The 276836-nt window shown below is 58.2% G+C and overlaps 4 protein-coding genes, 1 non-coding gene and 1 pseudogene across 17 annotated transcripts; 3 read left to right on the top strand and 3 right to left on the bottom strand.

Moving 5' to 3' along the window:
* Window positions 1–53436: 53436 nt before the first annotated feature.
* On the top strand, window positions 53437–53562 carry LOC147826029 (U6atac minor spliceosomal RNA). The gene has a single exon (XR_015439905.1). It is a non-coding gene; the product is annotated as a U6atac minor spliceosomal RNA (small nuclear RNA).
* A 2659-nt stretch (window positions 53563–56221) lies between these two features.
* Window positions 56222–71313, bottom strand: Wdr5 (WD repeat domain 5). 2 transcript variants are annotated; one of them, XM_004848998.3, is made up of 15 exons: window positions 71185–71263; window positions 70103–70218; window positions 68473–68637; window positions 67468–67576; window positions 67169–67242; window positions 66810–66899; window positions 66631–66720; window positions 66415–66498; window positions 62795–62850; window positions 61236–61282; window positions 58946–59021; window positions 58220–58253; window positions 57930–58004; window positions 57339–57426; window positions 56222–56883 (listed from the first exon to the last, which is right to left on the bottom strand). In XM_004848998.3, the coding sequence occupies exons 3-15, from the start codon at window positions 68551–68553 to the stop codon at window positions 56783–56785; spliced, it is 1005 nt and encodes a 334-aa protein (XP_004849055.1). In that variant the 5' UTR covers window positions 68554–68637; window positions 70103–70218; window positions 71185–71263; the 3' UTR covers window positions 56222–56782. The 2 variants fall into 2 exon arrangements, with proteins under 2 accessions (XP_004849055.1, XP_004849054.1); XM_004848997.3 differs by lacking the exon at window positions 70103–70218 and having other exon boundaries at window positions 71185–71313.
* A 13631-nt stretch (window positions 71314–84944) lies between these two features.
* On the bottom strand, window positions 84945–100569 carry LOC147826028 (small nuclear ribonucleoprotein-associated protein B' pseudogene; annotated as a pseudogene). Its single transcript, XR_015439800.1, has 2 exons — window positions 100432–100569; window positions 84945–99763 (listed from the first exon to the last, which is right to left on the bottom strand). The product of XR_015439800.1 is annotated as a small nuclear ribonucleoprotein-associated protein B' pseudogene (transcript).
* An 81-nt stretch (window positions 100570–100650) lies between these two features.
* On the top strand, window positions 100651–127196 carry Brd3 (bromodomain containing 3). 5 transcript variants are annotated; one of them, XM_087182967.1, is made up of 12 exons: window positions 100651–100805; window positions 110678–111002; window positions 111583–111720; window positions 112588–112681; window positions 113307–113521; window positions 115153–115524; window positions 117360–117488; window positions 119517–119708; window positions 120584–120816; window positions 123644–123936; window positions 125056–125181; window positions 125852–127196. In XM_087182967.1, exons 1-12 carry the CDS (start codon window positions 100699–100701, stop codon window positions 125965–125967), a joined length of 2340 nt encoding a protein of 779 aa, XP_087039093.1. In that variant the 5' UTR covers window positions 100651–100698; the 3' UTR covers window positions 125968–127196. The 5 variants fall into 5 exon arrangements, with proteins under 5 accessions (XP_087039093.1, XP_087039092.1, XP_087039091.1 ...); XM_087182966.1 differs by having other exon boundaries at window positions 112534–112681; XM_087182965.1 differs by lacking the exon at window positions 100651–100805 and adding an exon at window positions 101292–101411.
* A 2756-nt stretch (window positions 127197–129952) lies between these two features.
* Brd3os (BRD3 opposite strand) lies at window positions 129953–131967 on the bottom strand. Its single transcript, XM_087182968.1, has one exon. The coding sequence runs from the start codon at window positions 130966–130968 to the stop codon at window positions 130714–130716; it is 255 nt and encodes an 84-aa protein (XP_087039094.1). The 5' UTR covers window positions 130969–131967; the 3' UTR covers window positions 129953–130713.
* A 14727-nt stretch (window positions 131968–146694) lies between these two features.
* On the top strand, window positions 146695–266750 carry Vav2 (vav guanine nucleotide exchange factor 2). 7 transcript variants are annotated; one of them, XM_087182963.1, is made up of 29 exons: window positions 146695–147342; window positions 173423–173539; window positions 209444–209502; window positions 223953–224021; window positions 237613–237715; window positions 239143–239157; window positions 239838–239936; window positions 240654–240722; window positions 241641–241741; window positions 244363–244462; window positions 245105–245200; window positions 245764–245832; window positions 246928–247014; window positions 248158–248243; window positions 248649–248781; window positions 250591–250700; window positions 251995–252096; window positions 252414–252502; window positions 254713–254729; window positions 255333–255354; window positions 256115–256242; window positions 256868–256942; window positions 257372–257424; window positions 258291–258407; window positions 258821–258908; window positions 259752–259875; window positions 260309–260395; window positions 261011–261165; window positions 264874–266750. In XM_087182963.1, the coding sequence occupies exons 1-29, from the start codon at window positions 147139–147141 to the stop codon at window positions 264919–264921; spliced, it is 2622 nt and encodes an 873-aa protein (XP_087039089.1). In that variant the 5' UTR covers window positions 146695–147138; the 3' UTR covers window positions 264922–266750. The 7 variants fall into 7 exon arrangements, 6 of the variants coding, with proteins under 6 accessions (XP_087039089.1, XP_004849051.1, XP_004849052.1 ...); XR_015439799.1 differs by lacking the exon at window positions 146695–147342 and adding an exon at window positions 162152–162436 and having other exon boundaries at window positions 260343–260395; XM_087182961.1 differs by lacking the exon at window positions 146695–147342 and adding an exon at window positions 162152–162436.
* The last annotated feature ends 10086 nt before the right edge of the window (window positions 266751–276836 follow it).

Raw genomic sequence — 276836 nt, 5'->3', positions numbered from 1 at the left:
CACACTGGCCAGGCCTTATCTCCTCTCTGCTTGTCCTGGGTCTGTTTGCGCACACCTGGTCCCCGGGCAGGGGGGCAGCCCCGAGGCGACTGGCTGAGGGACACGGGGACAAGGACCCGGCCCTCAGGAGCACCAAGCCAGCCACAGCCAGGGCCAAGCCAGGCCAGGAGGGCCAGGCCACCATGCTGGAGGTGGGACAGGGCTCAGCAGCGCCACACCCACCCGGGGACCCGGGCCCCGACCACACCCTCTCCTTCACCCCCAGTGCCCTCCCATGCAGCAGTGGACGAGGCAGGCCCCTGTGCTTCGGAGCAACCGCCCTGCAACACCAAGCCTGAGCTCCTGTGAGGACCCACGGCAGGAAAAGGCCCCCGAAGGCCTTCTTCTCTCCCCTCCATAAGGAAACATCTAACTAATCAACCTGTTTCGCCTCAGGAAAACCAGTCCTCAGGCGGATCCCACACTCTTCCTTTTACTGGCAAAGGCTGCAAGGCCCAGTGTACTTTCCTCTCTTGCTCTGGCTGCCAGGAAGCTTGGACTCACATTAAAGGATCTCCGACAGCACCGGCTCCTCTCTGGCGCCTGAGTAGTTCTCTCTCCCTTCCCTCTAGAACGGTCCTGGACCTTGCCTTCCCCTCCATGGTTCAGCCTGGGCTGTTTGCCAGATTGCCAACACAGAACAGAAAGCATCTAATTCTGTTTGATAAACAGCATCCAGCTGTGCCCTTAAAACCTCCCCTCGAGGGCCGGGGCTGTAGCTCAGTAGTTCCGCCACCAGCCTCACAAGCGCAAGGCCTCGAGTTCAATCCCTGGTACCAAAGAAAACCTCCCTGCAAGCACAGATGCTGCCCCCTGCGCCCTGTCAGTCCCAGCAGTGGACGTCTGGGCTCTGCGTCCCTCACTACGGCGCTGGTGGGCAGGCAGGCACCTGGGGTCTTATCTGCCCATAACCCCCCGGGAGGCCCTGCCCTGCCCCAGGTGCGTCCTGGGAGGTGGGAGCTAGTGGGTGCTCCTCTCCTCAGGGAGAGTTCCTTGGCAACTAGGCTGGAGGGGGCCCATGGCGGGGGCCCTGGCTCCCCAGCAGCCCCCGCCCAGGCCTCCGTCACCCTCCCAGCAACCCCCCAACTGCAAAGGGCAATAAACAGGGGCGATTAGTATTACCAGGAGCTGCCGCTATCGATTTCAGCTTTAGGGTATTGATTTTCAGTCCGGGCCTTCTGCGGGGCTCCTTGCAGAAGACTCATGGGGGACGGCCACAGCCATGCGGAGGTCACCGGCACCAGGGGGCAGGTCGCCCCACCCCGGGGAAGGTGCTCCCTTCCCTCGCCCCCGGCCTCCCTGGAGCCAAGTCGGCAGGGGCAGGTTCTCGTTCCTCCAGGGAATGCCTTCCTGGAACCTCCCGCTGCTCCTCCATCCCCACCAGGAAGGACAGGACAGCCCGCTGGCTTCCGCCGCCGCCTCCTCCTCCTCCTCCTCCAGGGCGTGTGTGTGTAACCCAGGGCCTTTCATCTGAGCTACAACCCCAGCCCTTTCTAAATTTTTTGTTCAGAGTCAGGCTCCCCTAAGTCATTAAGCTGCTGAGGCTGGGGCTGAACTTGTGACCCTCCTGCCTCAGCCTCCCAGAGTGCTGGGATCACAGGCGCGCGCCACTACGTCCAGCTCCCCCCTTCCTGTCCCTCTCTCCCTCTCTGTGTCCTGCCTCTGTTCCCACACCGATCCACCAAGGCAGATGCCACAAAAGCCAGGAGCAGATTCCCAGTTGTCCCCAAGCAGCAGCCTCTGGCCAGCGACGCAATCCCAGGGCTCACTCATCCGTGCCTCACCCACTCCTTTGCACCAAGATGCGGAGCAGCAGTGGCCGAACCGTGCAGGGGGGAATGGAAGGGGGCTGAGCCCCACCCCCCGTGATGACGTCCACACGGCAGGTCGGAGCCACTTCGGCTTCAAGGCTGCTCACAGGGAATCCACCCGCATGGGGTGTCCCGAACCCGAGGAGCTCGTGTGTCGGCCCTGTGCCCACCCGAAGCCCCTCCAGGGTTCCAGGCAGCGTGGATGGCACACAGGCTCCCCAAGGTGCCCAAAGCCACACTTCTGAAAGGAGGTAAAGCTGGAACCAGACCCCGCCTCACCTGATCCCAGCAACAAGGTCATCCCAGGAACAGCGGCAGCTGACGTCTGCCTCCCTCCCTCAGCGGGAACCCAGAAAAGAAAGCTGGGCCGGGGCCCCAGGGCTTGGCCACCTGGGGACTGAGCACCCCAGGACCCAGTGTCGAGGTCCACAGTGCGCGTAGGAAACAGCCAGCTTGTTGCTGGGGTCCAGCTCCCTGGCGATGTCCCCTGACACCTCCCCATCCAGAGCCACCATCCATTGCCCCGATTTCCGCTCCCTGAACTTCCCATGCCAGAGCCTCAGCCTCCAGGAGGGGAGAAAGAGAAGCTGGTGACAGCTGCCACACCCGGACAGGAGGGTCACGCGCAGCGGTGGCTGGCTTTCCCTCTCGGGCTAGCCACTGCTGAGCTGACAGAACTCACCAGCTGCGCACACCCCTGGGCCCGTTCAATGCGGCCCAGACTGGGGACAGCAGCCGACAGCCTCTGTGACTCCAGCCTTGGGGCCCCGACCTCCCCAAGAGCCAGTAAAAACTGCTCCAACTGTCAATGAGGAGAGGAGGGAGCCCAGGCTTCCAGCTCCTCAGGTGGGGCCCATGTGGCATCCGGGGCTCCCTGCCACACTGGAGCAGCAGGTGCCCGGCACTCCTGACAGTGAGTGACAGGGCCAGTGGCCGGCAGGAGCGGAGCTGGGCCGGGGTGAGGGGCAACACCAGAGCCCACAAATGGGCTTGCCGTGATTAGAACCTCAGCCTCTCTAAAAGCACGTCGGCCAGATGTCTTTAAATACTGTTTTAGCCAATTACCACCCTATAAATTAATTGTTCACAGCACACAGAGGCATAAGGGGGAGGCTGGGAAAGTGCCGGGAATAATTATCCACGAGGCGCCAACTCCCTCAGAAGAGGCATATTTTACACTTAAATTATAATTAAACTTAGTGGAATCTCTTCCCTCGGGTGCACAGCCATTGTCCATGCCGGCCTCCCTGGGTCCATTTTGGGATCGGCTGCTGAGCTCAGGCCCAGCCCTCACCCCGCCACATGTGCAGCGGACACGGACACGGGAGGGCCTGGAAGGTGGCCCCGCACAAGCCCCAGGCCCGGGACCCACCCCCCAACCCAGAGCAAAGCCAAGCACATTGAGTCCCCACGGACTGGGGGTCAGGGGCCCACCACCCAGAACTTGGGGACACCCAGAGTCTGGAGAAGTAGGAGGGAGAGGTTTCGGGAAGCCACGGGGCAGAGGTAGGGCAGTGCCCAGCCATGGTAGAAGCCTCAGTATTCTGCTAGGATGGGGAACACGCTCTTGCCCCAGGGAGATGGCGCCTTCCCCAAGCTTTAACTGCTTAGGCTAACTGGAAAGTAATGATGCCATAAACGCTCTCAGAAACGGGGAGGTAGGGACAGCCCGCCCTGCCCCTCCAGGAAGCTCTTCGGAACAATTTTCACTCTTCCCAAATGAGCCAATCCCAGGACTCCCCGGGGGGCTACTGGAAGAGCAAGCGAGCAAACGCTGGGACCACTGAGCCTGACCAGGTAGCACTGGCCAGCGCTCGCTGTGCAGAACAGCAAGTGAACAGCTGGACAGTCCTCGAAAACCCAGGCCATAGATTCGACAGTTCCCGCGGCCACCTCCACCACAGTGTGCTCCCCAAAAGCAAGGTACATCCTGCAATCCAGCCACGGCCTGGGACCCACAGTCACACCTAAGTGTGTTCTTTGCCTAGTTTCTTAATGTCGGGTTATTGGCTTGTTTCTTCGTTTCAAAGACAGACATTTATAGCTATAAATTTCCCTCGTGGCTCTGCATTAACTGCATCCCTTATGGTGTGGGTAGTTTGTGTTTTTGTTTTCATTTTCCTCAAAGTGTTTTCTTATTTCTCTTGTGATTTTTTACTCACTGAAGACGATGTTTACATTGGGCATGGTGGTGCACACCTGTAATCTCTGCTACTTGGGAGGCTGCAGCAGGAGGATCTCAAGTTTGAGGCCACCATAGTGAAACCATCTCCAAACAATTAAAAGCACTAGGGATGCAGCTCAATGGTAGAGCACTTGCCTAGCATGTGAGAGGCCCTGGATTCAATCCCCAGTATTACATACACTCAAAAAGACATTTAATTTCCACACCTTTGACTTTTCCAAATTTCCTCCTGTTGTGAACTTCTAATTCATTTCATTGTGGTCAGAGAACATACTTTGTGTGGTTCTAATCTCTTTAAAAGTACTGAGACTTGTTTTATAACCCAAAATATGCCTGTCTGGGGAATGTTCTGTGTGTACTTGAAAAGAAACTGTGTTCTGCAGTTGTTGGGTGGAGGGTTTGGTAGATTCAACCTATGTCTGATTGGTAGCGCACTGTGGAAGCTTTCTATTTCCTGGCTAACTTTCTAATTTCCCTATCCACTGGAGGAGCTTTTCCTATTCTTTTACTTTCAACTTCTTGGGCTCTGTGGTTCTAAAGTGAGTCTCTAGACACCATTTCATTGGATCATGTTACTTCGTCCAATCTGCTAATTGTTGCTGCCTTCCAGTTGAAGAGTTTAGCGTATTTACATTTAATATAGTAACTCATAAGAAAGGAGTATACTTCTGTCATCTTGCTATTTATTTTTTATGTCTTTTACAAAATTTGAGTTCCTCTATTACTGCCCACTTTCTAGTTTCTATTTCTAATATCTAGTTTCTAGTTTCTAATTCCACTATAATTTCTTTTACTACATTTTTTGAGTTTTATTTTTCTGGTTTCCCTAGAGATTACACTTAACTTTATAATAATCTACTTCTGATTAATACCAACTTAATCTAAATAGTACACAAAACCTTTGTAGGTCCATCCTCCCAAACTTTTTGCTACCATTATCATCCAAATTACATCTTTTGAGGGCCGGGGATTTAGCTCAGTGGTTTCGTAGCCTGCTGCGCAAGTACAAGAACCCGAGTTCGATCCCCGGTACCAAAAAACCAAAAAAAAAAAAACCAAAAAACAAATTGTATCTTTTGACACTTAGCTATTTTTTTTTTTTTTTTGAGACAGGATCTCACTTTGTAGTTCAGGCTGTACTTGAACTCACTATGAAGCCCAGGCTTGCCTCAAACTCTAGATGATCCTCCTGCCTCAGCCTCCCAAGGGTTGGGATTACAGGTGTGCACCACCATGCCTGGCCCAAATTACATCTTTATACATTGTGTGCCCATCAACCTGGATTCATAATTATAACTTTCTTCACGTGTTTTGCAAATCAAATATAAAAAAGGAGTTACCAACTAAAAATGTTTTTATGATTTCTTTTATACCAACATAGTATCTCTTCCTACTGTACATCTCTTTGTCAGAGTCTAGTTGGTGCCTAGTGTCTTTTCTTATCATCTTGCAGGGCTCCCTTTGGTATTTGTCTTATGGCAATTAACTTTTTTTTAATCATAGTAATGAACTTTCATGGTCTTTGGTTATCTGGGAATATCTTAAATGCTTCCTCACTTTCAAAAGACAGTTTTGCTGGCCATACAATTCTTGGTTGTCAGGTTTTCTTTCAGCACTTTGAATACATCTGTCTCCTCACATCCATGGTTTCTAGCAAGAAATCACTTATTAATCAGATTGAGCGTCCCTTGTATATGACATGTTACTTCTCACTTACAGCATTAAAACTGTATTTGTTTTTAAAATTCTCTTTGTCTTTAGCAGTCAACAGTTTGGTCACAATGTGTTTGGGTGTGGATCTCTTTGAAGTTGTCCTACTTGGGGTTTGCTGAGCTTCTGAAATGTGTAAATTAATATTTTTATCAAATTTGGAAAGAATCACCCAGAATTTGGGCTATGAAAAAAAGTATATGCTGCTAGTTTTTGCTCATTTTAAAATTGTTTTATAGAGGAGCAGAATTTGGAATGCCTTTTTCTTTTTCTTTTTTTTTTTTTTGAGACAGGGTCTCACTATATAGTTCAGGCTGGCCTCAACTCACAATCCTCCTGCCTCAGCTTCCCAAGTGCTGGGATTACAGGCATGAGCCACCGTGCCTGGCTGGAATTCCTCATTCCTATCATTTTGCTGACCTCATCCCATGCTTACACTGGTGTGTAATCACCCTCAGCCTTTCATTGTTTCCTCCCATGACTGATAACACTTGGCAGTATGATCCACTTCCTACTCCTTAGAATTGCTGCTCCCCCAATCTCTCACACACTTGATCCATTGCTCCCACTAGTGAAGACCCTTCCACCAGTCTCCCTCCCAGTTCCCCACAGGAGGAAGTTTTAACACTTTCACCAGCATCACATTTTGCTTCCCAAGGCCACTCCCTAAACCACTGCTCTGATTCAAGTTTCCTGGGAAATTGGCTTTGGGGTGAGATTGCACCCAGGTGGTTCCCAGGGACTGAATCCCAGACGCGGGACCTGTCTAAAGATGTTATCCAAGAGCCTCATTCTTTCAGAAGTGGGCCTTTTGGAAGGTGATTGAATTATGGGGTGGATATAGCTGGCTTGCTGTTAGGGGCGGAGTCTAGCTGAAGAGGTGGTTACCGGAGGCATGGCCCGGAAGGACCGTTCTCCCTCTGGGCTCCGTCCTTCTCTCTCTGCTTCCCGGCCGCCATGCCTGAGCAGCTTTTCCTCTGCCAGGCCTTCTACCATATCTTCCTGCCTTGGAGCCAGCCAATGAGGGACTAAACAAACCTCACCTAGCAACAAGGAGAGTGACTAAGACAGGGGAGAAGTAGAAAAACCAAGCAACTCCAACAAAGACTCAACTAATTTCATGGGGAGCTCTAGAGCTAGGGTGGCCTTTAGAGTGATCCCCAATTAAGACAGGGACTCTGTGCTCCTGCAGTGCCCTGTCACTGGGTGACAAAGGCCTTCTCAGCAGGGGCAGTGCCTGGAGAAATCCCAGCTCTGCAGGACCGGCAGGCAACAGTCCTCAGCCCTGGTAGCATTCAACACGTGCACTCAGAAACTCAATTTTCAGCCTCTTTTTTTGTATATGTATTTAGGGCTATAAATTTGCCTAAAGCACAGCTCTGACCACATCCCATAGGTCTTGCTATGTCAATGACTTCTAATTTAATTTTTATTCTTTGATCTATGAGGCATCTAAGGTATATTACTTAATTTTCAAGTGTTTGAATAATTTCTAGGTTTGTGAAAATTTTTTGTTGTAGTGCTTCTGAGTTTCCAGTATAAAAATCTGCAGTGAGAAAACCAATTCTGAATTATTTCAGTCACTTGAAACCTAATGTTTGTGGTCCATCTTTGGTCAGGTTTGGTAAATGTTTTGTGTACACTTGATAATAATGTATGTTCTTTCGTTGGGTGCTGGATTCTGTATCTGTCAATTAATTCAAGATTGGATTATGTTCAGACCGTCTTTGTAGTGATATTTTGTCTGCTTGCTCTATCAATGACAGGGAAAAGTGTCACTATGTGTTTGTCCATTTTTTCTTTTATTCTAGCCATTTTTCCCACACATATTTGGGGCTAGACATTAGGCAAGTGAAAGGGTGCTGGCTTTCTGGGGCTGCTGCTCTCTTTCTGTTATGAACGGTGCCTCTTTATTCCGAGTGAGGCCTCTGGCTTCTGAGCTGTCCTGGCCAACAGCATCAAAAGACCCCTCTACTTTGCCCAGTGTTTTCCCAAACATCCTTCCATCCTGTCCACTTCGCCTCTCCGTGGCTCTGTGTCTCTCAGGTGTGTCCCCAGCACATGACGTGGAACTGTGTACTGTAAGCCCATTTTGACAGCTGCTGCTCAGGGGACACCTGGTCATGTCCTTTTCTAATGTGTTGGGTTTGTATTTATCACAAATTGTCCTCGGTCTGTCCAGGCTCTGTGTAGTGTTTTCCCTACCTCCTTGCACATCCTATTTGCCAATAATCTTGTGACTGGAGTTTTCCTCTGTTAGCCCAGGAGTTCAGCATCCTCTCAGTGTTTCTGCACTTACTCTGGGGTCGTAACGTGCACCCTTGACTGTGAACCATCTAGCAAAAGTTAAATTAGTTCTCTCACCACTTCCCAAAGAATGCTGAGAGCTCCCGTCATTCCATCCGCACTCGTGCCGTCCCGCCTTTTGAATTACTGTTGTCACGCGTGGTAATTTCACATAGATTGTAGTTGTCCCCTAAGGAATCATTATTAAGCCAGGTGTGAAGGCACCTATAATCCCAGCACTCAGGAGGCTGAGCCAGGAGGATCACTGTGAGTTCCAAGCCAGCCTGGGCTACACAGTGAGTTCAAAGCCAGTCTGAACTGCATAGCAAGACCCTATTTCAAAAACAAAAAAAATATTATTTTGAAAGTCAATATTAATTTACCTTTGCCTGAATGCCTACCAGTTTACCACTTTCTACTTCCTTCTGTACAATTTATATCTCTATTCAGGTCTTCTCTTTCCTGCCAGAAGAATCCCTTCAGTATTTCTTTTAGTTTAGGTCTACTGGAAATGAATGCTCATGGCTTTTATTTACCTGACAATGTATTTCACCTTCACGTAATTTCGGTGGTTGCATAGGGCTGAAGGCACCAACATGGACAATAGCTAGTATTTGTTGGGCAACTAAAAATCTTACAGTTCTTCTCCACCAACTCCTGCAACTCAGACAAGGCAGGCACCATTCCTGTCCCATTTATAGAAAGGGAGTCTGAAGCTCAGAGTCAGCAGGTAACTGGCCTCGGGCCACACAGTGGATTAGGTGGGGCTCCTGGAGAAACAGAGCCAAAGAGAGAGACAGGTCTCTTACCTCCCTCTCTGCTTACAGTCAGGAATTGGCTCACATGACTACGGAGGCTGAGGAGGCCCAAAATCCGCAGCTGGCAAAGCAGAGACCCAGGAGAGACTGAGCGGGAGCCCACAGCAGACAGAGGCATGGAGCAACAACACCCCACCCAGCAGTTCAACAGCTGCAGCTCCTCTCTGTCAGAAGACTGGACAGGGCCCTCCGCTGGGATGGCATCCGCTTGGTCCCATCTTATTCAAATGCTGGTCTCAGCCAGAACATCTGTGCTCACACAGGACAGGAAGAACATTTGACCAAATGTCAGGGCACCTGGTGCCCATGCAGTTTGGTTAGAGCCATGTGATGCTCAGTTTATCCCGACCCAGAGTCAAAATGGCCACAAAAGACAGACATTTCCAGTCGATTCGGGACACCGAGGCAGCCCTGACAGCACAAGTAAAGACCCGCAGGAAAGAGGACTCCAGAGCTGCTGCAGGAAGGGGTGAGGACGGTGGGACGAGAGTGTGGTGTACGGGGTTGCTGAGAGGGATTCGTGGCAATGTGCCTTTTTCTGTAATAAACTGGTTTTTATTTGGACACATGCTGTTTTTCCTCACACCACGTAGCTAATGGTAGAGTGCTTATCTAGCATGCAGAAGTACCTGGATTTGAGGGCCGGGGATGTAGCTCAGTGGTTCCACCGCCTGCCTCACAAGCACAAGGACCCAAGTTTGATCCCCGGCACCAATAAAAACACAAAAAAACCCAAGTACCAGGATTTGATCCCCAGCACTGCTAAAATAATAAATAAATTTTCCCTTTTTTTCAACAGACTCCAGATGTCTGGTGAAATCCTGTTTTACCTCCATCTGCTTGGGTGGTATTTTAATGTCCACCTGTGACCACCCTAACACAGTGCTCTGGGCTTGTGGCTGTGGTCTCTTTTTCCCTTGGTCCCATGTGTGCGTGTGTGCATGCATGTGTGTGTGTGTCTTTCGTGGCTTTTCAGGACTGGCAGTACCTCTGCTTCCCTTTCCTAGTGAGAACCCTTCCAGGCACCCCAACCAAGAGCTGGGCAGACCCTAAACTCCTGCCTTCTCTCCTTGGCATGTGGCTCTTCCAGGGGAGGAGTGCTTCTCCTCCAGGCTTCTCTGGACCCTGCTCGGCCCAACTCTGGGCTCCACTTCTTCTAGAAGGGGCCACATCTGCACTTCGGGCTCATTTGTTTCCTTTCTCACTGAGATCTTTGCTGATCCATTTTTATCTACCCGACAGGCCCACTCCAGCTCGGCTCCTGAGTTTCCACATGCCTACCTGTCTGGGCCTCTGTTTTCAGCCTCTGGAACTGCATCTGGAGGTGGTGAATTCCCCACATGAAAAGCAAGAAACTGAGTGCCGGGTCATCCTCTGCATCTCTGCTTCTCCTGCCATCTCATAGCGTTGGGTCCTGGTGGCCTCGCCCCTCGCCAACATCTCCAGAGGACGCTGGGAATTTCACCTCCAGCTTTTTACTGGTTGCTATACTTCAAGCTGTGCCATAATAGCTACAGCAATAGTCACAGAGTGTGTGAGGCTGCAAACAGCTACCACGCCGTGTTGTGTCCGTATACACATTCGGTGCGCATAATCCAAACAGGCCCTTTTCCCGTTATGTACCTGCAAAGGAACCAGAAGGGATTCAATGCCAACCAGACGGATATGTGGAGCCGAAGCAGTCCAGGCAGCCACCCTCGTGTCTCTGATCGCAGCTGCAGCCCACACGTCAGCCTGCACACAGCAGCTCCTCTGGCTGTGTCCTGTGTCCCCCACAGCCCGTCTCAGAGGCGGGGATGGTCACAGGCGTGGGACCTGAGGCACAGCCAGGAGGTGACACTGAGGTGCTGCCTGGGTGCCTGAGCACTGTGTCCCGCTGGCTGCGTGGTGTGGGAAAACCTCCCGTCAGGTTCATGTCCAGGACGCGGAGGGGTGTGGCAGCCACCACGGGGCTGGAATCAGCAGGGAGAAGGCTCCGAGAGCCATGAACCATGCAGACGCCATGCTTCACAGCGGGCTCAGATCTCACAGAGTGCCAACGCTGAGCCGCGCCCACTCGTGCAAATGGACCTCGTCCTGGCCACAGGAACCAGCTGCTTCGGCCAGGACCATGCTCCCCCAGATGTGGGCCCCGTGGGGCTCCCCCAGCCTCTCAGACCTCAGCCCGAGCACTGCTGTCTGCCACCCAGGCTGGCCCAATACTGGAGTCCTGCGGAGACCCCAGCCCGTCCACATGGGCCGCAGGAACCTTTTGGTCCCTTGAAATTGCATACAAAGCCATACGTGGGTGGCCGGGGAGACTGGTTCCAGGCAGCCCCTCCTTGCAGAGCCCCAAATTTGCAGGTGCTCAAGGCTCATACAACGGTGCAGCATTCGCACCTCCACACAGCCTCTGTGGATTTGAAGGACTCTCTGCGGCCCGGCCCGTAGGGACCGAGCAGTGCACTATGTAAACAGTCGCTAAACGCCGATGTTTAGGGAATAATGAGCACTTTTGTCCTGCGGCTGGCTCGCTCCGTGGGCAGCCGCAGAGGACGGATGCACTGGCATGGGAGCATCTCTACAAGAAGGGCCCGGCTTTCTTCAGACCCTCAGAGGCTCGAGACCCCCAGAGTGCGGGAGGCAGGAGCCCCAGGCCGCAATCCCCGGCCCCCCTCTACCCGGCGGTGCGACCTTGATCTGTCTCTGTCCTCACCCCATCCCCCTGGTCTCCGTGCTCAACACGCCCGGCCCGTTCCCCACTTTCCCAGCTCTGCTCAGTGTCGTGGAAGGGCTGTGAGCAGGTCCTAGCGACATCGGTCAGTGGCAGCCGGGCCAGGGGTGAGCGGTGAGCGAGGGAGGAAGGGAGAACTTTCCCGGCTCTCTGCTGCTTCTGGATCCAATCCCAAGTCGTGCCTGCGCCATCGCTGTCCCCACCCTCCTGATGGCCATCCGTGCTCCGTGCGCCTGCAGAACCGCCTCCCCATGAACACCACCTGGCCACCGCCTGACCCCACCCAGAGCCAGAGGGCTGCTAAGGTCCCACCTGGCTCCCACTGGTAACTCAAGGGCTGCTAAGTCCCCTGCACACTACTGTGGCCTCCTGCCACCCAGCCTGGTCTCTGGGTGGCCTCATGGCTGCACCCTGGGGTGGGGGACAATGACGCTGCCTTTCTGGCACCACTGAGAGATGTGAAATTGGAGAGATTTCAGAGCAGTGCCAGGCAGCCTGCAGAAGGGGCGAGCTGACTCCTGGGGGCCATGTTGCTGTCCCCCCCCATGGGGTTCCCTTCCCATCCTGTCCCCGGGCAGCCTGGGGTCCCATGCACTTCAGTTCCTGCCTGGCATACAGTAGACACCTAATGGGCCCTCTGGGAACGGAGTGGAGCATGGGAAGCAGAACCTCACTGGTGGCCCGGTTAGGACAGCACCACTAGGACCCAAACCCCCTTGACTTGGGTCTAACTCGCTGGTCCCTGTCTCCTGGGCTCCTCACGACTTCCGGAGTCCTCCCCAGGCCACCAACTAGGGCTGCTGCCCACCCACTGGGAGCCCATTGAGAAGCTGAGCCCCCAGGTCCCTGGAGCCCTGGACCCCTTCCCTCAGCAGGAAGCCCCAGCTGACTCTGCACCTCTTCCCAAGCACAGTGAACCTCAGGGATGGACAGACCCACCTGGAGCCTGGAGCCAGCTCCGTGCGTCAGGGGCTCACATCTTTCCCGGGAGTCTGGGCTGCTCTGCAGAGAGTGAGAGGGTAAATAGGGCCAGACGAGGAAGAAGGGCATCAGACAGGCTCCCTGGGCACCATGGGCCCTCAGGTGCTGGCAGGCCCATGGGAGGTGTGCGGCCAGTTTTGCCCAGGACATGGATCAGTGACTCAGCCCAGGCCAAGCCAGGAGCCCGTGCAGGGCCGAGTCGGGGAGACTACAGCCCGGGCCCCACCTGATCAGCCTGGGAGCCCCTCCTGCTCTGCCCTGCCCGTCCTGGCCCTGGTTTACCTGCTTGGCTAATGGGCACTGGGTTGTACCCAGCAGGGTGAGAAACAGGCCAGCCCCAGGGAGCGGGCGTGCCCAGCTGTGAGGACAGTCAGGGTCAGGCACTCCCCATGCCCCTCCAGCATCCCCTTGCCACCCACAAACTTCTGCCACCCCAGAAGTCAAAACCAAACAAGAGCGGAGCTGCCTCTGGTGGCACTGCAAAGAGCACTGCCCGCAACGTCCCTCGCACCCCAGCCCCCGGGTGGCCCGAGGCCTGGTTGCCCTGTCCTCAGGATGGGGTCATTGGCCCAGGGGCCAGGAGCAGAGTGAGGGCACAGTGTGCAGGTGACGGGTGGGGGTCTAAGACAGAGAAGGGGGTCCCTGAGGGGTGACTCAGCTGTAAGGATTTAGGGGAAGAACGGGGCTGCATTCCAGGGCCTGTGCCCCAGGAGAGGGAGGCAGGAAGCTGCATGTGGCCGCTGGACTCAGAAACCCGCAGCATCGGGGTCTTGGGCACAGTGGGGGCCAGTGGGCAAGGGAGGAAAGGCTGGGAGAGAAAGTCGGGGTGCAGCCTCGGGCAGCAGGGCCACCTGGAACATCGCACCTGGGCACTGCCACGGGAACCGAGAGAGCAGTTGGCAGCAGGGTCTGAAAAGCCCACTGAGGGGCCATGCACCACCCCAGACTCACGAAGGACAGCACCAGGCACGGGGGACCTGCAAGGGCCTGCCCACGCCAGGCTGAGGGGACCCAGGGGTTCACAGGTGACAGGAGGAAGCGAAGCCCTCTCCACCCACGGGACGGGCCAGTGTGGGCATCAGGGACGGCGAATCTGCACCCAGGGGCAGAGGTGTGGATGGGAGACCGAGCATCCTCCTGGAGGGAAGCCAGGGTCCCCATGGGCAGCAGGGGAGGAAGTTCACAGGGCCTGAAGGCCACAGCTGGGCCTGGGTTCTGAGTAGGCGAGGGCTGCAGAGGGGAGGCCGAGCCGAGTGACCACGGGAGCAGGGAAGGCAGAGAGAACGGGCCTGCCCGGTCAGTACCCCGCCGCTGCTCCCCCCCGCTGCCCTTCAGGACCTTTCCCCATGAGCAGCACCCCAGAGCAGCCTGCAAAGGTGCCCCGTTCCCTCTGAGAGAGGCACATGGGGATGCGAGGGCCCAGATTCTCCTATGTGCTCCGGGCCCCAGAGCTCAGGGCCCCGCCGGGGGAGGCCTCGGCACTGGGACGCTGGTGTGGACACCGGTGGGGAAGGCCTGTGGGCAGAGGAGGCCCGGGTGGCTCAGCCTCACCCTGGGGGACTGTCCTTCTGGCCTCTGCCCCTCCTGGGCCACCCGGAGACCTAGGCTGAGGAGACCCTGTCCTCCGGCGGACACAGGCCCATGTCCCTCTGCCTCCCAGTAGCGCCTGGTTATAAGTGGGGGCAGCCACCTGGGGCACCAAGCCAGTCCCTGCTTTCATTTCCAAGAAGGAAACTGAGGCACACGCAGGTGGCCACGTGCCCAGCGCACACGGCCCTGACTCAGCACCCAGGCTGAGCTGTGCCGACACTGTACCGCCTCCCATGGTGCCCCTGGCCCCAGTGCCAGGAGTGCCAGGCCCGGGCCCCAGAGCTCCATTCAGCCACCAAGTGTCAGCACTGCGGGGAGGACACTGGGCCCTGCTCTGGGGACAGGCGGGGGCGTGGGGCGGGAGTGGGGCCTCCCAGCCCCCAGGCTCGGGCCAGCCCGCTGGGTGCCTGGGCCATGCAGGACCAAGTCTCCCTTGGCTGGGCAGAGCAGCTGCAGGGAGGAGAGGCTGTGTGGTCCCCAGGGCCGAGCTGGCCAGGTGGGAAGCAGCTGCCCTTCCGGTCTTGCAGAACGGGCAGGGGCAGGGCCTTACCCGGGGCTCCAGGATGCCCATCCCTGGCCAGCGCCCAGGGTGAAGGGGTCCCAGGGCCCCCTACAGTGGTCGCCTATGGGCCACAGTCACAGTGAGCAGGGATGGGGTGGGGGGTGATGCTGCTTACATCCAGGCCCCAGGAGGCCCAGCACCCCCGGCTCTGCAGGCTCAGGGCCCCAGTGTGTCTGTCCTCCAGCCCCACTGCCCATCTCCATGTTGTGCCCCCAGCTCCCCCTCTGTGAAGATGCTCATACCAGGCCCTCAAGAGGAGGCCTCTCTGTCCTCCCCAGGCCCCGGGCCCCTCCACGCCTGGGTTTAAGGCCCTCTGGATCCTCTGACCAGGGAGAATATACTTCCTTCACATTGCTCTTATTGCTGTGGCTGTCAGGAAGCTCAGCAATGGCACTCACAGCCAACTGCGTAACCACTCTGCCTGCCTCCCCATCCACCTGGCCCTCTGGGGTTGGCTTTGCTCTCCCCTGTCCCCAGGGCACGCGCATGCCCGGCATACCGCCTCGGGCTTTGGAGGACTGAGCGCAGCAGCCAGCAACAAGGCCAATGTCCGGGCTGGGAGCCCTGGAGCAAGCAGGGCCGGGGCAGGAGGTTTGGTAGAGGGGGTGAAGCAGAAGGTGGGGACATGCAGTGGCCTTGCTGGTGGTGGCATTGGGTGCTAAAGGACAGTTGCCGTCGAGGCCAGAACCTGCAGGGGCTGGGGGCCATGAGGCCAAGGTCACTTCTCCAGGTCGCCAGCACCCAGGCGAATGGCGGGATCCCATACCTCCTGAGGGTCCTGCTGTGCTGGGCCTGGGGACAGTGAGGCCACCTGGCCCTTGGCCCCGAGGGGAGGGTGGACAGCAAGTGTCTGCCTCATGGGGACCCTGTCCAGGCCCTTACACAGCTGGGAACAGAAAAGGGACCATTGTTCCCATGGGCTTGGGGGTAGCAGCGGGTGAGGGGCAGGCGGACACCCCAAACCTGGTCACAAAACAGTGGTAAAGGTGGGCGTGTCCCTAGCCACACCCCTGAGGGTCTGTGGGCAGGAGGGCCCCAGGAGGAAGCACCAGCTGGCCTTTAAGGAGCCAGGCATGGCTGGCACCACACGGCTGGCCCGGCACAGGCCTGGGCACGTTTCTGATCCCACAGGAAGCGGGGGCTGGACGGGAGGCACGACGTTCTTGCAGGGCTCAGTAAACAAGCCCAGGGTGTTTGGAAAGATTCCGCCAATAGAAAGGAGGGCCACACGAAGGCCAGCTCTGCAAAAGGAGCGTCCCGGCTCGGGGTGGCGGGCATGGGGGCCGAGCCACACTGCGGCGCTGTCTCTGAGCTCCCGTGTAGCTGGGGCCTCTGCCCACACCCAAATGCATGTGTGCATGTGCGTGTCTACGTGTGAGCCAGCTGGGCGTGCACAAGGCAACCCTTAACTTGCACATGCGCTGTGTCGAATCTGGGGGTGTGAGTGATGGCAGGGCACTCATGTGTGGGTGCAGGGGTCCCCTTGGTGCCCCAGCTCTGCCAGAACCTGGCCACACCCCAGGACGGGAGAGGGGCAGGGAGCCCAGCCCCCCGAGAGCCCGGCAAGGCTCGAGCATGTGGGGACCTGGTGACCACGGGCGGCGGGACTTCTGCAGAGCAGAAGACCCACAGGCAGCCCATGTGGGCTGGCACAGTGCCACAAGGCTAGTCTGGGACTGACCCACGCACAGTGGGTGCTGGGGGCATAAGGGGCTCAACTGGCACCGGGCAGGTGTGGCTCCAAGCAACAGAGAGCACCAGGTCTTGGTGGCAAAGCCAGTCCTGCTGCACCCACTAAGCACAGTGCCCTCGGCCAGCCTGTTCTGCCATCTGTCCAGCAGGCGGGAGGGCAAAGACCGAGGCTGATGGGGACCACGAGGCCAGGAAGCCCCATCCACTGCCCACCTGCAGTGAGCACCCCAGTCAGAGGGAAGAGGCGGGTCAGGGGGCTCAGCCCACCCGGCTGGGACTGATCACAGCGGCCCTCGCCCTCACCCACTGGCGCCTGTGGACAAAAGGACACAGTGAGGTGGAGCCTGCCACGTCCCAGCTAGACTGCACCAGGGCCGATGCCCCCACACTAGGGTAACCCCACCACAGCCCACAGGCCCTGGCTCGTGGGCCCCAGAGTCCGGTAGGGGCGAGGGCGGCGCCCCAGAGCCTGCGCCCCACCACGTGGGTCAACACTTCCCAAGATGGACTCTGCCCCCAGGGTGCTGGGCAGCCGGCAAGCAGGGAACGGCCGGTCCCTGGCCTCCTGCCCACCACCCCCTCCCTGCCTGGCCACCGCGGGAGGCAGCCTGCCAGGAGCCGTCTGGGAAACTGGGGGCGTGCGGCTGGTGGCAGAGCCAGCCTATGCCGGGGCAGCCAGCCGGGGCTGAGCCTCGGCGACCTGGAGCCAGACCACTCGGAAACCGCAGGGGATGAGTCCACTGCCCAAGCGCCCAGAGAGGGAGACACCGGGCCACGTGCCAGCAGCCCCACCCGGGAATTGCTGAGCAGCACGGGGGTGGGGGCTGTCCCGAGCTGCCCCAGCCGCCCCACCCCACGCAGGCGGGATGACAGGGCCCTCCGTGCAGGCCTGGCCGGGTGCCGGGTGCCTCTCTGGGTCCCAGCCAGCGAGGACAGGGGTGAAGGCCCACCCACCCTTCCTCCACGCCTGGCCCAGAGGCTGCAGACCCCAGTAGCGCACAAAGCCCATGTCCCCGTCCTCAACCACAGAGCAGGGCCACAACCGCACCAGCTAGAAGAGCCCAGGCCACCAGGTCAGCGGGGTGCGGGCCTGGATCCTGTGTGCGGGGGTGACCCTGGGAGTCCCAGGCTCCAGGGACCCCCCTGGAAGGAGGGAGGAGCCTCCTAACACAACAGCAAAGCTGCGCTTGCCCATGTGCTGAAGGCCAGAGAACTCGGCCGGTGACCCAGAGGGGATGCAACTCCACAGCCCCTTCCCCACTGCAGGGCATTTCTCATGGGGTTCAGTGGACATAAAGAGCTCAGGGCCCTGCCCCCAGCTCTCCTCCTGTCTCCACACTGCTGTAGGATGGCGCTGTCCCACCTTCCCAAAAGACGACTGCAGCTCACCCTTCCCTTGCCTGACAAACTTCTGGGGCTCCCAGTACCCCACACCTGAGGTTCTAGGTGGTTCTGTCACTTAACACTCATGGCTCCGTCACCCAACCAGCCTGCAGTCCAGACTCAGCTCTTCCGGGTCCTCTTCCGGGGAGCCCCACGGTGTGCTGCTCCCCACCCCATGGCTCCATGCCCGCGCAGGTGCAGGGTACGGGGTGACCTTCGGGCTCGCAGCCCTGCTTACAGGGGCTCCTGGCCATCACTCCCCGAGGGACCCCGGGCCCCCCATCGCCCTCTCAGAACCAGGCTCGGCCCAGCCAGCCCTCCCTTCCGCCCCGGCCGTGGGACTCCAGCTGCCCCGGAGTAACTGGCTCCGGGCAGCACAGCGCACTGCACCGCACGGCAGGCCTGCGGCTCCCGGCCCCGGGCTGACCGAGGCCCATCCAGTCCGACCACGAGCACTGAGCTGCTGGGCAGCCAGCCAGGGACGCCCCGCTGGGCCAGGGTGAGGACAGTGGCCACATCCACGCGATAAGGACGCTGCTGCTCTGTCGACGCCGCTCGGCAGACAGCGTCCCCGCAGGGATTGCTCAGCGCGCTGTTGCAACAGGGCTGAGTCCTGCCGGCTGGCTGCATGCACGCAGCTGGGCCAGGCCACGGGCAGGACTGGCCCTGGGAGGGTCCTTCCTTGTACCGGGTGTCCCCGAAAGCAGGACCGCCCCAAGCTATGCCACCTCAAAGGCTGCTTTCTTTCTTTGGGGTTGTGTGTGTGTGTGTGTTTGCTTGTTTGTTTGTGACAGGGTCTTGCTGTGTAGTTCCGGCTGGCCTTGAACTCACTACGTAGCTCAGACTGGCCTCAAACTCGTGGCAATCCTCCTGCCTCAGCCTACTGCATACTGGGACTACAGCCATGCACCACCACGGCCAGCATGAAGGCTGCTTTCTCTCCTGCTCTCTCAGGGAAGCAAGGCGGGTCCCAGCTGCCCAGAAGTGTGGTCCAAGTCCTGGAAGTCATCTGGGTCCCCTGGCTTCACCTCCCTGTGCCCCACTGTACACCCTCTGTCTGCAGAATCTGCAGCTTTCTCTGCGCCACCCCGTACTGACCACCCCACAGCACCCGCTGGCCATGAGCACGTCACTGCCGGGACCCACCAGGAAGTGGGCACATCACTGCCCAGGGAGGGCGGCTGAGGCAGGGAGGTGCAGCACGCAGCCAGACCTCAGCTCTACTCTGGGTGCCTGTCTCCGAGGTCAGAGCAGAAGCCAGCTGTGCCCCGTGTCCTCTGGCTGCAGGCCGGCACCCCTGACTCAGACCTGCTCTGACCCGCGGCACGGCTGACCAGGTGGACCAGGTCAGGGGCGCAGCCCTGGGGACAAACCACTGGTTGCACAGAGCAGACCCCCCTCTCCCTGGGGCCCCGTCTGATGTCTCCCCTGGGAGCCAGCCCGTCCAGGGCACCCTGGGCCTCGCACCTCAGCCCCCAGGGCCCCTTCACCGGCTGGCCCCAAGCCTGGCCTGCTGTCTGTAAACAGGGCTGGTGACATCACCCCTGCAGCCGCAGCCTCCACAACAGGTGCTGGATCCAGTACTCGCATTGAAGGGATCCCCACACTGGATGTGGTGACACATTCCTGTAATCCCAGAACTCTGGAGGCTGAGGCAGGAAGCTCTCTGGAAATTCAAGGCCAGTCTGGACTACATAGTGAGTGCAAGGCCAGCGCTGACTACTTCGTGGGACCCTGTCTGAAAAGAGCAGAAGGAGAAGAAGGAGAAAAGGGTGTGGGAGGGAAGGATCCCAGCTTCTCCCCAGCAGGGCCCCGAACCCCAGCTCCAGCCGCCCCAGTGGGTTCCAGCCAGGCCTCCCCTCCCACCTCAAAGCACCTCATTATCACGCAGCCCCAGGCAGGAGGCAGAAGCTTCCAGAAGGCTTGGAGGGTGACAGCCCTGCGTCCAGGACAGGCAGCACCTGCCTGCCTCAGCCGGCCTTGTCCTGTGCAGAGCCACGTGGCTGGGAAGATTTTACGGACGGAGCATTCGGAGAGCGAGCGACGACCCCACTGGAGCCGCGTCTCCTGACGGGTGAGCACAAACACTCGCGTCTGTGCGCTAAAGGGGCTTAGGACAATTTAACAGCTCATAAAGTTTTACGGTCCCAGCTGAAACCAGTGATAACTTGGCTGCACAGCTATCTCTCGCTAAATGCCCCGCGTCTATTTTTTCTCCCAGTTATTGGGAAATTAGCATCTGCCTCACTGTGGGAGGTACGGGTCTATTTTTCCAGGAGAGAGGTGAGCGATCAGCTCATGTGCCTCCGCCTCGGCCCACGACACCGGAACCTGGGATGAGAAAACGCCAAAGCTGGCACTGGAGAGCCAGGTCTGTCAGGGCCAAGGCCAGAAGCCAGCGGGGACCTTCACAAGTCACAACCTGGAAGGCGTAAAGCTCCTACTGTGTGCACGGCGGGGACCCCAGAGGGTGAGGATGCAAGTTCCGTGTCTGAGGTGCTGCCTGCAGGAAGCTGGACTGAAGCCAAGCTCTGCACCCAGGAGAGGAGCAGTGGGCACTGTAGGAGCAGCCCTCCCAAAGGTTTCTGGGAGGAGGCGGGGGTCCCAGAGGCCTCTGGGAGGAAGTGGAGCTCCAACAGGGCTGCAAGGAAGAGCAAGACTCAGAGTTGAGTGGAAGGGATGACAGAAGAGCCGTGTCCTGGGTGCACTTCCCTCTGGGATATCTGCTGACTTCAGGGGGCCTCAGTTTCCCCAGGTTTTAATGGGAACTATGTTTGTTGGCAGTAGCAGGGATGGAATCCAGGGCTTCTGCAATGAGCTACATCCCAGTCCTTTTCCACTCTGAGAGTCTTGCTAAATTACCTGGGCTGACCTTGAACCTGTCCTCCTCCTGCCTCAGACTCCCAAAATTCTGGAACTATAGGCGGGCCCAGCTCAGGGGAACCACTCAGCCCCTACATCTCAGCATCAGTGTCAGGACAAAATAAAGTGACAAGGCACGTTACCAAGCAAAGCCGTTGAGGGAAGTGATTTAGCAGCTTCTAAAACATGAACCAAAGAATTGCCCCATGGCCCAGCAATCCCACTCCTAGTAACAGGCCCAGAGGACTGAAAACAGGGTCTCAAATAAACCCAGGTACATGCCAACTCATGGTCATGTTTTTCACAATGACCCAAATGTGGGACAACCCAGGCACCCATCAATAAAGGAGCAAAGTATGGTCCATCCACACTGGTGGAATATTACACAGCCATGAAAAGGAGCAAGGCAGTGACACAGACTCCAGCAAGGGGACCTGGGAACGTGGTGCTAGGTGAAAGAACCAGACGCAGCACTATGTGGTTCTGTTGCTGTGGAGCAACCGGATCCACAGGAACAGGACAGTGGCTCCTAGCCTGGGGCAGGGCGAGCTGAGAAGTAACTGCTTCATGGATTACTTCTGGGGCGAGGACCAAGTCCGAGCTTCGGACAGAGGGGTGTTCACACTGCACTTCGAGCGAAGTGAGCCCTGCTGCGGCATGCACTTGGCCATGATGAGCTCATGTGGTGCAAATTCCTTTTCATGCAGGAATTGTGCTGATCAAAGAGCTCGGGGGAGGCTCCCCGGGGCCTCCCAACCCCATGCAGGGCAGGGTGAGCACCACGACACGGATGTCTCTGTGCAGGGGACGAGGTGCCACCTCCTGGGGCTGCGGGGGGCTCGATCTTCCCCTGGGGATGGCAGGAGGGGAGGGGCTCCCGGCACCGTCCCCGACACGCAGAGCACCATCCCTCGGGGCCACTGAGAGTTTGGGTCCAGCTCTTCTGCGCCTCTCCGCCCAGGCGTCCCTGCCGGCCAGCACTGCCTGACCTGGACTCCTGGGCTCCTGCCCACCGCAGCGAAAGATCAAAAGGACCTGCAGGACCTTCGTCTCCGCCATCGGGTGAGGCAACACCGTCCCGGATGGATGGGCCCACGCAACGGCTCCTGGTGCCGGAGCCAAAGACAAACCCCACTCCACGACACAGAACCGCAAGCACCAAGAGGGGCCCGGAGCCTCAGGCCAGTCCTTTGTCCCCGCCAGCACTGTCTACAAGAATGTCAGCCGGGGATGTAGCTCAGTGGTTCCGCCGCCTGCCTAGCAAGCACAAGGTCCTGAGTTCAATCCCCAGTACCAAAAAAAAGAGAGAACCTGGCCAAGGACATCTCTTGCACCAAGGCCACCCGGGGGTTGCTGCTCCCCTGGAGCAATCAAATTGCAGGGACAGGAGGGGAGGGAAGCATAATTGAATATCCAAGGGAGCAGTCCCACTGGCCATTTCATGGCTCTCCCTCATTAATGTCTTCTACGAGAAGCCCAAAATAACAGTTCTATTGTTTTATGCCTCGTAGACACCAATTACTGTTTAACACATCACCGCTATCACGGCCACCCGCAGAAGGGCCCCGGCGTGCCGGGAATGGCAGGCAAGTCCCCTGCACTCCACCCTGGGAGGCTGAGGGTCCAGCCACACCATCGGGAGCAGGCTTCACACCCCACCCCTTCACAGTGATTAGACCTGCACCGCATGGCTTTCCTCCCCTCCCTGAGCCTGGCAAGCCTGATTACTACAGATGCAAAGTGAAAAATGAGCCAATAACCCAGTAAATCCCAGAGACTCGGCACAGAACGCAATAACCCGACATGGGGCCCTGGCGCGTCCAGCCAGATGGATTAGTGGGCGTCGTCAGCTCCGGGTGACACGGAAAAGGCACAGGGAGGCCTAGGGAGAGAGAGGCACACGCCAGAGGGGGGCCGAGGGCAGCTGGGAGGGACCCAGCCCCCTGCAGGACGGGCAATGTGAGCTCCGGCCACCCGGGACTGCCAGGGCTGCTCTGGGGACACACAGGAGCCCGACTAGGGAAGGAGGACGGCGACCTCGGCCCCCTTATCTGTGGGACAGGTGCGACCCTGCTGCTCTGCAGTGGGGTGGAGAGCGGCAGCTAGAGGGGACGGGACGAGAGGCCCTCTGGGAAAGGACACGTGCACGGCCGCACTCCCACCGGGTGTGGCGCTTGTCATGGACACGGAGCCGGGTGAGGTCCTGGGGGCCTGGGCAGGAGTCACCGGGAGATGCTGGGGCCACCCCAGAGCCCAGGGACAGCTGCCGGTGTGAGGCCTCAGCAGGGGACAGTGGAAGTGGCCCAGAGCCCAGCTGGGCTGAGAACCAGCCCTCGCCACCCCAGGGGGTCCCCAGCCTGTCCCCACCCCAGCCCATGACGGCCTGGGGGGCCATAAGGGGTCAACCAAGCCACGGGGTCAGCGATGCCCGGGAGGGTCCAGGCCCCTGAGCCGGGCAGGGCCCCTCCAAGACAAGGACCAGCAGGGCCTGCGGCGGAAGCAACGTCGGGGACACTGGGTGTCCTTTGAGCCCCGCACCCTCCCTGTGGGAATCGCAGTCTTGATTCAGTTTTGGTTTTTAAAAAGACCGAATTCTGTGCTCGCTTCAGCAGCACATTTGCAGAAGAGGTTGCACTCAAGCATAGCTTTTCTTGGGCACAGGGATTTTGGGGCCTGGGACTAGGGCTCATGGCCCTGGCCCTGCTGGGCACCCTGCCCCTCCAGCCTGCAAGGACACTGCCAACCCAAGCAGGCAGCTGCCCCGCTGGCTCTCGTGTTCCCGGGAGACACCAGTCGGCTCCACCCCGAGGGGGCATTTTGCAAACTCCGGAAGGGTCGGCTTCAGTCTTCTTTTCTCAGTGACGTTCAGTAAGGTCCAGGCCCACAGACATCTCCCGGCCTGCCAGGCATTCAGGTCAGGGGTGGCACTGTTCCTGGAGCCCCACAAAATCCTCCCTCACTTTGAACACAGTTCCCCACAGTTCCATCCTTCTTGACACTTTTTTTTTAGTTTTTATTAATATATGTTTCCTTTACGTAATGATCATTGCTTGTGGGGAGTCGGGACATCCTGCCACTTTCTGCAGCAGCTCTGGAGTCCTCTTTCCTGACTGTCGGTATGAGGTGTGATCAAAAATATGGTGAATGGGGCCAGGGGTTTAGCTCAGTGCTTTTGCCGCCCACTGCGCAAGTGCAAGAACCCAAGTTCAATCCCCAGTTCCAAAAAAAATGGTGAATGCTGCTGCCCTGTGCCATCTGACAGAAAGGCAGCTCGTAAAAACATGACGCTGAGGCCCGGGGACTTAGCTCAGTGGTTTTGCTGCCTGCCTCATAAGTGCAAGGTCCCGAGTTTGATCCTCAGTACCAATAAAAATATTAAATGTTGAAATAAATAAGTCTTAGGGGCCGGGGATTTAGCTCAGTGGTTTCCCCACCTGCTGCACAAGCGCAAGGACCCGAGTTCGATCCCCAGTACCAATAAATAAATAAATAAATAAATAAGTCTTTAAAAGTTCATTTAAAAAAAAACATGATGCTGGGTCCTCACCCACCTCCTTCACTGGATCTGGCACCGTGTGACATCTGGCTCCTCCCCAAAGTCCAAATGACTGTGAGAGGTCAACATCTTTTAATCCGTTCAGGACACCGAGGCGGCCAGGACAGCACAACTAAAGACCCTCAGGAAAAAGGATGCCAGAGCTGCTGCAGGAGGGGCTGAGGACGGTGGGAGCAGTGAGCTCAGAGCCAGGGCAGGATTTTGAAGGGATTCATGCAATGCGTCTTTCACTGTAATAAACTCTTTATTTAAACATCACAGTATTTTTCTATCACGCCTCATATTTTTTTTCAAAATTACTTGTGAGGTGAGCAATCAGTCCTGTGGTTTCCATTTCACACAGCAGGGAGAGCCACAGGTCCCCTGCCTGCAGTGGTGCCTGATCTTTCCCTATTCGTCCCCAAGACAGTGAAGCTCCTCGGGGACATGTGTCCCTGAAGTCCCTGGCAGGCCCCTGTCCGCCTTCCCCTCCAGGAAGGACCGGAAGCTGCCTGGCTGGCGGCAGAGCCCCCCGTCACCCACCAGCAGCAGGGTCTGTGGGAGGAGCCCCCGCCCCTGGAGCCCTGATGCAGCTTGGTAACCAGCAGCTGAAGGCTCCAGCCCCCTGGGGTCTGCGTGGGCGGCTGACAGTCACGGTGATGTGGCCACCACTTTCTGCCCGCCAGGACGGCCCAGGCTGGGTCTCCTCCCCTTGAGGGGCCCATCAGCCCAGGGCCGCCGCATGCTGTCAGGATGAGCTCCCAGGACAAGGCTCAGGGACCCATCCTGGCAGGTCTGGGCCTCCATAAGGGGGGTGACAGAGGCCTGGGGTCCTTGGGGGGCTGAGTGTGGGCCGCTGTGCACAAAGGCAGCTGTCACCCCACCCGCCTGGCCCAGCCCTCCCAGCCGGAGGGGACAGAGGGGCGGGGTCCTCGGCCAGCGATGAACTGGGCCTGAACTCACAGGAGGCAAGGTGAGGCCGAGGGCCACGGCCAGTGTGCCTCTGCTCCCCGGGGAGGGGTGGCTGTCGTAGGGCAGGGAGGCCACCCTGCTGCCCTGCACCTCTGCCGCCGCAGGAGATCACTCAGGCCCCGATACGATCGCTGCAGGACAGGCGGAAATTGGAGTGTCCCGGGTGCTTGATGGAGGCGGCTGGTGAGCGGCAGCCGCAGGGACATTAGAGCCCGGCATAATGGCCTCATTCGATCCCTCGCAGCCCCGTGACCTTGCACAGCCCCAGAGCTGCACGCTGCTTCAATGACAAATCAGGAGTTAGGGAAATGAAGGCCGCTCAGGAGAGGGCAGGGCTGGCAGGGAGGGCACTCTGCCTCCTGCCGTCCACTTGTCTGTCCACATCGGCTATGGCCTCCTGTCCCCACCACGGTCCCCACGTGGCAGGGCCTAGGGACCCTGAAGAGACAAAAGAGTCCCCACCTTGGGCAGCTTGGCTCCGCCCTGCACTGGGTAGGGGGCTGTGTCCTGGAAGTGCACAGGGAACACAGTGAGCAGCTAGGGGAAGGAGAGTCCTGTGGGAAAGACACAGGGGTCCTTGGGGACCTCCACTGGCCACCAGGCTGGGTCGCTGGACCCTGAATCCCAGCCCAGTTCAAGTCCCTCTCAAGGCCTAAGTTTCCATCTGCGGCAGCTCACCATCCTCAGGCCCCCAGGTCCAGCAGGAGCTGAGGACATAGATGAGCACCATGGCACTGGGCTCCCACTCACCCTGCAAGGCCCCAGCCCCTGGCATCTGCTGCCCCTGCCCTCCCCCCTCCTGCCTCCCCCCTCCCCCTCCCTCCTTCTTCCTGGGGACCTGGCAAGAAGGCTGGGCTGAGGTCTGCAGCCCCCAGCAGCCACTCTTACCCCTGACTGAGCCCAGCCTTGAACAGGGCCACTGCCGGCTGGGCCCCATGCTCACCTCCTCCAGGCTCACGGGGGCCTCCTGCACCCCCGGAGATTCCGACCCTGACCCTAACCAGACAACACCACCCACAGAGCCAGACTGAGACCTGGACCTGAGGCGGGGGGCAGTGGAGGGAAAGACCTGGCCCGGGGGCCCTTCCGGCTCTGCCCACAGAGCCAGGCTGGTGGCCACAGGACGCTCCCTGTAATCTTGACCACAGGCTCAGGAAGGGCTCTGAGCTTCCCCGCTCCAAGCCCAGGCCAGCAGGGCCCTCTCTCTGGGCACCTTCCTCGGTGCACAGCCTCACCCTGGTGGGCAGATGAGTCCCCAGGTGGGCTGACACTTGTCTCCCAGCAGCCCCGGGTGGGGCTCCAGACCAGGCCCCAGAGGCGCAGGGAGGTCAAGTGACTCACAGGTCACAGGGCAGCCAGGTGCTGCAGGTTTGCTCCCGATGCCTCCACCGTACCTAACAGGACGGGGAGCCTGCACATCCTGCCAGCCCGGCAGATGCCAGCCTCGCCCCTGGGCACGGCCGACCAGAGCCCTTTGGGTTTTTAATCCCCACAGCAGACAGGGCTGAGGAGGGGGCCCTGATCACCGAGGTTAACCCCTCCCTCCGAGGACCCCATGGTCCCCCCCATCCCCGTGCACAGGGGCCCAAGAGAGGCCTGGGGAGGACTCAGTTGGACCCTGAGGCCAGACTGGACGAAGCGGCTCCCAGGTGATGCCTCTCCAGCCTCGCTGTCCTCCTCTGTGAAATATGGGTGCCTAAGCCAGGTCCTACGCTGTCTTGTGTGAGATGACAAAGACTCATGAATGACAGGAACGGGGCCTGGCCCGGAGATGCCCACATCCCATGCCACCGCTGTGCCCACTCGGGGCTGCTTTCCCTGCCAGCCAGGAGTTCCCTCCCTGAAGCGGGGGCCTCATCGCTCCACCAGGAACCCCGCCCTCCTCTGCTCCCAGCTGTCTCATGGCCCCCGGCCCCCGCCCGCCCCCAAAGGCACAAGAACCCACCCAGACTGGTGGCAGCTGCTCCGCCACAGGGACCCTGCGCCTGGCCCTGTCACATGCGGGCAGTGCCCTGCACAGTGCCTGGCAAGAGAGGCCTCGCGCCCAGCTGGCCACACTGCCCTGGGCTGGCCTGCTCTGTGGCAGAAAGGACAGTGGGCCAGAACCCAGACGGGGCTGGAAGTCTCCAATGGGCCAGCGGCCAGGCTCAGGAGCAGCAAGGAGGGCTCCCAGGGCCCCTCGTGGTAGGCAAAGACGCTGTCTCCTGGGGGCCATGAGGAGGTTTCCGAGGCCGGGCTGAGTGGGGACAGGAATGGGGACAGCCGGTCGGGGCACCACGGCTAGCTGCGAGAGGAATGGTGGCAGGGCCTGGACAACCAGGGGACCCCGCAGGTACAGACAGCTGAGGGCCCAGTCCTGGCCCCTCCCTGAGGTCTTTGGTACCGGGGCCTCACGAGCCACAAGCTGGGGTCAGCTGGTGACAAAGTCTGCCCTGTGCAGCCCAGCAAGTGCTCCCTGTGGAGTCCCCAGTGGTAGACGTCCAGTCTGACGAAACCCTGTGGCCGCAGGTGGCAGTGCCCATCCCTTGGGTCTGCCTGCACGTCTGAAGAAGTGGGCGACGCTGTCAGTCCCCCAGGCCCCTGCGCCTGTCTGGCCTGGGAGTTGAGAGTTCGGCTCAGAAACCGACGCTTTCTGAGGCTGAGGCAGAAGGATTTCTAGAGCTCAGAAGGTGGAGGCCAACCTGGGCAGCACCGTGAGACCCTGTCTCAGGAATGGGAAGGCTGGGCTCACAGGCACGAGCCCCTGGAGTCCATCCTTAGTACAGAAGAGGAAGAAGAGGAGAAGGAGGAAAACAGAGGGAGGACGAAGAGGGAAAGAGGAAGAGGAGGAAGAGAAAGAAAGAGGAGGAGGAGGAAGAGGGGTCCCTTCCCTGTGGCCCAGATCTCATCTATGCGGCCAGCCCAGCTTTAGTGGCACCTAGACAGCACCCCAGGACCCCAGGACCCCAGGATATCACCACCAGAGGAGGTCAGCCCGGCCAACTGCATGCCCTGCGTCCTCCCGCCCCCCTTTTCCTCTGGGCCCTGCAGTTCCCTCGGGTGCCTCCCAGGCCCGGGCACTCAGCACCACTCAAGGCTGCTACTGCCGGTGCTGGTTCCGGGCGGAGCAGGGGCCGGGCGGCATGGTGCAGGACTGGACTGTCCGCAGCTCTGCTCAGGGCAAAGCCGTCCCCCTCTCCTGAGGCCTGGGCGTACATCCAGCCACTAAGCAAGCACTCAGACGCTGGGCTCCCTGTGCCAAACCCCGCTCCGTCTGGAGCTGAGGGCCGGCGTGGCCCGGTGGGAACAGAGCGCCCGCCACACCCCAGCGAGTGTCACACAGGTATCCCCAACTCTTCCTCCAAGGCCAGAAGGCCCATCTACCTGAGGGAAACAAGGCAGCTTTCCAATGCACACCCTCTCCACCGAGGTGCTACAAATGTGCAGAGGTGACATCGCAGGCAGTGCTGCCCCTGTGAGTGATGTCATCTCAGGGCGTTGCCTAGCAACCCCAACAACGTCTGGGAGGCTCCGGTGGTTGGGTGGGGCCCATCACATTTCTGCAGCTCAGTTAATCAGCTTCCTGGCAACTCCGCTGGCCGCGATGCTCTCATTTTATTCATGATTATTTCATGTGAAATGCACTTTTAACTCTAAGAGAACACAAAGATTTAATTCAAAACCCGCTATGGCTTTATGTTTCCAGGGTGCCGTTAGCACTGCGTCCACCCAGGTAACCATGGTGACGGCCGGGTAATTAGTATATATGGCGCTGTATTAATATGGAGCCGGCCGGCTCCCAATCAGCGCCGATTACCGTGTGTTATTACTGGAGTAATTACCTGCACTAACAGGCAAATTGAACTAAATGGTCAATTGAAGTAAAGTGAATGGCTTTTTATTCTAGTCCCTAAATAATGTGTCTGCTTGGCTGAGCTGCTCAAGGTAAATAAAACTCTTAATTGATGGCCTGGCCACCCGCCCCTCCCTGGGTGGGACATGGGTCCCCACTGGGCCCTGGGGTCTGGAACACGGGCTCTGTCGGGGGTACCCGGCTGTCGCCGGCCTCCCAGCCCTGTGCCAGGGTCTCCAGAGAGGGGCACCCCCACCCCGAGTCCCAGCCAACTCCATCCCTGGGCCTTCGGGTTGTGTCACGCGCCCAGCAAGTGTCCCTCGAGTGACACTCATCCCCTCCCCCGGGAGGGCACAGAACTTTCCAGAAGGAGGTTGGAGGGCAAAAGGCAACGGCCTTCCGCCCAGGGATGTTTTCTTGCCCCTCGGGTAGGTGGGGCAGAAGCGAATCTCTGGCTTCCCGTGACAGGATGTGAGGGGGGAGGGGAGGTCAGATGTCACCTCTGCCTTATTAACAGCGTGTTTCTGAAATTCCATAAACCAGAAGATCTTCAAACAGGAAGTCGCCCTGGACCTCTCAGAGAGACCGCGCATTCCAAGTTGGAGCTGCTGAGCCTCTCCCGGGAGGCACAGCGAGGAGGGGCCTGGCCCTGTGGCCAATGCCCAGGGCAGGAGGAAGGGAATGAAGCTTCAGCCCTGTCCCGCCCTCCGGACGGAAGTGGCACTGGCTAATGGCTCAGAATCTGGCTGTGAGACATGGGGTCCTCGCTGGGCTCCTCGGGAGGCTGGCACCACGGCTGGCCTTTGCAGGCTGCCACCAGGTCTGGGCTGATCAAGGTGCCAAGACGGGCACCAGGGAGCACGAGTGCCGACCTGCTCCAGGCCTCACTGAAGGAGCGTGTTTCAGCTCAAGCAGGGCAGTGACCCAGGGAGGAAAGGGATGGCCAGGGGACAGAAGGCCCAGGGTCAGAGGGTGGACAGAGGCCACTCCCAGATACCCATCAGCACGCGCTTCCGCTGTCAGGTGACAAGGGAGCTCTGCGGTCCAGGAGACACGCCAGGCCCTGGATTCCCAGAGTGCTCAGGACGAGGTGGGCGAACACAGGAACAACCTCCCTGTGTCCAGAAGCAGGAGGGCGGGCACTGCGGTTGCTGGCCCGGTCCAGGTGGCAGAGGCTGGACACTCAGCAGCACTGGGCACAGCAGGTTGAGGGCAAGGGAAAGGCCAGCAGCCCCAGCACGAGGGGGAAGTTCAGGTCCCTGCATACTGTAAGGTGACAGTGGGTGGCAGGAGAAGGCGATGCCACCTTAGATGAGATGCCTGCCTCCAGGACCAAGGTCTCAGCACTGCAGAAATGGCACCTGGACCCCTGATGCAGTCCTGTGGGCCAGGGACTCAGCAAACACTAAACTAGTCATGGCTGGGCGGGGAGAAACAAAGGAAACAGACAAAGCCAGCTCCAAATCCTCCCAACCAAAAAACTGATACTTAAAATACAAGAAAAAATGGTAGAGCCAGGCATGGTGGCGGACATCTTGATACCAGTACTCAAGAGCCTGAGGCAGGAGGATCACCACGAGTTCAAGGCAAGCCTGGGCTACAAAGTGAGACTCTGTCTCAAAATGAAACAAAACAAAACAAAAACCAAAAAAGAAAGAAAGAAATGGCAGAGACAAGAGGCTAATTTTCGGGCCAGGGATTTAGCTCAGTGGTTTTGCCACCTGCTGCGCAAGCGCAAGGGCCCAAGTTCGATCCCCAGGACCAGAAAAAAAAAAAAAAGGCTAATTTTACTTAGCAACCTGACGAAGACTTCAAAATAACTGTGTTTAACGTGCCACAAAAACATAAGAAAAACCTATCATCCTCAAAAGTGACTAAGAGTCCCGGGGTGAGGCTCAGTGATAGGCCCCTGGGATTCAACCCAGTACAATCAATAGATCAATCGGTCGATTGTTTTAAAAGGAATACAATACTGTATTATCCTTCCGGTTGCTGAGACACAAAACCCAACACCCACAGTTTAAAGAAGGAGAGGCCTGATTGGCTCGTGGCTCCACGCAGAAACTTCCTGGCAGAAGGGCATGGTGGAGCGCAGCGGCTCAGTCCTGGTGCCCAGGAAGCAGAGCAGGGGCAGCCAGAGAGGAGCCAGACACAGATCCCTCATTGGTGCCTCTACGCCCACTCAGACACCCAGGTGCCAGCTCACAGATCCGCCAGGCTTTTCTTAACCCAGAGAGGTTGACATATCAAGACTGATGGTCACAAATACCAATACATCTGAAAAGCTGTGTGAAATTAATTGAAATGGCAACATTCTTAACAAGTAAATAAAATGGCATATTGAAACAAAGAAATAGAAAAACTAAGTAGTCCTGTATTCATGTACTCTACAGGAGCTTAATCAATAGGTGTTTTTCAAAAGCCTTCCTAGAAAACCCAATCTAGATGAATTCACCTGTAAGTTCTACCAAATATGTATATTTAGGGTTGTCAATTTAGTGATTGTAATTTTGCATAGACTTTATCAGCAAATAAAAAGGATATGAAATTCATTTCATAAGGGTATCATGAATTTAAACTCAAACTTCAACAAAAGCATGAGAAAGTTAAGACCAGGAGCTAAGGCTTTTTTGCAGGTTGAAGGCACACGGCTCTAGCCGTTTTTAAATTTTTTCCTAGAGTGCCTCTAAGCATGTGCCACCAGGGGCCGGGGATCTAGCTCAGTGGTTTCACCGCCTGCTGTGCAAGCTCAAAGACACAAGTTCGATCCCCAGTACCAAAAAGAAGAAGGCAAGTTGGGCCTGATGCCTAAAGGAGGCCTTAGGGCCATGCTGTATAATGATGTACACAGGGTCAGAGACTGGAAAAGCCCCAGCAGAGCATGTGCCACCATGCCCATGGCATGGGCCTCTGTTAAGGATCAAGGTTAGGAAGGGATGGCCCAACCCACTCTTTGCACCCCAGGGCCTCATGGCCCTGGAGAAAGGAGATTAGGCTTATATACAGAGACAGATGCAAAAATATAAAGATTAACGAGCACAATTCAGCAATGCAAAGGATAGCTCATCACTAGTGAGCTGTCTTTGTATCAGAAATACAGATTTGTCACCATCAAAAAAAAACAATCATCAGGGCCAGGGATTTAGCTCAGTGGCACTGTGCCTGCCTCACAAGCATAAGGTCCTGAGTTCAATCCCCAGTACCAAAAAAAAAAAATCATCAGAATTCACCACAGTGAGGAGAAATTTCAGAGGAGAATCTTACTACATGTAGAAAGACATTTGAGAAGAGTTAACATCCATTCATGATTATAAATAAAAACAACTCTTAAAAAATTTAAAAATAAAAACTCTTGGGCCAGGGATTTATCTCAGCGGTTCCACCGCCTGCCTTGCAAGCACAAGGTCCTGAGTTTGATCCCCAGTATCAAAATAAATAAATAAATAAATAAATAAAATAAAACTCTTAGCAAACCAGATATAAATGGGAACTTCCTTAATCTGCCCAAGAGCATCCACAGGAAGTCTACAGTAAACCTCTTCCTTAGTGGTGAATGTGTTCTTTCTGAAGTTAGACACGAAGCCAGGATTTCTCTTACCACTTCTATTTGGCATTGCAGTGGAAGCTGTAGCCAATGCAATAAGGTAAGAAAAAAAAAATAACAGGAGAAGACCAGAAAGGAGGAGCAAAACTGTCATTTTTGACAATAGTATGATTGTGTATGTAGATCTAACGTGTCCCGTGGGTCAATGATTACAATTACTGAGTTTAACAAGGTAGTTGGATATAAAAACAACATATAAAATCATGTGTATTTCTATATAATGGGACCAAATAAATAGGAAAATCTTTAGGGCTGGGGAGGTAGCTCAGTGGAAGAGTATTTGGATAGCATGCTTGAGGCCCTGGGTTCAATCCCCAGCATCACAGAAACATTAAATTGTACCATTTACAATATGAAAAGATACCAGGCCAGGCACGGTGGCATGCACCTGTAATCACCACACTTGAGAGGCTGAAGCAAGAGGATCACTGTGAGTTTGAGGCCATCCTGGACTAGGTAGTGAGTTCAAGGTCAGCCTGAACTACATAGCAAGACCTGTGTCTCAAAAAAAAAATTAAAAGATACCAGATCCCTATAAATAGATCTAGTAGAATATGCACAAAACCTCCAGGAAAAATACATGTAATTTTACTAATAGATGTTAGTACAGACCTAAGTAAATGTGGAACATGGGTCCGGCTTGTGGTCTAGAAAACTCAACAATGAAGATGTTAATTCTCCCAAATTACTTGTTTTAGAGTCTAGCTTTTGCCTTTTTTTTTGGAGACAGGGTCTCACTATGTAGGCATGTGCCACCACACTCAGTACAGAGTCAGACTTATTGAGGTATAATTACCTATGGTAAAATCCACCCTTTTGGACAGCTAGTCTATATGGTTTACACTAGTCACATCACGGTCAGGAGTAGAGTAATGCCCACCCCACAGCCCCAGCCCCTAGCAAGCACTGATGTGTTGCTTAGCTTTATATTTTTTGCCTTTTCTGGAATGTAATTTAAATGGAATTATACAGTGTGCCTGGCACGTGTGAGTCTGGCTTCTTTTACAGACACAATTCATTTGAAATTCATTCATATTCTTTCTCACACCGACAGCTCAATGCTTTACTGCTAGAAAGTATTTTATAATATGGTGGCACCACTGTCTAGGAGATATTTGATCATTTCCAGTTTGGGACAAGTATAAATGAGCTGCTGGCACCCTGCCACATGGATTTTCGTGTGATTTATGGAATCTCCCCGGAGTGGGGCAGCTGGGTCCCATCCTAGGCACACATTTCTCCCTGCAGGAGCTGCCTCACTGTCCCCTGTGGTGGTGGTGCCATTTACTGCTCCCTTGGTGATGTCTCAGGTTTCCAGCTGCCCCGAATCCTCACCAGCCCTTGGCAATGTCACGTGTTTGCTGTTCTGTTCTATGTCATTTCTTGTGGTGCTGGGGACAGAAGGGAGGACCATGTGCAGGCTCAGCATGTGCCCCACTGCCCACCACACCCCAGCACCTGCTACTGTCAGTCTTTAAAAACCCACTGGCACAGAGATGTGGTGCTGGCTCATAGCAGCGCTACAAGGTGACTAATTACATCCAGCATCTTTCCATCTCCTTGCTTGGCATCATATATATTATTTTGATGAAGTGTTTCCAATATTTTGTCTCCTTTTTATTTGGCTTGTTTGTTTACTTAGCATTGAGAGTTTTCGCTTTTGTTTTTGTTTTGAGATAGAAACTCACTATGTGGTTTACGTTGGCCTGGAACTCGCTATGGAGCCCAGCCTGGCCTCATACTCAAGGCAATCCTCCTGCCTCAGCCGCCCCCCCGCCCCCCGAGTGCTGGGATTACAGGCGTGTGCCACCACACTCAGCTTCTTAGCACTGTTTTGAGAATGCTTATTATATTCTGGTATAAAGTCTTTAATCAGATTTGAGTTTTAAAAATATTTTCTTCAAACCTGTAGATTGTCCTTCCATTTACATTTTTATAAAGTCTAATTTATCAAATTTTAAATGAATCATGACTTTTATTGTCAGATAGAATAAATCTTTCTAAGACCAAGGGCACAGAGATTTTTTTCCTAGAAGTTTTATGATGTTAAATGAGAAGCTGATACCTCCTCCTCTTTTTCCCTTGTTTTTCTTCCTCCTCCTCTTCTCCCTCTTTGTCGTCGTCATCATTGTCATCCTCCTCCTCCTTTTCCTCCTCGTCTCTTCCCTCCCTCTCCTCTCCCATTGTCCACGACAGCCCCCTCACCTACCCACACTGGCCACTCTGGCCACTCTGCACCTGCCGCCCAGTGGTCCTAGCTCCCAGTAGTCGTCCTGCTGATCCCAACCTCAGCACAAAACCACTCTGCACATGCACTGCAGCCTCCAATTCCTGGGATCCAGAGGTTCTCTTGCCTCTGTCTCCTGAGTAGCTGAGACCACAGGATTCCGTCCTCTGTTTGGAATTTATTTCTGCATTGGGTACAAGGTTTGGGCCAAGGTTCTTTCATCTTTTCTTTTTGGGGGGGTGTTTACTTTTGTTTCCTCTTTTTTTGCATATGGATGTCCAAATGTTCCAAAAGCACTTGTTTGAAAGACCATACTGGGCCAGGTGTGGTGCCACTGTGGGAGGCCGAGGCAGAAAGGTCTCAAATTCAAGCCCCAGGCAACTCAGCAAGATCCTGTCTCAAAAGTTAAAATAAGAAAAGGGCTCGAGATGTAGCTCAGTGCAAAGTCCTTGCTTCCATTTCCACTATCAAGAAGGAAAATATAAAATTAAAAAGACTACCCTTTCAAATTGAACTATTCCACACCTTCGGTAAACATCACGTGGAGGGAGGTAAGCCTCCACACCAGTCTCTTTTGGGTTTCTTATTCCGTCCCATCATCCATGTGGAGAGCTTTCCCCAGTCCAGTCCCATGCTGCCTTGGTTACTTTTGCTCTAGAATAAGTCTCAAAATCAGATAGTGCATCCTTCAAACTTCTTTGCTTTTTAAAAATGTATTTTGGCTCTTCTAGGTCATTCTCTTTCCACATGAATTCTGTATCAGCTTGTTGATTCCTGTAAGCATTCCTGCTAGGTTTTGACTGGGATTGTATTAAATCCCAAATTCGGAGACACCTTAACAGACTTCTCCGAGCCATGAGCATCAGTGATTTCTAGTTTCAATGCAGAGGTCTCATTTGCGTCTGGCTGCATTCATACCTGTGCATTTTAGAAGTTTTGGGGCTCTAGTAGATGTGCTTTGTGTCTCTAATTTCAATTCCCAGAGATTCATTTTGTCCATAAGATTATAATCACTTCTTAGTATGCACTGGCCCTCTATATTGTGACCTTGCCAAACTCAGTAATTGGTTCTAGTAACTTTTTTACAGAGTCTTTGAGATTTTCTTATAGACAATCCTGTTGACTGAGAATAGAAGCAGTTTAATTTCTTCTCTCCAGCCCGTAGATCTTGTATTTCTTTTTCTTGTCTCCTTCCTTTGGCCAGGTTCTACAGGACAATACTACACAGGAGAGATGACACTGTCCCCATCTTCGAGAAAAATGTCACCCATATTTATGATAATAGCGGTAGATTTTTTGATAGATGCCTTCATCAGGTTGAAGAAGTTCCCTTCCTGATATACTCATTTGCTGAGAATTTTTCATCAATAGATGCTGACTTTGGTCAAATGCTTCTTTAAAAAAAAATTTATGACATGATCATAAGGTCTTTCTTCTTAAATCTGTTGATATGATGAATTAGTTGATTGATATTTGAATGTTGAACTCAAGTTGCATTCCTGGGATAAACCCCATTGGTCTAGAGTGTTATCCTTTTTATATTTAGCTGGATTTGGTTTTGGTTTTGGTTTTGCTTTTGCTTTTTTATTTGCCCACATTTGCAGTACAGAATGCATACGCATCTCATGTGGAGTTATTATATAACACATCTTAATTACTTTTTTTTTTTTTTTAGTGCCAGGGATCGAACTTGGGTCCTTGCACTTGCAAGGCAGGCAGCGGAACCACTGAGCCAAATTCCCGGCCCCCTTAATTTTTTTCTTCATCCCCTTTCCCTCTTCAGCCTTCCTCCAACTCTTGATCCTTGTCCCCTTTGAGAAAGAGCCATCCCTGTACTTCCTATCATCTGTCCTCTGTTTTGGATTTATCTGGATTTGACCTGCTGATATTTTATGAAGGATTATTATGTCTCTGCCCACAAAGGATAGCAGTCTGTAGTTTTTTTATAACATCTTGGTCATGCTTTGGTATCCTGTTAATACAGTGGTTCTGTTGGGGGAAAGTGAGGTAGCTCAGAGTTATATCCAAGTGTTACAGTTCTATGTTAGTTACAGCAATTTGAAGACTGGCGAATCTGAAAGCCAGTGGAAGAGATGGAGAAAAACCGAGCTTATCATGCCGGCTGGCTCAGGGTTTAAGCACACCGAATCCTGAGCCCCAAGGTATAGTGAGAGTGGGTTTACCTACAGTTGACAAAGGAAGTTGAGAGGAACCTTTCAGGGTGGAGACACAGCTGGCAGCAGGAATCTCTGCTTTAGGTAGAAACATCTTGGAAATGGTTACATTGTTTGAACAGAACATTTTGATACATTGGGCAGGAACACTGTGTAGCACACATGGTTACATTTCTTGAACAGAAATGGCAAAAACATGGGGAGGGGGCCAAGGGCAAAGGCCTGCCCTGCCCTGTTGTGCTTCATTGCTTTTCAGTACCGGTTCACCAACTTAATTCATTCCACACTTATGGAAAAGATGGTTGTGGTTGTGTTTGTCAGCCAGTGCAGAGTTCACAAACAAAAACAAAATTCTGCCAATTGTTTCTGTTTGCAAACCAAATTTTTCACAAACAAAAACATTTGTGAACTGAGGTACCACTGTATTGTCTTCATTTAAAATAAGTTGGGAAATTGTCCCCTCCTCTTCTGCTCTCTGAAAGAGACTGCAAATAACTGGCATTTTTTTTCTATGTATTTGGTAGAATTGCCAGAAATGTCATCTAAACCCAGAGTTTTGGGTGCTGTTTTGGTTTTTTTTTTTGGTACCAGGGATCAAACCCCGGTCCTTGCGCTTGAGCAGCAGGCGGCAAAACCACTAAGCTAAATCCCCAGCCCCAGAGTTTGTTTTTGTTGGAAGATTTTTAACAACAAATTCACTTTCTTTAATATGTATGGGGTGATCTATTTTTTTTCCTGAGAAAGCTCTGGCAATTGTCTTTCAAAGAGTTTTTCATTTCTTCTAAGCTTTAAAATATATGGACATTGAATTGCTTATGATATTCTTTATTATCCACGTTTTATCTGGTGTCAGCAATGACATTTCTCGCTTCATTACTGATATTGGTAATTTGTGCCTTTTCTATTTTTTCTTGCTCAATGTGATCAGAGATTGATTTTATTAATCTTTTCATAAAAGCAGCTTGGTTTTAATTATTTTTTCCTATGGTTTTCTTGTCTTATTGCATGAATTTTCACTCTTATTTGTTGTTGGGTTGTCAGGGTTTGGGGGGTTGTTCGTGTTTTTAAAAATTTATTCTAGAAAGTGAAAGTGAAGAGTGGGAGAGAAACTCGCTCAGCAGAGCGAGCTTGGGCCGAGTAAAGAGAAAAAGAGGGTGAGAGCAAAGCTAAAAGCACACGCTGCATCTGGGAAACACAGCATGGGCCATTGTGATAAGGAAATAATGCCCAATATGCAGACTTTTATCCATTCCAAAGCCTCACCCTTCGATGTTTGGTTAAAGCTACCTGCACTGCAAATGTAACAGCTCAAGCAACATAACTGTTCAAGATGCAAGATGTTCCTACAGGTGCTTCAAGATGTTCTGTGGGCCGGGGATTTAGCTCAGTGGTTTTGCCACCTGCTGCACAAGCGCAAGGACCCGAGTTCAATCCCCGGTACCAAAACAAAACAAAAAAAAGATGTTCTGCTATCTCTGCCCTTCCACTTCTGTAAGCACGTGACTGTTGTCAACCCTCTACCCCATAGAGATATAAGGTTGCTTCCGTCTCTCTTTGGGCTCAGACTTCAGAGTGTGAACCACTCTGGGCTCTTCAGTGTAATACAGGTTCCCTCCATGTCTCAGAGTGCCTCTCAGCTTTTTACCTCTGGAGACCTTCAGATAGCTGTAACACTTGGCTGTTACACTGAGCTGTCGTACTTCACTGTAACACTGGAAAGCTACAATAGCCTGTTGTTGTTTTATTGTTGTTGTTGTTATTGTTGCTGTTTTGAGACAAGGTCTTGCTCTGTCGTCCAGGGTGGCCTCAAACTTTTGGCAATCCTCCTGCCTCAGCCTGGGGCCTGAACGCTAGGATTACAGGTGTGTACCACCACATCTGGCTCATGAATTTCTACTCTTGCCTTTACTGTTGGCTTCCATTTGCTTTAATTTGCTCCTCTTTGTAGTTTTTATTGTTGTTGGAGACAGGGTCTTGTTTTGTTGTGCAGGCTGGCCCTGAACTCACTGTGACCCTCCTGCCTCAGTAGCACAAGAACTGGGAATACAGGCCTGTGCCACCAGGCTCTTTATAGTTTTTCCAGCTGAATATTTCAATCAATGAATTCCTTTTTTTAATATACTCACTTAGTGCTATCAATTTTCCTTTATTAAGTTATATCACCAAAAATATCAATATATTGTGTTCCACTGTGAATACTGTGTTCCATTCAGAATACTTTGTAGTTTACCTTGGTCTTAGCTGTTTCCCTTTAGTAACTCTGTGGCCCTGAGCCAATGAGATAAGAGAGGACAGAAGGATGTGATGGCTTCAATCTAACACAGCCTCATGGGGGTGTTACAGCAAGGTGTGACAGCTCAGCTTTCCAGGCAAGTGTTACAGCTATCCAAAGGTCTCTGGAGGTGAAGAACCCAACCAGCACTCAGAGAGATGGAGAGAACCAAGCTTTATTATGCCAGTAAGCCAGAGAAGTTTGAACTCCCAAGTCTGAGCCCTGAACAGAAATGGAACCAACTTAGGCTGAGGATTTAGCTCAGTGGTTCCACTGCCTGCCTCGAAAGCACAAGGTCCTGAGTTCAATCCCCGGCAACTCCCCGCCAAAGAAAAAGAAATGGAAGCAACTTTATCTAGAGATTGTTGTAGCAGAGTGGAGCAGCTCAGTGCTATGGCCAAGTGTTACAGCTCAGTGTCACAGTCAAGTGCCACAGCTCCAAGGCACAGCTGAGCGTTACAGCGCAGTGTGGCAGCCCCAGGCCACAGCTCTCCAAATGTGAAGACTTGAGAATCTGATGGTCACTTGAAGAGATGAGAAAACCTTTATTACACCAGTGCGCTCAAAGGAGTTCGTACTTGCAGTCTGAACACTTTACCAGAAACGAGATCCTTCTTATATAGAGAGCTACAGGATAGGCGAGCATGCTCACTGAAGCAGGGGGCCAGAGTTAAAGGACACTCCTGAAGCAGAGGAGTGGAGTTAGAGAACATTCTTATGAGGAGCAGAATTTAACACAACATTCCTGAAAGGTCATACAGTTCAAACAGTCACAGAACATTTTGATACACTGGGCATGAGTGCTGCTACATTGCGCTGCCACACAAACTTACATTTCTGGACCAAAACATTTTGTGGAAGAAAAAAACACCGGAGGCAAGGCTAGCCCAGATCTTACTGTGTAGTATTTCTCTACCAAGATCTACAGACTAGGGGCTTGGGGTCACATACTGAGCAAACACGTTTACAGAAGCAGAAAGGTGGAGATAACAGAACATCTTGAAACATCTGGTAGGAACATCTTGTAGCTTGAACAGTTACATTTGCAGTCAGGACTCTTCAACAGTTACATTGCTTGAACTGTTACATTTGCAGCGCAGGTGGCTTTAACAAAACATCTTATGATTCCTGGAGAAACATGGGCGGGCGGGCTCAGCAACAGACAAAGGCCAGCATGTTGTGCACTATTTCCTTATGTGGCTGACTTGGTTAGGAGGCAGCTCTGGGGGCGTGGCCTGGAGGGTTGCATCTCCCTCCCGGCTCCTCCCTTCTGTGTGCTTCCTGGTGCCCATGATGTGAGCATCTCTTGTCCACCAGACCCTTCCACCCTACCTTCCTTCCTTTTGCCAGCCAGCCAGCTGTGGACTAAACACATGAGCCAAAATAAACCTCTCCACATTTACATTCTGGCTGTTGGGTATCCCTGCTTTTCTGTCCCAGAAAGCGACAGAGAGACCATCTGGGACTGTGTCCAGAGTTCCAGCTGAGATGCCACCTTGTCCCCAGCCAGCTCAGAGGACAGACGGGCTCTGTCCCAGCTCAGCCCCTCTCCCTCTCGGGGGAAACTGCGGCCCAGCTTTCCTGATGCCTGAGAACCCCCTGGCCACCAAGGACCACTCAGCTCATGGGGCAAGCTGAGGCCTCCCCACCGCCCTGGTCTGTACCTCGGAACCAAGCAGCTACCCGGGCTCCAAGCTGGTCCCCTCATTGTCCTCACGGGCCCCTCAGTGTTGCCCCCAAAGCGGGGACTACTGTCATTCCTGCTCCAAGGCCACCTGCTGGCAGGACTGTGTTGGGTGGAGCCCAGGGTGGGCCTACAAGGCAGGAGGACTCGGGACTCGGACCGTGGAGGAAGGAGCCAGGAGCCAGGATCAGGGATGGGCTGTCTTCCCATTCCGTTGCTCCTTTCTGCTTAGACCCTGCTGGGTGTCTGTGGTCTTCAGGCAAGAGACAAGGGAGCTTCTGAGGAGAGATGCCAAGTCCTGAGCTTCCCCATGGGCAGCCACTGCCCAGTGCACACAAGGGCTGGCCCTGCCCCCCAGGGGCCAAGGCAAAGGCCCAACCTGTAGGGCTGGCTCCTGGGCAACACTTCACCCACACCATCCTGCGACTCCTGACACCAAGGAGAAGTGGGGGCAGTCAGCAGGCACACAGCACGGCCCGGGAGGGACAGCTCCAGGCCTATCAAGGACGGTCACCAGGCTCAGCCAGTGCCCTGACCTGCTGCCATCACTGTTCTGGGGCTGAGGTGTCTGAGATGGCCTCACCCCAGCCCCCTTGTGCTGCCCTGGGTGGAGGAAGTGGCTGCAGGGTCTCAGCCCGGCCCCAACTCCACACACAAGACCTCTCTACCCAGCAGCCATTCCAGGCTCCCACTTTCTGCAAACCAGAGAGGCCTGGACTCTCCAGTCATCACCAAATGCAGAAATCTCCAGTGACATCGTGTTCTTGGACAAAATTAGCCACACTTAACTTAAGAGCCCACCTGCTGCCTGCCACCTGCTGCCTGCCACCTGCTGCCTGCTGCAGCGCTGAGTCAAGCACCCACGGCCACATGAGACCCACAGGCACAGGGGCCTCGCCCACCCCACAGTCCCCCAGCGCTACAGGCCGGGCTCGGTGGGGCCTCCCTTTAACTGCACCCGGGAGCTGGCCTCCACCTCTGGCTCCTGAAGGCCAATTGATAAGGGACCAGAATGGAGATCAAGAGCCACAAGCCACACGGGTCCTCACCAGGCAGAGGGGAGCACTCAGCCTCTTCTGTCAAGGAAAGGGGGATGCCAGCCCTGGGACGGGCACCCTTCAGGGCTCATGGGCCACTTCCTGGAAGCTTCTGTACCTGCTGAAGGGAAGGCCGGAGCAGGAGCCTCCCCGGTGTGGGGGCAGGAGCAGCGCCCTGTTCAGCTTGTCTCTAGACCTCCCTCCAAGTCCTGCCCACCTCATGGCCGCAGGGTCTTCCAAAGCCCAACTCTGAGCACGCCTGCTCCTCCCCACAACCCTCCGGCATTCACCCCATCTTAGTTACTTTTCTCTCCTTGCTGAGACAAAACACCCGACACCCAGAGTTAAAGGGGAAAGGTTTATTTAGCTCACAGTTTATAGAGGTTTCAGTCCACAATGGGCTGGCTCCAAGGGGTGGGTGGCAGAGGGGCATCGCAGAGGAGAAGAGTTCGTGGCACACACAACATAGCAAAAGCAACAAGGGAATTTAACAGCGTCTTCCTGCTCCTTTTATCTTATCTGGACTACCTAGGGCAGGCAGCACTCACGCCCTTAATCCTAGCGTTGCACCACGAATCAGTCACACAGTCGATCCAGCCACCCCTGAAAAAGCCCCACCTATGACCCCATGAGGCTTTGGGGCACAGCCAGACACAGCCCTGACATGCTCTCCGCTGTATCTGGAAGGTCTGGCCCACACAGCCCGATGCAGCTGCCTCCTCCTGGATGCCTGCCCAGGTGCCTAGCTGGGCCGCGGGAGCCTCCGTGCGCTGCAGACCCTTGCCGGATGCTTTCTGGAGCACACCTCTCCCCTGGAGGCCAGGACACACCAGTAAATGAGAGCTGACACCACCAGGGCTGCAGGCTCCTGCCCTTTACACAGCCAGTACCGAGGACTGCGGTGTCCCCAGTCCCAGTCACTGCCAGGACAGCAAGACCAGGCCCCACGCAGAACCAGCCCCAGGCCCAGGTGGCCCAACACCAGCCCCCAGAGCTGCTGACAGAGATGGCAGTGCCACCCCAAACACCGGCCGCAGGGCTCGGGACTCTCAGCAGGTGCAGAGCAAGGGCAGCTGGAGCGCTGGCCTGGACTATGGGGCTCGTCATGCTCCCCGAGGCCCTGCACGTGGCTCCAGCCCTCATCTGTACAGGGACGGCCCGCAGTGACAGCTGTGTCACAGGCCAAGGGGCACCTGTGCCTGGAGAGACCGGGCGGGGACCACGGGGGCCACAGGCACTGCCTGGCACCAGCCCCTGGAGACACTGCAGGTGAGGATGGCCCAGGTGGCAGAGGCCTGGCGGGGAAACCCCATGCAAGCCTGCTTTCTGTGGCAGCATCCACCATGGCCAGGCCAGGTGGCAGGACATTGTCAACAACTCTAACATCTCTCTTTTTTATGATTTACGTGGCTCCTGCCTTCTGGCTCTCACCCTGGGTGCTGGCCTGGAGCCCCTGCACTGACGGAGGGGCACTGGGGCATGGGGCAGAAGGCGCAAACTGGGTAAAGAGGGACCTGGGCTTTGGGCACTCAGCCAGGCACGATCAGGCCCATGACACAGCTGCAGAGTCCTGCCTGCCCGGCCTCCACCTTGGCCTCTGGATCCCGCCCTGGGCCCTGGCCAGGCCTCCAGGTGCTGCACTGCAGGTGCCTGTCTGCACTGGCCCCAAAGGAGGGAGCAAGGGCAGCGTCGTGGGGCTCAAGACGTAGGACCAGCAGCCCCAGCCCCACCGTCCTTCCCAGAAGCCAGGAAAAGCAAATCACCAGCAGATCACCACTGGCAAGTGCATCCCTCCCCTCGTGCTGGGCCAGGCCACCCCCATCGGCTGGCTGTCCCCTCTCCCTGCCTCTGTGTCCTTCTCCTCTCTGTCCCTCTGCTTGTCCTCTGCTCCCTGGCTCCCTGTCCCTCTCCTCAGCCCCCTCTAATGTGCTATAGCGAAGGGATTCAGGCAGCGGCTGCCCATGGTAACAAATCTCCCGCATTATTCCCTCTCCTTTATTTACACTGGGCTGCGAGCAGCAGCAATTCAATCTGAAAAGTGCGGTGTTTTCAGAGGCGCAGGGCCCGAGAAATTGATGTTTGTGTTCATCAATCTTGTAAGGGCCCCAGGGGCTCCGAGAGGCACCACGTGAGATTTCCCCCATTGATTAATTGAATCCAAGCAGGGAGCCAGGGGAGGAAACTCAGGGGCTCCAAGGGCCTGGAAGCACTGGAGACAGGGCAGGGTCCCCATGACCTCCGCCTGCCCGAGGCCGGTGTCTGTAACTCGGAGGTGGAGCCAGGCTGCAGGTCAGGACGGCTGCTCCAGGGTGGGACATCAGGGTCAGCTCTCTCCTGTCTGGGGGGTCTGGGGCAGCCCTTCCTTGATGGAAGCCACCACCACTGTCCCCCTGCCCACCGGCAGTTCTGTGGTCCACAGGGCTCCTCCGCGTGTGTCCCAGGGGCCCCAGAATCAGCACCCAGGTGCAGACCCCACTGGGTCCCGAGCTCTGCGTCCACTTTCTGGGTGTCTGCTGACCCTCTGCCCTGGGAGGTGGCAGGTGAGGGACAGCTGTGACCCATGAGGGGAAGGACATCATGTGGCCTCTACCTCTTGGCATGCACGGGGGACTCTGCAGGGACATGGGAATGGTGCTGCCCATGGTTCCCATGACGGTGTGAGGGACAGGTGGACAGGGCTCACCAGACGCAGTGACAGAGAGGGACACTGAGGCCAGGCATGGATGGCCCGGTGGAGCAGACGGAGTGGGGACCCGAGGGCCTGGTGCCTGCTCTCCAGACACCCCCTTATGCTCCTGACGCTCTAGGCCTCTCCCTCCCTCGGCCTGGACCTTGGGCCCTGGGCCCCAGGCCTCCTCAGTGTCCCCACGGGCTGCCCCAGGGCCCCAACTGGAGCAAGCCTGAGCCACCGATGGCTGCACCTTGGGGAGAGGTTCCAGGAACTCAGTCCTGGTGCCTCTGAGGGGCCTTGGGCCATCCAGGGTGTCGCTCGCCTCGGTCCCAGCTACTCAGGAAGCTGAGGCAAGAAGACTGCTTGAGAGCACAAGTTTGAGACCAGTCTGAGCAGCACAGTGAGACCCCAGGCCCTTTGGCTCCCCACGCTTTCGGGGACCCTGGAGGTCCGTGCCAAGAGCTGCCAGATGCAGGAGGAAGTGGATTTTTAAGGAGAGCAAAGGCTTTTTGAAAACTGCTAATCGGGTGACTCTTGCCCCACTTCCTCCCTTGCCCGGACACGCACACACTCACACAGCTTGTTGATTTTCCACAAGGAAAACGCAATCTGTTTGTGCAGCAGGGTGTCCCAGGGAAGTTGGCAGGGGCTAGCAGGGGTGACCCTGGACCGGCCACTACCAGCCACATTTCCAGGAAGGGTCAAGGGGCCCAGCCATCGCCCGAGCCTGCAGCTGCCACGCCTGGCCCAGAGCCGCCAGCCACACCCCTGCCCAGCAGAGAGCAAGGGGTCCCCAAATGCAGCGGGGAGCCAAGGGCCACAGGCAAGGCCAGGAGAGTCAGGACAGCGCAGCGGGGAAGGACTTCACACTATTAACATGCACGAATCACAGCACCCTCCTGAGAGCGGCACCTGCACCACCAGCTGCACAGCACGTCCCGCAGCGTCCTGTGGCCAGGCAGCAAGGCCGACATGAAGGCGTGGAAGGGGAAAGCCCTCTGCCGCCAAACCGCGCAGCCTGATGCAGGAACCTAGCGCAGCCTGCGGAGGTAAAGGGTCCGGTGCCCGCTGCACACCTACACCTGAGGAGGAGACACGGCCGTGTCCTCAGCAGGGCCTCCCTGGGCTCCAGGAGCAAGAAAGCCGTCTGTATGTCTGTGTGTCCGTCTGTGCGTCCCTGTGTGCCGCCGGCAAGACGTCCCTACCTGGTCACCAGCAGGAAGGGACCTTCCCAAAGCTCCTCGTGGCGTCGTTGGATTGCTCCGTGGGAAGAGAAACGGAGGAACACAAGGGGCGACGGGCGGGCGCTGGTGCCCGAGACCACCACACGGCCTGGACACGCGCACACACACCACGAGCAACCAGACACAGTGCCACACTGCACACCCTGTGGCCGCAGGCACACGCCAGAGGCCCCGGGAGAGCCCGCTCTCCTCCACTTCCCTCTCTGGCCCGGCTGCCCGGATCCCTCTCCTCGCGGGTGACAGCAGTGCTGAGGGCCCAGCTGCTGGACGTCTGCTGTCCACCCTGGGCCTCCGCTCCTGCCTGCAGCTGCCGCTGACACCTGAGCCCACGGCCGCCGGCTCTGGGGAAAACCAGCGCCTCGTGCGCTGGAGCCACCCACCACGGGCTCCTGAGGGGCTGTGCCCTGAGCGGTCAGGTGACCCGGTCACCTGACACACCTGGCCTGCCTCAGGCCTCCAGCCACGCAGGCGCTGTGGCCCAGGAAGGGTGCCCCAGGCCTGAGGACCCTAGGACACCTTGTCCTGGAGACAGCAAGGGACGCCTCACTGCCTGTCCCTTACTGTGGCCCAAGTCCTCTTCCTGATTCACCCACCAAGCTCATTTCCACCACAGGACCTTTGCACATGCTGACCCAGGTCCTGATCTCTCCCTCTCTCTCTGCAGATATCTGTGTGCTTGGCTTCTTCTCGTCTGTTTTCTGGGTCAAAGCTTGACCCCCTTCTTCTCCTCCAAGCCCACAGACCTCCCAACCCAAATTAGCCCCAGCCACGCAGTGCACCCTGGGGGCTGCAGCCTGGTCTCCAGCCCAGCTCTCTGTCCCCACGCTGCAGGGAAAGCCTGGGCCGGGTCCAGCCTCGCCCCCCCAGCCGCTGCCTCTTGTGGAACAAGCCCTGTGGGCGCCCACAGGAGCCGCCGGAGGGAGAGCCCTGCACATGCGTCCCACTTGAGCCAGCAGAGCCCCCCGCCCGGGATGCGGGACCCACCTTTCACCTCTGCTCAACTACTCAGCGTGAGCTCGAGGCCCTGCGACGCCCGCCCCTGCCATGAGGCCCCAGCAGCTCCAGGGCCTGCGGGCAGCCGTGCAAGGCAGCATCCACGATGGCAGCTTGGAGGGCCCGGGGCGGAGCCTGCGGCAGGAGGAAGGCCGAGTCCAGTGGGTGGAAAGGCAGCTGTGGCCTCCACAGTTCGCCTGGGCTGCTGGCCTGGCGTCCACATGCTTGAGGCAGGGGACAGGCAGCTTTGGGCCCCTGGGTGGCCCTGGAGGGCACAGAGTGGAGAGGCCTAGGGTCCCCTCGCGGGGTGCAGACCCCCTCACGGCACCAGGAGCCTCTCACGCAGCCCAAGGACCCCGCAAGAAGCCCAGAACCACCCCTCGGAGACTGGGGACCCCTCACGGAACCCGGGACCCCCACACAGCACCCAGGATCCCCCTGCCCGCAGTCTGGAGCTGTGCAGGCCCAGGGTCGGCTCTTTCTTCAGTGGGGCCCAAGCACGGTGCCTGCAGGGAGCTGTGAACGTGACCGGGCCCTGGCTCAGCAGGGCCGGAAATAGCAGAGGCTGCGGGGGGCCACGGGTCAAGGCCAAGGTCACAGGGTCAGGGCAGGGCGCTCGGGAGAGCCGGGAAAAGCCAGGCACGCGGAGGAGAGGCCTCCCCTGGGCCACGAGCCCTCCCGCCACTGCGGGACCTCACTGTCCACAGGAAGTCCAGCTCGCCCTGGACACGTGACTTGAGGGACAACCCCACCCCGCCATGGCGCCCCCCCCCACTTCCGGGTCCCCGAGACTCCGGGCTGATAGTGTGAGCTGGCACAGACCCCGTGGCCGGCAGAAGCAGGGCACCTGCCTTTGCTCAGCCACACCCCACGGGAGCGTCCCCCCACGCAGGACCCCACACCCAGGAGGCTGCCAGGCCACGTGCACCGGCAAGATCCACGAAGCAGGGCTCTGCTGCCACGGGGGTGAGTGATCCCATGTGGCCTGGCCAGGAGATGGCCCGTCCACGCATCAACCGTGGCCACCTCGTGGCCGCCCACTGTCCTCCCATGACTCAGCTCATCCCGTCCCACTCGGAGCCCCGCGGGCCTTGGCGGAGAAAGCCGTGAGTGGGTCTCCGTCCCCTGAACACAGGACACGGATCCCTGCCTGGCCGGGCCTCTCTCTGGAGATAAGTGGAAGGTGCCCCCTCATCTGTCCCCAGGCCACACCCACAAACATCCGTGGAAACGGAAATGTGGAGAAGGACGTGGTTTCTCTTACATGAGCAACCCAAAGGATAAACAAATTCAGGAGCAAAATAAAAGATAGATAGTAGGAGCCAGGGGGATGGGTCTCTTTCAGAAGGAAAGGGACCAGGAGACAGAGGGAGCACAGGACACAGGGGTCCCGTGGCACAGTCATGCCATTCGAAGCCACCCGGGCCTAATACACAGAGGGGAGCCCAGAAGGCAGGAGAGGGAAGAGGACCCAAAAAGAACTAAAATGTACACGGACCATGGACCAACTCCTCAAGAGAAATGTCGTCACCATGCACTGCAAACCTGGACTAGCGAAAAAGAAGAGGGAGAGAGCTCTCCCTGGACACCGTGGGTTCGGCACCCTGCTGGACAGCAGCTGGCCTGAGAGGCTTCCAGCAGAGCCCGGTCCAGCTCTGGAGGCCGGGCTGGTCTCACAGGCCAGGCCTCTGTCCCCACCCTTGGGCCTCGGACGCTCCAGGGAGCCGTGGCGGGATATTTATATCTCAGAGGAAGGGCAGGCCCCACAGCCACCCGGGCTTCCGGGCCATTGGCCGTGGGGACGGGCAGGCCCAGAGCGCCCCAGGGGCGGCCCGGGTGGGTAGGAGAGGCCCCTGGCCAACGCCAACCCTGGGAACGCTCTGTCCCCTCCCACCTCCCGCACATCCGGGGTCAGCGGTCACCCTATTCATAGAGGCCCTGAGGAGAGGCCTTGCTCGGCCCTGGGCGGCCACTGTCCTCCCCAGAAGCAGACAGGCAGCCCCCCGCTGGCTCAGCCAGAGGCCCAAGCGCCCTCGGGGAGGACACAGCCTCGGTCACCATGGTGCCCAGCGGTACCACAGCCCAGAGCAGGCTCCCAGGCCCTGGCACGTCTGTCTCACGACAGCTCGAGGTGGAAAGCGGCCCAGCCCTGACACCGGTGGCCCGTGGCACACCGTGGTCCCATTCGAAGCCACCCGGGACTGATACACAGCAGAAAGTCCATAGCCGCTCACCACCAGCATGCTGACGGAGTGAGCAGGCCCAGAGCCAGCAGCTCAGCCCCCACTGCCCCTGAGCGTCTCACTCCCTGCACAGAGACAAAGACGTGGCAGCAAGCAGGTGGCCCGGGTGCACAGAGATGGCTGAGGACCAGATGAGGGCTAGCCACTTTGTCCCTCAGTCCTGCCCCAGTCTGGTTGTGACGCCCGCTGTGAGCAGGCCTGGGCCTCTGGGGCGAGTGTCACCTTCACGCCTCAGTTTCTCCACCTGGAAACTAGGACAACCGCATCCAGGCTCCTGGAGCCCCCCAAGTCCGAAGTGGGCATTTTGGGGTTCTGTGGTCAGGCCCTGTGGGGAAACTGAGGCACGGAGCAGGTAGGGAGCTTACCCAAGGCCACAGAGAGGCTACAGCTAGGAGGGTCAGCCCCGCCCAGAGGCAGAGGGATGGAGGTGGGGTCCATGCAGCCCCCAACCCCACCCACCATCCCCACCCTGACTGCCAACATGGCCCAGGCCCAGGGACCAGCCTGGCTTCTGAGTGCTTAGACCCTGAGTGGTGCACGCCTGCCCCCCAGTGGAAGCTACTGGAATCGCCCAGCATGGCACTCCAGGAGGGGGACCCAGGTTCCTCACTTACCAAGTGTCCCACCCCGCAGCCCCTGGCTGGCACTGGGACCTCGTCCTCTAGCGTCCCCAGAGAGATGAGTGAGGGTAGAGTAGGGCCCATCACAGGGAGCCACTGTCACCGGGAAGCCACCACAGGGAGCCACTGCCACCCCGAGGCCACCACAGGGAGCCACTGCCACCCCGAGGCCGCCACAGGGAGCCACTGCCACCCCGAGGCCGCCACAGGGAGCCACTGCCACCCCGAGGCCGCCACAGGGAGCCACTGCCACCGCGAGGCCGCCACAGGGAGCCACTGCCACCCCGAGGCCGCCACAGGGAGCCACTGCCACCCCGAGGCCGCCACAGGGAGCCACTGCCACCCCGAGGCCGCCACAGGGAGCCACTGCCACCCCGAGGCCGCCACAGGGAGCCACTGCCACCATGAGGCCAGGGTTGTGGCTTGGGAGGCCATCCTAGCCATGACAACCTTTTGGGCACCCGCAGTCACTCGGAAAGGCCTGTGAGGGCCCCAGGAAGGTCCACGTCACCGAGGTCTTTGGTTCCAAAAGGCAGTGAGTTCTTAGGGTTTGTCACTATTCCTGAGCTGTCACCCAGCCTCTGTCATCCTCCCAGGAGCCCAGGAAGGCCTCGGGCCAGCTGGCCATCTGGGGTGGAGTCCACGCAGCACACAGAGAGCCAGGAAGCAGCACCACCTGCGACAGCCCCCCAGTCCCTCTGCAGGGCCCCCTCCTACCTGCATCCAGTGGCAAAGGGCCAGGAGACAGAGGGAGAGACCACAGCCGCTGGGGGGCTGCACTGGCCTCAGCCTGGGCGCCTGCTGCCTAAGTCCCAACTCACAGGTCACGTTCTCAGATCCACAGCCTAGGAAATTCAGCCTCCCCAACAGCATGGAACCAGGCCATGGCAGCTTTCTGCTCTGGGAAAGGCAGTCAGGGCCCAGCTGTTGAAGAAGCGGGGACAGAGATGAGGACAAACTGCGCTGGGTTTGGGGCCTCCAAGTTGCAAAGTCTGCACCTGCAAATCCAGCCGCAGCCACCAGGGGGCGAAAGTGTGTGCCCCAGGCTGGACGAGGCCAAAGGATCCCACCAGCCAGGAGGTGACCGAAGGCACTCACCTCTGTCCCGCTGTCCACACAGCCGTGCTCCTTCAGCACAGAAAAGGGAATTCTGCAGTTTCATTTAACAAAGACCTCCTCCCACCTTCGTCCCTTTTCCATGCCATCTCGGGGGCAGCAGACATCGGTAGCTGGGAAATGCAGCTTCGTGGGTAAAGGGCCAGGGTAGAGTGCCTCTCCCCATCACTAGCACTGTCAGGTTTAGCAAATAAACACAGGACACACCACTGCATGGGGATCTCAGGTAAACAGCACTGAAGCGTGAAATACCGGGCACATATGGACACTAAAACCCTGTTTGTTGCTCAACCGAGATTCTGGTTTGACTGTGTTGGAAGTCCGGTGTTCTGTCCTGAAGCCCTACCCCTGCGGCCGGGGGCCTGGCCAGGGGGAAGAGGACCCACGTGACCCTGAGCCGGCATCCCCGAGCCCTTGGTGAGGTCCCCGCCTTGTTTCTGCAGGTGTGAAGCGGGTCAGTCCGGGAGGTGACATCACCTCTCCTCCTAAGCGCTTCTCTGTGCACAGCCCGATTTCACGCAGGAGCCTTGAAGGACGGTTCTTAGGGACCAAGACTGAGTCCTGTGACTGGTCAGTCCCCATGTGCCACCATTCTGACCCCCACCCAGCTCCCATGAAGCCGGCTCTTCCTCCAGCCCAGCACAGCCTCCGCTCCGATGGCCTCCGGTGGCTTCCTGGGACAGAGCGGAGGCTGCACCAGGTCCCGGGCTGAAGGCGTGTGCCTGGGGCAATGAGGCCATTCTGGCCCAGCATGGATTCAATGTGCACTCGGCCCACCTAGGTGTGGGCACCCGGCCCAGCCCCACGGGGTCCTGGTCAACTGCACAGAGGCATCCGGCTGAGCTCAAAGCACCTGCGACACCAGAAAAGCAGCCTCAGGAAGTGCAGCCAGCAAAGCTGCTCCTTTCGGGCTCTGTGCAGATCAGCCTGGTGCTGACCCTGGGAAGGGCCTCTGCCATCTCCCCAATCCCGAGCCACTGCTGCATCCCAGGATGAGAAGGTGACTTCGCACCTCCACCCTAAACAAACATGGGCGCTGTGATGTGGGGGCCCTGGCCCTTTGAGGTCCAGTGGTGGGGTCCGACTTGACCCCCCACCCAGCCCGCAGAGCCAGGCCAGGCTGAGGCTGTGTCCAGTGCCTTCCAAGTGCCCAGACCCACACCCAGGAGCTCGGCCTTCTCTGGGCCCCACCCTGGCCCACAGCAGCAGGACCCTGGTGGCATCTTCCTGGTGGGCAGGGGCAGTGAGAGACGCTCAAGGGACCACCCTGGCCTCAGCACCCATGGGCACTCAGTGCTGAGCAGGACACAGCCCCACCCTGCAACATACTCCACGGGCAGGGGACGGGGCAGAAGCCAGAGGCCACAGGCAAGGTGGGCTGGTACCCAGAGGGCCCCAGTACAGAGCCCCAGAGGACCCTGGTGCGGCCAAGCTTTGGCGATTTGGCCCCTGGCCCTTGTGGTAAAAGATGGCAGCACTGAATCCGGATCTGACAATTCTCAAGGCCAGGAGAGTATGGCCAGAAGGAGGCCACACACCAGCGGGACAGGGCTGACAGCCACCAAAGCCAAGGCTCAGGGTCTCTGTTGTCACTCGCACCCAGAGCTGCCAGTCCTTCCTGTCCCAGCCCCAGGTGGCCCAGGCCTTGTGTTGCTCCTGCATGTGGGAAGGGCTCACAAACCCACAATGCAATGGTGTGTGTGCTTACCTGAGTCACCTACACACGTGTGCGCGTGGGGCGACACGCATATGCGGCCACGGGTACTCTGCAGACACGCGTACACACGTTCATGGGCCTGCATGTGCGCGCATGGACGGGTGTGCACGGGAGAGGCGCACACATGCATGTGCCTCATGCACACATACAAAAGCATGTTTACCAGCTGCTCTGGTTTACGCTTTTTATCAGGAGAGGTCTGAACCTGCGCCCCTGGGGCGGGCACTAGGGCAGAGAGCTGGGCCGAAGCGCAGCACCGATCTTCCACCCTCGGGCGGGGGAAGCGCACGGACCAAGCCGAGGTCGGCTGCCTGGTTTCCAACCAACGAAGGCGCAACAGGGCGAGGCGCATGCGCGGACCAGGGCAGAAGCGCAGACCCTGCGCACACGGCGCCAGCGGGTCCCCGCCCCTCGCCACCCACAGTTCCCCGCGTGCTGCTGCGTCCGGAAGTCCGTGGAGCCCTCTGCCGGCGCTCACGCTGATTCGTCACCAGCACTTCCACTTCCGCAGCCAGTTCCGTGCCTCTTCCCGCCAAGCGCCGGACGTGTGTCTGTGGGAAGTGCGCGCCCGCCCTGTTTTGTTTCCGGGGGAATCTGCTTCTCGGAGGAATCCTCGGGATTTCCGATGTTCCCCTCGGCTTCTGATTGGCTGGCTTTGTGAATTCATTATCGCAACAAAAAATTGGGATTAGTTTCTTACACGTTCAAATTAGTAAAAATAAACAGATGTAAATAGTTCGGGTGTCCTATTTTCAGGGTCTCCTGCACTAGTGCGTCCCTGAGGATGGGGAACAGAAACTCGCCGTCACCGACAGTGAAGGCGAATCTAGATGCTTAAATACCGCGCGTGCGGATTAATGGTCGTGTTGTATGAAAGGAGAGAAGGTTAGCACTCCCCTTGACAAGGATGGAAGAGGCCCTTGGGCCTGACAACACGCATACGGTTAAGGCATTGCCACCTACTTCGTGGCATCTAACCACTGTTTTGGGGTTTGCGGGGAGAGGCGCGAGCGCCTGCCGTGGGAGGAGCAGGAATCCAGCCCCCCACCTGGGGCTCCTGAGCGCTCCTGCTGGTTTGGTTTGGGGTACCGGTGATCGAACTTGGGACCTTGCGCTCGCGAGGCAGGCGCTGGAGCTAAATCCCGGCTCTAAGGAGAAAAGATTTAGCAGTTTTGTTTTGGGTTTTTTTGGCACCGGGGATCGAACTCGGGACCTTGTGCCTGCGAGACAGGCGAACTCAGGACCTTGCGCAATCGCGGCACCACTGAGCTAAATCCCCGGCCCTGCCTCCTGCGAGTTTTGAATCCGAAACCCCCTCAGCACCTGGGTGACTAAGTTGCTTTCGACTCCGGGTAGAGGGTCCTGCGGGGGAAGCGAATGGCAGCGAACACCCTGGTGCCGTCTTCAGTCCCCAGAGCAGGGCGTGTCGGGACCCAGGGCGCCCCGTGAGACACTCCCGGGAAACCCCGCCAGACGCCACCCCTTCATGTCTCAGGCTTGCAGTGCACATGGGTGCTGGTGTTGGTGTCACGCACGGGTATGAACTTGTCACTGTGCATGCCCGAGTATCAAGGGCGTGTGTGAATGCATTTTAATATTAAGAACTGGGAAATGAATCAGATCTTTGATCAGTTTTCTCCTTCCAGACTGGGGATTGAACCCAGCGCCTGCACTGAGCTGCATCTCAGCCCTTATTTTTTGAGACCAGTCTTGCTAAGTTGCCCAGGTTGGGCTCCTGCCTCAGCCTCCCAAACGTGGGGACCACAGACCTGTACCACCACACTGGCTCCATGCATTCCCTGCTCCCGTGGCCAAATGTCAGGGAACTGGACTCAAAGCATCTGGGTCGGAGTGAAAGGAACAAGGGTGCTGGATGCTCCCACTACCTACAGGGCATTGGTGCCTATGGTCTTAGCCGTTCTAACACTGCCAATAAGCACAACGTGTAGCGCTTAGTGAGAGGGGTATTCTATGCCAAGCACAGCGTGGCACTCGGGACACTGCCCAGCCCAATAACGCCCAGCACAAGCTGTCCTCAGGGCGGCGGTCAAGGGCACCAGCAAGGCCAGTCTTTGGGGAGAGCCGCTGGAGCCCACAGGGACAGCGGCACACTCATGCCCACTTCCAAACCCACCTCCCCACAGAGGCGCTGGACACGGCACCCGTGTGCTGCACTCTTCGAGACTGTAAACTAAAGCCTTCATCAAAAGCAATAAAAGGGCCGGGGATTTAGCCCGGTGGTTCCAGCGGCTGCCTCACAAGCAGAAGGTCCCAAGTTCGATCCCAGGTACCAAAAGAAAAAAAAAAAAAGCAATAAAAAGCCAGGTGTAGCAGCACATACCTGGAATCCTAGCACCAGGTTTAAGGCCAGCCTGAGCTACAGAGCTTATCTATAAAAGCAGAGCAAAAGGAGACGGAAGTGAAAGCGAGCTTGAGCTATTAGGAAAAATAACTTTTTTTTGGTACCGGGGATCAAACTCAGGACCTTACACTTTCGAGGCAGACGCCGGAACCACTGAAGCTACATCCCTGGCCTGAAAAGTGAATTCTTATGGGACAAAATTACAAGACACACAATCTTTATTTTGAAAAAGAGATGTATTTTTACATAAATCTACAACAGAGAGTTCAACTGTAGAAAAAATAAACTATATTCAGGACACAGCGTTCACCACAGCAAGCCCTGCCCTCCCAGGAAAGGCTCCACCTAGGACAGGAAGCCCCACAGCAGCTCGGTGGGTCTGTTATACAGGTGGCAGGCGCAGGCCTCGGACCCTGGCCACTGGGTGTTAGGGCCAGAGTCCCCTCCTGCTGCCACAAGGGACGTCACTGACAGCCCATGCATGCGCCTCCTTCCGAGGGGAGGGGGATGAGGAAACTGCCCCAAGCCTCTGCCCCGGGCCTTCCGGGATTCTTACCTCGCACCACTGGACTGCAGGCATGGAGGGTGCCCAGGGCCTCCCTGGCTGGAAACAGGGACTCGCTGGGGGTCCCCACAGGCCCCCACACCCTGCTCTGGGCCTGTCTGTCCACCTACGGTCCTGCAGGCTCTGCCCTGGGCCTTGGACCCTGAGGTGACACCAGCTCCTCAGTGCTGCAGATGGGGGGGACCCCGCAGGGCGACGTGCCTGACACCCCTGCAGCCCGCGCTCAGCAGTCTCCATGAGCAGACATGGGCTGGAGCCCCATGTCCACCTCCTTCCTTCCGGTCAGGCTCCCATAGACTCGGCCAGACGGCGCCTAGGAGCCTGGCCGCCACCTCTCCCCAGACCCGACCCCTGAGGAGCCAGATGCCAGAGGCCCCAGCTGGGGTAGGACTGCTCGGGATGCTCAGTGAGGCCAGGGGCCCCAGGAGTAGCTCCGAGGGTGGCAGGAGGGAGGACGCCCAGCCTTGAGGGCACCACAGCCCGTTCCCTCCCATGCTGGTCATGGAGTGTGGCCTAGGATGCAGGTCACTGCCACCCACAGGCCCAACAGGCCCACAGGAAGCACTGGGCCCCGGGCGCCACAGGAAGCCCAGCCTCCAATGGACAGGGAGGGGCCAGATGGCAGCACCTCCGGATGCCCCTGCCCACCTGCCCCTGCCAAGCGAGTCATACGCCAGGTGGAGACGAGCTCCCGTCGGAACGCAGGTGCCAGGAGCCAGTGCAGAAGCCCACCGTTTATTACAGTCCGTGCAGCTGCATGGAGGCCAAAGACGGGGGGGACACGGCCTGCGGTCGCCATGTGTCAGCGCCCGGCCCAGAACTCCGGGTACAAAGGACTCGACACGCAAGGAGCCTCACAACACTTTGTGCTCCCGGAGACGAGCAAACGTGCCGGGCACTGCTTCGGGCGGGGATCGGTGAGCTGGCAGTGCCCGCAGCCTGAGCCAGGGCACAGCGCTTGCTCGCACTGGGTGGGAAAATATCAAAAATGTACAGAACAAGTACTGGAAAAAACAACCCATGATAAATCGAACTTCGCTCTCTTGTGATAAAAAATTTAAAACTTTTGTGGCCTCTGAGCAAATGAACTGGGAACTCCTCCCTGGGCGAGGACAGGGCTGGCAAGAAACGTCCCAGCAACGCCAGAGCCTCCTGGGGTGCGCGTCCCTCGGCCCACTGTCCTCAGAGCCGCAGATGCGGGCGGCCACCCAGGCCCCACACCTGTGCCATGCCACGCTTCTTGCCAACCGGTTGACTTCCGACAGTCTCGGTCCAGGAGGGCTTAGCAGTCGCTCTTCCACAGTTTAATGGTTTTGTCATTCTCTAAGGCGGCAGAGGCGATGATGTTCTCCGTGGGGTGACAAGCCGTCGAGATCACCACATCTGCAAACAGAGGTCAGGGTGCCCTCTCACCAGGTCCACAGCGAGCCAGGCCACCACCTGGCCCCAACCACAAACCACCACAGGGGCTCATGGGGGTCAGGCAGCCTGCTGGGCACAGGAGCGCGGGAACAGTGGCAGGGCCTCCCAGCCGTGCTGACCCCCCACCGCCGCTCACCCACACCAGCGCGATGCCAGGCCACCCCAGCTGCTCAGAACATGCACGCGGCACCACGCACCCCCGGCACCCAGGAGGCAGGGAGCCTGCGGCCCACCATTGCCAGGCACAGGCCCCATCCACACGGAAGTCAGCCACGCAGGTGATGGATGGGCCCAGGACATGTGGCGGGCAGGAGCACTGGGACCTGCCAGGAGCACCCGGCAGCAGCCCACAGCAGGGGTGCAGGCAGAGAGGGGAGGGGGAGCAGCCACATCCCAGGCCACGCTGCGGAGCCCACCTGTGTGGCCCTGCAGCTTCTGCACAATCTCCTTGGTCTGCAGGTTCCAGATGTACACCAGGTTGTCCTCAGAGCCAGACACGATCCACTGTCACAGCGAGCGGCAGGCACAGGCGGGAGGAGATGCAGGGTGAGCGGGCTTGTGGCTGCTCTACCCCTGCCCCAGAGCCCCCTAGCTGTGTGCTCAGCTCAAACGAGCCACCCACCCGCGTCACCTGAGGAGCCATGAGGGAGCCTCCAGGCTGGAAGCCACCCCTGGAGTTCCACCCTGAGCTCCCAGGTCAGTCACATTTCGACCGGTGTCATCACCTACTCTTTGTCCCTTGAGGACCCTAGGGCCTAGACGTAGGCACGGGGTGGGGAAAGGGCCCATGGGGCAGTGGACTCTGCACACAGGACAGGAGGCCAAGGCCACCCCGTCACACCCACGCCCACACCCAACAGGGCCGCCGGCCCACGGGAAGAAAGGGGATCCAGAAGCAGGCAAACGCCGCCTCCGAGTCCTGCCTTGCTCTACTCCAACCCCTGGCAGGCTGTGATGTCGCTCTGGTCAGGGCCAGGAAGCCGCACTACAGACAGAGCAGTCCTCACCTTCCCGCCAGTCACAGAGAAATTGGCAAATATGCAGTACTTCTCGTTCTTGTGGCCCGTATACGTCTTCAGGCACTGGAAGAGGTGACGGAGAGGACATCAGGGTTCTGCATCTTGAGCGCTGTCCTCTGGCCAGGACGAAGCTACACCCAAGTGTGGACCCACATTCTGCAAGGACTCGAGTGGAGCCAGCTCAGCGAGCCTGAGTGCTCCCGATCCCACGCCCAGGGCTGCCCCTCACCCCCCAACACAGTACACATCAGGCCGGGCCAGGGTGCGCCAGACCTCACCTTCCCCTTGCTGTAGTCCCAGAGCTTCAGTGTGCTGGAAGACAAGAGAGGGTGAGGGGCTGGCCACCAAGGACGACACAGCCACCAGCAGCACCTGGTACGACATCTGCCAGGCTGGCACCCTGGGGCCCTCAGAGCCCCGAGCCCCATGAATCAACGACACACAGGAGCAAGCGGGAGACCCTCCCGACTGCAGTTCAACCCTGCATAGCAACCAGCCTCCGGGAGGCAGGGAATCATCAGAGCACCAGGAACCTGGGCGCAGATCCCACAGGAAACTCAAGTCCTGACCACAGTGGGGGATGGAGGGGAAAACGGCAACCACGTGCCCTCAGGGGACCTGCAGCCACATAGAAGAGGCACACAGGAGCCAGCCAGAGCTGCAAGGGCCATGCAGGGAGCAAAAGGGTGACGGGTGACAGTACACTTCTGTCACAGTCAAGACCAAGGTGCTCAGGGCCGGGTGCCGCTCAGTGGAGAGCGCCGCCCAGCGCAGGCCAGCCCGGGTTCTGCTCCCGGCACTGCAAGGAAGAGAAGCTCAAGGTGCCCAGAGGTCTGAGCTGGAGAGGCCCACACACCCCACGCAAGCTGCACCCCAATCCTCAGAGAGGAATGGGCAAGGGCCCCTTCGCCTCCCACACACACGCGGAGCCTGCGGCCCAACAGGTCAGAGCCCTGCCACAGCTGGGACCCAGGGGCCCACACAGGGCGGGCCAGAGCTCTTACTTGTCCAGAGTGGCCGCCAGGATGTATTTGCCATTCGGAGAGAACTTCACGAAGGACACCGGGGGATTGTCGTCATCTTTGTGGGAAACACGAGACTGAGTCACAGTGGGCAGGACCAGCTCCCCACCACCATGGCACCGTGCAGGATGACTTCGTGAGGTTGCTGCCACCGGTCACACCGCCACCACCCTGAGGAGCCCACAGAGCCACCGACACCCTCTCCCACCCCCGTGCCAGTGTGGGTGTCCTCGGGGCCTCTCAAGCCTCCTTAGATGCCAGGGCTTTAGGAGTGAAGGGCCAGAGGCAAGAAACACTCGGTCCCCAGGGCTCCCACCACACAGGGCCTCTCGTGTGACAGTCACTGCCACCCATGCAGGACGTCTGCAAATGCCCAAGGCTGAGAAACCGTGATGCTGGGGAAAGCGGCCCACGCTGTCCTATGGGAAGCAGCCTCAGGAACTCGGCCCCTCTGCTCCCAGCGCCCTGGCTCTAAGCTCAGCCTGTGGCCCTCAGCCAGGGGAGCTGCCTGGCCACAGCTGAGGGGGCCGTGCACACTGCCGAGACCCCCGGCATGCCCCGAGCACACGCATTACCACGGACTCGCCGCGGCCCCGGCTCCCTCAGTCTGGTCACCCACACTGGAAAGGCACACAAGATGGTCACAGGAGCGCCCTCCTGTCCAGCGCTCTAACTCCCACACTGCGCAGCACATCCCGGGACACGGCTCACCTCTCCTGCGCAAGCCCAGGCCACCCTGCACCCTGTAGCTCAGGGACTCAGACCCCACCTGGCACCCGCACCAGCCAGCTGCAGCCCCAGGACCCAAGCGACTGCAGGTCAAAAACACTGCAGAATGCTGGGGATTTAGTTCAGTGGTACCTCGCCTGCCTCAAAAGCGCAAGGTCCTAAGTTCAATGCTAGGTATGGGGGGGGGGGGCCAAAAATATGCAGAAATAAAAGCCAGGTGTTTCAGCAAACACCTGTAATCCCAGCACTCAGGAGGCGGAGGCAGGAGGAACACCCTGAGTTCAAGGGCACCCTGAACTACATAGTGAGACCGTCTCCAACCCGCCCCCGAAATACTGCAGAAATGACATATTCCAGAAGACTTCAAAGAAAGGAAAATGTAATCTGCCACCAACCAGGACTGCCTTGAGCTCGGCAAATGTATTGCTGGGGAGTCGCCTGGCCACCAACCACCCGCCCTGCGCCGGGCTGCGGGGGGCTCAAACCTGTGCACCCCGTTGTTAATGCCCCTGCCGTCACTGCACATCTCAGCGTCATTGCCCAAATATGGAGGTGACTACAGCACAGCCCCCACTTCGTGAAGTGCTACACCGGACAGATGATCTAGCGACAGGAGACTGCCCAGGTCCCGCGCGAAAGTCACGCCAACCATGCGTGAGACGAGCATCGACTACAGGCCCTGCAGCCGTGCAGCTCAGTGGCCGCTCCGCCTCAGAGATCTGTAACCGCAGGCCACCGCACCTGCAGGCAGCTGTTGCGCTGTCTCTAACACAGGCATCAGCACCTCACTCATGAACCCCCGGGAGGACAGGATCTGAGTGGACAGCACTGGCTCCAGGTGTCTGGGAGGGACATGTGGACATGTGAGTCACCCTGGGCACCCGGGGTGGGAAGTCGGGGTGGGCCAGGTGAGAGGATGCTTCTGGCAGCAAGAAAGCACGTGGCCCTGCTCCAGGACCAATCCTGCGGCCCCTCCCGAGGCCCCACCCACACAGTGTGTCCTGGTGAGAAGGGACTTGGACACACAGAGCCACGGCCGGGCCCGTGCAGAGGGGTGGCTGAGTCAGGGGGCGGGGAGACGACCTCTGCAGGAAGGGACAAGGCCCTCGGCCTTCACCCCGGGCAGGCCCCTGGCGGCTCCCTCTCTGCCACCAGCAGGCCCCCGATCGTGAGGCTCCACTGGTACCTGCGGACTGGCCCCCACCCCCGCACCCCTGAGCAGCGCCCCTCCAGGCTGCTGCCCCCAGCCCAGGGTCGCGCAGGCCTCCCAAACCTGTGGGCCGTGTTCCTGCTCGCAGGACAGTCTGTCCAGCTCAGCAGCACCTGCAGGCAGCCTGCTTCCTGCACAGGGGAGGCCTGGCCCATAGTGTCTGGACAGCACAGGCTGAGGGCCCCAAGGGAAGAACTGTGCACCCTGGGTGGGCAGGAACGTGGGCAGACAGGACCCCAGGGAAGTGGGCCCAGGGCAGGCAGCTCAGGAAGAGCGAGGGCCAAAGCCACAGAGGCCGACGGGAGCCAACGGCAACCTGCAGGGCACACTCACCAATGAGCGTCTTCAGGCACTGGCCGGATGCGGTGTCCCAGATGCGGCTAAAAAGGAAGAACAGAACACGTAAGGAAGCAGCGACCTCGAGGGACCAGGACCAGGACCTACAAACACCCTGTGCGTCATCTTGAACTCCAGCCGCCTCAGACGGCCACCTGCACTCCTGCCTGCAGGCCAAGGGACTCCCACCCACCTGCCGCCCTGGCTGGGGCTCACTGGCAGGTCGAGCTGCTTCCGCAGACTCACAGCGGGGCTGGTCTTCTGTAAAAATGACCCTGCACACCCCACTGGATGAGCAGCAGTGAACACGGTACGGTCAAAGGCCACGACTCCCAGAGGGCGCGGGCCAGGCTTTGAGCTCCTTCAGGGCCAGCACAGGATCCTGGATTGAGTCCCACCCTGAACAGCATCAACACCCACAGTTCCAGGCCAGTCCCCATGGTGGGACGCTGGCTGAGCAGATGTGGACATTGTCTGCCAAGGGGAGCCCCACATTCCCGCCTCGGCCTCCGTGCAGCCTCAGCCGCCGTCCCCCAGGGAGGCCACTCAGAGCTACTCCATGGTGCCTGCCCCATCCCTGCACCTCCTCCTCTCTGCTGGACTCCCCAGCAGAGCAGGCCGTGCTGGGCTCCACTGTGCACCACAAGCCCAGTGCCACCCAGATGGGGACACCAACCTGAACCTGTGGCTGCTTCCCTACCTAAATGCTGCTGGTGTTTGCTTTCCCTTCGTGGGACTCACAACACTTCCAGCTACTGGCCTTATCAAACTAGCCTTATGTAAGTTTTCTCGTTTTTCCCATCGTTCACCCTCTGACTTGGTAAGTTCCCTGGCTCCCGTTTCTCTGGCATCTCTCATATTTGGATATTTGGAGGCGAGGGGACTGGGGATTGAGCCCAGGTATGCACCCACGCCCTAGGTAAAGCACTCCCACAATGCGGAGCTACACTCCCCGCCCTCTGTTGTGACAGAATCTTGCTGAATTGCCTGCCTAGGCTGGGGTCAAGCTTGTGACTCTCCTACCTCAGCCTCCTGAGCAGTTGGGTTTACAGATGTGTGCCACAGAAGCCAACTACTTTTAAAATCTGGGGGGAAGACAACCCATTTGGGACCACTTCTGCCTCTCAGGAGCTATTCCTATTCCCCATTCCGATCCCCAATAAATTTTCCTGCTCAATCTCTGTCGTTGCTTAGAATTCATTCTTCGACTTCGGGGTAAGCCTGACACGTACAGGCAGGGTTACAATTCCCCCCATATCATCCTGGTGACCCTACCGAGGTCTTCGGAAGAGGCTCCCAAACTCCATGAGATCACAAAGACGGCACCAGCAACAAACGTGCCAGGGCCCTTTCACCGGGGCCCACCAGCTTGACCTCATGAAGCGTTCCTAACAGCTGGGCCCACACGACTTCTAGAAAGGCCACTTAGACTTGCTCTCGGGAGAAGGGCCTGACTGCGGCTCCCTACACCGGCCCTTCTCGGCTCCAAGCAGCTAGCTGGAACCTCTGCCCCTCCCCTAACCGCAGTCAGGCACGGCTCCTCACTCTGCACTCACCAGAGACCGTCGTAGCTGCTGGAAACTATCAAGGATCCATCACGATTAAAATGAACCTAGGAATCAGAGCAGAGGAAAACAGAAACTCACTCCCCAGTGCTGAGTGCACCTCCCGCTGAGGGGACGCCCTCCTGCTCATGGACACAGGCACCCTTCCTTCCAAGCCTGGTCCCTTCCAGGTGGCCGTCAGGACCCAGAAGCGAGACAGGTGAAACAATGGGGCTTCCTTGAGGTGCCTGAGAAAAGTCAGCTCATTTCCCGAGACAACTGGACCACAACCCAGAGCCACCCTGGAACCGCATATGCAGCTCCAACGTGGGTGTCATGGTTTGTGTCTACATCTCCCCAGAGCCTCATGCGGTCACAGGGCTTGTTCAGAGGCGGCTGAATCTATAGAGTGTGTGATGCTGGGATTAAGGGCGTGTGCTTGCTAAACCAGTCCACCGATTGGTTTGGCGCCACCCTGATCCTGGTAGCTTGAATAAGAGGAGCAGAAAGACACTGTTAAGGGTCTCTGTAGCTTTTGCTACCTTGTGGCCACCAGGAACTGTTTCTCCTCTGAGATGTCCCTCTGCCATGTGCCACCCTGCCTGGGAGCCAGCCGATGATGGACCGAAACCGCTTCAAACTGAGCTAAATAAACCTTCCCTCCTCTAACTTTGGGCGTCAGGTATTTTGTCTCAGCAAGGAGAGAAAAGTAACTGACACAGTGGGCAACCAGGACACGCACTGCTGAGCCAGAACCAATCCCACCACCAAGTCCAGGCACTTCCAGCTCTGTCACTTGCACGCTGGGAGGACAGCCTGGTGGTCCAGGGTCAAGAAGGCCTTGATAACAGCCAGAGCGCTGATCAAACCCCGAGCCACACCCAGGCTCCGGAACCACGAGGGGCAGGACGCCAGCGCTGTCCCAGTGCATAAGCATCACCAGGATGCCTGGGACTCAGGCCAGGGAGCCTCCAGGGTGTCCCCAACCACCCACTCTGCCTGGACCCAGGCCTGCTCACCCCAGGGGGACAGCTGGACCACGACCCATCTTGTAACCGAGCTGTTCCCACTTTTTGCCGTTTTATTCCTCTTCCCAGAAGTGAATCTTAGCAGGAAGAAACTGAATGAGTCAGGAACCAAAGTCTAGCGTGAATCTCTGTTTTTCAGTCCTGGGCAAGTGTGATGCAGGATAAGCCTTTTCATACACAAAGACAGCTGGCTTCTCACTATAGGGAAACCTTTCCTCTGGGAAACTAAGCCTCGAGGGCCACCTATACCAAGAGCCCAGGCTGCCTGCACTCCCTGCCCAGTGGGCTGCTCTGCCCTGGCTCAGGACATTCCCGGCCCAGCAGGCCCAGGCTGCCGCAGGAGGCAGTGACCTGGTCCTCCACCCCGAGCTGCCAGCGGACGGGAGCCCACAGTGCCTCACATGGCCCGATCCGAACACAGCTGAGGCCCCTGAGGTGCAACAGCACCGAGCAGCACAGAAATCTGTTTCTGAATCCCCTCTTGGGTCCAAGGAGGTGCTTTCCAAACACAAAAGGTGGCCACTGTGGCCTACGGGCTCCACAGAGCAACACACCCACTGCCTGCAGGGTCCTGCTGTGGCCAGTGAGCTCCAAGGTTGGAAGTGACTGGGGGCCAGGGCTTTAGCTCAGTGGTTTCGCGCCTGCTGCGCAAGCCAAGCGAAAGGACCCGAATTCGATCCCCAGTACCAAAAACAAACAAACAAACAAACAAACAAAAAGTGACTGGGGACACCCATCCACCTATCTAACCCTATGCAACACACCGGAGATGACTGAGGCTTTACTTGCAGGGGAGATGGACCCCAAGAACACTGAGCGACATTCCCAGTCTTTTTCTTTTTCCTTTTTTTTGCCGTACCAGGCATGGAACTCAGGACCTGCAGGTGCGGCACCACTAAGCTAAATATCCAGCCCTTTTTTTATTTCTTATTTTGAGACAAGATCTCACTAAGTAGCCAAGGTGCCCAGGCTGGGCTCAAACCTGCAATCCTCCTGCTTCACTCTGCCCGGGAGCTGGGATTCCAGGCTCACTCTTGCTTCAGGCTGTACCAAGTCTGAAACCTGAAAGGGCAAGGATGCCCGAGGCTAGTGGTCTGCGTGGCTGGCGGCTCCGCAGCTGCTCAGTGTCCCTACCTGTCCGCTGTCCCCACCAGCTGTCCTGGCAGTCGCTCTTGCAGCACCAGCTACTGAACGGTAATCAGCTGACTGCCAACCTCTCAAACTTCTCAACTCCCAGCCACGCCTCTACGCACACACCCCTTTCTTTAAATGTGGCCTAGCAGGGGAGAAACACCCCTCCAGCCCACAGAATAAGCGCTGCACAGCCTGGCCTGGCCTGGCTGGAGGGAGCAGAGGGCCCCTGGGGCAGAGTGTGCAGCTCAGGGCAAACCTGCTGCGCTGTCCCCAGCTGTGCAAGCTGCACAAGCGGGACGCTCACTGCTCTCCTTTGATGAGTGAAGACACGGAGGACTCCCTCCACTGAGACTGGCCTCACTCGGCATGCCCAGTGTGCAGGCACCGACGCCTGGCAGGCCTTTCTGGGGCAGGAGGCAGCACCCGGTCGCTCAGAAACACAGACCCGGAGGGGCAGGCTGAAGGCTGGCAGAGAAACCTGGGAGGAGGACTCAGCCCCTGGCAGCTGGCCAGGCGGGTGCTCAGGTTTCCTCCTCCTCCCAGTCTGTGCCTCTCAGGGGAGCACCCACAGCTTTGCAGGAAGCCTGCTGGACCCCACCTGTCTCAGGAGACCCGCCGCTGTCCCTGGCCACAGTGCTGCCTGATGCTTGCGTCCCACTGTTCGTTCAATGTACTCCACCCTTGAAAGTCAGCGTCACCCTGTGACTACGTGTGGCCCTGGAGGGCAGGGGTGGCATAGGGTCAGGCTGGGCCTATGCCCCCCCGTAAATGATAACTTCACGCCAGCAGACCCTTAGCATTAGTGGTGGCTCCACATACAGGCCAGAATACCCGTCTGTCCACGATGTGTGGTAGCAGGCCTGGCAAAAGCTTTCCACAGCTGGAAAAGCTCAAACTCCTGCACCACTTGGACTGAGAAAGGAGAAAGTCCCCCACTACACTCCTCTCCAGGAAATGCGGCCGCAGCCCGGACTGGCTGCAGACTCTGTAATGACAGGGGCCTCAGCCACTGTCTGTGGGGTACTGGAATTGAAGCCAGGGCCTCCTGACACTAAGGAAGCTCTCCCCCCAGGTACAGCCCAGTGCCAGGCCGTGCAGAATGTGTGACACCATCCTGGATGCTGCGCTGGCATCTGTGCTGGCAGGATGCAGGCCAGGCAGCACCTGCTCTCCAAGGGCTCCAGCGTGGACAGCCCAGGTCCCGTCTGGGTCGTCCCCATCACCCCACTCATCAAAGCCCCTCCACTCAAACTCCCCACTCTGGGATCATAATGCCTGGCGCACTGCTCCCACTCCGCCGACACCTTCCAACCAGCCACCCTACCCTGAGGCAGCTCAAGAACCCCTGGAAGCCCACGGCCACTCGGTCTCCCCACAGGCACCCGGCCCCTAAGAGCACGAGGCTGAGCAGACCCCGAGCTCTGGACACACAGAGGCTGCGGGCCACGTCCACACAGCAGGGGGACTTACAGCCGAGACGGGGTCGGAGTGAGCAGGCAGCGTCTTGAGGCACTTCCCCGTCTTCACGTCCCAGATCCTCACGCTCTCATCAAACTGAAGAGGGAGGGGGATTACAGCGGCTGCCGAGGCCAGGCAAGCACGGCACCCCTAGAATCCAGGACCTGCCACCGCCTGGGAGCACAGCCCACCGCCCCGGCGCCCGGAGGAAGAGGGCAGCGCACTTACAGACCCTGAGACGATGAGGTTGGACTGCGGGTTGAAGTTGCAGCAGAAGACATAGTTGCTGTGGCCCTTCAGGGTCTTCAGACACTTTCCCTAGAACGGCAGGGCCAGGCTGGTGAGACTGGGCTCCCAGCTCACCCACCGCTGCCCCGGAGACTGCCCTGGGAGAGGACACCACTTACAGAGCTCACGTCCCATATCTTCAAGGTTTTGTCATCTGAAGCAGACACGAGGAGGTTGGAGTCCGATGACCAGGCCACATCGGAGATTCCCTTGGGGAGGAATGAACAAACGCGGCTGCCATCTCTGGACCAAGCTCTGGGCCCCAGACATGCACCGAACCCCTTGGGAAGCCCTCTGGCTCCTGACTGCCACATAGGAGCCACGCACAGGGGCCAGAGCAAAAGGCCACTCTTGGTGGCTCTGCCAGGCAGATGCTCACCCACAGGGGCTCACAGTGTTTGCCCCAAAACCCAAAAGGCAAAACAGCGCCAAGGAAGACAGGGTGGAGAGCCCCACCCGGCCTCTCACGGGCACCTACCAACTTGTGGCCTGAGACAGTTTTCTCAAACTTCCCATCATAGGCGCCCCAGATCTTAATGAGTTTGTCAGCAGCTGAAAGACATGAAGAGAAGCTGGGGCTCAGCACAGAGCGCGGGCCGGGGCTGGCCCCACACCGAGCCGAGGCACCGGCACAGCCGGCTCAGGAAGCCTCTGGACATGGCCACCAAGGGAGGGCCAGGGGGCAATGCCAACAATAGTGGCTTCCTCCGTTCCGGGGCAGTGTCAGGGAGCAAACCAGCCCACCCAGGCTCTCCCGGCCACTGAGCCCCTACGCACATGAGCTTGCCAACCACTCTCCATTCGGGCTGAACTTCACGGAGGATACCGCTTTCGTGTGGCCAGCCAGGGTGAACTTTAGAGCATAGTTTGGTTTAACAGGTGTCGGCTGTTGGAGAGAGGGCAGGACTGAAGCTAGCCCAAAGCAAGCACCACTCTGCCTTCAACTCCCCCAGCCTGGAAGTCACACTCCACCCCACACAGCAACTGCCAAGCTTAAGCCGCTGTCTGCCGAGACCTCCGGCCCACCATCTCGCCGACCCGGGAAGGTGGCTCCAACTCCGACCCAGACGCCCAAGACCCTGGTCATCACGCCCCATAGCACCTGACCCTGCCAGTGCGGGGGCGGGGTACAGAGCTGCTGAAGGCCCTGCTTCCTGTCAGCAGGGCAGGGACGGGCAGACCTGCCTAGGTACCCCAACTGTGGGGCCTGGTTGGGGTGCTAATTCAGGGATATTTTCTGGGTCTTCCAGACTCCTACATCCAGGACCAAGAATCTAGGGGTTTTTTTTGTGGCACTGGGGATCAAAGACAGGGGGACTCTATCACTGAGCTCTACTCCCAGGCCCTTTTTCTTCTTTATTGAGACAAAATACAGTTATATTGCCCAGGATGGCCTCTAACTTGTAATTCTCCTGTCTCAGCCTCCCAAATAGCTAGGCTTACAGGCCGGAACCTGTATTTCCTTCTTTCTTTTTTTTTGGTACTGGAGATCGAACTCAGGACCTTGTGTTTCCAAGGCAGCCACGGCACCGCTGAGCTAAATCCCCGGCCCCTAGGAACCTGTATTTCTGATAAGGCTCCTTTCCTTCAGGATGACAGGTTTGCGAATCCCTACATGTCCTGTAACAGGCACACGTTACATTATGTGGTCAATGAATAAGACTGGCAGCATATCTAACCAAGTCCCAGAGACTGGACTAACGGGCTTAGTCACAGCCCCGAGAACCTTCCAAGCCTACTTGCCCCAGAGGCTCCCCAGGGGCTCAGGACAAGGGTACAAACCTTGCTCTGCGTGGCCGAGGAGGAAGGGGTGGGCTGTGCCCTTGCGGCCTCTGTCTCCGGCTTCTTCTCCTCTGTGGCCATGGCGCTGAAGCCCACAGGATAGGAAGCCACGGATCGGTTCACAATGGAGGAGGCTGTCTGTGGATCAAACCCTGCGGTGGGGTCCTGGAAACAAATCATGTTTTAAGAAACTAACTTTCAGGCCGAGAGCACAGCTCAGTGGTTGGGTGCTTCTATAGCACCATAAACCCCTGGGTTCTATCCCGAGCACCAAAAACAAAGCTAATTTCCAGGAAAAGGGACAAAGAAAGAAAACATCTGACCAGCACACTGGGCCCTGCAGCAAAAAAATTATTCCAAAGCAGGGAAGCTAAGCATTCCCAGCTCCAGGCTGACACCCCTTCTCTGCCCCCTTCAGTGTGATCCTAACCAAGACCCCATCCTCAAGAGGGCTTCCTATTGGCTCGGGAATGAGCAACAGGACAAGGTGCAAGCTGACACTAAAAAGACCCCAAAGGCTTCTGGACAGAAAGCAAAGGACAGGGAGATGGAGCTTCACGGGTGCAGATGCCCAGGAGCTTGTCCAAACTCTAACATGCACCCAAGGGACGTGACCTCACTGTAACGCCTCACGGGCAGCCTTCATCAGCACCACACAGGCTGAGTCCCAAAGGCATCTTCCAGGGTGCCTACAGCCTGCAGAGCTCTCCCCGCCAGCACAGCCCCACAAGCAGCCCTACTAAGGCTGCCACAGGAGCCAACCAAGCAGGCTCGGCTCTGGAATTTCTACACCCTCCCTCTGCAGCCACAGCCTGAAGCACAGAGAAAAAGCTGCAAAGGAAACTCCCTGCAGGAGGGGAGGAATGTTGGGCATGGTGGCAAACACCTATAATCCCAGCTCTTCAGAGGCTGAGGCAGGAAGAAGGGCTGAGTTTGAAGCCAGCCTAGGCTACCTAGTGAATTCAAGGACACCCTGAACTACACAGGGAGACACTGTCTCAAAAAACAAAAAAAGAGGGAGGACTGCAGCTCAGTCAAGTTTTGCTTGGCAAAGTACAGCCCAAAATATGCACAGCCAGCAAGTGCTTCCTCCATACCAGCCACAGATGCCACTACCTGAAGGCCTCTCAGGAAAGCAGCAACCTGGCTCTCTCTGAAACGAGGGGAAGCATGGAGAGCCACCAAGAAAGACATGCTCGAAAACGCCACTAGCCACTGGAATCCCTAAAGCCAGCTCTGTTCTAATCTAATAAGTTTGTGTGCTGTGAATTCCTGCTTAGAGTTTAAAACTTAAATCTTGCACAGGTACCCAGGGCAAATGCAGGCCACTGAAAAAGAGCGTGTCTCAAAGCCTTCATCCCAGAGCGGAGAGGACAACACCCTGCATGTCACCTGCAGCAGATTCCAGCCCAATGGTGGATGCGCTGCACCAGGCGCCCAGGGACGAGAGTGGGGGAGGGCAGATCCCATAGAGCTCTCCAGACCCAAAGATCTGGTGCCCAGGAAGAGCCAACTGCTTGCCGTTTATCTTTGACACAACCTGGCTGTGCCAATGCAACCCCACAGGCATCTTCTCATTCAGGGGCTGGACAGGCGGCAGGCGAGAGGAGACCCTGGCACCCTGCCCTACCCTAGCAAACACCGGGGACAATAGATGCTCGGACTTGGTCTTTAGAGGTGGCTCCGCAGGCTGAAGTAGCTCCTTTTGGCCTAGAGCACGACTCACGTGGAGGTGGGTGGTGGCTCCTAAAAGATAAGGGCTGCCTTCAGTTGAGGAACACTACCTGGGTGGTCTTAAGCCTGCCCCTCTCACAACATTAGCATGTTAAAAAAAAAAATCTAGTTCCCACAGCGGTGGGTGGGGTCTAAGGCTGGGCATCTTTCCAGGAAGGCTCAGGTGTTTGTGCTGCAACGGTTGGCAGGTAAGAGGAAGGTGGCTGGCCGTTCGCTGGCCTCACAGCCCGCTTGGCAAGCGCTTCTGACCCTGGTGAGCCTGACCACTGCTGGCCCAGCAGCCGTCCCTCAGCGCGCACCCCTGGGCCTCCTGTGAAATACTGACAGCTGGGCTCCACCAGAGCCCGAATTCTGTGTGAGAAGACAGAAAGGAGAAAGGATGCTGCGTTTCCAGCAAGCACCCAAAGATCACGGGCGGGCGGCCTGAGAGCGAGCTGGGGAGCGCCCGGTCCCTCTCCGACTCCCAGATAACGCTGCCCCACGGGCCCTTTCCTCGGGTCGCTGTCTGCTCGCCGAGCTGCCTTTCTAGGGGCTGGCACTGCACTGCCCGGCCAAGGCTTGGGAGTTCCTGGGCCCAGGCTGGCACGGGGCCGGGGACGCCGGCGAGGCCTCGCAGACCGGAGAGCGGAAGCCCGGCCCCCCCACGAACAGGACGCGGGGCCGCGCCGGGCACCCGGACCGCACCCGGGGACCCTGGGGGAGGCGGGCCGAGCGGGGGCTCCGAGGTGCGGCGCTGAGAGGGCCTGGGTCCCCGGGGCAGCAGCGCAGCGCTCCCCGGGCAACGGCTGCCCGCGCCGGGCGGCTCTGGTCACTGGGGCGGCGGGCGAAGGTGCGGGCGGGCGCGGGCGGCCACGAGGGGCGTCGGAGGCGGCGGCGGCCGGCAGCGCGGGGCCGAGGCCGCAGACACGTGCGGCAGCCGCAGTCCCGGGTCCGCTCCCGCCTCCGCCGCCCCCTGCTCGGGCCTGGCTGCCCGCTTACCTGCCAGCAGCTCAGGGGTCGCGTCGGCCGCCACCTGGGCGCGAGAGCAGGTGAGAGAGACGCGGCGGCGGCGCGGGCGGCGGGCGGCGGCGAGCGTGCGCAAGGGGCGGGGATGCGGCGGGGGCGGGGCGACGGGCAGCGGAGAGGGCCAGAAAACCCCAGCAGGCGAAATGCCTTAAAGGAGCAGCCCATTGCGCGCGCTTTCTGCAGGAAGGTATCCCCCCCAGGTTTGGCGGGGGCAACCCGTTGTCTTGCGCATTCAGGAACGAACCACTGTATCTCTCCTGCTCACAGCTAGAGTATGCAGGGCTCTCTGTTGTCCCCGGCCCCCAGGGGCCCAGCGCAAACTCAGAACCTGCAGAAGCAAAGCCCTCTGCCAGGGGTCCAGGAACTGCAGCCCGGGGCCAGGGTCCGCGGAAGGCGGGAAAGGTGGGCGCTGCAGGGTGGAGAAAGATCTGGAGCTACCTGGAGGGCGGAAGCTAAAGACAGGCATGTGTAAACAGAAAGCAGTGCAACAGGACACCAGCCAGACACCGCCAGCCTCTGTCTGGCACAGTGCAGTTGTCCCTCGCTTAGGTTGCTCCAGATGCGCGAGGTCAGAGGGTGAAGGTGACCAGAGCTCGCGTTCCAGCCGCAATCTTGCAGGATTTCTGCTTCCAAATGGCCTCTGGCTCCATCTTGGAAAGTCTTTCAGTATTGCCTTCAGCTGGGCTTGTAACAGTTCTATAATCGCAGCACTCCTGGAAGCTCAGACGGAGGGGCAAATTAACCACTTAGTGAGACTCTGCCTCAAAAAAAAAGAAAATGGGCCCAGGGATTTAGCTCAGTGGGTCCAACGCCTGCCTCGAAAGCACAAAGTCCTGAGTTCGATCCCGGGTACCAAAAAAAAAACTTTAAAAGGGCTGGGGATGGAGCTCAGTGAAAAAGCTCTGGGCTCAATCCCCAGTACAGAAAAAAAAGTTTGCCTTCATTGCAATTTTCCTCTTTACTTTCACAATACTAACAACAGTCACTTGCAGTTGGCAAATGATTTCGAAGACGACGTCTCTCTTCTGGAGCCCACCCTGCCCTCCTCTTCTGGGAAAGGGACACGCGAGAGGGGAACACAGGGGCTTGAGGAAGACTGTGAGCCAGGCCTCCTGCACCCTCTCACTCCGCTGCCCCAGTTAAGCTCACATGTAGGTCTTAGGATCTTGGCAGTATCTCTAGCCCCAGCCCGTGAGAATAACCCCCAGTCTTATTTCCAGGGAAAAGTGGCAATGCCAGGAACCTGTGCAAACAAAGGAACGAGCATTTGAAAGGGAGACATCCGGTGTGCAGTTGCCGTAGCTACAGAAGTAGCAAGACTGGCAATGGTCTGGAGTCCCCCACCCCACCCCCAAGGACAGAGAGACAGCTCTGTGTGGGTCTGTATACCTGGGAGGCCTGATCCCCTGGGCAAGGTGCCCCAGAGTTTGAAGTAGGGACCTCAGAAGGGTGAGGAAGCCAGCACTGATGAAGGACATAGCATCTCCACCTCCACACCTGGCTGCCTGGACCAGAAACAACCCGCTAGAGACCTGCACCCCTCCACCACCACTCAGGTGCTATTCCAACCCATGGTTTCTCCCTTCCTTCCCCAAGCCTCTCCTCCATCCTGGCCTTTTCAAACCTGACCAGGCAAGAGAATATCTAAGGATCCAGCTCTGACCTGCTGGAGACTCAGAATTCACTTCCAGTCACAGCTGGAGTCCAAATCCAAATTCAGACCAGGCCTTCCCCTCCAATCCAGTGTGCCTCAGGTTCTAACCCCTAAAACAATCCTCCAGGCCCAGCAGGATCCCGTCCTGACCCCAGAACCCTCAGGTTCCCAAGTGCTCTCCAGGTGCTCTCGGCCCTCCCTGAGCTTTCTAGTAAAAGTGCTCCCCCCAAAGAGGAACATCTTTGCAGTCCATCCCTGAGCCACGCCACAGCCCTGACACCAAGGATTCCCGCAGGCTGGGGCTACCCAAGTGGTGTCGGGCTCAGAAAACTCACAGGTAGAAATGAAAGACAGAGCGAGAAGTGTGAAGAAACATGGGGTGGAGCACACTAACTGTGCTTTGGCCACCAGGATCCAACTGATAGATGAAACTGTTCCTGTGAAAAAATGTTACAAACGTCACCTTTCCGGAAAGGTTCTTGCCACCCTCCCAAGGCTGTCGTATTGAATGTGGGACACGGCTTCAGTTATAGTGGAAATCAAAACTGAGACATTTGTGAATTTACAGGGAAAAGCTTTAATTAGAAAGTAAGAAAAAATGAAGAGACACGCACAGCTGAGACAAAGATGAAACTGGACCCCTAAAAAAGGAAAGTCAGAGAAGATAGAAAAAGGGCTTTGCTTTAAGAAATGCTAGGGGCACAGGGCTGAAGAAGGGTCAGGCTAGCCCCCGTTCCTGAAGAGAAGGGCCTAGGTTCATGGGGAGACCCCAGTTTCATGGGGTGCTGTGGTGGCCTGGGGTCTGGTTGGTCACTCCCTCAGTCTTGATTTCCTAGCTCTGGAAGAAACCTAACCTGAGCATTTCAGTTCCCAAAAGATGATGGTCCCTGCTGGGGGGGGGGGGGGGGGTGTCTCAGTCACTTGAGGCGCCGCTGGAATCCAAGGCAACCCTAGCTTTAGGCCAGTGGAGACTTCCTGGTGGGGCTGAATGACCACTGTCAGTCGCTATCCTGGTATCCTCAGTCTTCCGCCCACACCCAGTATGGGGATTGAACCTAGGGCCTTTGCACTGAGCTACATCCTTGTTCTTTTTTCATTTTAAAACAGGATCTAGGCAGGGTGTGGTGATGCAGGGCTGTAATCCCAGCACTTACACTTGGGAGGATGAGCAGGAAGATGGCCATGTGTTCAAGGCCAGTTTGGGCTACTTAATGAATTCAAGGCCACCCTGGACTACGTAGTGAGACTTTGTATCAAAAAACAAAAAAGAGACAGGACCTCACGAAACCACCAAATTGCCCAGACTAAGCTTAAACTTGCAATCCTCCTGCCTTAGCCTCAGCCTCCCAGAGTGCTGGGATTACAGGCCCGAGCCACCACAACTAATTTATTAACCCTTCCACAGTGAGGAACCAAGGGTTTAGAGAGGTTGAGACACAGCCTGGGGCCTGCAGCCAGTGACACAACCCTCAGGGTCAGGACTGGCTCCAAGCAGAACCTCAGGGGCACTTCTCCAGTGAGCAGCTGCCAGCCGGGGATAGAAAGTGTCCAGGTCTTCAGAAAAGAGCCCCTTGGAGTGCACCGGGCCAGGAGAGGGTGTGTACAGTGGGTCCCCGGGCCTCCCAGTGCAATCAGGATGGGCTGTTGGTCACCACGCACCCATACCGTGGCCCAAGGCCTTCAGGTGACAGTTTCATCCTAATCAGGTTGCAGTTTCACAGGATGACTGGACAGGACCCCAGAAGGTCCCCCAAGAAGAAATGGGGCTGGGTGTGGTGGTGCACACCTGCAATCCCAGCGCTGAGAGGCTGAGGGTGCAGAATCACAAGTTAGGAGGATGCCTAGCCGGGCAACTTCACAACTCAGTGAGACACTGTTTCAAAGATAAAAAATACAAAGGGGCTGGGAATGTAGCTCTGGGCGAAGGCCCTGGGTTTAATACGGGGTACTGGGGGAAGAAAAGTGAGATAGGAACCCTCAGCCCCCTCAAAGGAGGTTTGTGGACTCTTCACAGATGGCTTTCCAGGACGTGTGGTGAGAGGCCCTGGCTGATTGACCAGGCAGAAGTGGAAAGTGAGAGAACATGGAAGGGACCACAGCTCTGATGAGGAGGCTCTGACTGGTCCCCTAGCAAAAGAACAAGACCAGAGTGGGCCTGGTGGCGCACGCCTGTGATCCCAGTGCTCAGGAGGCTCAGGCAGGAGAATCGCTGTGAGTTCAAAGTCAGCCTGGGCTACACAGTAAGACCCTGTCTCGAGAAACACAAAAAAAGGAGACCAGACACTTTTGGATTGAGTGAGGTAGGCTAGAGTCTGGCTGATCATTATCCCAGTCTGATTTTGCAGGAGGCTCCGGAGAGGCCGTTCTGTGGAGAGGTCCTTGCCCTCCATCAGGACCCATCGCTGGAAGGACAGTCGCCTCCTACCCCCGCCTGCTTCCTCCTGTGGCGCAGCCTCAGCTCTGCTGGAACCCAGGCCGGCTGCAGGCTTGCGGGTGCTCCAGGTAGCTGAATGTCTGCACACTTCTTGTGGGTCCTCCGTCCGGAAAGCCTGAGGTCCAGTCAGCTCAGCTCATCAACACTGTATGCCAACTTTGGGCAGCTGCCCCCACAGGACCCGCTGGCCTCTGCGCGGCCCTGAGAGTTACAGCACAACCAGGGGACAGCTGCGAAGCTGAGGCCAAGGCCAGGCTTTGTCCTGCCCTTCCCGACCACCCGGTGGGCATCTGTAGGTCTGAGGGAAGAACTGCTGGGGTTTTTTTTAAAGCAAAAAACAGCTACAAAGTCCCTGCTGCCTCAGGAGAAAACACAAATCGTGCTTTTAATGAGCAACAGGTTAAGGGCCCAGGAGCTGTGGGTCCTCGGTCCCCAAGGTGTTATCTGGCCGTGTCAAACCCAGGTGTGGAGCAAGCGCTTCCTCGGGTTATTTCCGGGGAAGAGGAGCAGGTTGGGCCAGAGCACCATCTCACCCCTCCCCCGAACCTCAGCCGCTTCAGGCCTCCTGTGCTCTCACCATCTGTCCCTCTGGAGCCACCTATGTATCTGCTGCACGCCCTCCGCTCCTTCCTGGCCCTGCCTCAGTTTCCCTTCTTTATGCCTCCCTCTGAGCCCCCCAGTTGTCCCCGCCTAGGGTGTCCAGGCACCCCACCCCCACTCTCAGAGCACAGAGTCCCTGTCCCTGGCAGCCCGGGTCCCACGGAAACAAAGAAGACTGGTTCCCTGGCCGGGACCCGGGGTCTGCTCCTCGCCCACCTCCTTTGCCCCCAGAGCAGGAACTCGAGCCAACCCTGGCACCTACTGAGGGCGCACAGTGGGTGCCACTGAGACCCACGGGAGGAAGGAGCCAGGGGCTGCCTGGCCACATCTCACTGGATTTAGACCCGCGCCAGACTTGGTTCCGAGTCCTGTCCCACCCCTGGCCAGCTGTAGGCCTGTGTCCCAGGACCGGCTGCTCTGCCTCCAGGGGGGGCTGGGAGCTCAGCCTTGGCCCCGGGAAGCTGGCAGGGCAGGGGAACTGGGGACCTCGGGCCCCAGCCAGGGGGTGGGTCCCCGGCAGGAATCCCAGGAATTCGGCCTAGCTCCCAGGGCCGGCCGCACCTGGCGCTGCAGGGGCTCCCAGCGAGGCTCTGGCCTGGATCCCCAGTTACACGGCCTGCAGAGACCTAGGAGGAGCTCCCAAGGCCAAGGGCATTTTTCAAAAGCTTTAGATTCTGGGGAAGACTGGTTTACAGGGTCATTTTTAAGAAATATAAATGTGGGGCTGGGGATTTCACTCAGTGGTTCCTCCTCCTGCCTCGAAAGCACAAGGTCCCAAGTTCAATCCCTGGAACCAAAAAAAAAAAAAAATATATATATATATATATATATATATATATATATAAACATGGCTGCTAATATGCCACCTGCACCCCAGGTCACAGGAACTGCATTTGTCTGCGTTGCTAAAGACCACCAGAGCCTCCTGCCTGAGCACCTGCTCTAGGCTTCACTCACCTGAGGATGTCTTTTATTTTCCTTTTTGAGACAGGCTGTCACTAGGTGGGCTGGTCTTGAACTTGACATCCTTCCACCTCAGCCTCTTAAGCACTGCCACACACCCAGTCTTGCCTGAGGATTTTGAATGTCTTCTTCAGTCCCAAATGGAAGGCCCTTCTGATTCTTTCTTTTGTTTTTGTTTTGTCTTATTTGAGACAGGCTTCTGCTAAGCCCTGGCTGGCCTCAAACTCTCAGGGATCCTCCTGCCTCAGCCTCCTGAATGCTGGGAATACAGGCATGCACCACCAAGGCCAGCATCTTCTTAGAGAGCCTCCATGACTTGCCCCAGGTCATGGGGTGAGGAACAGCAGGCTGGGGTTCAGGCTGCTCTTTGGGCTTCATAGTTCCCATGTGTATGGTAAGCCGCACTGGCCCTTTGGGGAGAGGGTGGCTTCCTCCTGCAGTGTCTACCCTTCCAGCTGGCACTTCCTTGTGCGGTCACACCCTGGCCTCTTCCCTCTGCTGCTACTTGGCCCTGGCAAGATCAAGCAGCAGGAGTCAGAGGGGTGACTTGGAGGGTGAGCGTGCCAGCTTGCTGGGCGCCCTGGCCTGGGCGCAGGAGAGGGGCTGGAGGCCGGAGCCGTGTGGATGAGCCCCTCGGAGTTTCCCACAGCCTCACAGAGGATTCCCCATGGGAGAAGCAGCTGCCCAAAATAGCCAAGCAACAGAGGAAACTCACAGGGCCAAAGTCGAGGCCTTGGCCGGACTCAGTCCACTGCGAGCCAGCTCCCTCCAGCCCTGGCTCCCCGGGGTCCCACATCTGCCTTCCCGTCCTTTGTCCTCACAGAGCCTGAGCCAAGCCTCTCCGGCCTGGGGCAGGGTCCCCGTGAGGAGCCATGGGAAGGAGCCAGCCACAGTCGGGCCAGGGGGTGCCACACTGGGCATGGAGGGGCCTGCGTAGTTCCAACTCCAACATCGATTTCTTCATGGTCTCGGGTCTTGAATGAAAGCTGCTGGGGACCAGCAGGGCAGGACTCCAGTATGTGGGGGAGGTTTCAGGAGTGGAAACTATCCTCCCTAAAAGGGAAATGAAAAACTAAAACGGGCCCCAACCATGGGATCAGATGGCCCTCCATATTTCCCCTTCCTTTGGGGATCCTGTCGAGGCTCAGGCTGCCCCAGGATGCTCCCAGGAGGCACAGGGGGCTGGACAGGAGGCGGGTTACGGGGGACAGGAGCGCATGTGCATAGGGGACTGTCTGTGGCCACAAAGGAATGAGAGTGCAGCTCCAGCGAGAGGGCTGTGGCAGGTAAACCAAAGCTGCCCGACAGGGGCAGTGGGGCCAGGCCAGCCACAAGGCCCCAGAGGACGCAGTGACTCGGTTGGAGCCAGGGGTTGGAGCTGAGGAGGGCTGGACGACACTCCCGACCCGGTCTCTGAGCCGTGGCTCCTGCCTGGTGTCTCTGACTCCCCACGACAGGGTGGTACCCACTGTCCTGAGCCCAGCCTGCAGCCCTCACACGCTGGTCCCGGGTGGGCATCCTGTGGGAGGCTCAGGGTGCAGAGGCTGACAGGTTGGGGTCCGCTCTCAGCAGGGTCAGCCGTGCTGTGTGTGCCCCGAGTGCAAATGCCCCCCTGCACCCCACTCACTTTCGCCTGGTAGGTGGAGGCCTAGCAGGAAGTGGTCACCAGCTGCATCCACAGACAGCCGAGGGCACAAGGGCACCTGGGGCTCAGGGCTGACCGGTATGCTGCAGAACCCCATGGGAGCGGTGGAATGCAGGTGTCCAGGCCACCATTCTAGGTCTGCCATGGTAACCAGCCACCTGCAGGGGCCTGGCCACTCGAGAGAAACCCTGCCTGTGTGCTGCGGGTGCGGCTCGGTCATAGGCCCTCATGGCTCCCAGCCGCCCCTTGGGTACCTTCAGCTGGGGTCGATCCCAGGCCCAGGCCCTTCTCACCATTCCCGTGGCTGGAGGGGAAGCCACATGGCCGCCCCGGCTCACACCTGTGCTCAGCGCCAGTTGTCCCAGCTCCGGGTCTCCTGCCAACGCAATGTCCTGCCCTGTGGGACCCTGCCCAGGCCACCACCACAAGCCAGCCATGTCCTGGCCCAGGCTGCCCCTCCAGTGGGGCCTGTGGTGGTCAGGGGATGCTCAGAAGCAGCTGGGAGGTGACCAGCTGGCTCGGCGTCTGGACAGCTCAGCGACACATGTAGAAGCTGCCTGCCCGTCCATCTGTCCAGGCCGTTCCAGTTCAGCCCTCCTGTCCCCTTTCAGCCCCTCAGCCTGCGTCTCTGCGCTCAGATGACCATGGCACTAGGGTCCAGATCTGCCCCCAGTGTGACTATGGCAGGTCCAGCCTGCACTCAGCACTCAGGGGCAGGACGCAACAGGAACAGAGCCCAACTCCCACAGGCTTAGGACTGAGGTGCTGCCTGGAGTTTCCTGGCTGTTGTTTTCTGGGCTTGGTAATACATCGATGCAGGCCGTGGAGCAGGGGATTTAACCACTTTGTTGCCAAAAATCATTTGGGTCATATCCAGTTCTTAGTGACCAAGAAGAAATAACATGTAGAGGGTTTTTGTTTTGTTTTTTTCCTATTTTTTCAGGCACTGGGGATCGAACTCAGGACCTTGCGCTTGTGAGGCAGGTGCAGCACCACTGAGCTACATCCCCCGCCCAGGATTTCCCTAAATTCCCCCCAGTCTGGGATCAAACTTGCAATCCTCCTGCCTCAGCCTCCTAGAGCGCTGGGATCACAGGCATGTGTCACTGCACATGGCTTCTTTATGATTTTCACTGGCCTTTCTCTACTGGCTGACCAATGGGCTTATTTCTGTCTCTAGAGCATCTCTGGTAAAGCATCTGTTTAAATTTTTTGCCTATTTTTAAATTTTATGTTAATTTTAACAGATATATTAAAAACATAAAATTGTTCATATTAATTGGGTATGTACACTGTTTCGATACATGCCTACATTGTGTAATCTTTAAGCCGGGTGAAATATACCTGTCTCCTCTAATATTTATTCTCTCCCCCACTTCACACTGAGCTGCATTCCCATCCTTTATCTTTTATTTTGAGACAGGGTCCCACAAAGTCACTAAGTTGCCAGACTGGGTCAAATTTGTGATCCCCCTGGCTCAGCTTCCCAGATTGCTAGGATTCCAAGCATTTGCCAACACACCTCATTGAGGCTTTGTTGGGTTTTCTTGTTTTGTTTTTTGTTTTTGGTACCAGGGATTGAACTCAAGACCCTGTGCTTGGGAGGCAGGCGTTGGTACTACTGAGCATTTTTTTTTTTTTTTTGAGATAAGGTCTTGCTGTGTACCCCAGTCCAGCCTTGAATTCCTTGTATAGCCCAAGCTGAACTTGAACTCTCAACCCTCCTGTCTCAGCCTACTGAGGACTGGGATTACAGGTGAGCACTGCCACACTGGCCAGTGTGTTCATTTTCCAAGTACTTGAGGGTTGCCAGGGTTGGGTAAGTGTCCCCGAGAGGCCCAGAGATGGGGCCTGGTGTGAGGACTCAGCCTACTGGGGTCATGCCCTTCAAGGGAACTGTGGGGCCCACCCTGTCATCTCCCTGGGCTCTTGACCTGGGAGGTAACTCGCTCACTCCATCCTACACTGCTGCGGGTGATCACCAGGCTACCAACACCAGAGGGCCTGCCCGTATCACATATATGGGAAGTAAGTTCCTTAGCTGGGTGTGGTGGTGCACACCTGTTGTCCTAGCAACTGGGAGGCTGAGGCAGGAGGGTCAGCCTGGGCTACATAGTGAGACCTTGTCTCAAAAAGCCCCCCAAGGGCCAGGGATTTAGCTCAGTGGTTTCTCTGCTGCGCAAGTGCAAGGACCAGAGTTCGATCCCCAGTACCAAAAAAAAAAAAAAAAAAAAATCTTTGGGCTGGGGATTTAGCTCAGTGGTCAAAGAGAGCATAAGATAAAAACAAAGAAAACAGAGGGAGGATGATAAAAATAAGAACAGAAATCAACCAAATTAAAAACAAAGCAATAGAGAAAACATGAAACTAAAAGCTAGTTCTTTGAAAAGATCCCTAAATTAAGAAGACTCAGCCAGTGGTGGTGGTGCACATCTGTGATCACAGCACTTTTGGGGGCTGAGGCAGGAGGACTGCAAGTTTGAGCCCAGCCTGGGCACCTTGGCACCTTAGTGAAAGCCTGTCTCAAAGTAAAAATAAAAGCAAAAGTGCTGGGGTTGGATCTCAGTGTGAAGACCCTGGGTTCAGTGTCCAACATCCTGACCACCGCAATGGCGCATTAGGAAGACTCCAGCGAGACTGACAGAGACTTGGCAGCACAAATTCCAACATCAGAATGCACAAGGGAGGAGCCGTCGCTGCGGCCGGCGGTGCACAAGCATTCCCCGTGGATGATACAATCAAGACCCCTAGAAAGCACCCACTTCACAAACTCACCACAAAACAATAAATAAGCTGAGGGGTCCCGTATCTCTGAAGCAGTTGAATTTGCTTTTTTTGTTTGAGACAGGGTCTCCCTGTGTGCCTCAGGTTGGCCTTGAACTCGTGGCAATCTCCTTCCTCAGCCTCCCAAATGCTGGAATTGTAGGTGTGTGCTACCATGCCTGGCGGAATTTGCATTTTGATTTTTTTTTTTTTTTTTTTTTGGTATTGGGGATCGAACTCGGGTCCTTGTGCTTGCGCAGCAGGCGGCGAAACCACTGAGCTAAATCCCTGGCCCCTGAATTTGCATTTTGAGCTGGAAATTTTCAGAAAAAGAAAGCTTGAGGCCAGAAAGACTCACTGGAATGGCTAGGAAGAGGAAAACAGTAGGATCAATGAACGCTCTTCACAGAAATGTTGGGCCAGGGATTTAGCTCAGTGGTTTCGCTGCCTGCTGTGCAAGTGCAAGGACCGGAGTTCAATCCCCGGTACCAAAGGAAAAAAAAAAAAGGAAATGCCCTTTATCTCATTTCTGGCCCGCTGCAGGGAATGTCCAGCGCTCCGTGGAAGGCCGTGCTGGGCCAGCGGCCTTGCTTCCGACCTTGCAGGGACGGCACCTGGTCTCTGACCACTCCGGGGCTATCAACAGAGTTGGGTCCAGAAGGGGAGCTCTTGAAGCCATGAGAGTCCCCGGCCCAAGCCATCCTGCCAGGAGAGTCTCTTCGCCTCTCCCTTCACCCCGTAATTAACCCACTGCACTGCCTATGACAACCTGGCTCCAATGGCAGGTGCTAGGCTGGTGGGAAAGGACCAGGCATCTGCAGGAAGAGTGCGGGGCTGCTCGGGCCCTGAGCCGGTCGCTCCTCCAGCCAGCAGCCCAGTTGGGAGGTCTGGCAGAAGCTGAGGCATGGGAACTCTCCCTGGCCCTAAAGCCTGGGGCCTTGAAATAGGAACTATAAATAAACTTCCTTAAGACCTAATTAAAGGGATCTACTAAAATCCTATAGCCAGCTTTGTACCATATAAAATTAAATGATTCATGTTTGTTTTGAGGCAGAATCTCACTGTGTAGCTCAGGCTGGCCTGGAACTCGTGGCCACCCTCCTGGCTCAGTTTCCTGAGTGCTGGGATTACAGGTGTGCACCACCATGCTCTGCATAAATTATTTTTTAAGTAGGGGGGTGGATGGATGAAAAAGTGAATGGATGGGTCATGGGTGGGTGAATGGATGGGTTGTAGGTGGATGGATGGATGGGTGATGGGTGGATGGGTGAATGGAGAGATGGTGGGTGGATGAGTTGGGTGAATGGATGGGTGGTGGGTAGATGGGTGGGTGAATGGATGGACGGTTGATAGGCAGGTGAGTGGAGGAGTGGATGGAAGGGTGAGTGGGTGGATGGATGGTGGGTGGATAGAAGAGTAGATGGATGGGTGGTGGGTGGGTGGTGGGTGGTAGGAAGAGTGAATGAATGGGTGGTGGGTGAATGAGTGGACATTGGTATACAGGACAGTAGAAGACAGGAAAAGCCATTAGGAGGCTGCTACCCAGTCTAGGCTAGATGGATCCCACTGAGTTCCACTCTTCCTGCAAGACCTCATGCGATCCCACAAGGATCAACTCCACCTGGAGGAGGAGGAAGGTGAACAGAGAGTTATGGTGTGGAGCTGGATCCTGGCCCAGGGCCCCAAGGTGTCTCACTGCTCTCTCTCATCTTGTAGAGCTGGTGGAAACTGGGAGAAGGTGAAGAAAGTCAGAATGCCCTGCCAGCACTCAGGGGTTTTCCTGTCCTGCAGGCTTGTCAGTTCCAGCACATTCCAGAATCTCTTCCTCTAGATCTAGGCTGCAGTGTATCTATGTGTCTAAGTCACCTTCTGCTCACTGAACACAACACTCAACTTCCACATCTTAAAGGAGGAGAGGTTTACTTTGGCTCAGGGTTCAGTCCATGGTCACTGGCTCCAAGGCCAGCACAGCACGGTGGACGGGCTGCGGAGGAGAGCTGCTCAACCCATGGTGGCCAGGAAGCAGGGAGGAGGGAGGAGCTCGGGGCAGGAACGCAGCCTTCCCGGTCACCCTGGTGACCACCTCCAACCAGCCCACCTCCTCACAGCACCCTGGGCCTTCAACTTGTCCATGGATGAATCCACCGGTGAGCACAGGGTCCCCGGGGATCCAATCACCCTGCACACTGGGGGCTAAGGGTCATTTTACCACACGTGCAACAGTGATAAATGGAGTGCCTGCTTTGTGCCAATCCTCACAGGTAAATCATATGCAGCAGGACAACAAGACAGACACAGTCTCTGTCCCCATGTGCTGGACAGAGCCCCACAGACACCAGAGGTCTGAATCACCTCTCTGCACACATGGGGTGCAAGTGAGAGGGACAGAAGCAGCAACGGCTGCTCACTCGATGCTCTGTCCCACACTCAGCCTTCTGGTCCTCGAGACTCCGTGAAGTGTGACAAACACCGATGGCAGGCACTGGGCCACAGGTGGGGAGGAGAGCAGGCCAGAGGTGACCCTAGGGCGGCCGGATGTCAGTGCTGCTGCAGTTCTGAGTCAGGAGAGAGTGCGTGCACCTGCGGGGTGCGCGCATACTGTCTGCACGACTCAGCTGCCCCTAAGCAAGGCAGTCAGGTTTCCTTGGGGTCTTCAGGCCCCCCTGCAGCCCCCCACCTCCATTTCCTCTGCTGTCCATACATAGCCAACCATTCTGGGAGGCTGAAGCAGGAGGATCACTAGCTCAAATTTAGCATGGGCAACTTAGCAATTTAGAGAGACCCTGTCGTAAAATGAAAAACTAAGAAAGAAGAGTGGGGATATAGTTCAGTGCTAAGGCTCTGGGCACCCAATGGCCAGCACCATGCGGGGAAAAAAAAAAGAGAGAGAAAAGGAAAAGAAATGACACCTCCTGCCTTTTTCCACTTCTTACAGTGAAAATGAAAGCTGTCTTTACATTCATCTCAGGGTGGAGGTGAACAAAATCAGAACACTCCACTGACACATCTTACCTACACTGATCTCTGGCTCCCCACAGGGGCTAATGCCTAGCTTCCTGCTTTACACAGAACCCAGGAATTGTGTATACATGGCCTTGCTGTCTGCCTTAGCCACTTTCTTGTCACTGAGACACAATCCCCAACACCCACAAGTTAAAGGAGGAGAGGTTTATCTTGGCTCACAGCTTGTAGAGGTGTTAGTCCATAGCCAGCTGACTTCAAGGCAGGGCAGCATGCCAGAGGAACATCACAGAGAAGAAACAGTCCATGGCAGGGTAGGCAGGAAGCAAGGTGTGATCAAGGAAGGAGGAGGGAGATATATATCATTGCCAAAATCAATGTTGTGAAGATTTTGTCCTATTTTCTTCTAGGATTTTTATAGCTTCAGGTTTTCTTTTTTTTTTTTGGTACTGGGGATTGAACTTGGGACCTTGCGCTTGCAAGGCAGGTGGTGGAACCACTGAGCTACATCCCTGGCCCTATAGTTTCAGGTTTTATGCTTAGGTCTTTAATACATTTTTGCCTATGGCATAAGATGAGGTTCTGATTTCATTTATTTGCATGTGGAAATCTAATTTTCTCAGCATCATTTTTTGGGGCCCATGTTGAAAGTTCATTGGATTATATGCTTGGGCTTATTTTTGGCTTGGCATTCTGTTTCTTTGTTCTGTGTATCTCTCTCTCTCTTTTTTTTTTTTCTTTTTTGGTCCCAGGGATCAAACTCGGGTCCTTGTGCTTTCGAGCCAGGCGGTGGAACCACTGAGCTAAATCCCTGGCCCTCTGTGTATCTCTTTTAATGCTAGTACCATGCTGTTTTGATTACTATATAGTTTTTCTTTTCTTTATGGAGGCCTAACCTGGCATCTTTTCTTTTCTTTTCTTTTTGTTTTGTACTGGGGATCAAACCCAGGGTCTTATGCATGCTGGATAAATGCTCTACCACTGAGCTGCATCCCAGCCCTGTTATTTTGAGACAGGGTCTCACTAAGTTGCCCAGGCTGATCTCAAACTTATGATCATCCTGCCTCAGCCATCAAAGATGCTGGAATTACAGGCATGTACCACCATGCTTCGTGTATGGCTTATATCTAGATCTAGATGTCCCCCCATAGCCTTATGTGTTGGTATGTGGGGCTTTTCAGAGCTAGATGGGTCTAAGGTGTGTGATACTGGGTTTAAGGGTGTGTGGTACTAAAGTAGTCCACTGATTGGGATTAGCATAGTTCTGAGTGTAGATAATGGAAGCCCCACCCAGCTTTGCACCAATCAATAGTTTTATAGCCTGGATGGAATATAAAGGGAGAGAGGGAAGGCAGCTTATGGGTGCTATTGCTGCTGCTTCACTGTCTCCTGCCTGCTTGCCATGAACTGGTTCTTCTTTGTGATGCTTCTCTGGTATGCTACCTTGCCTTGGAGGTAGCTGACTATGGACTGAAACCTCTACAATCTGTGAGCTGAAGTAAACCTTTCCCCCTTTAACTGTGAGTGTTTGGTATTTTGTCTCAGCAATGAGAAAACTAACCAAGACACTTGGCACTTGCTATCACTTTATAATATAATTTGGTATCAGCTCACTTATCATGACCAAGTGAGACTTGCCCGAGATCCAAGTTTGGTTCAACATATTCAAATCTATCAATGGGATGTACCACATTAACAAAATGAAACATACAACCATACAATCATCTCAAACAATGCAGAAAAAGCTTTTCACAAAGTTCATCATTCTTTCTGGATAAAATCAGAAGCCAAGGATACTCACTGTCATTACTCATGTCCTGTGGAGTACCAAAGGCACTGGCAAGGCCACTCAGACAAGAAATAAACAGGCAGCCAAACTGGAAAGGAAGTAAGATTACCTCTGTTCCAGAAGACATGATTCTGTATGTAAGAAACCTTAGCCACGCGTAGTGGTGCACTACTGTAATCCCAGCACTCAGGAGGCTGAGGCAGGAGGATCGCCACGAGTTCAAAGGAAGCCTGAACTACATAGTGAGACCCTATGTCATACAAAACAAAACAAAACCTTGGTGATTTTAAAAAAAAACAACTGGGGCCAGGGATTTAGCTCAGTGGTTCCGGCGCCTGCCTTGCAAGCTCAAGGTTCTGAGTTCAAGCCCTGGTACCAAAAATAAATAAATAAATAAATAAAAATAAAGATAAAAAAACAACTATTAGAACTAATAAATGAATTTAGACAAAGTGCAGGATACAAAGATCAATACAAAACTCAATTGCTTTTCTCTACATCAATAATGGAGATGTCCATTACAACTCCATTACAAGAAGCATCAAAAGCAATAAAATACCTCAGAATAAATTTTACCAAGGAGATGAAAGACCTATACTCTGAAACTACAAAGCGTTGAGAGACACTTAAGAAACATAAATACAAAAAGACATCCTATGTTCATGGACTGGAAGAACGAATATTGTTAAAATGTTCACTCTACCCAAAGTGATGTACATTCAACACAGTCCTTTTATTGTTTGTTTGTTTGTTTTTAGAGATAGGGTCTTGCTATGTAGCCCAGGCTGGCCTTGGACTGTTGGTGATCCTCCTGCCTCAGCCTCCCGAGTACTGGGATTACCACCATGTCTGGTTCAGCACAATCCTTATCAAAATCCCCATGGCATTCTTCCCAGAAATACGAAAACTATCAGAAATTCATATAGAATCACAAAAGACTCAGCCCAGGCAATTTTGGGAAGGTGGAACAAACTTGGAAGCATCTCCGTCCTAATCCCAGCATGGGCTCTTCCTTGATGAGTCACCGTGAGGAAACTGGGGAATGAGGGTCTCCAGGAACTCTTCCTAGCTTTTCAGTGAAGATACAATTATTCCCCAATTAAAATCTCTTGTTTTTAAATGGGGCCACGAGCTCATCTGGCCCCGAGAGCTTCCTGTGGGACTTTCGACACTTGCAGTTGGTGGCGCTGGAAGCAGAGGCGGCTCCCATCCTCTGTTCTTTGCTGTGGCCCGCACACTGTGGACAACCCTGCTGGGCCACGGGAGGCTGCCACTTCTGCCACATTGCCCCCATCTCTCAGGGCGCCAGGGTCACCCCAACCACACTCTCCGCTCTCCGACGAAGCCCTTGCCTGGTGCCCTGCTCTCCCCTGGCCTGTGACCTCCCCCTGCTGTGTCCACCACTCTGTACGGTGGGCCAAGGTGGGGAGCCTGGGTGAGGCCCTGCCAGCTGGACACGTGCAGGGCCCACCTGCGGCCAGTGCTGGCTCTGACGGAAGCTCTGGCACCTCCTCTCCTCTCCTCTCCTCTGGCCGAGGTGGGAGGGAAGGGACAGCTCCCCTCCGCAGTACACCACCATCCACATGGCCCGCCCACATGGGCTCAGGCCTGGTCCTGCAGCCCCGGCACCTTGACTTCAAGGGACAGCACGCGGTGGCGGCAGGGAAGAGCCTGTGGTGGCCACCGTGCCCCTCACCTTTCCTCTTCCCCGCTCTGTGCCTGCACGCCGTTCTCTCTCTCTCTCTCTCTCTCTCTCTTACACACACACACACACACACACACACACACAAACACAAACACACAGTCTCCTCCCTGTACTTTAGAGAATCTTCAGCTCAGCTTCTAACCCCTCATGACCCCAAGTGCAGGGACATCGCATGGGGCTCTGATGTCTTTTCCCACGGAGTGATCTGTCAACTGTCTGAGCTGACTTAAAAGTAGCAATGTGAAGAGCTTTAGAGTTAGCCAGTGGCCGGGTGTGGTGGCATGCGCCTGTAACCCCAGTACTCAGGAGGCTGAAGCAGCAGGATTGCTGTGAATTTGAGGCCAGCTTGGGCTACATAGTGAGCTCAAGGCCTAAACCACCTAGCAAGACCCTGCCTCAGAAAGAAAGAAAAAGAAAGAAAGAAAGAAAAAGAAAAGCTAGCTGGGCACAGTGCCACACACCTGTAATCCCAGGGCTCTGTAAGGCTATGGCACGAAAATTGCAAGTTTGAGCCCAGCTTGGACAATTTAATGACCTAATGAGGTCTATCTCAAACTTTTAAAATTATTTACTGATTTTTTTTTTTGAGACAGGGTCCTGCTATGTAGTTCATGCTCTCCTTAACTCACTATGTAGTCCAGGCTGGCCTTGAACTTGTGGCCATCCTCCTGCCTCAGCCTCCCGAGTCCAGGGACGACCAGCATGTGGCACCATGCCTGGCTGTAGCTTTTTTTTTTTTTTTTTTTTTTTGGTACCAGGCATCAAACTCGGGACCTTGTGCTTGTGAGGCAGGCGGAGGAGCCACTGAGCTAAATCCACCGGATGTAGTTTTAATTTCTACTGACATGCTTATCTGGCTTGTACCAGGGTAACAGTGGCCTCTTGAAATGAACAGGAAGTGTTCTCTCTATTTTGGGGAAAGGTTGGAAAGGACTGTGATAAATTCTTGTTTAAACATCTAGTAGAATTCTCCAGTGAAGCCATCTGGTCCTGGGCTTTACTTTGTTGAAAGTTTCTATTTGTTTGTTTTTGGTTACTGCTTCAATCTCTTTATCATATCTTTTTTTCAGACTTCCTGTTTTCTCTGGAGTCATTTTGGTAGTTTGTGTGTTCCTCGACATGTGTTTACTTTCTGTCCTTTATCTAATTTGTTGGTGTCTAATTGTTCAGAGTGATCTCTTGTAATCCTTTCTGTTTCTGGGTCTCAATGGTAATCCTCTTTTTTTTTTGGTACCGGAGATTGAACTCGGGTCCTTGGTAATCCTCATTTTTATTCCTGCGTTTAGTATTGTCAGTCCTCTCTTTTTAAAGTTATTTTTTCTTGGTGAGCCTAAATAAATGCTTGACAATTTTAATTTCATTGATTCTATTTCCATCCACTCTTTACTGTATTTATCTGCTAGTTTCCTTCCTTCTGCTTGCTTGGAGTTTAGTTGATCCTTTGAGGTGGAAGGTTAAGGTATTGATTTGAGCTTTCTTTTTTCCTTTCTTTTTGTGGATATTAAGACAGGGTCTCAGGCCGGGGATTTAGCTCAGTGGTTCTGCTGCCTGCCTCGCAAGCACAAGGTCCTGAGTTCGATCCCTGGTACCAAAAAAGAAAGAAAGAAAAGAAGGAAAGGAAAGGAAAGAAAGAAAGAAAGAAAGAAAGAAAGAAAGAAAGAAAGAAAGAAAGAAAGAAAGAGGGTCTCCTGTAGCCCAAGCTAGCTTCAAACTCACTACGTAGCCCAGGCTGGTCTTGAACTTATGGTCCTCCTGCCTCAGCCTCCCAAGTGCTGGGCTTAGAAGCCTGGTGTATCTATTCTTTGTCAACGCAGGCGTTTACAGCATTTCTCCAAGCACGACTTTCAGCATACCCAGTATCTCTTGGTATATGGTCCATTTCTGCTTTTATTTCTCAAGTTTTTCCTATTTCCTGTGTGGTTTCTTCTGTGATCCACTCGTTGCTGAACAGTGCATTGTCACCATGCTTTGGGGTGCTGGAGTCTCCTTCCAGAAGTGTTTTCTAGGTTGATTCTGTCCTGAACAAAGACTTAGTCAAGACAAGCGCAAAAGCTAGCGAGGTTTTACGTTTACTAAAGGCAGGAAAAGAAACGTGCTCTGCAGGCAGGTGTGGGCCAATTAAAGTAGGGATCAAGTGTGCTGCGCAGGAAGGGGGAGGACTGCTATGAAAGATCACGGTGACCCTGAGCACAGGGGCAGCCATCATTCAAATCTCCCAGCTACAGGGGAAGGGAAGGGGGCTTACCAGAGAGCCCTGCAGGGGTCCTGGCCTCCTTCAAGCCAGTACAACATCCAAGAGACAGGAAAGAGGAAATTAAAAGCTCACCGACAGAGCCGTGAGAGAAACTGAGTCTCAGGCTGATCTGAGCTGCTCTGGGCAGCAAGGACAAAGGACTCCCAGGACGTGCAGCGTTTATTCATGACCAGTGTGGGAAGGGGGAGCTGGGCAGGCCTCGGACACCTGCTGATAACAAGGTTCGGGCAGGCAGGAGTGGAGAGTGAGGGCACAGCATGTCTGTGCTGAGGAGAACACACGGTTAATGCAGAGGGGAGAATTTAGCTGGAGTCAGTGGACCCTGACTGGGAGTGGACGTCACACAGCCAGATTATGGACCGCCAGGAAGCTTGTGCCACTGCAGACCACTGATCCTGGGCAGAGGTGTCTGCCACACCCAGCCCCCAGGCCGGCATCAGTCTAGGCTGTCCTATAAGAAACCTGCTTGAGTTTTCACAAGAGGAACTGAAGGTAGCACTCTGTGATTGACTTGAAGCTCAGGGCTTTGGGAACTGCTCTGCTCCTGTGTCCTGGGACTTTACCAGCGACAGGGCGAGCTCACTTTCCGGCCAGTTTGCCACACCCTAATCTCTAAACGCTTGGGAAGCTTCCAACTTTCTGTGCATGGCTTTAAGTTCCATTCTGGTCTAGTCAGAAGAGAGACATTGTATGATCTCCATCTTTTAAAATTAGGGAGACCTGGGCTGGGGATTTAGCTCAGTGGTTCCACCACCTGCCTCACAAGCGCAAGGACCAGAGTTCGATCCTTGGTACCAAAAAACAAAAATAGGGAGACCTAGCTGGACATCCCAGCACTCAGGAGGTTGAGGCAGGAGGATTCCTATGGGTTTGAGGCCACCCTGGAATACATAGTGAGTTAACTTCTTAGCGAGACCCTGACTCAAAATAATAATAATAATAATAATAATAATAATAATAATAATGGCCAAAAGCTTCTTCAAGTTCATGAAATGGAACTCCTCTAGTGAACATTTTATTTCAGATTTTGCTTTGCTTTGTTTTTTGCAGGGCTGGGGATTGAACTCAGGGCCTCATGCATGCATGGTGTCTTAATTGCTTTTCAAATTGCTGGGACACAATACTGAGCACTCACCAGTAACAGGGGAGAGACTTATCCTAGCTCACAGTCTGTAGAGATTTCAGTCCAGAGTCAGTTGGCTCCAAGGCAGCACAGCATGGCAAGGAGGTATGTTGGAGAAACAGCAGCTCATGGTGCTTCTCTCTGTTCTCTTATCCCCCCCAGACTGTAAGCCTATTAGATGGTGCCACCCACACCCAGGGTGGGCCTTCCCATTATCCACACCCAGAGCTATGCCAACCCTATCAGTGGGCTAATTTAGTGCCACACACCCTTAATCCATATTCACATACCCTAGGTCAGCAGGGGGAACATTTTAGAGCTTTCAGTGATAACAAACAGCAGGCTGCCCCTTGGCATGTGTGCCCTAGGTTCACCACCGCTGCCCTAGATCCAGCCACCTCCCAAAAGCCCCACCTCCGAGCAGATGAGGTTGTGGGTGGATGGCCAGATACAAGCATAACACTGGGCAAGTGCTCTACACAGAGCTGTGCCCCAGCGCTAAAATTTTCTTTTGAAGCCAGGTATAATGGCACAGGCCTTGCATCGAAGCACTTAGGATCGCCTCGAGTTCGAGGCCAGCCTGGGCTACAGTGGAAGACCCTGACTCAAAAGACAAAACAAAAATAAAAGGTGTGGCTTTAAGGACCCCTGTGATGCCAGCGCTTCAGAAGGACCAGGCAAGAGGATCACAAATTCAGAAACAGAAACCAAACAAGCAAAGTACCCAAAACTTCAAAAGGATCTGGGGATATCGCTCAGTGCAAAGGCTCTGAGTTCAGTTCCCCAGTACTGAAGAATAAAAGTGTGGGTTTACTCTGGTTCATCCCAGTTCCTGAGCCTTGGACTGAGTCCTGCAGCTCATTGCCCCATCTTCCACCTTCTGGCTAAAGTCCTTCTTCTTCCTGTGCCTTCCATCTCCCAAGCTCCTACTGGAAGGGCGATGTAACCCTCCTCTGTTTCTGAACTTGAATTTTCCAATTCTTCTATTTCCTCTCTGTTTCTCTGAGGTTTGTTCTAGCCAATGTCCTCAGATTCATCTTTCAAGAACCAAGCTGCTATTTAAACCTTCCCATAATTTAAAATTTCCATGTAGCCTGTATTTTTTTATAGAAATCTTAGGATTTTTCCCCCCTAAAATGTGCCAAAATTTGCTAGTTTTCATTTTTAAAAAATTTAAACTAGGGCCAAGGATGTAGCTCAGTGGGACTGCTCCTGCCTGGCAAGCGCAAGGTCCTGAGTTTGAACCCTGGTACCAGAAAAAAATTAAACTAGTAACACAATCTCTTTCTTTCTATCTTTCTCTTTCTTTCTTTCTTTCTTTCTTTCTTTCTTTCTTTCTTTCTTTCTTTCCTTCCTTCCTTCCTTCCTTTCTATTGCTGTATGCATTTATTATTAGCTATTATCAATGCAGAAAGAGGGGACAAAAAGCTCACAATCAATCTATACAATTTCACAAGATACACTGTGGGGGAAAACATAACTGAGATGGATCAACAGTATCCTAGGGTTTTGGTGGACGCGTTCCCAGGGGAGGCAGAGCTTAACTCCTGGTGGAGGGGTCTCATTCCTGGGGGGTGTGCCTGTTGGTGTCCCTCAAGCAGGAGGAAGCCCATGGCGGGCCCAGGGGTGGTCTCATATGGAGGAGCCATAATGCCTGGAGGTCGGGTTGCTCTGCCTCTGAGAGGGGATGGAGTCCCCCTTCCCATGGGCACTGGGCTGGGGCTCCAGCAATGCTGGCAGTTGCGGCAGGAGCAGCAGCTGCCACAGTACCCCTTCCCTGTGGGTTCATTCCCTGCTGGGATGGACCCCAACTCCTCGGATGGGCCTGCTAATCAAGCCGGAGCCTGGGGAGTCGGTACAGCAGGGGCCACACCTCAGCTAGCTCCCCTCCCAGTCCTGCAGCTCCATCAAGAGGGACCCGAGCAGTGCAGTATCTTCAGGAGGGGTTGTTCCACAGTCATGGATACCAAGTCCTTCCCAGGCAGCAAAGCCAGACCCCAGGCCTGCTTCTCTTCACGCTCTGGCTGTTCTGCATTCTTTGGCTTGATCTTCCTGAACTGTCACAATCACAGAGGGTCAAATTCCTAGGCTTGTCAAGAGACCCAGCCGTCCTACAGGACACACTGTATCTGCTTGTCAGTGTGCTGCAGCATCTTGCTGCTCTTGCTGATCCTGGTCATGATTGCTGTTCCACCAAATCCAGTGTCAATAACATTTCAGGAGCCTTAATACCCGGGGACAGCTGTAAAGGTATGAGACGGGTTCTCCTAGGGACAGCGAGAGGTATTCACAAGTTTCTCCAACAGCAGGTGGAGTCTTAAGATTCCAATACAGGGATCTCAGCTAAGAACGTGTGGCTGCTGAGAATGCCTTGGGACAACTGACACTCGCGGTCGCCCGAGGAGGCCGTCCTCCACGCTTCACTTGGGTTCTCTTCTGGCATGGGCTGCTCTGTGCTTCTTCTCAGGTGTAAGCGATCCCTGGCTCGCTGTATCGCGCTGCTGCCCACTCCTCACTGCTCAGTGCCAGGCATTGCCCGTCTCCGGCTCTGCCTATCTTTCTTTTTTTGACAAATAAAATCATACATATGTACAGTGTAAACATACTTTCAGATACACATACATTACAAACCGCATACTGGGCCAGGGATTTAGCTCAGTGGTTCTGCCGCCTGCCTTGAAAGCCCAAGGACTTTAGTTCGATCCCCAGTACCAAAAAAAAAAAAAACACAAACCGAATACTGCAAGTCAACCTATTAACATATCCATCGCCCACATACAGCAATTCTTTTTTTTTGTTGTTTTTGGTACCGGGGGATTGAACTCAGGTCCTTGCACTTGCACAGCAGGTGGCAAAACCACTGAGCTAAATCCCCAGCCCAGCAATTCTTAATTTTATCTACTTAGAAACATTTTATTGGTACAAGGAAGAAAACTACTCTTTTTTTTTTTAAACAGGGTCTCACTATGTAGCCCAGGCTGGCCTCACACTCGTGCAATCCTCCTGCCTCAGCCTCCCGAGTGCTGGGGTTACAGGTGTGAGCTATCACACCTGGCCTAAAAACAAAAAAAAGCCTTAATTAGAAAGAGAAAACGGTGAGGGACTTGAGCCTGCGGCCCTGAGGAAGGTCAGGCCCGACTTCAATGTGAGCGAGAGAGACAGGAGAGGCCCGGCTTGGGCAGCGGGGCTGTGGGTGAAGGGCTGGGACTGGGCCCCAGATGCATCTTTGAAAATGAAAGATCAGCAACGCCCCGCATGCTGCTGTGGAGTGGACATCCTTTCACCTCCCTAGGCTCGTGGTGACATCAAGCTCTTAGTGATACCATTAACAGCGTTTCCAGCCCTTACCTCCCTTACACCCACTTCCCCCCCTTTCTCCGGTCCTCTTGTCTTATAATAACCTCCCTCTGCCTTTGTGCCATCTCTCCTAGATCCCACACATTAGCAAAAACGTGTCATACTTGTCTCAGTCACCTTATTTCATGGTCATCTCCAGTTCTATCTAATTTCCTACAGAGACAACTAGATTCCTCTTCGCCACTACGTAATACTTCATTGTGTATATAAACCACCCATCTGTTGATGGGGTCTGAAGCCAGTTCTCCAACAAACCCTGGTGTGCCGCTGGTCCTACAGCGTGCTGACGTTAATTCTTTCAGTTATACACCGAAGAGTAGGGTAGCCAGGTCATATGGTAGTCCTATTTTTAGTTTTTTGCAGAACCTCCCTACTGATTTCCATGGTAATGGTGTAATTTACATTCCCACTAGCGGTGTACAAGTGGCCCCCATCCTTAGCGGCATTTGTTGTTTTTTGAATTCTTTTTTTTTTTAAATATCCTCCCAGTGAAACTTTTTATTTTTTTATTTTTTGGTACCGGGGATGATCGAACTTGGGACCTTGGGCTTGCGAGGCAGGCGGCAGAACAGAACCACTGAGCTAAATCCCCAGCTGAACATTTTTCATACAATTCTTGTTTTGTAATTCTATTCTATTTTATTGTTATTATTATTATTATTATTATTTTGGTACCGGGGATTGAACTCAGGCCCTTGCACTTGCGCAGCAGGTGGCAAAACCACTGAGCTAAATCCCTGGCCTTTATTTTATTTTTTGAGACAGGTTCTTGCCATGCAGTTCACAGTGGACTTGAACTTGGCTGGTCTTGAACTTGTGGCAATCTTCCTGCCTCAGCTTCCCAAATGCTGGGATCACAGATGTGCACTATGGTGCCCAGCTACAATGTAATTTAAAATCAGGTATCGTGAGGCCTCAGTCTTGCTCTTTTTGCTTGGGATTGGTTTTAGGAGTTTTTTTCTAGTTTTGTGAAAAATGTTATTCACATTTTGCTGAGCATTGCACTGAACCTGTATGTAGCCTTTGTAATATAGTTATTTTAATAATTTTAATTCTGCCAGGCATTGTAGCACACAACTGAAATTCCAGCATTCTGGTAGGCTGAGGCAGGAGGACCAAATATTTAAGCCTGGGCATGCTAGCAACATAGCGAGACCCTGTCTCAAAATAAACGACAAGGGGGCCAGGGATTTAACTCGGTGGTTTCGCCACCTGCTGCACAAGTGCAAGGACCCGAGTTTGATCCCCGATACCAAAAAAAATAAGACAGGGGCTGGAGACATAGCTCAGTGCAAAGGTTCTGGGTCCAGTTCCCAGTACTGCTGAAAATTAACCCACTGAAACATTAATTCCCTCACCCATGAACATGGCCCCTTCCCTCTCCTGGTATCTTCTTCAGTCACTTTCTTCAGTAATCTTTGTGATTTTCACTGCCTTGGTTGGGTGGGCCCCCAGGGTTTGTTTTTTGAAGCTATTGTTAATGGAATTATTTTCTCAATTTCCTTGTCAGCAAATTTATTATTGGTGAATAGAAAAGCTATTAATTTAATGTAGATTTTGTATCCTGCTTAATCCTCTTTTTGGAATCCAATTATTTGCTGGGCGTGATGGCGAAGGCCTGTACTCCCAGCACTTGGGAGGCTGAGGTAGGAGGATCTCTATGAGTTTGAGGCCAGTCTAGGGGAGTTCAAAGCCAGCCTGAACTACATAGCGAGACCCTGTCTCAAATGAACCAAAATACCCCAGTAATTTCTGTTATGTCTTCAACTCTTGTAGAGACATTTATCTTACTGTCTTGGGGGCCCTGCTCTGTCGGGCAAGGCCCCAGTGTTAGAGTCACCTGTGCAGAGTTGCGAAAGCATCCCTGGAGATCCAAGGGCCAGAGCTCTTCCCAGACCACATCATGACGACTCATTAAAACAAATGCAATTTCTGTTACCTAGCAACACCTGCTAGCTGCAGAAAAAAAAGGAAAGTACTAATGATTGAGAAGAAAAATAAAGGGCCAGGTACAACTCAGTGGTAGAGGGATTGCCTAGCATGTGGGAGGCCCTGGGTTCAACCCCTTGTGGTACCAAAAAATTAAACGTGGCACACACCCATAATCCCACCACTTGGGAATGGGAGGCTGAAGCAGGAGGATCGACACAAATTCTAGGCCAGCCTGGATTACAAAGCAAGACCCTGTCTCAAAAAAAAAAAAAGAAAGAAAGAAAGTAGAGAAAATTAAAAAAACATACAAATTAATTAATAAAAATGACTCTCAATGTTATTACAGGTCTTTAGCTGCCCTGACCACACCAGCCTGGCCCTCCCTTGCTCTGCTGCTTGGTTTTTCTCGGTAGCACTGGGTATCTGCAGCCACGCTGTGCCCAGCATTTGTTCATGGCTGTCAGTCCATCGACTGAGGCTCCGCCCTGTTCCCAGGATGCACAGGCCCACTGAGGCCCCGGCCTGGACCAGTGGGTAGACACTGTCTCCCTTCCTCCTCCGGTCAGCCATAGTGAGACCTTGTCTCAAAAAAAACACCAAGAAAAATATTCTTTGAAAGTACCCAGCGCCAGGCACACAGCAAGCAGCAGTAAATTATATAACTAGAAACTTCTGCTCTACATGCCCTCCAGAATCTCCTACAGGTCGGGGTTTGCTCAGAAACTCATTATTTATTGCTATAGTATCATGATTTGCAGGGATTGGATTTAGGGCCTTGTGCATGCTAGGCAAAGGCCATACCACTGAGCTACATCTCCACCCTGAAACGATTATTTTTACAAAACCTGCAGAGAGCCGATCAGTACCTGGGGCAAGACTCACGCTAACTGAACTTTCAGGAAACTGATGTACAAACAAAGGCTCCGCACTGTGATGCTCTGTGGCTGCAGGGGCTGGCATGTGGAGGAGGTGGCGGCAGCAGAGGCTCTGGGCCCACTGCTGGCTGGAGCGAAGCCTCCAGGGCCTCCTGGTTGAGTGGGAGGCAGGCTGGCTACAGGGAGGCCCGCAGGTGGAGGCTGGGAGAGAGGAAGAGACATTCATCTGTTTTCCAGCTCTTTCTTCTGTTTTGACATCTTGCTATGTAGCTCAGGGTGGTCTTGAACTCACTTTGTAGCCCAAGGTGGCCTTGAACTCACAGCAATCTTCCTGCCTCAGCCTCCTGAGTGCTGGGATAACTGGGATACGCAACCACGCCTGGCTCGTTTTCCAGCTCTTGAGCACCTAGAAGGCTGAGAGTTTTGTTCTCGGGGCTCTGTCCCATCAGAGGGGAGACAGCCAGGACTCAGGTTGGGTCAAGACCTCCTCCTGCCACTGCCTGGCCCGGGAGCAGTGCAGTCCCCTCCCAGAGCTGGAGGACCAGGCTCTGCCCGAGGGGGCCCAACTTCAGCGGGAGGGGACCCCTGAGACCTGAAGCCTGAGACAGGAGAGCCTGGTGCAGTGGCGGAGAGCAGCCAGGGCCACCCTAGTCCCTTCCCCGGCCGCACCAGCCTGCGGGCAGGCAGCTGAGTTTCTGGCCCCTCCCTTTGATGTGGCTTCCTGGGCACTCCGCTGGCCTTGGAAAGGACCAGGGGCTGAGCCATCTGGCCAAGTGCGAGTGGACAGTGAGGGAAGAGTCAGCGGGCCCCAGGGAGGCCAGGTTCTGGCCCTCATTCTGGGGACCACTGCGGATCCATGGCCAGCCCACAGGCACTGGTGGCTGTGCACTCCTGGTCCAGGCCGACTGTAAAAGCGGCTCCTTTTGGCCTTGTGAGGAGTGAGAGGCAGCCGGTCCTGGTGGCCAGAGTGTCCGGGAGGATGTGGCCCAGGTGGCAGGGACAGAAGCCGGGCCTTCCTTGGGGAGCGGCATCAGGGCTTGGATGGGACACTGGTTCCAAGGACTCTGCCCCAGGCCCTCCTGCCACACTGCCCTTCTGCTCTGCCAGTGAGGGCCCAAGGTCTCCCAGCCCCAGCCCAGCAGAGACAGCAAGGAGGGGCTAGGAGGCTTTGACCAGGGAAAGTGACCCAAGGGCTGGGGTCTCGGGTCTCAGCTTCCCTCCATGTCGGCTCTGGGCCTGGGCAAGTCCTGGGCCTCAGTTTCCTCCCCTGAAAGCCTGGCACAGAACAGCTGCTCCTGGAAGTGAGAGGTGAAGCTGCTCTTGGTGCTGGCAGTCACCAAAATAAAGCCGGGGCCGGCGTTTGTGGGAACGCCCCTCACACACAAGGGAAGCAGCAGGTTCAGGGGGCAAGGAGGAAAAACTCACTTGCGTGCTTGTGTTTTTGGCACTGGGGTTGGAAACCAGAGTCTCTGTCACTGAGCTACATCCCCAGCCGTTTTTATTCTTTTTTGGGGGAGTGGGAGTACCGGGGATCAAACTCAGGACCTTGCGCTTGCCAGGCAGGTGGCGGCACCACTGAGCTAAATCCCCGGCCCCCGTCCTTTTTATTCTTTATTTTGAGACAGGTTCCCAATAGGTCACTAAATCTCCCAGGCTGGGCTTGACCATTGGATTCTCCTGCCTCCGTCTCCCAGAGTGCTGGGATTACAGGTGTGCATCATCATGCTGTTTGTTTTGTTTTTGGGATTTTCCTTGGGGTTTACAACATCTACCCAGCTCAAATCACAGCTGGATAAAAACTGACTTCCGGGGTCCAATTGGACCCCTTCCACCAAGAGCACCCTCCGGCCGCCCCAGCTGGGTCCTCTCCTGTCTCTCTCCTATTTGCCGGCCAACCTGATCTTCTTCAGGGCCTCAGGCTGAAGTCCCTCACCATTTTCTCTTTCTTGCCAATGAAAACTTTTTCCTGTAAACTTGTGCTTTGGTTTTATTTCATGTTATCATCGAAAGCAAGGACCCTCGCCAGCGGGAGACTGCTTTGGGAATCAGAACTGCTACAGCCCAGCTACGCGGACCCCCAAACGACGGAGTGATCACAAGGATGAACGCCGTGGACTGGTTCCCCTCTCTCCACCACCAAGAGTCATTACAAGGACGGCTCTGAGATGGAGAAACTGGGTGTGACTTGGAGCCTGGGTGTCCAGTGGGCCAGAGCGAGGGAGCCTTTCCCAGCGGTCTAGGAGGAGTGAGGACCCAGTCTTCCTCTCCTGGGGAGGACTCTTCCGGCCCCGCCCACCCACTCTTGGGCTGGAGGCCTTGGACAACTCGATCCAGCTGAAGCAGTGGACATTGGAAGGAAGAGCATAAGTCCTTAGTACTAGTGAACTGCGATCCCGACAACCTGTTGGAAGCTGTGCTAAAAACAGGACCTTCCCTTCGTCCGCGGTGTCCTGTGTTCTTTTCCGGGGAGCAGTCCATTCTTGGTATGAAAAAACCCCTTGGCCAAAAACACAGGAAAAAAAAAAGGAAAAAAAAGAAAAGCAAAAATTCTAACGAAGGCACTGGTGATCTAGTCAAGAATCTATACAATTTTACCGCTTTCTCAGGATCCACCACACGGACACTTTATCTTGTAATACTGGATTGCATTGCACGTCTCGCTCAAATTATATTTTAAAAGTGCCTTATGTACACCCTCGAGTAATCGGCCCCTAGAACGAGACCTGAACTGTGTCCGCGTACTGAGCCTTCCAAAGCACAGAAAAGGGGACAGGGCTCCTCGTTTTCACCTCGGTGGCCCCGTGCGGAAGGTCCGGATGGGGGCTTATCCCTCTTTTCACTGGGGCCAGATGGGGAAACTGAGGCTCGAGGTCGGGAAGGCCTGCGAGCATGGCCAGGTCACCCCGCGCCCCGACCAGCTGCGGGGACTCGACCCGCTCTCTCCAGCGACCGCCTCCAGGCGGGGCCGAGCGCCGCTCCTCCCGGAGGCCCCGCCCACCTCCCCGCCCCGCGCGCCCCCGCCAGCCTCATTAGGCGCGCAGTTTGTTTACAAACACGGGGTCCCGCAGGTGCGCGCGCGGCCCGGGTTCGAGGGCGGCCTCTGCAGGCTCCGAGGGGCTCTATCCGCGCCCTTCCCCCGCCTCCGAGGGACGCCCGGAAACTCACCCAGGGCGCACGTCTCCGGCGCGCGGCGAGGGCCGCCCCCGGGTCACCGCATTGTCGCCCGGGCAGGTGGGCGGGCACCGAACTCCGCCCCCGCGCGCCCCGCAGGCCTGGCCCGCTCGCGGCCGGGTCGGGCGGGGGCGCGCGGGGCAGGGCGGGGCGGGCGCGCGCGGGGCCGGGACGTGTAGTCCCCGCGCCTCGGCGTCCCCTGGGCGTCCCCGGCGCGGGCCCGGGCGCGGACTACGACTCCCGCCAGGCGCCGCGCGGCGCATGAGCCCTGCTCGCTCGCGCGTCTATTATGCTGCCGGGGCCGCCGGGCCGGAGAGGAGCCGGCCGCGCGGGCCGGGAGGGGACGGCGCCGCAGCCGCCGAGGCCAAGTACGCCTTTCTCTCGCTTCCTTGCGCGCCAGGCGGGGGCGGGCGGCGGTGGCGGGCCCGGCTGGGTCACGCCCCAGGACCCCGCGCGGGGGGCCCGGGGAGCGGGGCGCCTGGGCCGCCGCCGCCGCCGCCTTTGTGCGCGGCCACGATGCAACAAAGCGCGGCGGCCCCGGGCTCCGCGCCCCGCGCCCGCTCCGCCTGGGTCCCGGGCTCGGGGGCGTCGCTGCGGCCGGGGCGCGTAGCCCGGACTTGGCACGGCCTGCGCGCCCTCCCCCGCGGAAGGGCTTTTTTCCCCTTTCCTCTGCCCGCCATCTTCGGAGGGGACCCGGAGGACGCGGCGGGAGGAGGGCGCGGGGAGCCTGGGCCGTGCGCACCCGCGCCGCTGCGCCCGCGCCGCCCAGGCCGGGGCGGGGATCGCGGAGCGGCGGCGTGGTCGGGGGCGGCGGCCCTCGGAGTTGCGGGCGCGGAGCCGACTTGGCGTCCTTCGAGTTGCCAGATCCCCGCGGCCGGGCCAGGGCAGGCCAGGCCAGGCCAGGCCAGGCCGGCCGGCCGGGAGGAGCCACGTTCCCGGTCGAAGTCAGCCCGAAGAGTCCCTGCTCTGGCGAGGTCGAGTGAGGCAGGCGGGGCGGGGGCGCTGCCCTCCTTCCCCCCTCGGGGTGGGCACCTTCCTGACGATGTGGTGCCTCCTTTCGGGGCCCAAACCTCGGGCCCCAAACCTCGTCCGTGCCCAGCCCCCCCGCGCTCCCTGTGAATAAAGGTGGGGGCTTCGGGACATCTCCCCTCTCCGTGCCCACACCGCAGGCCCGCGGTGAAGGCCTTGCGTGGCCCAGAGGACAGGGCTTCTCGGAGTGCTCCTGGGGGAGGCTCCCGTGGTCCCCCGCGATTTCCTCCGATTGGGCCCAGTCCTGGGTGTGTGCGGTGCCGCATTTTGGCCGAGCGCTTGCTGCAGAGGAGAGCGTAGCTGGGGGCCCGTCAACATTAAACTTGGTTATTGTCTGCAGAAGTTATGGGGGGAGGTGGTGCAGCAGTGGACCGACGAAGGGCGGGAACAAGGGAGTGAATCGCAGACTCTTCTTTGGACCCGCTGGTGAAGACAAGAACAATGTAGTTTTCTTTTTTTTCCCCGTGCTGTTTCAAAACTTCTCTCTCTTTTTCTTTTAAGACAGATTTTCCCGGGGTTCCTGGAGTGCCCCTGGGGAGGTCCTGGAACCTGCACTGTTGCTTGGTGTTTTGGGACTTATTTCTTAGGGGCTGTCAGCAAGGACTAGGATAAGGCCTGAGCCCCCTGCCGGGAGCAGCCTCAGGGCTTAGAGACCTTCCCCAGCGGAGGAGTATCCTATTTACCCCGCCCCGCCGCAGCCTCTCGTTTGCAAATAAAGGTTCGAGTTTGCCCTCCTGTCTCAGGCCTGGTTGTGTGCTGGTGACTAAGGTGAGGGGAGATAAGGCGCCAGGTTAGCGGCTGGGGGCGGGGTGGGGTGGGACCATTTCTTTCTGACCTTTCTGGTTACCTCGGGCTTTTCCGAGACAGTCAAAGCCAAGTTTGAGGTGGCCAGGGAGGAGGGAATCGAAAAGCTTCCTTGGGGTGGACAGTACACACCAGTTTGATTTTTGTTGTGTTTCTAGAAAGTAGAGTAATTGCTTTCCTTCAGCAGCCCCCGCCTGGGAAGTGAGGTTGGCCTAGAGGACAGGAGTTGTAAACAGTCCTCCCTCCTGTAGACTCTTGCAGAGGGGAGGCGTCCACAGAAAGTGAAAGTGGGGGAGTGTGGGAAGGGAAGGCCAGGCCTGCTGCCTGGCAGCCAGCTGAAGGGAGCGCCTGTCTGGCCGGGAGCCTGGCTGGGCCTCCCAAATTGCCTCGGCCACTTCCTGGTTACGGTGGCACATCCTGGGGGATGGTGACCCACAGTGTGCCAGTGGGGCTGTTGGAACCGCATCGTGTCCACCTGCCCCCTGCCCTGTGGTGGGCTCCTCTCTCGCTTGGCAAGGGCCGTGTTCCTCCAAATCCACCAGGTCCCAGGGTGTGTCCAGAGCTGCCTCTGTCCCTTCTGGGGACTTGTCTGAAGCTGCTCTTCAGGTCTCTGGATTTGGAAGCAGTTGGCTCAGTAGTGAGGTCACTGTGTGTCCCCCCACTCTGGGCTGGTCATCAAGGCCCAGGGAGGTTCCTTGTACTTGCACCCAGAAGCCGGGAGCTAGTAGTCTGTTCTTTGTCTGAAAAGATAATGTTAAATTGTGAAAAGATGTGACTTGTCTTTTCCTGTGAGAGTTTTGCAACTTATGGGGTCCTGACCCCTTGGCTGGCCTGGGGCTCCCCCAACCTCCTGAGGCTCCACGCCCTCCTTTGAGCAGACGAGGACACGGCTGAGCACTGGGGCTTCAGGTTTGGCAAAAACAGCCTCGCTCTTGGCCAGTGTGTGTGGTGGAGGCCACAGCTACTCCTGTGAGTGACCGAGCCCAAGGCTGGAGTCTGGCTGGAGGGCGGTGCTTTCTTAGCATCGCACCTTGGTGACGGGCACCCCAGGGTCGGGGTGCCCCACGGCTCAGCTGCTGGAGGGCTCCTCGCACGGGACGAAGCACACATCCATCACACAGAAATGGATGGATCCACTTGGCCAGTCCAGACCCATGCTCACAGTGAAGCTGGGGGTCTGGGCCTGCCCGCGCGCACGCGTGCGTGCGTGTGTGTATGTGTGTGGCCGGAGGTCTTGGTTCTGTTGTTTTGGAGCTGTCGTCATTGAGTACCTGCAGCCAGGCCTCAATAACCTGGAGTTGCAAGTGCACCTTAAGAAGGCTCCTTCCGGTCCCAGGCGCCAGCTTCTGCTGAGTCTATCAGGAGCTGGCAAGGTGTAGGAGGGGACTTCCGCTGCCTGGCTCCTGGTCAGGTGTGGCCCAGTGTAGCTGGGACTTTGGCTTGGTAACAAGTGTCTTGGTGTTGCTGGAAGTGACATCCAGATGCCTTGCATAATCTGAGGAGGAGGACCCTGGTGTGGCCTGGAATCTGGGGCGGAAGGGAAGTCCGTGTCACAGTACCGAGCCATTGTGAGAAGCTGGGGCTCAGGGTCTGGCCCTGGGGTCTGCGGGTCTGGGGATGACTGCATTCTGCCTGTGGTGCCAGCTTGTCCCATTGGTGCTCATGGGGTCTGGTGCAGGGGACACGTGGGCCATGAGTGGTGCAGGAGCTGCATCCTTGGGCAGTGTGGCCTGATGGTCCAGCCCCCTGTCCCTGCTGCTGCTTCACCCCTAATGGGGGTGAGGGGGAGCTGACCAGACCCTCGCTGGTGCCCACCTGTGCCAGGGCAGGTGTGTGCACTGGGGCACTTCGGGCTATGGGCTGTGTTCCCAGTTCTTAGCTCTGCCCGAGCCTGTCCTGGCAGGGCCCTGGGCCTGTCTTTCGGCAACAGAGTGAGGACAGGATGGGTTGGCCATCCTTTGACAGCTGGCCAGGGGGAAGTAGTGGCCCTGGGTTCCTGGCTCTCTGAGGCTTCTCAGCTTCAGACGTTCCTGTCTCAGCCTTCCAGTCCACCTGTCAGATGGGATGATGGCGGTGGCTCCTTCTCAGGTGCTCACAGCTTTGGAGTAGGCGGCTGGTGCTTGGTGGCAGCTTCCTCCTGACCCCAGCTGACGCACCCAGGTCATGGGAGTGTGTTCACTGTGGTGGTGACTGGTGCAGGTGGATGCCATGGGTCTCGCAGGGTGGGCCCAGCGCCCAGGGCAAGGCAGGGCCCCTTCCTAGCCTTAGCTTTCCCAGCTGTCAAGCAGGAGGGCCTCGACTTGGGTTCTCGTCAGCTGCTCATGGGGAGCACGGCCGATGGACCCTGCCACTTTCAGGAGAGCTCATTGGTCTCAGCTGCTGGGCCTCCGTGGAAAGTGCTCCTCCGCTGCCTGACCCAGGGCAGCGCCCCACCCCTCCCGGCTGAGTGTCTTCCTCTCCTCTGCTCCTCTGAGGCAGCCGTGGAAGGCTGTGGTGTGGCTGTGGCCTTGGGTGGCCTTGGCCCAGAGGTGCTCTTGGCCCCAGAGTGAGGCTTCTCCACCAAGTGTGCATCATTTCTCTTACTTCTCAGGAACCAGGCTGGAAGTGTCCTTTTTGGGATGTGAAATGAGATGGAATGCAGGGTCTTCACACTGAGCTACAGTCCCTGCTCATTTTTTATTTTAAGGTCAGGTCTCGCTAAGTGGCCCTGGGGGGGGCTTGAACTGGTGGTCCTGCCTCAGCCTCCCAGAGTGCTGGGATTACAGGTGTGCACCCTCATGCCTGCCCTCTGCTGTGAAGGGTCTTTTTGTGGCTGTTTGCTTGTCTTGGGGCATCAAGAGTAGCCTGGTGCCTCTCAGAGGTGAGAGTGCAGGTGAGTGGAGACGTGTGGATGGCAGCTGCTCACCTTAGGCCAAGCCTGCAGGGACAGCAGTATGCCCTGCATGGCAGAGCTGGGCCTGCTGGAGCTAGTGCCCCTGCCAGGCAGGGTTGGGCATCTGCTGGTCAGGGCCAGCTTGGGTGCCCAGGCTGCTGGGCTAGGGGTCCCCGCCCATGCGCCTCTCTGCCCCGCCCTGGGGCCCCAGACCCCAGTTCCGCACGGCTGCGCAGAAGGAAGCAGTTGGCTCTGTCCGTCAGCAGAGCCGCCTGTCATGGATCTGGTTTCCAGACCTGGGGTCTGGCTCAGGGTGGCCACCCCTGGGCTCCCTGTGCCGGGCCAGAGCGCCATAGCATGGTGACGGGGCCTTTCTGGGGAGGGTATGGATCTGGCGGTGGGTGGATGGCCCTGTTCAGGCCTGGCTATGGCTTCTCTTGGCTGGGGGGCCTCGTGCCTGCCCCTCCTCGGAGTCCCCTTCCCCTTCTGGAAGGCAGAGCTGACGTGGGGCCTCTCAGTGGTGCTGGGACCCAAGGGGCACAGAGGTCCGGCTAAGGAGCACCCACTCGACCCAGTACCCCTGGTGTGGGATGTTCAGGAGTACAGAGGCCTCTAGTGCAGGAGTCCTGGGGGTACAGTGGCCCCCAGGAGACCGCCTCGTTGAGGTTATCCATGGCTGGTATTGATGGCAGACTTGAGCGACACAGGTGGGGGTCCCAGCTGCCTCCGGGGCTGAGTTGGGCACCCGGCCTCTCTTCTGCCTCTGCCTGCCCTGCTGCCTGTCCTTGTGCTGCTAGCACCCTCTGGTGTCTGGCCTGTGCTGTCACCTCCTCCCTAGTGCTCCTGGCACCCCCCTGTTCACCGGTACTCTCCTGGCCACCAGTCAGGCTCAGTTCCCCAGGCCTGTGCATCCCTGTGGAGTTGGGCTGCCCTTCCCTCACAGCCCTCCTGGCTTGGCTTCTTCTGGAAGTGGGGTCTCCTTTCCTTCAGGAAGGGCTGGAGCTACTGCCCATCTTTGTGGGTGTCCCGCACAGTGACAAGTGCAAAGTCCCTGCGCCCTCCCCTGGCTGTCGATGCTCCTAAAGTAACCCTCGCCTCTCCTGTTGCTATGTCCCTCTGGGCCAGCTGAGCCTTGGGGGCTGGATCTCAGCTTGTCCTTTAGGTCCTCTATGCCCTGTGGAGGAGGAAAGTGAGGCCCCAGACCTGGGGAGAGTCAGGGGAGGTGGCCTGCCCAAGGCCACCAGCCAGGATCTGGGCCTTTGCTCTGCCCAGCACAGCACAGTCCAGCCTGTGCCGGGCCCCTCCTGCAGTCCCCTGCTGGATGGGGGATGTGCCAGGGCAGGGATGGCGCTGTCGGCAGTCGGGAGCTTCGCGGCTGCTGCTGGAGGTGTTGCCCCTGACCTGGGCTCTCCCCTGTGCTCGAGGACTCTTGTGGTTTATATGAGTTCTCCCCAGGGTGTTTGGGAGCTTCTGGGGAAGGCAACTGACTTTCACCTCCCCGCGCACCACGGCCTCCTCGCCTCTGCTGGCCCATGGGCCCACTGTGTGGGCTCCTCAGTTGGCTGTCTGCTGAACAGGAGACCGGGGGTGCAGGGCATCAGGGAGGGTCTCAGAGCCTCAGTTTCCTGCTGCACCTGGTCAGAGCGGAGGTTTGGCAGAGCAATAGGATCATGTCTGGCCTCGCTGTCCCCCTGAGGGTGGCCGCCTCTCCCTTCTGGGCTGGCTGGTGAGGCCAGGTTGCCATCTGCAGTAAAGAGCTGAGTGGCAGTGAGGAAGATGAGTGAGCCAGGCACCACCTGCTCCTTTGCCACTCGAAGTGTGAACATGGGACGTCATTGCCCTGGGTTTTACCCTTTTCCTCTCCTACCCCAGGGAAGGAGCAAGAAGACCCTCATTCCCCTGGAAGTGGGTGGCTGCACTGGAGAGCTGTGGCTCACAGGCATGAATGTCTACCCACCTCCCCTTTGATGGACCCCACATGAGTCCATCTGGCTTCTCGGGAAGCAAGGTCCCGGTGCCTGTTCTTGAAGTTGTTGGGTTGCGGGCGGCACCCTCTTCCCTTTGTGCTTCAGGTGTGGGACCACCACAGGGTTCCAGCCCACTTTGCCCAGGCCCCCCTTGCTTTCGTTCTCCCCCCTTACTAGCAGCAAGCTCCAGGCACAGCTGCCTGTGGGGCTCTGAGGATGCACATGTAAGAGCACATCTCAGAACTTCCAGCTTCGACACTGTCACTCTCTAAGCATCAGTGCGCGGGATCAGCGGCCTCCATTTGCTCCCCTTCGAGCCTTCCAGCAAAGCAGCCCAAGGCCTGCGTGTGGATGCAGGGCCCCTGCCCTGCACATCCCAAACCCTGGAGTTGAAATAACTCCCAGTAGCATCCGAGAGCGCCAGGTGACAGGCTGCCTGTTCTGGAGAACCCTGCTTTATTTGAGGCAGGGGTGTGGAGGAGGATTGTCCCACCTGCTGTGGATGCCCTGCGCCCTGGTTTGTCTTTCTGGAATCTGTGAGCTTGACAGTGGCCCCTGCAGGCCCAAGGGGTGCTGGGTGGGGGGGTCGGGCCGTGCGGGGAGGGGCACGTGAGGGAGGGGCTGGCTGCCCCACCAGTGCTGCTGGGTCCCCTGTTTCTGCAGCTGGAGAAGAGCCAGGCGTGCTGGCTTGGGGCAGATGTGCTGCACATCTGAGTGTCAGACACGCGCACCCCGGGGCCTCTGAGTCCTCCCCCTTGTGAGCTGGGGACCCTTCCTATCTTCCCTCACAGGCCATTGTCACCAGCCACTAGCCAGGGTGTCCACCCCACAAACACCTTCAGGTAGGGAGCAGTGGGTGTGGGCCATGACGGGAGACACTTGCTGAATGACGGCCATCGGAGCACTCAGGCCTCCTATGTCTGTCTGTCTTTTTTCTTTTTTGCTTTACAGTGCTGAAGGTTGAGCCCAGGGGATCTCTACTCCTGAGGTGCAACCCAGTTCTTTTCACATTTTGAGACAAACTCTTTGTCCCTGAGATTCCTGGCAGTCCTCAGAGTTGCAGCCCTCAAAGTCACAGGCCTCAGCCTTCTGAGTAGCTAGGAGTACAGGTGAGCACCACCTGTACTAGCTGCTGTTTCATTCACAGATAAGGCTCGGGCTCAGTAGTCTGGCCTGCAGTGGGCACTGGGCTCTACAGCCTGGTGCCCGTGTCCTTCTCCGTGGCTGTGTGTCTGCATCCTGAGCTTCTCTGTCCTCGTTCATCAGCTTCCCAGGTCCTCTTGTCCTGGGGTTGCCTTCATTCCTGGGGCCCAGGATGTGGAGATGCATGGTCCTGGGCCCCACCCCACCCTTGTGCTGTGATGTCTCTGTTCCCCCAGAAACAGAGCTAGAGGGTCCTGCACCATGGGCGTGAAGTTCGTGACCCTCAGTTTGTCCTCAGGGTCACCTGGGTGTCTTGCTGGTCCCTGGTTGGTTCTGCTGACCTCACTCTGTAGGGGAGCCGAGCCTGCTGGGGATGATGGTCCTGCCATGTGCTAGTGGCCTGCAGGCACTAGCTCTGGGAGGGTGCTTGGGGCTGCTGCAGGGCCACGCCAGGCCCTTTTTGTCTTGCTTGAAGTCTCTGTGTCCCGTGTGCTGTCTGCCTCGTCTGTTTCTGGCTCAGCTCAGGGCCAGACTGCCTGAATTATGCTATGTGGAAGCATCCCTTACCCTGTGGGGCCACACTGGGCCAGGAGGCCACCCTCTGTGCCCCTGCCCCCCGGGGTTGCCTTGTTCTTCCCGGTTCCCTACATGGCATCCCATGGGGACACGGCCTGGTCTGTTAGGGAGGGCAAAGCCCAGCCTCTCCTGGGGCTCTGCCCCGGCCCCACTGAGCTCTCCCATGGATGGGGCACCTGCCTGCACCCCAGCACCTCCTGGTGCCCTTTACTCCCAGGTCAGTCTCTGCCCTGTGCCCCGCTCCCTGGGCCATGCAGCAGGGGACTGGCTATGGGTCCCGGGCCCTCACATGCTGGTTGCCCCTGGGTTCCAGGTTCCCCCAGCCATAGTCACCTCGGAGCCCTGTGGGGAAGTGGGGGCACAGGTCAGGGCCAGGGCTGCCCTGGCATCTACTTTGCAGCTGCATGCTGCTCGGTTGCCAGTGGGGTCCCAGGCTGCTGCCAGTTGTGAGGGAGGAGGAGCCGGTGGAGCCCTGGAAGTTTTGAGCTGACACATGGTCCAGCATCACAAAGATGGGAGCCCTCCTGCTGCCAGGCCTGGTTGTCACTGGTGTCATCCAGAGAGGTGGTGGCGCTGGAGCTGGGAAAAGGCCCCGAGGATGACCCAGGCTGGCACCCAGGCAGCCTTTGGTCTGGAGATGGCATAAGCTGGAGCCACCACCCCAGGCCTTGCTTGCCTGCCTGGAGAGAACCTGGGAGCTGTGCAGGCTGAATGGGAGCCCTGCATCAGGAGTGCTTCCCGGGCACCTGATGCAGATGCGGGGGAGGCCTCAAACCTGCCACCTGCCGGGAGTGGGCGCAGGTGCGCAACACTCAGCTCTCTGGGGAGAAGAGGCTCGGTGTGCAGCGATGCTGCCATCTGTGGTGTCCACATGCCTGCCCCAGCCGAGTGCAGGGGCCAGCGGGACATCAGCTGGTTCTCAGGTGCTGGGTTCCTTCCAGCGGTGTGCTGGTTGGCTCTCGCCAGTCTTAAAGGTGGCTGGGTCTAGCAGCAAGTAGCAGCCAGCTCCTTGGGTGCTGCCCCGATCATCTGGGTGCTGCAGATACAGCACAGTGGGACCTAAATGGTGGCATGGGGTCTTGGGTAAAGGAGGTCCTGTGTTCAGTGTGGAGTCTGTCCTGGCCTTTGCTGTCTCTTTGGAGAGCAAGGGGTCTGAGCCACTGGGGTGGCGTGTGGGCTGTGCTGTTCTGTGCTCCTGCTTTCCGATGGTCCTGCCTTTCTGAGGACCTGCAGGGCTGCTGCAGCCGCTCAGCTCTGTGGCTGGCATTCCTGGCCCGCCCTGGGCCCAGAGAGTCTAAGAGACAGCCTGAGACCTGGGGACACAGACAGGACGGCTGCAGGGTCCGAGCTGCCCTCTTGCCGTCCTGATTGGCCGGGGCCTGGCGTGTCACAGCCGCCTGCCATCACAGACCCTGGCCGTTCTCCCAGTTACCTTAGAACCTTGCATGTCGTCCGGTGTAGGGTGACGGTCCACGAATGTCGGGGTTGTGCTGCTTCCGCCCGTCTCGTGGGCCTGTGTTGGAGTTCTCTGCATGAATTGTCCACAGCTGGGAATCGCGGAGGGAGTGTAATGAGGGCATGTTGGCCTCCCGCAAGTGGGTGGCACTGTGGGCAGTGAGCTGAGTCGCACCACACTGTTCGCCTGGGTGCAGGTGGGCTGTGCCTGCATTGCCCCCACCATCTGGTTCTCTGTCGGGCACCAGTGGTTGGAGAATTGCTCTGTGACAGGTGACAGCCACGTGTCTGGGTGGGCGGGAAGGCCAGTGGCCTTTCAGGACTGGGCAGTGTCCCTGTGGATGGTGAGGGTGGGCTCCCAGCTGACAGCCTCTCTCTGGCCCTCTCTCTGCAGGTGGTGCCTGATCAGGCCTGGAAATGGGAGCCCGAGCCTCCTTGGGGAGCACGGAAGAGGGCCGGGCCTCTGTGTGCCGTGGCTGTGGCGGCCAGTGAGCAGCTGCTGGAGGATGTCCACCACCGCGGCAGCCGCCCCTGCGGGCATCCCGGCGGCTCCGGGCCCCGTGAATCCGCCCCCACCTGAGGTGTCCAACCCTGGCAAGCCCGGCCGCAAGACCAACCAGCTGCAGTACATGCAGAATGTGGTGGTGAAGACGCTGTGGAAGCACCAGTTCGCCTGGCCCTTCTACCAGCCTGTGGACGCTATCAAGCTGAACCTGCCTGTGAGTAGTCCTGCGTCCCGGATGGTCACTCCTAGGAGCTCAGCCCTCTGGCCTCGACCCGGGCAGCCTGATCGGCGGGAAGCCTGCAGTCCAGCGGCACAGTCAGCAACCCCAGGGTGGAGGGACAGGGGTCCTGGCTACAGGAGAGCAGGTGGCTGCCCCAGGAACAGGAAATTGAGAGGGTTCCCAGCCTCCGGGGAGAGGGCTAGAAGAAGCCAGGCAGGGCGGGCAAGCGGCCCCGGGTCTTTATTCCTTTAGCAGAGCCCACTCTGGGTCAGGCAGTCAGGCGCCAAGCGCATTAAGGCTGCTTTCCAGGCAGTGGCGCCCACAGCTACACCTGGTTTTGATCTGGACCCAAGTAGAGAGAGTCACAATGAGTAGCCTGGGGCCAGCCCAGTGTGGATCCTGGCTCCCTGAGGGCTTAGAGCCCTAGACCAGCTGGGGTCTGCCTGGCTCCAGCCCTAAGGGCACGAGAGAGTTGGCCCGAGTTGGATCCCAAGCCCACCCGCCTCAGCTGACTCACAGGTCCCCCGTGATGATGGAAGTCCACTGGTAACACCTCTGAACGTTTCTTTCCTAGGATTATCATAAAATAATAAAAAACCCAATGGATATGGGGACTATTAAGAAGAGACTAGAAAATAATTATTATTGGAGCGCGAGTGAATGTATGCAGGACTTCAACACCATGTTTACAAATTGTTATATTTATAACAAGGTAAGAAGACCGATGCGTGCGGCCCGGATCCTTGGGTGGGTCTGACTGGGGGTACCCCGAGGCTGGCTGGCGCCTAGTGGGTCAGAGTGGTCCCGGATGGCCACTGGACACAGTGGACCCTGGATATGGCCCACGGGCTGTAAGATGTCTTTACCCTTGGCCTGAAATGCCACCCTTATTAGTCCTAAGAAGCCAGTGCAGAGGGCAGAGCCCAGCCTGCCAGCAGGAGGTGGCTGAGCCAATGACCAGGGCAGAGGTGCCTGGCGAGGGAGCAGAGGAGGAAGTTTGTGTGAGCCTAGTTTTGTGGGGTTTTTGTTTTTGAGACAAGGTCCTGCCTGTAGTTCAGGCTGGCCTAAAACTCACTGGGTAGCCCAAGCTGGCATCCAACTCATGGTGGTCCTCCTGCCTCAGCTTCCTGAGTGCTGGGATTATAGGTGTGCACCACCATGCCTGGTTCGGCTTGGTATTTTTTAATAGTGACGTGACTGAAATACAAAGACTGCAGGTGCGCTGAGCTGAGGAAGGCTCTTTCCCTCTGTGTGATGCGATGGAGTCTGGGCTTCTCCCCCGGATGGAACCCAGGACCTCACATGTGCTGAGCTGTGTTCCACCTGAGCTACACTCCCCTAGTTCCTTTTCTTAGTGCTTGTTTGTCTTTTCCCAGGATTTTCCTCATTGGAATGTATCTGTCTTGCCCCTCCTGCCCCATCAAATCTCCTAACAAACTTTAAATAAAAGCTTTCTTGAGCTACAACAGTGTCTTTTGCCAGCGTGGCTCCTTTCTGGCGAGTGACCCGGGCTCTCTGTCTTCAGCCCACAGATGACATAGTGCTAATGGCCCAAGCCTTAGAGAAAATTTTTCTGCAGAAAGTGGCCCAGATGCCCCAGGAGGAAGTAGAGTTGTTACCCCCTGCTCCGAAGGGCAAAGGCCGGAAACCGGCTGCGGGGACACAGAGTGCAGGTAAAGGGCAGGTGTGGTGGGCAGGGTGGCCGGGGGTAGAATCCCTGGCCCCTCCAGGCTGTGTCCCAGGGCGTCAGGTGCCAGGTCTTGGCTGTGCGTGGGCTGGGGACCACGCCAGAGAGGTGGCTGGCCTGGGGTCATGGACGCTGACCTTGTCACTGGGTCACCTTCTGTCCCCCTCCAAATCTTGCCTCTGTGTTTTTGGTGACCTGGGAACCGCAGTCCCCTGTTCTGCTCCCTGGCTGAGAGGACTGTGTCCCTGTTGAGGAGCCTTCCCTGGGTCTGGCCTGGAGTGGGAGTGTGGAGTGCAGGCGTGGCCGGCAGAGTGGCTTCCCGGGCATGGTTAGGAAGCCAGATGCTCAGCTCGATACTGGTGGAGTCTGAGCCCCACTCACCCAGGGCTGCCTCTCGTCCCCAAGCTGTGGGCGGCCCTGACCTCTCCCAGTCCCTGGGCTCTCCTTGGTGCAGGGAGCATTTAGGCAAGATGCCAGGACCAGCTCCGCCCCAGGTGCAGGGCTGGGCAGGGTCTCGGGAAAGGGGCCTGGCTGGCTGCAGGAGAGGGGTCCTAGGTACTTCCGGAGGTGGAGACGGGGCTGCTGTGCTGAGCTCCCTGTCTGTCCTGAAGGTACGCAGCAAGTGGTGGCCGTGTCCTCGGTGTCCCCAGCGGCCCCTTTCCAGAACGTGCCCCCCACGGTCTCCCAGACGCCCGTCATTGCTGCCACCCCTGTTCCAACCATCACCGCCAACATCACATCGGTCCCTGTCCCTCCGGCTGCCGCACCACCTCCTCCCTCAACACCCATCGTCCCTGTGGTCCCTCCCACGCCACCCGTTGTCAAGGTGAGCGTCCGTGAGGCCTAGGTGGCCGTCGGGTGACAATGAGGGGGTCCACAACTTATGGGGCTCTGGAGTTGAACAGGATTGGGTGGCCGGGGCTCTGCTGATAAAGTTTGGACAGGTTCTCTCTGCAGACGAGGAGACCGAGGCTCGGGGCTTCAGGTCACACAGCTGGTGAGGGCTGGGCTGGACTCGAACCCTGGCTTTTCTGGCCTGGCACCTCTGGCTTTTGCAGCTCATCAGTCCAGGTGGGGAAGGCGTGGGGCAGCAGTGAGGGCTGGCGAGGATAGGTCTTCCCCTGATTACCCCGGGAGAGGGCACCATAGCCAGCAGCTCTGCCCAGTGTGGTCAGGACCTGCGTTTCGCTCCCTGTTCCCGGAGCTTCCCACGAGGGCCTGCCATGGAATGGGTGCCCCTGCAAGGTCGGGGCCAGTGGAGCCTCTGGAGCCTCCCGCTTCGAGGGGGGACCGTGCTGGGCACTCATGCGTGTTATCTTCTCCAATTTGATCCCCACAGCCACTCTCTGGGGCAGACAGTAGTCCCCCCTTACAGATGAGGAAGCGGGCGCGCAGGGTTAAATGGCTCGCCCAAGGTAAAATGCCACCCCCCGTCGCTTTCCCCTCCCGTGGCCTTCACTGCCTGCACCTTGGGTGGCACCTGGCCAGGCCCCTCCCATAGCACGGGGCGGTTTTTGGAGCATGTCTCATTTGCCACAGCCGGATGAGCCTATCCCTCCCTCCCCAGGGCCTCTGCGGCTCGTGCTTGGTGCTTGGCCTCCCGTGGGTGCCCGGAAGTGTCTGGGTGGCCACCTTGTACCCCAGCCAGCCTGAGGGTGGCAGCTTGGCTGGGGCAGTGACCGTGGGGGGCTCTAGACAATAGATCCCGGTGCTGTCAGCTGGGCTGGCCGCTCTTGGTGAGAGAGGGCTGCTGAGCTGGGTCAGGGCCCTGGGCCCCCGTGGGCCATGGGGAGACACATGCTCAGGGTCCTGGGGATGGGGGCTCCTCCGGCTCTATCTGCCCCAGGCCACCACGGACGGCTGGGCAGCACCTCATTTAACCATGCCTGCAGGACAGTGGAGATGTGGTCACCCCCGCCGCCCCTGTGGTCCCTCAGCCTCAAACCCGCTGTGGCTGCTTCGTGTCTCCTGGTTAGGCCGCTCTGTGTGTCCAGCCTGGACTGCTCCTCCCCTCCCCACCCTGCTTGACCTGTGTCGGGTCTGGGGGGCCTTGCCTGGCTCTTCCCTCTGGTCTTTAGAAGAAGGTCTTCCCTACCTGTGCGGGCCCGGGGCTCGTGAGGGTCAGTGGACTGCAGGCAGCTCCAAAGGCCCCCACCAGGCCTGGTCCATGGCCCACACAGAGAGCCATGTGCTCAGGCTGATGGAGAGAGGCCCTGGGCTCGGTGAGGGCTTCAGAGTCCCAGCCTCATCGCTGCCAGCTGTGTGACCTGGGGCTGCCAGCCTAGCCCCTCTGAGCCTTGAGGTCCTCTGTAGTGTGGGGACAGCTGGAGATGAGGCGAGACCGAGCATGTGGTCTTGGGAGTGCGGCGCCTGGCCGGTGGGCCAGATGCGTGGCTGCCACGAATCGTCGTCTCTGGTCCTCGTTTCTGGAGCTCACCTGTTGTTTTGCTGTTGCAGAAGAAGGGTGTGAAGCGGAAAGCAGACACCACGACACCCACGACGTCCGCCATCACTGCCAGCCGGAGCGAGTCGCCCCCACCGCTGTCGGACCCTAAGCAGGCCAAAGTGGTGGCCCGGCGGGAGAGCGGGGGCCGTCCCATCAAGCCTCCCAAGAAGGACCTGGAGGACGGCGAGGTGCCACAGCACGCAGGCAAGAAGGGCAAGCTCTCAGAGCACCTGCGGCACTGTGACAGCATCCTCAGGGAGATGTTGTCCAAGAAGCACGCTGCCTACGCCTGGCCCTTCTATAAGCCCGTGGACGCCGAGGCACTGGAGCTGCACGATTACCATGACATCATCAAGCACCCCATGGACCTCAGCACTGTCAAAGTAAGTGCAGGCGCCAGGCTCTGGGCCACCCCGGCCGTGGTCCTAAAATCCGCAGCTTTGTGGTTATTTGTCGTGGTTGAGCCCAGGGTGGTGGTCCCATTTGTGCTCTTCCTGTCCCCTTTCCGTCTCATCAGGCAGTGGCCTGGCCCGTGGTCCACTGCCAGGGTCGGCACAGCTCTGCACAATTGAGGTCAAGCCCGTCGAGCCCTGGGTGTAGGTGACTTGTGGCGAGAGGCCCCACAGAGTGCATGCTGGTGCTGACCAGTGGCGTGAGCTGGCAGAGGCTGGTTGCGGTGGCGCTGAGCTGAGGGCAGCTCTTCCTGCCGGAGCTCGTCCTCCATGGTTGTGCAGGCTGCCTGTTTGAGTAAAGGGTGGAGCCGGGTTGGCCAGCGGGCTGTCCCAGAGCCCCACAGTCTGGAAGTTGCCTGGAGCCTCCTCGGAGCCCTTGGTCTGGGCTGCCCGTCTCATTGCAGTGTGTTTCTGGGACAGTGCGGGAGGTTGGGGTGCAGGGTACAGCCTGTCATCATCCTGGGCCGAGGCATGAGCTGCCTTCACCCCACCTCCTCATGCTGATGAGCTTTGTTGGGCTTCTGTGTCCACTGCTGCTGCTTTTCTCATTTTTGTAACAGTACTAGAGACGGGGCCAAGGCCTTGCGCGTGTCAGGTTCGTGCTCCTCCGTGAGCCACACCCGGCCCTTCTTACACTTCTGTTCTGGGGCAGGCTCTCACTGAGCTGTCCAGGCTGGCCTTCAACTTGGGGTCCTGCACCTCAGCCCCCCGAGCAGCTGGGATCCCAGGAGTCCACCACTGTGCCTGGCTGCCGTCCTTTTAGAAACAGCCCTTGGGGGAGCACAAGGCAGCCCGAGCACGGGAAAGTGAGCCTGTGTGAAGGGAGAGACACCCTTGAGGTGGTTGTAGGTTCTGAAGGCAAAGCTGGGCGTGGCTTCTGTCCTGGCAAGACCCTAACCCTAAATAAGACTTCCGCTGATGTCAGCAAGCCCCCACATGCCGCTGTGCCCTGGCTTTGGCCCAGCCAGCCTCTGTGGAGGTGGGGCATGTCCCGGGGTGCCAGGGGCATTCCTGGAGTTGGGGTTGGGGCCCAGACCAACAACACCCTGCACCCAATTGTCTGCCTCCCCTTGAGATTTTCAACTACTAGTTTGAAACCATCCTGGACAGGGGCTCACCGCTCGTAAGCATTTACCCTCCCTTAAACCGTCAGTTTGTTCTCAGCTGCCACCTCCAGATGTCCCCTGGTCCCACAGCTGCCCCCAGCGCACCACTCCGACCAGCACTGTGTGCTGCCCAGCGTACCTGGCCTTGGCCTCTGTGGTCTGAGGGAGCTGCTGCAGGGCCAGGTCACTCTGGTGGCCAGGTCACTGTGGACCTCATGCCCAGCTGGAGCCTGGAGCTGGCATGGGCCCTGGGTTGGACGTTTCTATAAGCCGTGCTGCACTCCTTGCGGCAGGAAGTAGGGTTTCATGCTGAAGCTGAGCAGCCCTGGGGTTGTAGAGGGCAACGTCGCCCCAGAATTCCGCACTTCCCAGGTCCCCGATCGGAGCTGGATGGGGATGTGTCACAAGAAAGGGCTTGTGCGGTAGCTGTGGGAACTGGGCTTTCTTGCTGATCACCGTTTTCTTCTAGTGGCAGCTCTGTCCCTGGATCCTAGACTCACCTCTCCAAGGTGTTGAGTTACCTCTGCCCCTTCCCTTCAGGCTCCCACAGCCAAGGCCCAAGAGAGGCTGGCGGTGGACGTCCTGAGGATCCCGAATCTGGCCGTCCTTGAGGACCTGCCGGGGGCCTGCCCACTCACGCCCTGTCCTTGTGTGTTGCAGAGGAAGATGGACAGTCGCGAGTACCCGGACGCACAGGGCTTTGCTGCTGACATCCGGTTAATGTTCTCAAACTGTTACAAGTACAACCCTCCCGACCACGAAGTGGTGGCCATGGCCAGGAAGCTCCAGGTAACCAGAGGCTGGGCACGGGTGCCATTAGCAGCTGAGGTTGGGGCTGTAGGCATCAAGGCCCCAGATAGGAGGTGGAGGGACATGGGTGTCGTTCACGTAGCCTGTTGTCCCTGGTGGCGGTGAGAGGCCATCAGGCTCAGAGCTGGCACCCAGGGCTGCTGGTCCCAAGCTGGCGCCTGCCCGTGCCCTAGGAGCCGCGGGCTGAGATGGGGATAGGGCCTGGTGAGCACGGGTGGTGTGCACCCTGGCTGGGACGTCGGGGCCCTCCGAGGCTTCACTGTCACGTTTGATGGCAATTGCAGCTCAGCGTCTGCTTTTCTGGCGGCAGAACGAAGCTGCGTTGGAGGAAGTGGGATGTCTAGGCTGCGTGGGGAGGACGGGGAGTGTCCTGGTCTGGCGTCAGCGCCGGCTTGGGGCTCCCCCTCGGAGGCGTGCGTGTGCTTTGCTGCTGGCATCTGGTGCTGCATGCAGGTTTCTGTGCTGCACGGGACACCAGGACCTCATTGATCTCTGGAAATTGATGGTGCAGGTTGTGTGGTTACACTTCACCTTTTATTTTTGGTACTGGGGATCAAACTCGGGACCTTGCACTTGCGAGGCAGGTGGCAGAACCACTGAGCTAAATCCCCGGCTGCTTACACTTCAGAGGTTATGCGACTAAGATTTTCCTTTTAGAGAAAAAAGTAAAAATCATGGGTTTCAGCTGGGCATGGTGGCCCATACCTGTAATTACAGCACTGTGGGAGGCTGAGGCAGGAAGTTTGCAAGTTCAAGCCTAGCCTGGATAGCCTAGTGACTTAGCAAGACCCTGTCTCAACAGACAAAAATAAATGAATAATTAAAAGTTTAAAAAGGACTGGGCCTGTAGTTCAGTGCAGGGACTTGAGTTGAGTCCCCACTAGTGAAAAAAACAAACCCAACCCGGAGTCTCTACATCCTGAGAGATATTCTTAGCTCCTTAGTTTCTTGCTTGTCCTTGTTCTGTGGACCCCATGACATTGCCCATGTCATCATCCTGAGTTACTCGGACAAAAGTGAGGCCCTGCTGACACTCTTCTTGCCTCCTTCCTGCACATGGTTCCCCCACGAGCCCCCTCCTGGACAGAGAAAGGCCTAGGAGGCCCCATCTTTCTCCAAGAACTTGCCCACTGTGCTTGGACCCAGGTGGCTCTGCTCAGCCTGGGCTTCAAACCCAGGGCCTTCACACTGAGCTGCATCCCCGGCCCTTTATCATTAAATGACAGGGTCTTGCTAAGTTACTAAGTGGCCCAGGCTGGGCTTGAATTCAGAATCCTCCTGGGGCAGCCTCCCAGAGTGCTGGAATTACAGGTGTGTACCACCACACCCAGCTTCCCATGGCTTCCTGGGTCAGGGCTTCGAGGGTCAGCACCTCCAGGAGGTCTTTGCCCCAACCCCCAGCAGCAGCACGGGGGAGGCCAGAGCCCAGAGCCGGGTCTGTGGGGAGCTGCCTTCCGCCTGGTGGAGTGGTGTTGGTGGGGGGGTGGCTGGCAAGGCCCCTCTCTTCCTCATGGCCGTGCATGTGTGTGCTATAAACCTGGGGGACAGGGGCGTCCCCCAAGAGGGGCTTTCCAGAGCCTGGGGGATGGAACCTGGGGCCTTGTGGGTGCCCAGCTGCACCCTCAGTCCTTGGAGGTGATTTAGGACGAGCCTGCCCTTTGAGCTGACGTTGGGGCTCACCCTGCAGGAGGTGGCACGCTGCACTGGGACCTAGGGAGGGACCCAGTGCTGGGGAGGCGAGATGACCTCCAGAGCCTCCTGTCCAGGCCCCACCGAGTCGCGCCCCTGTCACACTAGGGCAGCTTGGCGCCTGCACAGGGAGGCCGAGTCTCCCATGGAAAGCCTACGACTTCACCAGGCCAGCGTCCCAGGTGGGCCGGCCTGGTCTCTAGGGCCTGAGCTGGTGCGGAGCCGTGGGGACGGTTCACAGGCATCTCAGGCCCACTAGCCACGCCGAGGCACCGCCCCGTGTGTCCAGTCCTCATGGCGGCCTCTGTCACTCCCCAGGACGTGTTTGAGATGCGGTTTGCCAAGATGCCAGATGAGCCCGTGGAGGCACCCGCACTGCCCGCACCCACAGCCCCCGTGGTGAGCAAGGGCACTGAGAGTAGCCGCAGCAGCGAGGAGAGCTCGTCAGACTCCGGCAGCTCAGACTCGGAGGAGGAGCGCGCCACGCGGCTGGCTGAGCTGCAGGAGCAGGTGAGAGCCCCGCTGCCCAGTCCGCTGTGGCCACCTTTACCTCCTCAGGCCACGCCGTGCCCATCAGAGCCAGAGCCAGGGCCTCCTTGTGCCACAGGGCTTCCTGTGGGAGCACATGTGCTGTGTGGACCATCTCTCGCAGTCTGTGGGTAAATCAGAGGCCCCAGTGTCCCTTTCCCGCTCCTGGGAGCCACCAGGTGTGCAGTTCTGGGGCCTCAGGCAGTGAGGGGACAGAGCAGAGCCACCGGGTCAGGAGCAAAAGACCAGCGGGGACCAGATAGGGAAGGAGGCTCCCAGGAGGCTGGTCCTGAACAGAGCAGTCACAGGGCTGACTGGACATTTGGGCCCAGCCACAGGGCTGGCATGGTCCTCTGCCATGCACCTCCTCCCTGAAAGCCTGGGAGCTAGGACAGGCTGTCAGCCTACCTGCACTCTGGGTTTGTGGTGACCATCCATGCTGGGAGCGGCTGCTACAGTGACAGTATGCAGACCCTGGAGCGCTCTGCCACTGGCGGGTCTGGCGCTGGGAAGAGGCGAGCTGCTGGTCCCAGCTCACTTGGTCCTACAGCCTTGCCGTGCAGCAGTACCCAGGAGTGGCTCTTGGGTCTCCTTGTGCAGGTGCTTAAGCCTCTAGCTTCTTGTGGGGAAAGTGGTACCCGGCAGTAACAAGGGCAGCCAGGGTCACAGTGCCTCCTGCGCCCAGCCTGTCCCCTGGGAGGAGGGGCCTGTGTCCCCATCAGGGAGGCCCCTGAGGCCAGGCCCCATCGCTGCAGGCAGAGGCGCAGAGGTGGCTGGGAGGGGCCCCCAGCCCATCCCCACCCATCCCCAGGCCGGGGTGGTGCCGGGAGCCTCCTCAGCTGCCTTCTCTCTCCCAGCTGAAAGCTGTGCACGAGCAGCTGGCCGCCCTGTCCCAGGCCCCCGTGAACAAACCAAAGAAGAAGAAGGAGAAGCGGGAGAAAGAGAAGAAGAAGAAGGACAAGGACAAGGAGAAGGAGAAGCACAGGGCCAGGTGTGAGGAGGAGAAGAAGGCCAAGGCGGTGCCCACCAGGCAGGCCCCACAGCGGAAGGCCCCGGCCAAGAAGCCCAGCAGCGCCACGGCAGCCGTCAGGTGGGCACAGGGCCTTCCGGGTGCCGCCTCGGGGCGCCGCACCCCAGCTGCGTGGGGCCTGGGGCATTGGAGACCTCTCTGCCACTGTCAGAGAGCTAGGAACCTGGCCCTGTCCTCGGCACGCCACCGGGCCTTCCGTTCAGCTCCTGCCTGGGCGGTGGCCTGCCCTGGGGGGCGCGGGAAGGCAGGGGTGGCAGGGAGGTGGCGGTAGGGAGCGCTCCGTCCTGGCCTGGGGCGGGGGAGAGGGGTGGCGGCGGTGGCTGACGAGGCTGGGGCCGTGGTCTGCAGGCTCTTTACTTTTGGGAGTAAGGACAGAGGTGGCGCTTGGCTCTCGGAGCAGCCGGCCTGGGCATGTGAGCAATGGCTGTCGAGGGCATTGTCCTCTGAGCAAGGGAAGGGAGCCGTGGAGGACAGGGCCACAGGAGGCAGCGGTGGGAGAGAGGACGCCTCTCGATGGCTGTGTAGGCTGAAGAGACAGCCATGGTGCATGATGTGGGTGCAGGGGATACATGACGTCCTGGGCTTGGTGTTGGTGGCCCAGGCCCAGTGTTCTTTCCTCTGTCACCTCTTCCCTTCTTTGCCTACTTCCCTTGTGGAGGAGATGCAGAAGTCAGTTTTCCTTAAACTGTCTCTGTCCAGTTTGGGTGTCAGGAGAGTGCTGGCCTCAGACGTGGCGAGAGGAAGTATTCTAAAGTGATCAGGGACAGCTGAGCAACACGAGGGTCCCCCTTCTGTTTTCCAGGGTGCATTTATGGAACTGGCATTCTGAAATGCTTGGTAGAATTCACCAGCGAAACCATCTGGTCCGAAGTTTGCATGTGGAAAGGGTTATAGTCATGAACTCAGTTATTTTAATGATACAGGCTACTGTCCTGGCAACTCCAAGCCCTCGGTTTCTCCATCAGTGAGTTTGGGGCTGGGCGTCTCACTCCAAGTCACCTGGACACGGCCTAGACTTGAGGCGCCCACCTGGCCCTGGTGATGGTGCTTTCTCTCCTTCCTGCCATGGGGAGTCCTGGCTTTTTGCTGGTGAATCACGAAGGAGATTTACCCGCTGTATTGATTATTTTTTTTTCTCCATTTAGTTTATTGGTACATTTTAGGCATACAATACAGTTACATTCATCATTGGGATCTTGTACCTGAACATGATGCATCTTGGTTCTTATTTTTTCCCCATTCCCCTGCCTTCCCTTCACCCCCTCCACCCTTCCCTATTTACAAAGACTTTGTGTCCATTTTTTTCCTTTTCTTCCACAGTATTGATTTTTCAGAGACCCAGCATGGGATTTCATACTTTTCTGTTTCCTGCGTTTGCCCTCTTGCCCTGGTTTGCCCCTTTCAGCTTCCTGAGATGGAAGCTCGGTCACTACTGGGGCCACCTTTCCCTCCTCGAGCCCCAAGTGCTCCAGTCTGTCCAAACACCGCACTGGCCTGAGCCCACAGGTTGTAATGGCGTGACTTCCTGTAATCTGTCTTCAGACTTCTTCCCCTTTGACCAGGGAATTATTTGAAATTGTGTTGTCAAATTTCCAAACATTAGGGGTTTTTCCAGCTGTGTTCTGCTAATTGATTTCTAGTTCGATTCCATTAGGGTCAGAGACTACTTTGTAGGATTCTGATAACCTTTACATTTTTTAAGGTTTATTTCATGGCCTAAAAGGTGATCTTGGTGAATATCCCACATACACTTGAGTGTGTATTGTGGGCCAGGCACACCTGTAATCCCAGCACTGAAGGAAGCTGAGGCAGCAGGATCACAGCTTCAAATCTCACCTGGACAACTTAGACCCTGTCTCAGAATCAAGTAAGAAAAGCTAGAGTGTAGCTCTGCGGTACAGTGCCCTTGGATTCGGTCTCTAGTACTGCAAAAAGTAAAGCAGAAATCAAAATTGTTTTCTGTTGTTTTGGGCCAAGTGTGGTGTAAATGTCACTTGAGGAAAAAAACCTTAGGGCCCCCAAGCCGAGGCACACCTGCTGGATCCAGTGGGCCGCCGGCGCTGTCAGGTGTTCTCTTTCTCGCCCAGGCGCCTGCTGCCTTAGTTGCTGAGGGAGCTCTTGGAGTCTGGGTGTGATGGGGGTTTTCCTGCCTCCTCTGTAGTTCTCTCAGCTTTTGCTTTGTGTGTCCCAAGGCTGGACTCAGCTGCGCCCACTGTTAGGCCTTACAGTTGTCACCCGCTGCCTTTTCCCCGATATCCCCTTGCTTTCCTGGTACTCCCCTCCTCGGAGGCTGACTGTGTGGCCAGTGTGGCTGAGCCAGCCTTCTCTGATGAGGGTTTTCCTTTGTGGTACTGGGGATCGAACTCAGGACCTTGCGAGGCAGGCACGGTGCCACTGGGCCAAATCCCTGGCTGGGTGTTTTCGAGGTGCGGATCCCCGCCCTTTCCCTTCAGCCTGCTCCGTCGCTGTGGTCAAGGGGGGCTGCAGGTAGTGTGCGAGTTGCATGTTGGCTCTTTCTGCCGGGACCATCTTTTCCTTCGGGCCGTGCGCGCGAGCATTTGTATTTAGTGGCAGTGTTCATGTACTGGCTCCATCTACCCTGACATTCTTTCCTGTGTCCCTGTTTCTGGTCCCCCACCCTCTGCTTCGCTCTCTTGGTTTACTGGAACAGGGAGACCTGCTTTGACCAGTTGAGTTGGGGAGTCTCGTGCAGCATCAAGGGGAGCCGGCCTCTGTGGCCTCCTGACCAGGACCGGGGCTGGGAGCAGCCTTTCTGAGCAGGGCAGATGTGAGGTCTGCACGCAGTCTCCCGGGGCCCAGAGTAGCTGAGGTCAGGCAGGCAGTGGGCACACCCGGTGATGCCACACTGCTCTGTCTTCTGCCGCAGACAGCTGAAGAAGGGCGGCAAGCAGGCATCAGCCTCCTACGACTCCGAAGAGGACGAGGGGGGCTTGCCCATGAGCTATGACGAGAAGCGGCAGCTCAGCCTAGACATCAACCGACTGCCGGGGGAGAAGCTGGGCCGCGTGGTGCACATCATCCAGTCTCGGGAGCCGTCACTGCGGGACTCCAACCCTGACGAGATTGAGATCGACTTTGAGACCCTGAAGCCCACCACGCTGCGGGAGCTGGAGCGATATGTCAAGTCGTGCCTACAGAAGAAGCAGCGGAAGCCTTTCTGTAAGTCGCCTGCCTGCCCAGCCCCGTAGGATCCTCGGCACAGCTTCCCAAGGCTGTGTCTGGGGCTTTGGCCGCAGGGGCCTCTCTGAGGGTCCCTCGCACTGTGGGGAGGAGGACCCCTCCTGAGGCCCATGGCATCGCTGGACAGAAGCCAGGGACTGGAGGGGAAGGCCCCTGAGGAAACCCGCAGTGGCCTCAGACTGTCCAGGGCCGGCCTGGCACCCACGACCCTGCTCTGCCCTCACCCGCCTGGGAGCGGGCAGCCTCCTTTCCGGGGATGGATGGGCCCCACGACCTGTGTGGTCCCCATGCTCGACTGTGAGCCCTCAGGTGCTGCAGACCCAGCTCTGCTGCCGCACTTGGCTGGGCAGGGAGTATGGGTGGGCGGCCCCTGGCTCCACAGCCTGGCCCAGTGGTGGGTATGGCGGCTTGGGCTTTTTACAGCTCTCACAGGTGATGTTGGCAGGACACGGTGCTTACGTTCCCGGTGTGGAGCTGGTGCACGTACAGAACACTTCTGGATTCCTTTCTTCATCCACTTTCTCCTCCTTCCCTCCATCTTGATTCCCTTCGAGAAAGATCGCTCTCCCTATTTCCTATTATCTTTTGCTTTGTTCTTTATTTATAATTTGGGTTTCTCATATAAGAGAAACAGTGTGATATCTAAGCTTGTGTGTCTGATTCATGTCACTGAGCATTGTGGTCTCGAGGTGCATCCATTTCCCCACAGAGGACTCAAGTTTATCCTTTATGACAGAGTAGCACTCCATTGTGTATAAATACCACATTTTCTTCATCCATTCATCTGTTGATGGACATACAGGCTATACCCAAGGTTTAGCTGCTGTGAACTGTGGTGCTGTGAACTTGGATGTGCATGGGTCCCTGTAATATGATGTCCTTAACTCTGCTGGGAAGATATCTCGGAGGGGACTGGCTGGGTCGGGATTTTCAGACTTTGGTCATGGCGAGGGCTAGGAGCTGCCATGGCTCCGAGTTATCCCAGTTGGGGGCCCAGACCACGGTTTTGATGTGCTGGCTGGACAGGCTGGGCAGGGCATGCTCGCCAGCCCTACCTGGCCCTGGCCACCCACACAGCCCCACTCCTGTCCCCGACAGCGACAAGCGGGAAGAAGCAGGCAGCGAAGTCAAAGGAGGAGCTCGCTCAGGAAAAGAAGAAGGAGCTGGAGAAGCGGCTCCAGGATGTGAGCGGGCAGCTGAACAGCAAGAAGCCCACCAAGAAAGGTACCCAGCTCCGCGCCTGTGTGGGGCTGCGGTGGCGAGTAGAGCTGCGCCTGCCGGGCCGGCTGAGGGTGTGGGGTCATGCTGGGCCACTGTCTTCTTAGCCAAGGCTCTGAGGCTCCCAAGCCCCAGTTCCGTCTGAGCCAGGGCCGTGCCCCAGCCTGCAGGGCTCATGGGTGTGCAGGGTGCAAGGCAGCAGCGCACACCGGCTTCCTCCCAGCTCCTGGGGCAAGCATCCCAACCCCCAGGCAGTGACCCAGCCCGGCCTTTTATGCACTGGGGCCCTGCATCGGGTGAGTGGTGCTTGGTCCTCACCGCCTTTCCCTGAGGAGGAGCATTCGTCTCCCTGCACCTCAGAGAGGGCTGCTGGCTCGGGCCCCGTAGAGTCTAGGTGGGGTCTGCAGAGCCCAGGGCTGTGTGTACCATCAGGGTGCCCTAGCCTCCTGTGGCCTAAGCTACATCCCCACCCCTTTGTTATTTTGTATTTTGAGACAAGGTCTCTCACCAAGTTGCCCAAGCTGGGCCTCCTGCCTCAGTGTCCCAGAGTACAGGGATGACAGGCATGTGCTACACTGGGCGCGTAGCCGCCGGGTCAGGCTGGGCACCGTGCTGGGGATGCATGGCCCAGCGAGGCAGCGGGTGGTGAGTGGCTGTCCACCCGGTGTCTCCGCAGAGAAGTCTGGCTCGGCGCCCTCAGGGGGGCCGTCGCGGCTCAGCAGCAGCAGTTCCTCAGAATCAGGGAGCAGCAGTTCGAGTGGGTCCAGCTCCGACAGCAGTGACTCTGAGTGACCCCAGGGCATGGCCAGAGAGGACAGATGGACGTCACCCACGCCGAGGCTCTGAGTGTCCCTTCCTGTGGTCAATATACTCCTTCCGTTCCATGGTGTGCAGGTTTCCTTTACTTCAGTGTTACGGTATCTCCGGTTGTGCTCCAGTAGGTCACGTCTGCCCTTCCTGCCGCACGCGTGCGGTCACTTCCTCGGAGACACAGCCTCGCTGATGACGCCAGAGGAGGCTGCGGGGCACAGCCCCAGGACCCGCGGCGCCCTGTGCTTGGCCCAGCCTGCCCCGCACCAGGAGGAACTGCTCTGAATGGGTGCTCTGCGCGACAGCTGCCCGCTGCACCTGGGGTTGGGCTGTGTCACCCAGGCCACGTCCTGTGATCGCCAGGCTGGGCTGAGCCCTGAGCTCAGGTGGGCGGAGGGACGGGTGCCAAGCTCCGCTGCCCGGGGTGGTGGCGTCAGGCCCTGGGATGGGAGGAGCGGAGCGACTGCAGGCACAGTGTGCAGGTTTCCGAACACTGAAACTTTTACCTCAACTGAAAAAAAAAATTTTTAAAAACCCACAAAAGGAGACTTTTTGTAAGGTTCAGCGATTTTCTACAGAGGTCCAGCCCAGTGTGTCTACACCTCGTTCGCGCTGCCCTGGCTGCTGCTGCCGCACACCCTGGAACCACTTTCCCAGTTTTATGTATATATAAATACTTTATTTATTAACATCATTGGTCATTTTTTTTAAAAAAAAGAAAAAAAAGAAAAAAAGCAAAGAAAAACACAGAACCGTAAAAGAAGTGCATTAAACACAGCAGCAGCGACTCAGCCCCTTGGGCGGAGGAGACCAAGCCCGCTCAGCCCGCTCCCTGCCGGGTGCTCATCATGTCGGTCCTCAGTCCGCGCTCTTCCTAGGCTTGCTGGCTTTTGGGTGTGGTGTTTTGGTGGTTTCAGATTTTTCTTTTTTTCATTTTTTTTTGTATAAACTTTGGAGACTTACAAGTATAGACACTTTTCAGCTCCAGCACGTTCTAATTTTTATGTTGTTCGTTCAGTTTTCCTTGTATCCATGCCAGGTCTCTTGAGGACTGTTTCAAAGAAATCAACGTAGGCAACCCCAGTTCTATAACATCAGCTTTGCAATCTGAGAAAAGAAGTACATAGAAAAATCCAGGTCTTGATTTGTTTTAAATTTTCTATTGTAAAAAAAAAAAAAAAAAAAAAAATATATATATATATATATATATACACGAGTGTAACAGAAGGCTCTGTTTGGGTTTGTTGTTTTCGAGGTGGCCACATGCCCGGCCTTGGCCTCCGTCGCCTCTGGCCGGCGAGCACAGAGCCCCTGGCCTTGGCCTGTGTGCTCTTGGGGGTCAGGGGCCTGGAGACCTCGCGGTACTCCTGGCTCTTTACTGCCCCGAGCTCCCGGGACACCCGCTGGGCTGCAGCCCGTGGTGCTCTGCGGCCGTGTCATGGGCAGCATGCTGTCTGATGGGCTGTGGTTGCGCCTGCACTTTGGGTGGAGACAGAGACGGTGTGAGCAGCTCCCTGCCTGGGTGCAGTGTTTAAAACCAGACCGTGGACTCTGGGGTGGGGCTGGCCGCTGTTCCTAGTCACTGGCAGTTCTGACACTTGATGAGTTTTCAGCCATTTGTTAAAACTTTAAGGTCAGTTTTGTTTATAATAAAAATATAAATGGATTTTAAAGTTCCATTTTTTAAAGTTACCCTTGTTTTTCAAAGGTATTTTCTAAACAGATCTTTAATAGAATATTTAAACTGTGACTTTAAGGAATTAACACAGGACAAAGTGGCTCGGGATCTGAGTGGCTGCGTGTCCTGAGGGCACCAGGCAGCCCAAGCCAGGGTGCCTGGGGGAGTGACAGGGAGCGAGGTGTTGCTGGCCTAGGGAGGCAGCCGGCCCTCTGAGGAAGGAGGGTCACCAGGGCTGTGGTCCTACTGAGCAGCTGTAGTTCACTGGTGCTGTAACTTTAAAGGCTTTCTGTCCAGACTTCAAAACTGCTCTTGGGGCTTTGGTGGGTCCCTGACTCTCTCGACACTTTGGATGTCAGTCGGGTCGTGGTGACTCCCGTGTTCGAGTCTTTGCCTCTCCTGGGCCGGGAGCACTGCAGGAAGAGTCAGACCTTCCAGGCAGAGGCTCCCTGGGGGGGACAGTGGCAGGCGTGGTGGTCACCACAGGGATGGACCTGGGGACCCTGCCGGAGCCGGGCCTGAGGGCAGGCTGTGGGTGTTGCGGAGGCCCAGAGCCCTCCTGCGGGGCAGCGTCAGCTTGCTAACAACTGTAAGACACGTTTTTCCTTTGTGTTTGTTTTGGTTGTGTTCTTTTGCAGCCTTTTACAGTCATTTGGGAAGGAAAAATGCCCATGTCAAGAATTGTCACATCAAGTTTTCTCTCTGTCCCCTAATACTGGCATAACACTTCCAGGAGGTTTTTCTTTTTTATATTTAAAATGTTACTTTTCTGTATGATGTGCATGCGAGTTTACCGTAATTTTTCTTAACACTTTTTAGTGCCGTTTCTAGTATATTCCTGTAAATGTCAGTTACTGAAAATGAGTCCAATGTAAGTAGTTTTAGCTTGTTTATTGCAATGCTGGCCTCAACACCACAGAATAAAAATGGTAGAAAGTACTCTTTGATGTTTCTGGTAATCATGGACCCTTCTCCTGGGGCATTTGTTTTGTTTTCATAATAAAAAGAAAGAAACAAACCAGGCTTCCTAGCTTTCCATGGTGGCCCGCCTCCCTTTGGAGTGTACGGTGTGGTGTGTGCCCCCTGCAGTCTTGGTAAAGGGCCTCGGAGCCCCGACCCTTCAGCAGCTGCATCCTCCCTCCCTCTGCCTGGGCGCCCCTTTCCCTCCTGTCCTTGTTCCCTGGAACGGGCTGCCTTTGTCGCTGGCAAGCAGTTGCTGTCCCATGCCCTCTTACGTCGGTTTGCACTGGGGTGATTTCCTGTGACGCAGGCCCCTAACACTGGGCCAAGCCCAGGTCTTCATGCCATAGCCGACCACTGCTCAGAACAGGCCCTGGACGTCCTCGAGGCTCAGTGGGGAAGAAATGGAGGGGTCAAGGTGTCTGAGGGCTCAAACACTCTGTTCAAAACAGCCCAGCTGTTGGTGCCGGGCCTGGGACAGACAGTCCTGGGAAAGAGGTTCTCGATGGGTCCCGGCCGAGCCCCACTGTCCACCCCACCTGGCTCAGGCCGGGCACACTGTCTCTCCTGCTGACTGCTGCAGTCCAGACCAGCCTCCAGCACATCACTGTCCTGTCCACCCCAGGCAGATGGTGTCTTCTTCCGGGCTAAGCAGCTTAGTGGCAGCTTTCCTATGCAGGTCCCAGTGCCTGTTATCCGCACCACTAACCCTGCAGAGACCAGCCTGCTGAGTGGCACCCATCCCAGTGCTGCAGGTGACCTCTGACCCCATCTCCATGTGTAGATGCTGGTTGACCTGACCGACCCTGACCGCCCTTGGGTCCCGTGTGAAGTCTGCTTTCTTTCCTAGCAGGGCTTAAACTGAAGAGCTGCAAAGATGTAGACAAAAGCACCCTGGAATCGTCCGCATAGCTATGGTGCCTTGGTCAGGCGAGTCTCGCTCTCGAAGACAGGACGGGTCCTCCAGCCCCAGGCACCAAGGGGCCAGCAAAGGGACCTGGCTCTGGGGAGGCCACAGCCAAGTAGGGCTCTGGCTGGACCTGAGCCATCTGGAGATGAACGTACACGGCTGCAATGAGACCCATGTAAGGGGAACCACATTCGGGGAGCATGCCAGGACGAGCTGTTCGTGCCATCTCTGCCCACTGGGGAGGTCGAGGGCTGCCAGTCAGGAGGAAGATGCCACTGGGATGCCTGGACTGGGACCACATGCTGACAGCACTCATCTCTGGGGAGGGCATTTAGCTCTGCTTTGCAGTATTTATGCAGATTTACTAAGAAAGTGAAAGCCAAGTAAGATTTGAACAAGATAAATGAGGCTGAGAAAGGGAAGGAGCCCTAGAGGATATTTATTTAGAAAAGCAAAACCAGCTTTGACAATACTCCTCCCTGTGTGCATCACCAGAAGATTTTAACTGCAGCAGAGGGCAAAGGCCCTCACAATGGCCCAGGAATGTAGGTGCACGAATGTGCAGTGAGGATGGAATATACTGAACCCAAACAAATGGGGCAGCTGCAGCCTGGGTTGGAGGGTGAGGCCGTCTACTGTCTAGCAGGGAACCCACTTTATATCCACGGGACAGCCTGACATGACTGCAGGCACCTGGCAGAGCTTTGCGTAGGACGAATGTGCCCATGGGCCCCCATGCCCGGGAGCCAGTGTGGAAGCCACCACAAGGCACTACATCCCAATGAGATGCCACCACTGGAGCCACCACGGCTGCTCGTGTTGCCATGGGATCTGAGGCCACGTGACAGCAGTCCCCTCCCTATTCTAGATCCCACCCATTCTTCATCAGGCAGAGGCTAATACTCCAGACAACCTCTAGAACTTGGGGGGGTTGTTGTGGGCTGGGGGTCCTCTTGCTTGACTTGTTTGGAAGGTTGGGCATTGCTGGGCAGAGCCCTGGAAGTGGGTGTTGAGCTACCAGCGTTGGGGGGACCCCAGCAAGGAGTTGCTGGGCACCAGTTCCTGGCCTTGTCCGGGTCTTACACCTCATCTGGATCTCCATGGCCTCCTGCTGAGGATTAGGAAGTGATGTGAAGTAGAAAGAGAAGTAGAAAGGCGTGGTACCTGGCCGAGGGTTTCATCACACAATCGTGCACACCTTGGACTGACCTGTGTCCCGGCAGACCTCAAGCTTGTTTTTGTCTCGGACTAAGATGGCCTCATTTCCGTACTTCGAGTACCACATGCTTTGGCTCCTGCTCAGGTAGGTCCCAGGCGGCACAGATTCCAACTTCTGCTGCTGCTGCTGCCAGATGAGCAAGGAAGTGTCATGGTATCGGAGGCGAGCATAGCCTTCGGACAGGGCCTTCTCTGCCAGGGGGACCCGGCCGTTCATGCCCCAGGCGCAGCCCCTGCCCACCCAGCTGCCCTCACATGCGGAGAGCTGTGGCTGCTTTGCACCGTATTTAACTTCAGCGGCAGGCTGAGGACTCCTGGCTTAAGGAGAAGTTGGAATTCAGACCATCTGCAGGTGACATCCTCAGGAGGGTGTGTTGTGTGGAAATGTCGATGCCCAAGCATCCCGAAGCCACCTGAGAGTTGTTCAGAGTGGTGTCCGGGCCCCAGCTCAGCCAGACACAGCTATGTGGCATTGACAGGGCCTGGGGGACAGGTCAGGTGTTCGCTGTGACTCTGACAGCACAGCCTGGGCCGCCGAGCTTGCAGAGTGTCCAGTGTCCTTTGGGAGAGGTCGTTATACAGCCAGACAATGAGGGCGCTCCAGTGGCCCGCTGCTCACTGACCTGGCCCTGCTGGCGTTAGAAGCTGCAGCGGATGCGGCCCCTTGCACGCTGGCAGAGTTCGCCCAAGTCCTTCTTTGGGAGACTCTCCCAAGTGATGCAGCAGAGAAGTGAGGGAGCTGTCAAGCTGAGGCCGCGTTGAGCCCCTGCAGCGTCTCTGGGTCAGACCAGGAGACTCACATTAGGGAAGAGTCGCGCTTGCCGCGGACGGTGCGCGATCGCAGGTCTCTCGGACACCACCGGCGACGAGGGAACTCGGCTGCGGGACGCCAGGGTCCGGGTCTGTGGGGAGAGTCGTGCAGCGGGAAAGGCAGCGCCGACGGGAGGAGGCGTCACCCCGGCACGGGCGCCCGGGCCGGAGCGCGGGGAGGTGGGGTCGGGCGGCGCCCTCGCCCCGCCGGCAGGCCCTTCGCCCGCCGCACACGCGCCCGCGAGAGGCCACGAGTCTCCGTGGACTTCCTTGGACCCCGTGGGGTGCCACGGGCCGCCGAGGATCCCCGTTGGTGGCCCTGGGCCCAGAGAAGCTGGAGGCCCTTGGGGCGCGGGAGCTCCTGGGCCGGGGTGGGGCCAGGAGGCCGCGGACTGCGTTTCCATGGCAGCACTAAAGGCATAATGAGCCGAGTACCGAGGCCGGATAGGCTCTCTAGGAGCTCGAGCCATCGATGGCTCCGCAAGGGAGACGCCAGGCCGAATCTGACCACTGCGCGTGCGCCTTAGCGGGCGAGAGGGGGCGGGGCCGGGGAAAGGCGCGGGAAGAAGTCGGACCGAGCCGGACGCGCGTTGGTGAGCGGCCTTAGGGCGCTATCGCGATCCTGGCACCTGGCGTGGTACTGATAATATTTTCGTATTGCTGCTTGTGTAGCAACTAGTGCTATTATCATCTCCCGGAAAATAATGGATACGATTCTTTTTAATTAATTAAATGTTGTAGGGCCCGCAAGCCGGGCCCACCCGCTGCTCCTCTGACTGCTGAAACAGCCCCGGAAAATAAGTCGAGTTTCCTTCCACCCTCCCTCCGTCAGGCCCTGGATGCCCTCATCCTACTGTCCCTGCCCTTCTTGGCTTTATTTTTATGGTCTTCTCCAAAGCCAATTCAGAAAATTGTCCTCATAGACACCCACAGAACCCTGAACCCCCATCTGTAGAATGCACGGTCTGTTTTTTCTTTTTGTAAGTAAAGAAGATAAGGTTATTTTGTCTCACCTTCTGGGCCAAGGGCAAGGGATGGCATCGGGTAACAGCCTTCTTCCTGGCAGGCCCCCAGGTGGTGTGGGGCATCACATGGTGAGAGACGGGAAGCAAGCGAGGGTGTGCGTGTGTGTACTGAGCGTGTTCAAGTGTGCGCCTGTGTGTGTGAGCGTCTAGAATCCACATTGGGTTTTTTGGTTTTGTTTTTTGAGACAGGGTCTTGCTTTGTAGTTCAGCCTGGCCCTGAACTCACTATGTAGCCCACCCAGGCTGGCCTCATACATACGCTGCTGGCTTGCATACAGGCTTAGGAACCAACGGAACAGATGGGGTTCAGAGAGAGACCTCCATACACGTCATCAGCTGATCTTTGACACAGGCTCCAGGAACACACAGTGGGATGAGGATAAACTCTCCAATAAATGTTGTTGGGAAAAATGAATGCCCACTTGCAAAAAACCACATTTAATCTTTTACATCTTGCACAAAAACCAACACATAATACATTAAAGGTTTAAACATAACACCTTGAGCCACACAACTCCTAGGAAAAAACAGGTTATAAGCTCCTTGTATCAGCAATCTTTTTTTTTTATTTGACCCTAACCATACAGGCAATAAAAGCAAAAATAAACAAGCAGGGGTACATTGAGCTAAAGTTTCTATGGGCCGGGGATTTAGCTCAGTGGTTCCAGCGCCTGCCTCGCAAGCGCAAGGTCCTGAGTTCAATTTCCGGTACCAAAAAAATAAACAAATAAATAAAAAAGTTTCTACACAAAAAGGGAAATGTTCAACAAAACAAAATGGGAACCTATGAAATGGGAGAAAACATTTGTAAACCTTGTGTCTGTTAAGGAGATCATATCTAAAATGTGTATCAGACTCATACAACTCAATAGCAGGAACAACAAGGAATAATGCAATTTAAAGATAAGCAAAGGACCCGAGTAGACAGTTTCCCAAAGATAATATAACGATGGCAACAGCTGTATGAAAAGGTGCTCAACACGACCACTAGTCCTCAGAGAAATGGAAATCGAAGCCACAGTGCGCGATGATGGTGCAGCTCAGTGAGGCAGTGCTTGCTTTTGAGGCCCTGGGTTCCACCCCAACACAAGCAAACACAAAACAAGAAAAAAATCAACCCCCAGTGAGATAGTCATGGCACACCCATTAGGATAAGTATGACCAACCAAGTCAAAACACCAGGTGCTGAAGGTGTGGAGCAAAAGGAGACCTTGTGAACTTTGGCTGGTGATGTGAAGTCACACAGACATTGTGGAAAACAGTACAGAGTTTTCTCAAAACACTAAAATTAACATGACCCTGTGACCCAGTGATGTCACTGTTGGATAGAATCCAAAGGACTGAAACTTGCTATCACTCCACAAGAACTGCAGGATCGTTTACAACAGCCGAGACAAGAAACAAACCTCACTGTGCTGCCTAGTCTGGCCTTAAACTCCTGGATTCGAGCAATCCTCCTGCCTCATTCTCCTAAATAGCTGGCACTTCCAGGGATTTAGCTCAGTGGTTCCGCTGCCTGCCTCACAAGCGCAAGGTCTGAGAAGTTCAATCCCCGGTACCAAAAAACAAAAAAAACTAGCTGGGACTCTGGGCACATGCCATCTTGCCTGGTGAAATATTTTAACTGAATGATTATAAAAATAGATATTAAAACTTGTGGGAGGGCCGGGGATTTAGCTCTGTGAAACCATCCCTGCCTCATAAGCGCAAGGTCCTGAGTTGGATCCCCAGTACCAAAAAACCCCCCAAAAAACAAAAGAACAAAAACTTGTGGGATGTAGTTAAAAATCATTCATTGAGGAAAATTTATAACCTTAAATGCATACATTAGAAAAGAAGGATGGTTAAAAATTAAAGAGTTAGGCCTGGGGATTTAGCTCAGTGGTTTCACTGCCTGCCTCGCAAGCGCAAGGACCTGAGTTCGATCCCTGGTACCAAAAAAAAAAAAAAAAATTAAAGTTAGGCATCTGCCTCAAGATGTCAGAAAAATAACAGCAAAAATGTATCCAAAGGAAGTAGATGAAAGAAAGATTAAAATTAAATTTAAAATGATTAAAGATTAAAATTTAAATTTAAATGGAAAGCAAGCATGGAATAAAGATCAGCAAATCCAAGAGTTGGCTCATTGAAGTACATAATAAAAGCAACAAATTTCTGATTAAGAAAAAAGAGGACACACATGACTTATATTAAGAACTGAAAAAAAAAAACTGAAAAAAGGATGCATTTAGAACCTCTTATAGCTGGATAAGGTGGCTCATGGCTGTAATTTCAGCTACTCATGAGGCTGGGGCAGGAGGACCACAAGCTTGAGCCCAACCTGAGCAATTTAGTGACTTAGACCCTGTCTCAAAATAAAAAAAGAAAAGGGTTGGGAATGTAGATCAGTGGTAGGGTGTCCCTGGGTTTGATCCCCAACACCAAAGAAGAAAAGATTCTGGTACTGGCATATATGCATTCTGGAACTCAGCAAATAACAAGATGGCAGATGGTGGTGTTACTGAACCCAAGTTTGCCTGCTCACTGCTTGAAAGCCAATACTCAGGGAAGGGGTGTTGGAGGGAAGGAAATCAGGTTTATTCAAGGGTTGACACCTTGAGAAGATAGAAGGCTATAATTCCCCAAAAAGGCCATTTTACGGATCTCAGGTATGCAAAAGGACTTTTATGAGGAAGGAGAGATGATGCAGGGAACAATGGGCAGGAAGAACATGTGGGAGGCAAGGCCTTTGTCATCCAGAGTGTGCCTTTGTATCAGGGTTCACTAAAGGAAAAGATTTAGTTCAAAATATATGTGTGATTATATAAGGGATTTACAAGATAGGCTTACAATGGCCGCCTGTGGAATCAGGAGTGGAACAATGCAAAATGGCAGACCGAACTCTGGAGAGTGGGAGGAGCCAGTCGAAGGTTACAGGGCTAGAGCGCAGTGCCAGGTCTGGTGTGAGCCTGTGTTGGAAAGCTGGAGTCTGCGCTGGAGGCCTGAAGGAATGAAACAGATGTCCAAAGGTGATGGTGAAGACCAGAGCTTCTCTGAAGAAGACAAAGAAGAGACTTCCTTCTTTCCCTTTTTACTGCACCTAGGCCACAAGGCCATTGGTTGGTGCCACCCACATCTGGGGCGGGCCTTCCCTCCTCAGTTTGTGGCCTGTGTGTCAATCATCCAGGCACATCCAGCGCTTGACTGGTCTGCTAAGCCAGTAATGGTGAACCTTTTAGAGCTTTCGGTGATAACAAACAGCTGGCTGCAGCACACGTGCCATAGGTTTGCCACCACCGTACTAGGCAGTTCTTACTTGACACATCATAGTTAACGATCACTGCTGTTTTTCTTTTTCCTTTTGTCAGCTAGAACATTGCAAGTGACATTGACTTCCCTGAGGCTAGTCCCTGCAATTCTTTAGCCAAGCACACGCAATGTTTATTGCAAGTTAAAGCACAAAGCAATTTACATGCATCATGCTGAGTGAGGTGCAGAATTAGGAGATAAAGAAGGGTGTTAGCACACTGCTGTCTCTGTGGGTCACCACGTTTTCTGGTCTGTCAATCTACAGATATTTAGCAGTTAACCTCTTGAGGGTTTAGAATGCCAGGAAAAAGATGGGGAAGCAACTCTGAAAAGTCAACCCCAAAAGGAGTGGACCCTGTTACGTAGGAGTTGTACTTGCCATTGTTGGAGTGGAAGTTACAGGTCACAAGGATCTATTAAGGCTTGAGCCCAGTATAAGCCCATGTGTAGCTAAACATAGAGATGATTATGTATGGAATTGTGGACAGGCATGCTGTATTACTCACCTTTCCACTGCTGTGATGAAATACCTGACATACACAAGGAGAAAAGGTTTATCTCAGCTCACGGTTTCAAAGATTTCAGTCCATGGTCGGCTGGCTCCAAGGCAGAAATACCATGTCAGAAGGGTGTGGTGGAGAAAAGCAGCTCACCTCATGGCATCCAGGAAGCAGAGACCAGAAGAGCCCAAGAGGAAGGGCAGAGGACCAGATGTAGTCCCCAAGGTCATGCACCCATGGCCACCTAGGTACATCCAGCAGTGTGCTTCACTAATCTTTCATGTCTCTCGAGGCATTCAGGTTGACAGTTAAGATTGACTGTCACACTTGTGCATCTCACAGGCTGATTTACACATGTGTGTGTCCTGGCTCAATCAACAGAGGGAGCTTGGAGGCAACTGCAGGCTGGTAGCAGGATGCCCGTTGCCCAGTCTTGGTTTCTGACAGCACTTCCAGTAGAAGGAAGCTCCACGGCTTGGAGAAATGGCTGACTCTAGGATTACATGGGAAATGCACAAGAGGAGCTGGTGCTAGAAAGCGAGGAAGTGCTTGCAAAACAAAAATAAAGCAAAGGCAACACCCACAAGGACAGGGCCAGATGTCAAAGGACACAGGAGTCAGCCTGTGAGCATGTCTGACCACCAAGGCTGAAGTGATGGGAGCAAAAGAACTAATGAATAAAGCAGCATTGGATTATCTATCACCCAGAGTATAAGAAATAACCCACGAGGACTGGGATGCGGCTCAGTGGTGAGCACTTGGCTGCGTGCTCAAAGCCCTGGGTTCCATCCTCAGCACTGCAGAAAAGAAAACATAAACAAATGGCCCTGATTCCATACTTACCTAAATAAATAACTGAAGAAACCAACGGGAGAAGAACACAAATCTCATGTACAAAATTCCAAGTAAATTGTGCACATATTCTGCTTTTCTCAGTGTGGGGGTTCAGCAGCTTCTTCCCGATGGGACAGCACAGAAAGGAGGGGCCGCCGGACAGTGCAGAAACCTGACCATGATGGCTCGGCCCAGGCGACTTCAGCCTCAGCAATGACAGTGGTGCGTGGGGTCCTCTGCCCTGGAGGCAACATGATGAGAAGGGCACCTCAGCTCTGCTGTCTCTCCCCCAAAAGTGCACGGCCCAGGCTGCTCACAAGGACCCCAGACAGACCCAGCTGGTCCTCCTACCACAGACCGCCCCGAGCTCTTCAGACCTGGCAGGCTGGGGTCTCACCCTGCCTGAGTCTGCTCAAGCCTCACCCTGACCCCCGTGGACCACCTCCATCTTTCTATTCTTGGAAAACACTAAGAACAGTGCCCCTGGCAGCAGTTTTGTGTTTTATTTGGTTTGGTTTGTATGTAGACCAGGCTAGCCTTGAACTCAGGATCTTCCTGCTTCAGCCTCCCGAGCTGGAACTGCAGGTGTGCAGCACCATGCACCATGGCTGTCCCTGAAGCAGGTTTGCTGAGAGCCGATCTCCTGTCATTCCTGGAGCAGAGATCGGGCCCCAGTCGGCCTCATCCCAATATCATGAGGTGCACATCTGGAAAAAGGTCGGAGCTGGGGGAAAGCCCTGAGATCAAGGAGCCCACACTCACATGGGGTGTCACTGGGGCTCTGCGTGACTGTGTCCCCCATGCAAACACCGTGCCTCTGTCTGCATGCACAGGGCAGTGCCAGGTTGTCCTGGTCCCCTGCAGGTGGGCAGCCCGTCACTCACTGAAGGCCCCCGGTACCAGCCTGCCGTGGGAAGGGAGGTGGCTCCTCTCTGCTGCTTCTCCAGGTCTGAATATTAAAAGCCGATTTGTTCTGCATCCTCAGCAAGAGGCAGGACAGGGGCTTCAGAGGCAGAGCATCCTGCTGTTATGGAACTGACGGGAGCCAGCCTGGGCTCTGTAGTGCAAGATGCCTTTGGCCGGCAGAGGCCGAGTCTCAACAGTGGCGCTGTGACAGGGCACAGGCTCAGCTTTTCCATGGTGGGACCAGGACAGCTGTCCTCATACAACTGTCACAGACGAGAGCAGGCCAGGCTCCCGCCGCAGTCATTCCTCGGGCCTTTGCTGTCCAGGGAGAAGACAGCCAGCTCCGGCTCTGCTGTCTGCGTGGCAGTAGGAAGCCTGCCCAGAGGAAAGACCTCACGGACACTGCGTGCTTTTGATCGAATACGATGGGCGAGAGTTGTTTTCTTGTTTGTTTCGTTTTTTTTTTTAAATCAGCAGCTTTTGGAGGATTGTTTTTGCTATTTTATCCCTTTTGACCCAAGCTTGTCTCTAAGTAGTTCATTATGGAAAATTGTCACACAACTTAAAGGAGAGTGAGGTAAGTATTGAAATTGTCTACCAGGTAAATAAATAAAAATCCTGAATGTGCAGACAAAGAAAGTTCATTAAGAAACCAAGAAAAATCAGCCTGCAATCCTAGCATTTAGGAGGCTGACACAGGAGAATCGTAAGTGCCACCCCAAGCTGGGCAACTTAGGAATTTAGCAAAACCCTGTCTCAAAATAAAAAATAAAAAGTGCCCCAGGGATGCAGCTCAGTGTGAAGGCCCTGGGTTCAAGCCTTAGTACAGAAGTGGGGGAAAAGGCGAAACTCCTTTGCCAAGGCACCCAGAGGTTCCTTAAAAGATTTTTCCCTAATTTGTCCAGAGCTGGATCTGCTGGAGAGTACAGCTTCCCAGACTCTAATGCCCTCTGAGGGCTGAAAGGACGAGGCAGCCTTTGACAGTGCACTTACAGAATTGATTTGTTTGTTTTGCTTTGGTGCCGGGAGTCGAACTCAGGGCCTCATGCTTGCCTGGCAGGTGCTACGCTGCTGAGCTACATCCCTGGCTTGTTTGGTTTGTTCTTTGAAACATGGTCTCACTGTGTAGTTCAGGTCAGCCTTGAACTTGCTGCAATCCTCCTGCCTCAGCCTCCTCAGTGCTGGGATTACAGGCCTATAGCGTTACATCCTGCACACTTACAGAATTTATGACCAGCAGGACTGTGCTGGCCTCTGCGCTCCAGGTTACCAGCTAATTTCCCCAAGGAGGACTGTCCTTTTTTAGGAAGGCCTCCATCCTGCTGGACTGCCTGGGTCAGTCTGCATTTTCCTGACTTGAAAAATCAAATCTGCACCCGAATGAAGCCCTCTTTGCTTCATTTTAGGCCCACTGTGATTTCTAATTTACGAAGTAAGTGATTGCTAAGAGATTCCTGTGACAGGGTCCTGTTGGAGGCAAGAAACTACCCTGAGGAAGGATGGAAGGAATGAAGATCGGTAGAAAGGAGACAAGGAAATTGGAAATTTATAGGAACTGCAAATTCAGCCAGGGCTCCAAGGACAGGGAAGCAGGGAGTTGGTGCTGGGGTCCCTGAGTGGGGAAAGATGATGAAGTGGATTTTGCATGTGTGGGGAAAACAGGAAACTTCCCTTCCCCAGTCTTGAACCAGCCATCCCAGCATTCGGGAGGCTGAGACAGGAGGATTGCTGTGAGTCTGGAGCGGCTGCTGTCTCTGTCCTGGCTGCTGGCCCCGTTTCTGGCTCGGTGGTTGTGTGGCCTTCTCCTTTCTGTGTGTTTCCGGTCCTCTGCCACCGACCTGCACGCCCAGCTTCCGTGTGTCCCTGTGAGGACGCCATGTCAGTCAGGGCTACCCAGGTAACCACGTGAGCACCTCATCACCAAGACCTTTTCCCAGCATGGTCCAGTTCTCACGTGTCAGGGACGCCTCTTTCCCATGCCCCGCCCCCCCGCCCCCCCCCTCAGAAATCCAGCCACGGAAATTGGGCAGGAAAAATGGAGGGAATCTGCTGTTGGTTATTTGGCCGAGTCCTGGGTCAATGTGATGAAATACTGTTTGTTGTAGGAAGTGGGGCAAAAGGCAAAACAACCCATTCAGTTGTTCCCTCTCGTCATCACCGGAGGGCCCAGAACTGGGGGAAAGGGCTCCTCGGCTGTGGCTCTGGTGTGGGATGTTTTATTCCTATGTGCAGCCATACCCAGGTGCCAGAGCCAGAGGTGTGGCTTCTACAGGCAGAGGCCTCTGGTGGCCTCCAGGTGAGGACCGCACCAGGATTTATCAGGCAGGAGTGGCCGCTTCTTCGGGCCCTGAGGTTTCAGAGGGTCAGGCATTAGGATTTCCCAGTGCTCAGGCCTGGCAGCCCCACTGCTTCAGCCAAGGCCCTGATGGGCCAAGAAGCCATGCCAGGCGGAGAGCCTGGCATCCCCAGAGCCACTCAGGGTTTCTACTGCACAGGCAGAGCCCATGAAAGTCCCTCTGTGTGTTCTGCCTCCAGGCCTCCGCTTCACACGGCTGGGAGCTGGGGTCGTCACCCCAGCATCACCAGTGCTCTCCGACGCAACCCGGCCCCATAACTGCTCACAGATGCCCACGGTTCTGACAGCTGCCCTTCCTGCTCCCCTTTTCAGGCGTGCCTCTGCCACTTGCCACCACACATACCAGCTGAACCAAGGCCAGCCAGTCCCTGAGAGCAAGCTGCAGGTTCAGAACATGAAAGTGAGGGGTGTTGGGGGCTCAGCAGGATGGGCTGGGCCTGCAGGAGAGATGTAGGGGGCTCAGGGCACCAGGACCTCCCGGACTAGGGCAGGTCTGGGCTCCTTGCCCTGCTCTGGCCACCATTGTAGGAGGTGAGGGCACAGCTGGGCTGTGGTGTCCAGGCCAGCAATGTCAGCAGACCTATCATGAGGGCAGCAGCAAGGATAGTGCAGCGTCCACGAGGGGTTCACAGGGCAGGGCAGACTGTGGAACTTTGGTCCGTACTTTGACCCTGGGGGAACAGGAGAGAGGAGACCTGGGGCCAGGGGGAGAGGAAAGAGTAGTGCACTCAGGGCCTAGGGGTGCACAGTAAAGTGCTGAGCAGCCAGGGGTGAGGGATCTTCTCCACCCTGGGGGACAGGCGGGCTGCCATGGGCCCACCGTGTGCAGGCTGTAGTGGCAGGGTAAGTGCGAACCTGCAAACCCATGCAGAGGCAGCAGAGGTGGCAGAGGTGGCAGAGGTGGCTGGGAAGCTGTGGAGGGTGCCTAGGACCTGCGGCGTGGTAGGGGCACTGGGCGCCCCAGGTGGTGGCCCTTCCAGCATATGGGGGTGGAACAATCTGAGGACGTGGACACACCCCACCACAGCAGGGACACCCTGCATGTCTGAAAATCAAAGCAGGTGAGGCATGAAGCTGCTCCCTAGGAAAGCCCTGGACCAGCACCACTGGACCCAGAGCTGGAGACGACTCGGAAGTGCAGGGTGGTGCCCACCTCAGGCTCTCTGCCCTGGGCACGCTGTCCTGCCCTCACCCACATGAGACACCGAGGCTCTCTGAGGTCAGCCCCGAGCACAGGCCAGACAGGCCACACTGGGGGTCCCTCTTGTGGGTTCCAGATCTCAGGAGGCCACCTTGTGGTCTCTGGCTGCGCAGGGGTCTGGAATTGGTCTTTCCAGGCTCAGGCGGTTGGCTTCTCCCTCTAGATGGAGCCAAGGCGCCTGGGATGGCCCCAAACCACTCTTCTTTGCAGCCAGCCAAGCCTGGTGATCTTGGAGGCCGCTCATAGGGGGCACTCAGTGGGGGTCACTGCCTCTCCCCAGATGTGTAGTGGGGTCCAGGGCACAGGCGCTGAGCTCTCCGGGACCCCTTCGACCACCCAAGAGGCACAAGGCAGGAGGCCAGAGTTGGCAGCCTCTGCTGTTCCTACACATTTGATGCCTCCTCTGTGACTGACAATCCTGAGCCAGCTCTTCTGAGGCCTGGTGCAGGGCGGGTGCTTCGGAAGTGCTTCCAGGATGGATTGGGTAGGTGTGTGCATGGATGGATTTAGTGGGTGTTAGGTGGAGGCAGGCACTCATCCTGGCTGCAATTCTGGGTGTTGGGAGGACAGGAAGGGTGTCAGCCCACAGCCAATGGACATCACAGGTCTCCAAGCCAGGTGCAGAGGGCAATGAGGAGGTGGCCCATGGGAGGTGGGGGCCAAGCTGGGATTTCAGGAGAGGCACACGATTCCCGGCTGGGCCAGGCTCCAGCAGACCGCCTGCTCCACCTAGAATATTTAAAAAGTGATACTAGGGCCAAGGATTTAGCTCAGTGGTTTCACCGCCTGCTGCACAAGTACAAGGACCCGAGTTCAGTCCCTGGTACCAAAAAAAAAATAAAAAATAAAAAAATAAAAAGTGATGCTCAATTACATTTTGGGTAAGCTTTTAAATACATTTGAAACAACTTGGGCATGAGACTGTGAGTTTTATGAAACCGAAGTACAGATCAAATGCTTTGGACAGAAACTTAGAGCTCACACTGAAATGTGCTGAGGTATAAAATCTACATGAAAAAAGATGGAAAATGTCTCTTTAACAAGTGTTTACATCTATTACACACTGGAACGATAATATTTCAGATGCACTGGATTAAGTAGTATGTTATTGAAGCTGATTCCGCTCACAGTGAATTGTCAGTGAGTCCTGAAGAGGAATGAAGTACTTCCTGGTAGGAGGCACAGCGGGAGCGACCTGGGCATTGTGCTGGAGCAGGAAGCCAGGCACAAAAGGTCTTACTTGGCACAGTTCTGTATGTGAAGTGTCCAGGACAGGCGCGTTTGTAGAGGCAGAGGACACATTAGCCAGGGCCAGAGCGGGTGGGATGGGTGATGACAGTGAGGGGACAGAGATGCTCCAGGTTTGGAGCACTTGCCATGGGGTCTAGCATGTGGGGTTCGTGGCTGGGGAAGAACCAGAGACGCCCACACTGAAGGGGGGAACCAGACATTTGTCAGGGTGGCTCAGATGCACAGCCAGGCTCACCCTGGGTCCTGGGGGGCTCCCTACACCATGAGGTGGTGCTCCCCCTTTCCGTAAGTGCCACCACTTCCAGCAGCCAGTGTGTGATAGTTGCATCAGCCAGGAGTATGGTCGATGGTACTAGGGTCCAAAGTCACCCATGGGTACAGCTGAGCAGGCTTGGCCACCCCCAGTGGGGCCAGGCCTGCCCCTCTGCTGCATGGAGGGAGCTTGTTGTGCTGTGAGAAGGCTCTGCAGTCGCTGGAGTCCACCCAGTGAGCTCCCCACAGCCTTAATCCCAGCACCCCGAGCCCAGGGCTGTCCTGACTTGACGAGAGCCTCTGGGAGGCCCCCAGCACCTCCAAGCTGTCTCCAGTTGCCATGAGAAGGCGTCCAAGCATGACCACGCCCAGCAAGGCTGCCAAGACCACAACTTAGGGTCCCATCCATGGCCCACCGCACTGGACTTAATTTAGAAAGTTGAAGCAACTTGCAGTAAGAAGTCTTTATTTTGCCTTTTCAGAGGAAATATAAAGATTCCACACCCAGCACACTCTGACTCCATGGTGGGCCAGATGGTCTTTTTTCTACACCTATAATTTCCCAGGAAATTGTGACAGCTGAATTTGCATGATGTAGCTCCAAATGGAATTTGCAAAATGTGTGTGTTCATGGGTTTGGACGTGGGAATAATTCCTTCACCCAGTCATGTTGGGGAGAGTGGAAACTGCCTCTTCTCCTTCCCCATGAATGGAGCCGGAGCTCAGGAAATATTTTCTAGATGGAGGATGGACGGAGGGATGTGCCAGGGGTGGGTGGATGGAGGCTGAATGGTTGGAAGGAGGTGGATGTGGGGATGAACGGAGAGAGGAACGGAGGGAGGCATGGAGAGGCAGGAGCAGGGTGCAGGAAGTAGGGATGGGAATGGCTGGGTGAATGGAGGAGGGACAGATGGCTGCTTCAGCCAACCAGGGACACCGGCTGTGGGACATGGGCCCTGAGCTCAGCAGTGAGTCTTCGGTTTGGCTGGGGAAACCAGGGCTGGGAGAAGGCCTCGTGCGGCTGCGAGGTTCTCTGGGGGACTGATGAAGGTGATGCCATGGGGGTCTGGGTGTGCATCGCCAGCTCCTAAGCCCACCGGGTGCAAAGGGGCCCCATGTCCCTGCTCTGAAACCAGCCCTCACTGCTGCTGCTCAGTGAGGGCAGCTCCGTGCATAAGCCAGGAGGACCGAGCTGGGCCTGTCATACACTCAGATTTCCCGTGTGGCTGCCCTTGAAACTGCATCATCATCTCATCCTAAAACAGAGCAAATTGCTCAGCCGGACGCATTGCAGAGGATGACTCTGCTTTGAGACATGGGTTCAAGTCCTACCTCTGCAGGCTGTTACCTTGGCTGGGTTAAAAGAATAGCAAACGCAAAAGCCCTGGCCCTCGGTGGGCAGGGCCAGGTGTATGGGCCAGGCTAGGCCAGTGGGTGAGGCCAGAATTTAAAGGGAATGGGCAGGTGGACCTGCTGGTGGGTTACACCCGGGGAGTAAGACAGGCTCGGATGACCCTGCAGGTGCTGGTGAGGCTGAGGATATGGCGACCTTAACTCCCTTGTGGTTCTGGGGCATCTGTGTCACCCCTTCTACCTGCACAGGGCTGTGGCAGGGGTGTGTGGCTGGGCCAGTGCACCCCGCTATTCTCAGTCAGCATATTACACCTGAGCACACACTCAGGATGGTTTCTGCCCCACTCTGTTCATTTGTTCACATCTGTCCCACCGAGGAGCCTCCCAAGGGCCCTGTGAGGCCCGAGTGGTGAGGGGCTCTCTCCCCATCCATGTCAGGAGTGGGGACCAGGGAGGCCTCCTGGACTCCAACTGAGCAGGACTCATCAGTAAGACATAAAGAGATTTATTAGGCAGAAATTTAAAGTATGTGCTCAGTGAAACAGAGTGGGGACCTGGGGGGGGGGGGAGAGACAGGGAGGAGTGTTATGACTAGGAGCTGGGCTTGGGGTGTCCCCAGGATGGGCGATGCAGGATGCGTGTCCTGCTGTCAGGTTGCCCATCCAGCAGCTGCATCACAATGCAAACCTGCGCCTTGGTCTGAAGTTGAGAATCGCTGCTTCCTTGTGGTGGAGGCCTGGGGGAGAAAGTGTAATTTACAGGCAAAAAGCACAGGCTCAGAGCCCAATTTACAGGCTTATTGTGTCTTTAAAACACGTAGGAATTTCTTTTTGAGTTTCCTGGAAGAGAAAAAGGCTTGAGTAACTTTTGTGTTCTGAAGCTGCAGTTACAATTTTAAAATTCCGATTTTCCTCGCCTCCTTTCTACCTACCTGTGTTTCTTCTATTCTACCTCAAGACCCAGGGCAGCCCCTCAAGCCTGGGCCTCTCGACCCTCAGATCCACCAGGGGGCAGCAGAGCAGCGCCTGCGCTGACACCGGGGTCCGGAAGGCCAACGGCAACGGGGCTGGGGCGCTGGAGAGACACAGCTGAGGGGCCTCCCCGGGGCGGGGCCGGACCAGGCCAGGCCAGCCCCGGCCTCCGGTGGGAGGTGGGACGGGTGTTGTCCCGGGTGCCTGCGGAGGCTCAGCTGGGGCTGGAGCTCGCCTTGCCCTTGGCCCCTCAGATTCACCGGAGATACTTGCGGTGGGGGTCGCCCACGGCCCCATCTTCTCGCTGCACCTGTGAGGGGTCCACTCAACCTGGCCAGCCCCTGCCGGACCCCTCCACTGCCCACGCCCGGACGGCCCCTCCTTCCGCCTCAGTGCAGAGGCCACCCCAGGACGCGCGCCCCCGCGACAGGCCCGGGGTACCGCCTGCTCACTCTCCCGAAGCGGAGCGCCCTGCGGGAAGGGCTGGGACCTGGCGAGACCGCGCGGAGAACCCAGCGCCTGGACGGAACCCAGGTCGCGAAGTGCCGGTTACAGGAGCTGCTGTTCTACGTCCCGTGCAGCCCCTCCCGGGGTGGCATGCGCCTGTCAACGCTGTCGCCCACCGGCCAGGACAGTCTCTGTTCTTCTCCGACGGCAGTGGGGTCCCTGTCCCTCTCCCCCTTACTCAGATGACAAATTCTGCCTCTGACCCAGCTCTGCCCACTGAGACCAGGGAATCCGGCCGGGGGTCCTGCTTGCTCTGGGGAGCGCGGAGGACCGGAAGGGGGCTCTGGGGGGACCTGGGCCACGTGTCGCGGGTCTCGAGTTACCCGGCCAGGCAGCTGGATGGGCCCGGCCGGGTGCGCCCTCCGGTCTGTCCTTCCGGGAGGGCCGCGCGAGGGCGCCCCGCTCGACAGGGCCTCCCCTGAGGTCCGGCGGCCCGTGTGAGTGGGGAGCGCAGGAACAGTGACTGGGCCTGGCGACGAAGAGCGCCCTGAGTCTGCTAGCTCTCGGGAGAGAGCCCGGAGTCCCCGCCGGTTCGCCCCGCAGCCCCGCCCCCCAATTTTGGCGGGCGGCGCGGGGCAGGAAGTGGGGGGAGGGGCGGGGCCTGGGTTGCGGGGCGGGACCAGGAGATCGGGGACCCCGCCCCCGCCCCGCCCAGCTGTGGCCGCGCCCCCCCGCGCCCCCCGCGGCCCGGGAGCCGCAGAGCAGTGGAGTCGGAGCGCGGAGCAGAGCTGCGGGCCGCTGAACAAAGCGGACGAGCGAGGCCACCCGCGGCCTTTGTCTCGGCCGGGGCGGGGCGGGAGCGCCCGAGGGGCCCCGGGGCGCAGAATGTGGCACGCGGCCGGGCGAGCCGGAGAGCGCTGGGGCGACGGGCTGCGTGGAGCCCGGCCCGGGGCCCGCGCGGACTCGCGCGCGTGAAGGGCGACCCGGCGGCCGCACGTGGGCAGGAGCCGCGGCCTGGCGGGCGCGGAGCAGAGCAGCAGCAGCAGGGGGAGGAGGGACGCGCGGCGGCGCAGCGGGGACCCGGCGCGCGCGAAGCCCCGCCCCGCCCCAGCCGAACCCCGCGCGGGCGGGATGCCCCGAGGCCGCCGCACTCGTCGGGCCGGAGCGCAGCGCTGAGCCACCGCCCGCGCGCCATGGAGCAGTGGCGGCAGTGCGGCCGCTGGCTCATCGACTGCAAGGTCCTGCCTCCCAACCACCGGGTCGTGTGGCCCTCGGCGGTGGTCTTCGATCTGGCGCAGGCGCTGCGCGACGGAGTCCTGCTGTGCCAGCTGCTGCACAACCTGTCCCCTGGCTCCATAGACCTCAAGGACATCAACTTCCGGCCGCAGATGTCCCAGGTGAGGGCCTGCGCGCGGGGGCTGGCAGGGGACTCGCGGGCGGCCGGGGGCGCGTGGCCTCCGGCCGGCTCCTCGAGTGGCGACGCAGGGGGCGCGAAGTTGGCCAAAGTCCCCCGGGCCCGGAGCGCGCCGGTTTCCCGGCCTGCGCCTCCAGGCGTGGACAGAGACTCCGGCCCCGAGCGCGCTGGGCACCGCGCCCTTTTCTGGGCCGGGGTAAACGGCCCCGTCAGTGTTCTCGGCGCCCCCGGGAGCCTGCCGCGGCGGTGTCCACGGGCTTCGCGCCCGGTGGCCGGGGACTGCAGGAACCAAGCGGCCCGCGCACAGCGCCCATCCCAGGGCCCGCGGAAGGGGGCGGGCGGGGCGGGGCCCTCCGGCCAGGGGTGCTGGGGGAGCAGGGCGCCCCCCCAGTCTTGGCTCGCCTCTCCTGACCAGGACTGGGGGCAGGCCGCCCCCTTGGGGAGTCCCCGGCGCGTCCTTAAGTGTGGCCTTTGTCGCGGCAGGGGCACGCGGGTGGCCGCAGGGCCAGGGAGGAAGATGTCCGCTCCGCTGGCCGCAGCTGCTTTTCTTGGCCCCTTAAAGGGAACTTGAATGAGAGTTGAGCAGGATCGGGGTTTGTGGGCTCCTGCCCAGCGCCCTTTGAAGGGGTCCCGGGAGGCAAAGGGGGGTCAGCCCCAGCCCCGGCCTGCTGGCTAGGGGGGTCCCTGTACCGGAGGCCAGGGCAAGCCTGAGTGGACAGCGGCCATTCTTGTGAACTCGGGAGTGAAGTGAGTCACCCTGGATCCTGCAGTCCAGCGGCCCTGGCCTCTGCCCTTGTTGGTGTCTACCCTCCTGGGCGGCTAGGGCCCTGCTCCAGGGTGGATGACAAAGGCGAGCCCTGCGGGGGGGGGAAGAGGCGCCGTGCGGGGGTGATATTCCGGGACTCTGGGAGAGGGATCTCAGCTCCTGCATGCCCAGCCTCAGGGACGCGTGGGGCCAGAGTGATGCTGCGCTGTGCTTGCCCCTCTGGTCTGGCCACAGAGCTGAAGAGACACCCGCTATGGCTGGGCCAGGGCGCTGCCCATTGCACAGCTGGGCATTGACCGCCAAGAGGGTGAGGCCGGCAGAGGCCAGGGTGGGCGGAGGTCGGGAGGGGCCCAGCCTGGCCTGGAGGCGACGAGTTCTCTGGCTGCCCCTCCCAGCGGGGGTTTGTGTGGCAGGGGGAGGGGACCCGGCTGTTGGGGGAGGCTGCGCGCAGTCCTGGGGCCAGAAGTTGCCGCCGAACCTCACTCCTGCCTAGCTGGCTGCCCTTGGCTGTGTGGGAAACCCACCTTTCTTCTGGATGGAGGGAAGGTGTCAGATGTCATCTCTGTCCACGGAGGGTGGGTCGCAAGGAAAACACAGCTGCCCTCTCACCTGTGCTGCCCGGATGCCACAAGATCCTGGAGAGGGTGCCGCCCCGATTCATAGATGGGACAATCTGAGTGACTCGCCCCAGGTCACCCTGGTAGTAAGTGGCAGAGCTAACAGAGGAGCTCCTGGGATGTTGAAGTAAATCCCGACCTCAGGAGCCTTCCTGAGCTGTCTCAAGCCCTGCTGGCATTCTGACTCTCGGTCCTGTGTGGTTCCTGCCTGTTTCTCGGGGCAGCCGGGGCGGGAGGGCGTCTGGATGCTCTGTGGGGCCCCTTTCCCGGCACACCCGGCTGCCCCTTTCTCCCTGCCGTGGAGGTGCACAGGGACTGCTCCAGCTCTCAGCCTTGTCTCGTGTGCCCTGCTAGAATGCCACGGTTCCACGGGGACATCCTGTTTTCTGAGGCTTTGGAGTTCCCCTCCCGCTTTTTCTCAGCCGGGCTATTGGCCTCGGGGAGCCAGCCTCATAATTATGTGCTCTCACTGAGCGGCTGCTTTGTGCAGACCTGGGTACCAGGAGACGCCACTGAGAGGCCCCCGCTGCCCGCTTCATTGTGCCCTTCGGAGTGGGCGGAATGCCCTGTAATTTATTCCAAGTGTCTGCAAGCCACCCTGGGTTTGATTAGGCTGATTAGGGTGGCCACAATCTGCTGACCCTCAGGAAGGCCCATGGTGTCTGGGGTGCCGTGCCAGCAGCCAGCGTTTGCCCTGTGGTGGCCAATTCCGGGGACCAGCCAGCTGGGTCACGCCCACATCACCCAGGTGTCCCCTCTCACTGGTCGCCAGTGGCCCCTGTGCAGGGCACAGCAGAGCAGACTGGGCTCACACGCCCACCCTGGCTGCCCCCTTCCGTGTCCCTTTTCCATTCATGTCCATCACATGCAGTGCCCTGGCCGGAAGATCTCCCTGCTTCCAGCCGGGTTCTTCATGGGGAGGTGGCTCAGGGTCCCTCCTCCAGGAAGCCTCCCAGTTTCTCTCTCAGCCCTCCTGGGCTGCACTTTGCAAGCCTCGTCCTGTTGTACACACCATGGCCACCTGCTCAGGTGCCACCCGGGCCACTGCAGTGCGGCTGTCGGGTACAGAGGGTGGCTGAGTGCGGGCAGGAGGGTTCCTGCTTGCCAAAGTTTACAATGTCGGGGCTCTAGGGTGCAGAGGAGACAAAGGAAGGCTATGCTTTTTTTTTTGGTACCGAGGATCGAACTCGGGTCCTTGCACCTGCTCAGCAGGCAGTGAAACCACTGAGCTAAATCCCCGGCCCCCAAAAGGAAGGCTATTCTAAGGGCAACTAGGAACCTTTTCTTTTGGGGTGGAATTTTTTTTAAAATTTGCAAACAGCTCAGGCTTCTAGCAAAGTTCCCGTACAAATAACTTTCTCTTGAGCCATTTGCAGTTGAGTTGGCGGCTCCGTGTTTCCTTCCAGCCTCTCTCCACCGTTCTTGATTTCTATGACCTTGACAGTGTGGAAGCGCACGGACTCTTTTTTGCAGCACATCCCCCGCTTTGGGGTTGTGGAGGGACCCGAGTGCCTCCCCGTGGTCAGATTTGGGCTGTCACCTGCAGGGTGGCCCAGGGATTAGATGTAGCCCGTTGCTGGGATGTTGAGTTTAATTTCTTGGTGAGGATGGATTTAGCCAGACTTTGTCGCTACTCTGTTGTCCTTTGCGGTTACCACGTGCCTTAAAGATAGATACTTTGAGTCAGTCGGATTTCCCCCTTTCCTTCCCTCTTCCTCTTCCTCTTCTCTCTTCTCTCTTCTCTTTCTTTCCCTCTTCCCTCCCTCCTTCCTTCTTTTCCCTCTTTCCCCTCCCAGTTTGGACTGTTTCCTGTTTTATTTCACTGGTGTGATCTGTCACTGTCTACTCATCTGGGGTGCAGTTGCCTCCTGGGCAGTTCCCCCCGCTGTCCTCCCTGGCCGCCTTCTGCCCCTCCCTGGCCCTTGCTGACTTCTGGCAGGAGATGTTGCAGGCTCTTCCCGGGATCGGTAGTGGAGGGGGGAGTTTGGAAGCCAGGGTCGGGTGAGGGGTGCTCAGGGCTCCTGGGGTATTCCCAGTTCCAGGCCCTCTCAGTGTCACACCTGGGAACAGGAGTATATGCGTCAATGTGCACACACACTGTGTCTGTGTGATGTATATGTCCATATAGGTCACCTGTGTGCTTGTTCCTTATTCGTATCAGTGCTGCCAAATAGAAATATAACGTGACTGGATCTGTCTTTAAAAATTTGGGGGCCAAGTTGTGTGACTTACACCGGTATGCTGAAGCAGGAGGATTATAAGTTTGAGGCCAACTGAGCAACTTAGACCCTTTTGGAAAATTAAAAAACAAATAAAAAGGGGCCAGGGATGTAGCTCAGTGGTAGAATACTTGACTAGCATGTGTGAGGGCCTGGGCTCAATTCCTAGCACTGACAAAAAAAGAAAACAATTCTAGGGCCAGGTATGTAGCTCAGTGGCACCGGGCCTGCTTGGCAAGTGTGAGGAGCTGAGTTCGATTCCTGGTAACAAAAAAAATTCTAGTGGTCGTATTAAAAAAGTAAGAATGTATAATATTGATTTGAATAATGTATATTTTTATTTACTTGTTTATTTACTTATTTATTTATTTTTTGGTACCGGGGATCGAACTCAGGTCCTTGCGCTTGCGAGGCAGGCAGCGGGACCACTGAGCTAAATCTCCGGCCCTATAATGTATTTTATTTAACCAATGCAGTCTGAACCCTTGATGTGAAAATCAGATCGTTGGTGGTGCCGACGTGTTTACAGGTAGAGCACAGTTGTACCTGTCCTGTGAAAACACGCAAGCACACACCTGGGGCATTACAGTGTCACTCGGGGAGGGTCCCAGGGGGACAGTAGTGAAAATGAGGCTGAGGAACCCCGATTTCCCAGTGTTTGCGCTTCTCCCTGGTGGGGTTGGGGCGGCCGTGGTAGGGGCCGTCTGGGGGGTAGGGGTCCTGAGGCCCTGGTCAGGGTCCACAGAGGAGCCAGAGTGAGAAGTCCGCCCAGGCCTTGGGGCGGAGCCTGGCAGCCACGTGGGTGTGTGAGAGAACTGGGTGTGGGCTGGACCAGGGTGGATCTGAGGAGGCTGCGTGTGGCTGGCAGTGAGCGGCCCCAGTTAGGGTCTCACAGGACCAGGAATGGGGCTGAGCTGCTCACAAGCAGACCTCGCTGGGGGCTGCTCGTCCCGTGAAGGCCACTGTTCTGGCCTGGGCTGTGACCGTGGGCTGCCCGCTGTGAGGACCCCGTTGGTGCCAGCCATTCGCCGAGTCCCTGGGTTGGTTGTCTGGGCCGTGCTCCTGAGCTGGAGGTGGAGGCCTGGCCCGCTCCCTGCTGCCCCACCTGGCCTGGGTCTCTCTCGAGCAGAGGGAACGTGGTGGTCTCTGTGCCCAGAAGGCCTGGTCACATCCTCCGTCCGAGGCCCTCAGTGCTCGTGCACAGGGGCCGTGCGGAGAGAGAGTTTCACAGAGAGTCCCCGTCAGGATATTACTTCTCTGCTCTCTAATCATTCAATAATGTAAAGAGCGTTATGTTCACGGCCAGAGAGACCCAGCAGGCTGTCCCAGGCTCCTCCCCCTGCAGGGTCCTGCAGCCAGCCTGGCCCACTGGATCGTCTGTGCTCAGCGGCACCCAGCATGTGGCTCTGACTGCACCTGGCCACCCCTACCTAGGTGCCTCCTGCTGGTGTAGGGTTCCCCTCTCGGTCTCCCCCCTCCCCTGGTGCCCCAGTGTCAGCCTGTAGGCTGCCCCAGGGGCTTCCCACTGCCAGCCACTGCCCTTTGGCCCCTCCTGGGCTCCCTTTCCCTTTCCTTTTGCCTGGCTCCTATAACCCTCTGCCTGGAGCCCTGTTGTGGGGAGATTTCCTGCCCCTTTACTGGCTCTGGTTCCCGGGAGGGCTTCCGGTCCCTTCCTGGCCCTTCCCCGTGGTTTACCATTGTCTGTGTTTATCCCCAAAGCCCTCAGCACAGGCTGGGCAAACAGGAAGTGTCAGATGAGAGGAGAGCAAAGCTGTGTCCTTGTGCTGAGAGCCACTTTGATGACCTTGCCCCTCCCCAACCCTGTGCCTGGGATTCGACGGCCACAGATGGACAGGTCATCAGAGATACCATTGTCATGAGCTGCCCGAATGGCTTGGCGGGGCCACACAGGGTCCCCTGAGGTCGGTCTCCTTTCCTGAGATGACAGTGGCCACCCCGAAGCTGGCCGGAGGATCTGGGGTGAAAATGTATGCCTGTGCCCAGGCCTGGGGTGGCCTGTTGGTCACTCGCACAGGTGAACATGGCCCTTGCTTCCCTCTCCTGTGGCATCTGGAATCGGGGCCCCAGCAGCAGCTGCTTCCCTCCCCTTCCCTTTCCCCACCCCCAGCTGCCCATGCAGTGTGGTGCACAAGGAGGGCTCTGTCCCTGTCCCTCCTACCTGTCTGCAGCAGGCTCCTTGTCCCAGGGGAGCGACATCATCCTGGCTACACTTTGGCCTGAGATGGCACGGGGGACCTGAGGTGTCACACCAGGCCCCGGGAGGACAGAGCCTGCTGTCGTTGGGGTTGCCTGATGAAGGAGGCTTGCATCCTCGCTCTGCTGCTTCTCCACAGCGGCTCCTGGGCTGGGTGGGCAGGAGGTGGGGCTGCAGGCTTTGCTGCTGTGACAGCCCCTGAGCCGGCCCTGAGCCCCAGCCTTGGGCGGCTGCTGGAGGTGGCGGCCGTGGCCCAGGGCAGCACGGAGTGGGTGTGGGGGGCCACTGTCCCTGTGGTGTTGGGGCTGGGTTGGCTCCTGGGGATAGGTGTGCCTGTGCCGGGCGCCTCTGCCCTGGCCTGGGGGCTCCAGGCTGACAAAGGCCTGGTTTGTCTTGGGAGGGTTTGGTGGCTGGGTTGGGTGGGTCTGCCCTGGTCCCTCATGTGGGGAGGGACAGCCAGCGGTGGCCCAAGGTCACACAGCTCAGTGGGGTCAGGGGTTCTCCCAGCCAGGGCTCATCCTTTGCCCTGGAGCTCAGGTGACTTCCTTGTCCCTCAACCAGCAAAACATGGGGTCCCATTGTCTGCAGGTGAGCCGGGTGGGAGGGGAGCCAGTGCCCGGATGGACCCGTGAGGGTCCTGGCCTCTCTCGCCTGCTCCGTCTGTCGTCAACTCGCCCGTTGGCAGAGCACCTGCTGCTGGGCATTGTGGCACAGAGGTGGGTGCCTGCTTGTGGCAGACTCTGGGGGTCGGGTGGGAGAAAGGAGGAAGCAGGAGGCTGGGCTGCTGGTCCATCAGAGCATCCTCAGGGCCGGCTTCCTGCCGGCAGGTGGCCCGTGCCTTGTTCCTGTGTGTGCTGTGTCCTTGTCCTGCCTGTGCCTTGGACTCTAGCGCTCCCACGTGTCATGGGTGCAGCTCAGCAGGGTGCCGGGGAGGGGCCTCTAGGCGGGCTCCGGGCTCCTGGCTGTCGTCCTCGGTGGCCCGGCTCTGCTCACGGAATTCCCCTGGGCACTTGCTGTCTTCCCGCCGTCCACGTCCTCCGCCGAGTTCCGACGGCCACACCGTATCTGCCCTCCCTACCCACTTGGGCAGTGTCCCCGGCAGAGTGGGGACCCACTGTCCGTCCTGGACCTGGCCTTGTGCAGTCAGGCAGGGGACGCCCGGCCCCACGTCCCCGGGTGGAGGCTGGGCTGGGTTTGAATCCGCCTTACCATCTCCTGGCTGCCCTCTGGCGAGTCTTTGTGCCCCGCGTCCTGTCCTCTCCGTAGACAGGTCCTTCTGAGAGTCACCCAGGGCTCCGAGCCCAGTACCTGGCCTGGGGGAAAGCTGCATGGAGCTAGGGATTTTCCCCTCCACACCTCACTCTGGCGTGCAAGCTCACTGAAGACCCGGGGGCCCCTGAGGGCACCCATGGCCCGGCCAGAAAGGGGATCCCTGTGCCCGGGAACAGATTCGAGTTTCCTGGGCTACACCGGTTTCTCCTGCTCACAGTGGTACTGGCGTGCAGTGGGTGAAGCTGTGGCCATGCTGCGTGCTAGGCCAGGCAGGGCCAGGTGCCTAAGGATGGGTCATGGGGTTCTGTGCCTCTGGGCGCCGGGGTCCTCGCCCCAGTGCCCCGTCTGTGTTCCTTGCACATGAGGTCCACATGTCTTGCTTGTTCCAGGGCTGACCTACCTGGGGTCCCTGCGGGTTCTCTTGTCCCCCCAAGATCGGGTTCCCAGAGCCCCCTCTGTTTCCAGGTGGTGGCAGGAAGGGAGCCCCTCACCCGGCCCGGTGGGCACTGAGCTCTGGGTCACCTGCTGCAGGTCTGGGTCCCAGTGGCCTCGGCTGTGACGGGGTATCCCTTCAGTGAGGCTGTCTGACATGGGCTCCCTCGCCCTGGGAGGGTAACCCAGGCCTCCGAGTCTGCCTCTGTAATTACGTTGGGAACCACTGCTCCGCTGACAGGTCCCGATTTTAGCAGCCCCAGAGGTGGGCGTGTCCTGGCTCGGCTGGCTGGGCTGGCGGGACGGCACAGGCGGTGGGTGTCTGCTTTTAATAAGGACGTAGGTTTCCTTGGGAGTTCACAGTTGTTCCACACATCACAAGGGCCATGTCCGGGGGCGGTGGGCGGCGGGGCTGGCTGGCTCCTCGAGCCCTAATTAGCAGCACTCCCGCGTGCAGGAGGCTGAGCCCTGTGTTGGGGCGAGAATGACTGAGTGCATCGAGCTGGGCCGTGAGCTTCCCCTGCACAGCATGCAAGCCTGTGAGGATGTGCGTACATGTGTGCATGCGTGTGGACCTGTACACACGTGTGAGATGGTCTGGCTGGTCTGTGCAGCCTCAGATGGTTTCCGGGCCGAGGGTGTGGGGGTGTCATGAGTGTGGATGAGTCACCGTGGACTCTGGGGTCAGGAGACTGGGCCTGGTCCCTCCGTGCTGTGCCCGAGGGTGTGGAAACTCACAGATCTGGTGGAGCCGCCCCCACCTGTGATGGTTTGGGGGCTTGGACCTACTCACAGGCCTGCCCTGAAGGCCCCCATTTTGCCGGGAGAGTTCTGTCTCCGGGGGACCCTGTTCTAGGATGGGGAGCCACCTTTGGCTTGGGGACAAGCCTGGCCCAGGTGGCCTGGGTGTGGCGTGTGATGTGGGCAGCTGGGGCTGTGGCTGTGGCCCAGCTCCTGGGCTGCATCTGCCCTGCGTGTTGGGTCCCATGTCCTGCTTGTGGTTGTTCCGGGCAGCGTGGGAATCAGCTTGTACAGGGCCAGCACATCATGTCCAGCGTGTCACAGCCGTGTGTCGGCTCCCTGGTGGAGTGGCTCTGGGCCTCAGCCTCCCTGTGTCTGTGCTGTGTGGCCTGGAACACACAGGGTGGCCCAGGCTGCTGCCTGGGAGGCGGGCAGGCAGGCAGTAGGTCCTGCCGGGACAGTTGTTCATACTGAAGGGGGTGGCCAGGAGCACCTGGCCCCACTGGGGTCCTTGGGCCCAGAGATGTCACCTGCCAGGCCGTGCAGGCTGCTCCGGGCTGCTGTGGGGATGGTGATGCAGTTGCAGCCATTTGGACCTGGCCAGGTGCAGGGCCCCCCGAGTCACAGCCTGTCAGAGCTGTGACCGAAGCCCTCCTTTCGATGACTCGACACATAGGCCCAGTGCATGGGAGAAGGTGGGCTGGCCCCAGCCCTGCAGCCGCAGCACCCTGTCCCCAGCAGCACCAACTGGCTCCCACATGCCAGGATTTGTGCCTATCTGAACACTGCTATCCATAATTCATGTGCTGGCAACTGCTGTCTTTTTTTTCTGTCTTTTTTCACAAAAGGGAAGATAGAATGTCTGTCTTCGTACCACTCCCTCCTCATGCAAATAAACCTCGGGAGGGATCGGCCTGTCATCTCTCTGGGTGTATTTTGTGGTCATTTAGCTGCTTAAACGAAACATCTGTTAGCTGGTGAGGTCCAGAGAGAGTGGGCTGTGGTCGCTGCCAGAGCGGGGAGGAGCGGTGATGGGGTGCTGTCCCCGGGACGGTGGGGGCCTGGAGCAGGGGCCCCCCATCCCCTCCCCATCCCCTCCCCATCCCCAAGGACGCCCGCTTGGGTGTGGCTGGCCGCAACCGGGGTGGGTTTCAAGGGGTGAGGACGGATGGCTGCCGTCGAGTGTCCTCCTTCAGGGAGAGGGGAGGTGCCCTGGTGGGGGTCAGGGCCCCACCGTGGGACGTGGCGGTGTGTGATCGTGGACAGGCTTCTTCGTTATTGGATATCCTGCAGGAGGGGCCGAGTGCGACGGGGTGAGGGCCGTGTGGCCACAGCCCTGGCTCCCAGCAAGCCCTCCACGTGGTGGCTGGGCCCTGTCCTTCCTTTGGAGATGGCTCTTCATGTGACATGTGCTTTGGGGCCTGGCAGGCATGGCTTTCATTTTTGCAGTTGGCTGCATAGCCCAGTGGTCAGACTGCCCAGCTCCTGATATAGCTGGGCAGGGACCAATGGGTGAGCCCTGGTCCTTCCTTCGAGGACCCTGCAGACTTTGGGGGGGGGATGCAGGGGCAGTAGGTGCTGAGGCCAGGGCGCAGGCTTCTCCGCACGTCTTTAGGAGGTGACAGGAGCAGAGGCTCTGTCTTTTTTTTTTTTTTGGTACTGGGGATCAAACTCAGGACCTTGCGCTTGCGAGGCAGGCAGCGGAACCACTGAGCTAAATCCCCGGCCCCACTGTCTTGAAGGAGGCAGGGAGGCAGGGCAGTGAGGGGTCAGGTGGGCGTCTGCACCATCCGGCACCAGGAGCCACAGGCAGGGTGGAGAGAACGTGCTGTGCTTAGGTCTGCTGGGGCGGACAAGAGGGGCCGTCTGCAGTCTGGGAGATGGATGTGCTCGGGGGTTGCGGGGAAGGGCAGAGGGAGGGCAGAGGAACAGGCCCCAGATGGGCTTGACAGGGTGACGGGGCCCCGGGGGCGGGGTATGGGCTGCATGGAGATGGGGCTGTCAGGCTCTGAGCTTTCGGCTGCTTTCCTGTCTTTGTGGCGTGCATCGTGGTTGGCATCCAGGTTTGCTGGACCTGGGTGCAGATGATGAATGGCCCTGGGGGCTGTGAGCCTGACCCCGGCCTGGGAGACCAAACGCAGCCACCTCTTGCGAAGCTAGGTCTGGAGGGAGGCGTCCGTGAATAGCCCGCCCTGGGCTCCTGGCTGTCCTTCCTGGCGTTCATTGTGTTCTCTGCTGCAGCAACCAACAGCAAAGCCTTGGGTTGATGTTTGAGGCCTCCTTTATTGCAATTGATCCGGTAAAGCTTTAATCAGCAAATGACCTCGCAGTGGTGCAGTTGAGACTCGCGCTAACCTCGTTGATTTCTCACCTGGGAGCGGTGGCCGAGGCTCAGGGGCAGGGGAGTCTCGAGCCCACACACCAGCTATGTGCTGACACCCCATGGCCCAACTTGGCCACTCTCCTGGCCTGGTGCCCCCAGGAGTGAACCCTGACTGGGCCTAGCCCCGTGTACTTCTCTTTTCCTCTGCAGAACTGAGTCTTTGAGCCTCATACTTTTTGTGGGTTTTGGTTTTTTTAAAATCGTTTAAAATGTCCTTCTATACAATTAGTCATGAAAACAGGCATACCAAGTTCTCCATGTGTGCATATGTATGCATATCTTTCTCTGTGTAGCTCTGTATACGTTTTAGCTTTCAAGTCCTCTTACCACCTGAAGGAGAGCTCTGGGCAATTACTTGATGTGTCCGTTGTTTTATTTGTAGATCGGTGGTGGTGCCATACTTAGTTTGTGGAACTAGCTCTCCCCCTCTCCATATCTGGCCCATACTTCTTCCTATGTACCTGATTTCACGGATTCCACGATGGTGTATTTTCTCATATTTGGACATGGTGACTGTTAGGGTGGAGGATCAACTTGCCTGGCTTTGGGATCCACCCGGGATTGGTGGAACACATTTCTGGGTGGGTCATGGAGGTATGGCCTTTGGGGGCATCTAGGTTTGATCCCTGGCCCCTTCTTCTCTGGCACTGGTTGCTATGAACTAAGCACCTTTGCTGCGCCATGCCCTTTGGCCATGTTCCTGCCTTGGGGCTGGCCACCATGGACTGAATCCCCTGAAACCATGAGCCTAATTAAACCTCTCTTCCTGTAAGTTGTGGGTGTCAGGTATTGTGTCCCAGTGACGGGAACGCTGACGAATACAGATGTGTCTGAAATCAAGTGTATTTTGGAGCTGTGTCACCAGTTTCACAAGCAGGTTCCCCCTGTGCCTGTCATGCCTGCCTCACATCTGACTCACTTTGGCTGTGGCAAAATGGACATTTCACACTCTGGTGTTGAGTGGCTGCTGGTACTGGAATTTCCAGAGGCGACATAGGCAACCGTTTGTGATGGGTGTCCACAGCCCTGCTGTTGAGGAGGCCTGTCCTGGTGCCCTGTGTGGACTGCCATGAGAAACCGCGGGTGGCATGGGCAGGCTTGCTGGCTGACTCCAGTGTGGAGCTCATCTCTGTGGCCCTGGAGACGGCCTGCTCCTGAGGACCGGCTGCTCGGGTTTTGTCCTCTGGGTACCCTACCCGCCTGCTCACTGTCCTCATGTCCAGGGGATGGCGGAGGGCCAGCCTGCTCCCCCAGCTCAGCCTGCCCCTAGGGTGGGTGCTGGGGGCGGTCCCTTCCTTGTCCCTCTGCCTAAGTGAGGCCCTGCTCCCAGCTGTTCCCCAGGGTTACAGGGGAGCTGGTGCTACTGTGTGTGGTGCCCCTTCCCTCTGCCTGGCCTCTGGCTTCCGTGAGGCTGTCCAGTGGGGTGGCAGTGGCTGGGGAACACTCAGGAGGGGTGCCCCAGGACCGAGGAGGGAGGGACAGTGCTGAGGGGCTGGCAGGCACCCTCATGGGGCAGGCAGTGAGGGTGGGGCCGGGGAGTAGGTGGGGCTCGTGGGAGGAGTACTGTCGGTCCAGGCCTTTCCTGATGCTCAGCCGGCCTGTGTGGATGCCTTGTCCCGGCCACCCAGCCCTTGCTGTGACCTCGTGGCCAGCACCTTCCTCAGCCAGCCCCTGGGCCCTGTATCCAGAAGGTGGGGGTGGCTGTACAGACCCCAGAGAAGAAAGGGGAGGGAGTGGCAGGGTCGCCCTGCTGTCTGGGATCTCAGGCTCCCAGATGCTGCTGGGTGGAGCGGGGACTGCAGCTTGCAGAGGCCATGGTTCCCACGTCGAGGGACCCTAACCGAGCTCTGCGTTGCCCCGCCTGCCTCCTGGGGTGGGCCCAGCTCCTGGCGTGGGCCCTTGGGGGCCTGGTCTGAGAGAGGGTCCCAGTCCTCTGGATGGGCCAAGATCAGAGGGCCCAAGGTGTAGCATTCAGCTGGTCAGGGGTGACTAGTTCTTAGGGACACTTAGAGAGGACGCAGAGGTGACTTAGTGCGTCTTCCACCAGCTTCAGCCGGTCAGCAGCACCCTCTGCAGAGCTTGGAGGGAAGGGTGAGGAAGGGGCTGGTGGCCGTGGCCTCAGCCAGGTCTCACGGGTCAGCAGGCTCCTGACCTCCTGTGCATGACGCGTCCACAGAGGGGCCTGTGACCCCAGCTCACCCTGCCTCCAGTCCTTGAGCCCCCCGGGCCCTGAAGGTGCCCGCTTTTCTCCCAGTCCCCGAGGTCTGCCTGCGCCCTGTCGGCCTGTCCTGACCCGCTGGCTTCCTGGCCTGGCACAAGCAGCGCACCGTAGGTGTCCCTCCCAGCTGGCCTTGAGGCTGAAGACCTGGGGAGGGCGGGCGTGGCCCCTGCAGCCCCTGCTCTGAGTGTGTTGGGGCCAGGCAGCACCCACAGGCTGGCTGTCCACGGAGGAAGGAGCCGCGCCCTGCTGCAGGCACTCCCTCCGGCCTGTTGGCAGGCGTGGGAGCCAGGCCTGGTGCAGGGGAGTCCGGCTGTCCGCTCCCCGTTTCCTCTGGCAGACGAGGGCCTGACTTCCTGCTCGGGATAATTGGCAGGGCCATTCGAGCAGGAGAGGCCTTGGGGACGGACGCTGCAGCAGGGCGGGTCAGAGGTCCGTGGTGGCATTCGGGGTGAGTCTGTGGGTGCCATTCTCCAGCGGGGTCCTCCGTGTCCCCAGGCCTCTCCCCAGACCCCTCGGTGGGGACTGGGCCAGGGTTCAGACAGTGAGCTATCGGAGCCCTGTGGGGTCTGTGGGTGTCTGGTGTGATGACATCTATCGCAGGCATAGGTCAGGGGCCCGGCCGCTCCCTGTGTGGAGGGAGTCCTGTGGCAGCTGCAGCAAATGACTTGGATTTTTTCTGTCCTGGTGCTGGTGGCCGGAACACAGGTATGGGCCGGGTGGCTCCCTTCCCCGGCAGGCTCTGTGCCGCTTCTGCTCCGATGGCCTGGGAGCCCCTGGGCTGTGGCCACATCACCCAGCCTCTCTCCCGTCCTCAGTGGCCTCTCCCGTGTCCTTCCTGTCCATCTCTCAGGAAGACTGTGGTTGGTGGCTCGGGCCCCGCCCTGGCCCGTGACCTCCTCTTGAGAACTGGGCCGTGTCCATCTTCCAGGGCCCCTTCCCAGCACGGTCCTGACTAGGCTCCGGGAGCTGGGATGATGTCCTTTCGGAGTTCAGCAGTACATAGTAGAGCTTCCTCCTCTTGCCCAGCTGCTCGGGGGCACCTGGGCCCTCGTGGGAAGGGGGTGATGGGCTTGGCCCAGCTTTGGGTCCCCTTGCAGCCTGGCTGGGGAGGGTCTTGGTGGCCTTAGTGGCTGTAGCTCCCGTATCGCTGTCTGTGCTGCTCTCTCCCCGGCTCTCGGAGGGGGCTCTACCCCCAGCTTCTGGGCTGTGGGCCTCTCTGTGCCCCCTAGTCCGCCCCACTTGCTCTGCTGCCCTTTCACTTCCCCAGGCTGCTGCCCGCCGAAAATAACACCTGGGCCAGGCTGGCAGGCGGGGCAGGTGGTGACGTGCCCTCCCCTTCCCAGGCGTGACAGGGGCCTGTGAGTGGGACTGGCAGAGTGGGGCTGGCAGGAGTTGGATGAGCGGAGGAGTGAAGAGTGAGGGATGAGGTGGCAGAGGTGGCCCCAGGGTCCCCTGGCCCAGCCACTCTTGGTGGAGCCAGAGGCCCTTAGGTGGTGACAGTCGGATCCTGTGGCTAGGAAGCTGAGGGGGGCAGCACAGGCCTCCCCACCCACACTGGCCTGACATTTGTGTGCGAGGGACCCAGGTTCCTCCACGCTCACTGTGCCTGCGGGGGTGACTTCCCAGACCACCTGCCTTGGCCCTTCCCTCTCCCCTCTCCCCTCTCTCCCTGGCCCCTTCTCCCCTCTTCGTCCACCTCCTTCCTCCCCTCCTCCTCTTGTTCCTTCCCCTCCTCTTCCTCCTTCCCCTCCTCCAGGCAGCCTCGTGGGAAAGACCCTCTGTGTGGAGCCCGCCCTCAGCGTGAGCCTCTCAGAAGTGAAACTGCAAACACCCGGTGCCTAGTGGGTGGGACCTGGAGGGGGGAGCTGAGGACACGCCTGTGCCAGCGAGGAGATCCGGTGTCCCTCCCGGGTCCTTCCCCTCCGTCAGGGCTGGACAGCGATGCCCCGGTCAGTCGGTGGCGTTGTAGGGGAGGCCCTTTGGTTCCAAAGCTTCTGTGTTGCCTTCCCCGTTACCTGGGAGTGCTGGTTTCTGCATTGGGAGGGAGAGACGCAGTTTGTCTCCTGGGCTGTGCCTCAGGCTCCTTTTTTGGAGGGGACACGCTCCAGTGCCAGGTTGGGCCTCGGTGTCCCCACCTGGCTGCTCCTGCAGGGCAGGAGTGAAGGCAGAGACACCGCGGGTGGCCTTGGCAGGAGCCAGGCAGGTGAAGCGGTAGGTGGGCAGTGGGCCCTTCCGGGTCCCCAGCAGCTGCAGTGGGCCCTCCTGACCCAGCTGACCCAGCTGTTCTGGGCTGGAGTCCCTCCCCGCTCCCCTGCTGCTGGCGGCAGCGGAGCTGGTGAGACCAGAATTTCCAGCTTCTCAGTTGGTCCTGTGCTCTGCCTGCTCTGTGGGAAGAAGGCGGATCTCAGGCCGAAGGGCTGTTTCCACGGTTGAGCTGGGATCCGCTCCGCCCACACCCAGCCCGAAGTGGACATGGCTTTTGCGAAATGCCAGAAGCCATGCTTACTGGTGAGGAAAGAAACAACAGCAAAACAAGAAGCGACTCCGCAGGGGAAAGGCAGAGTCCCCCAGACCCGGTCCCCCTCTCTTGGGGCTGGATTTGCTGCTGCTCCAGAAAGAATCAGCAGCTTTCTGGATGCCTGAGGTCCTGGGGCCAGGGCCACGGGGTGGCAGGGTGTGGCCGAGGGGACCTGGGCCATCCAGGGTACGGTTTACAAGGCGCAAACCACCCCACCTTGGGAGGAAAGTCCTCCTGTCCTCCCTCCTCCTCAGAACTCCGGCCCCTGGGTGGGGAAACTGAGGCTCTGAGAGGGGCAGGCCCTTGTCCAAGTCACCGGGGAAGCCACGTGGGGTCCTGTCCCCTGTTCCCATAGCGGGGCAGGTGCTGCACAGGAAGGAGCGGGCCAGGCAGGTGCTTGGCCACATCTGCCCGAGCTTCCCTCCCAGTGCCGCCTTTCTGACTGGGGGACCTATCCGCCTGGCGGGGGGGCGTCTGCTTTGCCAAACTTGCGTTTACTATGCACAAATCACAGTGAGGTGAACGCAACCGCAGAGCGTTAGAAAAGCAGAACAGCCGGTGTGGGGCCAGACGGGCTGTTGCAGTCTCGTCCGCCTGCGGACGCCTCTGCTTGGCTTCAGTGTGTGGGTGCACCCCCCCGCAGCCGGGCACAGGCTCACCCACCACCCACTGCAGTGTGCACGGGCACGCACACCTGTGGCGGGGCCCCCACAAGCACAGGGCAGTGTTGCACCTCAGAGTAGAAAGAAGTCTTATGTCCCTTGGCGCTGATGGTGGTGAGGGCTTAAAATGTCACTTGTGGGAGGGGAGGGGAGGGGTCCCCGCTGTCTCCCAGTTCCAGCCCTTTGGCCAGTGGTGGTGGCTTCCACAGAGGGGACTGCTCTGGTCCTCTTGGCTCCTGGGTCCTTGAGCTGCTGCCTACCTGTGGGTCAGGCGGCCTGGCTGGCCACTGGGCAGGAACTCGCAGGGACACTGTGGCCAGTTCAGGGGTCTGACTGGCGCTGGACACCTGGTTTCCCCAGGGGTGCGGTCCTCATAGGCTTCCCGACTTCCCCATCCACCCACGGGCCCCCGGGGATTCTGCTCCCCAAAGAGCCCTGGATGGGCCCTGGGGCCCAGAATCTGTTCAGTGGGTGTCCTAGCATGGCCATCCCAGGTCAAGGGACCCAGCCAGGGTGTAGTGTGAGTAGCAGAGGGGCCAGGATGGAGGCTGGGACTCCACGGGGACTCTTGGCTTAGTTTCTCCTCGCCACACTCCTGCGTTCCTTCCGTGCAGTTTTCGAGTGCTCTCGTGTGGAGTGGAGCTCAGGGTTGGATGCAAGGGCTGCATCACCAGTGCTCACAGATGGCAGGATCTGGGCTTGCTGAGTTCTGACCCCAGAAACCCAGAAGGGAGGACCCTTCTGCCCCTTTGGGATCCCGGTGGCTTTGGGTGCTTCTTGGTGTCTGGCCGAATCATTCCAGCCTCTGCCTCCTTCATGCAGCCTGTCTGTCCCCTCCCTCTCTTTGGCACTGGGGATCGAACCCCAGGAGCACTGAGCTACATCCCTGTCCCTTACGGTGCCGGGAATTAGACCATGCCAGGCAAACACTCTGTCATGAGCTACATCCCTACCTCTTTTAAAAGTTTTATTTTGAGACGGGGTCTCATTGAGCTGCCCAGGCTGGGCTTGAACTTGTGTTCCTCCTGCCTCCGTCTGCCTCAGAGCTGGGCTGACAGGTGTGAGCCAGGCTCCTTCTTTTCTAAGGACACTCCTCTTGGGACTTAGGGCCGCTGTATACTCTAGGATGGTCTCGAAATCCTTCCTTTAGTGGCATCTGCAATACCCTGTTTCTAAGCTTCCGGGTCAGGACACGTCTCTTGGGGTTCACCATTCAACCCGCTGGCTTGGTGTTGTTTGTGTCCCCCGGACTCATGGCACGGAGTGTGATGGCATCAGAGGTGGCCTCTGGCATGGCTGGGTGTTATGAGGCTGTGTGCAGGGGACCCACCCAGGATCAGTGTCTGCCCTGGGAGCCAAGGAGAGTTGAGGACTGCAGTCTGGACCCCCTTGTCTGCACCCTGCCTCCAGAGCTGGGGATTCCAGACTTTTGTCCCCATGACCCCAGGCCTTGCCAACAAGCTGCTCACCTAGAAGAGGAGGGGCTGAGGTCACTGTCCTCTCCCAGGACATGCTCACTTCCTCCTTCTAGGCCCTGCCTTTTAAAGGTCCCACCACCCCATTGCACTGTGCTGGGATGAGGACATTCCAGAGCTGTCAGTGACCGCTGGGGGTGGCAAGGATGTCAGTGGGGTTTGCTACCACTGCAGCTGACAGAGGGAAACTGAGGCTCTGAGCAGGTGTGGTGGAGCCCAGGTGTCCGAGCTGAGCAGGGCCCTGAAGCACGCAGACTGCTGGGTGCAGAGGAGGCTGCTGATGGACTCTGGTCTCCAGGGGTCCGGCTGGGGCCGGCTCCTGGGAATGGGGCTTGTCCTCGGGGCTCAGGGGGGCCCCTAGGGTACATCTGGTGTCCCCAGCTGTGGTCCTGACTCGGTGTAGAGGGAGCAGAGGGCCGTTCCAGAGTGAGAAGTCACTTGCCCACTGCGGCCCTTGCATGGGTCCCCAGATGTGGCAGAGGGCTGGGTTTTGCCCTCCTACCTGGGGACTCCTGACTGCAGTTACTTTTCTCCTGTATTTGCAGTGCAGCAGGAAAGGCTAATAACTAACAAGCCTCTCCTTGAACTGGAGAGTGCTCATCTGGCATGTGCAGGCCACTAAGGGATGGACCTGTTTGGTTTTGATTTCAGCGGGCACGGGGCACAGCCTGGCCGAGGTGCTGTACCCAGTCCCGGGGAGGAGGCACTGGGAGGACCGTGCCATGATCTCCGAGGCTGCTCCGCAGAGGGGCCGGAGAGATGGAGCAGTTGAAGTGGCTGGGACAAGCAGCAGTTTCGCAGATGGCTTGTGGGTCCGGGCCTGTGGCCTGACGGCCAGATCCCCGCAGGGGAGGAGCCACAGACGACAGTGGCTGCAGCAGTGGGCAGTGCAGAGCTAATCTCTCCTAGAGATTGGGAGAGGGGGATTTGTACCCTGTAGCGATCAGAAGCGGCTCAGGGAAGATGGTTGTGCAAGAGAGACTAGAAAAGCAATTTCCGGCCAGCTTTGCAGAAAACCTTTGCTTTGGCCCTGACCTTGAAGCCCTGATACCCCGGGCCTCTCTTTGTTCCTCAGGCTCAAAGAAGCTATTAGCTGCTGCTGAGCAGGTCTTTCGGGGTGGCTGGGGGGAGAGCAGGTGCAGAGCAGCCCTTTTGGACCCTGGTTTGTGTCCTCGGAGCTGGGGACCCTCTGGCAGGCTTGGCACCCAGGGGGTGCCTGCTTGGTGTCTGCTGCCTGTGGACCGATGGGGACACAGAGCCCTCAAAGTCTTATGCTGTCCTCTGGCCACTCACTCCCGCCTGGGAGCTTTTTTGAGGTGGCTTTCTTGGTGGACCTGTCTTGGAGTGTTGAAGAGCACTGTGTTGAAGAAGCACTAGCACTGTGCCTCCCTTTGACTGGGAGCTTGACTCCTCACCCGGGCACATCCGGGCTTCCTGGGCCCCTGTGGCCACAGGCACTGTTGTTCCACTTGCTTTTGGGGGACATCCTGGGATTTGTGGCTCAGGCTGGAGTTTAGGTCTCGACTCCGGACCTGTCAAACCCATCGTCAGGGCCCTGCCCCCAGCAGCCAGCTGAGCCCCTCCTGGAGTTGCCTGGGAAGCCCCTCTCCTTCCACAGCACCATCTGGAGTGGGTGAGCAGGTGGCCCAGTGACAGAGCCCGTGGGAAGGTGGGGGAGGGGAGGGCTGCGCACTTTTGAAACAGAAGAGATTGGGAAGCAGGACACGCGGCAACATGCAGGCCAGTAAAGGCGCGGAGCCCCAGAGCATGCAATCTGCAGCATCCAGACTCTGGCGTCCCATGACCAGAGGTGGCACACTGGGAGGAGGATGGGAGGGGTCCTTGCCAGGCCACGCATTTGAGTCCATTTGTCGGTCCTGGCTGGACAGTCAGCTCTCCAGGGAGGGCTCGACACTCCATGGGTGGGAGGTCGTGCCATCTGCCCAGAGAGCGGGGATCAGGGACAGGGACCCCCAGGCTGAGACCATGTGCTGCTCCCCGTGCACCCAATGGCGTGGCCCCTTCCTCCTGCCTGGGGTCTGGGCTGGGCTCCCCCCAGGACTGGCCCACACCCTGGTTGACCTGGGTCCTCCCTCAGTAGGCGGGAGAGGGGGTCCCCAGGCTGTTCCCTCACCTGTAGAAAAGGATGCGGGGGTGCTCGGGAAGGCATATCAGGACGAGCTACTCGGCCACCCTGGGGGCTGTGCAGTGTCAGGAGATAAGTGCACTGTTGACCTGGACACTCTTGCTGCCACGCCATGCTGGGCCAGCAGGGTGGTGGGGACGCTGCCTGCCCCCTTGCCCGTTGCCTGCTCGGCCCTGCAGCCTCGGTGGGCACACAGGGAGCCTGGCTCCTGGCTACTGGGGGAGGGGCGTCCCGGCTCGGCCTCCCATCCCTGCATGGAGGCAGCCCGGCCCATTACATGGCTGGCTGGCACCTTGTCCCCGCTGAGTGCGCTGCCGGGGAAATGGGCTCGAGCGAGGACGTGTTCCTGTTAAATCGTCCGGACATAATCGAGTGCGGACACTGCACGGATCATTCTCCGCCTGCAGCAGAGGATGGCGGGAGCAGGAGCCGAGTCGGAGTCTTCCCGGCCATCAAAGCAGACTCAGTGCCGAGGGCCTGGTGCCTTCACAGCGGCTGCTACAGTGGCCCTGGGCACAGCCGGGGAAGCCCAGCAGGGTGGTGATGACAGGGGCTGCAGAGTTGGACAGGTCGGTTCTAGGCAGATCCGGGCCCCGAGAGCCTCAGTCTCCTCATCGGAGCTTGGCTGGCTGGCAGGGTCCTGATGTGTGGCTGCGGCCGCACCCTTCCCACCTGTCTGCTCCCTTTGGGCAGAGTTGGGAGGGTCTCCACCTGGGCAGAGGGGGGCGCAAGCCCTGCGCAGCCTGTTGCTGGGGAGACACCAGGGGGACCTAAGAATGCCTTGTGGATGTCTGTTTGTCTGTCTCCTGGGTCCTGGACTCTTGCACAGGGTGTTTTGGACCGGGAGGGAGCGAGAGGGCCCAGGACGCACGCTGTGGAGCGTCTGGCCAGCTTGTCACCCAAGGTCACCCGTGCACCTCCCGCGGGCCCCGAATTGGATCTGTTCTGACAAGCTGCACCTGACAGCAGTAACAGTGCTATTTTAAATGGTTGTTGGAACAAGCATGGCATAAATAAAACAAGACATTAATTCGCTTTACCATTTTTTATTGATCAAAGACGTTCGCTGCTGCCAGTTGGAGTTCCAGTCAGCATGACTCGACTCCAGCCCAAGTGCAGGGACTGCTTGCGACTGGTGTGAAGTTGTTGAAGAGTCCTGGGAGGCTCCCTGTGTCCGTGGCATTTACTGGAGCCTGGGGACCCCGGCTCTGCAGGTGGCTGAGGTTTGCAGAGAGGGTCTCTTCCCTGGACCCTGGGAGCTGCCGTGCCGCCCCTCTTGGGTTGGTGTCCAGGCCTCTGTGCACGGCGGGTGGGGTGGGCTCTTCTCCCACTGTCCAGCTGGTGTGGCTGTGAGTGGAGAGTCAGGGCCCGTCCCCAGGCGCCCGGCAGGGGCATCCCTCCTGGGGGCTGCTGGCAGCCTCCTGATACAGCAGCCAGGGACGCCTGAGGGGCACGAGGCCAGGCTGAGACCCGGGGGCCCGGCCTGGGCTGCAGTTGCAGTTGCAGGCCACTGGCCACTGTCCTCCTCTCGCCTGATTCTGCATCTGCTCACTGGGGTTCAAAACCAGAGTCCCTGGAGGGGATGGATCCGTGGTGGACGCAGAGCTCCTGAATGGGATGGGCAGGGGACTCAAAGGCTGGGCTTCGGCTTAATGTTTTTAACGGGACTTTTTGTTTTCTTTTGCTCTGCAATTCAGGCTGGCCTTGAACTCACTGTGCAGCCCAGACTCGCCTTGAACTTGCAGCCAGTTCCCTGCCTCAGCCTCCTGAGTGGTGGGTTCACAGCTGTGCACCCCCGCACCTGGCTCTGTTTTCTTTATGAAATCCTGTTGTCCCCTGATCGGACTCACAGAGGGCAGCGTAAGGGTCAGCGACCTGGCCTCAGAGGCAGAGCAGCCCAGATGTGCCAGCTGTGCCTCACACATCTAGCTAGCAGCCTTGGGCAGGGCTCTCTCCCAACCCCGGTCTCCTTCTATAAATTGACAATCCCTTCACTGACTCAAGGTTGCTGTGAGGAGCCAGGGGTGGGGCTCTTGGCCTTGCCCCTGGAGTTCTGGAAAACCCCGAGTATAGCGGGGCTTGTGTGGTGGCCAAGAGTCAGCATGTGCAATGCCCAGGGGTCAGCACGGGAAGGGACCGGATGCCTCGCTGTAGAGATGAGATGTCCAGGTGCTCATGGTGAAGGTCTGCAGGGGCCACATCACTGGGCGGGATCAGCCACTGCTGCTCTGTCTTGGCCACCTGAGCAGGAGCCAGCCACAGGGAGGGCGCAGCCTCTAGCCTAGGAAGCCCAGATCTCCTGTCCGCGGTGAGACAGGATGCCCCCCACGCCCACCCCATCACCTGGGCGCCCCGCTGTCCTGACCCGACTGCAGCATGTCAAGCTGGGGGCAGAGTCCTGGCCCCTTGTGCCTTACAGGGGAAGCAGAGGCACTAAAAATGATGTTGGGCACACTGTGGTCAGCCTGCTCAGGTTGCCTGTGTTCAAACTCAGTTCCCTGGTGAAGGTGGTGCTGTGTGACCGGCCAGGGAGCCCCTCCGGGGCCTCAGAGTCCCCCTCTGCTCTCATGTGTCCGAGGTCGGCCAGTGTCCAGCATAGGCTGAGCCCCAGAGGGCCAGGCAGTCTGTCCAGCAGTGCCCAGAGCCCTGAGGGTGCAGTAGGGTCCCCACAGCCTTGGGGCCCCTCCCTTACTCGGGCTGTCCTCCCCAACCTGCCAGGTGGTCCTGAGTGGGGCAGGGAGCACTGTCTCCACTATGGGAGGTTGGTTTTACAGCTGCACACAGAAGGGGGCGTGGTGGCCCTCACGCACCTCCCGTGTCCCTCCGCCCCCCACCAGGTTCCTCTGAGGCTGAATGACAGATGACACCGGGCAGCTGGCTGAGTCTGGCCTGAGCCTTGTGTCTGGCACTGATCTGGTTCCGCCCGATCAGATCCAAGGGGCTGACCGAGACCGAGCGGGTGTCCAGCAGCACCCGAGCTGGGTGGCCCTCACACTTGAGGAGCATCCCAAGCCATCCACCATCTCTCGGCCCGACCTTTGGGTCCCTTTCTAGAATCTGGATTTCTCTGCTGTTGGGACAGCATGGCTCTGAGCAGCCAGGCCCAGCGGACTGTTCCCTTGGGCCTTGGGGCCATGGGGGGAGAAGAATGTGGACTGGCTCTGCCCCTCGCTCCCCACTGGGGCTCAGTTTCCCTGCTCTGCTCGTTCGGGTGAAGGAGAGCAGGAGGTGGGCCACTGAGGAGTTGTGGATGCTGACAGGGGTGGCCCTGGCACTGACCCCACCCAGACCCTCCCCCAGGGGCCCTGTCTTGAAGCAGACTTGGGTTTGTTCCTGGGTCTGCCGCCTTCGGGTTGGGTGCTGAGGTCCTAATGCTAGCTGCCTCAGTTTCCCTTTGTGTAAACAGAATGAATAAACACAAACGAGGGGCCTCGGGACACAGTCTGTGAAGGGGGCTGGGCCTCGGGCACCAGCTCTGCACAGTGGGGCCGAGAGCCACTGAGCAGCTCGTTTATCCCTAGCCTGTCACTCCAATGCTAGAAGTCCTCCAGGCCCTGGCCTGGGTGCCCGGGACGGGCACTGAGCAACACCAGGAGGGATTCCTGAAGCTTAGGTTGGCCAGAGTAGCCAAGGGTGGGGTAGGGCTAGGCCAAGCGGAGGCCAGGCCCCCTGGGCAATGGACGCGGGTTCATCTGAGCCTGAAAGGAAGCCTGCCCTGGCCAGCTGTGATTATGGTCAGGCCCTGTGTAATTACCTCTAAAGTGGGAGGCTGAGGAGGCATTAAAATAAATGCCCTGTGGAAATTAGAGATGGCCGTTTGCAGAAAATACTTGAGCCAGTGTGGAAGCTGCAGTGTGAGCCCCAGAGCAGGACACGCAGAGGGCAGAGTGGGGCTGCCTGCTTGGGCCCACCTTGCAGGTTTGCAGGCCAGGCTTTGCCCATGTGCCCTGAGCTCACTGTCTCAGTGGCAGAGGCTGGGAGCCTGGGGTCAGAGCCGGGCGTGGCTGTCTTTCTCGGGGTTCCTAGGGGGAGAAGTGCAGCCTCTCCCAGCTCTCGGTGGCCGCTGGCCAGCCTTGGCGTTCCTGGCCAGAGTGACGTCACTCTGGTCCCTGCTTTCCGTGGTCACGTGGCCTTCGCCCTGTGTGTCTGTCTCCAGTCTCCATGTCTGCCTCTCTGTCTTTAATCTTATCTTTTTATTGCAGTAAAGCATACAGAACATAAAATTCACACAAGCTTAAATATCACGATTCCGCTTGCATTACAAACCCAAAGTGTAAATAAAAAGCAAGATAAAAGATAGATGATAGGAAATAGGGAGAAAGATCTTTCTCCGAGGGGAGGGGACCAAGACATGGAGTGGGAGGAGGGCAGGAGGGACAGAGGATAAAAAAGAAATTAAGATGTGTTCTGTGCATGGACCAGGTCTGTATGGGGAATGTAAACATTAGGTACTACACACGTGTACTCATGAAAAAAGACGAAGGAGAGAGAGAGAGAGAGGAAGAGGGAGAGGGAGAGACCTCTTCCTGAACACCGAGGGGACCAGGAGCAGCCCTGGGGACTTCCTGTGAGTGGAGCCCAACATCGCTTGCCCTCGTGGGTCTGTGTCCCTCAGAATCAGCAAGCCTTGAAGACGCAGCTTAAGGAGCCTTTTGAGACCCTCATTGCCAAAGCAGCAGGTTCCAGCCAAAAGTGGATTTTAATTTAGTTAAAATAGGGTGAGAAACTGAGTGCTCCGGTTGGACTAGCCACATTCTGAGTGCCTGGTGAGCACGCGTGTGGTGACTGCCCTCTTGGACAGCAAATCCAGAGGATGTTGCCATCATTCTAGAGTTCTGTTGGAGGATCCCGCTCTAGGCTCACGGTGGCTGAGTAGCAGTGGCAGCTCAAATTGCGTGTGGTCCTGGTTGGGCCCTGCACCAGACTTTTGTTTCTGTTGTAAGGGACCCTTGGGTTGTCCTCTGTGAGAGTGAGGAGTGTAAGGTCTGGCGGTTTCTGTGGGGCCTCTGCGTCCCTGTCCCGGTTTTGACAGGGGTTGTGTGGCTAGGGAGAGGACGCCCTTGTCCCTAGGAGACGCAGGCTCAGGTGCCTAGGTGTAAGGGAGTGTCGGTTTCCGGCAACTCGGGTCTTCAGAAGAGAGTGTGCAGAGGGACAGACAGACGGGTGCAGGTGCAGCGAGTGACGTCGGGGAACAGGAGTGGGTCTCTGCCCAGGGCCCAGCCTGTCCGGGGTAGGGAACCGGGGCCCTGCCTGCTGCGGGGACGGAGGTGAGCGTCGGAGCCCGTGCCCCTGTGGTGCTCTCCGTGCTCTTGGTTTGTGCAGCCTGAGCGTGTGTTGAGGATGAGTCTTCATTTCTGACTCCTGCTGACCTCTGTCTGGCCAAGTCTGCTGTTTGTCCGTTTCTGGGGGCGGTGGGGATGCATTCTGAGGTTCTCTCCAGGTTGTGCAGTTTGTCCCTCGAGGGTTTGATGAGTGGTCTGAAGTCCTGGGCCATTTTGGGCCGTGTGTGCCAGGGTCCCAGCCTTACACATACCCATGCTGACCTGCATTGGGGGGCTGATGGCCCCCGTGTGCCAAATGCCCCCTGTGGGCTGGCATGGTACACAATTAGCCCAGGGAGGCAGGTACACTGGGAAACCAGGCCTCAGGAGCCAGGCCACCCTCCCGGTCTCATGTGCTACACTTGTGCACGTGGGACTCGAACTCAGGGCCAGCCACCAGCTGCCTGGTGAAATTCTTTGCCGGCTGCTTCTGCATGAGGCCTGGAAGTGCTGCTGCTCGCCAGCCCCTCCCCGCATGCCTGCCGTGTCCACGTCTAGCCCGCGCAGGCTGGGACAGGAACTCAGCTGTGGGACGGTGGGTAGAGAGGAGGCGACCCAGATGTGATGTGGGCGGTCTGGCCTCGTGCTACACTGCTGCTGCTCCCGGGCTGTAGGGCTTCCTGTGGGATGGTTTCTGGCTGTTGGCTCCGTTGCTTTGGAGTGGTTAGGGGTTCAGTGCTGCCGGGAGTCACGCGTGTGGCACGCTCCACCGTCCCTGCTGACATCAGGCCATGATGGTCAGCATTAGGATGTGCTGGGCACATGTGGCCAAGGGTGTGGGGTGGACACTTGTGATAGCTGAAGGGAGCAGGGAGCCGCCAGCTGCGTCTCAAGCTCCTTGGAGGAGGACGCATCTTCCCGCGGGGCCTTGTCAGGCCTTGCAGCTCTGGACCGCGGGCCGGCCAGCAGGGGTCAGGGCTCTACCCAGCCCCTCTCCCAGCCCTGGCCAGTTCTCAGCTGCCCGCTGGGCTGTCCCTCTGTGCCAGAGCGGGTGTCCACACACAGCGCTCGTGGCTGCTGTCGCTGTGAGTCCACGGGCCTGCCAGCGTACTAACCGCCTCCTTCTTGTCTCTAGTTCCTGTGTTTGAAGAACATCCGCACCTTCCTCAAAGTCTGCCACGATAAGTTTGGGCTGAGGAGCAGCGAGCTGTTCGACCCCTTTGATCTCTTCGATGTTCGTGACTTCGGGAAGGTGAGTGGCCCCATCCCCAGGCTCAGGCGTGGATGTGGTGCGGAGTGTGGCTGGGCCACGAGGGACAGGTTGGGGCTGGTTGCCACCAAGCCACGCCACGTGCAGACCGGGTTCCCAATGGAGGGCTCGAGTGGCGGGCCTGTCATCAAGCTGGGCAGCAGGACGGCCCTGCCTGTCCCCCTCAGGTGGTGGCAGGTGTTCCAGGCCTGGCGAAAAGCAGGGCTGGGGCTCCCACTGCCAGGGGACCTGAGCTGGGCGGGGCCAGAGGCCCTGGATGGCCTTGTTGTAGCTTCCTGGCCGGCCTGGTACAGTGATGTGGGCGTCACTTGCTGTCGGAAGCACAGCAGGTCCATGGTTTCTCCTTTTCATCAGTGGGGTCAGGACTTGTGACCGGCCAGTGCCTGTCCCTGCTGCTCTCGGAGCTCTCTCTCCCAGCCCCATGTGGGCGGCTTCCTGCCTACTGATGGGGGATGGCAGACGCTCCTCACCTGATTTATTTGAGGGCTGTTATTTGGACTTGGTGCCAGAGGAAATGTTCTGTGAATACATGATTTATGAACTGCAAAGGAATTTTATATCTGCAGCTGCAGATGCTGGGGAGCGGGTCCAGGAGGAGCCCATGTTTGCAGTCCCGTGATGTCAATGGGCGTGTGTGATGGGGCTTCCCATGAGCAGCCACTTGGCACGGGGTGGGGGGCGTCTCCCCCTCAGTCCTCGATTCTGTAGACCTGAGGTCTGGGGACTCCTGCAGGAACCCGTGTGTGTCTGTGATCATCAGCTCTTAGAAGTTTCCATCTGTCTCTTCTGTGACACACAGCAGTCCTGTGCCCAGGGCCCAGGCATGTTTGGGGTCTGTGACGCAGGTCACAGTGCCTCGAGGGTGTCAGCTGCCAGCAGCCTTGAGGCTTGGATGGCGCCATGCAGTGTCGCTTCCCACGAGAGGCTTGCAGTTCTGCAGCTTTGTTTTCGATGGTTTGGCGCCGGTCCTGGTGGACAGCAGAGCAGAGTTTGCCCGCAGGGCCTGGGCAGGACGAGGCCAGTGGGCCAGAGACACACACATGTGCATGTGCATACACAAACTACACTTGCACACACACATTCACACACAGCTGTCTGCACACAGCTCTGACATACTCATATACGCGCTCACACACTTACATATTCATATAGATACATACATGTTTGCATCATAGTTGTGGACATGCGTGTTCACACACGCCATTTAGATGAGGGACTCGGTTGCACTCACAAATATTCCCACGCCCATGCACACACCCCCTATTCACACTTACACACATGTTCTCATACTCACATACACAGCTGGCACTGAGAAGAGTCGCATGGAGAAGAGCCAGGCCCAGCCCAACCCTGGCCCAGAGTCAAAGTCCAGACTATTCAGTGTATAATTTCATGTTGTTTTTAATTTGCTGCAGCAGAATGCAGTGATGTAAGATGCACATAAATTTGCATTAAACTCTCATCAGACATCTGGCCAACTGTGTGGCCAGGCATTCGCAAAGGGACGCCCTTGTCACTGCAGCGGTTCCGCCGCGTGCTGTGCTGGGGCCTCCGTCCTGCCTGGCCCTGGTCTGCCCTCGTCTCCTGGGGCTGGTCAGTGGTGGGGCTTTGCCACACCCTGGCATCTGCCTGTGGGAAGCGGAGAGTGGACGGTGGGGTTGGACCTTGAGTCACGGTGTGGGGTGCGGGACCTGGCGGTGACGTCATCACTTTGGTTCCTGGCTGAGCTGAGGGCCGGAGTCCAGCCTCGAGCACTGCTGAGGCCCTGCGCGGCCAGCTGTCTTCCCCATTCAGCCCTGAGCTCAGGCTGCCTTGGCTTCTCACCGTGGGCTCTATCAGGTCCCAGTGGGGTAACTTGGGCCCTCGCCTCCTTGCCTCCGACCCGCAGTATGTGTGGGCTGCACACCCGCCTGGCCCCGTGGCTCCCTGTGGGTGGCTGCCTGCCGTGTCTGGCAGCGAATGCAGATTACCACAGGGCCTGCAGCACGCTCCCTGTCAGTTTCCTCCACGCTTTCCTCTGTAAAGATGGAGTGCTTGCCCCGTGGAGGCAGAGCCAGGAGCTAAGCTTGTGGATCTGGGTTCCAGCTCACCAGGTGTGGCCTCACCCAGTGACTCAGTTTCCCCAGGGCCTGCTTGGAATGGCAGTGGTGAGGTGCCCGTGAAGGTTGTGGGGCTGGGAGGGGGCCGTGGGCCTGGGCTGCTTCCCCCACTCCACACCTGAGCTGTGGCTGTGTCCTCCCTTAGGCCGTGTGGCCGTGGCCTGTGTGTGTTGTGGCCGGTGGCTAAGTCACCCAGGACTGTGTACTGCGCTGGTCCCTGGCAGCGGAGGTTTGGGTCCCACAGTGGCAGCCTTGCCCCGGGCCTGCTCCTCCACCCAGGCTCCGTGGCCACCTGCCGTGGTTTCCTGTCGTTGCCATCCTCCTTGTCCACGTGGAGAAGGCCACAGTAAACCTGTGGTTAGCACTTCTGTGCAGAGTGAGGCCTGGAGCCAGGGCACGCGGGGGTGCTGGGGGTCTGGGCTCTGACTGGCTCTGTAGTCTTGATGGTATTTTTGCAGGGCGGGGTGTTTTGGGCCAACCCTGTTGTGGATATTTTTGCTATCTGTAACTTGGTCCAGTAGGGACACCCGTGCCTGCTAGAGGTGTGCCCAGCACTTTCCAGCCACATCAGCCCACGACGCTCTTGGCATTGCTCTGCCCTCCCTCCCTGTCCCTGCCTAGCCCTCAGCCATGACGAGTGTCCCAGCAGGATGAAGTTGGCACCTGCCCCTCTCTGGGAAGTGGAGCTCCAGATCACAGTGCAACTGTCACCTCTGGGTAGGGAGGCCAGTGGCAAAGGCATAGTGTCCAGGGCTGGCCCTCTCACTGCCGTGGAGGTCTGTATTGGTTCTGGGTCAGCCAGAGGACAGTCCCACAGTCCGGGGGTGTGAGGGTGGAGTTTCCCTCCTATGCCCACTTGCCCGGCTGTCTCCCGTGTGCCTTCGTTGGGTTCGGAGCACGGAAGGACCCATACAGAGCAGCCGCCCCATCCATCTCAGGCTGGCTTAGAAAGTGCCCCGTTTCCCCCGTCATTCAGAAGGCTTGTTGCCTCTCAGGCAGTGTCCAGGCTCTGGGTTTAGTCCTTCATTTTCTAAACATCTGCCTCTCAGCTTCCAAAGTTTCTCATGTGGGTGAGAAGTTGTCCCTTGGGTAGACAGAAGCCCTTCATTTATTCATGAATTCGCTCACTCGCTCACTCACTCACTCACTCATCCAACCACTCCATCCACTGGTCCATCCGTCACTGATCTTGTGTGGCTACATCCCTCTCTGTCTAGCATCTGCTTCCTGTCTCTCCATTCTTCCCCCTCCATCATCCATCTCTCTATCCCTCGTCCCTTCCCTCATCTATCCACCCATCCGTTGTTTAAGCGTATCATTTACTAAGATTAGGAAGTCCCCACTACACTGGAGATAGCGTGGAGAGGAGGATGCAGATGGTCTTTGCCTTCAGGACACCTCAGTTAGCTGCCAGGCTTTCGTGGTAGAAAGAGCAGTGAGGAGGTGTAGATTTCTGAGTCCTCACTGTGAGGTCGGCGATATTATGATTTATATCTCGATGTCCCCCCAAAGCATACTGAGCCCATGGGTGGGGTGTGATTCTCTTCGTGGATTGGTCCACTGAGGAGTTCATAGCTGACTGTGGTGTGGGGAGAGGTGTGGCTGGAAGTGTTTATCTCCCTTCCTCCTTCCTCCATCTCTGTCTGCTTCCTGCCGTGCCATGAGCTCTTTCTCCTCTGCCAGGCCCCTCTTACTAGGCTGCCCTGCCTTGGAGCCAGTCAGCTATGGACCGGAACCTCTACAAAGTTGTGAGCCGAAATAAACCTTTTCTCCTTAGAGTTGTGGGTGTCAGCTCTTGCGTCTCAGCAACGAAAGAAGTAACTAAGACAGGTTTTCGTACTGAGAGTGTGGTCATTGCTCTGATGTTACCTGACCATGTGGTTCAGAGCCTTAGGGACTGGCTTGCAGGAAGACTTGGGGAAGGTTTGGAGATGCCGGCTGGGGACGCAGCATTAGAACACTAAAAGGTGAGCTTGATGGAGGTTCTTGTCAGAGCTCAGAAGACCAGAATGTTGATAAAAAGCAGATGGAAAAGACCAGGCTCAGGAGGTTTCATTTGGGAATAAGACTTCACTGGCAGTTGAACTCCAGGCCATGTGTGTTATTCTTTAGCAGAACATTTGTCTACATTTTGCCCATGTCCTAAGACTTTGTAGGAGACTGAGATTAAGGGTGGCAGACTAATTAATCTGATGGAGGAAATTTCAAGGCAGCCAAACATTCAGGCTATGTCTTGGGTACTGTTGGGGACTTTTAGCCAGCTCTACATTAAGAATCCAGAGCAACCGGGGTGTGGTGGCGCACACCTATGATCTGAGCACTCTGGAAGCTGAGGCTGGAGGATCGCTGCGAGTGGGAGGCCAGCCTGGGCTACACAGTGAGTTCAAGATCATCATAGGGAGACTCTGTCTCAAACAAAATGAAACAAAACAAAACACCCTCCCAAACCAAAACCAAAACAAACAAAGTAAGAGCAAATGGACCAGTGGAGTGATTTAAAAATTTTGCGTTCAGCCAGAAAGGAAGCTCTGGTAAAGAGCAGAGGAGGGTTGAATTGCTAAACACATTAGAAGCCAATGCCAGGGATTTAGTTCAGTGGTTCCGTTGCCTGCCTGGCAAGTGCAAGGACCCGAGTTCGATCCCTGGTACCAAAAAAAGAAAAAAACCCCCAAAGAACCCAAGTACAGGATAATAGAAAAAAATAGCCTGAGGGCATCACAGGAACCAGCAAGACCCCACGTTTGGCAGGCTCAGAATTGCAAAACTGAGAGCGGGCTTTGAGAGAAAAGAGCCCCAGGGCATCATGCTAGAGAAGAACAACAGCCTAGGGAATTGATTCCCCCAGATTCCAGTGCTCCGTATCCAGGCACTGTGAGGCCTCTGTAGCTACCAGCAAGAGGCAAAGGCTCTGGGTGCTGCTTGAGCTGGCTTGAGCTGGTGGCAAGCCTTGGTGTCATCCACCTGGTGCTGGTTTTAGGTACATGAAGAATGCAGGAGTTGTGGGGTCAGGAGGCTTCCACCCAGATTTCAGAGTGGTGGCCTGGGAGCCAGGCAGTGTGCCCTGAGAGGGCAGTGTGTGAAGCTGTGAGTGTGAGGCCGAAGGTGCAGTGGAGACCCCAGAGGGTTAGCGAAGCCAGGAGTGTGGGTCATCTGAGAAAAGCTGCCAGCAGCGAGCAAAGTCAGCTCGAGAGAGCAGCTGTAGGGGCTGGCAGCCCAAACACACTGGGGTTCACATCTTGTCACAGACTGCCCCTGCCGCGGACATGGACATAGGGCTCACTGTTTGCCTGGTGGATTTTGGTCTTGCATTGGCCCATCCTTGTCTATCCTTTCCCTGCCGTTTGGAATGGGAACGTCTAATCTGTGCCATTGTATGTTGGAAGTGTTCGATTTTCTTTTGATTTTTACAGGGGCTCCCGGCTAAGAGTTTGCCTGGAGTCTCAGAGGAGACTTTGGACTTGGACTTCTCAGCAGCGCCAAAACTGTTAGGACTTTGGCAGCTCCTAGAGATGGATTAAATGCATTTTGCTTAAAGGGATGTGCGTGTGTCTTTGGGGGGCCAGGGGGAGAATATTATGGCTTTTATCTAGATGTCTCTCTGAGGCCTCCTGCACTCATACGTGGGGCTTTTGGGAGGTGGTTGGATCATGGAGGTGTAATAATCATCAGTAGATTAGTCCACTCATGAGTTTGTAGCTAAAAGTGCCGTTGGGAGGTGAAGCCTGATTGGAGGAGGTGGGTCACGGGGGTGTGGCCTAGAAGGGACTATCTCTCTCCCTCTTTCCTTGGACCTTCTCTGCTTCTGCTGCTGCACCACGAACTCTTTCTCCTCTGCGATGCCCATCCGCTGCGCCACCCTGCCTCAGAGCCAGTCGACTGTGGACTGAAACCCTTCACGAACTGTGAGGCAAAATAAACCTTTCCTGTTTTGAGTTATGGGTGTTGGGTATTGTGTGTCAGCAGCAAGAGGAGTAACTAAGCCAGCTGACCCTAGTCTTCATCGAGTCCCCAGCCTGGTGTCATCCTCTGTGCTTTTATGGTCAGAGGGGCATGACAGGGACCCTGTGCGTTACCAGTACGATAGGTGGTGGGCTGTTCGTGGGAGAGCCTGACCTTCCGCTCCCTGAGCCTGAGGCTAGGAGGAGGGCTGAGCTGGGCAGGTGCCTAGCTCCTCCTTGACCTGCATCCCAGGGTGCCTCCCAACATCGGGCAGGTTCCCCCGCTTCTGGTCCCCATGCTGACCTCTGTGGACCCTTGAGGGCCGTAGGAGCCCTGGGAAGCCACGGCGGAAAGCCACTGTCCTGGGTGGGAGGGCAGGAGAGAGCTCGGCTTCCTGTGAGTCCTACCCAGCCAAGAGTTGGGCCCTGCACCTCGGTCTTAGCTTCTGCTCCCACCGGGAGGGAGCCAGGGCCGTGGTGTCCTGCCCCTGGCGTCCTTCCGAGGATTCAGGGAGGAAGTGAGCCCCCTGGTCCTGGTTTCGTGAGTATTTCTTCCTCCTTTGGTCACTTGCCCTGAGGTTCTGGAGGGGCTGAGGATTCAGCAGGCTGGTTCCGAGGCTTTTTGCCTTGGCTGCCTTCCCTGGTGTTTTCCCCAGGGCTGCGTTGAAGAGATCAGGTTCCAGCTCTGATGAGTCCGTCTGGGAAGCTTTCTGTTCTGTGGGGCGGCTGTGTGAGGGCCGTGCCGGGCTCTGACCGCCTGGCAGCTAGGCCAGGCCGAGCTGACGCAAGTTCCCTGGGTCCTGCCACCTCCCCGCCGGCGGCCAGAGTCCTCTGTATCCTTCACGTCCAGTTTCTGGGGGTTTGTCTTGTGGGTTTGTCCCGTCGTGGGCGAGGCCCCCTGGGTGGCCCCTAGGCTGATTCCTTGGGGACCTGGAATTCAGCCTGGAGGGAGGGTCGTGGCAGCTTCCGGGTTTCCATGACCTTCCTCTGAGATCTCAATTTCTGACCCTGAGGGTACTAGTGAGGTATGGCAGCCCCTGGCTCCTTACCATGAGGCAGACACCGTGGCTGGCCGAGCAGCCTTTGCATGCTGCGATATTGCCTGTGATCATCCCATTTTATAGACCAGACGTTGAGGCTCACGGGAGGCAAGCAGTCTCTTCCACAAGGCCCAGGGGCCCCACATCCTCGGCCCCACCCCAGGCTGTGCCCACTCCTGGGAAGGTGATGACATCCGGCCAGCTCGGTCGCCTGCTAGCTGGTGGCTTTCCCCGAGCCGCCTCTGGGCTGTGTGACACAGACAGCTGTACCCATGTCCTGTGGAGCCAAGCTGCCACGGGCAGGTGGTGCTGTGACAGAAGACATCTGTGGGGCTGGAGCGGGGAGCAGGGAGGGATGGAGACTTGTCACTATCAGGTCAGGGGTGAAAGTGACCGGATCTGTGGACAGTGGAGGCTAGGAGGGTGGGAAGGGCTGGAAGGAGGCGAGCCTGGTGGAGCTGCCCTTCCTGCTGGAGGCAACAGAGCTGCAGGGTGATTCTGGCTGCCAGAGGTCGGGGCAGCTGACCCCCTTCTGGGTCTGGTGAGGCTGGGCAGGCTGGGAGCTGCCCCTGGAGTCTTCCCAGGCCGGAGCCACCCACCCACTGCTGGGCTGTGTCCGCTATGAGCTGGCGAGTGGCACACCTTGCAGTGAACGGGTTTGTGGTTCACGGAAACGTTTCTCTGGGCCACACCGGCACTTCCAAAGTGCTCAGCGGGTCCCCTTCGAGGACCACTTGCTGATGAGGAGGGTCACCTGGCCCGCATCCCCAGGCCTGCACTCCATTCTACAGCCCCCAGCCTCTCTGCCCTTCCCTCGGTTATGGAAGTACTTGCTCTTCAGCCACCCTGAGCTGAGTCCTCCAGTCTCTTCCCCTGGAGGACCTCAAGAAGCATGGAGGAAGTGGAGACTGAGCTGAGGGGTGTCCCGCTCATGTTCCGTGGTACCAGTGAACTGGAATCAGTTGTATTTGGGTCCTGGCCACAGCAGAGGTCACGTGGCCCTCTACTGTGCAGCTGTGTGCAGGTGCAAGGGACTGGCAGTCACGTGGGACTCTGGGTCTGCAGGGCGTTTGGAAAGCCAGGCTGGAGCCCGGAAGTGATTCGGAGGCCAGGAGGTGGTGGGAAGCCACCAGGGCCTGCAGGATCTCTTTAAGGACAGCTGGTGAAGGCCTGCAGGTGCAGACAGCCCCCTCCAGCTGTGGGCTCCAGCTGCTGCAGCCTCCTCAGGAGGCTGTGGCTGAGCAAGGAGGCATGTCCCTGCTTGGTCAGGGCAGCTCCACGATGCTTGTCTCCCATGTGGCATTAGGCCTGACATTTTGCTCAGAGTGAGCTCTGAGGAGCTGAAGGCTGAGTTTGAACCATGGACTCCCCCAGCTGAGGACGCTCGCTGCCCGGAACTCGGTCTGGTGGGGTGGGGGCAGTGACGGGGACAGCTGCAGGACAGTGAGGAGCTGGCTGTGCATCTCACCTGGATGTGGGACCCCTCCTCCTTCCCTGGGAGATGCCTCTCCTCCTCCTGAGCCTGGGCCGCCACTGATAGTCCATCCGGGCCCTTCCTGAGCCCCCAGTGCCCTAGGTGGCATCTGGCCTGGGTAGGAGACCTCCCACCCATGGCCCTGGGCTTGCTGCATCCCCTTCCTGTGCCCACTCTCCCACCAGCACCCACCACCACTGTCTTCGGGACTTCGAGAGTCAGGGGAGCTGCAGTGCTCTGCTGCCAGGGAATGTGGGCCCATGGAAATGCTGTGGGGGCTCGGGCCGGGCTGGAAGCAGGCTGTGAGCCGTGGCCCTGGATCTGTGAAAGGAGGCTGAGGATGGGGTCTTCTGGGGACAGCTGGTGGAGGTCAGCAGGAGCCCACTCGGGTCCCTGCATGATGCCTCCCGTTGGGGCCAGCTCTTGGGAGTCGAGCTGGGAGTGCAGAGCCCCAGGGGGCAGCAGGATGGGTGCCAGCCTTGCCAGCCTCTGAGTCCTGCCCCTTTCTGCCATCCATCTGTCCTTTGTCCACAAGTGGTGGTCGGGTAGACGGAGAGTGGTCCCTGCCATGCACTGAGCCCTCAGCTTGGCTTCTGCGCAGCTGGACGTGGCCTGGCTTGCCCGTGCAGGAGGGTGCAGCAGTACCCTCGGGGTGTCCATCTGACACTCCTGATCTCCAGGCCCAGTGTCTGCTTGTTTCCCCTTGGTATTTGCCCACAACACTGGCGAGCGGAGGACTCTGCTCCCCGAGTCCTGCGGGCCCAGCCCCCAGGCTCTCAGAGCTCCAGCCAAGCCAGGTTCATTTGCACGCCCTGCTGAATGCCATGCCATGGGCCAGGCACTCTGCTCTCTTAGCCGCATCCACGCGGTGCTAATTACTTATTAAAACGCAGCACTGCAGATCAGGAGCCGCCTCAGGCGCTGGGAGCCCCATGTGGGGCGGCTGGCAGGGTGTCTGAGTCTGTTTGGAAACATCTCCGTTCTGCTTGGTGTCTTTTCAGGACATTATTAACCCACCCACTTTCAGGAGAACTTGACGACCAGACACGCTGCTCTGTGCAGAGAAACACATGTGTACGCACGTGTACAGGGAGCCATCTCTTTGCTCCTGGCACCATAGGCACCTCCCCTCCCTGCCTTGTGCTAGGGATGGATGGGGATCGAACCCAGGGCTTCCTTCCCCTTCCTGGGGGCTGGATGAGGGCAGAGAGTGACTTCCCAGTGGTAGGGTCCCCACAGGCTGAGGCACTGTGCACCTGGGCCCTGGACCACGCCCTGTACTGGGGCCTCTGCCTCTGTGCCTCAGGCTCCCTCACAGGGTCCAGGGTGGCTGTGACTCCCAGTCCCGGATTCAAGTTCAAGGCGGTCCTTCATAAACTGATCCTGTGCCCCCTGTGCAGGGATGAGAGGCAGGGAGAACATGGAGCTGGGCTGGGAGCTGGGGCGGCTTGGGGGTTGTGACCATCAGCTTCTGAGAGGTCAAGGGACCGGAAACCAGAGAGGGGGCTGTGGAGGAAAGGCTGGGGGAGCTGGCTCCGGGTGGAAAGGCAGGGTGCAGTGGGCAGCGTGGGGTGCAGGCATGCAGCTGAGACCCGAGGACAGCATTTCAAGACAGCGTGCCAGACTCCGAGGGCCACCTAGCGTGTGGTATCCAGTTTTCCCAGCATGTGGTGGGAGACTGTCCTTTCTCCACTAAGTGGCGCCTGGACAAGAGCCCCTGGCCTGGGTCCCTGCGTGCGTGGTGTGTAACTTTGGGTGGCCTCTCATCTTCTCCCTGGGCCCTGGAGCCCACACCCGCAGAGGGAGGAGCCAAATGGAGAAGATCAGTTACTCCTGAGTGATTGAGAGTGGCTGATGGGCGCTCCACTGAGGTTCCTGAAGCTTAGTCATCGATGAGTGATGTCTGCCTGGGCCGGGTGTGAGCACCGAAGTGCAAGTGCAGGTGTTTCCGCCCCCGGACTGGCTGGTCTCTTGCTTCGTGTCCCTGGAGAGGGAGTGCTGCACACCGAGGGGGCTCCTGGAAGTCTCGGAGGGTGTATCCCGGTGCAGTCGTGTGCTGTAACACAGCCCCTGAGAGCTGGGTGGTGTGCTGGATGGCGCCTGGCTGCCTGGTGTTTGCCAGTTAAGCTGATTCTTTGAGACAGTGAGGTCTGGGCCCCCAGCACGATTAGAGGGAGGTGAGACCGTGTTTCCTGGCCAAGGCTGCCTTGGCCACTGTGTGCCAGGCTGCGGCCTGGTTCCTGCTCTTGTGCCTGGGCCTCAGTTTCCCCATTCAGGAAGAGGAGGTTGGACTCCCGGGGTGGCAGTTGTCGAGGGAGGCCTTCCTGTCCCCGTATCCCTGGAGCCACACTGTTGTCATTGTTTCCCTCTCTGTCTCTCTCTCCTGGGGTCCCCACTCCACTGATGGGGAGCTTGGGTTTTCTTAACGAGGGCTGGGGCAACTGGTGTGATTTTAATGTTTTTTGGTCCTTGTCCACAGGTAATTAAGTTTTAATTGGCTAATTGTTTCTCCCCAGTGCCCCAAGACATTAATTGTGTCTGGTGAAGCCTGACAGTTTGATGTTTGCAGCAAAAAAGCTGAATAAGAGTAAGCAGGGGAAAAGGACAAAAATAGTGAGAAGTAAATGATTGCTTGTTCCAAAGCGTCATTTCTGGACACCCTGGAACACCTTACTCGGGAGACTGGCCAGCCTGGGTCCAGGTTTGATCCCTGGGGTCCGGAGGCTCCCCTCAGGTCCCTAGGCAGCTCAGGTGTGTGGCTGTGAACTTGGGGGAAAGGGGGCCCGGCAGTGGCCCCGCCAGCCCCAGGGAATTTGTGGCTGGGATATTTACCTTGGTCCATCCTTTTCTTTAGAAACCTGTTGCGACAACATGGATGCAACGCGGAATTTCCCATTTTAGCCATCTGGAGTGTGCAGGCAGTGGCATCGAAGATGATCCCAGCGTGGCGTGGCTGACAGTGCCATCTGGTCCCAGACCCCTCCCTCCCCCGCTGCCCCTGCTCACCCCAGCCCCGGCAGCTCGGATCTGTTTTTTGTCACGTGGCGTGTGGCCCTTGTGTCCGCCATTTTCCCTGGGTGCAGCGCTCCAGGGTCCCCCGTGCTGTGGCGTGTGTCAGGGCCCGTGGTGTCCCTCGTGTGCAGGGGCCTCAGTCGGCTTTTCTGTCTTCCACTGCGGGCCCCGGGCTCCGTCCCCTTCTGGCCGTCGTGGGCAGTGCTGCTGTGAGTATTCGGGGCTGGATTTGTTTGGTGGCTTTCAGGCCTGAGCCTCCCCGGGGCTCAGAACAGCTGTGAGCCTCATACCCACTTCCAGGCCTGGGTGTCCATGCAGGAGCCGGGTCTTGGGATCCTGTGAAGTTTTGTCCTTCTCTCAGGAGCTGCTATGCTGTCCTCCCCACGGGCTGCACCAGCTGAAAGTCCCACCAGCAGTGCGCAGGGCCCCAGCTTCTGCACATGGTCCTTGCCGCCCTTCATGGCCATCCTCCCTCCCTCCCTCCCCTTCCCTCCTGTTGTTCCCCTTCCTTCCATAGCCGTCCTGTGAGGTATGAAATGGCTTTGATTTGCACTTCTCTGATAATTAGTGACCTTCAGCATCTTTTTTTTTTTGGTACCGGGGATCAAACTCGGATCCTTGCACTTGTGCAGCAGGCGGTGAAACCACTGAGCTAAATCCCCGGCCCTGCTCTGCAGTGTTTCTGCTCTTGTGGCCTGAGGTTTTGGTGTCCTATCCAAAAACTCATTGCCAAAGCTAATGTCCCCAAACTTTTCCTTTATATTTTGTTCCAAGAGTTTTATAGTTTTAGTACTTACATTTAGGTCCTAATTTTATATATGGCACAAGGCAGGGGTCCAGCTTCATTCTTTGGCATGAAAAGACTGTCCTTTCCCATTGCACGGTCTTGTCACTTTGTGGCAAAGCACTGGAACACCATGTGAGGACTAGGGCCTTGGAGGGAGGGTCAGCGGAGGCCGCTGCCTGCCTGTGATCAGGCTGGCATTGGCAACCCCAGGGCTATCCTCACTTCTATGGGCCTGGGGGGATCAGCGCGATGGCTTGCCCTGCCCTGCCCATGCTGGAGCTTCCTCCTGGCTGCACGAAGAGCCAGGTGTAGGCCAGCTCTGACATTGAAGTCCTCTCTCAGGGCAGCCTCTTGGATGCCGAGGGGTGAGGGTGCTGATGTGGAGGTTGCCCTATGGTTCGCGAAGAGGTGTGATCCTGTCAGAAACCTCAGTGGGAGTCGGGCCAGGCCCAGCCACTCAGGGCCCTGGGGACGCGAACTGTTCTCAGCTGTGCTGGAAGCCTGGGGCCCTTGGCCCCAGCTGTGACTGTCCTGGCTCACAGCAAAGCCTGAACCCGAAGGAGGTGCCACAGTTGTGATGTTGTGCCACCCCTCGCCGGCTGGGGGTGGCAGTGATGAGATGGCATGGGGTGAGTCCTCTCCATCGCTGCCACCCAGACGGAAGGGCTGTGCTCAGGTGGGGGCCCCTGCTGCAGCCCTCGGGGGGTCATAAGGGAAGGGGGCCCTGACGGCCGAAGCTGTACCCAGTGCCAGCGCCATAGGCCAAGCTTCCTGGAGCAAGGCCGGCGGCCTCCGAGACCGTCCGAGCTCTGAGAAGCGGTTTATTCATTCATTCATTCACCCATTGACCAAACCTTCACGGAGCCCCTGTGTGGCCAGCTGTGGGGGACACTGTGGTGGGGGTGGCCCTGCGCCCCTGTGCTCTCGGCCCCATGTGCCTGCGCCGGGGCTGCAGGAGGTGGATTTCGGGAGATGGCTGACTCTGCCTCTCCAGCCTTGCCTCCTGGGGGGCCCTTCTGACTGCCCCCCTTCTGTTGGGGCCACACACGTTCCAGGATTCCAAACGTTATACCAGTGATGGAGTTAAGTAATTAGTGTTCCATTTTTTAGTTAATGAAAGGCTAATTATGCATTGTGTCTCCAGTTAGTTTCTGATCCTCACCGGGTAGCAGCACCCCCTGGGGGGAGGGCCCTTCAGGAAGCCAGGGGGGCGAGACAGCCTCTACGTGATAGACTTTGGGCTGTTTCAGGGTTTTCCCTATCGCTAGGAAAGGCATGGCTGTCACCAGACCTGAGTGGTGTGCGTGGCAGGTGCTGGGGTCAGGTGGGGTGGGAGGCGGCAGCGGGAGCTCAGAGGGTGCCAGGCCCCGCCCTGGCCAGCCCCCCATCCTCTGTGCGGGGTCCTGGGTGGGGGCCTGGTGCTGGCGGCTGGCTGGGGCAGCTGGGTCAGGGCCTCTGCTCCAGGCGTGGCCACTTGGTGACCGAGGTCTTTCTTTCATGGATTGCCCTGGCTGTGTGGCCCGGCGCCACTTCCCCTGTGAAGCTCCCCCAGGTTGCCTTGGCTTGCGGTGGGAGGCGCAGCTGGGAGGGTGCTTGATGGACGCCCACTCCCATCATGGGCCACAGGGGAGCTGAGGCGGGCGGGGCTGGCCAGCTGGGGCCCCGCTGTGGGACGAGACAGCTAGGCAGCTGCTTTTCCTCGAGCTTGGGCCCAGGCTGCAGTGAGGAGCCCATCCCCGTCCCTGGAGGGCCAAGGCTGAGCCACCCGCTGCCTGGGGCCTCCTGACCCTGGCCTGGCCCGGAGGAAGAGGCGCCTTCCCTCATGGGCAGGGGGTGCAGCAGAACTGCCCATTTTGTGTGCTGGTGGGGGCAGGACATCTCAAGTACAGGGCTTCTGGGAGGCCTGAGGCAAGCTTGGCCTTGTTGCCTGAGACAGACCTCGGCTGTCTGGCCCCGCTGCCCTGGGCTGTTTACAGCCTGTATTCCTCTCTGATCTGAGACTGAAATATTTTAACTGGTGGCAAAAAAAAGCTGAGCACACTGATATGGGGACTGTTTGGGAGCGGTCCAGTGTCCTGGAGTCTTCCCTTCGATTAAAGTCAGTCTGCTCTGTGACTTAGAAAGGCAGGGGAGCTGGCCAGCTGCTCGGCCCCTGGGGATGGCCGGACCCCGGGTACTGGGTCCCAGGCACCCCCTCACCAGGGTCCGCTGCCCCAGGCAGGGCTGAGTGGGGGACACAACCTATGTCCCTGGGGATCTGATGACAGAGCCAGCTGGCGCTGGTGGTGGCGAGGCCCAGGGTCCCCAGCCTCCTTTCCTGTTGGCACCAGCTGTGCAGGGAGCTCCGTGGGGTCGGCCAGGATGCCTGTCCCGAGAAAGGTGTCAGAGCAGCACTGCTCATGGCTTCACCTAACTTCCTGGGCAGCAGAGTGCACGGGAGGTGCAGAGACCCTCTCGAGCGTCTGCAGGGAGGGTGTGGCCTGAGTCACCCACAGATCTCGAGGGCCGGGCCAGAGGAGCTGAGCGCCAGCCCGGGAAGGGTGACAGAGACCTGGAAATGCGGCCCTGGCTCCGGGAGCAGTGGGTCCCGGGCTTGAGAATGGGACTCTGGATCAGATGTGCCGGATTTGAGGTCCGCCTTTGTGTTTACAAAATACTGAGCTCGGCTGTGCTACCCAGTCTCTCAGGCCTTGAGGTTTTTACCTATAAGATGGGAATGATAGGAAGCAGGCAGGAGGTGGCAGAGAAGCCAGCTCAGGCTCGGCACTGTCATCGTCCCGGCACCAGACAGGGCTCAGAAGCTCTGCACTCAGATGGCTCCTGCCACCGAGGGAGGGCCCTGGGGCAGGGCAATGCGGCGTCCCCAGCCCCACAGCCTTCATCTTCCTTGGCTGCTCTTTGCCGCTGGTTCCTGGTCGCTGTGCCTGACGGCCCCATTCATTGGACTGGAGGACTTCAGCCCGAGACCGCTCTCAGGTGCAGAGGAGAGCTGTCCTGATGCAAATTAAACCATATGCAGTGGCGTTAGAGCCCCAGTCGCTTTGGAAAATGGGGTTGGCGAGCGGGAATGAGTAGTAGTTGCTGACACCCTTTGGAAGGAAGAAGAAGGTTGAAGGGAGCTTGAGGGGCTGCATGTGGGGGTGGCCAGGCCGCCACCAGGGTCTCCCTGCCTGTCCTGGCCTCGCTGAGCCCCACTTCTGTTTGGGTTCCTCGGGGGTTCTGTTCCAGGTGGGGGCAGGTCAGCATTGAGTGGAGCCACCCTGGCCCACTTGGGGCTCTTGCTTCCGTCCCCAAGCCTCAGTTTCCCCATTAGTGACAGGGAGGTGGCACCCACCTGTGAGGGGTCAGGGAGGAGTGGGACCCAGCAGGGCAGCGTGGAGGCCCAGCCTAGAGCCTCTGGAGTAGACGTGGCCCCGCCGTGTGCTGCGTATACTTTTCATGGATTGAACATTTTATCTTTGGGTTGCTGAGAGCCCTTTGGAGATCGTGCGTCTGCAGCTTACTGAAAACGATAGCTCTGTCTTTTGTAAATATAAAAAAGTCCTAGCCAAAGAAGGAAAAAAAAGCATTGTTTTTCTAGTGGTGTCCTCCCAGCTGTCCGAAAGGTCGTAAAATGTATTCTGCTTGACATTCCACCATTAGAGACTCACTCCTTTGGCTTAAGAGTGATCTCGCTGAGGTGCGTAACGGGCTGAGCTTTATCATTTACTTAGGGGAGACGTGCGGGGTGCTGTTGGATGAGCAGGGCCTGGCAGGGAGGGGCAGGGCTGGGCCTGGCTTCTGTGTGCTGGAGGGGCTGGGAGCACGCTGGGCAGGGTGACCTCGCCTTCCTTGCTAACCGTTGTGGGTGTTTCTGAGCTGCCCGGCTTCCTGGACAGGCGTCTTGCACGCCTCACTTTTGGTAAGTGAGGGAGGAGAGGTTCTGAGAAGCAGCATCACGGCTGCAGGTCATGCAGGAGACCCCGGGCAGATGCTGGGCCCGAGACCCCGCAGCCCAGGGGTGGGTGTGGAGCCTGGGCCTCGCCCATGGGCCGTGCCAGCAGGGAGCCCAGGCCACACCTGCTGCGTCGCTCCCCCCTCCCCCCCTCCCCATCAAAGCCCCAGCCCATGCCCCGCCTGCCACCCGTGCCCAGTGCTGAGCCCCAGGGCCGGAGGGCAGCTGCTACAGAACTGGAAATCGGAGGTGACTGTTTTGGGCCGTGGGGCTGGGATGGCCCAGGCCTTTGTTAGCACCCACGGCCTTCGCCTGCACAGAGAGGGCCTTATCCAGCGGAGGGAAGCCTGCCCGGGCAGGGAATCACTGCCCGCTAGCTTCAGCGTCGTTGTGCGGCCCGAGGCACCCGCAGCAGCCCCTCCTGCTCCTTTATCCCCTCTCTCCGAGGAGCAGGTAACCGGCGGGCAGCTGGCAGAAGCCTGTCCCAGGGCATGCCCATTTCCGGCCAGGCTTGGAAGGAAAGGTGTTTGCATGTGAGGATGATGGTGTGTGTGGACCTGGGCACCACATATATGAGCCTATGTGTGTGTGAATGTGCACACGAGTGCATTGTGAGGATGTGTGTGCAAATGTGTGTGCATTGTATGAGTGTGCAGACATTTGCATTGTGTGTGCATGTGTTAGGAGATGCGTGCGTAGGTGCGTTGAGAGTGTGATGCGTGTGTGCATCGTGTGTGCCTGTGTGAGAGGGTGTACGCACACTGCACTGTGTGTGTGTGTGAGGACATGTGTGTTGTGTATGTCTTGCCTGCTTTCCCCTGGGACTCTGCCCGGGACCAGGGCTCCCTGGAGGTTTATCTGGGGTGTCCATGCACCCCTGAATTGCCTCACACAGTGCCGCTGCACTGGGCACCAGAGAAACGGCATAGCTTAGGACCGCAGTGTCTGGGGCTTCCTTCCCAGGTTTCTGTGCAGCGGTCAGGGGTGGCCTGGGTTCTGGATTTCCTGTGGGCCACCAAGTGAGGCCACAGGAGCTCCTTGGTGCCAGCATCTGGCTGCAGGTCTTAATTCTGTCCTGGTAGCTCGGCCGACAGGACCCCACAGACCCGGGAGACTGGTGGTCTTCACCGTGGATCGGGAGCACGGGGACACTTCCCCCTTGGGGGGCCCTGGGTTCCGGATGCTGTGGGCAGCTCAGCTCCTCCCCGGTTGCTGCCTGGGGTCCGGTGTGTGCCCTCTGCCTCACCCAGGGTCCTCACATGACTGGGCTCGGCCTGGGCCCCTGCTGTATGTGCTGCATGGACCCGTAGCGGGAGTCTCCTGCACCTTTGGTGACCCTGCCTGGGGGCCGCCAGGTCAGCGCTCCCCTCCATGTGGAGGCCCCGGGACGCTGTTGCTCCTGACCAGGGCGTAGGCCTCTGCCGTCATTGGTGGTTATGTCCCCAGGGCTTCCTGTCCATGCTGCCAGCCAGGAGGCGCAGGCTTTTGACCCCTTAACCTTCCTGTCGCCGTCCCCTCTTTACTTGTGCTGTGACGTCAGCCGCGTGACTGGTGTGTGTCAGTGATAAGGGCAGGGTCCAGCCTGGCCCTGCAGACCACTGTGAGTCACCAGGCCTCGGGAGCCTGTCCTCTCTGGGGTGTGGGTGGCTGAGAGGGCCTCACCCGAGAGAAGTGGGGTTGGTGTCCGCAGCCTGGGCCTGGGTCGGGCGTGGCCTTCTGAGGACAGCGCCTCCCCCAGACAGCTCAAAATGGCTCCCTGGGGACTGTCACCTGCAGGCTGCTTTGTCACCTCAGTGGGTGATGGGGATGTGGCCCTGCCCCCCCCCGGAGGCTGTGTCCCCAGAGGGACGAGCCCCGAGCTTAGGACACACCACCTCTCCCCCGGTGCAGCCGGCAGGACTGTCCCGGAGTGGCTGCCCTGGGACTCCTTACATTGAAAACCAGGGTCCTGTCACACATGAGAGCCTGTGACTTGCTCTCATGGTTAAAACAGACCAGGGTTAGTAAACAGCACAGCAGGCCAAGGTGCCAGAGTCCTGCCTTACACGCCCGACCTGCATGGCCCCGTGATGCTGGCGTGCCGGGATGAATTTCTAGGACATGGGGTACAGATGGGAAGGTGCTCTTGCTCTGGGACACAAGCCCCTGGGCATGTCCTGCACGTGTGTGTGGCAGGCCCCGGGCGCTTCGATGTAGCCCTCGGGTCCAACCCTCGTCTTCCCAGCCCGGGACAGCGCCCACTTCCTCAAGTCCTCCGGTGCCCCGAGACCCTGGCTTCCCCTGGGTCCTGGCCACCCCCCCGCTGTGCGCTGGAGGCTGCTGGTTATCCAGGGCCACCAGCAGGCACTGCTGGGTGTCCTGGGCCGGGCCAGCACCCTGACTTTGAAAGCCTCACTTCTGTGGCCTCACACCCTGGGTGGGTGGGGAGAGCACTCCATGTGTGGCTGGCACTGGGCACTGGGCTTTGCCCGCAGCAGCCCCCTTGCCGAGGTGGACCTGCGTCAACGCCCTTGCCCTCGAGTGGGTGATGGAGGGCAGGGGTGACCAGGGCAGGGAAGTGGGGAGCTCTCCAGTGCCCAGCACCCTCTGGGGAGCAGCACTGCCCACGGGTGGGGTGCCAGGCTCGGGGGTGGTGATGTGTTCGCTCTCCCGGCTGTGGGGCACCTGTTCCCGTCTCCATCCGGAGGCCCCCAGTGCTGTACCCAGATGTTGAAATCCTGAGAGATTGAAGTCCCTAAAGTCTAAAATCCCAGAAGTCACCATGTCCCCAAATCTCTGGAAGACTGTGATTCCCGCTATCGCGGGCTGCTTCAGGGAGCGGGGAGCCGGGTCCGGGGGAAGAGATGGGCTGCCTGGACAGTGGCAGGGCACCCTGGTCTTCCTGGGAGGAATGGCGCTCCTGGGTGACACAAAGGGGCTGGGGTGACTGCTTGGAGCCACCGCCTGGGCGGGGTTGGTGGGTTTGCTTGTGTCGTGGGGTGAGGACATTAGCTGTGCCCGCCCTTTGTGCCCAGCAGGGCTGAGGACTGAGGAGTGCAGGTGAGAGTGGCCTTGGCCATCCTGGTCCCTGTGGCAGGAGGCCAGGCTGGGTCACTTGCATACCGGAGGCTGATGTGGCTTGTGGTTCTGGTGGCTGGGGAGCTCACGGGCCCGGCCCTGGTATCTGCGGGGTGTCTTGCTGGGTCGCGATGTGGCAAGGAGGGGCTCTGTGCACGTGCCCGTCCCAGGGTGCTGTCCTGCCAGGGCACTGCCGCCCAGGGTGTGGGCACGCACCGGATTCTGTGTGACGTTGACAGCGAGCGATTCCACAGGCTTCCTGCTTTGAACTTCACAGGACCCCTGAGGACGTGAGCTCTGAACACGAGGCATTGATGGCCGCTTTTATCAGTGCATGAGCAGTGGTGAGGTTTTGAGGGGCGGGGAGTTGTGTGTTTGGAAGAAGCCTCTCTTTTCCCCCTGTGGTAGGGTCGTCCCAGAGGAGTGAAGCTGTGTGGGGACCCAGCTTCCTGCCAGAGTCAGGGCGCAGTGGGAGTCCCTGCTCGGCCGCTGTAAGTTGGGGTGCAGACTTCTTCCCATGGGAAGAAGCCCCAGTGCCGGCAGGGCCAGCTGCTTTCACCTTTTTTGGGTAAGAGCATCTTCAGCTTCCTGGCCAACAGGGTTTTACGAGCTCTTAGGGATAGATAAACGAGCTCTGGCTTATCTGAGCGTGTGATTTGTTAACTTACTGAAAAAATGCGTCATAAGAATGATCAGCGACTTGCTTTTCTTATTCGCAGTACGTGATGTATGTCCCTCCAACTCTTCCTGTCACCTTGGGCTGGGGGTCATCATAACCCCCGAGCCCCCTCACAGCCATTTAGGGGAGTCCACACGGGGAGGCAGAAGCCCAGGGGCGGTGTGCGGATCCTGCTGAATCTCTTCTCTTTTCTTTCTGAAGCCACCTTTGAGTGGCCACTGTGAGCCCAGCTCTGTGTGCTCATTGTGCTGCACTCGTTCTGGAGCATGTGGAGTGCTGAGGTGTGAGGCCCTGTCCTTCCTGAGGCTGCATCCTGGGACAGACCCATGTGGCTGTCGCAGCTCCCTCGTGGTCCATTCAGTACCCGTTCTCTAAGCGCTGGCTAGGTGCCTGGGACGGGGTCTGGACAGGGCGGGTCTGGCCATGGGGTGGGCATAGGGCCTGCGGACCCGAAGCTTAGGAGGGTGGGGAGACCTCTGCTCGGAGCCCCGTGTCTTGCTCTGTCCCGGCAGGCTCAGCGCTGGTGGGCAGCATGTGGCTGCTCCCGCCTTGGAGGCCCAGGCCACCTGCCCGCAGTGCACTGTGGGTCCCCCTGCCACCTGCACAGGGTGTCACTGTGTCTACTCAGGCTGCAGGGAGACGCTTACGCAGCTGAGATCTCTTCTCACACAGTCCCGCAGGCTGGGCTGATCCGGGGCAGGTTCTCTCCAGGGCCCAGGGCGGTGCCACCCAGCTTCTGTCCTTGGCTGGTGGGTGCCATCCTCTCTTCTCCATGACATCTGGCCTCTGCGTGTCCCTGTGTGGATGCTGCTCGTGTTGGACCACCTCTGTGGACACCCAGTCTCCAGTGAGCTTTCATCCTGAGGCTGAGGTGTCCTATCCCAGGGGATGCAGTTCAGCCCCACACCCTCCCTGTTTCCACCCTGAGAAGCTGCACCGTGCCTTCTCCTGCAGCTAGGACTGCTGCAACCGCTCCTTGGGACGCGCTGCCCGTGCCTGGGGTCCTGGCCTCGGGGTGCATTGGAGCAGAAGGCTGCAGCTTCTCCAGCTCTGGGGAGCCCGGACTGCCCAGCTGCGGAGGAGCCCCACCCCTAGGACCAGTGCTGGCTGCATTGATGTCTCAGATCTTGAGTGTGATATCCCGAAGCCACGGCTCTACCTGCAGGCAGAGGAGTGGTCACCTTCAGGGTTGGGGGTCCTGGCTCCGTGTTGCTCTTGTGAACACCCGTTGGTGGACCCTGTGAGTTCACTGTTGCTGGCCCCATGTGGCAAGGCCTTGGTGACAGTGGCTCGAGTATGACACCATGGGAGGTTGGCAGCCCCCACCTGCATTCATAACTCTTGCAGCTTCAGAGGAAGGTCAGCAGGGCTGCTGATGAGGGGGCTGCTTCTGGACAGCGTGGGCAGAGCCCGTTTCCCTTCTTCCCGTCAAGGCTGAGGCCTGGGCCCTTCTAGCTGCACAGTCGGGGATATTTGGCTCCCCTGCCAGGTGGTGTGTCTGTGCTCACTCCAGAACACTTCATCTCCCCAAGAAGGAAGCCTGCACCCACGATCACCCACCCCACTCCCTCCATCTGCCCTGGCCCTGGCCTTGCCATCCACTTCCTGTCTCTGGATCCACCCGCTCTGAACATTTCCTGTCAGTGCCAGTGTGGCCTTTGACATCTGGCTTGCGTCACCTGGCATGTCATCTGGGGTCACCCATGTGGGAGTGTTAGTGCGTGGTTGCTCTGTGTGTCTGAGCCTCGCCCCATGCTTTGTTGTCCACTCAGCTGTCGATGGACATATGCGTCGTTCACCTTCATTTCTGTCTTTTGGCAAGAGTCACACACGTTGCAGAACTGCTCAGGTTGCCCCACCTGTCCTTGGGTCCCGGAAGCCACATTGCTCACGGTATAGATCCTCTGTCACCCTCCACACGCCTGGCAGGGTCTGTGCAGCCCTGGCTTTGGCTTAGGGGGACCTTAAGCCTTTACTCCACGTTGTGGATGTGAACCTGAATCCCGCAGCATTGCAGTCCCGCACTCCGCATTCCAGCACCGCACTGCGCCCTCCTCGGTTCATGACTTCTCTCCCTGGGGTCTGGGCTCCCGGCCTGCATTCTCAGAGGTTTGGCATGCTGGGGTGAGGAGCTGCCTGTGTCCCTGGTGTGGGGCGTTGTCTCTCAGACCTCCTGGGAGTGCACACAGTTAATCTTGGAGGATCTGGAAGTTAGATATGAAGCATCTTTGTTGTTGTTGTTGTTGTTTTTGACAGTCTCACTATGTAGCACAAGTTGGCTTGGAACTTGTGGCAGTCTTCCCGCCTCAGCCTCCGGAGTGCTAGGCTGTACACCCGGCTAAATGGGAAGTATCTCCTTGATAGCCCTTTGCCAGATCACTCTCTTAGGCCTCTGATGCTCGCTGGGGTGGACCCAGGGGTCCAGCGCTGAGCCTCTCCAGGGAACCCTGGGCTCACACTGTCCACGGGGAGGGTGCACATGTGGCTGTCAGAGCCGGGAAAGGCGTCTGGAGCTTTGCTGTTGGTGGCACTGGCTTCTGTCCGTGGGGTGACCTGTGACGCAGGGGACAGGCTAGGCCACCAGTCCTGTTAGCAACAGCGAGAGCCAGGGTGCCTGGGCTGCGTTCCGGAAGAGCCGACCCCTGGAAGGCCAGGGCTGCCTCCCACCGCCTCTGCTGTGGTTTTATTGTCGTAAAGCACCGTAAAATGCATCATCCTGATCACGTGAGTGCAGCTCTGCATGTCCAGCAGTCTCCTGCAGGACCCTTTCCGGCAGGTGTCAGCCTCTGTCCCCAGGAAGCACAGGCCCGTCCCCTCCGAGACGCCCGCCTCTGTCTCCGGGTCTGAGACCTTCCTCCGGCCCTGTCCTCCCTTGCCAGGCGTCGGCCAGGTCTCTTTCCCTCCTGGGCTGCCGTCTCGGATGTGGCTGTTGCTACCTTGCGCCAAGCTGGTCAATGGCGAGAGGACGGGTGTGGCCGGGAGGCAGCCCGCCTCTTCCCGCGCTTGCTCGGGCCCTGTGTCTGCCCGGCCTCTGTGGGCATCCGCCCCGCGCCCACTCGCCCCCTCGCCCCAGGAGGAGACCCGGGCCGCAGGGTCACAAGGCGCATTGGTGGCAGCTCCTGGCCCGACCGTGGGCACCATGGCTCTCCTCGGCCTGGCACCTGCAGGCTGTGAAAGCGGGGCCAGCATGGCCAGGCCTCACCTGGGCCGGATGCACCCAGCAGGTCCTCAGCGGCCTGGCTGTCCTGGGAGGCAGAGCAGCTCCAGCTTTGAGCGTGCAGGGCCCGCTGCTTCGGGCCCTTCCTCTTCCTCCTTGGGACAAGGAGGGAGGGGCCAACCTGACTCAGCCTCCCCTTCCTCAGGCCTGACCCGGTGGGTGAGAGCTGGGGTCCTGGGAGGCTCTGATGCTGGGGACCTGCTCTGCTGGCCTCGCCCTGTGTGACCTCGGGTGTCCCAGTCCCCGTGCTCCTTCCCATTTGTTGGGTTCATCCGCCTCAGGTGCCGACGGGTGTGACAGGAGCTGAAGACAGAACCCATCTTGCCAGCCTGATCCCAGCACTGGCACCGGGTCCCCTGCCCCTGAGGTCCCCGGCCTCCTGGCCCTGGGAGGGTCTCTGTCGGGTGTCCAGAAAGGGTGAGCAGGATCCTGTGGCACCTGCTGGGAAGGGCAGGGGGTGGGAGGTTTGTGTGTTGGGGAGGAGTGTCCTGGTGGGGCCAGCAGCTTCGGTAGAGAGGGGTCCTGGGTGCAGGGTGTCCTTGTCTCATTGTCCAGCAGCCTTGGGGTTTGGGCCCCCTCGATGCAGGCCTCACCCACACAGGGCTGGCACAGAGCAGGGGATGCAGTGCATGGTGCCTTCTGATCTGCATCCCCTGCTCGGCTCCTACTGTGGCACCAGGCACGCGGGGCTTGAGTCCTGGCTGGGTGACCTTGGGTAGGTTGCTTAACCTCTCTGATCCTGCTTCTGCCACTGCTCTGTCGGGTCACAGTGGCCCTTCCTGTCCTCCCTCCTCCAGGACAGCATCTTTGTGGTCTCTGTCTAAGTGCTCTGGGTGGTGGCATACAGGACATTCCATCAGATCCAGCCCTGTCCTATGCTGGTGCTGAGATTCCTGCTTCCTTTCGATCAGGACCTGTGTCCCCAGTGCTGTCCCTGCCTGCAGGACAGTGCTGGGCTGCCCTGGATCTGGAGCCCCAATGGGTGGTTCCCTGTCCTGCGTCCCCTGAGCCCGTCCCCTGAATGTGCGCTGGCTCCTAAGCTGTGTCCAGCTCAGGGCACTGCCTGTGCCCCAGGCCTTCCTGCCACCCTCGCTTGGTGAGTAAAGACGGGACCAGACACCCTGGCATGGCCCCTCGGTGGTGGGCCCGCTGGGCCTGAGAGCTTGGGTCTGAGTCCTGAATGCTGAGCCTGGTAACACAGATGAGCTGTCCGGGGAGGCTGGATGCGGCCTCCAGGGTCCTTTCCTGCCCGTGGAGAAGAGGGGGTGCATGTGACTGGTTTGTGGCAGGTTTGTGCCTGGTCCGAGATCAGGGAGACATGTGGAGCAGGGGCCTCCGCCTGGGGCTCCAGGCTGTCGCCAGTGGGGGCCTGGCAGCGAGGGTTGACTCATGAAGAGCTGGAGGGTCCTTAGAGGAGGTGGACAGCTGGACAGTGCCTGGGAGGAGGGACACCCACCCATCTGCCTGGGGATGTGACTCATGCCCCGAAGGACCATGTGCGAAATATGCAGGGCAGTTGCCCGCTCATGACGTGCAGTCACACACAGGCTAGGGGCGAGTGGCCATCCCCAGGAAGCAGCCGCTTCGGGGCCCTCGGATCACGATTGCATGGACCGAGCTTGCTGAGAAGCACGCTTCACTGGGCTGCAGTTGCTCATCCATGTGACATGGTCACCAGAGCATCCAGACCCTGAACTCGGGGACGAGGGGGTGGGCAGCGCTGGTGGCAGAGGTGTCTCCGCTCCAGAAAGGCACAACTGGACAGATGGCCATGGGGGCCTCGCCGCCCTGGGCTGAATGGGATCACGGGTTTGGAAGAATCACAGGAGCCTGCTGCAAAGGAGGTCGCTGGTTTGGAAAGGATCCTCTTGTTTCCTTGAGTATGGATCGCCTGGCCATTCCCTGGAGAGAAACCTCCCGAAGGACCCAAACCATCCGGATGTGGCCGTCACCATGGTTGTTGTAGGTGGAACTGATGGGCAGAAGTCGAGTTGGAATGCTGAGGGCGAGATGGGTCCAGGACAGCCCAGCGTCCCCTCGAATGTGGCTGGGGTCAGGCTGGTGTCCCGAGGGCTGCCCGCCTGCCCACCCATGCGCTCCCCCATTGTCCCCCATGCCGCTCACCTCAGCTGAGATTGGGGCTCTGTGTCCGAGGGAATAAAGCTGGTTAAATGTCTGAGTTTTTAAATCGAATGCTATGTGCTTCGTTATTTTTCAAATAAACTTCTGACGGAAGTGTCCCATTCTCCAGAACGCCCAGTTGCCTTGTGTAGCTTTCTGTCCTTCCCAGGGGGACGCACCCCGGTTGGGAGCCACCCCTGCCAGCCTCTGCTGACCTCACACGCTCCTGTCTCTCCTCTAGTAGTGACAGATGTGCAGGCCCCAGGCAACAGCTGACCCTGCAGGGACCAAGCCTGGAAGGACAGGCTCCTTGGAGTGTCCTGTCCAGCCCCGAGGAGGGGACAGGCTCCCGGGTGGGGCTCCGGCCTGTGTTGGATCACGGGGCTGGTGCAGGTGTGTGCGAGTGGCCCGTGGTCAGGGGCTGTGTGCTTGCTGGTGTGCTCCTTTGACACGCATCTGGGTGGCTTTGTTGAGTGTCTTTTAAATGTACATATGGGCGTGTGGGTGTGTTTGGTGACACTGTGTGTGCGCGCGTGTAGATGTGTGTGCATGTGTGTCTGGATGAGAGGGTGGGTGTGTGCCCAGGTGAGTGTGTTTGGATCAGTTTTGGTGCTGGTGCTGTAAAGCTCACCACTGGTCTTGAATCCCCGCCCCTCCCTTGGGCACAAGGTTTGGAGAATCAGCCTAAGCAGAGTTTTCAGGTGCCTCTGGCCATGGGTGGAGCTGTGGGTTACCCTTGGGGCCCGGCGCACGGCCCTGGATTGGGGAGCTTTCCGGTTGGATGCCCTGTGCCGAGCCACACCAGCATACTGCATGCCTTTGGGAGAGGGAGCTCGCTGCCCCTGGGGCTGATGCCCTGTGGTCAGGGGCATGAGGACAGCGGCGAAAGGGCTCTGCTTGTCCTACCTCGTTCCTGTAGGTCTTTCCGTGCCTGAGTGTCTGGCGCGGGTCTGCCTCTGTCCCAGCTGTGCAGCTCCTGGCCTGCACCCCTGGGCTCCACTGCCCTACCCTGCGGGGTCTCATCTCATGGACGAGCTCTGCGCCTCTGCCACTCTGTGCACAGAGCAGACTTCTCGGTTGTGCGGGCAGCAAGAGAGGAGCAGGTGATCGGCCAGCTGCCTGCGGAGTGGCACGGGGCACCTGGCCTTTGGAGAGCACCGGGAGGTACAGCAGGGAGGGAGGGAGGGAGGGAGGGTTAGAGTTAGGGCACGGGTCGCCGCATCCTGAGCCCAGGGCTCGGGGACCTCTGGAGACAGTGCAGCTCCAGGGCGGTTGTGACACATGGTCCCTGTCTCTTTCACGTTCAGGGTCCCCCAGGATGGTTCAGGGTCACCTCCTCCGGGAGCTGCCGGCCCCAGGCCCCCATTGTCACTTCATGGCATCCTTCTTACTGAATGAGATAAGCTCTCTGCTCCAGCGGCTCCTGTGTTGGTGACCTCGACCTTGGACCGGTATCCCCTGGCTGTTGTAACCAAGCGCTGTCGTCAGGGTGCTGTGAAACTGTTTTCTGGCAAGAATTCTGAAATTGGGGTGTCATGGGCCACACTCACTCTGGGGGCTCCAAGAAAGGTCCTGTTCCTCTTCCAACTCCTGGTGGCCTTGCGTGTCCCTTGGCCACAGCCTTAGCTCTGCCTCGTGTTTGCCTGGCCTTCCTTTGCTGCTTGCCTCCCTCTGTCTCCTCTGTTTAAGATGACACCGGGGGCGTCGAGTTGAGGGCCGCTTCACACCGGCGTGAGCTCACCTTTCCTCCTGGTGCCCGCAGCAGCCTGATTTCTGAGCAGGGTCACAGGCTGAGTTCCAGGAAGGGTTCTCCAGCCCAGCACTGACCCCAGCAGTCCCGCCCACTCGCCCCTCCTGCTGGGCACAGGCAGGACTGCCTTTTGGGAACTGTGGGCCCTGCGGCAGGACACAAGTGGTGGAAGGGGCCTTATCAAGCGGCCCGAGCTCCACTCCTGAGGCCATAGCATTGTCCCTGGCAGGAGAGGGCACTCTGGGGCCTCAGTTTCCTCACCAGGGAAGGGGGCTGATGGTACAGACCCTGCAGGACCAAGGTGGGCAAGCTGTGAGCACCGAGGCTGGGCTGGAGGAGGACTTGGGCCGTGCCGTGGGGATGCCTGGTCCTGGCCCTGGGTTCCCTGTAGCTGCTGTGGGGAAGAGAGAGGGTCTTTAGGGGAAGAGCGTGGCCAGGGGGAGGCCGCAGAGCTGGGGGTTCAGGAAGGGCCACTGCCTGTCTGTGGGGCGTCTTGTGCCTTCTGGGCAGGGCGTCCACAGCTGGGCTGCAGAGTCAGCAGAGATGCCACCAGCCTGCAGCCCAGGTTAGGCCTCCCCCTCCAGCCTGGCCTTCCCTGCCTCTCCTTCCTGGTGGGCAGGGCGGGGGCCGGGCGGTCTGGGGTGAGTGAGCGCATTTGCAGACAGTGAGCATGCAGACCACCTGCCAGCCAGCTCCAGGGCCCCTTAGGCACGAGCTCTGATGGCTGAGGCTGTGATTGTCCTGGCCCGGCTTCGGGCCCAGACCCACGGCAGCCTCCCTGGGCAGGGCAAGAACTGTCTTGTGGGTGTTTTGAGGGAATAAGACTTGGCAGGCAGAGGGCGTGGCTGTCTGTTTTAGTGCTGCTCAGTCAGGGAGAGAGCAGATCAGATGGGAATCCCCAGTTCTGGACCATTCTGCCCGGAAGTTGCCGGGTGGCCCCTGTGAACCACTCACACCTCCGAACTGGCATGAGTTTCCCAACTGGTTTCCTGCTCTGGACTGGGTTCCAGGTTTGCTTCCTGGGCCCTGGCCCTTCAGGCAGGGGAGAGGGCTCATGCCACCAGGTGCCCGGCCAGGCTAGCCAGCTGCAGTGGAGAAGGACTAAGCCCCTATCCAGCATGGCTGAAGACAGGAAGAAAGCCTGGCAGCGGAGCCCGGGGGAGGGGACCCAGGGGAGGAAGCCAGGGACTCTAGGACTTTTCCAGGGCCAGGGCTCAGTATCACGGCAGCCAGGCCCCAGCACCAGGGACCATCCCTATTACAGCTGGGACACCCTGGGGCCTCTGCTTGGCCAGCTTTGGGCCTGCCTTTGGTACCATGGCCTCAGGTGCTGGGCGGGATCTGAGTCAGGGGAAACTTCCAGCCTGCAGTCCCAGTGCTTGTTCCCAGTGGGACAGTGGTGGTGGGGTTGATGCTGAGAGGAGCAAGGAGCGGGGATCCCCCAGTGTAGAGGCCCAGCCGTGCAGCCCAGGTGGAAAGGTAAGGGCTGCCCCTTACTCCATGTCAGGATGCCGCCTCGAATCCTTGGGCTCCCACACAGTTACAGCTGGGCTCTGCTGAGGCTCAGGCTCCCCCCCTCCAGCTGTGAGACATCAGCCAGGTTGCTGTGTTTCTCCAAGTGCCACAAAGTAGGGTAGCCATGCCTCCCTGGCCGGTGGCAATGCAGACAGAAGGACGTATATGTGTGTGTAGAGATCTTCAAGGCCATGATGGAGACTCAAGCTCAGTCTTCCTTCTCTTGTCTAATTCCTTCATCAGGAGGTATCAAGCAGAGGAATCCCTCTGAGTTAGCATCCATCCATCCATCCATCCACCCATCTGTCCATCCATCCATCCATCTGCTCACCTACCTAGCCATCTCTCTGTCTATCCATCTGTCTATCTGTCCGTCTGCCCATCCATCCGTACATCTGTTCATCTTCCATCCACCTGCCCACCCACCCATCTATCCACCATCCATCCTGTCATCTGTCCACCCATCCATCCACCCACCCATCCATCTGTCCATCCATCCATCCACCCATGCACCCATCCACCCATCCATCCACCCACCTGTCTGTCCGTCTGTCCGTCCATCCATCATCCATCCACCCATCCATCCATCCATTATCCACCATCCATCCACCCATCCATCCATCCACCCATCCATCATCCATTCATCATTTATCCATCCATCACCCACCCATCCATCCATCCACCCATCCACCCACCCACCTGTCTGTCTGTCCGTCCATCCATCCACCATCCATCCACCCATCCATCCATCCATTCATCCACCATCCATCCACCCATCCATCCATCCATTCATCCACCATCCATCCACCCATCCACCCATCCATTCATCCACCATCCATCCACCCATCCATCCATCCATCCATCCACCCATCCATCATCCATTCATCATTTATCCATCCATCACCCATCCATCCACCCATCCACCCACCCACCCATCCATCTGTCCATCATCCATCCATCATCCATTCATCATTTATCCATCCATCACCCATCCATCTATCCATCCACCCACTCACCCATCCATTCATCCACCATCCATCACCCATCCATCCATCCATCCATCCATCTACCCATCCATCTGTCCAGTAGACAGTGAGCACTGACAAATCACAGATTTTTGGGCTGTTGGTCCCTCAGTCTCTGGTGGTCTCTCATACCCTCAGAGCATCTGGTCCGGACCCACCGAGAGTGAGGAAGTGTCCAGACAGGTGTGGTGCAGGTGCAGGGAGGAGGAGCGGCCAACTCTGAGGTGTCCACAGACTGAGAGAGCTCCCATCCCTCCTCCTAGACTCCTCCAGCTCTGGTCCTCTGGACGGCAGCCCCTCCTTCTGTGCCTGCCCTCCAAGGTTGCTGCCAGTCATCCGGTTCCAGTGAGGGACATTTTTCATTTTGCTGCTCAGCTGTCTTGGGGTCTGGGCCCAGTTTACTCCATTTCCTCCAACCTGCTGCCTCCCTGGAAGAGATTCCACCACTGGGCACTGCTGTGCCAGGGCAGAATGCAAGGGTGGGAGATGCCTGTTTTCGGACTTGCTTGTTTTCCCACCCTCTGGGTGGAAGCTGTGATTGTGTGTTTCATAATCATGCCTTGCTGGCTGCTCGTCATTCTCTAGGCACCAGCACCAACTTTCCCTGACCTTGCTTTTGATATGAAAAGAAAAAAACAGAATGGTAACTTGGGCTGAGCTGGGAAAGCAATTTATAGTGATTTGCCCCTGAATGCACAGCCATGTTGGCTGCAGATTTTCGCAGCAGATAGGTGAGTTTCCGGGCAGCTTATTTAAATGAGTTTCACAGTCGTTCCATTTGGCTCATGATCGTGTATGCGTTCCAGACGCATGGTAATGGCTGATAAGGAGGCCTGGGCTCGGGCCAGGGCTGTGCAGCTCCTGCTCATTGATCCCGGATGACAGCCAAGAGGGGGGCCAGGAGGCCTTCTGATCACCGCTTTGTGAGCAGCCGGTTTGGCTGATGGTGCATCTGCCAGCCAGTGCTCGAGTCACCTGCCAGTCCGGGCTCAGTGGAGCCGGAGGCCCTGGCTCGGTCAGACTCTGGTTCCTTTTGGAGGCAAGCTGATCTGTCAGGGTGGGGACTTGGTTGTTGTCGGTGTCACTTCTGCCTGGGGTACCAACTGAGGCCTGCCTGGGGGAACCTTGTGCTTCGTGCTTCAGGTCATATTCTGAGCTCTGGTGGAAGATGGAGGCATGGTGTGGATAGGACAGGCCTGGTTGCTGGGATGGCAGCTTCCACTGGACTTGGCTGGACACACAGAGGGGTGGCAGGTGGGTGGCAGAGCTTCTGCTCCATGCACACCTGTGGGGACCCAGGCTGATGGTGGTTTTGCCACTTAACGTGGGGCTTTGGGTCATCCTCGGGATGGGGAAGTGTCACAGACCTGCAGGTGATCTCCTTCGTGTCCATTTCCATGTGCTGGGTGGACCTCGGGAACCAAAGAGAGGCTAGAAAACACAGTCCAGCTTGGCCTGGAAGAGGAGAATTGGACACTAGTAGCGAGCTCCTGTGGGCATGGCGTGCAGCAGATAGAAGCCCAGGGCTGGATCATGCAGTTCTGTCCCTCAGCCACTTACTGCTCAGTGGCCCATGGCAAGGTCCTCATTGACTCTAGTCCCCTGTCTGCGTTTGATGAGGGGAGGGTATATACAGGACACATTTATGTCATGCTAGTCCTGGAGTTTGGCGTGTAGTAAGTGCCAGAAAGTGGTAGCTCAAGTTGTGGTAATTGGGAAGTAGGGATCAGGAGCCAGTTTCCCTTCGGAAGCTCTTTTGTTGATCCCGTCTGTCCATTCATTTACCCACCCACCCATCCATCCATCCATCTGCTTATCCACCACCCACCCATTTGTCCATCCATCTGTCCACCCACTCATCCACTCATATCCTTCTCTGTCCACCTCCCGGCACAGCCAACATTGGCCAGGTGACTCCCTTATGGGAGGCACTTGGAACGAAAAGCTGAAAGGCATGGCTTCGTGGACTGCTGCATTTCAACCCAGTCAGTCTCCCGCAGAGCAGCCCTCAATTTCTCAAGCCTGAGGGTCCCTGTTGGCCTCCTGGCTGCCTCACTGTGAGGGGGGAGCCTGCCATGGTGTGCTCTGGGGGCTTCCAGGGAGTGGTGGGCATGACTGGTCGTGTGTTTCCACCTCAAGGGCGAGAATCAGGTCCCTTTGGTTTGAGTGACATGTTGCATGACAGGCGACTTTGTGAAGGGCCGGCCCTTGGGAGTATGGGGTGTTGGTAGGCACCAGCAGGCTCAGCCAAGGAGGGTGAGGGCTCACCTGCCCAGGGGTGATGGCTGCCAGCCTGTCGTGTGGAGCCTGCCAGGCTCTTCCCCAGAGCACATATTTTTAAACATTTCATGTCTACTATACATGTTTTACAACCAGTTTTCTTCGCTTGAGATATTTATGAATGTGTTTTGTACCAGGGAGCTCCCTCCAGAGCGTGCCTTTACCCGAGGCGGATTCCCTTGTGGGTGTGCTGGTTTTATTTCCCTTGCATCCTGTGCTGGGCATCAAGTTGCTGCCGGGTTGTCAAACATTTGGGGAGCTGCAGAGAGCACCTTTGGGGCTGGTGTGGCCCCCGCCTCTGTGTGAGAACCGAAGACTCACCATGGTCCCCCGGGCCAGGCCCGCTCTGAGCGTCTCCACTGCTGGGAGGTGCGGCCCCAGGGGCTGTGTTGAAACCCTCTTCTGGGCAGGCTGGCCACCCGGGAGATGAGGTCAGCCTTTGCAGCTCTGCGCGGATTTGCAGTTGGTGTCCAGGCCTGAGCAGCCCCAGAAACCCGGGCTCTGCAGCCCAGTGGATAAGCAGGGAGAGCTTAACCACAGCAGCGGGCTCAGCACCCCAGGGCCCTGCAGCGTTGCCCTGCAGTTGCTTGGTGGGGAGGCTGCTCCCGGGCCCTGCTGCTTGCAGTTACATCAGGCTGAGCTGCCGCGGCAAACGCCTTCCAACAGGGCCTGCTCCTGTCATGGGCGAGCAGCTCAGCCTGTGACAGGGAGGCCAGCTGTCACAGCCAGGTGGAAGGGTTGCTGGGTCAGGCTGCCCAGAGGCACGTGTGGGCCCTCACTGCCCTCCCACCTCCTCCCCCAGATAGGATAGCGGGCCTAGCTCTCAGAGCCTGGCCGAGGGGTCCCCTGGCTCGGGGCTTACGGGACAAGCCTTGTCAGTCCATTGCTTGGGGGGAGACAGCAGACCCCAGTGGCCGGGCTCAGGAAGCCCAGGCTTGTCGAGGCTTCCGTTGGAGACAGCGCTCCTAACCTCTGGTGTCTCTCCTTACCACAAAGTCCTTCAAGACTGCTCTGCCTGACTCTCCTCCAGCTCTGAAGCCCCGAGCTGTTTCATGCCCCTTTTCTGGGGTGGCCACAGGTGTCCCAGCCCTGCTGGTCACTGGCCCAGTTTGTGGTGTTACCTGATGACCCAGTTTCCGGGGAGGTGGGCATCGCAGCCACGTGGGACTTGTCAGGAAACAGATTCCAGGGCCCCAGAGCCCTGGAGACAGTGGGGAGGGGTCTGTTCTCCACAGCTCCTCCTGTTTGGTGCGAGGGCTTGTAGGCTGCTGTGGCCTGGGGGTCAAGGGTCAGGGGTCAGAGGATCTGTGGCTGGATGGGAATAGAGCCAAGATCTCCATCCATGATTCAGACCCCAACACCGCCCTGTCCTCTGGCTGCCCTGTCCCCTCCTTCCTGTTGTGTGCACCAGGCTTGCTTATGTGGATGTCGGTGGTTGGCACAGTGAGCTTGGCTGCAGGGAGCTGGTGGTGCAGGCAGGGGCTCCCTAGGAGGTCCTCTGGGGCACAGCCTCCTCCCCCAGCAGCCCCAGCTGAGCCCTGGGGAGCTGGGTATCCAGCAGGGAGCGAGGGAGGGAAGAGGGATGCATTTTCATTCATGTGTTACCTGGGACGCAGAAACAAAAGCTGGGAAAATGTCATCCTCTGACATTTTCGCTCTCAGAGGAGTCCACAGGGCCTGGGCCAGGCAGCTTTTGATCATTACCGTGGGCTGCCCTGGGGACACCCAGCGCTCTTCCTGGGAGTGGGGCTTTGGAGAGTCCCTGCCTTCCTCCTCCTGTGGAGGGTGTTGGGGGGCTGCCCCCACCCCCCATCTGATCCGTGATCCGGGCTTTGTGTCCCTGGAGTGGGTTCCTGGGTGGCTCCTGAGAGGTTTCCTCTGCACAGACACCAGCCAACGGAGCTCACAGCCAGGGGGATGCAGGGACAGGCACCTCAGACACAGCCAGCCAGACTGACTGCTGGGTCTGGCTCTCTGGGCATGGTTCACCCCATTTAATCAGCCACCCTCAGCCGCTGCTGTGGCCCTAGAGCTGAGCTCTGCACAAAGCGCTAGTGACAGCTGCCATCTTGACACAAGGTGCTGCACACTTGGGGTCCAGGTGCCCGCTCAGTGAGACTGCAGAGCCCATCTGTTCCCAGGGCTACAGTCATGGGGAAACGGGGACTCACATGCACCTGCCGCAGCTGCCTGTCTTGGGTTCTATGAGAACGAGGGCTTTGCCCTGGCTCTGGGTCAGCACACAGGCTGAATCTCCTGGACAGTGCTGACAATGGCTGGTGCCAACTCAGGACTCTGACAGGGATCCTGCACCTGCAAGTGGCTCACAGGGAGGGATGTGGCAGTTGATTAGTGATGTCTGCCATGGGAGGCATGAGGAGAGGTGGCTTGTGTGCTCTGTGCCTTTCAACTGTTCATGTCTCCCGTTTCTAGCATAGTACCAAATAACTGTAAGGACATCCAGCAGTATTGCTTTAATTTTTATTCCTTCTAAATGTTTGGAGCTCTTAAAAACCAAAAATAACACCGAAGGCCCAGTGCTCCTTATTTGTGAAAGGTGCCTTGTAGCACATGTGGCTGGGAGCTGCGGCTGGCCGGCCTTATAATGAGCCCTTTGAGTCTTGTCTGGGGACACAAGAAGCCCCTGTTGCTGCCGAGCTCATAACTTCTGTGAGCCTCGGCCCGACACAAAGCCCTCAGGGGATGGTGCACCCCCCCATGAGAGAGGCCCCTCTCCTTGCTGTGTTTCCCCTCCTGCTTGGGAGTCCCTGCTGGAAACAGAGCGGCCTGAGCAGAGTCTGAGGACTGTGCCCCGCAGGCAGCTGTGTGCCAGCACCCAGCCTGGGTCTCTGCCACCAAGGGTGCTGGCAGGGAAGCTTGCAGGGACCTTGCTGGCGTGCTGCCCCTGAATACCCCGGGGTCTGTTCCTCAGAGAGCCAGCACTGGGGAGGCCCCGGGGTTTTGGGGTTGTTTTCTTGTTGTCCATCCCTCCCTGCACACACATGTGCATGCATGCACGCACACACAGCACATGCACATGCAGCACACGTGTGCACATGGAGGCACAAGTGGCCACACGCACAAGCACACACACCTGGGGAACTCCCCACCGGGCTTCAGGCCCCAGGTCCAGGCCGCATCCTTGGGGCAGCGTGGGCATGGCTGGCACCACGCCCCCCCATCACAGCTTCCGGTTCTGTCTCCTGTGTGATGCTCTGTGCTCCCAGGTCAGCTGCCTCCTCCCCTGCCTCAGTTTCCCCATAGTCATCTCTGCCTTCCCAGCAGGCCTGCTCCGCACCTGTCCATTTCAAGATCGGTGGGATAGCTGGGGGCTTTCAAGGCTGGGAGACGGGGCTGTGCATGTGCGGAGGCGGCCGGCCCGATCACAGGGTAGGACCAGGTTGGGGGCAGAGGAAGGAGCAGCTCTGAAGGTCCCAGAGCTTGTTCAGATGAGTCCGTCATCCTGGGGAGGCGCTGCGGTGAGCTGTGCCGGGCCCCTCATGGTGCCTGGGAGCGGGCGGTGGCTTAGTCATCAGAGTGGGACTCGAAGAGAGGCGTGAGGCGTTCTGCTCGGGGGTGTCTGCCCCTGCGTGCCCCAGCTGCTCGGGGGCCCTGGACACTCACCCGACCCTCTGGGCTTCCTGTTCCCCATTGCTGAGTGGTGGACCCTGCTCGGAGCCCAAGCTGTTACTGGCAGTGACTTCCAGAATGGCAGCGTGACCCGTGTCAGGACCTGCCGCAGCCCGGCGGAGCAGCCTTTCCTGGGTTAGCCGCCGCGCCATCTCCTGCACAATCAGCACAGACCGGGGTCATGCCTGCAGAGCACTGTGCTGTCTCCTGCCTGCGCAGGATGTGCGTGGTTAACCATTCTCGACGCCCTCAGTAAACATGTGATCGCTGCTTTGGACCGGCTTTCTGGTGGCTCTGAAATCACAGGCGCTGTCTCTTGTCTCTGCAGGTCATCTCGGCGGTGTCTCGGCTCTCCCTACACAGCATCGCGCAGAACAAAGGGATCAGGTGAGTCCCGGAGCTCCACTCGGGTGGGGGGCTTTGATCACCGGGCTGGCCAGCTGCCTGCGCACCTCGCACCTCGGCACAGGTGTCAGCTGTCCGCAGATCACCTCTCCCCACCCACCACTCGAACTTTTAGTGTCTCCAGGGGTGGGCGGCCGGAAGGCCTGCGGAGGGGGCCTGCGGCACACACCAGGGAAACCTCTAGCACATTACTGACGGCTGCAAAATCTCCTCAGTGTAGGGAGTGAGATCAGCAAATCAGTCCTGGCACTGACCATTGCCTGCTGGGAAGTAGGGTGCCGGCGTGGGCGCTGTCACTGCCGGGCTCTGCAGGCTGCGCACGAGCCCACAAGAGGGGCTGCCCTCGTGGGAGCAAGAGTTCACCCCCAGGACGTCCCGTGGCCCCTGAGGCCTGGCCTCCATCTGGCAGGTGGGATTCAGCAGGAGGGAGGCTGGGCTCCCCACCCCTGCTGTGTCCGGGGTTCTCCAAGAGCACAGGGCCGCTGGGGTCACCGAGAGGCTCCTCCTGCCTGCGAACAAGGCTCGGAGTGCTGGCAATGTCCACTGTGGTGTCCCCTTAGGGGACACTGGCCATGCCTGCAGGTGGAGTCCCAGAGCCAGGTGCCAGGGTGTTTGGCGGGCAAAGAGTGAGGTGATCCTCCGGACGTCTTTCACCCCTGGTTCTTGGAAGACACGAAATTCTTTAAGCTAAATTTTTCTTTTTTAATGCCAATTATAGAATAGGCTCTTTGGAAATGTTTTCCGATGAAATATTAAACAGTCCAAAGGATGTTTATAGCAAGCTTAGGGTGTAAAGAATAACAGCGTAGGGCCGGGGATTTATCGCAGTGGTTCCACAGTCTGCCTCAAAAGCACAAGGACCTGAGTTCGATCCCTGGTACCAAAAAAAATAAATAAGTAAGTAAGTAAGTAAATAAATAAATAAAAGAATGACAGCGTAACCAGCCCTGTCCCCATGGCCCAGCGTGCTCACTGCCCAGCCCCTAGCCCAGCCCCAGGCACAGGCTGGTTTTAGCTGTTACGGAGTTGCCATAGGCACCACTTAAAAATGCCCAATTAAAAAAAAAAAAGAAGAAGCCAGGCCTGGTGGTGCAGGCCTATAATTCCAGAACTCTGGGAGGCTTAGACAGAAGGATCACAAGTTCAAGCCTAGCCTGGGTGTCTTAGGGAGACCATGACTTAAAATTTAAAAAACAAAATGGGCTGGGCCTGTGGATGTCGTTCAGTGCAAAGGTGTAGTATTGGGGGAAGAAAAGCAACTGAAAGATAAACATGTTTCTGGATGTGAGGCTGGTCTGTGGCTCTGTCTCTGGAAACGACTGACTGTGTGTTCTTCCTTCCACTGGCCCGAGATGACACCTTTGTGCTTCCTGCCCCTTCCCACGTGCGCGTGTCTGCCTGCCTTTGTACGCAGCAGCCCCAGCAGCAGCAGTGTGGTTCTCACTAGAGTCCGCCTCTGCTTTTGCCCACGCATGAACCCTGAGCCATGCTCTGTCCTCCACCCTTTGCACGTCCTCCCCAGGCTGGACTGTGGCCCGGCGCCCAGGCCTGCAGCAGATCGTTGTGACCCGGTGGTGTCCAGAGACAGTGGCTGGCCTGACGCTGGATGAGGTCCTGTGGCAGAGCACCCTCGAGGTGGCAGTCCAGGGTAGAAGCCAGGGTGGCAGAAAGCTGCCCTGAATCTGTCCTGCTGACTGTGTAGCAGGGAGGCCCCTCGAGGATGGGTGGGCGCCCACCCTCCCTGCAGCTCCCCCCGCCCCCCCCCGCAGCTGCTTCCTAAACCGCCCACTGTGGATGGGCTGGAGGCAGCTGCTGTCCTGGCCCAAGGCCGTGATGTGGATGGAAGGTCACTGCTTTCCCCAGTGGGGCGTGAAGGGCCCAGACAGTGGACACTGAGTCCCAGGTCTGTGCCCTTCGCCCTGGTGAGCCTCGGGCCTTCCCTAGTGCCATCTCTGAGATGGGGAGGGACACAGCCGCTTGGGCTTCAGAGAACTGGCAGGTGGACCCCTAGCTCAGCACGGGCCTGAGAGGGGCCCAGCAGTTTGTCTCTACGGTGGTGATGGTGTGGGGGGCTCCTGAGACCACCCCTCGCTCTGTGCCACCCCGGAGGCCTTGGTGCCTGGAAGCAGCAGGATCACAGTTGTGGTTTATTATGGGTGGGGCCCTGCAGGGGTTTCCAGGTGGCCAAGGGGGAAGGACAGCGGATTGCCGTCCTGCAGGCCACAGCCATGTGCAGCTTGTACCAGAGCGGTTCCTCGCCCCTGCCCTAGGCTTCCACCGAGCCGCATGCAGGATGTGGACCTGTGCGGCTGAGGCCCCAGGGTGTGGGTCAGCCAGGGCCCTCAGGTTTGGGGTCACTTCCTGAGCTGTGCAAGGGCCAAGCCCTGTCTGGTGTGCAGGCTCCGGCAGCCAGGTGTGCTGAGACCCTTGCACGCAGGAGCGGGGGACCAGGCAGTGGAGTCTGGAGACAAAGGAGATGGGCCATGGCCTCCTTCACGCAGTCTTGCTCTTCGCACCCCTGCCTTCTCCCAGTCTGAACCCTGGTCTGTCAGGAGCTTGGCTGAGGTCTGCAGCCCGGGCCGGGGTCCCTGGCAATTTACTTGCCCTGCTGTGAGCTCGGGGACGGGGACCTCCTGGCAGCCCCGCTGGGCACCCCGGGTCTTCAGGTTCCCTCTTCCTCCACGTGAGATTTCCACTGGCACTGAGCGTTCTGGGATCTCTGCCTGCCGCTCTCAGAAGACATCAGCTGGGATTTTCTTCTGAATGTGTTTCTGAGCCGGACACGATGCGCAGCTGTAATCCCAGCACTCAGAGAGGCTGAGGCAGGAGGACTGCAAGTTAGGGTCTCACCTGGGCAACTTAGCAAGACCTTGTTTCCAAGTGAAAAATGAGAAAGGGCTAGCTCAGTGGTTCAGCCCTGGCACTGAAAAAAGTTTCTGACGGTTACTAATTAGCAAAAGGTTTGGTTTTGCCAAATGCCTTCCTTTTTGAAAAGCCACACACCAAGCCACAGCCCTGAGGACCCCCCGGCTTAAGGCCAGACAGGAGCCCAGGGCTCCGTTAAAGAACTGACCATTTCCCAGCCCCTGCACCTTGAACGGGGAGCTGCTTTGCTATTAAAGCCCCAGTTGTGCTTTGCGGAGGCCGATGAGGTGGAGACTCACTGGGTCTCCTCTGGGCTGGATGGGGTGTCAGTCATGGATAGTAGAGGGGATGCGGCATCCCAGGTGTGTGGGGAAGGTGGGCCAGAGCCCACCCTGCAGACTGGGGGATCCTGACTGGGGTCCGATGGCTCTGAATGCTTGTGGGGAGAAGGTACAGTTGGCTGAAGCCACAGCATGGCCCCAGCTCTGTGGGTCAAGGCCATGAAGGACATGTCCACCAGCCGGGCAGCCTTAGGCAGCAATGTCCTCAGAGCCCCTGTGCAGGCTGGGAAGGCTGCCCTGCCTCGGGGGGTGGCTGTGAGCCTGTGCACTGTGCAGCGGGGTGCTGGGGTGGGCTGAGTGGTGGCCCCTGAAAGATACGTCAGCCTCCTGGCCCCTGAACTCTGCACGTGAGATGGGAAAAGGGTTTCTAGGGATGGCTTTTCGCAGGTGTGACCACAACTCGAGACTCTAGCAGAGCTAGGCAGTCAGGCCAGGCAGAGGCGATGTGATGGACACAGACGCTGGGGCTGTGTAGCTGTGGGCCCGGGGGTGCAGGCGGGGTGGAACCTGGGAGAGGCAGGGACCGCTCGATGCTCTCCTGAGACCAGTGTTGTACTTCTGCCTCCGGATTGTCTGGTGCCTCCGGAACCAGAGGCTTGAGCTCCGGTTTTAGGCCTCAGGCTTGTGGCCCTTGGTGGGTGCCCCAGGGAGCCTGCACTCTAGAGATGGGGGTCTCCCTGAGCAGTGAGGCCAGGGAGGGGTCCTTTGGTGTCCCCCAGCTCCTGGGGTACAGGGGGTGAAGTCTAGTGCTTCCTTAAGGCTGACCCATCCTGTCCCTCGTGAGCCTGGCCCTGTGCCCGTGACATGGCCCCGCACCTGAGTGGCTGAGTCTGGGAGGGGGTCAGAGGTCAGCAGGTCAAGCGGGTGAGCATCTGGGGACAGTGATCTCCCCATTCCCCGGCTGTCCTGTCCCAGCAGCGTTCGGGACAGTAGCACCATCCCCGTGCCCTGTCCTCTGCCTCACCCCGCAGCCGGCAGGTGGAACAAGGCTGCCTCTCCAGCACCTGTCATCACCCCAAATTTATCTGGGCAGCTGTGCACCATTATGGGCTCCTTTTCGGAGACTGAGAAGAAAAGACTCGTTGTGTCTGGCGTTGGGGTTTGTGCACAGCAGATGGGGTGCGCTGTCCTGGCACTGCTTGGACTTGGGGCACCTGGCCCCAGACAGGCTGGTGGTGGCCCCCACCCTTCTAGCCCTCCACATTCTCCGCAGCCCAGGCTCTGCTCCTGCCTGTGGCGGCTCGTCCTGCTCTCAGAGGGTCTGCAGTGACGACGCTGCCCCTGGGCGCTGTGCCCTCTCTCGTCCCTCCTCTGCATGGGCCGTTTAACACTGGCCCTGGGCCCTTTGCTGACCCTGTGGCAGGAGAGCTCTGCTTTCCCTTTGGGGCTGCAGGTGGGGAGACTGAGGCAGGCACCCGAGTGCTGGGAAGCTGCTCCTGCCGTGGCTGGCGCTGGGCCCTGGTCCTCACTCGGCGGTGGCTGCAGGAAGCGGGTTTTTCTGCCGTTTGGTAGATTCCTCCCTTCCTGAGTGGAATCGATGGGGACCCGGCAGGAGGAGCTGGTGTCCCACTGTGGGCTCCTGGGCCGCCCTCCCCGGCTCATAAATGCAGGAGACGGTGAGGCCTGCTCTCCTGCTCTTGTCTGTCCCCGTCTTGGTCCTCAGCATCTCATCTCTGGCTGGGCAGAAGTAGGCATCTACGTCCTGGGATCCCCACTTCTGAGTGGTTGCTATGGAAACAGGAGGCTGACCTCCGTCCCCAGTCCGCCTTCCCTGCTTTCCCTGCCAGAGCTTGGTGTCCCTGGGCTTGCTGGAGTGCTGTCCCTCCAGGCTGGGCCCTGAGAGAATACCGATCGATTAGTGATGCCTGCCATGGCTAGAGGGGCTGGGCCCTGGCTCTGCCTTCCCTGTCCCAGCAGATCCCCTAGGGGAAAGGTCCCAGGCTCTCCGCTGCCTGCCAGGCTGAGGCCAGCAAGCTGACCCTTCGCTTCCCAACAGAAGTCAGCAGGAAGTGGGGGAGGGGACAAGAGCACCTCCAGCTGGTGTGTGCCAGTCCCTTGGAAGCTGGTGTGGGGGGGTCCTGCCTGAGGTCACGCAGGGTCTTGGTGGTTGCAGAGCAGCTCTGATCCTGCCCTGCTCCCTGAGCAGCTCCTCCCCACGTGGCCAGCTCTCCTGTGGCTGTGGAAGGGACCCAAGGTCAGGATGCACTGGCGAAGGTCTGCTGTGCACCCTCAGAGCTGTGGGGTGGTGGATTTGGGGCCCCCCGAATCCTCTCTGGTCCCCTCCAACTCTGCCCAGGGACACAGCCACCACTGCCTGTGCCTTGTACCTGAAACTGTTTCCTGGCTGTGTAATTTGGCGATTTCCAGAGCCAAGACCCGAGACAGCCCTCCTGAGGCCGAGGGTCACCTGAGAGGGGACTGCTGTCCCCTGGAGAAGCAAGGAAGTGTTTATTTCCATGTGTAGGGCAGGAGTCTGGAGCTGCAGGCCAGGAGCCGTATGGGGTCATCTGCAGGCCTGGGAGTGTGCTGAGCCCAGAGATGTGGCTTCTGTCCCTGCCCCGTGACCGGCCCTTCAGCCCTGAGCATCAGCCTCGGTTTCCCCTGTGACAGGCCCGTCGCCTTCCAGGCTCTGCACTGCAGTCCTCATCAGTCCGTGTGTCCACGTCTCTCCCGGTGCAGGCTTCCTAGCCCGGACCTGGGGACATCTGGGGGCGCTGGGCTATCAAGAGCATCAGGTCCAAGCCTGTCCAGGGCGGGACTGTGCTGCGGCTATTGGTTTGCAGAATGGGACCCCTGGAGACAGGCTCGGGCTTGGGGAGGGAAGCTGAGTGGCTGGGCTGGCAGGGTCCCAAGGGTGGAGGCTGCCCCGAGTGCCTACTCCCCAGTGGGTGTCCTTGTGTTGGTCCCTGCAGCGGGGCAGGTGCCCCCTGGTAAGAGGCCACGGTGGCCCTGTGAGGAAAGACAGTGGCCTGTGGCGGTGGCTGCCCTGTGGGCCACTGGTCTCCCCTAGTGGTTCCCTTGGGAGAATTGTTTTGGAAAATCAGAAACACTGGACCTGAGTGGTCACATTTCTCTGCCATCGGCAGGGACTGCGGCCGTTTCTCCCCAGCCCCTGAGTGGGCGTGTCCTCCTCTGCACTGTGGGCTCTGGAGACAGGGAAGCTGCCCCATGGGGCTTGGGGTCACCCAGGGTTTTGCTGTCTTGGCCCCGGGTGTCCTGGGGTCTGGGGTGCTCTGCGCTGCTCTCCTGGGGGGCCCAGTGCTGCAGATGCAGGACCACAGCAGCGGCTCTGCCGTGGTGCCCTACTTTCCCCGACCCCCACTGCAGGGTGCAGAGAGACCCTCCTGCCTCTGCCCTGACTTTGGCGAAGATCCTGCGGGTCACACCTGGTCCGGCCCAGCCGTCGCTCACTCACTCTGGCCCCGTCAGACCCTGTCCCCACTGGCATCTCTGCCCATCTTCTCTCCCTACCACACCGGGCCCACTTGTGGCCTCTGCCCCGGCTCCTACCTGCAGCTCCTGAAGTACAGTAACGGCTGAGTCACCCCCAACGCCCTCTCAGATCGCCTGGGAGGCAGATGTTTGTCACTTGTCAGGCGAGTTGGACTGAGGCTGGGGCCCTGACCCCGTGAGCCTGGTTGTCTAGGCCAGGCTGCCCCTCCGGCCCCCCGAGCCCCTCGGCCTGTGCTGCTGTCACGGTAGGGGACAGTCCCACTCACCTGACATCGGCCCCCTGAGCTGGGCGTGACCTGGGCTGCCTCCTTGGCCTCCCCAACCCTGGGGGCCTGCCCGGGCCTCTAGGGGGCTGTGACCCATTGTTCGTCCAGGGCTGGTGTTGAGGGTGGGGCTGTTCAGCCAGAGAGCTGCTTTAATAAGTGAGCCCCAGGGCCTTCAAGGCCTCCCTGCCAATTAGAAGGCAGCGCCCAGGTGTCCTTTGGTAATTAAACGGGCCTGTGTCCCCACTGGGGTCTCGCTGCCTTTCAAGTTTGGCAGATTGGCAGATGGTGCCATGGGGGCCTGGTGCTGTGTCCTGGGCCCCGGCCACCTGTGAGGATGGCTCCGATCTCCCTGGCTGCTGCCCCCTGGCCCCTGTCTCGTGGGTTGGTTAGGGCCAAACCCGAGGGCCGTGCAGGCTCCAGCCCAGTTCCAAGGCCACCCTCTGCGACTGGAAGCCGGTCTTGTCCTCCCAAGGCCCGGTCTCTGCCCCTTCTCCTACGGCGCCTGGCCAGGCCAGGCAGGACCCAGGCATCTGTGGGTGGGGCTGCCCCACGCTGCTACCATCAAACGACCTTGGAGGTGGGTTTTCTGAGTGGCGGCCCCTGTGTCACTGGACACAGCAAGGGGACGGTAGAGGAGGCGGTAGCTGTCTCCGTGCTGGGTCACTTCCACCCGAAATGCCACTGCGCAGAACCAGGCCGGGTCCGAGCGGGTGGCCGGGTGAGCTTCGCAGCGCCAGAGACAGCAGGTGCTGCGTCCAGGAGTGGACAGCTCATCACCAGGCCACTGCTCTGCTGAGCACACAGCTCCCCGAGATCCAAACTGGTGCCAGTAAAGAACTAAAATAAGGCAAGTTTATTTGGGGAGAAAAGAAAGAGTATCCTGACGCTGGGGCCCAGGGCACAGCGTCAGGCCCCTTTGGCTTTCTGGCAGCTGCCCAGAGGTGGTAGCCCACGAGCTCTTATCCCTGGCTCCTTTCACTGGTGTCTCTCCATCCCCAAGGTGGGTGCTTTCTATTGCTGTGACTGTCTTTGACCCTAACCTAGGCCTGCTGGCCATTTGGCTTCTTCTGGGCCTTTGTAATAAGGAGGGGGGGGACTATTAGGAAGGGCGATTATTTAATGATTAAGCAAAGGGGACGTGTGTACATGCCTGTGTACTGTTACACAGATGTTAAAGTGAGAATACATAGGTGTGTATATGCGTAGGGGTATGTGTGTGTGTGTGTGTGTGTGTGTGTGTGTATGTATGTGTTATGGCTGTGTCCAGATGTCCCCAAAGCCTCACGCGGCCTTAGATGGGGCTTTTTCAGAGTGGCTGGATCTAGGGTGTGTGACGCTGGGATTAGGGGTGTGTGATTACTGAATCAGTCCACTGACTGGCTTGGTGCCACCCTAATCCCAGTAGCCTGGATAGAGGATAAAAGGGGCAGAGAGAAGCTTCTGTGGTCCCTTGTTCCTTTGCCACCTTCTGCCACGACACCCTGCCTTAGAGCCAGCTGATTATGGACTGAAACTTCTACAGATTGTGATCTAAATAAACCTTTCCTCCTTTAATTTGAGGCTCGGGTATTTTATCTCAGCCTCGAGAAAAGTAACCAACACTGTGTGTGTGTGTCTTGCATACTAAATAAGAGTCTGAAGGTGGCTGTCCCTTGTCGCCCTTGCATTCTGTCAGGTGGGTGTGGGGAGCTGGCTTTGCGGGTCTTTCTCTTTTGGCTTCAGTGTTACCTCTTCTTGATAAATTCTTTTGATCATTGTGTTGGCTGGCCCTCTCTCAAGCCCAGCTTCTCTCTCTCTTCTTTGTCTTTCTAATTGCCCTCGCTGCAGAGTCTCCTTGTAGTGTTAGAGGCAGAAACTGCTTTTAGTAAGTTTCCCTCTTGATCTTTTTTTTGTACCGGAGATCGAACTTGGGACCTTACGCTTTTGAGACAGGCAGCAGCACCCCTGAGCTACATCCCCAGCTCCCTCTTGATCTTAATAAAGCTCGTGAGGCCTTTGTCCTGTCTTTTCCCTGCCTACAGTGCCACCTGTCCCTACACAGGGACCTGCGGGAGAAAGCAGCCCATGGGTGTGGGGCAGGGGAGGAACTGGCCCTGCCTGACCCTAGCCAGGGGTGGGCGTGGGATTGGGGGACTTTGCAGTTGCAGGGTGCCAGGGCAGTGCTCAAGGCCGAGGACGCCGTGGGACTGGGCTGGCCGGAAGGGGGACCACATAGGGACACATGTAGGTGGTAGCCTTCCGTCCCTTATCTCTGTCTGAACAGTTGAACTCTCTACCCACATATTGGACTTGGGGAAACTGAGGCTGTGGTGGGCAAAGTCAGGACCCGAACCCCATCCATCTCTGCAGAGACCAAGCTGTCTGTTCCCCCTCCAGCTTCCCCTAAGTGAAGTTAGAGGCGGTGCTCAGCTTTGGGGCTGTGGGGGACCAGGCCCAGGACAGCATCTGTTGGCTGCATGCCTGCCTTGGAGTTGGAGTTTGTCTTTTCAAAGGCGAGAGGGGGCTCCATGTCCTGGGATCTTGGGGTAGGGGGTCCTGCAGGGATGCAGGCCCTGCATGATTAAATAATGCAGAGGGAGCCCATGCCAGATGGGGTCAGCGGGTCAGTGAGCCCCAGCCCGTGCTACCTGGGGGGATGGGAGAAGCATCAGGTGCATGGCGGGGTGGCTGCTGTGTCCTGTCCCGAGCACAGCTCCGATGTCACATGTAGAGCGTGTTTCCTGTCACACCCATGCATGAGGTCCTCCAGCCATCACCGGGGAACGGGAGCGTGTGAGGGTAACGCTGCCCTGGAACCCGGCTCTGGAGCCTGCCTGGAAGGAGGCGCTGCGTTGTGAGTCCTCTTCGACTACACCAGGCTTCGTTTAGAAACCACATCCTGCACCGTGCTGCATTCTGCTGAGGTCCTGAGGTCCAGGTTGGCCAGAGGTCCCGCTGCCCTCAGTGCCAGCAGCCCCCGCAGCATCTGGGCTGCTGCTCCTTCCAGACCGTGGGTGGCTTCCCCCCGGCTGTGGGCGCCCTGAAGTCCTGAGGGGGGACCAGAAGCTCAGGTATTGACTTCAGAGCCGGACATGCACTGCTCCTGCTGCCTGACGCCCAATGGCCAGCTCCGAGCAGGTGTCCTGTGCACACCTGAGGGACGGAGGAGGGAGGAAGACTGTGGAAGTGGGACTCGCATCTCCTCTGCTCCTCCTTTGGGGTGGGCTCAACCTCGAGCGCCCTTCAGGGTGTCCTGTCTTCTGGTCTTCCTCTGTCTGCTGATCCCTCTGGTCCTGGCACTGAGACCCATCATCCTGGGCAGATACAGGGGCCACGAGGCTGGATGCGGAAGTTGTCTTCATGTGGTGGGGGCTCCTCAAGAGGGGCGGCTCAAGGGAGGACGGGGTGTGGAGGAGGCTTGGGGTGGGATCGGGTGGGCCACATCGGAGGAGGGGTAGTGCTGGGTCCTCCATGCCGGGGATTTCTTGGCATGCAGGGCTTTTTGGCTTCCTGCAGGGGTATCTGCTTAATCCCCGGCTGATGCTGGGGAGGTGCAGCTTCCCAGCAGCCTAGGACAGGAAATGAGTCCTTAGGAAGGTGGGATGGGCAGAGAGGAACCCGCTGCCCCGGGGGACCAAGCTGCTCTGTGTGGACCCCGCTTGACCGTTCTTGCTTCTCACGCCTGCTTCCTCCCTTAGTGAGAGATTAATGCCGAAGACTGACGCCTGGTGTCCCGTGGAGCCAGGGGAAGGGACACTGGGGTGAGATGCAGGTTCAGGGTCGGCTGGTGTCTGAAGACGGGGCAGGGAGCTGGGTCTTGTGGCCAAGTGGCCACAGTGCCTGCCTGCCGCGGCCCCTCCTGGGCTGTGAGCTGCAGCTGGGACGTGGCCCCAGAACTCCGCTCAGAGGCTGTCTGCACAGAGAGGCCCCCAGTGTTCAGTAGGCCTGGGCTGGACTGTTCCTCCCCAGACCAGACCGGAACCCTCACATGTGATTTCTCCTGAGCTCGCTTTGAGCTCCAGTTCAGAGCTGCACTTTGTCATAATTACAGGTAGGGAAAGAGCAGCTTGGGAATGTCTTATATCCATCCTTTTGCCTGTCCACCCATCCGTTCTCCCATTTTCCAGCCACCCACAAATCCAACCACAGTCAAACCCACCTGTCTACTCGAGCATCCATCCATGAATCCACCGCTCAACAGCCATCTCTATATCCGGTCCGTCCATCCACCCCTCCGTGCACCCAGCCGTTTGCCTACCTGCCACCCACCCGTCCATCCACCCACTCAACCATCATTGCCATTCCAGTGCCTGGCACCCTGCTAGGCAGGATGGGCCTGGGCGGAGAGCAATCAGGTCTTGCTGCCTCGTGAGGCGGGGTTTGCCGCGGGCGCTGGGGACAGTAGGATTGGGTGTGGCGGGGGGACAGATGCCTTGCACCAAGCGCAGGCCCAGGCTGGAGGTGGAGCAGGGTGGGGGGTGAGTGCAGGGGGCAGCCTCCCCACCCCACCTGGGAGGCCCCCACCCTGCATTCCCGCTCCCTTCCCCAGCCCTATCTGACCCTGAGGGGTGCCTCCCGTCCTGACCAGGCGAGGCCTGTCTGTGTTTGGCCGTGGCAAGGGCTAATTGGATTTGCAGCTCCATTCTCTGAGGGCTTTGAGGCCCCAGCAGTGATGGCAGAGTAAGATTTTATGGGCAGCAGTGTAATTCTTCTGGCTTTAACTGGCCTGTGTTGTGTCCATGGGGTCGGGCGAGTGTAGGAGATGACACGAGAGGCCAAAGCAAGACCCTGAAAGAGACGAGACGTAGAAAAGTGAAATGAGGAAAGGCATGCGTACGTGATCATCTGAAAAGCCTTGAAATTACTATTATGCCTTACTTTTGTGGGCACCAACTTTCTGTGTATTAGGAAACAAGGTACCGAAATGCTCGTGGGCAATGGGCTGGCAGACACTCACGGGGCACCACGAGTTAATTTTGTGTCGTTTTGTTTGTTTGAGACAGGGTCTCCCTGTGTAGCCCAGGCTGCCCTCAAACCCGCAGCAATCCTCCTGCCTCCGCCTCCCGAGTGCTGGGTTGGCAGGGGTGCGCCACCACACCCGGCTTAGAGGTTAGATTTCCTAGGCAGTAGAAATTGGCCTGGATGAGGCTGATGGCAGGAATAATAACCCAGAGCTCCAACTCTCTGGGTGTTGCCCAGTGCGGAACAATCTGCCATCACATAGCAGCCCCGTGAGAAGGAGCCACTGGCTTCACTTTTGGGGGGAAATTGAGTCAGAGAAGCTCAGTAGCTTGTCCGAGGTCACCCAGAGTAGGTGGCGGGCCTGGGACTCACCACTGGGCTTGTCTTGCTCTGAATCCTTCCCTCTCCATCCCTACCTGGGCTCAGCTTCCCTGGTTTCACCTGAACAACACAGGAGCTCTGCAGTCGATTAGTGATGTCTGCCAGGGACGGGAGGTGCCCACATCGGGTGTGCGTGCTCGTGGCCCCTCCAGTGGGTCAGCTGGCCGCTGTCTCCACACACACCCCGTGTCAGGGTTTGAACAAGGCCACAGCCTCCCCGAGTTCTCCGGAAGCTTGTCTTTGCCGCAAAGCCGTTTTACACACAGCACGCTTCAGTTGGATAGGAGCGGGCCTTTACGTGTTTGCAATATAAACGAGGCAACTTTTGTTAAATAGCAGCAATTTAGATATTTTGTCCTTATAACAAAGGAACACCCTTCATCGTGAAAGACTTAAAAAGCGTAATGAAGTGGCACCCCGTGTGTATGCGCAGTTGTTGTGTTTCTCTGTATCAGTTAAAAATAAATTTTAAAACAAGCAAGTTTGGAAAGTGCAGGAATGGCTGGCGGGGGGCTGGGGAGAGTGCTGGTGACCTTGTGGGACGGGGGCAGTGGGGAGCCCGCCTTGGCAGGGGGCATCAGGCTCAGCCTCCCAGCACCATTTGGTCACTCGTGTTCTGGTCCCTTTGGCAGTTGGGGTCATGGAAGGATCTGGACCCTGCTCCTCAGTGCCATTTCCCATCAGGCCAATGGGAATCGGGGTCAGTTTGGGCTCCGTCCTACAGCGGGGTGACGTGGGTCCCTCTGGGGTTTCCTGGCTGAGAGCACAGCTGAGTCGGTAGGGCCTCCTGCAGGTGGCCAGGGCGCCATGGTGACCCGAGGACACGCCCCTCTACTGAGTGCTGCTGCCCTGGTGACAGGAGAGGCGGGGAGGAGGGGGCGGAGTTTGCCGCAGGTCTGCCACAGCGCCCTGTGGGACCAGGCCTTCCGGTTCAGCCTGGCTGGGAGGCTGTTGGGCACTTGGCTGCGATCCTTGCTGAATCACCGCGAGCCAATGTCAGGCTGACCCTGGGTGGCAGGCGGGAGGGTGAGGAGGGTCCTGGGGAGCAGGATTCCAGGAACTTGCACCCTGGGGCTGCAGGGTACTTGGTTTAATTAAAAAGGAATTTCACCTCCCACTGCTTTTGAACAAGGCCTTTAATCTGAGTCTCCCACCTCCCTCCGAGCATTTGGCTCCTGGAGTGGCCTGTGCTGGCGTCTGGAGACAGGAAGCTGACACTGGGGCCTCCTGCTGTCTGCAGAGGCTGAGGGCCGAACCCCTGCTTCCTTCTACCCTAGGTTGTTTGGCTGGGCTGGAGTTGACAATGGCAGGTTACCAGGAGGAAAGCGATTTTCATTTTATGTGCCCACGAGAGCGCCACAACAATAGCAGACCCTGAGAGGAACTGGGTGATGGGAGCTCACCCAGATCACCCTGTGCGTCAGAAGTGGGGGCACAGGGATCTTGGGGTGCGTGGAGCACGTTCCTTCCGGGAAGGGGAGGAAGGGGCATCTGGTCACAGCGCTGCACTGTTGGGGCCAGGCAGAATCCCCCAGTCATTCCCCTCAGAGCGGGTCCTTTGCTGACGTGCGCGCCCTCCCAAGTGTGGATCCTGTACACAGCGGCTGTCACCTTACCTGGGGTGGCCGAGGGAGGTAGACCCATGGTGCCGGCAGGTGGCACAGTGCTGGGCGCCCCTGGCATTCCCTCCTGTGTCTCACCTTGAGGTGTCCAGGGAGCCCATGTCCTGCTACCAGGACACCCCAGAAAGGCCAGTGCCTGGAGGAGGGGCAGCGTGGTGACACAGGACGAGGCTTCTGCCATGCCAGGCCCAGACCCCTGGTCTGCCAGGGCCCTCTCTTTGGACGTTGCCGGGATCCATCCATTTCCTGCACCCACGGTGACAGGCTGGGCTCTGTGCTGCATCCCTGTGGGGCCCCTGTGTGTGCCGAGCCTCCACCAGTATGGGCTGCCGTGTGGCCTGCAGGCTCAGAGAGGTGTAGGGACTCACCCAAGGGCCCTCAGCCAGGAAATGGCCTCGTGAGCATTCAGACCCAAGCTCACAAGGTGCCAGGTCCATGTCTGCACCACCGGGCGCCTCCACCAGACCTGGGGGACAGCCAACGCCCAGCGCCCTCCGCAGAGCCAGGCAGGCTCCTCCGGCATCGCAGACACCCGTGTCCTCACTGTCCCCTTCTCTCCCCAGGCCTTTTCCCTCCGAGGAGACCGCGGAGAACGATGACGACGTCTACCGCAGCCTGGAGGAGCTGGCTGAGTAAGGGCTGGGGAGGAAGACGGGGAGGCTGCAGGAGGGGAGGCCCCGCGTCCCCAGTCAGGGGAACCAGCACCACATTTAAGGCAGGCCTGGTCCTTGGTCTCCATGGGGCCTTGGCCAAGGCAGGAGCCTGGGCTTCTGCACGGCCCTGGGGGGCCGGAGCCCCAGTCTCAGCGCCCACTGCCTTCTGGGAGTTGGCCTGGGTGCCGACCAGGCCACAGCTTCCTCCTGGGTCAAGCCTGGAGGATCTGGTCAGGCTCAGGGTTAGGGTTAGGATGAGGCGTGCCTGGGCTCCCTCCTTGCCTTCCTTCCGCTCTCTGAGAGGATTTCTTTGCTCTGCTACACCCAGCGCACGCCTGGCCATTTCCCTGTGGGGATGGACGGAGCCGCTGGCCTGGCTCTGCCAGGCTGGCTGTGACCAGAGTGGCATCATGTGGGCCCCGCCAGGGAGGGGGGTGGCTGCTTGCTTGAGAGGGGGCAGTGGGCTGGAGGCGGCGGCACCCCATTCTGCAGAGCAGGGACCACAGCCAAGAAGTGGCCCCGGGCCCCATACCCACTGCCCACTGCCCCGCCAGCTCCTCCTGGGAGTTCCTGTTCCCCATCGAGAGTTTCTTTGTTCTGAGAGACTGCGGTGCCTGCTGCTTCTTTCCCTGTGTGCCAGCGCGTGGACGAGGAGCTTCGCGGTGTGAATGGCTCGGTGTTTACTGAGCACCTGGAGGGTGTGAGGCCAGGGCAGGGGCTTGGCGCTCCTCCTGCGCTCCGTGCCTGGGCGACGCGGATGTGACCAGGCCGACCGTGTGTGCAGGACCCCGGCCACAGTGCAGCGCATCCCCTCCGGGTGGCCCGGCCCAGGCCTCTGTGAGGGCCTCCTCATCCCCAGCCTGTCTTGGGGACCAGGCCCCTAGGCCTGGGGTGCACCCTGGCGGTGGGTGAGCGTGGAGCCGCTGAGGCATCTGAGACTCCTGTGGTCAGGTCAGTGCACTCACAGAGAAAATGGGGCTGGCATCCAGGGCCGGGGTCCCTGCCCAGTGCCACTGTGGCCACAGCCAGGCTCAGGCATCCGGGAGCACCCTCGATGGCTCCAGAAGGGCTGTGCCCCGACACACAGGGGCTGCCGGGATGCAGGCCGAGTGCCTGAGGAGAGGACAGAGACTCAGCAGGGGTGGCACGGAGCAGGGAGGTCCCCGAGGCCATAAGGGCCGCACCTCTGCCCGTCTGCAGCCACGTTGCTCACAGCGCTCAGGGTCGGTGTCCCCTTCCCTCCCTTTCCGTCCTCATCCACCACCTGCCACGTCCGGGCCCAGGGAACCTGTTTCCCACTCCAGCCAACACTGCTACCCGCCCACAGAGCACTGCACCCTGTGGGCCCCTGGCCGTGCAGGGCTACAGCCCGCTGAGGTGCTTGAAGTCCCGTGTCCCTGCGTCCTTGTGTGCACGGTGCCCGCGAACCTGACACTGCAGTGTGGGGCCCCACTGGGATTTCACCTCCTCACATTAAGCCGTCCCCGTGGTCACTTGGTGAGGCCTTCCTGTCACCTCCTCCACGCACACAAACAGGCCCGGACAGGGATGCCTTGGGCCAGGTCCCAGAGCTCATAAGTGGCAGAGCCACATTTGACTCCAAGTTTGTGCCCAGACCTCCCCAGAGCCTGGGGACCCTGTAACTGTGCCGTTTCTGTCCAGTGTCCCAGTTGAGTTCCGGGCTGTGTCTTCCAGAGACAGCAACACAGACTCAGCGGCCCAGGAATGGTATACTGTGCCTTGGGCAGGGGCCTGGCCAGAGGTGTCTGAGTGGGAGCCTTGTGCAAACCCTGCACTCTCCCCAGACTGCCACCAGCGTGGCCAGGCCCGGGCCACGTGGGACCCGTTCAGACCCAGGGATCCTCTGCAGCGGGTCAGGCCTTGAGCCTGGCTCCGGGTCCCCTCTTTCCCTGTCTTACCTGGTGGTGACAGTTCTCATTCAAAACAAAATGGAGTTGTCCACCCAGGAAGTGTGGTGTCATTTTGTGACATTAAGAGTTAGCGTTAGCTGAGTGTGTGGCACTTGTCTGTAATCCCTGCTTTCTGGCAGGCTGAAGCAGGAGAATTGTAAGTTCAGGCCCAGCCAGGGCAACTTAGCGGCTTAGCAGCAGCTGTTTTAAATAATAAAGGGTGGGGGAAGCTGTGAATGTAGCTCAGTGGTAAGCTCAGTGGTAACGAGTACCCCTGGGTTCAAGCCTCAGCACCATCTCCCTGAAAAAGGAAAAAGCAAGCCTCCTGAGCCCAGTGCGTCCCTTAGGACTGCGGTTATTTCAGACGAAAATCGTAAGTTATAGGGAAGGGGATGAATGTGGATCCTTAACTCATGGCTTGGTCCCAGCGTCTCAAGTTTAATACATTTTTCATGCTTTCCCTCTCTCCTTTCATTGAAGAGCAGGGTTCCCTAGCATCCAGTCCCTGAGGACTCGGCATTGATATTTAGCCGTTGTACAAACAGACTGCCGCTTCTAACCTGGACTCTGCCCGGGAGGGAGTGCGGATGTGCACTGTCCACACAGAAGCTGGGGAATGGCCGGCAGCGATGGTCACCTAGCACGTCCACCAGACCCTCCCAGCCTCCTGGACCCCAGGCCCTGCAGCCTTCCGGATGCCAGGCATGGACCTCCAGGGAGGGTGCCTGGCTGGGGCCACCGTGCGGGAGTGGCCCTATGAGTTCTGTCATGCATTCATTCGATCATTAATTCATCCGCTGTCACCCGGTTGCTAAGCACTGTGTCAGGCCTGGGGATGAAGAGTAGAGGAGACAGCTCAGCCTCCAGAGACCCCACGCTCCCTCAGGACGGTGGGGTGGCAGTGAGCACAGGCTGCCTGTCACCCCCAGGGACAGGTGCGTCTGCACGCGGGACTCAATCCAGGCGGTGACCCTCAGCCTGTCGCCTCCTGCTCTCATGGTCTTGGACAGCTGCTGCTTCTCGCTGCCTCAGTTTCCTGCCGTGGGATGCGTGAAGCTGCCACACATGGGGCGTGCTCCATGGGATGGGGGAGACGGACGGTGGCGTCGGGTGGTGGCACTGGGGAACCTCGCTGTCCTCTCCCATCTGCTGTGGCTGTGGCCATGCAGTGCAGCAGAAATCAAACGGAGCCACGTGTGTGCCTGGGGCTTTCTAGTTGCTAGTCGGAAAAGTAAAAAGGGACCGGAGAGATCAGTTGTAAGAAAGTATTTTATTTGACCTGATGGACCCAAAATACTGCCCTATGGCTCATCAGTGGGAAGCCGCGTCCTTTAAAGCTTGCGCTCTTTCATGTCCTTTTCACGTTGCCCGGCGCCCCCCATCAGGTGGGCGGCGTAAGTTCTGCAGGGCTCCTTTCCACTTGCTGTGCTGGAGCTGGCAGTCAGGGCTCAGGTCCAGAACGTCCTTCTGGGGTGAGCGGAGCCCATGTGGGAGCCGACTGTCCCAAGTGCACCCGGCTCTCACTTTACTTTTTGCAGGAGTCAGGGCCCATGGGCCAGGCCAGGCTGGGCGGCCGGTTACCCAGAGCTGAGCGGGCCAGGGTGTCTGCACAGCCACGGGAGGCAGGGCAGAGCTTGGTGACTCCTCACCGCAGTCCCCGTCTGCTGAGCAGGTAGCCAGACCCCACAGGTGACCGTGTGGCTGTCAGTGCCCAGGGCAGCGCCTGGTCCACCCGGCAGTGACCCCGGACACATCCAGGCTCTGTCCGCAGTGGCCTGGCCCGGTCTGCGCTAGATGCCTCTGACTGAGAAGTTTTCCTCGAGCATAAGGGTGGTTGGAGGTTCCTGGGCCAGGGCCCCGAGTGATGGCCGTCATGTGGACACAAGGGTGGCTGCTTCTCAGCTGGACCACGGCCTGGACACCAGGGTCACAGTGGGGCTGGCTTCGGCTCGTTGTCTAGCTCTTGCCTTTAGGGGCCTCTGTGCCAGGTGTCACAGTGGGGCCGTGCTTGGTCTCAGGCAGTCTGTGTGGCTCTGAGGGTCTCAGTTTTCCCTTCTGTGCCCTGGGTCCTTCAAGGTTGCAGGGCCCATGTCAGTCACACAGATGCCTGCCCCGCTTAGCTCTGACCTCTCAGTCCTCGGGCCGAAGTGGTTTTCAGGCTTAAACAGATATGACTGACACTTCACGGACTGCAGTTCACCCGCAGCTTCTGTGGAGAGCCTGGTGTCCTGGGGGTGCAGGGCACTGAGAACATTTCTTTAAGGAGCTTCGGCAGGGAAGGCATTTAGTGTGGGATGTGTCCCCCCAGGGAGGGCTGGTCCCACAGACTCTTGGGGTCCCTTGGTCCTTGTGTGTCTGTGAGGCTTGTCTGTCCTCAAGGACTGGCCCAATGGGATCCACGAAGCCAGAGTCCAGGGCACAGCCTGCTGGACACTTCCAGGCTGGGGACCCGCGGCAGGCTTCCCTGCCACACTCTGTACAGCACGCAGGCCATTCAGCGCTTCTGGCTCAGTCTGGCCAGGTACCAGTTGCGGTGGCCCTCTGGCCCCTGCCCTGTTCCCAGGGCGGCTCATCGGCCCCTTGGTGCGGCACCACCATGGTGCCCCTCAGCTGCCTCGTGGGCTCAGGGCCTTGGTGGCCTTGAAACCCCACTTCCTAGCCCCGCGCTGCGTGGCATGTCTGGCTCTGTGCTGCAGAGGACCCACCGGGCTGCATGTGCGGTGCAGGCTGCCCTTCGGCCGGGCAGCCCGCGCTGCCAACGTTCATCTCTGATGCCTGCTTAAATGCAGGGGTCCTCTTCCCATTTAACGCAGCCTCTGACAGCACAGGTGACAGGAGGGGCAGGGAGGGGACGCAGAACACATGGATGGTCATCTGCCATCTTCTGGTGGGGAGCAGTGGCCAGCTGGACTGTGACCGGAAGGGAAAGGGGCCCCACAGAATTGATCATCTGGTACCGTCCCCTGGAAACCCCAGCAAGGTAAAGACTTGGCCTTTCCCACACTGCTCTTTCTGCATTCAGCGCAGACCTGACCCTCGGGGGACACTGGAAACACTGCTGAGGTGGCGAAATGCATCATAAGCCAGGCGTAACTGTAGAGCCCCATCGTACACAGCCTTTTCTGTGTTGATTGCTGAACTCCTATTCATTCTATAAAACCCAGAGGTTGGAGGAGATTCCCTAACTCTGGCAGGATGAGGGAAGGGCACCTTTCTGGGGCTCCAGATGACCCCTCTCTCCGAGTTCCCATCAACTCCCTGTGTCTGTTCCTGTTGCTCACGTGGGCGGCACAGAGGACATGGGGCGATCCCTTGACCCGGGCCTGGCTTGTTTTGGGAAGAGGTTGTGCTGAGGGGATGCGGTGCTGAGAACACTCATGGCCCTCGTGGTGAAGGGCCCACGAGACCACAGCCCACGCAGGCCCGGGAGGCTCCTGTCCTCAGCCCTCGCAGCACCCAGAGAGTAAGGCCCAGAGACCAAGCGGCTGCGGAGGTCACACAGTGTGCTTCCCTTGGCGTGGGAGGGACTGAGACTCGGAGCCATCTGCTAGCCTGAGCCTGTGTGACCACTCAGGTGTGCTTCCTGCTGGGTTCCCGAGTGGCTCTAGGTGGTGGGAGGAACTCCCAGAGGCTCGTTCCTGCCACGCGCAGGGCACAGCCCCTAGAAACAGGGCTCCCTCAGGAGTCAGGCCGGCAGGGCTGCCCAGTTCAGCTTTACACACGGTGGTGAGCTGCCCTCCCCGGCTCCCCCACCTGCAGGGACAGCGGCTGCTGCTCACAGGCTGTGGTCAGGGCTGCTGGGGGCCAGTGATGCCCGTCTGTCCCACAAGGCCTCCACTGCCCCCAGTGCAGCCAGCCCCAGAGAGGCCGAGGCCTGGCATGGACTGAGGTCGGGAACTGTTGGGTCTGGTTGCCTGGTAACAGCAGCAGTGCACCCTGGCCTGTCAGGAGCGATGCTTTATGTCCCCCATAAACACCCTGGCCTGCCAGCACTCGGGGCAGAGGCTGCTCGCTGTTGCTTGGTTTTCCTGGATAGGGGGTGCGGCCTATCTGAGCAGCTGCCCCTTGGAAGGTGCCAGCGGGGTCTCGGGGTCTCCTCTGGCCAGGGGTCTGGAGAGGGTAAAGATCGCAGGCGATGACAAGGACAGAATTATTGTCGGGATTTAGCATCAGTTGGAGCAGCTGCCTGCAGGGGAGCTCCTAACTCCCTGGCCCTCTGTATTTCTAAAAATCATCATTTTTAGGGTTGCTTTTTTTTTTTTTTTTTTTTTGCCTTTTGAGACAGGATCTCCCTATGTAGTTCAGAGTGGCCTTGGACTCATTATGTATCCCAGGCTGGCCTCAAACTTGAGGTGATCTTCCTGCCTCAGCCTCCCAGGTTGTGGGCTTATAAGTGTTCGCCACCATGCCCGGTTTAGTGTTGCTTCTTGAGTCAGGCCCTGAGCTAATATCATGTTGTTGACTGCTGCCCCACCTTCCCCCAGGTTGTGAGGCCGTGGCCCTCACTAATTGAGCACATACTCTGTACCATGCCCGTGCTGGTCACTGACGTATAGCGGATCTTTGTAACTCTCCTTCTCCCTTTGTGGCTGGGGAAACTGAGGCAGTGGTTACCCACCCAGAGTTCTGAGCTGGAAACTGATAGGGCTGAGAATCTGGTTCCAGTTCGACCGGCTGCCTCTCCTGGGCTGCGAGTGAGCATTGAGTGCTGCAGGTGACGCGGACCTGCCGCGCTGGTCTGGGTGTAGTGGCAGCGACATCTGCCTGCCTGGAAGGCGAATCTGGAGGGCACAAGTGCGGTAGAACACCAGGAAGGCCAAGCGGGGTGCAGTAGAGCTGTGCTGCTGGGGTCTGGGGCCCTGTGGCACTCGGCGGGCCGGGCTGGTGCATGGGAGCCTGCGCAGGAATGTTCTGGGGCTCTGTCTCCGCTGGACCCGTTAAGCCGCGCCTCATGACAGAACGGGAGACAGCCTCTCTCGCACCGCGGGGCCCAGCTGGTCGCAACATAAGCTCGACGTCATCCCGGGGCGGCCAGGCTGTGTGAAGGGCGAGGTCCCTGTTAGGAAGCTCATGTTCTCAGGGAGACTGACATCCCCGCCAGTGGTGGCCACAGGGAGGGCACTTGGGAGGCAGATCCTCACCCCACCAAAATGAACAGCGCGCGGTAGCGTCGCTTCTGGCCCTGTCCCTCTCCTGAGAGGCGTCTGGACACCGGACCCGGGTACCTGCTGACCGCCAGCCTCCCACCTGGACCGTGAGGCGCAGGACCTCTGTCATCTTTGTGCCGAGGACCCAGAAGGTTTCTGGTGCAGGATTTGCCTTGGAATAAACATAGATTAGCCCAGCCAGATCCTGTGAGCTTTATGCTTTTGAATTGCTGAGTTTATCTTATGAGGATTTGTTCTTTTTAACAAATACATTTCATTTTACTCTCATAATTTTTCATTTTTAAAAACACTTCTTGACCATTCCTTTATTGCCTGTCTGGAAGTTGGAATGTGTGTGTGATGTGGGTTATAATTTGCAGTGACAGGTACAGCCTTTCTTGGTATTCACTGCCCTGGATTAAACTGTGGTCAGGAAAGTGCTCTGGACAGAGGCGGCGTCAGCCAAGAAAGTGCCCGCGTGCTCGCCTCGCTCGTGGTGAGAGGGTTGTTGCAGGCAGGAAGTGGAAGTGGCCGCTGCTCCCTGCAGGTGTGGATGTGGACAGTGCAGCTGGAGGAGTGGCTCCCACAGCCTCAGGTAGAGCCCGTTCTCCCATGCACCCACCCACCTCTGGGCCCCGGGGCCAGGGAGATGCAGGCAGAAGTGCGTGAGCTGTGGGCCTGGGGGAGCCAACACTCCTTGCAGAGTTGATTCTGAGGAGGAAAGACAAGCTTGGAGCGAGGTAGTGAACATGTGCCCGGTGACTGCCCTGGGGTGTGCCCAGTATCAGCCCTGGGGGATTTTGAGGTGACTCCCTGGGAGTGTTCTCATGTCAGCTCCAGAGAATGTTGGGGTGACTGCTTGGGGGGTTCCTAGGGTCTCAGCACAGAGGATTTTGGGGTGATCCCCCTGGTTTTTTCCAGTGCTCTGTCCCATGGTATCATCAGTGAGTATGGATGGGATGGGGTGCGCTGACCCCTCCCCCCCACCTGGTGGACCTGTTCACAGGGTGCTCCTGGCAGGAGGAAGGAAACTCTGGGTGCCATGGTGACTCACAGGCCAGTCTACTTCTCTGTGCCCCAGTTTACCCTGGTGCAGAGTAGACCTGTGTCAGGGCCACAGACCCTGTATCTAAGGTCAGACCCATGTTAGTAACACAGCAGCAAGGTCAGATTGACTTCTCTGCCGCAAGAGATGACAAGATTTGAAAATTATTTAGAAAAACATTTGGAGACACTCAACGCTAAGAAACCAGAGTGAGTCTCTTGGTGAGGGATGCACTTGAGTGGGTGGGACACTGGCCTCTGTGGAAATCACAGGTTTTGTGGGCATGTTAGTGAGCTTCCTGTTACTGCGCCCAAGTACCTGAGTGAGTCAACTTAAAAACAGGAAAGGTTTGTGTTGGCTCATGGTGTCAGAGGTTTCAGTCCATGGTCACTAGTCCTTTGCAGTGTGTGGTGGCATCAGTTGTTGAGGCACGAGCATATGCCCAGCTGGCCACCTCAGAGCAGCCAGGAAACCAAGAGAGAGGAAGGGGCTGGGATCCTGGAATACCTTTCAAGGGATCCCAAGGGACCCAGCTTCCTTACCCTTAGGCCCTACCATGTGAACCTCACACCACCAGCTGGGGCCAACCCTTTGGTCTCCAAGGCATTAGGGAACATTCTAGGTCCAAACTTGGGGTGAGCAAAGCTGCCTGAAGATTAGGATGGAAAAGCTGGGGGGTAGGAGCCCCCAGTCTGCGCCTGAGGTCCTCCCTGCCCTTGGCTGCCTGCTCAGACCCCCAGGAAAGACCTCGAGATTTCCAGCAGGAGATTACAGCAGCCGTTTCAGTTCTGCCCCTGCAGAGAGGACAGACTTTGAAGTCTCCGATTACCCAAGTTCACTTAGAGCAAATAGGACTCTTAGGCAGAACTCTCAGAATCCAGAGTCCCCACAATGTATCATTCATAGCATCCAGCGACCAATAAAAAAATCATCCAACTTGCAAAGAAGCAGGAGAAAGTGAGTCATGCTCAGGAAGAAACAGAGTCTATAGATGCTGTCCTTAAGATGACCCAGATGTGGCAATTATCAGCTGTCTTACTCAGGGTTCTCCAGGGAAACAAGTCCAGGAGGTACAGATACAGAAGAGGGGATTTATTATGGGAACTGGCTTATGCAATTGCAGAAGCCCCGAAGCCCCCTGAGCCCCTGGCTATGCTGCCTATGAGCGAGTGGGAGTCCCAGGAAAGTCAGCAGTGAGATCCAGTCTGAGTCCACAGGGCTGAGAACCCAGGGACAGTGTTGTAACTCCCAGCCCAAGGCTGGAGACCTGAGATCTAGTGGGAATGGGGTCAGGGTGTTGGTGGATGTCCTGGAACCCAAGGGCCCAAGAATAAGGAGTTCCAAAGTCCAGGGCGGGAAGAAATGACCACCCTAGCTCTGGAAGAGAGTGAACATCTGCCCTTCTGTCTCTGGCCCCAGGTGGGCTGGATGCGGCCCACACCCTGGGGTGAGCAGGCTCCATTCCCCACTTTGCGGTTCAGACAGCCCCTGTGGAAACACTCAGACTCACCCAGAAAGAGTGTTTGCCAGTTATCCAGGCACCCTCAGCCCAGCTGGTTGACAGAAAAGTAACCATCACAGCAGATTTATAAATATGGCCAAGGACTTACAAGAAAATAGGACAAATGAACAGATGGGGAGACACAGTGGAGAAATACAAATTATTTAAAAACCACCCGAGGAAACTAGAGGTGAGAGGCATGCTGCCTGAAGTGAGCAATCGCTGGATCAGCTTGTTCAAGACTTGCAGATGGCAGAAGGAGGAGTCATTCAACTTGAAGATAGCTCCATGGGAGTTACACACTTTAAATAACAGAGAAGAAGCACATGCCTCTAATCCCAGCTTTCAGGAAGGCTGAGGCAGGAAGATCACAAGTTCAAGACCAGCCTGGGCAACTTAGTGAGTTAGCAAAACCCCATCTCGAAACTAAAAATAAAAGTATTCAGCCTTCAACATAGTGTAACACACAAACCAGGACGAATTTGTGCTAATCAGTATCAAGTAGTCTAAAACAAGTATGTTGTGTGTGCCAGAAGAAAGAGTGAAGGAGGTAAGGAGGAAAAAAAAACTCAATAAAAAGACCAATTAATAGTTCCTAAAGCCTTCAGGATAAAACTACAAAACAGTACCTTGACTGAGACTGAGTGGAAGTGTATACTATGTTCATGGATTGGTAGTGATAGTAAAATTCAGTTCTCCACAGACTGCTGATTCAGTCCACTTCCTGTGGTGAGCTCAGTAGACTTTGGTTTTTTCAGAAATTGATAAAATGATTATCTAAAGTTTATGTGAAAATGCAGAAGGCCTTAAAATAGTGTACACAATCTCGTAAAGAACATGGCTAGAGGATTTATGCCACCTGATCTCAAGACTTTCTGTAAACTAAAAAACAGTGGTGCTTACATGAGGGTTGATAGATAAATGGATTGGTGGAATAGAAACTGTAGTGAGTTCCAGATACATTCATGTGTGGTCAGTTGGGTTTTGTCCGAGATATCCAAGAAGCCTAGAGGGAAGAAGAAAGTTTTTGACAAGTTATCGCGGAACACCTGGGTATTCCCGTGGGAAAAAGTGTGCACCCCCTACCTCACGCCGTGTGCAGAGTTAATTTGAGATGAACCAAAGCCCCAAACATAAACTCTGAAAGTACACGGCTCTGAGAAGAAAATGCAAGATAAAAATCTTTTGTGATTTAAAAGAAAACAAAGATTTTTAACCAAGACAAGATTTTGTAGTTAGAACTCAGGACAGAGTGAAAGGAAGTTTTGATAAACCAGACTTCATGAAATTATAAATGAATGCTTACCAAGACACGTGAAGAAAATGAATCACCATGCTAGAGCCAGCAGGAGAGAAGAAACACAAAACCTACACAACAAAGTGCTTGGCCCACAGTATCAAAAAACTCCTAGAATTCAATAAGAAAGAAACCATTCCCGACTTTTAGAGAAGGACAGAAGTCTCAGATAGATCTGTCGTGAAGGAAGCTGCACAGGCAGTATGTGGAAAAAATCTTCAGCATCTCTGGTCCTCAGGAAAACTAAAAATAAAACCACAACAGTGTTCCACCGAGAACCCACTCCAGTGGCTGAATGAAAAGGACCGGCAGTGACAGGGACCAAAGAGGACACGGAGCCTCTGGAACTTGCGTGCACTGTGGGAGGGGAGGCAGATGCTGCAGCCACTTGAGGAAAGCACTGGGAAGTTGCCAGTTCTGGTCCTGGGGGATGCTGTTTCCACAGGAAGTGATAGCGTTTGTCCCCACCCGTGTGTGCACACGTGCCCACGCACGCATGCACATGCACCACGTGTACACGCACATGCACATGCAAGACTTGAATGCTCATACAGTGGCTTTACGCACAGTCACCCTACTTGGAAGTGGAGAACCAGTCCCAAACCGTTCCTCCGATGTCTTGGTCCTCAGCAACATGGAGGAGCAGCCACTGGCGCAGGCAACTGCACGTTTAGGGTCTCAGAACCCACACAGAGGAGAAGACAGATGCACTACAGGAGTGTGGCACGATGCCACTGGCCGTGTCCACAAGGCAAAGTCACTGCGTGGTGAAGATCGTCCAGGAAGGAGCTGACAGGGAGGGGGGAGGCCTCGGGGGAAGGGAGAACTTCCGGGAGATGAGAACGCCTGCCCTGCACGGTGGGTCACACAGGCCACGCTGTCTTGTCTTCATAAACCTCTGTAGAAGTGCTGTGGAAACATGTCTGGCACCCTGAGGGTGCTTGCATTTGTGGGTGCCTGAGGGGTGCAGGTGTGTACCAGACACGGAGTCAGCCTGGCAGAGGCCGCTGGGCAGGGGCCTGGCTGCTGGGCACCTTGACCCGCCCAGCGCCCTCCCTGGCCTTGAACTCAGAAACAAATTGTCCGAGAGCTATCTATCCTCCTAAGTCCTCCTCTTGCCTCAGTTCCACAGAATCAGAATTCCTGAGGGAGGTGCAAGGTTTGGGAGGCTGGCACCACTGAGGAGTCTGGCTCCCAAAGCCTGGCAGGCAGCATGGTGGGCTGTGCCCTTGGGGGCAGCATCTAGAGGCAGGAAAGGTGACTTACAGCATCACAAGTGACAGTTCCCAGGGCAGTTGCCAAACCTGCCTGGGGGTGGATCTTGCGACACCACTGTACCCCTCTGTGGGTTCCTGGGGGCCGCACCCCAGACCATGGGCTCTGCGATGGAAGCTGATGTGCACCCCACTGTCAACCCCCAGGACGGGGCCCCTTGACCCCACCTGTGGGTCGTTTCCCAGGCTAACGACGGTGTCAAAGCGCCTGATGCAGGCACTGGCACGTGAAGGGCTGGGGGCGTGGCTGGGCAGCGCTTCCCGTCTGCCACTGCCCCTGCTGGCTCTGTCCCCTGGCCAGGTCCCAGCCCCATACGTGGAGTGCTGCAGGTGGTGCAGCGTGGTTGTCCCGTTGCACCTCAGTCCTCCCATCCTGCAGTGCCCAGGAGACCCTGCTGGTGCAGCGAGCCCTTCCTGGTGAATGCAGCATGCTCCTCCTCCGGAGTCCATCTTCGGTGATCTGACCCAAACCCACCGGAGGATGTAGTGTTGTGTCCCAGGCCGAGGTCTGGGCGGGGCTGGGGCATCTGCGTGTGGGGGCCCTTGGGGACCCCTGCCGTGTGTTTGTGTTCCTGCTCTTCTCCATTCCTCCCTGGTCCTGGTGGCAGGTCACAGAGGACAGTATTTCTCTTGGCCATGCCTTCCGGAAGTGACTGACCTGGCCCTACGCTGAGCCAAGCTGTATGACCAGCCTCACCTTGCAGAGGGCACGAGGGCCAGCCTGAGCCACCACACTGCCTGGCCCTGGTCCTCGGGATGGGTGTCCCGAGTGGGGCAGGACAGTGCTAGCTGGATTGGGCCATCAGTTGCTGAGCAGTGCCATGGGCCAGGTGTGGGATCCCAGGGAAGGAGGGGGCTGCCTGGTCCCGGGGCAGGTCACTCCCAGGACTGGCAAGGTGCCCGGGGCCCTGCGCTGGGCACCTGAAGCCCAGGATGGAAGGAGTCGGTCATGCACCAGGCAGGGTCCCATAGGCCTCCAGCAGGCAATGGCCGTGACCTCAGCCCTGCAGGCAGAGGGGAGCCTGAGGGACTCCCACCCCAGCCATGAGTACTAAGAGCTCTCATGCGTCGCAACCTAGGCAAGACCTCCCTGGGGCCAGAGGGGAGGCGCAGCCTGGACCCTGTGTCCCGTTGCCTGTGGCCCTACGCCCTTCAGCACCCCTGGGCCTCAGGATGGTGCGGGCCCCAGGCTGAGCCAGCACTCGGGGCTCTGGTCGGAGGCAGGAGTGGAGATTCTGGGGAAACAGGGGTCTTGCTGGCCCTGGCAACTGGGGCAGGTCCCAGATGGTGGCCTCCCCGAGTGCTCCCGTAGGCCAGGAGCCAAGGCTGAGGCGGGCGAGCCTGCTGGAGTGGCCCCTGGGCTGCGGCCCCTTCAGCTCACCTGCTCCCCCTGCAGTGAACATGACCTGGGCGAGGACATCTACGACTGCGTCCCATGCGAGGACGAGGGGGACGACATCTACGAGGACATCATCAAGGTGGAGGTGCAGCAGCCCATGGTGAGCCGACCCTGTTTCCGCTGGACGTGGGCCCCCACCCCTCTGTGCAGAGGGACCCCCGCGGTGTGCCTGGGCCTTCTCGTCCCCATGGGGCTCCCCTCAGAGTGTCCCTGCCTGGATGTGGCCCGATGTCCTCCAGGCAGGCTGCTGTGGAACATTCCTTTAAAGGTGCAGGGTTCGAGTCCCGCCTGAAGCAGTTGCTATGCCCCCACAACACTGCATGGCTCATTCTGCCCCTTTGTTTGGGGCACGAAGAGCCCAGCGTGGGCTCAATTAGCCAGCTGCGCCTTTTGTGCTGTAAGGATATTTATTTCTGCACAGGCCTTGTATAGTAATCTCTCGGATGCCAGCTTGCTTGGTGTGGGTTTATTGCCAACAACTACTTTGGGGAGGTGGGTCCGGGAGGCTGTCCGTGGGGGGACACAAGCCCCTCGGGCCCCCAAGCTCCCAGGGGTTGAGTGTGATGTCCTTGCCAACAGTGGCGGCTTTGATCCGTTCGCATTCCCTGAAGACATGGGAAATTTCTTGAAAAGCCAATAGTATTTTCCGTCTGTGCTGAGGGGATCACCAGCGGGTGGAGGAACAGGAAGCTGGGGAGACTCGGGCAGAGCGGAGGGCCTGAGGGGTCTGTCCACCCCACAGCCTCCCCCCTAGAGTGGGGGTCTCGTTTTGCCCTGAAAGGTCTGAAGACTCCCTCTCTGGAGAGCCTGGGGGCCCTACTCCTACGGGGGTCTCTGCTCCCCAGTCCTCTTTCTTGGGTGGTCTCTGGGGTGCTGGAGGACCCCTCCCCCAAGCTACTCCCCAAGGGCCTGCAGGACCCCACAAGCCTTTGATAGAACTTCAGCTCAGGGATGGCACTGGGCAGTCGATAAGCCCTGGTCAATGGGGGCCCGGAAGCCAGGTGTCCTGTGGGTGACATGAGACACAGGGGCGGTGGCTTCAGCGGAATTTGGGGTATCCTCACCCCCAGGCTGTGCATGCTTTCTCAGAGACCCCCAACCGTGCCTGGCCAGACTGTGGGGGGCTCCTGGGGGCCACTGCTGTCCCTGGTCCCGACGCACAGGCAGAGGACATAGGGGATTTGTCCAGCCTGCCAGGGTGGGGACTGGCGCTCCCCTGCCTGGACTGGCTGGGTCCTGGGGTCCAGGGCGCCCAGCCTTTCCTGGCCACCTGGGCGGGGGCCTCTGCTCCCTGCCAGGGTCCCGCAAGGTAAACTGCTGGTTCTGTCATTCCTTGTCGCGGCTGAATCCGCCTGAATGGTCTGAGTACAAGGTCACATGGAGGACAGAGCCAGGGTGGCAGGGGCCGTGTCCCAAGCAAGAGGCCCAGGAAGCCCTGTCCCGGCAGCCCGGTGGGCTCACCTGGGATGGGCCTGAGGGGACAGTGGCCTCGCTGATGTTCGCTCTCTTTGTCCCCCACGCTCTCAGATCAGGTACATGCAGGTAAGGGGCTGCAAGAGGCCCGAAACACGTCTGCTGCCCCCTCCAGGAGGCCACAGACCCCTCAGAGCAAACATGGGGCACCGTTCCTGGGGGCCACTGTCAGGTGCCCGGGGTGGCAGGGGTCGTGGGCCTCAGCAGCCCCCACAAAGCAGATTGCTTGGGAGCTGGGGCCCAGCACGGGGGCCTTGGGGTGTTTCCTGGAGGATGGCACTGGGCGGAGGCTGGGCACACTTTGCAGTACTGCTTGGCTGCACCTTTTGGGTGGCAAGATCCTAAGGAGAGTCCTGGGGAAGACCACACACCCCGCTGTGTCCCGGCAACCTTGTAGGAAGCCAGCACAGTGGTGGGCGAGGGGCCTGGGGTGGCCAGCGCTGCCTGCTGGGTGGGGCCGCTGGACTCTGCCTGTGTGCTGGGGGCTCCACCCCGGGGGAGCGGGAGCCTGGATCCCAGAAGCCTCCTACTTTCCTTAGCATCACATTTCTGCCCCTCCTGACACCTCAGTTTCCTCAACTGCAAAACAATGGGAAGGGACTGGGTCCCCCACCATCTTACACATGGTGACCTCTCAGCCCCCCGGGAGGCCCCTGTTGGGGGGACGGGAGGCTGGGGCTTTGAGGTCCTGACAGACAGGTGGTGGCTGGGCAGGGTAGCCCTGGGCTCACATCTTGTGTCCTCACCAGAAAATGGGCATGACCGAGGATGACAAGAGGAGCTGCTGCCTGCTGGAGATTCAGGAGACCGAGGCCAAGTACTACCGGACCCTGGAGGACATCGAGAAGGTGCGGGGGCTTTGGGTATAGGGAATGGCAGCCGGTGTCCCGGGGCGTGCGAATGCCAGGCCCAGAATCAGGGCAGCTACAGCGGGAGAGCGGGCTGAGCGCCCCTTGGCCTCGCCAGTGGGCACCTGCACGCCGAGAGGGCACCGCACTGGCTTCCCACTGCAGCCCTGCCCCACCGCACTGTCTCCTCTCCTCTTTGATCCTGGTGGTCACTGTGGCTCCCACCCCTAGCACGTGCTGGGCCAGGCCCCACGCCACACATCTGTCTGTGCCCCTGTCTGGGGCAGTTCCCCGCTGTGTGCTCAGGCTGCCCCTGGGTCCAGATGCAGTGGCCGCACTGGATGGCCAGGGCATCCCGTACTGGGATGTGGTCAGGCCACAGGATGTGGGTGCAGGCTCTGAGCTCTCCTGAGCGGCCCCGTCACCTGCCCCAAGCACCCAGCCTCCAGTGCTTGCAGGGTGCAAAGACCAACGCTGTTTCTAGGCTAGAGCCCGCCTGGCTGCCCGGGGGCGGCAGAGTGGAGTGTGGAGTCCGGCGCGCTAGGATGGAGACACCTAGTGGGGCATGGGCAGCGTCCAGCCCGGAGTCCTGGGCCCTGTCCTGCTGCCCGTGCCTGTGCTCATCCCCCTTGTCCTGCAGTCCCTGAGTGCCTCGCCTGGGCATAGTGACCGTGGCCTTGGCAGTAGAGGGTGGCAGTGTGGGCTTCTGTCTTACAGAACTACATGGGCCCCCTGCGGCTGGTGCTGAGCCCGGTGGACATGGCGACCGTCTTCATCAACCTGGAGGTGAGCGTCCGGCCCTGCCTCTGCTCATGGCACCCACCGAGCTGCCATCCCTGGTGACCCCAGAGAGCTGTGGCACTGGGCCACGGCTGCCAGGTCCGGGGAGAGCAGCGCCTCTGTGGGGGCTCTGGCTTTGGAGATGGCAGGGAGGTTTGTGGCTCTGCCAGAGAGGAAGTTTCCCTGCCTCTGCCCCACTCCTAAGGAGTTAGCGATGTCCCCGCCCTGCAGTGGCCCCTTGAGCCTGCGCGGTGGAGTGGAGTGGGGTGGTGGAGGCAGCAGCTCCTTCACTCCTTGGCAGAGTCTGGCCGTGGTGTAAGGGCGACCCCTGCATGGGTACCCCCTTGTCTCAGGTGGGCGGCAGCACACGGGCACGTGGCTCGCTTCCTCCGGGAACCTGCCGCTCTGGCCCCTGCTGGCTTCCTGTCGCCTTTAGGGGCTCCAGGGCCTGCTGTCTCAGTCGAGGCTCACCCAGACCCCAGAGCTTCCCGTCCGCCCTCTGTGCCTGACCTGCTGTGAGCCATGGTCAGGACTGATGACTGCAGACAGGAAGGAAGCTGGGGAGGGAGAGGGAGCCCGGGGATGCCCCCTGGTGGTCATCTGCTGAAACGTGCACCGGCTGCCCAGAGCCCTGGGCTCCATGAGCAGCAGTGAGGGCACAGGACACAGCGCTCTGCCTTCTCTGCCCCCACTGGCTCTGGAGCCTGTCCTGGGCTGCAACATCCCTGGTGGCTGGTGTGGCCTGTGAGCAGCTGCCCTCCTGGCCCACTCCCCATGCTTCCCTGCTGCAGAGCCTTCTGTCCAAGGGGCGCTGGCACCCACAGGGTCAGGGTGCAGCCCGGCATCTGCCGCCCTTGAGGCCCCCAGGGCATCTGGAGGGCCATGGCGGGCGCCCGGTGATGCTGACTGCTCTTCCCCACACAGGACCTCATCAAGGTGCACCACAGCTTCCTGCGGGCCATCGACATGTCCATGATGGCAGGGGGTGGCACCCTGGCCAAGGTCTTCCTGGAGTTCAAGGAGAGGTGAGTGCTGGGCGCTCGGGGCAGGTGTGTCCTCTGGGCCAGACATGCGGGTGGGTGGAGTGACCGTGCAGAGTCACCTTCCGGCATGGCCTGGACCAGAGGTGGCTGTCGCTCCCATCCCTGGGGTGTAGTACCGGACGCTCCCAGCTTAGGAGCAGAGCGGAGAGGTTCATGTGGGCTCATGTTTATAAGTTTCAGTCCTTGCATGCTGGGCAGCATGCAGGAGGGCCTGGGTGAGGAGCCGCTCACAGCATGGCAGTTGGGAAGCAGAGAAGGGAGGAGCCAGGAGGGAGACGAACCCTTCCAGGCCACGCCCCCCATGAACCCTCTTCCCATTAGGCCCCGCCTCCTAGCATCAAGTCAGCTGTGACGCCCCGTGACCCAGTCACCTTCCGAGCACAAGGCTTCAGGGCCAAGTTAGATCAGGAGCTTAAGAGGAGGGGACTCTCAGGCCCCCAAAGCCCCTCTGCCTCTCTTGCTCCTCCCATCTTGGTGGCTGGCATTGTGCCATCGAAGTGCACCCGCTCTCTACCCCTTGTCTGCTGAAGCCTTGGGCCTGCATGCCCCGAGGAGTGTGGAACAGCTGCGGGAGCCCACAGAGCCTCTGGCCTGGCCGTGGTGCTTTCTGGGGGGCCGTGGATGCTACACCTGCCCCCAGAGACCCCCTCAGTGGGGAGGCACAGAGCCATCCCTGGCAGCTCACTTCCAACATGGCAGCCAAGCTCAGGTCTGCAGGGCCTGCCGGGGAGTCCCTGGGGATCCACGCAGCCTGTGGGTCTGTGGCCAGGGCCCCCGGCGAGGAGCAGCAGTGTGGGGACTCTGGATGGGGCGGGACCCCTTTCCCCGACTCGACTGCGCACCTTGGGGCTCTCCCCAGTCTCCCTCCTTGGGGCCTGGTGTCATGGTTGGGGCAGGGCATGGTGGCCGAGGACCTGGGCACAGGGTGAGGAGCAGCTGGTCGGCTTACTCGGCATGGGGCGTGGGTGGCCTGTGGCGTGTGTCTGTCCACGCAGGGACAGCCTGAGTGTGGCAGAGCCTGGTGACGGTGTCGCCAGCCTCTTTCCAGCTTATTTTTCAGCTGGCCACTGGCTCATGACTGTCCCTGTGGGAGGATCCTCTCTGCCCATGCTGGGGCCTCAGTGACCTCTGTTCAGTTCTTGAGGCGGAGAAAATGGCCCCTTTCCCCCGTCTGTCCAGAGGTGGGGGTTCTAATCAAGTTCTATATTAAAATTCTTAATTTAGAAACAGACTCATTTAAGGGGACCCAAGGGTCTGCGTCTCATCCGCTGAGGCTGGAGGCTGGGGGAAGCTTATGCCGTGGCAGTGGGCAGGGAGGCCAGGTGCTTTGCTGCCTCGGGGTCAGCTCCATGTGGGCGGCACTGCCTGAGGGCCTGTCCTCCGCTGTCTTCAACCTCCGCCATCTTAGGCCACAGTGGGGCCTCAGGCTTGGCCGGGCTCCCTGTGGGCTGGCGCAGGAACCCCAGGGAACCCCAGGGTGGAGCCACAGCTCGGCTGGCTGTGTGGGCCTGCATTTTGTCTGGAGCTGGTGAGCACTGGAGACGGACATATCCATTCCCGCCGGCCGACTCCAGGGCTGAGGTCTGGTCCTAAATGCCCAAGGCCTGGGGACAGGAGAACTGCCCAGGTCCCACAGGGCAGACCAGTCACCGCAAGAGCCCAGCCCAGGAAGAGCCCAGCCCGTGGCAGTCTGGCCAGTGACAGGCCCAGTCTGGTCCGAGAGCTGTGCCCGGTGCCCCAAGGGATGCAGCATCTGGGGTGGCAGAGACTGCCCTGGGCCAGGGGAGCCAAGGAAAGGTGTGGCCTTGCATCTGAGCTGCTTCTGTGGCTGGTGTCACCGTCACCTGGTGTCCCTGCCTGGGGAGTGGGTGACAGGTGACCAGGCTGTCAGCGGAGGAGTGGCCACCGTTGTCCTCATGCTCACCAGTACTGTCACCATCGGGGGACTTCTACAGGGGTTCTGTGTCTTGGGGCACGAGGTGGCAGGTGGTCACCCTGAGACCGGAGGGTGCCGAGGTGTGCTTTGTAAGATGTCAGTGCTCAGGGCTGACATGTGGATCCGGTGGGGGACAGGGAAGGACAAAAGGCGCCAGGCAGGCTGGTCAAGCTGGGTCCAACCCCTGGACCCCCTGCGTGCCGTCCCTGCTTGGGGAACCCCTGGGCCCCACAGCATCAACAAGGGCCACTTTCAGAATCCTCCTGGGGAGTCCCCAGCTGCCATGGCACCAGCGTGGGCCCGGTCTGAGGCAGAGGGCAGTGTCCCAAGGCTGCTGGCCCTGATCTCCCCGTGTGGGCCCTTCTGGGGTGGCACAGGGCTGGAGACCAGAGGCCGAGCTGCAGGAGAGGAGTGGGCACTGTCTTGTGCCAAGGACTTGGCTGCCCTGCTCCTGGCCCAGAGTGTGCGGGAGGGGAGCAGGAAGCACAGGGAAGGGGGAGGAGGGGCGGGCAGAGCCGCAGGGCACAGGCTGAACTTGTGGGATTGCACGCATGTGTGCGTGTCTCCACATACCTGTTTGCACTCTCCCTGCTTGCCATGGCCTCGAGCATTGTCACTGCTGGGCTGTGCACTCACGAGTCCCCACGCCATGTGTCCCCTCCCGTAGGCTCCTGATCTACGGTGAGTACTGCAGCCGCATGGAGCACGCCCAGAGCACACTGAACCAGCTGCTGGCCAGCCGAGAGGACTTCAGGCAGAAAGTGGAGGTGAGTGCCCTCGCTGTTCCTGTGCACAGTGAGGATTAGGCTGTGGCTTCTGCTTCCTTCGTGTGTCCCTGTGTGGGGACGGGGCACACTGCCCGGGCTGGAAGACGCTGGAGCTTGGGTGCTGTCAGCAGGGCCCGGTGACTAAGTAGGGCCCTTGGCCCTGCTGCTGCTGACCGTGGGCATCCAGGTGTCATTGCTGGAGGCTTGAGGCCTCTTGCTGTCGCCCGCTGTGCCCATGCCCCACTCTGCCCACCCTTCCCTCATGTGGACCCTCTCCCAGCCCTCTGGGTCCCTGTGTCTGGTGGCTCTCCTGCCTGGTGTCCCTGTCTGGCGTGGACAGCAGAGCATTGCAGCCAGAGCCTGGCTCCAGTGTCAGGGTCACGTCTGGGTATGACCCCAGCCTCAGGAGGCCAGGGCAGATGGCAGGAGGATGCGCAGGGCCCTGTGCTCTGAAGGGGAGCTACCATGGGGCGTTCAGAGTCCCCGAGTGTCACTGCATCCCCAGCGGTGAGAGGTGGCACACCTTGCCCTACGCGGTGATGCCCACCCCTGCCCAGGTGTGGCATGGGCCAGGCCAGGAGCAGGGCCAGCGCCCCTCCCGGGCTCTGGGGATGGCACTCAGTGCCACTTACTGTCCCCTAGGAGTGCACGCTGAAGGTCCAGGATGGCAAGTTCAAGCTGCAGGACCTGCTGGTGGTGCCCATGCAGCGTGTGCTGAAGTACCACCTGTTGCTCAAGGTGAGCCGCCTGTGCCGCTCCACACCAGCTGCAGCCTGCGGGCGGCCCGTGCATGTGTCTGCACACGGCACAGTACTCACAGCTGCTCAGCAACCCCAGCAAGTGCTGTCGCAGTCATGCGCAAGGGGAAAGTAGTATTAAAACCAGGAAGAGGCTAGGAAAAGGGAAGCAGACAGAAATATCTTCAGGCCAGGACTGAGAGAGCACTGTGGTGAATCCTTTAGGCACTGGTGAGCTTCCTTGTAGCCAGAGAAAATGGAAAGAGGAAAGATGGGCGGGGTAGGGAAGGTGGGTCATGAATCAAACAGTGACCTTAGCGCAGCCGGCCGCTTTTGGTGGCCCTGGCGTTCCTCCCCACAGTGACCCCTCCCATTATCCACCAGATTAGGGAGCAGCCTCCTCGGTGCGGGGTGCCCCGTAGGAGGCTCACTGTCTGCGGGAGTTAGACAGCTGGGCGGTGGGCAGGGGTGACTCTGTCCCCAGGACTTTGCTTTGCACACACCTATGCCAGGTGGGGGCGAGGGTTACCCCAAGGGGTAACTGGGACTCCCTGTCCCCCTCAGGAGCTCCTGAGCCATTCTACTGACCGGCCAGAGCGGCAGCAGCTCAAAGAAGCACTGGAAGCCATGCAGGTGTGTGGGTAAACTGAGGCAGGGGGCTCCCAAGCCAGAGTGGCACCTAGCACCCCACGCCCGTGTTCCTGGAACTGAAATGAGCTCACTACATAGCGCAGTAGTGGCCGCAGATGCTTCGCTGGGAGGGCACGTGCCAGGCAGGCCGCAGGGTGACACCTGTGGCGGAGGAGCTGCAGGCTGGGTGCCCACCCTGGGGTCCCCATCCCGAGCCCCACCTGCGATTGTTGAGCACCTTGAGCCTTAGCTTCTGTGTTCCCATTCGCACAATGCAGGAAGTTGCGCCCGCAGCTGGCGTGCGTCCCGCTGTCTGTGAGCCTGGCCTCCCCTAGGGACAGGTGCCCAGTCTCTGCACGCCAGGTCACCTGTAGTGGTCACTGAGCATCGTCTCCACGCCCACGCAGAGGCCGGGCCGTCAGGGTGTGGGCCCTGTGTTGCGGGATTCCCTCCGCATTCTCAGGTCCTGCCCCCCAGTTGGTCCTTGTCTCGGGATTGAACTTCTCGTCTTAAAGGCAAGAGGTGAAGAAAACAGAGTGGTCTCCAGGCCCCTTGACGCTCAGTCCTGTGGTGTGGACAGTGAGGCCCCAGAGCAAGAAAGGCCAGGGGGTGGGGCTGGCCCTCGCATTTGCATTTTGGGGATTTCCTTCGGTGTCCAGGCAGGGTGGAGGGTCGGCTTAGCTCCCTGTGGGCTCCAGGTCACAGGGTCCATCCAGGCCCCTGCTGACTTTCTGGATCGCAGTGGGCACTGCCCCTGGCGGCCTCCAGGAGGGCTGCAGTGGGCCTGATGGGCTCTGGGCTAACTCAAGACCGCCAGACTGACCTCTCGTTCTGCCCAGCTCCAAGGGAAGGCGGGGGTTTGCGGGCAGCCAGAGTAGCTTGGCCCGGCTTGGGGAAATGCCTCCTTCGGCCTAACTTAGGAGGAGAATCCGTAACAGGCACTGCCCTAGGAGCCTGCAGGGTCTCGGCATGGCCCCACGCGGTGACACCCGCCCAACTTCCTGCTCCTCCTTGTCTCCAGGCTGCCCCAGCAGGACCAAGAGGGGGCCCTGGATGCGGGTGGGACGCAGAGCACTAACCCCCAGTGTCGGTTTCCAGGATTTGGCAATGTACATCAACGAGGTGAAGCGGGACAAGGAGACCTTGAAAAAGATCAGCGAGTTCCAAAGCTCCATTGAGAACCTGGTGCGTGTGGACCCCCTGTGCCCCACATCTGCTGTCCCAGCAGGGACGGGGGATGAGGTTTGGGTTGGGCGGGGGCCCAGCAGCTGCCCCTCAGTTGTCCCCTCCCTGGGGCACTGTCACGCAGGGCTGATGTTGTTGGGGACCGAGATGACTGTCTCTGCTCACGTCTGCTGCCTCGGCCTCGGCACTGCCCTGCCGACGTTTGGGGTGATCAGTGGGGTAGGACGGCACCTGCCCTCGGGGGTGGCCACCCACGGTGTCCAAGCATTGCGGGATTCCTTTGGGTGGCAGGATCACCTGCTCAAGATGTCTGCTCGTTTTGACACGAATTTCCACTCCTGGGTGATCTTTGTCACACGTGTGGGCAGAGGATGCCCGGATGCCGGGCCAGCACGTACAGCCTGTGCCCACTCCGCACCCGTGGGGTCTAGGGGCGCAGGAGGAGCCTTGGGAGGCCGCATCCTGGGGTGTCACCAAGGAATGAAAAGTGATTGCTGCACCGCGTGATTCCCCTTCACGGGCCTTCTGACCAGAGACAGAATTGTCCAGCTGTCCTCACCGCTGGGGCCTGGTGCCGAGGCCCCCTCCCCTCTGGTCGCTGGTGATGCTCTCGTAGCACAAGGAAAGACGCTTTAGTCTCTCCGTGCGCGTTATACCTGCTTGTCAGATGAGGACAGAACGGCCCCAGCCGGGCACTTCCTCGGCTGCACAGGAGACCAGGCTGAGGCCCGGAGCCCTGAGCGGGTGTGCCGCTCCGGGTGATGCTGTCAGCGCCCTTGCAGCTGTGAGAACTTTGGGGAGCGTGGGGCTCATCACAGCCTGGCCTGGCTGGACAGCTCCTGGCATCGCCCCTCCTTTCTTGGCGCGTCCCTGGATGGTTGCCCCCACCTGATAACTTCCTGTTCTCCTCCCTTTGCCCTTTCGGGGCCTGGTGTCTGGCTCTTCCGGCCTGGCCCTGCCCTGGGCTGCCAGCTGGCCTCTGTGCCGTGTGGGCCGGTCTGGGAGGGGACAGCGGCCTGCAGGCCGGGAGCCTTCCGGTGCCTTTCCCTAGTCTGCATCTGTGGGGGTCACGGGGAGCTTGCCCGCCTGCCCTGCGGTGTGGGGAGTGGCCGGCTGCTAATGCCTTTCCCCGCTCTTTCCCAGCAAGTGAAACTGGAGGAATTTGGGAGGCCAAAGATCGACGGCGAGCTGAAAGTCCGCTCCATTGTCAACCACACCAAGCAGGACAGGTGAGGGCGGCGCAGGCAAGGTATCCTGTCCCGGGCCCGGCAGCCTGGGCACGGGGCCTTCCCTTGGCAGGAGTGGCCGGCCCAGGCTCTGCTGGCCCGGCTCCCATTGCTTCCTGCCTTCTCTTTGAGCGCGGGTGGGCCTTCTGCCCAGTGACTGCGGGGAGTGGGTGGGCAGGAAGCTGGAGACTGCCCTGCCGTGACCCACACCGCCTGGCGCCCTGTGGGTGCGTCTGCCGTGTGCCAGGGGCTCGGACCGCAGCAGATACCGGTCCTGCCCTCTCAGGGCTTCCCAGCGTCTTGGGGGTCAGATGTACACTGGGTGTCTGCTGGGTGAACCTGAGGGCGCGGGTGTGTACCCCGAGAGGACGCAGTGTGGTGCTGACGCCCGGCGTGCTGTCCGGCCAGGTACCTGTTCCTGTTTGACAAGGTGGTCATCGTGTGCAAGCGGAAGGGCTACAGCTATGAGCTGAAGGAGGTCATTGAGCTGCTTTTCCACAAGATGACCGATGACCCCATGCACAATAAGGACATCAAGAAGGTGGGGGTCGGCCGGGGCGGGGCGCTGACTGGGCACCTCCGGACTCCGCTCCCCAGGAGGAGGCAGGTGGTGGGAGAGGCGGGCTTTCCGGAGTGATGGGACCTTGGTGGCCTTGATCCTTGGAGCAAGGACCTCCCCCTCACTCCCATCCGCTCTGTGTGGGCTCGGCTGGGGCCTCGTTGCTTCCTGTCAGGCTCTGACATCAAGCGGGCTGAGGGCTGGCTGTGGGGGACCCAGGCGTGCGGGGCGGGGCGGCGGCTGTGACAGGCCCTGAGCCCCCTGGTCCTGGCTTGCCCCGGGGAGGCTCATGCACAGAGTCTGGCACCTGCTGGGTGGTCCTGTGCCAGGTGGGCAGAGCCACGCTGCTGGACACCACAGCCCTGGCCTCAGCCCACTGCAGGGTGCAGACCCAGCGTGCACAGGGTCCTCCCAAGCCTGGTGTCCCAGCCAGGCAGCTGGGGCCCTGGGGACAGTGACCTGAGGCCACTGCCTAAGCTCAGGGCGCAGCCCAGCGAAGATGGGGCTCCAGGTCTGGGCCTCTGGGGCGATGCCCCTTTCCCTGGTCACCCCAAGCTGGGGCGCATGGCAGGGTCCATGTCCTGCCTGTTCCAGGCTGCTGTGCCCCGCAGGCCAGGCCACACCTCTCGGTGACTGTGCCCCTTTCCTTCCCTCTCATGCTTCCTAGTCTCATGGGAAAATGGTAAGCACCCTGCACCCGGGCTCCCTGGCTCGCTGCCCGGTGCTGGCCCTCCGAGCCGAGCTGAGCTGGGTCTGGGGCCCTGTGGGCCTCGGTCTTCATCCTCCTTCCACCATGGAGGTGACGCGTTGGTGACAGAGACTTGGGCGGTACAGAAAGTGTGACACGGGCCCTACCCTGCCCGGGCGGTGGCCGGAGGTTCCTGGCCCCCCCCCCCGGTTGTCACGTGTCCGTGTCCTGCTGTCGCTCCTCTGGTTTTTCCCCTCCTTCCTGCCTGTCCTCCCCTCCTCCTCCTCTTTCCCCCAACACACATGGCCTCGCTTCCCAAGCGCTGGCCCCCGGCCCCCTTGACACTGTCCAGAGAGCGTCTGGAGTGGCGCAGGCCACTAGGGAGGGTGCTTAGTGCAGTTTCAAAGCCCAGCCTAGGCTTTTAAAAAATTTTATTTGCTTGTGTTTTGCATCAGAGGAGTGAGTCTGGCATGGGTTGAGGAAGTGGGAGCAGGGGCGGGTTCCTGAGCAGAGCTCCCTGGGGACTGGCCGAGCCTCGGACCTCTGGGGTCCCCCCGCATGCACCCCGCTTCCCCTGCACATACATGTACACACGCAGGAGAGTGTCCTAGCACTCAGGCCTGGCATGGTGCACATGTGCGAGCACTGTGTGTACACACGTAAAGGTGCACAGTGCACATGCATGTGAGCACCTGTGGTCAGTCCTGGGTCAGGACACACGTGTGCATGTGAGAACAGTGTGCACTCAGACACGGGTCCAAACACACGCTCACCTGTGTGAGCGCACCGTATGTGTGCTCAGGTCAGGACAAGCACATGCATGCTCAGACACAGGCAGGACGTGTGTGCATGTGCATACACACATGCAAGAGTGCTGTGCATCAGACACGAGCCCGGGGCATGTCCTGCAGGCTCACGGGCACACGGCACTCACATGAGAGAGCACTGGCGCGCTCGGGCAAGGGTGCACATGCATTCTCACGACGTGGACACACAGGATGCATACACAGGCACGTGCAGCAGCGCAGGAGTGCTGTGCACACACACGCACATGTGTACACATGCCAGCGTGCCAGCAGCAGGTGTGTCCCTGTCCCCTGCAGTGGTCCTACGGCTTCTACCTGATCCACCTCCAAGGGAAGCAGGGCTTTCAGTTCTTCTGCAAGACAGAGGACATGAAGCGGAGGTGGATGGAGCAGTTCGAGATGGCCATGTGAGTGGGGACAGCTGAGGCCCAGGGTTTTCTTGGGACCCTCTCGGTGAGCGTGGTGGCAGAGCCTGGGACGAGCCCCATCACCCCTGGGGCGCTGAGCATGCCTGCTGCCCCTGCCGCCCCAGGTGGGCCTGGCCATGGGGTCAGATGGTCCCCACCCTCCAGGCCCGCTCTGCACTCCTGATCAGGGTGGGGCAGGCCAGGCCATCGGGCTTGGCGTTGGTTCAGAAGCACAGCACTGCCCCAGAGAGCAGGAGGTGCCCTGTGTGTAGGACAGGAAGCTGGCGAGAGGGCTCAGGTGGCTCTGGGAGTGTCTACCTTGAAGGCAGGATGGGGCCTGAGCAGGTGCGGTGCCTCCCACGGCTTCCCCGCCTGGACCCTGTCAGGTGCTGCTGGGAGAAGCGAGGGGATTCTTTGGGCCCAGGTGGGTTGGGTGGTGGGGAAGCTTGGGCATTTCCTCTTTTCCTTTCAGTTTCCGTGGGTGGGAATTTTCTCCCAATGTGCTCTTGTGAACAACTTCACATACTCGTGGTACTCACCCCTCTCCCCACGGGGCCATGTCCCCATCGGGGATGTGCCTTGCCCTGTGCCACCTCTCCAGCTGGCCTCCTTGCTGTCTGGCAGCAGGTGACAGTCAAGACTCGGTGCGTGTCCCCTGGGGCCCCAGATCCCACCCTGAACTCGAGTTCCCGGTATCTAGGTCCTGGAATATCAGGCTTACACGCAATGAAGTGTGTAAGTTAGTTCAGTTGTCCCCTTGGCCACGGGACAGGACCACGCTCCCCAGGGGACGTGTGAGGCGTGGGCAGCATAAACTCTGTGTGTGCTGTGACATGCAGACATGTCACCAAGGGCAGATCCTACATTAGTAACAGCTGGTGATAGTAGGGCAGCGATGTCACATGCTCTAATAAAATCACTGCCTCTCTGCTCTCAGGCGCTGGTCTGTGATTAGGTCAGGCCAGGTCATCCGGACACCGGGACTAGGATTCCTCCATGGCTGACCCAACAGTTGCCAGCCTCTTTGGGATGGCTGAGTGGCTGGCCCATGGTGTGGACACATTGGGCAGAGGACAGCTGGTGACCTGGGCTGGGGCAGTGACACATATTTGCTAGGTTTGATGGAGACTGATAGTGCCCACCCCTGAGCCCTGTGATGCCTCCAGCTCTGTTCTGCACCCAGCCTGGCCGAGGTTGGGCAGAGCCAGGAGGGGAGTCTGGGCCCCCAGCCCTGCACAGCCAGGCCCGGGTGGTCCCCAGGTCTCGAAAGTGCAGCGCCTTCCACTCCCTCCAGGTCCAACATCAAGCCAGACAAAGCCAACGCCAACCACCACAGCTTCCAGATGTACACGTTCGACAAGACCACCAGCTGCAAGGCCTGCAGGATGTTCCTCCGGTGGGCCTCCAGCCCCTCGCACCTTGTCTGCCCTGGGGCCCAGGGGTCTGATCTCCCACCTTGGCCTGTGTGAGGCCCCAAGGAACCCAGGAGCACCCAAGGGAGTCAGGCCTGGGGCCTGGGGGTCTCAGGTCTAGCCGGAGGGGGTGTTCAGGGTGTCCAGGGATGGTGCAGGGGGCTGGACGGGTCGCTAGAGACTCCGGGATTTCAGAGGCCATGGTCACACCTGAGGGCGGACAGCCAGGCGGACTGCAGGGTGGGGACCGAAGCCCTGATGGCCCAAATGCAGCTTGGCCTCACCCCACCGTCCCCTGCAGGGGCACCTTCTACCAGGGCTACCTGTGCACCAGGTGTGGCGTAGGGGCCCACAAGGAGTGCCTGGAGGTGATGCCCCCCTGCAAGATCAGTGAGTACCCAGCACGCAAGCCGTGTCACCTCTGTGTCCCCGCACGGCACCTAGGGCTTTGCCCGTGTCCATGTGCACCCAGCCCAGGGCCTCATGAGCTGGGATGTGCTGTCCCCTGGGCAGTGACGTTGTGGTCCCAGAAAGAGCCCAGTGCAGGTCAGGGCTCTGCTGAGTGCCAGGCCCCGTTCTTCGAGCTCCAGGTGGGGGACCCAGCTCCATGCCACCCGCTGGGGGACTGTATCATGTCATGCCGTGTGTCAAGCTGCCTGCAGAGGAGGCTGGCTGGCTCCTTGTTCCCGGGCTCAGTGGCAGTAGGACCCAGCCAGGCAGGCCAGCCCGTGTCCGCCCTCTTCCCGGGCGGGGACCAGGCCCTGGCACTGGCATGGTCTTGGGTCATTGCTGTGCACTGGGCATGCACCTTGTCACTCTAACCTGCAAGGTGAGCCAGGAGGTGTCCCTGTCACCGCCCTACTGTGCTCCAGAAGTGGGCTTGAGACCTCCCTGGGGTCTCCGTGCAGGGCAGGATGTCTGTCCTGACCCTGTCCCCAAGCCACCTGGGAGACAGCGAGTCAGGTAGGCTTGTCCAAGACCCCCTGCCTAGAAATTTTAGTCATGAACTTCTTTTTTTTTTGGTACCGGGGATCGTACTTGGGACCTTGTGCTTGTGAGGCAGGTGGCGGAACCACTGAGCTAAATCCCCAGCCCTAGTCATGAACTTTATACTATGAGTAATGGATCCATCTGTCACTGGGAGTGGGCCCAGGACTCTTAGCGGGAGGTGACATCCCGTGCATCCCCTGGGCCTGCTCTGGCTGGGATGGATTCTTCAGCTGTGGCCATCAACATTGCCCTCTTGTGGCCATGTGCAGCGCAACCTCTCCCCACAGCTACTTTCTTTTTTTTTGTACGGGGGATCAAACTCAGGACCTTGTACTTTCGGACTGAGCTAAATCCCCGGGCCAGCTACTTTCAACATTTTTAAAAATCCTGATTCTAAAAGCAACATAATTAATTATCAAAAATCTGGAGAGAGGGCTGGGGATTTAGCTCAGTGGTGCCACTGCCTGCCTTACAAGCGCAAGGTCCTGAGTTCTATTCCTGGTACCAAAAAAAAAAAATCTGGAGAGAGAAAAATGTCAGAAAGAAGAAAACAAAGATAACCCATGACCTTACCTAGAAAAAACCAAGACAATGCTTCCGTCTCTTTCAAGTTTTCTTTTCTTGGAAAATACTCTCTCTAGGTTATCTTTTTCTCCTCCTGATTGTTAGAGAGTGGTTTCCCCGGGAAAGTTAGGAAATGTAAAGAAGTGTGAAAGGGGAGAGCAACCCACGCCCCCTCGGGGCAGGCACAGGCACCCCTCTGACTCCTGCCGTGCAGCCCACCCCTCCCGAGCTTCCCTTCCCCTGTCCTTCACCCTCAGTTCCCGGGGCCTGCCCCACGGGCAGCTTCTGGTCTGTGGAAGCCAGAGGTAGCGTTCACATTCTCCGAGTCATCACGGCCCCTGGCTGCACTGGGCATTTGAAGGGGCCAGTGACTCCGCCTCTGGGTCCCTCTGGTAGGCGTGGTCCCCACCCCAGCCCCAGCCACCCCGGCCTCTGCACAGCTCCCAGCAGGGCTCTGTTAGCTCCGCCTTGGGGCGATGCCTGCTGCCCCGGGCACCTGCCGGCTCCTCCTGGGGGCTGGCTGGGGAGCCCTCCCCGGGCAGGGTGAGGCCCATGCTGCCACCCACCGGCCTTTGCCAGCACCCCTGAGCTGTGGGCTGTGCCCCCAGTCTATGGAGACCTTTCTGTGCCAGAGCGTCAGCAGCCCCAAGGGAGTCCTTGCTTTGTCCTGCAGTGGGAGGTGGCCCAGCTCTGCAGATGGCTGGGTGGGTCCTGCCGTCTCCCAGGCCCTGTCCTCCAGCGCAGTGGCACCTGTGTGTCCTGAGGGGAATGCCACATCAGGGCATGGGCGCCCACACCCCTCATCAGTTGCCCAGAGCTGGCACCAGGCACCAGCAGTGATCCGGCAACTGCCGCCTTCCAAATAATGGGTCTGCAGGAGATGCAGGGTCTGACAGCCAATCCAAGACCCCAGGAACCCCCCAAATCCAGAGCTTGGGATCTGCTGTCAGCCACTCAGAGAGTTCATAGTCACAGCTGTCCGCGTGTCTGTAACCTGTGTCTGAAACACGTGGCTCCCACCTGAAGCCTGTCCTCTTGCTTTGCAGCTTCCCCTGCAGACCTGGTGAGTCCCCCACACTCCCTCCTGGGCCACCTGCACCGCCAGCCCACCGAGCACAGGGGCCTTCATTTCCCTTCGTGGACGTCAGTAGAATGGGGTCCCAGCACGGCCCCCTGGGCACCCCGAGAGCTGTGGTCCTGTCCCAGCCTCTGCTGCCCTGGGCTCGCTCTGTGACCCCCATGGTTTCCTGTCCCCAAGTACCCCACCTGGCACAGAGCCCAGTGTCCAGCTGACATGGGGGTGTGGTCACTGCAGGCACAGACTTTGTGCCTCCCTCGAGCTGTGGGGTCCAGGCAAATGAGCTGGCATTGAGGGTGCAGAGCAGCCCTCAGGGCACAGCAATGCCTCTCTCTGCCACACAGCACTGAGCCCTCCTCAGCACTCACGACCCAGACGAGACCGTGCACCCTGGGCTGGGGGGGGTCAGGCCAGGCTTCCGGGAGGAGGAGCAGCAGCAGGAAGTGGGAGGGGCCACACAGAGAAGGTGTCCAGCACGGTTCCTGCCATCCTTTCTACCTGCCTCACCCCTCCTGGGGATGGGGGCCAGTGCAGGGCAGAGGTTGAGGAGGGCCTTCCCTTACCCCTCCCACCTGTCCCTGTCTGCAGGACACCTCTGGAGCAGGACCTGGTGAGTGCTGGACCGGAACCCGCTGTACACCTGGCTGTGCTGCTGGCCACTTTGTCCCCCCGCCCCTCCCGCCCCTTGGGGGGCAGCCAAGGTCCTGATTGGGCAGCTGCAGAGGTCGCTGTCCTTTCCCAGGGCTCTCAGTGCCCTGTGTCCTTGTGCTGGGTCCTGGTTTGCTCCCTGTCCGGAGGCTCGAGGCATCAGAACCCGCAGAAACCCCAGTGCGGCTCACGCTGTGCAGTCGTCTAAACATCACCCAGGAAAGACAAAAACTCGGACAGTGCTGCTGCTCCTGCTGGGCCCCTGGTCGGAGGCTGAGGGTTTGGAGGCAGCTGGGAGTGGGGCTGGATCGGAGTGAGGCTCCCCTAGGATTAGCCTCATTCTGTGAGGCCCGGCCAGCACCCCTCTTTGGCCCCTGAGCTGCCTCTGACCAGCTGAGTGCCCCTAGCCAAGTCCCTAGGCCACCTGGCCCTGTCACCTGTGTCCAACAGGGGCCCCACCCCGAGGGTAAATCACACTGGACCCTGTGCCGTCCGTTCCCACGCACAACATGCGGCATCTGCTCAATGCAGAAGTGGTTCACTTAGCGCACTTGTCAAAAAGACGCAGGCGCCATGTGGCGGACTGGGGTGACGTTAGCTGTCTGTCGGGGTGGTCCTGTGCCAGGAGCTCCGGGAACTGGGGAGGACTGGAGGCGGAGGCCGGGTGGGCGGGCAGCCTGCGCCCAGGTCCCGTGAGCCCTGCCCTCCCGCCCTGTCCCCAGGCCCCAAGATGGTGGCAGTGCAGAATTACCACGGCAACCCTGCCCCTCCTGGCAAGCCTGTGCTCACCTTCCAGACCAGCGACGTGATTGAGCTGCTGCGGGGCGACCCTGAGTCACAGTGGTGGGAGGTGGGTGCCCCTGCTGCCCTCTGTCCCCAGGCGGAAGCCCAGCGTGCGGTGTCGGGTGCAGAGCGGGCCTGGGCATTGAGGTCCTGGCTGCGCGGATCCTGCCGAGGCTTGGATCTGGGGATCGGCCGTCTGCCCTCGGGTGTCCAAGCCCCGCCTTGGCCTTCCTACCTCAGTGAGCCCTGTAGCCCCCTCCCTCTGCATCCCCACCTCTGCCCCACCCAGGTCAGCACCTGGACGCCTGTCCCCCCAGGTCCGGTCTGGGTAGTGGGGACAGACACGGGCCCAGCCCACATGCTCGTGTCGTGGTCCAGTCCCGAGCTAGGAAGTCACCACTTTGCTCCCCGGGCCCACAGAGGTGGAGCCACCAGCCCTGCCACCCAGGGCATCCCGCCGGAGCCAGTGCCCAAGGAGCCCCACGCGGCAGCTGCAGCAGGGCCTGACACTCTCTGCGGCCCTGTCGTCTGGTCGCGTCCCTGTGTACCTAGTTACGGCCACCTGGAACCAGACTCGGCCGTTTCGTGGCTGGGGCGGAGCAGTGCTGAAGGGATCCCCGCGCCCCCACTCCCAGCCTGCTCGCCCCTCCCAGTGTGACCCGGTGCTGACTGCCGGGTGTCTCTTCCTCCAGGGGCGGCTGGTGCAGACCAGGAAGTCCGGGTACTTTCCCAGCTCGTCTGTGAAGCCCTGCCCAGTGGACGGAAGGGTGAGTCCTCTCCCTGAGGCGTCCCCAGCTGGGAAGCCAGGCACAGGGCCTCCTCCAGCATGCCAGGCTCACCCAGGGCGTCCTTGCCCCAGGGCTGTGGTGGCAGGGGTGGGGCAGGGTGCTGGCCTGTGAGGTGGACGTGTGGGGCTGGGGTGCGTCCTGTGCCTTCTGGAAGAGGCGGAAGCCCCATGCAGGAGCCAAAGCTGGACGGAAGGCTGAGTGGGTGGCACTGTGATGTTGGAGGGGACAGAGGGGCAGTAAGAGTGGGGCTTCTTCCTGGGGTTGGGGAGCCACTGCCCTGCCCTGCCCGTCCCCCCAAATGGGTTGCGGGGCAGGCCGGGGGCCGGGGCTGGGCTCCGGTGTGGACGCGGCCCCTCCATGCCGCCCTGTGGAGCCCCAGGGTGCTGACACTCTGTGCTGTGCCCCTAGCCACCCATCAGCCGGCCGCTGTCCCGGGAGATGGACTACACTGCCTACCCCTGGTGAGTGGCTCAGGGGCGCGGGTGTGGCATTCAGCGGCCTAGGGTCCGGCAGTGTGGTCTCCATGGAGGGAGCTGCCCTCTATTTCAGTCTGGGGTTCGTCCGGAAGCCACCCAGCACCCCTGTCCCATGGCATGATGAGCCCCCTGCCCTCCGTGACCCCACCCCACCTCGAGCCAGCTGCCCCTGCGTCTCCAAGAAGCTGGCTGGGCCCCTGTGGTGCAGGTGGCCTGCAGTCGATCTTGGGGTTTCCCTTGATGAAGAAACAAACAGATTTAGTTTTGTTGTTGTTGTTGTTTTAAAGGAAGAAAGGTTTATTTCAGCTCACAGTTTGTAGAGGTTTCAGTCTATAGTCGGCTGGCTCCAAGGCAGGATGCATGGCAGAGGGGAATGACAGAGGAGAAACAGTCCATGGCAGGGTTGGCAGGAGCGAGATTTAGTTTTTTACCGTTGCTTTACCTTGGTGGCCCAGTGTTGCTGAAGTCCCGATCCTGGGAGTCTGTGGGGAACTTGGTGTCCCAGAAGTCTGTGGCATCAGCTGATGTCTTCACCATGTTTCCCCCACATAAGCAGTCACCTGAGTGCTGCTCTTTCCCCCTCCTTTTACTGGTTTTTTGACACAGGTTCTTGCTGTGCAGTTCAGACTGGCCTTGAGTCACTGTAGCCCAGGCTGGCTTTGAACTCACAGTGGTCTCCTGCCTCAGCCTCCCAGGTGCTGGGCCTACAGGTGTGCACCACCATGCCCCACTAGTACTGCTTTTTACGTAGTAAAGAGATGGGATGAGTGTTCGCTGCCCCCTCGGGCCCACAGAGCGGGCATTGCTCTAGGCCGGCCCAGCACTGCGTCACAGAGCCTGTCTCGGCCTAGGTTTGCAGGCAACATGGAGAGGCAGCAGACGGACAACCTGCTCAAGGGCCATGCCAGCGGCACCTACCTCGTCCGGGAGCGGCCCGCGGAAGCTGAGCGCTTCGCCATCAGCATCAAGTGAGTGCCGGCCATGGGGCTTCCGCAGACCCCCGGGATGGGTGCCTGTCCCCTCCGTGTCCTGGGTCTGTCGTGACCTGGGTGGGTCCAGACCCCCGGTGTGGCAGGCGGCTCAGCCTGGGCCCTGGAATTGCAGTGACAGAGGCCAGTGGGGAAGGGGTTTTCTGTGACACACAGGAGCCAGGACACCATGCACTCCTGTCTTGGAATGTTTTCCTCCACCCTGTGGGTGCCCAAAGTGAGGCTACCCCTAACAGCAGGGGCTCAGGAATGGCGTGGTGGCGGATGAGCCCCGGGTAACCTGGCGGGGTGGGTGGCAGGGCACAGAGAGGTGATGGCCGCAGGCGTATGTGTGCCAAGGGGCAGGGGCCGCATGACCCACGTGGTGACCACAGGGCCCGGTCAATCCCCAGGTTCAACGATGAGGTGAAGCACATCAAGGTGGTGGAGAAGGATAGCTGGGTCCACATCACGGAAGCCAAGAAGTTCGAGAGCCTCTTGGTACGTCTGGCCCTGCCCATCCCACCCACTTTCCCAGGCAGGAAACCTGACCTCTCCCTGCGTGGAAAACTGACATGCAAGGCACCTGGGATGCTGGGCCATGTCACACGATGGAGCTAGGACTTCCGACCCCAGAGCCTGGGCTGGGTGTGTGGCCCTCTGTGGCCACCGTGTCACCACAGCCTCTCCAGGGGAGCTTCCTGCCCCAGGCCCAGGGAAGTGACCACAGACTCCCGCTCCAGTGCCCCCTCCGCAGCGGCTGGCCTGCCAAGGTGCAGTTAAAGGCGTGGTCCTCCTTGAGCGACTTTAGAATCGGTCAGGTCGCTTCTCTTCCACATCCCGAGTGGCAAGTGCTGAGGTCCCCAGGCTAGGACAGTGCCTCCTCCACTCTGTGGACCCTGAAAGCAGAGTCACACAGGAAGAGTCTGCAGCCTCGCCCCCTAGACCCAGAGGCCAGCATGGTGGGTATGGTTCATACCTTTCAAAGGCAAACACACTGGCCATGCTGCAGGGTCCCGTGACCTGCAGGGTGGCCAGCCGTGCCCTTGCTGAATCCTCTTCCCCTGGCTGGCAGCGTCTGCATCTGTCCTGGATTTGAGCGCTGTCCCACATTGGACACATGGCATCAGCTTCTGTCCTAAGGGCTGGCAGACCACATCCTCCTCGCCTGTCAGCCTCACTGTTCTGCGAGATTATTCCTCTAGGGGACTTGGGGGCGTAGTTGCTGGGCCAGGGTCTAGGGATGGATGCCCACCTGGGCTGGGCGAGGAGCAGGGAGTCGGGGGCCCGCCAAGGGACCACCCCTTGTGGGCCCAGGAGCGTGCTGAGCGCTGCCCCCCGCAGGAGCTGGTGGAGTACTACCAGAGCCACTCGCTCAAGGAGAGCTTCAAGCAGCTGGACACCACGCTCAAGTACCCCTACAAGTCCCGGGAGCGCGCCGCCCCCAGGGCCTCCAGCCGCTCCCCAGGTAACGCCACGCCACTGCCCACTGCTCTGCCTACTGCCGGCGGGGCCCAGGTTCTCTGTGCCACCTGCCCTCTCGGGCCTCGGCCAGCCCAGGCCTTCCCCACCCCCACTCGGGCACCAGCGCCAACCTGTGAGCCTCCTGTGCCGCGTGACAGGGACCTGCACCGGCTCCGCCCCGCTGCTCGGTCTTGGCTCCTTGGCTTGGGACTGGAGTGGGTGGGATAAGCCAGGTCCCCGGAACCCGGGCTCAGCCGGAGAGGCTCCTGGCCACAGGGACCTGTGGGGCTCGGTGCCCCAGGCAAGGCCAAGCAGCAGAGCGGGGACGGGCCTTTACTGCACCTCCCTGGCACCCCTGCCCCAGGCCCTGCGCCCCTCGCCGGTGGCCGCCCCGCTGCCCACGCGTCTGTCTCATGTTCTCTCTCGCCTCTTTGCAGCGTCCTGTGCTTCCTACAACTTCTCTTTTCTCAGTCCTCAGGGCCTCAGCTTTGCCCCCCAGGGCCCTTCCGCTCCCTTCTGGTCAGGTACCGCTGCACTCAGGGCTCAGGGCTCTGGCCTGGCAGTCCCGGGAGGCACAGCCTGGTGTGGGTTGGGCCTGGGGAGCCGGGTGGGGCCGCTGTGCACCCGAGGACAGGTCAGGCCAGGCCCACCCGCACCCTGAGGGCCCCTTCCCTCCTCCGCTGTCGCCCTCATAGCTCGTCAGCTTTGCCTCTGGCGGCGGGAAACATGGGCCCCTCGTGTGTGGCCGGGAGGCCTGGGACTCGGCTGGGGAGGGCGGGGTCCTGGTGGGGCCTGACAGAGTGGTGATCTGCCGCCAGAGCCAAAGCCTCTCCCCAGTGGCTGTGTCACTGTCATCGTCACCCACCCCTCAGCATTCCTGGGCTCGGGCTGAGCTGGCTCCAGGTCTCTGGTGTGGTTCAGGCCTCTGGGGTGGGCCGTAGTGGTCAGTGCTGGGCCAGCCTGGTTCTGCTGTGAGGACCCAGCCACGCCGTGCACCTGGACCCACAGCACAGTGAGGGCCCACGTCCTCCTCTGTGGGCACAGGGCTGGGCACTGGGTACTGGAGGATCCAGCTCGGCCCGAGGCCCCCGGTCCGGCTGGGCCCCACAGCTGCCTGATGCTGCCCCCTCTCCCTGCAGTGTTCACGCCCCGCGTCATCGGCACGGCGGTGGCCAGGTACAACTTCGCTGCCCGGGACATGCGGGAGCTCTCGCTGCGGGAAGGCGACGTGGTGAAGATATACAGCCGCATCGGCGGGGACCAGGGCTGGTGGAAGGGCGAGACCAACGGACGGGTGAGCGCCCTGGGGTGCCCAGGAGGTGGGACCGGAGGCAGGCCCTGTACTGGGCACCCTCTGGCCGTGACCTCCCTCATCCTCAGAGCCGCCCCGAGGGCCCGTGTCAAGGAGGGAAACTGAGGCTCCAGATGTTTACCGTGGGCCCCAGGTCCCACAGGTGTCAGACCCGGATCAGGGCTGGGCTCAGGCCTCCCTTCCCTGCTGCAGAGCCCAGGGCCCCTCTACCAGTGCTGGTTTTGACCTAGGTCTCTGCACCTACCCAGTGGGGCACAAGAGTTCTGTGTGCCGCCAGCTAGGAAAAGCCCAGCCCAGCTCTGCTCTCAGCCACCCACAGGCAGGTGCCAGGCAGCTGCAGATTCCCTGCTGAGCATCCATGGCCTGGTACAGGAGCCAGGCTGCCTCTGCTGGGTGTGGCATCGGCCCCTGCAGGCCCCAGTTGTGGTCCAGCTTCCTCCCAGGTGCCGGTTAGCAAGGGACAGGTGCTGAGTCCCAGGCTGCGGCCTCCAGGCTTGGATCTCGACTCTCGATGTGCACCTGTGTTGGCGGCATTGTGGGCGGCTGGAGCCGTGTCTCCGGGACACACCCGTGTCCTCAGCAGGTCCCAGCAGTTTCTCTGCAGTGAGGTTTAGAGCCTCTGGCTCCAGCACTGCTGATTGCTGTCGGTGAGGCCCTGCGGTGTTAGGGAATGTCCCTTTCTACCTCTGGCATTTCTTGCAAAGTCTGCTTTGCGTTCAGAGCGACACCAGCTTTCCTTGGGATTCAGTGTTGCATGGCGTGCTTTTCTCTCTTCCTGTTTCCTTGCCTTTAAGAGGGGTCTCACTCATGGGTGGGTTTTTTTGTTTTGTTTTTTGGTACCGGGGATCGAACTCAGGACCTTGCACTTTCAAGGCAGGCACAGTGCTATTGAGCTAAATCCCCAGCCCACAGGTGGGTTTTTAAAAACCCAATGTGATCTGTCAGTCTTCGACTTTTAGCGGGCACACTTTGCCCATTTACACGTAATGTAATCCCGGGGCTACTTAGGGGCAAACACATCTCCTCCTGGTTTATTTGCCACAGCCATTCTTTGCTTCTCCTGACTGCTGTTGGGTTGACCAGTGTTCTTGTCCATCTGTTCCACGTGCCCTCCCTGGATTGGTTGGTCACACACTCTCCCTGTCATGTGACACCCCCTGCTGCTTAGAGACCAGCTCACATGGGTGTGGTTACCGCTCCCGAGGCAGCGTGAGAACGTGCAGCCTTTCACCGTTTTTTCCCTCCCAGTCTGCCCGCTGTGCCGTAAGGGTGCGTTGGAGGGAAAGCTGCAGAAGGGGCTCCCTTCATCCCAAGTGTTTCCTGGGATCAGGCCGGGCTCCGGGGTCCAGCACCGGACCGTGGATCGTATCCCCTCGCCGTGACCCTGAGCTCTGTCCTGGAACGAGGACAGCCCTGTGACTTGGACACTTTCCGAAGAGCTGGCCAGCTGTCTCTAGAATATGCACAATCTGTTCAGGCTTGTGGGACACATGAATGACGGAGGTCACAGAGTGTGGTCTCTCTCGGGGCACCGTGTCTTGCCAGGAGTCTGTGACGCCACTTTCTCCCGCCGTTTGTGACATTAACTCTGATCTGCCAGGTTCCTCTTTTTTGCAGTAACTGTGGTTAATGAGTAACCTGTCAGGGGGTAGCGGTGCCTGTCCGTAAGCCCAACTGCTCCAGAGGCTGAGGCAGGAAGACCACAAGTTCAAGGCCAGCCAATACATGTGAAAGCCTGTCTGAAAATAAAAAATGAAAGCAGGGCCAGGGATTTAGCTCAGTGGTTCCGGCGCCTGCCGCGCAAGCGCAAGGTCCCGAGTTCCATCCCTGGTACCAAAAAAAAAAAAAAATGAAAGGCAGGCCTGGGGCTGCAGCTCACTGGTAGAGCATTTGCCTAGCGTGTGTGAGGCCCCAGGTTCGATCTCCAGTGCCACCCCTCCGGTACCAAATTTGTGGCGTAAGACAAGGGGTGATCAAGAATACAGTGAATGGCTTTAAAAAATGTTTTAGCAGTAAAAGACATGTTGCCATGAATCCCTTCTCCCAAATACTCTGCCTTGCTGTGGGCACTTGTTCTATCATTCTTGCCACTTCCTGTAGCGGCTCTGGAGTCCTCTTTCCTGAGTGTCTTCAGTTTTGCTGGCTGCCTCTGTGTCCTGAATCAGTTCAAAACTTCTCCTTTCCGTGGTCATTTTGACTTTAGGGAGGAACCGGAAGTCACATGGTTTCGGATCTGGTGAATGAGGTGGATGAGGAGGCAACATCCTGTTTTTATGGCCTCTTTCCATTGGGTGGGGCTCAGCAGCAGCTCTCAACATAGCTCTGATCGTGCCTTGTAAAGACACTCGTGAAAGGGCTGCAGAGCTGCTGCAGAAGGTGATGGGGACAATAGGATGGGTGTCAGGCATGGGGCAGTTTTACGACAAAGACTCTTGGCACTGTGCCTTTTACTGTAAAACATTTTTACTCAAACGCACACTGTATTTTTGGACGCTGTGTATAGTCGGGCCTCTGTCTGTGGGTTCCGCATCTGTGGATTCAATCAACCACAGACCAAGAGTATTTCTACAGAATTGTGTCTGTATTGAACGTCTGCAGACCTTTTCCCCGTTGTCATTCCCTGAACAAGGCAGCATAGCAGCTATGGACGCAGCGTTCCCGTGGCACTGGGTACTGAGAGTGGTCCAGAGGCCTGTGAAGAACACGGGAGGGCGTGCCAGGTTCCATGTCAACACCACGCTGTCGCACATGAGAGCAGAGCATCTGGGCCCTGCAGATACCAGTGCGACTGCCCTTGGAGATCGGTGGCCATCTCGGCTCCCTCGGGGCTCACGAGTTCTTCCTCTCTGCGCTCCTGGACTTCGCCCGCACATTTCTTCCCCCAAGGCGGTTACTCCTGCCTGCCCTTCTCGGGGACTTGCTGCTGCTCCGTCTCCAGGAGGAGCTCCTTCTCCCGCTTGCCTCCTCCCTTCTCCCCTGAGTGGCTCATTTCTCCGAGCAGGAATCTTGCGCATTGTCTGGACAGGGCTTTCCTCCAGGTGTGGGGGCCCGTGCTGCTCTCTGAAGGCATCACCCTGGGGTCCTCTGGCTTCCACCGTGTCCTTACCGGCCCTTTGGAGAGACGCACCCCGACCACGGGCCCTGCCCACTAACCCAGCCTGTCCCCTCCCCACTGTAGCATCTGCGCCGCGTCCTCATTCTGTGTGCACGGTGCCAGGCCTGCCGTGGCCCGAGTCCCTCTCCCCTTCCTGGCTGTCCATCTGGTCACTGTCTGTCACCTGCCTCCATCACACCTGTCGGTTCTTGGCTTCCGTCTTGGCCTCTTCAGTGCCAGAGTTTCCCTGGGGTCTCGCTGGTCGGTTGTGATGTTGTCCGCCTCTTCACTGTTTACACCCCGATGGTGGCTCGGGGCCGGTTCCTGCCGTCTTCCTCTTTCTCGGCAGTGTCGCATGGTCCTGGGGAGCACTGGGCCTCGTGTGAGGCTGGGGGTTCTGGGCCACGAAGGTCCGGGCCCCAGCAGGGTCGATTCCTTCCTGGCTGTCAGTCATCTTAACCGGCCGGCAAGGCTGGTGTGTTTCTGGGCTCCGTGTGCGCTCCACCCACTGGGCCCTGAGCCCTCCCTTCGCCTGTGCACACCCTGCTGTCCCCCGATGGCCACCGACGCTGGAGTCCTCTCACCATCTCTTTCAGATCGGATGGTTTCCCTCGACGTACGTGGAAGAGGAGGGCATCCAGTGACCGCAGGGGCACGGACATGGTTTGCGGTTTTCTCCGGAGCACGTCCCCGGCCCTGAAGTCATCTCTGGCTCCTCCGTTACTCCCAGGGGAGACGCCCACCAAGCTGCCCGTCATGGACAGTCTGAAGGGGTGGGAGGGCTCTTGGAATCCTAATCTCGGACCATTTCCCTGCCATTTGCCCCGGTGGCCTGCGGTGGGTACGCTGCTTGTACATAGAGGAAGCCTGGGCCAGCCCTGCCCAGTGTGGAGAGGTGGCCAGCGCCAGCCACATGGCAGACCAGGCCCTGGGTGGCAGTGGAGCCAGAGGCTCATCGCGTGCCCCTCTGGAGGAGACAGCACTCGGGTGCCTAGGATTAAACAGCAGATGGTGTCTCCGGGGCTGGGGACATCAGAGGGGCACCCAGACTGTGCGCTCAGCCCTAGACTCAGCCCCTCTCTCTGCTGCCCCTGGGGGTCCTGGCCGAGACGGGCAGCAGGAACCAGAGCCAGGCTGTTTGCCGTGGTCCTGCTCAGCCTACTTTGCTGGGGTACAGAGGTAGGGAGCTCATGGGGGTCCCCAAGCGCTGCTGGCTGCCGGGACTTCCCACCACGTGGGGCCTGCAGACCTCACAGACAGCCAGTTCTCAGGAGGCCCCGAGGGACAGGACCTGGGGATCCCGCCCCCAGTCAACGGTACTGTTTGGGGCCTTGCCAAGCCCTCCTTGAGCCTGCTGCCTGGCGGTGACACGCCTTCTGTAGATCCTGCGGGCACGGTCATCAGTAACCACGCCCCGCTTGCTGCCCTCCCTCCTCCAGGCTGTGCCCTGCATGGGCCCGGGGTCTGTCAGCCTTTGCAAGAGATCAGTTCTTGCCCGTGGGCGGTCTCCCTCCAAGGGTCCCTGTGGTAGCACTTAGGCCACAGTGAACCCGAAATAAGTGCCCTTGGGGGTGGCTGTACCCTGTTGCCTCTCCCACTCTCCACATCCTCGAGGGGACCCCTGCTGGCTTGTCCACACCCCATTCTCTGCCCTGAGGCTGTGTAAGACCCTGTGACTCTTGTTTCCCTCTTAGTCACAAGGCAAAACTTGGGGCTTCCTCTGGGCCCCTGTGTCCTTGTCAGCTGCACAGCCCCAGGCCAGGAGGGGACGGCCAGGCTGTGGGGCGCTGGTCCTGTGTGCGAAACACAGGTGCCTCAGGCCAGGCGAGTAGCTTCTGTACTCGATTTGCACCCCAGCAGCTGGGCGTGGGGAGGAGGTGGGCGGGTGGGGAGGAGAGGAATGGGGGCAGCGAAGAGTGAGCTCCGAGAAGGGGCACAGCCTTGGGGGCCCAGGACGGCAGGGATGTCGCGGCCCTGCCTGCGGGCTCACCGTCAGGACTTTCGCATAGGTTTTCGTTTCCTTGTGTTTTCTTCTGCCCGTTTGTTTTTTAAGGGGAAAAGATTGAGGTTATTTCCTCCACACCTCCCTGCTCTATCTGTGAGAGAGAAGGGAGATTTATCGCCGGCACCAGGCCATGGGTATTTGTGCCCGTGGCCCCAGAACACTGAGAAATGCGGTCCGGAGCCTGGGTTTTGTGAATGTTTTGTTCTGTGTTTGTTTTGATCTTTGTGTTTGGTTTGGCTTTCTTTTTGCACTGTACCGAGCAGGGTGGTGGGAGGCGGGACGCCCCAAGGAGGGCTGAGGACCTGGCCCCGATCAGCTGTGAGCGTTTTAGAGCCCCTTGCATGCAAGTCAGGGATCTGGGGTTCAGCTGCCATGACCCCAAGTGAAACACAAACTGTACATTTGCCAATGGGTTTTTTCAGACCACGGTTTTTACTCCCAATAAACCTATTTTCTTTTCTGCTGGAATGATTGGCCTGTCGTGCCTTGGGGCGGGGGCAGGGTGTGTGGCATTTCTTCCCCTGAGCCCACAGGGTCTGCCCAGCTCCAGGCCAGAACTGCCATGGCCCCTACCCGTGTCCTCCCAGAGCCGCAGAGCCTCCTGCTCCCCTCCCAACCTGCCATCCTCACCATTGCCTCATAGTCCAACATAGCTGCAGGAGCTCCTGCCAGTGAGGCCATGAGAGGAAGCAGAGGTCCTCTTGTGGCTCTGTACCCAGTGCCTGCTCACAGAGCCATTCCTGGCTGCCGTGGGGCTGGGAAATACAGGGCCTATGCAAGGCCCCGGCCATCCTGGAGAACAGGGTCACATCACCAAGGGGACTGAAGGGCCCGTGGGGGTGGGCAGCAGCTGCCCATGCGAGGACCAAAGGAGACAAGGCTTGGTGGATGTGGGCTCTTGTTCCAGGCAGGTGGGTCCTGAGGCTGGGGAGCCTGTGCCCGCCCCCACCACGCCTGGCTCAAGTCGCTGACAGCCAGTGCCCACCGTGCTGCCCCAGGCAGGACGCCATCCACATGGCCCAGGAAGGAGGTGACAGTTCTGCTGCAGGCTTTGCAGCCTGAACCCACTCCAGAGATGGAGGTGCATCTGACCCCTGACACACCATCTGCCAACGCTGATCCCCTCCTCACGGGCTCCTGGCTCCAGCCCTGCACACCCCCCCGCCTGTGGAATCTGTTTCCTCGCGGACCTGGGTGCCAAAGTCCAGGGTCACAATGCTGGGGTGCTGGTTTCTGAGGCCTCCTTCCCTCAGGGTGGCTGTGGCTTGCTGTCCTCGGGGGCCCTCCCTGGTTTCTCCGGAGGTCCAGGTCCTGTTGGATTAGGGCTCCTGCTTGGGCCCCGCTAATGGCTCCTCTGTAAGCTCTGTCCCGGAGTCGCACTCTGAGGGGTGTGGGGAGTTGGGCGTTGGTGCGTGACTCGGGGTGCTCAGAGCAGCCCCACGCCCTGGTCCTGCATGCCACCGTGGGCTGCTGAACGCCTGTCCGTGCCCTGGTGGCCCAGCTGTCCCTCTTGCTGGAAGGACCTGACTCCCCTTCAAGGCCACGTCCCCGCAGAGGACATCTGGGGATGTCGGGCGCCACCCGGGGGAGCACCCCTGAGCCGGGTGGACAGCTGCCATGGCTGGAGGGACCTCTGTCCCAGAACGAGGTCACCAGGGCAGCAGGCAGGAGGGGTGGCGCCTTAACCCAGGGTGTCATCTAGGGCCACCCTAGCCCTGCCCAGCCCACCCTGGCCCTTCCCATGTGCCCTTAGACCAGCAGGAGGTCGGCCCCGGGGCTGCCATGGACTCACGGTGGAAACCAGGCCTATGCGGTGCCTTCACACGGAGTCTGCCACCCACACGCACTAACCGCTCTGCGCCTGCACTGGACGCCGCAGGAAGGAGAAGGGAAGCTTGTGTGGGGGCAGGGCTGGGAAAACTGCATTTCCCCCTCCCTTCCCCTCTGTTCTCTGGACCCTTTGCCAGTTCCCAAGGGAATCCTACATTTTCTACCTGACCTGCTTTGGTGATTTTCCTTTATTTATCAGGTAATGCAAAACATACAGATTTTGTGCTTTGCTACTTCTTTCATGTATCCAGCCCATTTTAATTGATCCCTCAGCTGAGCCGCAGAACACTGAACAGGCGGTCAAAGTCTCACCCGTTGTCTATGGCATGTTGGATCGAGCACGCGACACACAGCCATGCTCACGGTTTGAAATACGCAGGGTGCAAAGATGGACCGGGAAGACTGGGCCCATTCCAGAAAAGGAGAGAACCACAGGTCCAGGCTCTCCAGGGCTGGGGCCTCGGGTTCTAACTCTCCCGGGGCACAGGGAGCCACAGCTGCAGGTTCTCCTGGCCCGGGACCAACCCCTGGGTAAAGCCAGGGCTCAGAGAACTCCCACCATGCAGAGGAAACGCACAGAAACAGTTGGGGTTTCAAGAGAGGAAAAACCAAAACCATGGAGCAGGGCAAACCTGGAGGTTTTCCTGTTCCCAAAAATAAAGGAGGAGGAAGCACACCATTCCCCAGGACTTGCGGATGTGGGATGGGGAACCCGGCGTTCGGAGAGGAAGGGAGAAAAGCCGCTGGGCATCCAAACAAAGAGCAAGTCAGGTAGGAGGCGAAAATGTCAGGCTTGCCATAGACAACAACCCCGGGAACCCTCGCTGCCGGGTCCTGTGAGTGGCAGTCTGGATGCAAGGCGGCAGGGACGTGGCACCGTTGCTGCAAGGGAGAAGTGGCCGTGCGCGCTGGGAAGCAAGCCCAGAAGCCTGGGTGACCACGCAGCCTTAGTCTCTCTGAACAAGTCCTAGCCAGGGTGGAGACTTGGTTACAGAAAATGCTGCAGCCGTCATACACTGCTGGAGAAAGCTGCTGATGTCAGAAAATAGGGAGGACAGCTGGGAAGGGACGGGGACAGAGGCAGGAAGGGACGGGACGCTGGCTTCCTCAGCTGTTCTTGCTGCTGGACTCCCAGCCAAGCCTCTTCAGACCCTGCCTGCAAAGTGGCGCAGGGAGCTGGGATCGGGTCACGTGGCTTCTCCTCTCTCCCACCTCTGGCTCCACAGTCCTTTGTCATGGCATCTCCCTTGTGTTTATCCACAGCCTGCACTCACACCTCCGACCGTGATGTCAACTTGAACATTTGTATCATTGAAAGCTCTAAAAGGTTAGCGGTCGCTGGCCTGGAAGATTGGGGGAGCACAAGATTGGGTGTGTGTGGATGACGGACACACAGGCCACTGACTGAGGAGGGAAGGCCCGCCCCGGATGTGGGTGGTGCCAACCAATAGGCTCGTAGCCTGGATGGAGTAAACAGGGAAAGAAGGAAGACTGCCCTTCTGCTTCTTCAGAGGAGCTCCAGTCTCTTCCTCCAGATGCTCCTCTCCAGTCCCTTCAGGCTTCCAGCACAGACCCTTGGCTTTCCAACGTGGTGGACTCTGCAGTGAGCTCCAGGCCTTCAACTTTTGTCTGGGTCTCCCAGCCCTCGGGCACACTGTGGATGGCCCTTCTGCACCCAGCCCTCCGAGCGGCCATTATCGGCCTACCCGGCAAGTCCTGTACACATCATCCATACTGTTTAATCTGTTCCTCTCAAAAACCCTGACCCATGCACGAGTGTCAGAGTTACACTGCAAGGAAAGGTAACGCTCGCAGGACCCAGTGCCACGTGGGATGTGGACATCCTTGGGGTTGTGGTCCTGCCTGCAACAAACGGTAGGTCACACACCCCAGTCAGCTCCCCAGTACAAACAGCACAGACATTGGAAAAATAGTCCAAAGTCCATCAGTGAACTCGCAAAAAAGAAGCAACACATGCCAAACACGAAGCACAGGAAGGAGTCCAGAGGTCGGCTGGCTTTCTCCTTGTGGCATCTGCCCAGCCAGCGACTTTGCAGACCAGCCTTAGGGCCGAGGAGACACACACAACTCAGGGCGCCAGGTGCCAAGTCTAATGGGCGGGCCGTCTTTGAAGCTGGGACACGGGTGGGCCTCACCACAATGTCCAGATGACTGTGTACACGGTGTGATCAGAAAATACGGTGAAGGTTACCTCCTCTATTATTACAGTAAACGACACAGGGCCACCATTAACCTCCCTCAGAACCCCCTCATTCTGAACACTTCCCCCACCACCGTTGCCACTTCCTGAAGCAGCTCGGGAGTCCTCTTTCATGTGTATCTTTAGTTGCGCTGTCATGGCTGCTTTGATGGCCTAAATTGATTCAAAACATAGACTTTTCAGGGCCATTGTGATGTGGGGGAATAGGGCCGGAAGTTGCATGGTGCCAGACTTGTTGAATAAGGGGGATGAGGACACAGCATCCTGGTTTTACGAGCTGTCTTTCCTGGGGCTCAGCATTCACTATTCCGGAACTGCTTCTGAAAGTGGCAAGAAGGAATGAAGCATTTTGAGGGAAATTAACCCTAATATATAATAATAATAATAAATTAACCCTAATCTTTTACTGCAATAATTTTAATTAATTAATTAATTTGGTACCAGAGATCGAACTCAGGGCCTTGCGCTTACAAGGCAGGCGTGGTGCTGCTTAGCTAAATCTCTGGCCCTACAATGTTTAAATTCAGCACACATGGATTTGCATCACCCCTTGTGCATCCTCCCCAGCCCACACACACTGCCAGTACCACCAAGGATAGCAACACAAATTCTTCTTGCATCTTAACAGTGAGGGGAGGCAAAAAGAAAACCTTCCAGAGAATGTACGGCCTCGACTGAATTGTATTCCCCACAAAGACAGCTTGAAGCAGAGCCCCAGTACTGGCCAATGTGACATTATTTGGAAACAAGGTCTTTGCAGATGTAATCAAGTTAAGATGGGGTCCCCAGCGTCCCCTATGTCAGTGTGACTGAGGTCCTTATGCAAAGGTGGAATCTGGACAGATGTGCATAGAGGGGGCCGCCGTGTAAAGACAGGACAGAGATGGGGGTGCTGCATCTACGAGGAGCACCCAGGGTCACCACACCGCAGGTCCTGGGGGACAGGCTGGGGACAGATGCTGCCCCCGCTTCCAGGAGGACCAACCCTGCAAGACCTTGACCTTGAATTTCTGGCCTCCAGGACTAAGGGAGAAGTTGGTTAAGCCACCCAGTCGGTGGTACTTTGTCACAGCAGCTCTTAGGACAGCAACACAAGCTGCAACCCTAATTTGGTACTTAAGAAAGGGATGGCCTGAATTAATACTTCCTGTGGTCCAAAAAGCCTGGAGCTGAGCCCTAAGGCATGATTCTGGGCTGTTGGGACTCCTGGTTCAAAGGAGAAGGAAATGAAAACGGTCTCTAGAAGAAGCCACTTTCCATTTCAGCCCAATCCCCGGAGGGAAGAAAGGATCCAAGAAATAGTCATACATTGTCAAAAAGCACAGATCACGAAAGCAAAGGAGACAGCATGTGTGCAGGCAGCAAAAGCCCCAGGCTGCAGAATCAAATCCACAGGAACAGCATGGGAAGGATGCGTTTTAAACAGACGAGGGTGGAGAGCAATAAGCTACAAGATCACCAAGCCGGTAGGCAAAAAAGACTACGGGACTCTCAAAACTGCAAGGCAGGAGTGGGGCCGGTTAGGCATTTGGGATCAGGATGGACACTCCACGCACACGGTGTGGCTGAAGAGAGAGGCACAGCTGGGGGGCTTGGCAGGGTAAGCGTGGAGCCAGGCTGCGGCTGGACACAGTGGACTTGCATCGCAGAGAAGGACACTGTCACCCCACCACGTGCCTGGAGCCCCTCACAGTGCAGACCCGAGATAACAGACTTGTCAGAAAGGGGGACAAGGAGCCACTTAGTCCCAGCACCCTGGGAGCTTTGGGGATCGTGCTGCCCGCCTGCTGGCCTGGGAGCCTCGAGCAAGGGGTTGTTGTAGCTGCTTCTAGGACTCAGCTGCTCCCACCAGGCTGCACTCTCAGCCGCACGTTTGGCTGTAAACTCACCATGCACTCACCTGGGGATGAGGCCCAGCCCCTGCCATGGGCGCATGAGGCTTTGGGGACGCAGAGAGAGAAACCATCACGACCAGGGAAGCTGGACAGCATCCAAAGAACAAAACAGCCTGCCATGGCCCCCATGTGAGGGAGCGCCATGAACTGCCTGATCATTCAAACAGTCAGCGCTCCGTGAGCTGCAAGAGGGCACAGAAAGACAAGCAAATAGAATCAGGAACACAGCCCAAGGACAAGAGGAGAAGCACAGAGAGAGAACAGCCACTAAAGGGGACCGGACACAATTTGCACGAACACAGGGACTAAAATGGAAAATGGGAGCTCTGGCCACAGACTCGAGCAAGCAGAAGGACCCAGCAAGCTTGAAGATGGGTTATGTCAAGTCACCCACTGAAGGGCCAAAAAGGAAGAAGAATGAAGAGTGAAGACAGCCGACAGAACGTACAGGACACCAGGAAAACCAAGATATGCATCATGGAAAGCAAGAGAAAGGGGCGGAAGGCTTATTTTTGTTGTTTTGTTTCTTGAGTGGAGTCTCGCTATGTAGTTCAAGTTGATCTTGGACTCACTATGTAGCCCAAGCAGGCCTCAAACTCAGTGCTCCTCCTGCCTCAGCCTCCCGAGTGCTGGGATGACAGGTGTGCAATACCACGCCCACCAGAAAGCTTATTCAAAGAAATGACTTAAAATCCCCAAATTCAGAGAAGGAAATGTATATCCAGATCCATGAAGCCCTAAGTTCCCCCAAATAAGTTAACTATATAACATTTTGACCCAGTAAAATCCCAGTACTGGGTATGTACCCAAAGGAAAGGAAGTCAAATGAGTGTGCCAGAGACATCTGCCCTCTCAGATTCATTGGAAGATTGTTTATGACAGCCAGGGTGCGAAATCAACCAGCAGATGAACAAATAAAATGTGATGTGTCACGGAATACTATTCAGCCTTTTTTTTTTTGGTACCAGGGATCAAACTTGGGTCCTTGCTCTTGCAAGGCAGGCGGCGGAACCACTGAGCTAAATCCCCTGCCCTCTTCAGCCTTTTGAAAGAAGGAAGTCCACTCCTGCTCAGCAACATAGAGGAGGAGCACGGAGAACACTCGGTGACACCAGCCAGACACAGCGGCAGGTCCTGCCTGACTTTGCTTCTGTGAGGAAGCTACCACGTGGAACTGGGAGGAGCAGAGAGCAGTGTGGGAGCTGGTAGAAGGAGAAAGGGAAAGATGTTGGTCAGTGGTACAGATTTCTAGGAGTGTGTTCCGGAACACGTGTGGGCAGCAGGGGACCAGAGTTAATAATAAGGTAGCGTGTGCTTGGAATTTACCCGGGTGGTGGATCTTGTGCACTATAAATACCATTTTTATTTGTCAGTTATATCTCAATAAAGCTATAAAAAGATCAGTGAAGAAGCCAGATGTGGGGGCACACACCTGTAATTGCATCATTTTGGGAGGCTGAGACAGGAGGGTCACAAATGCAAGCCCAGCCTGGACAACGCAGTGAGACCCTCTCTCGGAATGTAAAAGATTAAAAAGGGGTAGGGATGTAGGTCAGTGTGAAGGCCCTGGATTCAATCCCCAGCTCTACAAGAAAGGAAAAAACAATCAGTGAGACTATAAGGTTAGAAGAGCAGCGAACAATCATGAAACCAAACACTCTGCCCTTATGTATCACACATCTTCCTGCAAATGTACCTTCCTCGGGGTCTAGGGCAGGACTTGATGAGTTTCCAGTTATTCAAATTGTATAAACCAGCTTTCTAACTTCACCACCATGAAGTTAGAAACCAGAAACAAAAATTACACAGAAAAATCTCCATATGTTTGCAAATTAAGAAACAAATTTCCAAATACCAAGTAATCCAAAAAATTATAATGGGATGATAAAACAGTTCAAAATTATTTTAAAATTTTAAATTAAATGATATGAATCCTTCCTATCAAAACTTGTAGAATACAGCACTGCTGCCCTGACAGCATGTGCTGCATAAGGACAAGGCCCAGGGTGAGCTTCGCTTTCCGACCCTGCCTGGCCTTCCTAAGCTTTCTGAGCTTTGCTTTCTGTTCATCCTCCCAGATTGGAACAAAGTATTTATTCCTTGAACAAAAGTTTTAGTCTCCGTTAAGCATTTTCAAATTACCACTTAAAAGGTAATTTTTCCAAGTGGAAAATTACAAAGGTATTAAATGTGCGCAAATTACAGGGCTTGGACATCACCTCTGGCTGCACTGTCTGGTGGTGGCCAGGCCCTGCCGCATGGCAGGCCTTCTAGTGAAAAGATCTGACCGTGTCTGTGGGCTGAGCCCAGCCTCTTCTCTCTGGTCACAGCTTGATACCGGTGCACGCATTTGTCTTAATACTTGAATTGTGAGTCTTTACTTTTCCCTAGAAAAATAACACTTGCACGTGCACATAGCAAAACAGCTCTGCTAGGGCTGGTTAGAGTCACCACCTGCCCCTCGGACAGGAGTGAGGGCTGCCGTCTCAGTCACTTCCTTGTCCTCAGGACAAAATACCCAACACCTGCAATTTAAAGGAGGAGAGTTTATCTCGGCCCAAGGGTTCAGTCCATGGTCAGCTGGCTGCAAGGCAGGAAGTCTGGAAGGGCCTGAGCGGAGGGCAGCTGCTGAGGGCACAGTGGACAGGAAGGAGAGAGAAGAGAGGCGCCTAGGTGGAGAAGAACCCAGAGAGGCCACGCCCCAGCGACCACCTCCCACCAGGCCCCGCCTCCTGACCGGTTCAGCCCTGAGCTCCGTGGTCCGGTCCTTTTCCAAAAGCCGGCCTCTGAGCTCACGAGGCCCTCGGGGCACAGCTAGATAGAAGAAACCATCACGTGGCCCCCAGGGCTCCAGGTGTGACCAGGGCTGGACCGTCCTCCGTGGTGTCAGGCCCAGAGCCTTCTCCCTGTGGGTGGCTGCTTGGTCTCCTGCGTGACTTCCCCAGCTGAGGCTTCTACCCCAGGCCCTGGATTCACATTCTGGCTGGAAGAAGGGCAGGTAAGGGCATGACCCCACTCTGGACACCCCCTGAAGCTACCCCGCCTCTGCACAGCCGGTCAGGTGGCCACAGCTGGCTGCAGAGGAGGCTGGGGACAGATCGGTGCTGGGTCTTGGTAGGAGAGGGAGCCACAGCCCAACACAAGGACCTGACAGCCTCAGGGCTCTGCCTGGCAGAGGCATTGGCCTCCTGGAAGCATGTCTTGGGGGTCAGTGTCTAACTCACATGGAGAACGCACAGAATGTTGGGCTGGGACTCTTGTGGCCCAGCCCTGCGTGACTCTTGGTTTGCCTACACAGGCAGCCCGCACCCCAGTTTGGCTGGGAGGAAGCCACCCAGACATCGGCAGGGAGTGGATTCTATTTCTCCCGAGCCCGTGGCTTGGCCGGACCTTACTGGGGCGAGGGTAGCTTGCTGTGCCCGCATCTGTCTCCCTGCACCCGTGGGCGCTCAGGTTCTCTTGCTTTTCAGGCGAGGTTCAGCGCCCATCGCTGGTCCTCACCCCGGCAGCTGAGCTTCAGCCCCGCCTTTCCCCTTCGTGGACAGTCACCACCAGTGACCAGGCTGTGTGTCACACGCTTGAATACCACTGTGCTGGCCCAGCGGGGACCGGTGTCTCAGAAATACTGAAAGCAGAGGGTGGAAAGGAGAATCCAGGCCAGGGTTGAAGGAAGTGACCACCGTGTGACTAGGGCCCACGGGAAGGAGCTATGCGGTGTGAAGGCAGCAAAGCTGGGAATGGAGCCGATGGTGTTGGCACCCCAGTTCCTGCTGTCGGGTCAGCTCAGCTGCGGAGAGGGCATTTGCACCTTGGAAATCGGCGGATGCACCAAACCCGACAGCGAGACAGGCAGATGCAGCAGCTGTGCAAGAGGCTCCTTAGTGGTAACCAGTGACACCGGAGCCGTATGCACCATCCTGGACCTTAGCACACAGCCTCAAATGCACACAGCAAGCCGGGAGTGGTGGTACACTCTTGTCATCCTAGCACTCAGGAGGCTGAGGCAGGAGGATTGCCTCAAGTCTGAGGCCAGCCTGGACTGCATAGTGCAACCCTATCTCAAAAAAACCAGCCAAACAAATAAATACACAGAGCAAAGCCAGGTGGAATTACAGTGCCATGGACAGATTCCCAGCCGCCTAGAGGCGTTTAACCCTCCCCTTCTGAATCTGACAGGGGCAGGGGTGGCAAGCAGCTAGGCGACATGCACTCTGCTCCCTGGAGCAGGGTTCCCACGCTCTACTCTCCTTTGGGGCCGCCCCTTTCTCTGTCCTGCTTGAGGGAGGGGCTTTGTGGTCCAGAACCGAGCTGCCGGTCTCCTGAGAACAGCCTGGTTGTCTCCCCGCTGCCACGAGTGGTTCTTCCCCAGGGTGCAGTACTCACTAATGGCCATTGGGGGGCGGTGTTTCCCGCCATGGCCAACCTCCTGCCGGGCAGGCTGCTGGGGGTGACCAGATCCCTGGGTGCTGCTGCCCCCGCCTGGGCACTCGAGGGCATTGCAGCCTCAGAGCCCAAACGCACCCAGTTTCCTGCCTGCCCAGCACTGCCAGGGCATGCGTGTCTTAGGGGCTGGACTCAGAGGGCAGCCAGGGGTCTGGTGAGCAGCTG

This window comes from Heterocephalus glaber, unplaced genomic scaffold, assembly GCF_053883595.1.
Source record: "Heterocephalus glaber isolate CG9 unplaced genomic scaffold, H.glaber_assembly_v1.0 deba00001479, whole genome shotgun sequence".
In the NCBI taxonomy this organism is placed as follows: domain Eukaryota; kingdom Metazoa; phylum Chordata; class Mammalia; order Rodentia; family Bathyergidae; genus Heterocephalus; species Heterocephalus glaber.
This window is presented reverse-complemented; position numbering and strand designations above follow the sequence as displayed.

Excerpts from the sequence above, each read along its gene's own strand:
- Brd3 (XM_087182966.1), top strand. The coding sequence starts at position 100,699 with ATGAGCCCTGCTCGCTCGCGCGTCTATTATGCTGCCGGGGCCGCCGGG. Across the intron at positions 111,721-112,533 it reads ATTGTTATATTTATAACAAG|CCCACAGATGACATAGTGCT; the intron begins GTAAGAAGACCG and ends CTCTGTCTTCAG. Across the intron at positions 125,182-125,851 it reads CAAGAAGCCCACCAAGAAAG|AGAAGTCTGGCTCGGCGCCC; the intron begins GTACCCAGCTCC and ends GTGTCTCCGCAG.
- Brd3os (XM_087182968.1), bottom strand. The coding sequence starts at position 130,968 with ATGAACGGCCGGGTCCCCCTGGCAGAGAAGGCCCTGTCCGAAGGCTAT.
- Vav2 (XM_087182961.1), top strand. The coding sequence starts at position 162,167 with ATGCCCCGGTCAGTCGGTGGCGTTGTAGGGGAGGCCCTTTGGTTCCAA. Across the intron at positions 173,540-209,443 it reads ATGTTCGTGACTTCGGGAAG|GTCATCTCGGCGGTGTCTCG; the intron begins GTGAGTGGCCCC and ends TTGTCTCTGCAG. Across the intron at positions 245,201-245,763 it reads AGTACCACCTGTTGCTCAAG|GAGCTCCTGAGCCATTCTAC; the intron begins GTGAGCCGCCTG and ends TGTCCCCCTCAG.
- Wdr5 (XM_004848997.3), bottom strand. The coding sequence starts at position 68,553 with ATGGCCACAGAGGAGAAGAAGCCGGAGACAGAGGCCGCAAGGGCACAG. Across the intron at positions 67,577-68,472 it reads CCTCGGCCACGCAGAGCAAG|CCGACACCTGTTAAACCAAA; the intron begins GTTTGTACCCTT and ends TCTCTCCAACAG. Across the intron at positions 61,283-62,794 it reads AGCAGCTACGACGGTCTCTG|CCGCATCTGGGACACCGCAT; the intron begins GTGAGTGCAGAG and ends CTTCCTTTTTAG.